This window comes from Glandiceps talaboti, chromosome 3 (assembly GCF_964340395.1).
Source record: "Glandiceps talaboti chromosome 3, keGlaTala1.1, whole genome shotgun sequence".
Classification (NCBI taxonomy): domain Eukaryota; kingdom Metazoa; phylum Hemichordata; class Enteropneusta; family Spengelidae; genus Glandiceps; species Glandiceps talaboti.
In genome coordinates this window covers 26,170,459-26,458,816 of record NC_135551.1, presented here as the reverse complement: position 1 = coordinate 26,458,816, position 288,358 = coordinate 26,170,459, and the positions used below count along the sequence as shown (strand labels likewise).

The 288,358-nt window shown below is 35.6% G+C and overlaps 10 protein-coding genes and 5 non-coding genes across 16 annotated transcripts; 5 read left to right on the top strand and 10 right to left on the bottom strand.

The window, feature by feature from the left end:
- Window positions 1-29,447: 29,447 nt before the first annotated feature.
- On the bottom strand, window positions 29,448-31,859 carry LOC144433301 (galactose-3-O-sulfotransferase 3-like). The gene is made up of 3 exons (XM_078121607.1): window positions 31,751-31,859; window positions 31,267-31,450; window positions 29,448-30,495 (listed from the first exon to the last, which is right to left on the bottom strand). Exons 1-3 carry the CDS (start codon window positions 31,770-31,772, stop codon window positions 29,448-29,450), a joined length of 1,254 nt encoding a protein of 417 aa, XP_077977733.1. The 5' UTR covers window positions 31,773-31,859.
- A 9,173-nt stretch (window positions 31,860-41,032) lies between these two features.
- Window positions 41,033-43,935, bottom strand: LOC144432848 (galactosylceramide sulfotransferase-like). Its single transcript, XM_078121143.1, has 3 exons — window positions 43,769-43,935; window positions 42,785-42,974; window positions 41,033-42,384 (listed from the first exon to the last, which is right to left on the bottom strand). The coding sequence occupies exons 1-3, from the start codon at window positions 43,782-43,784 to the stop codon at window positions 41,316-41,318; spliced, it is 1,275 nt and encodes a 424-aa protein (XP_077977269.1). The 5' UTR covers window positions 43,785-43,935; the 3' UTR covers window positions 41,033-41,315.
- A 3,040-nt stretch (window positions 43,936-46,975) lies between these two features.
- On the bottom strand, window positions 46,976-52,717 carry LOC144433300 (NXPE family member 3-like). The gene is made up of 5 exons (XM_078121606.1): window positions 52,691-52,717; window positions 51,851-52,194; window positions 48,781-49,335; window positions 48,369-48,412; window positions 46,976-47,700 (listed from the first exon to the last, which is right to left on the bottom strand). Exons 1-5 carry the CDS (start codon window positions 52,715-52,717, stop codon window positions 46,976-46,978), a joined length of 1,695 nt encoding a protein of 564 aa, XP_077977732.1.
- Window positions 52,718-79,568: 26,851 nt separating this feature from the next.
- On the top strand, window positions 79,569-84,951 carry LOC144433299 (betaine--homocysteine S-methyltransferase 1-like). Its single transcript, XM_078121605.1, has 8 exons — window positions 79,569-79,720; window positions 80,890-80,944; window positions 81,063-81,253; window positions 81,646-81,843; window positions 82,376-82,487; window positions 83,344-83,540; window positions 83,746-83,827; window positions 84,659-84,951. Exons 2-8 carry the CDS (start codon window positions 80,926-80,928, stop codon window positions 84,949-84,951), a joined length of 1,092 nt encoding a protein of 363 aa, XP_077977731.1. The 5' UTR covers window positions 79,569-79,720; window positions 80,890-80,925.
- Window positions 84,952-94,139: 9,188 nt separating this feature from the next.
- Window positions 94,140-134,190, top strand: LOC144433297 (atrial natriuretic peptide receptor 2-like). Its single transcript, XM_078121604.1, has 20 exons — window positions 94,140-94,848; window positions 103,400-103,701; window positions 110,284-110,419; window positions 110,759-110,986; window positions 111,593-111,671; window positions 113,823-113,940; window positions 115,899-116,048; window positions 119,994-120,071; window positions 121,414-121,518; window positions 122,225-122,296; window positions 122,474-122,642; window positions 123,463-123,615; window positions 127,425-127,599; window positions 128,505-128,645; window positions 129,271-129,394; window positions 129,805-129,873; window positions 131,818-131,992; window positions 132,601-132,699; window positions 133,190-133,281; window positions 134,083-134,190. Exons 1-20 carry the CDS (start codon window positions 94,140-94,142, stop codon window positions 134,188-134,190), a joined length of 3,282 nt encoding a protein of 1,093 aa, XP_077977730.1.
- Window positions 134,191-144,656: 10,466 nt separating this feature from the next.
- Window positions 144,657-167,816, top strand: LOC144433296 (DNA polymerase theta-like). The gene is made up of 24 exons (XM_078121603.1): window positions 144,657-146,058; window positions 146,479-146,852; window positions 148,040-148,196; window positions 148,932-149,058; window positions 150,066-150,408; window positions 151,086-151,251; window positions 151,922-152,134; window positions 152,790-152,932; window positions 153,456-153,643; window positions 154,432-154,579; window positions 155,208-155,526; window positions 155,882-156,125; window positions 156,600-159,607; window positions 160,033-160,161; window positions 161,026-161,174; window positions 162,083-162,236; window positions 162,938-163,098; window positions 163,562-163,741; window positions 164,005-164,302; window positions 164,923-165,171; window positions 165,390-165,574; window positions 166,369-166,480; window positions 166,857-167,126; window positions 167,572-167,816. The coding sequence occupies exons 1-24, from the start codon at window positions 144,657-144,659 to the stop codon at window positions 167,814-167,816; spliced, it is 8,964 nt and encodes a 2,987-aa protein (XP_077977729.1).
- A 2,762-nt stretch (window positions 167,817-170,578) lies between these two features.
- LOC144453972 (transient receptor potential cation channel subfamily A member 1 homolog) lies at window positions 170,579-216,007 on the bottom strand. 2 transcript variants are annotated; one of them, XM_078145345.1, is made up of 25 exons: window positions 215,831-216,007; window positions 209,921-210,215; window positions 200,326-200,494; window positions 199,763-199,866; window positions 197,329-197,361; window positions 191,515-191,685; window positions 190,478-190,696; window positions 189,886-189,979; window positions 189,112-189,307; window positions 188,280-188,463; window positions 187,653-187,760; window positions 186,702-186,790; window positions 186,097-186,243; window positions 185,786-185,897; window positions 185,289-185,425; window positions 184,173-184,294; window positions 183,182-183,313; window positions 182,251-182,372; window positions 181,421-181,738; window positions 180,542-180,670; window positions 180,035-180,143; window positions 179,644-179,735; window positions 178,704-178,928; window positions 177,739-177,993; window positions 170,579-176,634 (listed from the first exon to the last, which is right to left on the bottom strand). In XM_078145345.1, the coding sequence occupies exons 1-25, from the start codon at window positions 215,857-215,859 to the stop codon at window positions 176,458-176,460; spliced, it is 3,768 nt and encodes a 1,255-aa protein (XP_078001471.1). In that variant the 5' UTR covers window positions 215,860-216,007; the 3' UTR covers window positions 170,579-176,457. The 2 variants fall into 2 exon arrangements, with proteins under 2 accessions (XP_078001471.1, XP_078001472.1); XM_078145346.1 differs by lacking the exon at window positions 197,329-197,361.
- Window positions 216,008-218,083: 2,076 nt separating this feature from the next.
- Window positions 218,084-224,103, top strand: LOC144433295 (calcineurin subunit B-like). The gene is made up of 5 exons (XM_078121602.1): window positions 218,084-218,176; window positions 220,403-220,451; window positions 221,367-221,615; window positions 222,605-222,783; window positions 223,357-224,103. The coding sequence occupies exons 1-5, from the start codon at window positions 218,084-218,086 to the stop codon at window positions 223,411-223,413; spliced, it is 627 nt and encodes a 208-aa protein (XP_077977728.1). The 3' UTR covers window positions 223,414-224,103.
- Window positions 224,104-225,541: 1,438 nt separating this feature from the next.
- On the bottom strand, window positions 225,542-225,627 carry Trnay-gua (transfer RNA tyrosine (anticodon GUA)). The gene is given in 2 exon segments: window positions 225,542-225,577; window positions 225,591-225,627. It is a non-coding gene; the product is annotated as a tRNA-Tyr (tRNA).
- A 799-nt stretch (window positions 225,628-226,426) lies between these two features.
- Window positions 226,427-226,512, bottom strand: Trnay-gua (transfer RNA tyrosine (anticodon GUA)). The gene is given in 2 exon segments: window positions 226,427-226,462; window positions 226,476-226,512. It is a non-coding gene; the product is annotated as a tRNA-Tyr (tRNA).
- Window positions 226,513-227,489: 977 nt separating this feature from the next.
- On the top strand, window positions 227,490-227,575 carry Trnay-gua (transfer RNA tyrosine (anticodon GUA)). Its single transcript is given in 2 exon segments — window positions 227,490-227,526; window positions 227,540-227,575. It is a non-coding gene; the product is annotated as a tRNA-Tyr (tRNA).
- Window positions 227,576-227,953: 378 nt separating this feature from the next.
- Trnay-gua (transfer RNA tyrosine (anticodon GUA)) lies at window positions 227,954-228,039 on the bottom strand. The gene is given in 2 exon segments: window positions 227,954-227,989; window positions 228,003-228,039. It is a non-coding gene; the product is annotated as a tRNA-Tyr (tRNA).
- Window positions 228,040-228,628: 589 nt separating this feature from the next.
- Trnay-gua (transfer RNA tyrosine (anticodon GUA)) lies at window positions 228,629-228,714 on the bottom strand. Its single transcript is given in 2 exon segments — window positions 228,629-228,664; window positions 228,678-228,714. It is a non-coding gene; the product is annotated as a tRNA-Tyr (tRNA).
- A 1,800-nt stretch (window positions 228,715-230,514) lies between these two features.
- Window positions 230,515-240,643, bottom strand: LOC144433294 (uncharacterized). The gene is made up of 12 exons (XM_078121601.1): window positions 240,490-240,643; window positions 239,659-239,762; window positions 238,585-238,792; window positions 237,515-237,621; window positions 236,850-237,052; window positions 235,785-235,956; window positions 235,014-235,188; window positions 234,395-234,501; window positions 233,498-233,642; window positions 232,688-232,770; window positions 231,106-231,268; window positions 230,515-230,639 (listed from the first exon to the last, which is right to left on the bottom strand). The coding sequence occupies exons 1-12, from the start codon at window positions 240,641-240,643 to the stop codon at window positions 230,515-230,517; spliced, it is 1,746 nt and encodes a 581-aa protein (XP_077977727.1).
- A 21,131-nt stretch (window positions 240,644-261,774) lies between these two features.
- Window positions 261,775-277,190, bottom strand: LOC144433293 (metabotropic glutamate receptor 2-like). Its single transcript, XM_078121600.1, has 2 exons — window positions 275,079-277,190; window positions 261,775-262,392 (listed from the first exon to the last, which is right to left on the bottom strand). The coding sequence occupies exons 1-2, from the start codon at window positions 277,188-277,190 to the stop codon at window positions 261,775-261,777; spliced, it is 2,730 nt and encodes a 909-aa protein (XP_077977726.1).
- Window positions 277,191-288,358: the final 11,168 nt, after the last annotated feature.

Here is a 288,358-nt window from a genome sequence, read left to right as displayed (position 1 = left end):
GCGAATAATGGTTGACATATATTTGCTGGCCATTAGTCAGGATTTATGTTATACATGCATATGAATCACTTCATATCTTCATTATGTATCTTCATCTCCTAGTGGTTAAGGACACACACCACACACAATTGCGAAGTGTGAATAATTCTAGAGCTAAAATATAACGTACATCTGCATATATATATATATATATATATAACTCGGTGAGTATCAATCTGCTATAAGACAGTGCTCTATACCGCAGTGGCAGAGCGTAATAGTTTTGGTAGTACTGGAACTCTTTCTTGGGTGTAACTCGGAGTTTCACGCATATTGCGATCATCAGACACTCTTTTACAATCGCAATATGCTTGAAACTCCGAGTTACACCCAAGAAAGAGTTCCAGTACTACCAAAACTATATATATATATATATATATATATATATATATATATATATATATATATATATATATATATATATATATATATATATATATATATATATATATATATATATATATAAACATACATTTGGAACAAAATAACCAAGCCACCTTTCTTCATTCACTTATCAAGCTCTGGAACTATATATATATATATATATATATATATATATATATATATATATATATATATATATATATATATATATATATATATATACATATATATATATATATATATATATATATATATATATATATATATTATATATATATATATATCTTCAGACGGTTAAACCAGTAAACTGATTTAGCCGTCTGGTCGCACAACCATGAAATTCTAAGTCACGGCTTAGGCACAGCAATATGTCAACGTGAACTATAAAATAACCGGGTCAAAGTTCATTCTTGTTGCGCGTTCAATTGGAGACATGGCTTTGCGTTACACAACCGGTGATTGTACTGTTGGTGAATATAAGTCATTTGACAAAAATCGCACTTACACTGCTTCTTTTCATCGTCTGGCTTTATAAAAAATTTTTTACTGACATTGCTACATTTCCTTTGTGCGAGCTAGTATTATCTTACCAGATAGCCACCAAATCATAAACAAATGTAACAACATATGCTTTTTCAAACATATCAATGTATGTAAATATAACAATTATACACCAGACGGTGAGAATTGGCAGTTTTACAAATTTACAACCAATTTCACCTAACCTCGCTGACACTGTACGTGTCACAACTGTATTTTTATATTTATTCATACAAGGTACAGAACAACTTCAGACACGCCGTCTCATTACATTGTTTTCATTTGTAAAGAGTCAACGTGTCTGAAATGATATGAACGTAAATTTCTGATACACACTGTTTCGGCGAGACTGCAATCCTGTTAGGTATTTGTTGAGCGAGCGCTGTTAAGATATACAGAAATAGTGAGATATTTTTCGAGCCTGACAATGGAATGTAGCAATTTTAGATAACGATTTGTTTAGTTTATTCGCTTCAATTGTAAATTCGCCGGAGGCAATTCCAAGTAACTAATGTAATAGTTGCCAAAGTCTGTAACTCTACTATTTTTTAGGGTTACTTTTGATTCATAACGCAATCCATTTATCTCACAGAAACATATCTAATCATATCTAACAACTAGTGGATATAGAACAAGCAATCTAGACTTAATGTTTTAATAGTTTGATGACATAATGCATCGATCACATTGATAAAAAAACACATTCTCGACTGTTCAGTCCTTTGCGTGCGCTCGGCAGTTTACATCACGGTTTGTTGGTTGAGTCAGATTTGCTCTCGTGTAAGTTGTTGTATGCTTTATCGGTACAGTAGACTTCTCTCATAGGCGTTGGAAGACATGGCTACAGAAAGATAACAGTATCAAACATTCTGCCTGTCACGCATCAGCTTCAAAGAATAAGTACCTCAACGAACATTACATATGTATGAGTAAACCTGAAAAGAAGTTAACTCTTCACTCCTCAATCTGTCAAATCTTATCAAAAGATCTGAGACGAAAGAGCAAAAATTACGTCAAACCCGAAAATAGAACAACTAATTAACCTAGGTTTTCCACTGTAATTAACGCTAATGCCATGGCGAACATCTCAAACAGTTGGAGGTATTTGTGTTCGTTGTCATTGACGATTAATTCCATCAGAAATACCTAAGGTGCACTGAAGATGAATCACAAGAGTGAGATAGTAATGGGTGCCATCCACTTAGGCACTGCTTTCTCAAAACAAATTTTCCTCACCATGAATAGAAGGATAGATTATATGCAAGTGTACAGTAATAAATTATTAAACCGTAATGATTGAAAAACGTAAGTCCTGATTCAATTGAAATGGTCGAGTGTTTCTCGTAGTCTGGGCTGGTATGTTTTCGTCTTTTTTAAAGCAAGTGACTTTTACTGATAACCTAGATACAACTCTCCTACCGCCTAAAGAGTGAGTTCCTTAATTACATTACGAAATGCGTCAGAAGAAGAATCAATACTCACATCAGGGAGAGGGCGTGCTGAATGAATAGTACTATTGATCTTTGTCTCTATAACACAAATAGGATTTTGGGGTTCAATAATTTTTTATTATTCTATGAAGTTAGCAACAAATGGTATTTTAAAATGTGTTTTCCCTGGCTAAAACACCAAACTGAGGTATTTTAGGCATGTGGAAAAGCATGTCCCATCACAATGGATCACGTGCCACTTCCCTTGGGTGTATCTGCAAATCATTCGATCATTTGAATTGCATGTCCTACAATCGGCTTTCTGCGCATCTCGTTGTTTTTATTATAGTTATTTCTGCCTTATCTATTTCGGAGAATCTGTTGTTTGGTTTCCAGGCAGCATCTCCAATCCCTCTTTGAGTTGCCATAGTAGTATAATTATACAGACTCAGTTATTCAAATGATGGATGACAAGATGAATGTGTCACATACTTGAGTGATATTAAATTTGACACCATATTGGCTCGTACCATGCCAACGGTAATGGTCAAATGTCATATAGAATTGTATAATATAGATTCATCTATCGTGACTCATGTTATTGATAAGGTGATGCAGTTGTGTTGTATTCCTTTCCGGCCACATTCCCAATGTCATTATGCATGGAACGTGTTTTTTTGCGGTAGATGAAAGAGGTTGTGAATTTTCTATTTCTGTTGTATGTTTGAAGTGTTTTTGCAATAAGGGCTGAGGGGTGTTTCATAACACAAATCATATGTTTCGTACTCATATACCTTAAATATATAAGAGATGACTCAAGGAGTCGAGTACTATAGCTGGAAGAGGAAGATGATTTTTAATACTGAAGTCTATTCAAGTCAGTTCGCTTAAGAATGTCATTGGCAGTCTCAGATGTCGCAATTTATAACACTTCTCAAAGGTGAACCAAAAAGTTTGGTATCACAGTAACGTAAAGATTTATATGACTGGTTGTATTCAGTTGTACAGGATCACTTCGTTTTGATATTATGGGATATTGAACTTAAACTCATATACATGTATCAAGGAATGCCATTCAATCCAGCCATTATCTTATTTCTACATTCATAGACCAAGATCTGCCAACTTGAAGGAGGTATTGCTAGGTTTATAGAACGTTTCACATACATTGGAGTATGTTTATTACAGTGTTATATATATGTGAGGAAAGTTACTTCGTACATGTTTGCTGACTTTGATTTTAAGTCGGACAGTTTCCAAAATCCTTTGTCATATCTATGTTACACATTCTAGCTCTGTTAACTATGAAAAATTTATATCTCGCAGTGACATCATATCCCACCTTTAAGAGTAGAAGATAGGAATGAATGTCGACATTACTCCTTACACATTAATGTATCATCTTGTTTTGATTTCCACCCTAAAAGGTACATTTATTCAGAGATTGTAAAAGTGACCTTTCACATAAGGAAACACGTTGAAAGGAAACGCCAGGTGACGCTAGGGATTTGATAAAATCTGTATTCCAAAGTTCAACATACCACATGTAATTACATTATCACGAAATGCCTATAGCTGCAAATATTTTAAAACATTATATTACGTTTTGTAAACGTGACTTGCACAATTCCCAGAAGGAGGAAATATGAAAAATGTACAACCTAATTCGCTATGTCTCTTTTTTTTTCAAAGAATAGCAGCCCTAAAGGAAATTCGTTTTTCTCGGAACACAGCATCTTCACTCAAGCTGTCGTCTTGAGGTCAGCCAAAAAGCCATAGTAAGAATTCAACAAACAACTCTGCAAGGTCGAGACCGCGTCAAATACCTTCAAAACATGTAAATAGTGAATTTCGTGATTATTGAAAGTCCAAACCTATTAGTTTTGTTTCAGACTCTATACCCGGGAGAAAACAACACAAACAGTCGCCTTTGCTCATGCGTCATTAATATAATGTTGATAAAGTATAGGTATATCTAAGGTCACCGAAGACCACGATGTCACATATTATCCAAATGATTGAATTTGATTTTCAGCAGAAAATGATATGGCAGATGAATACTCTAGAGAACGTGTGCAAGGAAGGAGTAGATAGCTACTCCTAATGTACCTTATCTTTTTAGTCTTCATTAGAGCAGACGTGTCTTATATATCTATTGTATAAGGTCTCTAGGCTCTCAAACACTCTTCTAGCAACTTGTTAACTTCGGGTGTCTCGTACGCGTCACTAAGGTGGCATCTTGCAATCAAATAATTTGACATCTGTCTACTAAAATACACACCTCTTGTAAAAGAAGAAAGCTACATCTTCTAAAGATGTCTGAGGTATACTTCCTCTGATATGCATTAAAGTTATGTTGTTGTGCATGTATGTAGACAATCAAACGGAGTACTCATTGAATACAAAGTGGGTAAACTTTTTGACAAAACTAGTAAAAATGTGACTGAGCATAATGTAAGGTAATTTACAGTGTAAGAAAATGAAACCTCTTCATAACAATATTAGAAATGAAATGCGGTGAAATCAGTAAGGAATACTCAAATTATGAAAAAATTAGACAGACAGCTTGAAATCGAAGTGTTGTGTTAATTCTTTCGTATGTGAAAATTGGATTTGATGCTTTGCGATGGAAGGCAAATTATTGCTTGATATTCAATCTACACATCTATATATGCCAATACATAATCGGTAGATATATTTGCGTGTGGTTTTCATTAGGGTTACTATATTCTGAAAATAAAATCACAGAAAGAGGAATTTGCTAAGGTTGTATTCATATTACAGATAAGGTACTTTTAAAATGTCTGGTGTCAATAATTAAAATGGCATTTGTATTAAATTGATTCAGGAACGATGTTCTATAGAAATGTTTTTTTTTTCATTTTTCAGCACGAATGTATATTATTAATATACATGAAAAAACTTTCTATAGAACATCGTTCTCATACAACAACCATCAGTGATTGACATAGATGATGTAACATGTTATGGAGTAGTGATCAATGGTGACCTGAGTTTCAATAAACCAAGGTAGTAATCATGTTTTATTTTCCCTAGGACAAAAGTCATGTAGCAAGCAACTCTTTGACTACTGAAAGGATATGAGCCTGATAATGTGAACTCTCTCTCTCTCTCTCTCTCTCTCTCTCTCTCTCTCTCTCTCTCTCTCTCTCTCTCTCTCTCTCTCTCTCTCTCTCTCTCTCTCTCTCTCTCGCCCGCCAGCCCGCCCGCCCGCCCGCCCGCCATCCCTCCCTCCCTCCCTCCCTCCCTCCCTCCCCCTCTCTCTCTCTCTCTCTCTCTCTCTCTCTCTCTCTCTCTCTCTCTCTCTCTCTCTCTCTCTCTCTCTCTCTCTCTCTCTCTCTCTCTCTCACAAACACACACAAACACATAAACATAGTCCATACGTAAATATGTCCTTCGGATTAACAGCATCAAGAGAACAAACAATAGTTTCAAGTGAAATTCTTAATATTCGTTGCCTTGTATGTATATTTTTAGGCTGTGACTTTTAGTATGGGTGAGAACATTAATCATTCACGACAAGGGAATAAATGTACACATTTAGTATCGATTAATCATGGTTGTACTAAAAGAATTATTAGCATTGAGAATTTTGTATTCCGTGTTGTATCATCAAATATCAAATTCATCAAATTTAGTATTTGATGAGTTCTAAAATACTTCATGAATTATTATATTTCATAATTTACGTAAGTGAGTTAATTGTATAAATACTGATTTATGTAATGGCACAGGTGTACAATACTAACTTTATTATCATCAATCTAACAAATGTCAAGTAATTAAATTAACCTGGCTATCGACAACAATTTGGTCGATTAATCATTTCAACAATTGTTCACGAGGACATATATTTTGTTATATGTATTTATAAAATTACAACTGTCATTAAATTCTTAATCTTCAGCCGACTTTATACACATTATCTGTCAGATCTATATTTGCATAGAGCGTTGTTAAACCGTGAACAATGTATAAAATGTATATGTTTATGAATCAAACTGACTCGGTGTTACTAGAGTTACTTTTAAAGTATAAATCAATGCGTATGGGAAATAAACAGTGTAAACTCGCTCTGTTCAGGAAAGGTCATGTATGTATGTATGTATGTATGTATGTATGTATGTATGTATGTATGTATGTATGGCTGTAGGTAGGTAGGTAGGTAGGTAGGTAGGTAGGTAGGCAGGTAGGTAGGTAGGTGCGTGTATGTGTGTGTGTGCATGTACGTACGCATGTACGCGTGTATGTATGCATGGATTGATGGATGTATGTATGTATATATATATGTATGTATGTAACATGTATGTATGTATGTGTGTATGTATGCATGCATGTATGTATGTATGTATGTATGTATGTATGTATGTATGTGCGCTCGTGTGTGAGTGTGTGTGCGTGCGTGCGTGCGTGTGCGCGTGTGTTTATGGTTTGTTATTTGTGGCTAACCGTACACATTGTCGGAATATACCACTGTCTGCAGAAATTAATCTGTTCACTACATTTCATATTACTCACAGGGTAAAGCAAAATATGTGCGTTATATAACAACACTATACCAGTGTCCAAACTATTATGTCAATGTCCACGTCAGAATTTTTGTATTGTTGCATGATGGTATTTAGAGATATATAGCCTCTTTGGTTACGTCATGTCAAGAAACAACGCCAGTATCGATCTATCGTATTAATGTAGACCGCTATGATGAGTATCGGTGTTTAAATTTATAGCCTAGTCAATGTTCCGTTTATCTTCCCATACATCATCATTAATTACAAAATTGACAATCTGAACATTAGCTCTCGTTATCCACTCTAGTATACGTGGTCTTTTGAAATGTTCTTAACGCTTTTGACGATAAATTTATAGCGATATAAAAAACACTTGAAATGATGTGCTCTTTTGAAAATCAAGTACCGTCGTCTTCCCATGTACAGAAAACAGATAACGAGATATATGAAGACAGAATGTTCAAAATAATTCTTTTAAAGTTGTGTCGTCAATCAATTTGATGTCAAAAACAAGATGTTTTTTTTTTTGCACAACGTATATGATACAAAGCCAGGCTGGTTTTACTTCGCAGTAGTTTTGTACGTTTACATTCTAAACGTTGATGAAGTTAACGTTCCATTTAGCAACATTCGACATTACCTGGTTGCCATATACTGATGAAGTGGTCTGTTTGTTCACTATTACCTTTGAAGTCGCTTTTTTTACTTGAATTGTAAATCAAAGGACGGCATCAGCAAATTTTAAGGTAAGCGGTCAAGCCAAACAACAAGCTAACCACTGCATCGGAGTTTAATCAGCGTTTGAAATCTGCGTTCAACAGCAAAAGGAAATTTGACATCAATTAATTCGAGTTATACATTGTTTGGTTTCATATGCTTTGCTTTTCAGTTTTAGTTATTCAAATGCGTATGCTTTTATATCTGTATTTAGCCGTGAAATATTTCTCACTTCAAACCCAAACTCTACCGTTAGACACGTTCATCATATTTGAATGTATACCTTACTTCTCATATCTGCATCATCATGCGATTATCAGGACATCGTATTCTGTTTATGTCACGACGTATGACCATTGACGTCATCAAATGATTTATAACTGGCACTCTAAGATATTTTGAATTTGGGGAAAACGTTTGTAAATCGTTTTTGGCTGATAAACAACATGATATGTTGCCTTATGAAGATTATATGGTTACTAATAAATTTAAACTTTTTACTGCATCAAAATTCTCCCATAAATCCTAGCTTTCAATCTTGGATGTATTAATTTCGTAAACGATTTACTACAAAATTATAGAAATTGAAAGACGTCGTAGTAGCACAATGTTCTGAAGTTTGACACACGTGTTTATTAATGTAGTCAGACATCAGTCAGTTATAAAGTCAGAAAACTACGCTCTCTCTCTTCCCCAACCCTCTCCTCCCCCAAAAAGGGTATTAACTATATAAAGTGAAGATTGACTGACACCTTCACATGTTTGATACGCTTATTCCAAAACCATCTAGGGATACAGCTGCCTGTTACATTTTGAATCATTTTACAGGGGTTGAATAGTGACGTCATAAAAGGTCACTGCAGTTACACTGAAAAAAAGTATGACACGCATTCGTTTTATTGACTTTCGTATGGCACTGCCAGGGAACAGATTGCAATATATCACTGAGGCTTCGTCTGTGAATGCCACTCGATTACCCTCTGATGTATTGAAATGCGATCCGACATGTATTAAAAAGTAGCCTTCATAGTATAGCAAAGCTTACTTTAAATCAGACACATGGCAGCCTCAATTTGTTCATTTAATACCGAATTAGTTGCCAAGCTAGATTATTTAAGTTTGGAATTAGCGTGGTATAACTGTAAAGGGAAGGCCACGATTAATCTTTTGAAGGTCGGATTACAAGTATATCGTTTTTCAATAGAGGAGTTAGTACTTGCCATTAACAATGTACATGTTATTAATATAACACGTGTGATATTACAACTGGGTATTGGCATCATTCAAACGTAAATAAATGCACATGGAATAAGTCATATGTACATAACCTTAAGGCAATCTGCATACTAATCCGAAATTAACCATTCTTAAGCTTCTTTCATCAAATCCACTTCGCATTAGGAAAACATCACCTAGGGTAAGCGATTCTATTACACGCCCCACTAAGTGTCTGATGCTGAACAGCCAGATGCTGCTTTGAAACTTCTGAGAATACAGTCTGTAAGGTATAAGATTTGGCTTTAGGGATTAAAAGGAGGCAGCCATGGAATTGAATTATATACGTTTTGACAAGCGGCATTGCAACATGAAATATTCGGTGCTTGTAGAAAAAAAAGACAAATGGCGTAATGATACAAGGACGCTGGCCGTCATTGCGAGTAGCAGTCGCATTCTGTTTGATGTTGAAATTGGGTCAATTTTAATTGACTGTAATAGAGAAAACAGAATATCTATATCAGTTCTATTATACGGCCCACTGAATGTTTAAATAATTACTAAACAGGTAGCTATTGGTTTGCAGCTTGGGATATTGATGTTTTAGATTTAACATTAATCACTTTAAAAACGAAAGTTGGTTAACTTTGAAAAATACAAATTGTATCCACCGTCAACGCACTATGTAACAGAAAGATTATGATGGTGTAAAATAGTTAGACACAGAGTTAGTGTAGTTGTAGTATTATTCGATATTTAACATCGTAAAACACGTGAAATGTCCATTGAGTCAGACATAGAATGTGGTGGACATAAATGGTTATCAAAATATAACTGCATCTTTTGAAGGAAGGCTATAATGCGGTTTTCACAATGCATGATTTACGACATCAATTCCAAGTACCCTTGTTATTATTAGATTATACAGTAGTGTTTATTATCGCAAAATCTTTCAATATGGGCTTAATCACTCATTTGTGATACTAACATAGTTGATTGTCACTCTTGTTTCTCGTAAAGCGTTATATACAGATAGGAAACTGCACCCATTCATCCAGCATACATACATACATACATACATACATACATACATACATACATACATACATATACATACATACATACATACATACATACATACATACATACATACATACATACATACACACACACATACATACATACATGCATACACACACACACATACATACATACATACATACATACACACACACATACATACATACATACATACATACATACATACATACATACATACATACATACATACATTCATTCATACATACATGCATACACACGCACGCACGCACGCACGCACACACACATACATACATACATACATACATACATACACACACGCATGCATGCATACATACACACACACATACATACATGCATACATACATACATACATACACACATACATACATACATACATACACACACGCACGCACGCACGCACGCACGCACACACACACACATACATACGCACGCACGCACGCACGCACACACACACACACATACATACATACATACATACACACGCACGCACGCACGCACGCACACACACACGTACGTACGTACGCACGCACGCACGCACACACATACATACATACATACATACATACATACACACACACACATACGCACGCACGCACGCACACACACGTACGTACGTACGTACGTACGTACGTACGTACGCACGCACACACACACACACATACATACATACATACATACATACATACATACATACATACATACATACATACATACATACATACACACACACATACATTCATACATACATACATACATACATACATACATACATACAACTTATTTCCCAATGTCGCTACATCATCATGACCTTCAACACATGTCACTACAAATCCAGGCAATTACGCTTACAACAAAAGCTTGTTTATTCATATTTGAACACACTAAAAATATTCAGCATACTGTGACATGCCAATAAACCATATGTTACATAATTGATGACAAGTACCCTTGACAACATTAAATGAAATCACCCGCTATTTACAGTAGTCAATGTTAAGTGATCCCAAAAATAGAACCAGAAGAGACATTGTTCGACCAACTGTATCTCTTAGTCTGTCTCTAGCTGTGCTACAACTACCTACTAGCAGCAAATTTCTCTATTGATCACAGTGTAATCTTTCACCAGTGGAGTTTTAAGTAGAGTCAGGGTAGGGACACTGTAGGATATCTAATCATGGTATAATACTCAAAGTTGTAAAATTGTATTGTGTTCTAGTTGCTAATTTAACATCAAATGTTGGACTTGTTTGTTTGCCATCTGAGTGAAGTAAGTGTATGTGTGTCATGTGTTGTAACTAGCCAGTCTTGGTCTTATCAACAATTTTTTTACAATTAAACACCAGGGATCGAATGAAAGATTACACAGTGGTGAATAGAGAAACTTGCTGCTAGTAGATAGTTTCAGCACAGCTTACGACTGGCTAAGAGATACAGTTGGTCGAAAATTGTTGATAGAACCTCTCTTTCACTGTCGTATTGGAAAGGAGTACAGAATGATAGAAGCATAGAATTCTGTGGAAATAATGTTTGAAATCTGAACAATCTACACCACCTTGAAACATTTGTTGTCACGTTACACTTTTTAATAGTACATTATTAATCACATCCTTAGTTTCAGTTATCTTCAGTTATCAGTTTCTCCAAAATCGTTCATTCTTTCTCCACGTTTGACAAATTACATTGAGCTGAACGATTACTATTTATCGTGTTACCACGCTTACACTTAAACAATGATGAATAGCTCAACTAGAGGAATATAAAAACCAACCGATATGATGATTTGAAAAGTGACATTGCTTCAAACAATAATTCATTCTGTAATACGAAGAATTGAGCGAAAGGAAATTGCTGGAGATTGCTAGATTGCACATATGTATTTACAACGCTATCGAAAGAATTTCAACTTTGGTTACGCGTCAAACTCATTAATAAGTTGTTGTTGTTGTTTTTTGTTTTTTAAATATTGCCTTAATATGATAAATCGTTTTCTTTTATATGTTTGATTTCTGGTAAATATGGTGTACTTATTTACTTTGTAATATCATTTAAATGATAATGTTCATATTTTCATACTAGGGTATTTTATTGTAAGTTTGCAGGGAAACTAATTCATAAACTAATTATCATTTAGTTTAGAGAAGTTCATCTTTCACTGGTTTAAAAATGTTCACAGTAATTTTACCGTTATTAGTCGAGTTATTTAACTTTGTCATAGATTATGGTGTATTCCCTTCAGAATGGCAGAATGGTCTACCGCCATTATTATCCCACTGCTGTTCAAAAAAGGCTGTAGAAAAGATACAAATAACTATAGAGGGATATCTCTGTTGAACTCTTTAGGCAAAATATCTATTAGTAATACCGTACCTTATTGATGTCACAAATAATAGTAAAACGTGCCGTGGTGACCAATTTCCATAAAATGGAACAGTTTTAGATCTTAAAATCACCCCAAACTTTGCCATATGAAAGTTTAATTAGTTCTTGTGAGATAATAAAAGAAATTTGGATGTCCACCGTCTTGTTTTCAAGGATGTCAACAATCATTTAATTTCCAGCAACGTTAACTCGGTCTTCAGCGGCCATATTGGAACTAATTGTGATGTCAATTTGAACGTGAATGAATTGTTTTTTCGTGAACAAAATAACATTCTACGTTAAAAGGTTAGGCCTGTGGGAGTCTTTCCCCGAAGGACAGATATGAAATTCTTTCATCACGAGTATCACATAAATTATAGTAAATATACATAAATAAGTAATACATTGTGAGGTATCATCTATTTGGTTTCACAATTTATCTCGCTAGAAAGTATTCAAAACATACTAAATCATAAACTGCTAAACAATTCATTAATTATGTAAATTAATGAAGTGAATGGTCCTTGTGTTCTTGTGACGTTTGTAATGACTTATTAATATGTAAATTTACCTTCCTATTGGTAAACTCCAAGGTGAAACATTCAGTTGTTGACCAATTGTAACAATAATATACAAAGCATTAAGTATTAAGAATATATTTTTGCTTTTAATTTTAGGACAACAATTTGTTTTATATGTACATGTCTGTCTGTCATAAAGTAACCACTTTACCATCTGTACTTGGTTTAGCGTTTCTTTTCTTGTTTATTCCACCAAACACCAATCAGTAAATCAACCATAGTGATAAATTAGTGCAAACAACTTTCTCAACCTGCATGTGCTCTATACATTGTCAATCTCAAACTTAGGTGACTTACGTAAAACTATATTTCATTTCAAAATGACATATGACACAATATACCATTTACAGAATAGACCGTGGATATCTAGCTTCAGTAAGTATCATAAAGCATCCGTGACACATTTCGGCCACTACTTCCACCGCAATGAAATGTCGACGGGGTAGGTACACGTTGACACGGATTCAAGTGGGGGGCTGTGTTAAGGATTTCAAAACTTGTACCAGTACTTCTATTTACAAATTAATTGATAAATTCGATTGTGCTAGACTTGTAGATGCATCGTTTAATTAACAAAAATAAAATAAATGCAGATAGGATACATTCACGTTGAAGTAAATGAATGGAGCACAAGACATGCATGTGTATATGTTCGCATTGCACATACGTTATAGAGAGATTGTATGTCTTGCATAAAAACGGACCATATATTTAAAAATGTCATTTTGTTGTGTACATTTGAATTGGCTAGATATTAAATTAAATAGCAAATTGGATAAAATATCTAAACTTCAGTTCAAATATTACTTTTTCTTTGTTGTTCTAGACAAACCATATGTTACTCTTATCAATTCACGTGTAAAGGCCTTATGTATATTTATTCTGCTGACAGTTAATATTTCATTTCCTAACTAATGTAACGGATCAATATCGCTGACTCTTTTCCGTTTATCATGTCAAGCCCGAATTCGGTGAATATATGCAATATATTCGTGCCTAACAAACTGAACGTTCCAAATAACACAACAATCTCAAAGCTATAGCCTCGAGCTGTATACACCAAATATTGAGTAACTGTTTGAAACCTGATGTCGCTTATCACAAACAGTACTGTTGTGACCCTTCACCGTGGTCTTCATTTTCAGGTACATGCAGTTCGTGTCAATAAAGGCGAATAATCTATTATATTAGCTTGTGTATCAAAAACCAATTATACGGTAGCTCCATGAATGTAATATGAAATAGCACAGAGAGTACATGAACAGGAAGTAGGCCCACCTAGCCAGGATGCGGTATGTCATGTTTAATCATCTTCCTGTTATCTCGGTTGTCAGGGTTACATATTGTTCCAGTGCACTTGTTATCTCACCACACCCTCTACACCTATTGTGCATGTACATTCACCATTTCGTGTAGGGTATATGTTGTAATAAAGAGGAGCTTCCACGTGAACTGCGACTTAGGTATATGTCTATCTATTTAATGAAATTGCATTGGTGAGTATAAAGGTTAGGTGTAAACAAGAGATGTAGTCAAGTGGACGATTTACTGTAACGAATGTAAACCTAAAGGGCCTAAAATTACTCATACACTAAAATTTGCAACATAGAAGGGACAGACGCTGACAGTAAAAATGTGTACAAAATCAATAACACGCTAATGTAGAATTTAGCTGACCTTTTAATCGAAATTTTTTCGCTTCTTTAAACTTCACATTACGGAAATGTAGGAGGATCAGAGAAGAATTAGGCGAGTCAGCCGTAAATAGATATAGCCATACATAGTATTGTCAGTGGAAGAGTTGAAGGCCTACTGTTTATCCACATGAGCAATATACGGATTCATGTCCTAAAAACAAAATAATGTGTCCATGTATTTGATTTGATGCCATGGCTTGTGAGATCTTTGTGGGGGCATTATAATTCTAATTTCATTCTTTTGCACCCATTGAATTAGCTTTAGAATGAAATTTGAACATTCGAAGGAAATGGGGTTGACTATAGCAATGAAAGTTTTTCCCCTTATTGGACGGCGTATCTATCTATCTATCTATCTATCTATCTATCTATCTATCTATCTATCTATCTATCTATCTATCTATCTATCTATCTATCTATCTATCTATCTGTTACCCATCCATATACAGCTACCGGCCTTTCTGTTTGCCCATCTGTAAGCGGGTCAGTCTGTCTCTCTGTATATCTTTTTTGATTTGTTTCTGTCTGTCTGTCTGTCTGTCTGTCTGTCTGTCTGTCTGTCTGTCTGTCTGTCTGTCTGTCTCCATCCGTCCGCCCGCCAGACGGACTGTCTATCCCCATGTATACATTATATATTGTATGCGTACCTCAAAACATGCAAGACGTCAGCAACGTTTGAAGTTAAAGGATGGAGTGGGAGAAACGCCTATGTGGACATTTTCAGTCACGAATGATATGCGGTACTCTTTGAACATACGTGTCAAGACATAGGGTTTGAAAACGTGATCATAAGTGTCCCCAAGGACGAGATATATGAATGTCGTCCTCTCTAAAATTAACCCGGTTTGTGATGTTTTTGAAACACAGCAATTCCTTAATGAGCTCCCGGAGGTAATATCATTTGTTGCCAAATACATGAGATTGATGCAATCTGTTGTCTCGACAACAGAAGGCCAACCATAATATCAATTCAGTAGATCATCCATCATATCACTTCTGTTGCTTTTATGCCCGAGAACACATCATAGTCGAACAAAATCATGTCTTCAAAAAGATAATAGTGCTTTTATTTTTAACGTTCGCAAACATAAATTTCCTTGCTGAGAAAATCTTAGTATTGATCATGGTTCATTGAAGTAATTCGGATCCACTGAATTGAGATGAAAGTAAAGTACTTGTCTGCCGGGATTACTGACTTCAATGGACGAATAATGCAGTTCTAACATGTACGTAACTGTATGCTCAAAATCATGAAAGCACTATGTATCATCTCAGTAATCAAGGCAGTATGGTTGCGATATCTATCTCTCCTTCAACTGCTTTGCATGAAAGTAATTGGAACTCATATAAAAATTAGATCGCCCTCAAACGGCTACAACCTGTCATTGTCAATCAAATTAACCAATCACAGACTTCCTTTTATACTATGACTGCGTTTTCAACATGGCTGCCTCTATCCCCGACTTTAACTTCATAGTTGATGAATTGTTCTTTGACATAAAGACGTGGATACATCTTCGACAGCAAAGCCTTCAATATATTCTCAGTGGAAATGACGTGTTTGTAATAAGCTACTTTATGTAACAGATACTCCAAGTCAATTTGCTACCACAACGCCGCGCCCCATTGGGCATTTAGTTGTCAATCAGGTTTGAATGACATTCCTTCAATGCATTTAATGAACATGTATATATGATAGTCATAATGTCTTTATTATTTAAGATACATTTATTTGGCATCTGCCAGTACTTTGTTTCGAATCATCTTACAACTGTTTCTAGACTCAAAAGTTGACGAAAATCCGATATCACTAGAGTTGTTTATCGTGTTTGTATTCCTCTATCAGTACAAGTTCACAGTATTAAAGATATAAACGCTAATTATTTCCCCGTTTTCTTAAATACAGAACTGTACGTCCTTGATCCAGGATGTAACTGTAGATAGCATACATGTAACGTGATGTGGCGTGACTAGACGCGGTATGTTCAGAACATATGTTGTCTGAGCTGATAACGATACAGTACGTTCCATCAACAAATCGCCTTAACCTATATGTATGCAGTATGCCGTCGACCTTTTTAATTGGGTTATGAGGAGAAGGAAATACAATGTCCAACAATTTACAATAAACCTTAGATAAAAGAATATTATAATAAGCAAGAAAGTCTTAGAAGTAAATAATGAAACACCTTTTTATTGTGGACCAAAAATACATGCATTATTCGTATAGAGATGATGTAATTGGTAATTATACGTTTTCGCATTTTTTATTTTTTTTTAAGTAAAGCACTGATTTATAAATGATAGCAGTAAACCTGCAAAAGAGCATTGTCAGGCTCAACAGAAAAATGACAAACACTGCAATATGACATCGTATGGCTCGACAAACCCTTACTAGACATGCTACATTTCATCACCTGGCTCTAAAAAGTTTTACTATAAGCTTTCTTATAGCTACAGTGTATTAGTGTGGTAAGGAAACGACTTTTCAGCACCTTCAAAGCCACTTCAAATTTTTAATCTCTGATAAAACGCGACGTTATGATCATATTCATGTATCGCTACAAGACTCTGAAATTGATCGTAGTATCTTTGATACATGTCAGTGCGAGTGATATGTTATCTTAGCAGATTGTTACATGTAAGCGATATGTTCTGATTAGGGCACTTAGTAAATGTCGATTCATTAAATTATATGTTGTTACTCTGTTGATAGTTTAGGAATGGTTCAATTTGCTAGGACGGTGATAATATAAGAAAACGACAATGCAATGTTGGTAGGAGTGTTTTCGAACCAGAGGAAGAAATGTAACAGTGCTAATAATAGAGGGTTTTGTCCACGCAGACTATATTCTGTTTCGGGTACCATGTATCAGTTGTAGAATGTTTGCCAACCGGAATGACAGTTAGACGTGAGAGAAATATGTACGTTGATATGGCGTCATTAAATCGCAAAGGAATGATCAATGTTGTCCGCTACTTGTGAAGAACACTGGGAAACCTGTTGATAATAATCGGGTGAGCCGACTGAAGACTACTTGAATAAAAGTGTGCAAATCAAATGTTTAAATTAGGCCCATCTCATGTACTTGTGAATGAAATTCTTCTTTTCTTATTTTTAAGAGTTTCCTACAGTCAAAAAGTACACCAACGGAGTGTTACATTATTGGCGCGTATATGTAAAGAAGCTCCTCATAACAGGCGAAAGTGATTATAACATTTTAAAATTCAGAAGGAGAACATCAAAGAAAAAGCCCCGAAGTTAAATTTTTCAATCATAAAATCTAACAGAAGTATTTCAGAAGACCATTTTAGATTCATTTACAGTTCAAGGAAGCCCCTTCAGTGTGCGCTCTGCTTTAGACGCTTTCCGATTAGACAGATGGAAACACATTTTCAACTTGTTGAAAAACATCCCATCCAAAACAAAAACAGTTCCTATATCATCTCAAAAAGCAGCAACTCCTTTCTTCTCGGTGTTTAGTGTTGAAAGAAGGATATTCAAACATCTGTCTGCTTTACGGCGGCATGACGATGACCTCTTCGGACTTTTAGTAATCGTAGTTGCAACAGAAGGCCTAGCTTAATTAACACAGTTAAACCATGTTATAAAGGGAAAGACGACTCTCGATCATGACGTCACTGTTAAGGCCTTATAACCTGAAAAATCATGTGCCATATAAGGGTTTAAAAGGGCAAATGTTAGAATACTGTTATGTCGACATGTGAGAGGATGATCGATGACATAGATGGTAAAAAGCATATTAGATGTATCACGTTGCAATGCACGTGTGTTCTTGATTCTTGAAGGTTTAGGTTCTTAAGGACACTACCTATTTTCAAACTTTGATGTTTCTAACCTCTCTCCGAACTTATCATTTTCTTGCCTTCTTATATAACTTACTACTGTGGATGAATTTGTATCCCCTGTTATGTACTTACTTTAATACTAACATCAGTGATATGGCAGTCTTTGATGACTTCGAGGTTAGAACCTATGATAACCCCCTGTCTGCCTGTCTGTCTTACTTTGTGTCTGTCTATCTATCTGTCTGTCTGTTTGTTTGTTTGCTTACCTGTCTGTCTGTATTTGTTGTCTGTCTCTGTCCCTGACTGTATCCGCTATTCTGTCTGTCTGTCTGTCTGTCTGTCTGTCTGTCTGTCTGTCTGTCTGTCTGTCTGTCTGTCTGTCTGTCTGTCTGTCCGTCCGTCCGTCCGTCCGTCCGTCCGTCCGTCCGTCCGTCCGTCCGTCCGTCAGTCAGTCAGTCAGTCAGTCAGTCAGTCAGTCAGTCAGTCAGTCAGTCAGTCAGTCAGTCAGTCAGTCAGTCAGTCAGTCAGTCTGTCTGTCTGTCTGTCTGTCTGTCTGTCTGTCTGTCTGTCTGTCTGTCTGTCTGTCTGTCTCTCTCCCACTCTCGCTCTCTCTCATTCTCTCCTTCCTCGTCAAATCAGTAATAGAAATAATCGCATATGGATGAAGATATATAGTAAAATATATATAAATGACATTCAACTGTATCTTATATGGCTCAAAGAGTCAAAATCTACTCGAAGTTCTAACATTGCAAACCTTAACCAAGACTGCTAATCTCAGGGCAGCTCGGGGCTTAAACGATTACAAGATGTTTAAAGTTATTTTTAGACAACCTATTTCATTATATTCAGGGTAATTAGATGAAAGGCTTGACTGTCATGTACTTTATTACAGGAAATTGTACAAGGTGCATGTGAAGATCAGCTAAATGGGCAATAACGCTACCCAACACATTCAAGGGACACTTGCATGCACATGGCAAAATTTGGTTTGTCAGACTTTTAACATCACCGATGTTTATATTGAGTACAATAACATATATCATATTATTATCATGTCTTCGAACTACTTCAATGACATGTTTGACATGGTTTTTTTTTTAAATGGGAAAAGGTTGAAAAAATGCTGTGCGTATGGAAGTAAATTTATTCATAAAGTAAGACAAAGAACGAGTCTGTTCGCCCAACAATAATTATTTGAAAGAAAACGTTTTTGTGTGACTACGTACCTGCCCACTTTAGTATAACTGATAGCTATAGTACCCGTCAGAGGACATGTACTGTTTTTATTAGAACAGTTTTGGTTAACCTAACTGTTATTTTGTCCGAGTCGCAGCCTAGGACAAAATAACTGACGGGTTAACCAAAACTCTTCTAATAAAACCAGTAAATGTCCGAGGACGTGTACTATAAACGAAGTTATAAATACTTCGATTTCGACGAGTTTTTAGGTTTTTTACCAGAAAGTCAACCTTGTTATCTACAGCTCTGTTATGTAACATCTTACCCATTATCATGTTAGTACAACTTCACTATAAAACACCCATCTCGCACATCAAATAATCCAATGTTTTCCCCAAAAGTTCAATGTGAAATCCATTAACCTGGCAAAGACTCGTACTGCAACAAAATTACAGTCCCAATTCGAACAGTATTTCCGTTTTTACCCACCCATAGCTATATTGCTAACCCTGGTGCACATACGCATTGTCATATCAATGAACAAATTCTATATGGAAACCTGCTTACTGCACAAGTCACTTTGTAGTGAAGTGGTTATAGAGCATGTCTTTGGGTAGCTAGCTACAGAACTAGCGGTACTGTGTTCGAAACTCACCATTCAAGGTAAGAGCGATTTATTTACACACACATATACACACATGTATAACAGAATGACAGTTCCTTTCATGGATTAACGGTATGCAGACACCTTCTTTGTGTAAAAGTGTCCTGTAAACCGAAACAGTGTCCGTTAAATAAAATTGAGAGCACTGTTGAAACAATGAGGAAGAGTTGGAAAGGATTATAACTATGTTAAGCCGTCAACTGGACAGCTTGAAAACTTGATATAATTCTTTTCAGTTGATTTACTGGTTTTCAGTTACCCATTTGACTTACTTACTTACATACATACATACATACATACATACACACTCACTCACTCGCTAAATTCTATATCAAAGCCAGTATTTATATAATTTAATGAATTGCAGTATCCAAAATTGAGAATGTCAGAGCTTGTGGGTAATTAAAGAAGATGTCGCAAGGAAGGATCTTTCATCTATAGGTATACATTTATCTAGTATGGGTATTGAGGCTCTGAAGGCATACATTTGGCTATTTTCGAATGCAATTTGTTCGCAGTGCACATCGATATTATGTTTGTTTTTCAGCCTATTTAAGTTGAACAGTTCGGATGATATTAAGTTAAATATACTTGTCATGTGTGGCAAATTCCATTGTTTGTTTGACTCATGATGATCACATATCCATTGTATGTGTTTGACTAAACTTTTCTTGACATAGTTTTCTTACAAAAATAAATTTCAACTTTCGATAAAGTTGTTCTGTATAACACGTGACTACTGGACAACTGGGAGGGGAAAAGGATTACTTTTTTTTACGTCTGACATCGTGTGCGTATTTTCAAGATACCGAATGTAGCGACCCATGCTGCAAAGTCCAGTATGTTTTGCATTTGATTGGTAGTGTTACCTTGCGGCTGACACTATGCATTATGACGCAAATATGGCCTCTTATTTTGGAGTGAACACGAACTGATAAAAAGAAATGCAAGCTTGTATTGCCATAGCAACTAAAGCCTCAGATAAGGACTTCATCGTATAGGTGTTTGATGAGATATGATTTAGTAAACCAGGGACTGACAGACAGGACCTGTATACATATAATATAAGCTACAGAGTAATGCTATATTATAAATATATTATAATAAGTGTGCATTCATAAAGAAGTGTGAAAAATATATAACTTGTGTGTTGAAAATTTTATGCCTAAGATAACATCATATTATAAATATATTATAATAAGTATGTATTCATAAAGAAGTATGAAAAATATATAACTTGTGTGTTGAAATGTTTATGCCTAAGATAACCTTATTTGTTAAGGTTATATATCATGCACACTGAATCGATATGTTTATCTCGGCTACTTCAACATTTTCAACGTAAACAGATTATCACAGTGTAGAGTCGAAGATATATTGATACTTAATAATTTAGAGGGGAATACTATTTCTTCTAATGAATAACTATAGTGATTGTTAATTCAACGTTTCATGGACACTACAAAATGAATGTCGTCTTTAGAATAACTTTGCAAATAAATTGAACAGCTTTTTCTCGAACCACTTAGGCGTGTCCTGTTTCGTTCAAGTGCCAATAACATCAGACGAATGGAATTTTTATTTACGCACTTTTGCTGTAGGGCTCATGCTCTTAAACATGACAGAAAACAAAGAGGTGATAAAGTGATATACTCATTTGATAATTCACTTGTCAAACCCCATATAGCAAAGCAGCTCTACGGAGTCATCCGTTTTCATTACAGAGCATGCGGAATAAAAAAATAGACTTGCGTGTTGATTACTCGGAAGCCAAACCAGGTAATGGCGACCTACATATCCATTCTCGTGATTGACGGTAACTGACTGTACCGTTTGAAAGAAAGTGTAAAATTCTTTGTAAAACTGTTAGATATGTGAATTGGAATGATGTGGGTTTTTAATTCTTTACGCCATTTATATGTAGAAGAATGCTAGATTGATGTTGCTGTTGCTTTACAAATTACCATAAGGACAGTAATTTAAAAAAAAAAAAAAAAAAAAAAAAAAAAAAAAAAAAGCTATTCAGCTGGCCCGACCTACCTTTATTTTTCTGCATTTCAACTTGTTTTGGTGATGGGCAATATATCCTCATAAGGGCTTCACATGTCAGTAAAATTCACACGTTGTTTAAAATTTAAGGGGATTTCTTTATATTTTCTGAATAATACATGTGGCCATATGCATTTGAGTCATTTCAAAATTATGTAATATCTTATGCAGTAGTTTACTTTGGTCTGATGTTGCATACAAGATTGATTGCAAAAGAATAAGTACTATAATAATATAAACTCCACTTGAAATGTTTTGCTACCATTATATGTCATGGCTTGTTTTAACTTCCTTGTCCAACATTGTAAACAAAAAATCGACCTACCTACCCAATGTGATGGGCTTCCGGTAGGTTGCCAGTTGAACAGCTTTTTCATTTGTTATCGCCTAAGCTTACAAGGAATAGGCGACGGTCGCGGTCGCACCGTGCGTATGATATACATACTTTAGAGGGCGCTAACTATTGAAGTTGAATACAGCCAGAAAAGTATATGATATCCCAACTTAGTATTGTCCAAACGTAGTATACAATTACCGTGCGATGCAGGTTTTTGGTTTGTCTGTCAAAATTATAACAGGAACACCACTCTGTGTCTTTCATGTTGTCTACATTAAGAGTACCCTCGGATTACTCTCTGCAATACACAAAAAGATGTGATATGTTTAGATCTGTTCTGACTGTCAAATCTGCACAGTTTACTTTCTTTTGCTGTAGCTATCTTAAAGTACAGGCCTAGAAAAATGGGTTTATATAACATGACCACATTAAAATGTAATATAATGCTAAATCTTTCATTTAAAAAAAATTCTTATCAATTTCTTTGTTAAAAGGGAACATGAGATTACGTGTGAGGGTATATGAAGAGCAAGAAAATATGATGTATTAAAATAGGTCTCATTATCCAAATTTAGTAAAGTAGCTCATTATTATTTAATCAAAACGGTTAATTTTGTTTTTGTATGTTCAAAATTTTTACATTTTTACAGATGGCTAAACGGTAAGAATGAGACAATCTGATTAGTTATAGCTTTAAAAGGACTATGTTTGACACGTCACGTCATTTCTTTCTCTACATTTGGCGAAGTACGTGGGTAAGTAAGTACAATTGCAATGGCGTCAGTAAACCAAAACGTTATCACGTTCGACAACGATCGTACAAATATTGCTACATTTTTTAGTCTGGCGTAATCTTAATGATATGCTACACTTTCTTAGTAAAATAATGTTATCTGAGCAGTTTGTTACATTGTAAGCGACTGTCCTTAAGTTTTACACTATAAATGATTTACCGAGGCACGATTTCTAGAATCCAATGAGAATGTAGAGATGTTGGTAATAAAATTGTGTCGAGCTAGGGCAAGATGATAAATGCGGTCTTTTGAAATTTCCATGCTCTCACTGTCTTGTACATTGCAAACTGGTCGATTTGTTTCTGTGGACGGTAATGAAAGTTTGTCAACAGCATAATTTGCTGTCGTCTCAGACAATGTGTTGTTTCGGGTTCACTGGTTTCATTTGTCAATGTGGAGAATGGTAATGAAGAACATTACTAATGGAAATTCTAACTGCAATGTAGAAAAATCGTTTATCATTACAAATTACTCCCAAGCGTGTTTCACATGAGAGTACACCATAACAATATCAATAATTCACTACCCTTCCGTTATTGACAGTTGCACGTCTGGGCCATTGGGAAAACGGTTATATTATATATTGTTTAATATTCAGCAAACAATTTTATGTTTGCGGTTGACTAAACTTTAAAAAAAATGTTTTATTTTATATTTTGATAATTGAAACTATGATACGCCTGACTGCTATATTTGGTGATTACAATGAAATGTTAATATGAACACGGTCAATTTATTTTTAGTGTTTACAGAAATAAAAGTCAGAATCAGAAATTCAGAGTCGGTATTTTTTACCTGTCGTGCATAATTGATTAGTGGGGAAGAGTAAATCTATGTTGACATTAAAGGTTTTTCCATAATGATATAGAAGATAGCAAGACGGTGTACTACTCATGCAAACACACATTACCTGAAGAACTAAGAATTAATCAATGAGATTTAACCATCCAAGCGTTACAGTACATCCACATGAAAACCTCATTTACCAGTTAGCATGCAATAATGTTGACCTTGTACTTTCTCCGATGCACGTTCTTTAGATATACCCAACCACAGACTAGATCAAGGTGATTAAATTATCCATTACAACAAGATTTAGGGAGTGGGAAAGACCTCCACGGAATATTGGAGAATCCATACAGAAAAAAGTCGATTCAAAATGGAAATCAATTTAGTACTATACTAGAAACAAATTGTCATCTGGTTCGCCCAAAACCTTACTACAGTAACTGCTACATTTATCATCTGGTTTTTGACAAAATACCCCCCTGATATTGTTATATTTTAGTATCTGGGTCGACAAAAATCTTACTAACACTGCTTAATTTTATGCCCTGGCGCCATGGCATAACAAATGTCTTACCAACATTACTATATTTTCCTTGCCTGAACTTTAATTATTATTAGCAGATTGTTGTTAATCGTATACAATGTAACAATATCTATCATTTCTGGCTTGTCAGTACACTAAAATGTAACAAATTGTACTTCACATTTTGTCGTGCTAGATGATAAGATGTAATTGTTATCAAGATTTGTTACCAGCTCGATACTTTGTTTCTATTCACTGGGCTTCCATTGTAATACTCTATCCGATGATATATAAATGTCACTATACGGTTTTTAATATTCTTTACAGTAACTATAATTTTACAAGCAATATGAAATATTAAAAGAATACAGACTAGTGGCCATTTGTTGTGCATGATACACACCATAGTTATGTTGGAGGACGGGGGGCATACTTGAGTCGTATCTCTAATTTACCCCTATTTTCTCCTCATTCTTTTTACAAAAAATATGTTTCTAGTGTACATCTAGTCCACTATTCTACATCCGTGTTAATATGGATGACAGCGATATATTTGGAATCTCAGTTTGCCATCAGTACCTTATCTTGTGTAAGTAATTCGTATTCAGTGTCAATATTCAGTGTGGAATGTAAAAACGTCGTACTGCCTAATTGAAACACTATAGTCACTCTAATATGACAGCAACACTACATCTGAAGGTGATGATACAACAAACATGCTATCGGTCACATATATCGTACATGATGATAATATTTATCACAATATTTATTTACATCGAGCCAAAATAACATTTATAAATCAAATTCATAGCTGACAACACGATATTGCTTCATTCCTTTCACCAGCTTGGTAATATATTGCTAATGCTATCACTGCGAGATGGGGTCGTTATCGCTTGCTTTTGAACTAGCAGATCTGTTGGTGTCAGTATTTATAGTGTCTCGCGGGATAAACTACACTACTGGAATCTATACAAATGCTTCTCAAAGGATAGAAAAGTAATGGCTGGTGTCAAAGGCAAATGTTTGGGTCTATAAATTTGAATCCCTTTTTATCAAGGTGCCACTTATCTCATCGCCATTATTTATGTTGCTATTTCCTACATTAACACTACTTCCCTTTGTGGCTTCAATAAAAACCGTCCCATCAATTGACAAGTACTTCTAGATTATACTTTAACGTGTGCTGATGACAAAATACAGTAGTTACCAAACCCTTAAATGAGGATGCCATACTAACGGAGTTAAAGGAGTCCACGACCAAGTGCTAGACTGTCTGAGATGATTAAAGAAAGAGAGTTGTGTGATATGATTAGTTTTACTACTGTGACAGTTAGAGTTAGGGGGCAGAGAGTGGCAGATAAACAAAAGAAATCAACCATTAGGCAAGAAAGGAATAGAGGTTTTGATTGACGGGGCATAGGGTATGGAAAAAGTCTTTATGAATATCGAGATTCTGTAACTCATATACAAACAATGATTTTGCAGAAATTGATATCCATTGAAAACAAGTCCTGTTTCCATTAAAAGTCTTGCGTTTCACGCTCTCTGGAGGAGGTATATAATCAATAATTATCGATGCAAATCTGAAAGGTATATTTTATTTTTAGTCACAAAGAGTGCATTACTTGAAGCACAATAACCTTTTGTGAACGGTGGAACAACGATGTTTCAAGGTGATGTCGCTGAAAATGTGAAATATAGCTGTTGATTTAATATGATTGCATTAACACAGTACAATGTCCGTACTACTCGTCGATTGAGGCGCTCAAAAGTACAAAGTGACGTAATGATTGACGGGTTATTTTGATTAATGCTTTTGTCGGTACCAATGAGAAATGGATCACGACTTTATCTATAATTAGAGGAAAGGGTATTCGTAAGAAAAATCGTTTCTCTGTAGTATTGAATTATCTTTGGAACTTTATCATATTATAAAGAGCAGTATCAAAGGAAGGGAATTGTCTAAATTCAATTCAATGGTATTTCCTCTTGACGTTCTGCACCGCTTGTCTTCATTATTGTTAATTAATTGATTGATGGAATTCTACCGTACTCCAGTGATTTAGCAAACGTATGCCTTGTTGGCTTTTATTTCTTACAATCACTGACGTCATTAACGAACTACAGTGTTGAAAGCAAAAAAATGCATTATCTTTAGCCGGGGTCGGGATACATAATTTGTAAGCAATTCAAGCAGGAGAGCCAAGGACGCAACAAAATGGCTGACTTGTGTTCTTCGATTGTGAAACCGTGTACTCACCAAACAGCTAGCTGTTACTACCAACTGCTGCAGCTTACTCGGTGTCTGAATAAAAACAGGTGCCTGTATGTCTGAAGTATGTTGGCGTCTAACTGTTACAAGTCAATGTAAGTCATTATTCTGACGATAGATGTGATTATATACTTAAATGAAGACCGGAATTTAACTCTTCTGTCAATGACTTCTCATGATTTGTACATTAAAAATGTATGGTTATTATAGATTTTCCCTTTAAAGAGGAACACCACTCCCTCCAGGAAATGGGGGGGGGGGGTATTATTTCGTAAACTATGGGTTATATGGAGAGTCATTTCATGATAGAGATGCCAACAAACAAAACCACCATTTAATTTTAATTGTAATTGGGACGTTGTCAACTCACGAATAATAACCACCATTAAAATGTTCCTTTACATATACCTAAGAAATGTCGACGAAAGATAAACAGAAAGTGTCCTGAGGTAATCTAGACAGGTTCTTCAATTTCGTATGTAACCTGTCATACCACATTGTTTATTTGCACAGGATACACAGATGTTATTGACGGTAAACCTCATCATGATGTAATCCTAACCGTGTTTCAATTCTTAACGTTTACGTCGATGTTTTAATGCCTTAGATTAAGTAAAAATACATGGATTTCCGCAACGAACTTGTCACCTGAATAAATATGCTAGGTATCTACTTTATAGATCAAGATCAAGTTTCTAGAGAATGAAGGTTATCCAACCAGGGACAACGTCAATAATAACTTACCAATCCCAAAGGTAAACCTCTTAATTAGTGAGCAAAATTCAAAGCAGGCAGCTATCAAAACCTGGAATGGTGTCCCCATAGCAATACGCCTGAGAGACAACAGAAATATAAATCATGTATATATAGCAAACCTGAGACAACATCTTTTAATGGAATGACATATCGTCCTGTCCCATTTAGTTGCCTGTAATGTGTACTTTCCTTAATTTTTTGTATGTATTCCTTGTTATATTTTGGATACATAGAGGTTCTATATATTATATATTTTTGCCACCGACATGTATGTATGTATGTATGTATGTATGTATGTATGCATGCATGTATGCATGCATGTATGTATGTATGTATGTATGTATGTATGTATGTATGTATGTATGTATGTATGTATGTATGTATGTATGTATGTATGTATGTATGCTCATAGTAATTACATATGGCTACCAATAAATGTTTGGCAAAAAGTAATTAGCTTATAATATTCTTACAATATTCGTATGCAGATGAAAACATGTAGAAATGAAAATCAAATCATGACATTAAATCTACAAAGATACAAACCTCATTTTTTAGATAAAAGTCTCGATTAGAATGTTTATAGTAATGTCTAGGTAAATTACAAATATGACAGGTTTCCTGATTGTGTCCGAATTTTTAAGAAATTGCCATATGCTTCTGCTATCAAAATTTTAAAGCAAACATACATACATACATACATACATACATACATGCATACATACATACATACATACATACATACATACATACATACATACATACATACATACATACACACACAAACACACACACACACATACATACACACATACTGAATATTTGTGTGGCCTTCTTTATAAACATATATCCATTTTGGTTTGGAGAAATGTAGATACGATAGACGTCTTTTTTTACAAACTAACACCAGGTAGTGAAAACAAAAAAAAACGTGATTATGTGAAACTCGTGATGGCGCTCTAGCCAATGTTGTAGTTTTCTTTTTGGGCGATCGTACGAAAAGGGGCAAGCAATCAAATTTGTGGATATCCTTCCTGATTTTACACGGATTGGGTATATGAATATAAAATAATAATTGACATAGTAGTAAGCATGATGAATAAATCATTCTGATTTTATATGTCGGTAATTCTGTAGAAAGTGAGTAAAAGTGTCGTTTATTATTGCGCCCCCAACGTACAAAGTAAGTTTTTATGTGATTGTTGTGGGCAGTGTCAGTCGTCTTTGAGCGCACTCGCGCTTCTGGAATCATTTGCTTAAACGTAATGTTCAAGCAGATGCCAACCCTTTTCATCGTGCAAGTAATTGCCAATTTATATTTCTTTTCTCTAAAATTATATGAAGTCTGAAGTACAGTATTCTTATTTGTGAACAGCTCAGCGGTTGTCCCCTTACCCCATTCACGTGTAAGGAAAGCTACACATATATACACAAACGAAGATTAAAACATGGCAAATCAACCACACATACTTTTTATGAAATGTCTTTGTAATTTTAACCTGTTATCTCTTGGAGAATTTGTTTTCATTAAATCAAAAAAGGCCAACGTTCAGTACATTGTATAGAATATAAATTCATAAAAAGGATATGACGTAACATGTCTACGTCATATCCGCAAATGATAAAAACAAATGATATTACAATACCTAATTGTATCATGAACCAATTAGTTTTATTTCAAAATATTTCAAACTAACACATCCACTTCATTTGTTCATTAAAAACAAGAATTCTGTAAAAAGTAACGTCATGTTTAAGTCGTTTACAGAAATCCGATCCTATCTCCCCGTCACATTCCTCAGTTACAGACTTTTGTATATTGCGAAATCTTTCAAGATCTTCTTCGAAGTTACCATCGTAGTTTTTGACTTTCTGCCAGAATGTCTTGTTGAAGTGATTGTACAACATCAAATCACGGGACGTCATTTTACTTATTATATCTTTCATTCTCTGCGTAGTACGGGCTTGCGCAGTTGTGTGAACTTTGCATGAATGGTATACTATATCTTCAAAGTCCCAGCACATTAACTTTCTAAGAAGAATTAAAGATTCGTCATAATATTCAGTCAACATAACCAGGTCAAGTTCTTTCCCTAATTGTGCAATATGCGTTTGTACACTCTTATCGTCGTCCTTCCGACTAGATATTCTAAATCGGTTACAAAACCCGTTCCTTGTCGTCTGTGTGAACTCAGCTAAATTCTTATCTCCGTGTGTGTCATTTACTTCTACAGATTCAAGATAAGTACGGAAAGTATTTGAAGTGTTCGGATACTTTCTATATAGTCCACTGAAGTAAAAACTTGATTTCATGTGTGTGTATGGTGACCTGAGTATCGTTATATATTTAGCGTTTTTGACGACGGCGTCCATTGCAGGTCGATTGTATCGAATATGGCTCGCCATGTAGTTATACCCTGGGAAGCCAGTACAGTTATATTTTGCAATAATCAACTCTTTTGATTGGTCATCTTCCTGTATCAAACACCGACGGTACGGATCCAAAGCTGCGATGAGATTGTGTGTCATACCATATCGGTATAGAATACACGCCATGGTACTGCCGCCTGTTTTACCCGTTTTGATAAAAACAAAATTTTGCACCGGTTTACAAGACTCTTTAGATTTGCTTGGAAATCTTTCATTTGCAGTGTCATTGGTTATACCAGTAGCTTCCAGATGAGTGTTTCCAGTCATAAGACCTTCGTCTACTTTGATTGCATATGGTGGAGTAGTTTGCCTGCAATTATAGACAAATAATGTTAGAAATAATTAAAAGGAATGTCTTTAATGAATATCTGCTTGACAGGATAAAAGCAAAACTCACATCTGTTGCCCATTATAATTTGTTTGCATTCTCTCTCGGTTGTCGCTTTTTTCATAAGTTCTTTGTCATGTAGCCACATTATTTTGAAAGAAAATATATTCTGACAGCGTACATTTAGTTTTAGGGTAACTCAGTGTATGAATTTGCATTCATAGAACAATTTTTACATACACATAATATTCTCTCTCGCGCACTCCAATTGTAAAGGAAACGATGACAGTAGCCACAAAATGTGTACGTCGTGGTCTCCAAACACATCTCGATGGTCTACTGTGGATAAATTCCCAGCCCCTGTTATATACTGTAATATTAATGATATGACAAGCTTTGAGTACTTCAAGGGTTGAATTGTAAACTCACACAGACACGCAAGGACACAGACACACAGACACACAGACACACACACAGACACACACACACACTATCTATCTATCTGTCTGTCTGTCTGTCTGTCTGTCGCAGTTTCTCTGTCTTTCTCTTTCTCTGTCTGTCTGTCTGTCTGTCTGTCTGTCTGTCTGTCTGTCTGTCTGTCTGTCTCTCTCTCTCTCTCTCTCTCTCTCTCTCTCTCTCTCTCTCTCTCTCTCTCTCTCTCTCTCTCTGAGTTTTTCACTAGTAATATAGATAATACCATAATAATTCGAATGAATCTAATAACTAAGCATTTCAAATCAAGATAGAACTTACTTGCTTCGGATGTTGTCGGGTGTCAGAAATAATCCGAATACATGTACATCAATGTCCTCTACTCGTGCATGGGCGATTGCTAACCCAATAATACAAGCTACCAGCATTACAAAGACAAGAGTTCGTCGTCTGACAAACGTTCTGATTTTGTTGATGGAGCTCCATATCCAGTATTCATTTCGTTCTAAATTATAATCAAAACGTTACTATTTCGTTAAAGAGATATCTTTCAGGTAATACTAGGCTACGTCGTATCTTCCGATATCAAACAGTTCCAAAAATTATAGCATATTTCCGTTTTTGTTTCTTAATCAGTTCTAATTGTCGTTATTTTTTTTTCCACAGATGGTGTATTCTGGACTATAAACACATTCACCAGTGCTGCTATTTCCGGAGCTATCATACGAAAAACAATCAAAGTCTATTGTTCACAGGATAAGCACAGGATCACATATAAATCGAAACGTATGAAATATTCACTTACTGCTAGTGCTTGGTGAGTCCATAATAATATGTTACATACAGGCATCCATTCTTGACCAGCATACATCCAAAAGGCCTTAATGTCTGATAATATGTGTTTGATCGCAACATCCACAAATGATAAGTATTTCAATAACTCTTTAATAGAACAATTGGCTGGAACATCTGTTATGGCTATGTCACAGGTTGGATACTTTGTATTTATATCTATATCTACAGACAAACACTTCACATATGTTACCTAGCATCAACCTCCGTGAAGTCATAATTTCCATTATAAGGTAAGGTTGTGTACACATACACACATACATGCATACACACATACATACATACATACATACATACATACATACATACATACATACATACATACATACACATACATACACATACATACATACATACATACATACATACATACATACATACATACACACATACATGCATACATACATACATACATACATACATACATACATACATACATACATACATACATACACATACATACACATACATACATACATACATACATACATACATACATACATACATACATACATACATACATACATACATACATACACACATACATACACACACATACACACACATACATACATACATACATACATACATACATACATACATACATACATACACACATACATACATACACACACACACGTACGTACGTACATACATACATACATACATACATACATACATACATACATACATACATGGGGTCATATGTAAGAACTTGTTGAGATTAAAAATGTACACAGTCCAATAAAATGATAGATAGCTGATATTTCGAAATCATGAGTTAAAGCCTAACACTACTGAGAGTGGGGTGTATGTATAGATGTATTTGTTTGTGTGTTTGTGTTTGTTTGTTTGTTTGTTTGTTTGTTTGTTTGTTAATAAGTTTGTTTGTTTGTTTGTTAATAAGTTTGTTTGCTTGTTTGTTTGTTTCGTAATTTCTGTACTCATGTTCAACTGTACCCATGGTGCATATGTTGAAGTAAGCCTAGTGTATCTTTGATCTATCATACCTCATCAACATCACGTATATATATGTACATTTTATTGACAAACAGGGACTCATTGGGTCCGTGCACATCTGACCAAGCACTGTTTACATACTGACATCAAGCTAGTGTACATAATACCATCAACAATTAGTAAGGTGGTGAAGCAACTAATCGGAATGTTCGAACGGTTTCAGGCAAACATGTTAAAATATATTTGGCAAACATTCACACAAAAAAAAAAAAACTAGTGGTACGACTCAGCTGTTGGGAAACACCTGCCACTACAACTCATATTCAGTTGTATATGAAATCGAGATAGCCTTATGTAATGGTGTTATAAAAATAACGCACCATGTCATCATTTCGGATTGTCGTCTGACAACCAGTATTGTAGCCATGTTAATCATGGTATGGAACATATGCTGGTATAAAGTGCACTCGACGTATGGCAGTTTAATAAAAGAGTATTAGGAATTGACTGTCATTCTGTTTCTTTATACCAAACCCCGATTTATCAGTTTCATCGGTTATTGACAACGAAAACTGGCTGCGTATACTGTGAATGGAAGTATGACTAAAACTTTGTATCGTGTTTGTCTCGCAGCTCTCATCTTCTGTGGAGTGTTTTATTTCTGGTTCTTATGGAACGGTCAGCAGTATGGCTTTGTCACGCCGTTTGCTTCAAAAACTAAGGACTCAAGGACTAATATGTCTGGCACGGCACTACGGCAACGGTTGTTGGATATTGTGGATAGAGTCAGCAAAATGGAAGTCGAGGAACGTACAAATCTATCTAGACTTGGTATCGATGATGTCATGATGACCAAAGCTTTAGCACGGATGACATCATTTGAAAGACTGAAGCAATCCTTCAGAGAAGTATTTCTGAGCAGCCGATCATTTGTTATCGGTCTCGTAGGTGGGTCAATATCAGTGGCCACGGCTTTAGATGGGAGAGAGTACTTATTTGCAAATCTATTAGTTAATGCTTTAGAAACGATGCTTGGTTCCCCGGTTGAGCTACAAAATGGTGCTCTGGGAGGAACGACGAGTTTTTACCACACCCTTTGCATGGAAGCGCACCTCGATCTAAACCGGTTGGATATGATGATATGGGAACTTGCGCCGAATGATTATTACGGATTCCTAGGTCCGTCGCCCCAAGAAGAATTTACTAGAAATGTTTTGAATTTGCCGAATAAACCTCAGCTGATTTATGCAAATTTCCAATATGGCAAACATATTCTAGAAAAGAACTGTGTGAACAACCTACAATGTTGTAGTGTTCCTTTGAGTAAATATTATGATGTGCCGTCCATCGCCATGCCGGATGCTGTATGCGACTTGGTGAAAAGTGGAAACGCGAACGATCTGGTTGCCTCGGATAATGCGCACCCAAGTAGGAAATCACACGCTATGATGTCATCATTTTTGGTGCATCTCATAAAATACCCTCTACTTGACGCAGTTGAAGATTTACAAAATGAATGCGATGGCCGTTCTAAGTTTTCAATGGAAAACCTTAGAAATCTTCCTCATGTTTTACCTAAACCACTGTATAATTCAACAAGGATAACACATCCACAGTGCTGGTCGACAACTCTGTCGGAATCGGGAAATAAAAACGATTTGGTGCCTTTGCATCGGATTGGGTGGACGTTAAAAGTAGATGGATGGGGTAGGGGGAGAGTGGACAAAAAGAGGTATTGGCTTGGGTCGCCAAACAGCACTATTACTTTTGAATTTAAAGTTAAACCGTACAAAAATCTCACAAGTGATCTCCTAGTTGTTACAATGGGTTGTCCTGAATGTGGATTGGCTATCTTAACACTAGATAATCGTAATAACAAGTATCAAATTAATTCAAAATATGATTTCCATACGTGTAGGATACATTTCGTAGACAGTGGAGTTACGGCTGGACATCACTCTATAAAAGTAAAATCACAGACGGAGCCCGTCCGCTTTGTTGCCATCGTAACTGCTTATGAAAACGGGTCCGAAAAACACCAATTGCATACCCCACATTTTTCATCACCGTTGTATCAAGCCGAGCCTCTTTAAACCATGTACATACATACATACATACATACATACATACATACATACATACATACATACACACATGTACATGCATGCATGCATGCATGCATGCATACATACATGCATACATGCACGGCCATTTTTTACCGTCACGGTGACTGTAACGCTTTACCCTTTTTACTTCATTTTTGTGAGTTGAAATAAACATGTATATCAAAACCTGAAAAATACATACACACTAAAACCAAAACGGTTACCTAATTTACCTGTCAACTAGTTGTTGATTTGTAGACAGGCTTGACGTCCGTGTGTAAACAGTTTTGAGAGCCATCACTTGTCTGTCAATAAATGATGAATTTGTTGGCCATTGATAGTGTGACAGTTCTAGACTACCATACACCTTTTAGGACATGTAGTAACAAAAATAAGTCGAAAATAGAAAAAAAATGATCTGAAAGGTATACATGTAGTACCAGTTATACCTCAGCATCGGTCGCTTAATTTGAAGTTGCGTGAGGCAAAAATTAAAGGAGAGAAACCTAACGCAGTACATTTTTTAGATCACGAAACGAGATATCACTCAACAAGCATCCTAAGCGAACAAATTTAATTTTCTTATCATAGAACTGATGAGGTGTCTGACTGCCAAAGTCACAAATTTTACTTCGTGAAACTTTTAAAATGCCAATGGGTTTGATCGTTTTGGCACTTACATGTACGTCCTTCCCCTCTATCTATTAAAAATATAGTGTCTTTGGAAGAATTATGGTCGTATTTTTATTATCATGTTTGTCGGCAATGATCACTCAGAAAAAAAGACTACCTTCAATCAGAGTTCCAATATTTCAAAAATTGACCTTTGACCTCCTCGAGTATCGCGCCTGGAAATTGACAATAATTGTGAAATGAAAAAACACTGTACAACAAAACGACCGCATGAAATGTACATCAGTACTGACGTACTTGGTTCATGAAAGAAAAGTACCCTGCTTGATGAGCACTCCTAGCCTGTTCCCGAATACTTCGAAATTTGCGGGCTGCAAAATCTAATTTCCTAAATTGATATATAACTCATTACTTCATTGCTTAATTCTTTAAAGACGATTCATTACATATCCCATGAATTCAGGCGAACCGTATAAATTTGGGGAATTGTTTTAAGTACATGACTATGCATGGTTGGTTAAACCTATGTCAGGAGTGTCAACATAGTGATAACCAATGTGATCATTTTTTTTGAATAACAAATTGGAATCGCTGAAAATGCGTAATTGATATTGGCAGGCAAGATATTGTACAACTCGACTGTTTTTATGACACATTCGAGTGAAATTGCCTCGCGTTGACCTAAGGTGACCCGAGAGCAAACTAGCTCATCCCGATACTCAAATTAGGTTGGTGTGCCGTCTTTGAAGTTAATATTTAAAGAAATAAAGTCATCAGAGTCGACACAATCTGGTAAAGTTGTCATCATTTTTGTGGAATTATGACTGGGAAGAGTTCACAATGGGGTTATGTAGGGAGCATTCTGTCGTAATAGGAGGTCAGACTGAGATTCCACCTGGGAACGCCGACGGTTATCGGAACCGAATTTATGATGTCATCACATCTAAATAGTCTTCTAATAAAACTATGTCCTTTGAAACATATGATAAGGAATGTTAGTCAAATAATGATATTATGGTGCCATTCAACATTGCGTTAAAGTACCGTATGGCATGTCTCACCAGGAGAAAGTTTTGTGAATCAATGTTAGAAGCAGAAATAACTAGTTTAGAAGTGTTAAAATAGAGATAGCAACAGCAACAACAACAACAACAACAACAACAACAACAAAGACGAAGACGAAGCCGACGACGACGACGACAATATTAACAACAACAGCTACAGACTGAATCAACTTCTCGCCATTTTTTCGAAGCATATTTAGAGGACTTTTAGAATTTAAATGTTTGTGTTCATTATTGGTGCTAAAAATCTATCTCTAATGAGTCTTGGATTCTCTTATCAGCCACCAAAATCTTTTGGAAAAGTTTGTGTTTATATTCTAGAAAATTTATATATGAACAATCGTCTTTTTACATGTAAATATTAATGCATCTGATATTTATTAAACGGGGTCTTACTTTCTACAAAAATTAAATATAAAAATCACTATATAGTGACAAAAGTAGAGAGAGAGAGAGAGAGAGAGAGAGAGAGAGAGAGAGAGAGAGAGAGAGAGAGAGAGAGAGAGAGAGAGAGAGAGAGAGAGAGAGAGAGAGAGAGAGAGAGAGGCAGGCAGGCAGACACTGTCAGACAGACAGACAGACAGAGACAGTCAGACAGACAGACAGCTTAGACAGCCAGACAAATAGGAGTTTCTTTAGAATAGAAGACAAACAAAACTTCAGAGAGCGAAAGCGAGAGAGCAGGGATAGAGAGCGAAAGAAAGAAAGAGTGAGAGCGAGTGAGACAGGGAGAGAAAAAAAGAGAGGCAGAAAACGAAGACAGAGAGATTTGAGCTGAATTCGTTTACCCCCGCATAAATACATGGTTTTGTGTTGTTTTTGTGTTTTGTGTTTTATTGGCAACTTGATGGACACGATTGTTGTCGTCAAATCGTACATCTATGGCGGGAAAACAGGTCAGAAATTGGTTAATTTGACTTCATCTCGTACAATGAAAGGTAGTTGAGAAGAAATTAAGCGTCGATCATCTGATTAACCTTAACATTGCTATACCGTACGGTCTGGCAGTCTGATTTCATGACTTCAGTATCTATAGGCGCCAATCACTTGTTCTCAACATAAGTGAATTTCGAATAAGCGTCAGCTAATAAAAACATTGAAAATATCAAAATCCCAACAACAGGTTTACTTGTATTGAAAATAAACGTATTTATAACTTGGTATAATCCTTTCAATTCTGTGAACCATTGTTCAGGATACACGTGATTGATGTGCAAGTGTTACCAGATGTTATTACACTTTGTTGCTGTTCCATTACCAACTGACTTTCATATTTGTACAGTTAGTCGACTATGCCTCTACCATATCATGTGCATGTGAAAATGCAGTGAATTAATCCTGATATATTATTTGAGTTATTAACTTAGCCGGACATATCTTGACTTTAATAAATTAAACCAGTTTATCTTGTTGAACAGATGATACGGAAGAAAGGCGCGGAAGGAAGTCTGACATGTTTTTTTGTATGATTGATATTGACTATAGAATAGTCATCCACAAAGGGTTTCATCATTTTTTAGAACATATAGTACTACCACAGTACTCCCGGATTTATCTCATTGAATTGTTGATGATGTGACGTCACGACGGTGGATTAAAAAGGCACAGCACCACCAATTCCAAATAGTGACAGCACATGTCACGTGCTGATATACAAACCAACAACTGCTATCAACAAAGAGCCTATATTTATATCTTGATCGGAGGCAAATGTAATCGTCTCTATATACGTCACAGAATTTTGTTACAAAAAATCTAATGCAGTAACATGAAGAAAAAAAAACGTTGTTAGTTAACGTATAGCCGGTTAATATTGTCCTCCTTTTTTAAAATATAAAATAGCCCATTTCCAAAATGACTCATGTCTTAATGAAGTGACAAAAAACAGGCATTACTGAATTCACGATATAGATACTTTTCCCATAAAGATACCCTAAACTCTCAACCTGTTTTTTTTTTCTGTTTGACATCTTTCATATTGATTTATATCAATATAAGACCAACAGAGTGCAAACAATACTGTTTTGTATGTAAATTGTTTGCTGTCAGCGTTACGCTACTGACATGTTGATCTTTCTATCTGTTTCCTACCAGCTGTTACGATTTAGCTGTCAGTAATATATGTATTATCGTCATGCTGTCATCACTTCTGCTGCACTTTCAGGTGATGTGACGTACTTTGATTTCCACTGTGTGCGGTTAGATCATGATGTCGTGTCATCATCAGTACATGTCTTCCAATGTAATATATGATATCGCGTCAGACAACTTGTATCTTTAGACATTTCTGACGAACTGATCACGTGTATCAGTCTGTTCGTATTTAGAAATAGGGTATGGCTATCGGGAAGTATTATACTGTTGGAAAAAAATATTCTGATGATAATAAAAAAACAATCTGTTGTCATCTACATGTGTAATGTTATATATATATATGTATATATATATATATACATACATATATATATATATATATATATATATATATATATATATATATATATATATATATATATATATATATATATATATATATATATATATATATATATATATATATATAACTCGGTGAGTATCAATCTGCTATAAGACAGTGCTCTATACCGCAGTGGCAGAGCGTAATAGTTTTGGTAGTACTGGAACTCTTTCTTGGGTGTAACTCGGAGTTTCACGCATATTGCGATCATCAGACACTCTGAGGCCTACTCTCTGGGTGTGCTGTATATATAGAGTGTAGACAATAGAAATACCATCACTATTGTCTGTGTCGGTGGGTAGGTGTTGTATGTGTGGAGGTGTTGGTTGTTATTGTGTGGGTTATTGGGTGCGGACAAGTAAGTGTTGGCGGGTTGTTCCATGTTGGGCTTTGATGTTCCGTTAGTTAACGGGTTTAATGGTTTAGGTGATAGATGCTCTATTGAAGTTGGACAAATAAAACTTATTCTATATATATAAACATTTGCGCTCTGCCACTGCGGTATAGAGCACTGTCTTAGCAGATTGATACTCACCGAGTTATATATATATATATATAAAGTTATATATATATATATATATATAAAGTTAACTTTAAGTATATTTGACATTTCAACCTAGCTTGGCAGCTACATACACGTGATCAGATTCGGGTAATTAACAAATCAATGTATTAGTAGGATCATCTGCTTCACTCAGACATGACGATTTGGCACTAATGAGTTATGGTGTATAGTCGTCCATGCTACTAAAAGTATTCATCATAAGTATGTGTAGAAATTTGCTCAAGAGTAGACTTGTGAAATTAAATTCGGTATTTCGACTTAAACATTTTCAGGACACAGACTGATTATAACTTATAAGATGTTACCCCCAATCTACCCATTTAAAACGGCCATTGCATGCAGTCATTCATATTTCAAAAGACGACTAAGGTTTATAGTTTTACACTGTGTATGGTAAATAGATAGCCTTAATTAATTTATAAATATATATATATATATATATATATATATATATATATATATATATATATATATATATATATATATATATATATATATTTATATATATATATCCAGTACTACCAAAACTATTACGCTCTGCCACTGCGGTATAGAGCACTGTCTTAGCAGATTGATACTCACCGAGTTATATATATATATATATATATATATATATATATATATATATATATATATATATATATATATATATATATATATATAATCAATATATCAATCAATCAATCAATCAATCAATAAAGGTATTTTCGACCTCAAACCTACCTCAGGTCCTGTTTAATAATGATATATACTGGAAACCTGCAAATATGCTAACAATGTATCTGATTTACTAGTCAACCTCATGTTATGTCCACTAATTATCAATTCAATTAGAATCCCCCCCCAAAAAAAAAAAAAAACATCCGTCGTTGCGCATGTGACTTTTCACAATGCCGAAAACCCTTTCAATCTTTTTTTATTCTATCAGTTTACTCATTAAAGTATCCGTACCGTTTGACTTCAACCTTTTGATGACGACATTTTCTGTACTTAGTCTATTCATTTCGTTTGACACATTAAGCTTTCATTACGCCAAGTTTATGGTCAAGCTAAGGTCAAATGATAAACTCAGGAAAGCATCACGATAATCATGACTAGGAGATCAGTACATGATTTATTTCACATTTCAAAGATACAGAATGACATGTAGCCTCTAAGGGTAAAATTAGATTGGAGCCTATCCAAATGCATTATTACTCTATACCTATACACGTCAAAAATTATACATCCCCGAAGCAGAATGAAATCTGATGTGTTGCTTTAGTTTAGTAAAGAAAAAACACAAACAAACGTAACTGGGCTTAACGTAGTGTGCCCATCGAAAATGAAAGTCTTAAACCGTTGCAGTTTCTGCCACTTTGTTGAAGAAAATAAAATCGTCCATTCTAAGTTAATTTTTAAAAAAAATGATATCAAGGGTCACTATGCAAACTTTGCACAGAGGCGAAAATGATAATAAAATCGTTCAGTTTTGTATCAAAAATGCCCGCCGAAATGTGCCAAGTCTATGCAAGAATGGAAGATTATCGATCTTTGAAAAAAAAAATGTTTAACCTCCCGCTGCAAATTTCTGATATAATTCACCATATTATGGCAGAGTTTGGCAGGGATTCGAATAAGTTTGATTTAGTGGAAAAATCTTCCCGAGGAGCATTATGCATGACAGGAACCTCATTTCAAGAGTAAACAATACATCCTTTTCGTTTATTCATTATCTAGCATATATTTTTCCTGTTGTTCAAATATACCCGCCGATTCATTTCATTTGCATCGGCAGATAAAAATCTGCAAAATTCCGATTCGGCCTCTCTATCACATCGATCCGCGTAGACTCTCTGCAATGAACGGAATCTTGCTAAGTCAGCAGCAAAATGACCGTCATAGTTACGGATTTTGTCCCAAAATGTTTTATTGAAGAAATCATATATTTCCAAATCAGGAACTGATATTGTGGCCATGATGCGTTCCATTTCCTTGGTAATCGGGGCTTGAGGTTCGCTGTGTACTTTCATCGCGTGATATACGATATCCTCAAATCCCCAACACATCTCTTTCTTTAGCAAGATGAGAGACTCATCGAAGTATTCCATCAACATAACTAAATCCAGCTCTTTGTCCAGTCGCTGCATGTTCAAAATTCTACTGTCTTCATCAACGTTTAGAGGCAAGCCAAACCTAATGCAGTAACCATTCTTGCTTTCACAATACGTCTCATTCTGCGCATGTCTGACGTCTGCAAGTTTTAGAAATTCATTAAAAGGGTTTTTCGTGTTTGGAAATTCTTTATCTTTACCGCTGAAGTAGAATGATGATCGCGCATGCGTGTAAGGGTGGCGGAGAATAGTCAAATACTTAGCCTTTTTACCAACAACTGCATCCATCGCGGACCGATGGTATTGTATATGGCTGGCTATGAAATTGTACCCAGGGAAATGAGTACAGTTGTATCGATATATAAGCAACTCGTTAGTCTTGTCATCAAAGTCGATGAATGCGTGGAAATTAGGATTTATCCCAACAACAAGGTCATTTAAAAGACCATATCTTGCTAAAAGGCTTGATACTGTACTGCTACCAGTTTTGCCAGTCTTCACAAAGACGAAATGGTCCTCTGGTTTACAGAATGGTTTATCATCGTGATTGTTCTCTGTGTTGAATTTGCTTACAATGTTAAGCATGTCTTGCTCAAGCTGGAAGAGATTCCATTGCGGAGGCGGAATTGTCGTTCCTTTATATAATGAATTATTTGCTGTAGTTAAATGTGTGTAAGGTTCGACAGTTTTCCTGAAAAAAATATGGGAATAATTGTTTTAGTGGAAATTAGTTAGACTCTGTGTAGAGTATCCTATTATTCCACTTTAAGGATTAACAAACATGTGACTGCAACGATCAAATCTTATTTTGAGAGGGGTGACATTCGCAATACTGAACGTACTTTTCTGTTACTTTTTTTAAACAAATGAAATGCTAATGTAGGTCAATAATGACAATATGTCTACACATACAATAGTGTTCGGTTTTATCTTAACAGCTGCCGTAAAAGAGTACAAAACGGCGCGAATTTCCGACTTCATGATTCACTGGGCATCTTCCAGGATTGTGATTGAAATAATTTACTTTATTCGGTTTTGTCATAGCTGCATTCGCATTTTAGATTATTTAAGATGGTTTATTTAACACTTACATATATCCCTTCATGTTAATTTCGAACTTGAGCTGATCATAAACATGATCGAAGGTGACATCTGTTGCATGTAAAAACAGAAGTCCAATTGTAAAGGAAACGATGACAATAGCCACAAAATGTGTACGCCGTGGTCTCCAAACACATCTCGATGGTCTACTGTGGATGAATTCCCAGCCCCTGTTATGTACTGTAATATTAATGATATGACAAGCTTTGAGTACTTCAAGGGTTGAATTGTAAAATCACACAAGGACAGAGACACACAGTCTCTCTCTCTCTCTCTCTCTCTCTCTCTCTCTCTCTCTCTCTCTCTCTCTCTCTCTCTCTCTCTCTCTCTCTCTCTCTCTCTCTCTCTCTCTCTCTCTCTCTCTCTCTCTCTCTCTCTCTCTCTCTCTCTCTCTCTCTCTCTCTCTCTCTCTCTCTCTCTCTCTCTCTCTCTCTCTCTCTCTCTGTCACTTGTACTTTTTGTAAAAAAAAATTAAAAAAATGAATATACTTCTACACTTCACAATCAAGGGGTTCTGATGTTGGTACTATGCCGCCAGCGCAATATGGCTGAAATGGGGATCAACTTAATGATGAGACCAAAAATAACTTTATGCTAACAGCAACATTGGCCGTTTGTGCTTCATTGTAACGTCACAATTTATTGCATTTTCCTGTGAAACTACGGTCAAGATTATTAATTATATCGTTCAGTACATTATTGTCAAACTAGTGACTTTGAATCAAAACTATTTAATTTGAACCAGAAGAGTTATTTTTCGCTCTTGTAATTTACATAGATGATGTTATACAGAGCCTTATTTATTACTTACAAAGTAATGAGCTTTGTCAACGCGTCTGATATGAATTGTTCTCATCATATACTATCAATCATTTTATTCCCCTTTTCGTTTTAGCAAAAGAAATTGAAAATCCCTTGTTATTGTATTTATGAAATTCCAAACTCTTAACGACTATACTAAAATATGCACATACCTTCAATCGATGACATTACTCCAGAATTGCGTTGATAATGAATCGGGTCTCGGTTACAAGCCTTGCGGAGGGTTTGAGAACGTTGACGTTTTAGGGTTATCGTCTCTGTCACGAAGCGGTAACCCTAGTGAAATCTGTTACGTTAGAAGCCTATAGATAGTGGCAGCTAAAAGCCAACATTTGCCGCTGTCACATCAAGCAACAACATCTGTGAAATCGATCTGTCACCAGACCATAATGAATAAATATAAACTGATACAGACTACGAAAGAACAAAGCATTGGGGTCAAACGTTACTTTAAACCCCCACCAGCTTCATTTAATTTTGCCGCCAAAATTATAAGAACAATATAGTACTTTTGTAAACACATCCCGCTCTCCTAAACCAGTGACATTCAAGAAAGTAATATTATTGTTAGTTATTCAATATCAAACCGATCACTTATAAGTTTTGAAAAACATTTTTAATTATATGTCATATTCTTAACCCACCCTCTATCTAAATGTATAACAAGTAATTTCGTGCTGCACTTGCTCTAGTATTATACGTTTGTTGCACACTTTCTCGATAGAGTCATTCAAATGAGGGCGCTATTGTATTATTAGATTCTTGTTTAATAAGAGTTTCGAAATGATCCATACAGGGTGGTACATTATATTTCATTTAAATATGGAGTCTTCGGTAATGAATGACACTGGATGACTTAATGAGTGTAATTGTAAGTTACGTTTTAATGTAACTTACAATGGAACACAATTAACTTTTATTTTATCAGCACGAGGCGGGTTGTTCTCTTCATCAAGAGTCCTGTCCATTGATTCGTTCAGGCCTTACGCCCGTCCGTTCTGAAGAACATAGTTTATATTACGTCTGGTACGACATTTACCCTTTGCGTTAGCCCTTCTGTGAGTGTACACATGCGAGCACTATATAAAAATATACAGGTAAGATAAACTCTTTTTCTCTTACTTCACTAAAGATATTGGAGGACAGATAATTTTTAGATGTAATTATAATGTGAAGTATCTGCCTGTTTGGCTTCCAGATTTCTATAGGAGCATGTTGCACTATTGGCAAGAAATCAGTCCGTTTTCCTCCACCTCCCCAGCTAAGCAGATTATTTGGAATAATGTCAATGTTCTCATAAATAACAAACCAGTTTCTAACTCGTACCTGTATATAGGAAGGGTATTGTTTATTTAGCTGACATATTTGGAGAGAATTCTAGATTTAAAAATCAAACTGATCTCAAGGAGCTTGGTTGTAACTTAAATCACTTTATGGTTTGGCTAGGTATCCTTGACGCTATCCCATCTCATTGGAAGGAGTGTAAACCTTTACTAGTTCGACCAGAGTTACCAGTTGGTATTTTCTTAAGAACTAAATTTGTTCGTTTATCTAGCTGTAAGGTTAGAGATATTAGAAAACACATTTCATCCAGGTATTTCATACCTGCAAAGAGTATACTGTATTTTTCACAAATGTTCTCCATTGAAGATGAAGAATGGTCAGAAATATGGAAATTGGTGCATAATCTGATTTTCACAAACATAAGATTATACAAAATGAATCCTCCTCGAACAAAAAATAGTCTTTGTACATTTTGTGAACAAACAGAGGAAACTCTGTTACACCTTTTTGTTGAGTGTGATAGTGTCAGGTGTATCTGGAACAGCTTTACCATGTTGTGGGACTCTTTTACTGGAGCCCCACAAGATTTATCAGCTGAACAAATTCTGTTAGGTGACACTGCCTTCTAATTACTCCTAAATCATTTGTTACTGATTGTAAAGAAAACAATTTTTGACTGCAAACTTAAGAAACCTATACCATCCTTAAACTTAGTTATTTTGAATATTAAAATGACAGTGAAGACTGAACTGTATATTTCCAAAAGAAATGATAGATATGGAAAACTTATTGACAAATGGTCAGGCCTCACAGTGTAAATCATTTCCCCATCCCTGTCAAAGTATATGTACTACTGTATTTCCTGCTTTTCAGTTTCTGTATTCCTTTTATATAGACTTGTAACCCACAAATAAAAACAAATTAAAAAAGTCAGTTTGTCCAAAACTGAATTACGCGTGAAACTCAAAGCGTAAAACTCTGAGTTACGGCTTATGACCTCCTAATGGATCAAGTCTACATGGAATATATGTGTATATCTACATAATATATATATATACAAAATGTATATATATATATATATATATATATATATATATATGTATATATATATATATATATATATATATATATATATATATATATATATATATATATATATATATATATATATATATTGCACTCTGCCACTGCGGTATAGAGCACTGTCTTAGCAGATTGATACTCACCGAGTTATATATATATATATATATATATATATATATATATATATATATATATATATATATATATATATATATATATATATATATATACACACATATATATATATATACATACCTAGGCCTAACCATGCATGTGACCCCAAATTCACTATCACAATACTGCAATCAATTTCATTCACAAGTACGTATACCTAACTAATGAAACATTTCAAAGAATTGAATTAGCTGATTTGACAAATTTGTGAGGCCAACGAGATTTCTCTTGAAGTGGAACTCAGATTTCAGACTTAAAGCCAACATCTTTAGTGTTCAGGACTCTTAGTCTATTCCTAGACCAACTCTAGCTTTGATATTCATTTGTAGTATAGTTCTAGTTTCATATTGGTTCAGATCTGCTTTCAGTTCCTCATTTGTGTTTATAGAATATAAGATACGTCGTGTCGTTCCGCCCTCACTGGCCTGCTTTATCCATGTGAGGGCGCCCCACCACAGCAGCGTACTTTACAGACTTATAAAAGACGGAATATTGTGCATGTGATAATATTATATAACTCAATCACTACCTGAGAAATGAAATAAATGCTTACATGAAAATAAATAAAGCAGTAATTCCAGTCAGCATGCATCCCACTATTGCCATATGGAAGTGAACTGGAGAACATTTTACAATCATAACTTGTTGTCTTGAGAAATTTAGACATTTGAATTTATGTCTTGGCAAATGATTTCTTTCACTTGGCCTTGTAAACCTGTTAGCACCAATATTACGACCACGCTACCCGGGGAAATAACTGTCACCTATATATATTAGAGTCATCACGGTTATGCAAAGTTGTGTACTAAGATATTACATCATATGACCATATTTGGGCATATGTATGACATCATCAAATATATTTCCTGTTCAATAACTTCGTCACTCATATGAACAACCTGTTTAGATAAATGAGCTAGAGACATGTCCCATACATCGATAAACCTGACTCCCAATCCTCCAAGTACCCGACGAGCCATTCTGTTCATATCGAAGAAGATCCAGTTTGCACTGTGAATGGATTGAGCAGCGTAGCCATTTTCTCTCGGATTGGTACCTTTAAAGAGAACCGGTGTGTCGACACAGCGTGACATAAACTGCACAAGGGCATATTTGAGTTGCATCAACCTCTCCAGGTACGCCCTCACCGTCCATGCAGCGAAATGGAAACTGAGATTCATTAAGACAACGGTTGAATCGCATTCGTTGTCGGCAATATTTTCCAGAACATTCACTGCAAAATGTTGATCCCAGAAATCCATTTCGTTAGGGCCAATTTTCAGACCGTGAAAAACATGATAGACGTTATCGTACCGAAAACGTGATTTCAGTTCATCGTGTATTTGTCCGAGGGTTGAATCTCCAAAAAGAACAAATTTTCTTCCAGCTAAACAAGTGTTGACGCTTGTAACTGACCACTGTCGGCTTAAACAAACCAGGGAGTTGTATTGAGAGTAACTCGACCAAAAACCATCTGAAACTGGTATAGGCATATCTGCACCACATGGAGGTAGGCTTGGTTGATTGACATACCGAGATGGCTCTACCAAGAAATAATTATGTATTAAACTCATAACATCGTTTATGTACAACAAAGTGACCAGTTATCGCGGTGTGGCACTACAGTCTAATGGCAATTTGCCTACTTTACCAGTTGGTGGCGCTCCTATATTATCCGCTTCATGTAACTTTGGAGTCAAAAGGATTGCAACACACCCATATGTTGAATTGAAGAGAAATACAACTTAAAAATGAGCTGTTGTTTTGTACACTATTGTTAAAGCAATCACATGTGCATATATGCAAATGCATGAATGTCCACATACATGTACATACGTGCGTGCGTACGTGCATGCATGCGTGTATCCATCTATCCATCCATCCATCCATCCATCCATCCATCCGTCCATCCATCCATACATACCTACATACATACATACATACATACATGCACACACATGCATACATACATACATACATACATACATACATACATACATACATACATACATACATACACACATACACACTCACTCACTCGCTCGCTCGCTTGCACGTTCGCACGCACGCACGCACGCACATCATGCACACACACACATACATACATACATACATACATACATACATACATACATACATACATACATACATACATACATACATACATACATACATACATACATACACACACACATCATTCCATGATCTTACCTTTAATGGTGATACCAATACTTTTACCAACAATTCCTCCATGACTGTAAAGGAAATTCAAGCATATGCAATATATTAATGCTTAAGAAATGAAAACTTTAAAGTTCGTAGCCTAGATACACTTAAGTATATTACATTTTGTGAGTTGAGGAGCGAATTATCAACAGACAGACAGACAGACAGACAGACAGACAGACAGACAGACAGACAGACAGACAGACAGACAGACAGACAGACAGACAGGCAGGCAGGCAGGCAGGCAGACAGACAGACAGACAGACAGACAGACTGACTGACTGACTGACTGACTGACTGACTGACTGACTGACTGACTGACTGACTGACTGACTGACTGACTGACGAGGGAATAAGTAAATAATAAAATATAATATATTTTTCGTAAAATCCTTACCTTTCAAAGTAAGCAGAGTTATTGGCAATGGTATTGAATTTATTGGCAATATCATCCAGCAAGGTGATATGAGTTTTAACTGCTACAATGTCTTCGCAATCCATGTTTGCTGGTTTGTCACATAGATACACTGACTTTCCGAGTGCCGCTGGTAATCTGTACTCACACTTATTGGACCAAATACCCTCGTTCATAATGCTACACGTCACTTCCTCTTCGTGATTTCCTTTCCTGAAACTGTTTGTCCATAAAAGGCGCTGTTCAAATGGTCTGACAACAGTGTTCAAAAAATGAAGTGTTTCTCGAGTGAATGATAGAGAAACCCCGATTTCTGCGTATCCATGCCAACCAGCATAGAAGTACACACTGTATGTTCCGTTTAGATAATCAACTATTCTCCCAGATGTGCTTTTCTGCAGTTCTCTGTTCTCCATCACAGCTTCGAACATATCACCACCTTTCAAACGCTTTCGGCCATTCTCGTCGAAAGTTTCAATGACAGCGTGTATGGAGTCGCCTTCGTGGTACATATGTTTGTTGCCATGGAGATAAACCCTTTGGGAAATAATTGAACAACGGAATTCTAAATTACCATTTAATGCAAACAGGTCGCTACTCTTGTGGGATACATTGAGTACAAACTTTCAGCCCAGAAGGATATATATGTGTTTACCAAATGTCACTTAAAGTTTATGCCAGCTTCCCATAGTCAATATAATTATGGTTCTATGCGTCGAAACATTCGATGTACTAAACTTACACCGAGTACTTAGATTAAAATTAAGACAACATCTACAACAAATCTCAAAGCTCGGTCTGTAATATATCTTGTCTGTCTTTATGCCACTACCAAAATTATATCTCGATATCTCATTGTGTAGGTATGATACATTAAAACCAACGTGATAACATGAGAATACTAACAAATGTGTTTTTAAGAAACACACAAAATCAGCTAATAAATAATTCACTTTATTTTTTATTTTAAAAAGGTCATGTTTCGTGCTCCAGTGGTGCGTTGATCAGCGACGCTGCTTTATTTTGCAGGCTGCTAGTATTATAGCAACCCAAAAGAACGTAAGGCCAAATAAAAAAAAAGTTGTTTGGTTCCAATTACCCAACCCCCACCTAGAAAAAAATTAAATAAGAAAATCGCGAAAATTGCGAAGTCTCGAATGACATAATGGTCGAAACTGACATCAACTGAAAAAGACAATATAAAACTGTTCTTCCAATCTGTAATAGCTGTACATCTGATGAGAAGAAACCAATAACAGAGAGACTATATGGAAAACAACATAAAAACATAACTACCTGAACTAGACACTCACATATGAAAAACAAACAACATTTACCTACCTCACCTATTTTAAAATTAAATGTAATCGGAATCACACGATTTTTTTACGCCTAATCAACTTCTGACCTTATTTTAGTAAATTATCAGCTGCAGCAGGCAGGCTACTGAAAAAATGTACGTGTGTTGTGAACACGAGGAACTAACCGTGGTACTGTAGAGTCACTGCACGAGATTATCCTCACTAACCGTTAAAAATTAATGTAAATATAAAACACTAAAAGAAATATCCAACCAGTATTAATATTTGATCTGCTTATTACACCTCATACTTGGAACATGTACAGGCTGGTATTATTTTCTTTTACTTTCCACTATGCTCGCGTGTTTATCTAATGTAAATATAAAACACTAAAAAAATATCAATCCAGTATTAATATTTCATCTGCTTATTAAACCTCATACTAGGGACAGGCTGGTATTGTGTTCTCCTTTACTTTCCACAGTGCTCGCGTGTTTATCTAATTATGTCCCATTTGGAAACAAACTGTTGGGCGACATTATCATTTTTTCGTCCATGTTTTCTATCAATACGTCATGCATAGATTTTGAATGTGATAAGAAAGTACTCGCTTTGTTGATTTTGATTTTTGCCGGTACCTCACTAGTGTCACGAACCAATATTTGAATAGTTACTATTTCAGCAATTTTGTCCTCTTGCTAAATATGTATTACATTCACATCTAAAATTGAGGTACTATGTACTAATCAGCAAGCAGAACTAATCAAAGTCCTGATTTTCACTGTTTTTATGTGTATGTCTAACAATGTCTTCATCGACTCACTCACTCACTCACTCACTCACTCACTCACTCACTCACTCACTCACTCACTCACTCACTCACTTACACTGATCTGGTTTGCAAGGTGGCAACAAAGAGTGAGTGTTGCTAAAACACAAATACATCGTTGGTCATAAGTTGGGAAAGGTCAAGAAGATGAAGGAGGGAAACTTGGAAATAATGAATACACGTTATACAAACATTCTGAAAGATGGCAAACAATCTTATGTTGAAGAGTCAGAAGACAATGATGACAATGCAGACAGCGATCGCGATGCTAACCTAAAGCTTGGTATTGATGAGGATTCTGAGGTTGACACATACAGTGATGACATCACATGTAGTGGTCGTTCTGAAGATTTGGTACAGTATTAGATGAAGTATGAAATTCATCATCTGATAGTGACAGCACAGAAAATGAATATCCTGATTCAGATGAAGGAGGCCCATCATTGTAAGTGAAATTTTACAGCTGGTGATGAAAGACAGACAACAACCTCCTGGACGCGGCAATTATTTGAGGAATGAAAATCATATTTTTGTAATACTATTAGAATGGAAAATGGAAACTTTGGTACATTCTATGTGTTATTATATAACTATATTGTGTGTACATGTCATTGGGAGTATTAAAGTGGAGAGGGTCACTAGTTTTCATGCATGTATGAGGATGAGGGGCATGTATCAAACCTTTAAACAATACCGGCCCTTCCCCAGGTAATGTATGTCTATCTGTCAGTCTGCCTGTCTAAGTTCTCTCTCTCTCTCTCTCTCTCTCTCTCTCTCTCTCTCTCTCTCTCTCTCTCTCTCTCTCTCTCTCTCTCTCTCTCTCTCTCTCTCTCTCTCTCTCTCTCTCCGTTTTTGTCTTTCTCTCAGAAATTGTTATTTTCACAAGTACACAATAAATTACTAAAAATTAATTATTACATACTCTGTCATCTTCACAGAGGTCATTCCCAGCGAGCCTTCTCCAATAGAGAATGATGAAGACAGGTTATATTTGATGTGTTTATCAGCCCATTCTAACTCCTCTACAACTCCCATCCATTCCATAGCATACGGAGTGTAAACGTTGTACGGAAATAGTATATTTTTACGAGACAATTCGTCGTGATTTTGCGTGTTTTGTACTTCATGGTCAGGTTCCAATGAATGTGACAAAGAACTGTCATTCGACAAATGTTGGATAACATCAGGTTCTGGTGTAGTGGCTATTTCAGAATTTATTTCTTGTTGAGATTTGTATAGACGAGTCCTGCTGGTGATGGTTATTTCCTGAAAAATTAAATATGCATGTGTCTCTGTCTCTCTACTTCTATTTCGCTGTATGTCTCTGTCCTGGACTGTCTGTCTCTTTATCTATCTTTCTATCTATCTATCTATCTATCTATCTATCTATCTATCTATCTATCTATCTATCTATCTATCTATCTATCTATCTATCTATCTATATGTCTGTCTGTCTGTCGCAGTCGCTCTGTCCTTCTCTTTCTCTGTATGCCTGTCTGTCTGTCTGTCTCCCTCTCTCTCTCTCTGACTTGGAAAAAAAAGTGAATAATCGGAATGTAAAACGTGAGAATCAAAACATAACACCAGTGATATAAATTGTTTACTTTAAAGGGGTGCACAGAAAGAAAAACAATAATTGTGTTTTACAATACAGAAATATGGCATCACATGGTAGTCACAGTAATTATAACACGAATATGATGTGGCAGTTATCATCGGTCGCGTTGATTGTCTGTGTTTGCCATAAATGCATATCACTTACCATATTCTGGATAAGACTTCCAAACATATACCCACAGGTAAATATTAAAATTGACCATATATACCATCGACGAGAACTGACATCTTTGGATTTCATTTTATCCTAATGGTTTGCAGTCTTAAAAAGTTACTGTATTCCAGTGACAGAGAATTTCAAATTATGGCAATATATTCAACCATCAGATGAAACGCTGGTAATCATGGAATCCGGTTTAAACCCTGCTCATGCTTAACACGCATGCGTAGATCGCGTCACCGTGGTTACTTTGGTCAACCTTGTTGTGATGCAGCAGAAAGAGGTTTTGTGGCACACACGTTGTCAATGGTAACCACAATAGTGATAATGTGAATACTGAATCGGATTAGGCACAAGTCTCTTAGTTACGTTTGAACACGGTATGACTATGGCCGCCATGGCAACCCATCAGAAATAAGTATGTTGATGAGGTGAGTAAGGGGTGGGCAGGATCAATAAATCAATGTAGGATAAAAAAATTTCTTTTACGGGGGGGGGGGAGGGGGGCTGAGCCATTTTAGTACGCATCCCACAAAATCGATTTTATTTCTAATGAATTTTCCCCTAAATACAAATATTTCTTTAAAAAATGTAAAATTGAAAAATGGGAGAATATTTGCTATAGTAAATGTATGGCACTAAAATAAAGTAAAGTGTCAACAAAAGAACTATTTTTACTCACTACATCTACTGGCTTTATATTCATAGCCTTACGATTCTACAATTTAGTTAGAAGGTGGTGTGTGGGGGAGGGGTCTGAGTCTTTAAGTTTAACTTGAGAATTTAGATTTTTTTAGTTTTTTTTACATTGAACTGTGGTACTACTGTGTCGCCGTTGTATTCATACGTTGGTTTCAGAGAGTTGGGTGTGACATCATTCAGCATGTATACATGGATAATTACGTAAAAGTGATGAGTGTTGGTGAGCTTGTCTGCTTAAAATAAACATCTTCTCGATGATCAAAATGTCTGACTAATATATCATTACAGCTTTATTGCAGGATAGACGTGACCGGATGGTCATAATTCACAATATACAATTCGTATGTGCTTGGTTCGTTTTTAAAGTTAGAGTTGCAGGAAGGTAACTTGAGTTTAATGTGAATTAAATTATCTTGATTCTCCTTATTTTCCATAGTCTCGGAGATTATGATTCACCTTGAGCTGCGATTAAGCTAGGTAATGCTGAGGTCTTGATTTTGCCAATATTCTGTGAATAAAAATTACATTCAGATTCAACATTGTTTGTTTGACAAGTGATCACCAGAAAATCACCTACTAGTAGGTTTAACTAGAGTTGAGGGAAAGAGCAAAAGAAAGAAAGATTGGATAGATAGATAGATAGATAGATAGATAGATAGATAGATAGATAGATAGATAGATAGATAGATAGATAGATAGATAGATAGATAGATAGATAGATAGATAGATAGATAGATAGATAGATAGATAGATAGATAGATAGATAGATATAGATGGATGGATGGATGGATGGATGGATGGATGGATGGATGGATGGATGGATGGATGGATGGATAGATAGATAGATAGATAAATAGATAGAGAAAGAGTGAGAGAAGGAAGGAAAGAAAGAAAGAAAGAAAGAAAGAAAGAAAGAAAGAAAGAAAGAAAGAAAGAAAGAAAGAAAGAAAGAAAGAAAGAAAGATGGAGAAGAAAAAAGTTTACTTTCCTTTTTAAATTCTCTTTTCCATTGGTATTCAAAAGAGATTCTGGGATGTAATTGATGGGAGGGGACACTGAGATATCAGTTTATTTTTCATTATTTTTCATGAGGTACTTAAAAGTTTACTGTCACTGTGCCTTCCTAATGAGTCCCAACTAGAAGCAAGATAGGTTTTACTTGTAAACTGTATTGCCAAATACTATACGACAGATTACGACTCTGATAGGTTTACAGACTGTAAGCGACCATACTTATAATGTACCACATCGACTGAGACTCCGCATTTGGCTTACGACTCGGATCATGGTGGCAGACTGAAAGGATTCGGTAATTAAAAGTGCACCCTCAACGACAAATCTGCAAGTTTCAGTCTAACAGACGTTTATATTAGGTGACATTCAGTTCATGCTTGCCGGTGTACATCACTTTTCATTTGCCTTTTCTTACCTCCTCCTAACAAACTCCCTTAAAGCCAAATTATCCAGACATGCAGTGACACATTGAAGACAGCCAGTTGAAGCTATCGCCTGTCTCGCAACTCTATCTAGAAGAAAAAGATGAACACAAAGTCGTTGGTGGCGCTCCAATGTATCTGCTATACACGAAGCCCAACTTACTATGTATTTTACATTCTATGTTGACATGCCCTCTTTAAACGCAGTTCTTTCTTGCAGTAAAGTAACTCATTTACTAGATAAAGTGTCTTTATAGTGACATGATACATAAGTGTGAGATTCACTGATATAATCTCTACGTTGTTGCTAAAGCTTCACATTGACTGCATTTTCATGATTTAATAATGTGGACTGCATCTAAACAGGGAGGCACCTGGTACCTGGCCAACCGTTCGACACGTACAATTATCGAGCACATTCTGTTCACTTACCGTGCTCCGACAGCAACATAAAAGCATAAACAGAACTAAAACAATCACAATTGGCAATATTATGGCAGCCGTGTTTCTCGTCTTTTTAGCTAAATGCAGACTCTGACGTCGCAGAAGACCTTCGACATCAAGATGCGACAGTTCCCATCGATCATCAGCGTTGAGGAGCTGAAATGAGAGATAAATATTATCAGCCTAGATTACACTCTAAAATTCCAAATGGTACTTGTTACTCTCATGTTTGTCTTGGTTCATCATCAGCATCGAGGAGCTGAAATGAAAGATTAGTTATAACATAGAGTGAACATGATACGCATGATTACATTCAAAGATAACATCTCTGCTGTATCCCTTCATTCCTTTTCTAAGGATAACTATTTTTCCATTTCGAATTTTGGTCGTACCAATTCTCACAACGTTACTGCAACAGTAGACTGTCGACAGTCGCTCGCGCCTTTTTCCCTAATTTTTTTCTAAACTTAAGTCGTTGCGGCGCTCCGATCCGGCGCAATACTACTATAATCGCATACTGATATCGAGGGCCGATGCCCGGCCCTCGATCTCTCTGTTTTTGACTATTCCTTCCAACAATAAAAACGTTCACATTTATACTTGCATTGTTGACAAGCTGAGCAACACAAACCGGCATTGGAACTAAAGTTGTTTTCAATACGTATCTAAAAAGTAGGTTGTAATTGTGAAGTATTTAAATTAAGTATACCCGCATTGCCGAATGGAATATGGTGTTCTTGACATTGTGCATGAAATGGTTATCTTCTTTTTTTCAATATAATGATTTACCCTGTAAAAGTTTATACACAGAAATTTTATGTTATTTATGAGTATTTTTTACCCTGTAAAAGTTTATACACAGAAACTTTATGTTATTTATGAGTATTTTTTCAGCACAACTGAACAAAAGCTCAGAGGTTCAAAGGCTATACGCATGGCGCTGAAGTGTTTGTTTGTGCGTGCGTGTGTGTGTGTGTGTGTGTGTGTGTGTGTGTGTGTGTGTGTGTGTTATGTAGTTGTATGCATACATACATACATACATACATACATACATGTACATAGACAGATAAATAAACAGACAGACAGACAGACAGACAGACAGACACACACAGACAGACAGACAGACATGTACATACATACATACACATACATACATACATACATACATACATACATACATACATACATACATACATACATACATACATACATATACATTGTGTATGTATAGTGTGTTTGTGTATGTTTGTAAGTCTATGGGAGAGGGGGGGGCATGGAAAAAATCAAGAACTTGCAGGGGGGCGTCAATTTTTCCCAAGCTTTTGTAGGGGGGGGGGGGGCATGAAAAAAATACACAAAGACAAGGGGAAATCCTCCGGGGTCCCCCTGGAAGTAAAATCTGGACACTCTCTAAGTACAATTATGTTTGAGCGTTGAAATCCAACCTAGATAAAATATATAGCAGCTATTGTAGACTACTCTTATTTATCTGAACTCTTAATAACTATGCAGGACAGACACCAATGGAAGTATTGTGAACAACATATACAAAAGCCGTCTCCCGGCCAACTAGATAGATTGTCATTCGCACATTTGCATGGTACAATGTTGACAACCAAAAAGGGAACACAGTTTTCTGTACCTGTTGTCCACATAATTGAGACCGAACTGACTAGTATTTACTTGTAGATGCTTTACAGACGTGTATTGTACCTCTCTCTCTCTCAAGCCAGTTGATATTGGCGTGTTGCCAAGGGTTCTAAACAAGAGAAATACATGCAAGATGACAATTTCACGGGCGTAATAGTACAAGACATATAGATCACTGAAATCCTTACTGTTCGCTTAATAAAGCTTGGCGTTTTTAAAGGCTTTACTCAATATCAATATACTAATATTTAGTTAGTTGAAATGATAACCCTACATACCAACTTTCACCTTATATGATCTAACCAAGGGTAATTACACATAATATTTTAATTTGCAGATGATACACCAAACTTGGAGGCGATCTACTCCGTCTTGTAGCAGAATACAATCAGACAGTTGGTTATTTTCCAAATCTTTGCTTCGTCCGTATAATAATTAATTGACATATAGAACATACATTAATTGAACAATAGTAAGCCCTTGGGGTTTAGCCCTGATGTTAGCTGGTACATGGTCGACATGGTACACCCCAAAGAGAGCACTCGCCATTGTTGTCTCTTTGAGAGACAGTTTTCTATTACATGTAACCAGTGTAACAATTGATCACAAACCCTCCGAATGTGTGAATCAATAGTTTGTGACTATTTACCAATGCCCAATAACAGGAGGAAAGTTCAGTGTTAATGCAGGAGGAAACCGGAGTACCCGGGGAAAACCTGCGTTGTTCGGTAGAGTCAAACTGAACGACACTCTTCTTACTTACAGCGTGGTAAATTTAATCAAACCCAGCCGATACCAGGCTGCAGAGGTAAGAGGCGTACGAGCTAACCGCTCGGCCACCGACAACCCGAGTACGGGTACGGTAGGTCAAAAGGTATCAACTGCACCTTGGGTATCAACTGCACCATTCTATATTGACATAGGGTCATTATAAGTAAAAAAAAAAAAAAAAAAATGGGTATGATAGCTTCTCATGTATGTTGAAATAATAGTTTGTGTCTATCTTAATTACTGTGGTAGTTTGCTTTCCATATTCGTATTTAATTTGTAAAGATGACATTCTGCAAACTCTCTCCTTCATACACAGGGTCATGGTCAGTGCATTTTAATCATATAGAAAAGGGGGTCACGTCGTAAGTAGGGCATGTTTACGGTATTCTTCAGTGGGGAAACCGCTGTGAGAAGCTAGCGCACCGGGGTTTTTACATACTGTTAGCAACGTACCGTGCACTGCTCTTACATATTAATATTGTCCTGTGTCTCGCTTTATCTACTATCGCTATCAAACACACACCAGTCCTGCGTAAGTCCTTGCGAGATACTATGAAGATCAAAATTCTGCTCAAAAATAATTTGATATTGTGTCTGTGTCTGTGTCTGTGTCTTTGTGTGCTAAACATGTTTCCAGCCCCTAGCACTTTTTTGAAGGCTCGCGATCGTCGTACCCCCGTACTCAGTAACGAATATATTCGGGGTGTTCGTTACTAAACAATATGCTAGTCTAGTACATAATGCGGTAACTTAGCAGTCTGTCTTCTGTACACGGTCAATCAAAGCACGCCCTACTTTGTGTCTTTGTTGCCATAGGCGATAAAATATCATTCACCTCAATGCTGATTGGAGAACACCGATAAAGAGGATTAACAAAAATAAAATAACATGCAGTAAATGCTAACTTAATTTGTCATTTCGCATCGTCTACGTGAACGCATCCCATACTTAACCGAAGCTCGTGTCCCCGTTTTGTTGGTCTGTATATAGTTGTGGTGTTGAACGGTAAGTAGAAAGTAATTTTACTATTTTCTCTTTCTCTTGTACTTTGTTCATCATATGATTTATGGTTGGCTATCATTGGAATTGTCGAAACGCCTATGGTGATAACGGCGGCTTAATTCGTGCAAAAGCATATTATAATATATAATCAAACACGATTATTACTAACTACAGTTTTTCCCTTACAGAGTTTAAGTTTGTCAGTCGCGAAATTTGTATGTAGGGGTTAGATGAACATATATTTCGGTGTCCGTTATTCACTTAATATATGAACCTTTGTCGTCGCCCATAGCAACCACGTAAACATACAATGTCAGACGTCACAATTCCTTCGTATATTTAGCCACATTTGCTTTCTACAGTATAACAAAATCTACAATTTTTTTGCTAAACCATAATCATTTAATACTCACATTCTTGTTACGACGTGTAGTTTCTTACAACAGTATTGAATTACCACAAAGTCTGCCCTGCACATCGAAGTAAGAGAAAATAAGAGTGTTGTAGGTCCATTGACTTCGGGAGAGGCCGTACCATTCATTTTTCGTCATTTAGCATCGCTGTATTATTGTTTTTCATGTATAGTGTCCCTAGCATTAAATATATGATCATATAAAAACAATTGAACATAAAAATGAAATAACTCTCATTTCGAGCATTGAGATTGGGAATAACGACTGCTTACATTAACAATGGGGAAAATATAATGAACTATTGATAATAAAAGGTCAATGTCTTTCCCTCTTGGATCTAGGATACGTGTTGCTAATTTCAGATTGCTTTGCTCGCTGCAGAGCACGCTAAAACTGGAATATTCAAGAACAAATCATTCAAATGTACTGTACTCCGTAGCACGACCGACATCATTCATTTGGCGTTGCTAGGTGAGATAAATACAAACGCTTCAATGTCAAAGTTCAGGGTTTATTCACTTGTTTTGATGCTTATTGTTCAATGTTATTTATATATGTGAGACACCAAATAATCTCATATTCACAGAGCAACATTCAATGTATATTCACTAAAGGAATCTATACTTTGAATCCCTGTAAATATATTCCTTATTACATATTGATATATTGTGACAGTCGACGTGAGAATCAACCACACAATTTCTTTCCTTTTTTTTCAGTTGAAAATGGGCAAAATCGTACTGTTGTTTGCTTGTATCATCTCTGTGGTTTCCTTCGTCCAAGGCGTGGCACGTAAGTTAGCATTTCTGTTATTTTGAACCATAAACATTGTAGGCCCAAGTGTGAGTTTCTAAAACGATTATGAAATGGCCTTCATAAGATGCTCCATGTAAGTATTGGAGAATGGATTGAATTTTCTAGACACCGAATCATCAATGAATGATTATGACCTGAGCGTACTCAAACACTTGCATTGCATGCATGTAAAAAGATGAAAAGCATACGCTTTCTCAGACCTGGAGGGCAGTGAAATAGATCTAGAACCCCTTTTGTACGAACCCATGCCACCTCGAACTGCCGTCCTCTTGCCAGTTCCTCCCCCCCCCCCCACCCGAATGATGGGCATCTGGTGATAAAAAAGATGTTCATATTTCAATCAATATTTCGTCCTTATCATTACTGGGCGGTTACTTCGTATATGCTACAATTCGACCTTTGGCCCGTATGTAAACATGTTCGTCTGTGTATGTATAGCGCATTTCTCAAATTCCACTGCGCATGCGGCAATCTTAGTGCGTGCAATTCGCCACCTCTATGACAAATTTCACGATTAGATGACCGTTTGCATCTTATTGTATGACAAGCGTACTCAAACACTTACATTGCATGCATGTATGTAAAAATATGAAAAGTATACGCTTTCCCAAACCTGGAGGGCAGTGACTGAGTGAAATAGAACCCCCGCCCCCTCTTTTTTTCCATTTCTACGAACCCATCTCGAACTACCGTTTTCTTGACGGTTCCCCGTTCCTCCCCAACGAAATATCTAGCGTCTAAATTTAATTGCTCGCTGACAAAAACATATGTTGTTTCGTCCAGCATGACCGAATAAAATTCTGACTGCTTCAGCTCGTTTACCACGTTGTCTTCTAAGATTATATTGACGATAGTATGTGCACCATTTCTTGGATCGATCGTTCACTACAATAATGTCACATTCATATTTTTTTACAAATTCTCAGTTCTTTCTTAACGGATAAACCCAGATAGGTTAGTAGATCTAGAGTTGGTTCAAAATTCGTGGTATTTGGGATTCAACGCTTTGCTAGGAAATACTAGTACATACAAGTAATGGTGAAAGCAGAAACTATTGCGTCATTGCCTGCTCCGGGTACATTAACAATGTACTTCATCGATATTTCGGTTCCATCTATATGGCCATGGGCTGCCGACTGTTCGTACTTTTTTACGCTACTTAATATCTAATCCTCTTACTCGGTACATCATTCCATGTACCACGTTTATTCATAGATTCACCATTGAGACGTTGCATTGGGCGGTGAAACAGTGGACGGCACCTTTTCGTGCCTGCTACTTTCTTTGAGCCCGTCCGGCATTGTCCGGCGTGTGTAGATCCTTGAACTGTCTGCCCATAAGTGTTTACAATTGTACAATTCACCACCTCTATGACATGTATGACCAACATCCTGACGTTCCTGTAAGCTCTATTCAATCTGAATTATATATCTCTGAAATGTCTCAGTTCGTGTTGCAAATCATTTGTTCCTGGGAGAGGTATAACAGTGATTACATTAGGAATACGATAGTTGGGGACTGCATGACTGTTTACAATTCGATGTAAAGGTATATGACACCGGACAAGCTAGCTAGGCTGACATAATTACTCCAGTGTCAAAAAGGTCCTCTATCCTACCTCAACTCCTTAAGGGCACACAATCACTTGCAGCCTTTAAAGAGTTAAATCACTCACATTGCAACCTCTATTCTTATGCTCATCATTCAGCTTAGTTGACTGTGCACAATTATGCTTCAAATCTTGTTCGGTCCTGTGATCTCTATCCATTCGCGAACAAACGGTAGAGGCGATGCTCGAACCGGCAACTTCCAGATCCCAAGCGTGCCCCCATGTTTAAAGTGAACTCTCCAATGACAATGACATTATACATGTACATGTACATGCACAACTAAATGTGCATATATCATTCACTATATTCTCGCTTTCTCTCCCTTGTTTTGCAGATATCACTGAACCTGACCTTACTATAACCGACGCCTGCAGTAACACGTACTACCCCGAAGTAGATAAGTTAGTGACAATCACCTTGACCATTTCAAATGATGGAGATGTCGACGTTGCAGCGGCCACAAATTTTATAAACCCAATAATGGGTACATATCCACTGCCAGAGGGTACAACAGGTCTGGACGATCAAATGGATCTGTATCTGATGATGCCCGATGCAAACTGGCAAGTCACTAGTGGTTCTTTCGACTCTGCTATACCCGCCGGTGGCAGCATCACTGTTACGGGCACAGCAACTTTAAACATTGTGGAAGATTATTGTGAGAGTTTTGCCCAGTATTGTTTTGCCTTTGAACTTTCACAGACCGCCCAAGATGCCGGCATCACAGCTGGTGACGACGACACCATGGTTGGGCAATGCATTGACTTTACTCCTAGTACATCTACTTGTACATCGGCTAATGCTGGAGAGCTGGACTGTAGTAAGTACATAATTATGGAGATTTAGACTTCAGACACTCACGTGTGACTTCTAATATTCATAACAAATTAAATTTGATATCATTCTAATATATATTGTGTTACAAAAGACTCGGCAAAGCACAACACAACACAACACAACACAACACAACACAACACAACACAACACAACACAACACGACACGACACGACACGACACAACACAACACAACACAACACAACACGACACGACACGACGTACACGACACAATAAAAAATAGGACAGGGCACAACACAATAAAACATAACACAAAAAAACAGTACTACTTACATGTAAAAAGCATAATTTGTTTCTCTTATGATTTCACAGCGGGTCCACCAGAAGACGGCAACCAGCAATTACAGGCTTCTCACGTCATCATGACCTTCTTTGCATTCGTCGCCTTTATGATGTTCTATCGTTAGTAGACTACATCTGAGAAAATCTACGTTCTTGGTTGTATCTTACGCATCTTGTTTATATACATTTGTATAAATTTTGTGTCATGTTTCCCATTCACCTGTAGTTATCAAAACCGATTCACTAAATGTGTAATTTTGAGTAAAGTTGTTAAGAGTCTTGCAAGCTAAATATTCCAAATTAGTGAATTTATGCTATCTATTAAAGTAGAGATTAATTTGTAAAAGCAAAGTTGTATGATATCATACACCAATAAAGCTTATATTTGAGCATCATTTTGTTGCCATAGCAACCTTTACACCTTGGCCTACGAAGAATATACAATACTATGTGATCGTTTCAAATGGCTGTAGTCTCATGATGTCGAATGACGGATAAACACGTGGTCAACTAACTCTACAGTTCAATACTGGTATTCAAACACTTTTCTGAGTGCAGTCACAACACGTTGTACACCTCATTGTTACTCGTTCTATGCAATATATTACACCGACGCAATTTCGATACATTGAAGTATGAATTAATCGAATTTTGTTATGCACAATATATGCTATGAATAAAACTGGTGTTTTTCAACATATGTCACTGTCTAAATGTGTGTGGTGTGTGAGCGGAAATGAGTAGATGATATCAACGTACACCATATACCTTAACAATTTGAGATATACAAACGGTGTCAGAAACATATCGATCCAACAACATGCGGCAAGGGATCGATCATGCCACTGAGTGTTAGCAACTCCGCAAAGACATTTGATGAAAATGATCATATGCCTTGATATATTTGTCGACAATTTTGTCTACTGGCAATTTCCAAACATAATGTTCAATTAAGAATATTTTGAAGAATCACAAACATATACAATTTAAGTAGCCTCGCTATGGCAACTGTCGTTATGGTAACCATCATCATAACGCATACTTCGATATGTAAACCAGTGTATTCTTCATAGTCAAAGGTGATCTTGATATTCACAAAATTCCACACTTTCAACGAAATGCGTAAAACAGTGTTCAAAACTAGGTATGTCGTGTAAAATAGTCAAGGAATATGTTTCCAGCACAAGAGCTGACTGCCAATGATTATATAGCTGTCACAACATTCAAAATGAAGGTAGATCCACAGTGACCTGCCCTACTTTATTGCAAAACAAATCTCGATCTCATGATCCGAGTGACCTCGCGCTGTCTGAGAAGAAGTAAGAAATTGGGGTGTAGATTTTACACTTCGATTCTTTTCTTTTTATACATGTAAGCTTTATCCAAATATTGAAAGGCTGTTTTAGAATCAGTAGTGAGTGTTTAGAATACAGGGTGGGAACACAGTACTTTCAGTGAGTGAATTGTATATGAACAATAGTCAATGCACAAGGCTTGCTTAATAGTAAGTTTATTCAAACAGAAGTCCAAGCCATGTAGCGACGTCACGGTTGTCATGACACCAAGTGAAACCAGTCGTAGAGGGCGTCTGAGTAATCAATACTTGCCTGCGCGCTTTCAAAAGGGTGTTGCTATGGACGAGGAAATGTACACATTGGTTGATTTTACTTTCACTATTGAAGCAATGCAATTTTCATATTACCATGAATGTCATGTCAATAGCAAAATAAATTCTCGTTGACTTTTCTCCGTGAAGATGAAAAATTTGATAAATCGTATCCTCAGGTACATTGTACATGGCGAATTGAACATCCGGCAATGCCGTTTTACCTTGGCAAATATTGTGTCTTGAAGGAAACGTCACAAGGACAACCACTGCAAAGATTTTACAATATTCTGTAGGTTACTTATTTCTGTGTTTGTTTCTTTGTTTATTTTTTTTTTCAAATCGTTTTAATATAGTTAAATGTTTGATTTCTTACTGTACATCTGTATAGCTAATTTGGTAAGTCGGGCACCACGACTGTCATCGCCATGGTAACAATATGTATGTAGTTATGGTAACCAGTATGCAATGAAGTGTACGTGCATTTATGATAAACAAAGAAACACGACCTACAAATTTGTTATGATAATATTAAAACTCGAATGATCAAGCCTTTCCCAGGACCCCCTTTCAATGATATTAAGGTGCGGAGTGGTTTGTTTGTTTGTTTGGTGTTTATGTAGCTTCTACGATATTTCGTTTAATATCCTTTCAATTTATGAATTGATTTTTCAATTATCACTTTTATCAAATCTATTTTCTACCGTCTTTTCTACTCAATTAGAATGATGGTATATGTACATAGAATTCTTGTCATTCGAGAATTCAGTTCGACAACAATAGCAAGATCTCACAAAATAATATCTCCAGGCACTCCATCCATTATCGTTTTCTTTACCTAGAGAACCGTTACTCAGGCTCCGGTATGCGATATGTATCTCCCATATTTGTGACATCACCATGCACTCCAAGCTCGTTTTGTTTACCTAGACTATGTTACCCAGGCTACAACATGATGTGTTTTTCTCAGATTCATTTGAACAAAAGACTTAATACAAATAATGCACTTTCAAAGTTCACCCACAGGAACAGCAAGATTTGGAACACCATGCCAAACAACGCAAAAGAAGCAGACATCGATTACCAACATATGCAAAAGCCACTGGCACGTTTTGGAATACGCATTGCAAGTCACCATGCTCTTGATCGTCTCTTTTCTTCTTCTTTTTTTTAAATCGAGTTTCTTTCATTAAGTAACCGTACCTGCATTTTATTATATTTTTAACGTAAAAGGTGACAGAATTTTGCAACCTACATTGATAATTATCGTCAACAGTCAAGTTTTCGAGCAAACAGAATGATAAATAATAACAAAGTAAATGTTGTTATCAAGGTCATTGAAAATGGATCTGGCTTGTACAGTTACTAGCTAAAACCTTAGTGCCTGTGTGAATTGATTTTTATATGATCTGTTCATAAACCTAGAAAAGACTCTGCAATGACGTCATAAGAATAATATTCTGCGAATTATTCCTTACCTGCAACCTTTTACCTCCAAATCACCATGGCAACAGTTCTATGATTCCTTCAATTTGGGTTTTGAAGAGTTAGACCCATACACAGGGAACCTTGTACATTCTAGCACTGGGATGTGCACATCCTAGTGCTAGGAAGAAGAGCACAGCTACATGTATTTACCAGCTGTGTGCCCCACAGTCCCGTTACAGGGTATATTTTTCCACAGCCCTGGTACATGGTTGTGAACAATTTGCCTGTTGGTATAGATGTGGAATGCCGCCTCTGTGCCACGACTGTTTTGCATATCCCAGTTCCATAGCTGTGTACTGCATACCTAGCACACAGTTGTGCACATACATGTAACAGCTATGGTGGAATAATACTCTGTCATCTAGCAACCCTTTTGTGGCAATCATCACTCAGAGGGTGACGCATAATTGATAATTAATCAAATTTGTCGCAAGGAATTCTTTCGTAGATTTCTGAAGCTGGGTGGGTGATTTAAGGGTTAAAGTCCTTTTCACCAGACATCACTGGAACTGTACATCACGTCACTCTATCACGTGTATGTTTTTATTCGTGCTTGAAAGATTAGAGACAAAATACAGACGCACAGTCAGATCTAGCGATGTCCGATTGGGGGGGGGGCTTGACAGTCTCAGAACGATTTCCACAGCTACATGAACTTAACAGAAATTCATAGCATGAATCAAGCAAAATAAATGCTTAACGAGAAAACTTTTTATTTTGCTCCAAACTATTTCTGTTAAAAAGTTCAATTTCATCGTCGTCATCGTCGTCTGTTCCTGATGAACTAAATTGTGTACCTCCTAGTGACATTCTACGTTGTTTTTGTAGGTTATCGCGGAGATCGCCGACAGGCCTTGGCTGTGGAAACTGTTCTCTTTTTGTTGATGGTGATGCTTTGGTCATAGGTGAAGACATGGTCTTGATCTTGCCAATATTCTGCGAAAGAAAGAAAATTACAATCAGATACAGTATCGTTTGTTTGACAAGTGATCGTCAGAAAACCACCTTCTTTTTCCGTTAGTATTTCTAGCCGTAATCACAGACAGGAAGATCTTCTTACTTGTCTGTGCCGTAATGGAGGAGGGAGGGGCACAGAGATTTGGTACGTTAGGTTTTTACGTCTTCCTATCACGTTACTAAATTTTCAACTTCAAGCAAACTTGTTATTTGTGAACGGTGTTGCCCTATTGTATGGATTTCCGATAATATATGACAAATTTCCACTCTGATAGGTTCACAGACTGTAAGCGACCGTATTGTAACGAGCACTTTGACTGAGGCTCCGCATCTTGCTTTCACAGGCCCACGCCCTCAACGACGAATATTCAAGTTTCAGACTAACAGTCGTTTATATTATGTCGCATTCAGTTCAAGCAGCGAGGATAAATTAAATGTATATGGGGTGGGGGCGGGGGCAGGGGGAGTATAGACAATGTACCTGTTTTGCATGTTCATGTACACCCCAAAATTTAGACTTTTCTTTTGCCTTTGCTTCTCTCCTCCTAACGAACTCTTTCCTTAAAGCCAATTTATCCAAACATGTAGTGACCCATTGAAGACAGCCAGGTGGCGTTATCACTCCTGTCTCGCCACTCTGGAAAAAAAAAAGACAGACACAAAGCGGTCGTTGATGGCGCTCGAGTATAATCTGCTATACTCTACTCGTTGTGTTTTACATGCTACATGTTACCTTATTACCTACATGTTACCTCTTTAGCTGGCTAACAGTAAAGTAACATCTTATAATGAGTTTTCAGCTACAATGCCTTTAGTGAAGCTTTAGCAACAATATAGAGATTATATCACTGAATCTCACACTTACGTACGTCATTACGTATACATTGACTGCATTTTCATGATTTAATAATGTGGACTGCATCTAAACAGCAAGGCACCTGCTACCTGGCCAACCATTCGAGACGTACAATTATCGAGCACATTCTGTTCACTTACCGTGCTCCGACAGCAACATAAAAGCATAAACAGAACTAAAACAATCACAATTGGCAATATTATGGCAGCCGTGTTTCTCGTCTTTTTAGCTAAATGCAGACTCTGACGTCGCAGAGGATCTCCGGCATCAAGATGCGACAGTTCCCAGCGATCATCAGCGTTGAGGAGCTGAAATGAGATATAAATATTAATTATTATCAGCCTAGCCTATACTCTAACATTCCAAATTGTACTTGTCACTTGTTTCGTTTGCTAAATTGAGTTGTATAATGCACTTATGGGATAAGTGTTACTCATGCATCTATGTGCAAACAGAAGAACTGGGATTTATACAAACCTTGTATCGAGTTTTGTTGTCCATATTCATGTCCAGGGTATCTTGTAACTCCATTCTAAACATGAAGGAACGAATAATATACGTACGTTCAAAGTATAGAGGACTGCATGTACAGAGCAAATTGTTAAGTATTACCCCAGACCACGAACAGTCGTACATGCAATACACATACAATTAAATAATCACAGGTATTAAAGCAAACGAAAATACAAGGAAAAGAACCGAGTGGCCCAAAAGAACATTGATTTCACACATATAACCCAACCATCCACCCAGCAATCCATCCATACATCTAAATATGCATACATGCATGCATGCATGCATGCATGCATACATACATACATACATACATACATACATACATACATACATACATACATACATACATACATACATACATACATACATACATACTTACTTACTTACTTACTTACTTACTTACTTACTTACTTACTTACTTACTTACTTACTTACTTACTTACTTACTTACTTACTTACTTACTTACTTACTTACATACATACATACATACATACATACATACATACATACATACATACATACATACATACATACATACATACATACATACATACATACAAAAATACAAAAATACAAAAATACATACGATCAAACAAACAAACACTAAAGCAAAGAACAGCGTACTCGCTGCTATGTAACTCTAGCACACACAATATACATCAAACAAACAAACATTCAAGAAAAGAAAAGTAAATTGAACCATTTCCTTTCTTAGGCTTTGACATTTGACCTGTGACCTACATTGTGCACTTACCTATTCCACTCTTCGTTCATAGTTGGGAAGAACTTCTGGATAAAATCGTCCATACGAGATTCAAAAATTCTTAGATAAACATTTCGTTTATTTTCATCAGTTAGCATGTGGATACGTTTGGTTATATTCTTTGCATATTCAAAAATAACATCTCTACTGTCTCCCTTCATTGCTTTTCCTAGGATAACTATATTCCCATTTTCGAATTTTGGTGGTACCAACTCTCTCAACGTTACTGCAACAGTTAATTTCTTGTTTCTCCTCTCCTTCTCGGGCTCGTCTGCAATACAGAGTGTTGGAGTTCAAAGGTTCCCGCTTCATTAATATCGATTACATGTGAATTGTGGGATAACATATCGATAATATTAAGACATTTACGGTAGCCTAAATCATAGAATTTAATGTATATCCACACTGGCAAATGTACAAGTCTTAATAACTTGTTATTATTGGCTAGATACGTCACTATTCTTAATAATTTATTACACCGCGTGATGAGCCAGTCGGTTGACAGGCTATATTTGTAGCCAGTAAGATCCACATCCGTCCCCCACACGTTGATAGCGAGTATTTTGATATAGATTAAATGTATCTGTAAAGCACGCCCTCGACGTCTCAGTGGAAACATGCGTCACTTCAACTTCAAAATGACAACGAATATATCGTAAAAGTTAAAACATTAAGAGATCGGAAATCAAACAAAAACACTGGCATATATAGGTCACACATTTACCGATGAGATATTAACACGACGTATTTTGAGGTCGACATCATCGCTAGATGGAAACAAGACTAGAAATTGCCATAATGAGTGTTTTTAGCTGCATAGATCTCATGATTAGTTATGGGACATTGTTCAGTGTTTGCACTTACCACACATATGTGAAATTTCGTCGTCACATTTAAGAGTGCTAGGTACATCCATAATTTGTACATTGATAGATTCAAATTCTTTTTTCAAGTCCAACCAATCGCAATTACAGGAAAATAAGCTTTCAGACAAATATCTGGGGAGAGGGAGGAGGGATGGAGAGCGAGAGAGAGAGAGAGAGAGAGAGAGAGAGAGAGAGAGAGAGAGAGAGAGAGAGAGAGAGAGAGAGAGAAGAGAGAGAGAGGGGGGAGGTGAGAGAAAGAGAGAGAGAAAGAGAAAGTGAGAGAGAGAGAGAGAGAGAGAGAGAGAGAGAGAGAGAGAGAGGAGAGAGAGGTATAATTCTAACACATGTAATATGTAACTATATATATGTGCCATGTGTCTTGGGTTACTGTGCGTCACTCTGTCTATCAGGCTGTCTGTCTGTCTGTCTGTCTGTCTGTCTGTCTGTCTGTCTGTCTGTCCGTCCGTCCGTCCGTCCGTTGGTCTGTGAGTGGTATGATATGTTTACCTACCATAGAGCCTAAGCTAATGCAAAATAACGATTGAATCACCGTGTACTTACATTTGACCCAGGTGAGGCAGTGAATGTAAAGATAACACTGACAGAAATATACTACTTTTCAAATCTACGTCCTTCAACGACCTGGCAAAATGAAACAGAACAATTAATAATGTTTAGTCCTTTACTTCCAGATATCATTCCCCAACTTTTTTCTTCGTTCAGCCAAGGAAAATAAGAGTGACCTAAGGGGGCCTTATCACTATAATCGCTAGACGAGTAATGACAAAACCCTTAGGTCACGAATATTGTCAGACTGAACGATGGAATATGTTGGGGAATAATACTTCCTCAAGCATAATTTATGGAAAATGGCGAGTTGGAACACTGGGATTCATATTTCGAGCACCGCAAGCCAGTGACGTCGGTAAGTGACAAATGTTAACGTAAATGTGGCACATTAAGAACAATAATATCGCATAGGACAACTACAGCTACGAAGTGTCATGTGTGCTTACGGTGACATATACGTATATATCCCCCCCCCCTCCAAAAAAAATAAAAAAATTACGAGCATACATGTACATTTGGTAAGAGTTCGAATGCAACTGCTTTCGACCACTTAGCGATATTGAGAGGAAACATAAGAGTAATCCATGTGGTCTAGTAGCAGGGTTTGGACTCAGTATTACTAATACATTGTTTCTTTTATGTATAATTAATGTATACTTACAATAGTCGAAGCTCTTTGAGTGGTAGAAAGGTGTTTTCCTCAATAACTTCGATATTATTATTATCTAAATATCTGTCATAGACAAGAAATAAGAAGTTAGAGAGAACAATTATGATCGCTATACACACTGTATACTGAGAAAATAAAATGAAGACAAGAATGTTACGATAAAAGTGGAGTGATTTTTGCAGGATAACTATTTGAATAATGGAGAGAGGAAGGGAGTGACGGACGGAGGGAGAATGGATGAATGGACGGACGGACGGACGGATGGATGGATGGATGGATGGATGGATGGATGGATGGATGGATGGTTGGATGGACGGATGGATGGATGGATGGATGGATGGATGGACTGATGAATGAAGGACGGTTAATGGAAGGGGGGAGAGAGGGATGAAGGGAGGGAGGGACGAATTGAAGGATAGATGGATGAATAGATGAAGGGGGGGTCGGAGGATGGAAGGATGGACTGTAACTTTAATAAAACCACATGATAATATTTTGCATAAGAAGTGTTATATGTAAACTTAGTTATTATGATCAGTTCATACTATACTTACAAATGCTCAAGATTTGACAGACCTTCAAACATTCCATTCGTCAGGATAGTCAATTCATTATGCATCAATTCCCTACAGTAAAAAAAGAGGAAGATTTAAAAATTCTGTCTAAAAGATCAAAACCAAAAACAACAACAACAACAACAACAACAACAACAACAACAACAACAAACAAAAACAAAACAAAAAAGAACACGAGATCTAAAGTTCTTCCTTTGATAAGACATAGAGAAAATGTTTGTAGTGACGGTAACATTTTCTCTGGCGTTAAGGGAGGGATACTTACCATCCTGGCAGAGTCTTGTTAATCAAACTGGTAAATTTATTCATATTACAAACAATGTGAAAGATCGTTGAGAACAGCGACAGATATGTTTCCGTTTCCGAGATCTATCAAGCGTCTCCCCATACAAATAAACGCCACATATTCTAGCATATGCAGGGAGGAGGGGTGCACGCACTACTCTGGGAATAATGTAAACTTGGTTAACCAGTAAAATCCTTCTCCGGTGTCAAAGAAGTCAATTTGTGTTTCCATTAGTTCATGATGTCATCAATTGTAATGAAGACAAACAATTGGAAGTCTAAACGTAATTAATCGACATCGTTTCACACAGTGTATCTTGGAACCAGAATATCGACCCTTCCGATGTTTGCCAGTGGACGATCTATTTCCCATAATGCACCAGTTAGGATGTTTTGTTTGCAAGCTCTCTGTCGAAATTGTTCTTATATCATATAGCGAAACGTCATCTACTTTCTTGTATTTGCTGGAAGATGTTCATATCATTCCAGTTGTTAATCTTTGAAATAAGGTCCAATTTTAAGGTATGAAAAACAGTTGTCTGACCTATAGACGTTGTCTCGAACAAAAAGAATTATAAATGGTCTTATGATGTATTAGAATATTCATGGTTCCGCTGATAAGATAACAATGTAAAAACCGGGGACTCTATCCCCGGCCTTTAAACTTACATTTTAGTGATCGGACTGCCGTGATTGTTGGTTGTTGATACAAACGCCCCCTTTGGTATGTACTCCAGCTGGTTATAAGATAAATCTCTGCAAAAAAAAGCCGTGTGTCAAGGGTTACATTTCAAGAACCGCAGCATGGGTTAAAATATCATCTTTACTTTATTTCTGCTCTGGAAATAGATACAACCACACAGAAACCAACAAGAAACGGCACATCCTACATTTGTAGGATAACAAGATTGAATAAATACAGTTTCTTGCCACATTTTTGTCTAAATGAAATAAACTAGTGTGCCACCATACAGACATCAAATGCAGACGTCAAAACATCAATTGATTCCCGTGATTGGTGGCGCTCTTTATAATAACAAGTAGTGGAGTGTCACAGTTGGAGTATTGTGACGGATTTCTACTAGGCGAAACAATGCATTTCTCTTGAAATTATGAATATCATTGATTTGCATTGAACAGAGATGAACAATTATATGAGACTATTTCGGGGCGTGGGGGGCTATTTGTAAGAAGTGTGAATTGTTATTTGCAAACGCGCTTGCCTTTGTGGCCTTTCTCATCTAATATGATCGCTTGTCCATTCCCCATATAATTAATCCTCAATACATGAAATCACTGGCTTTAATTAAGTCCACTTACACTTCTTGGAGATTTGGTAAAGTGCTAAATAGAAATGTGTCCAAAAAACGAATGGCGTTGTCTGCAAGCAATCTGAAATAACAGGAGAAATAGTATTATACAAAACATATTTACAATAAGATATTCTTCCTAATATTTTCATCGTTCAGTGGTAGTATACCGTATTACTCTAGTGTGTTTCAGCCAAGGAAAATACGAGTTACATGCTTAATATAAATTTAAAGGGGTGGAACTTGAGTTGTAAGTATGAGCATAATCATAGTCTTCCTTGTCTGTGGTAAGACCTGCATGTGGTAGAAGTACGTACATTCAAAGTTTGTGTGTCTGCCACTGGAAGCTATCGTAAAGTAATTATAAACACTCATAATCAAGGGTCGCATGAATACATCAAGGGTATATACATGCGGGTATACATGCAACGCGATTGCAGCAAGCGCACTGTGAGCGTTTCTCTCATGTTGCATACAAAAATATTATTATTATTATTCTCAGTATTTAGAGAACGTTAAAGTATAAATCGGTGTAGACCCAAACAGTGTGTCAAAGTGTATGCCTATTCACGAAAACAAATCCGTGCAAACATTGATGAGAAGTCAAATCCGTGCAAACATTGAGAAGTCAAAGAGCTAGATTGTGAATGTTCAGTAGCTATCTTACCAGCTTTATATATAAGATTATCTTTTAAACAGAAAAAATAAAGAAGGTCCTTTGTATGTACAATTAATCTGTAAGGTAAGCCGTGACGGGGCGCCCTCACACATCGGTCAACCCATCCCGAGAGAGGACGTATCTTTCAGTCTAATGTACACTGTATATTATAGGCCTTGGTCTATTTCTGCAGATACATTGTATTATAATGTAAGGGTACATTGATGGGACCCAGTATGTGTACAAACCGCACTGTGACATGTGAAACCTACAATTCTGTCATACCTCTCAGGTTGTTGTCAGTATTTGGTACTATATAGCAGACGAACTACCAGTCCTGCGTGCAAACGGTGTACGGGACCCGATTCTGGCAATGTCCCTTAGAAGGGAAGGGGGCATTGTAAAATCGAATTCCAAGTTACACCGTCTGCAAATAGGATAACGAAATACATACATGTTTAACAGTCTACGTCGTGTTTAGGGCGCCCTCATGCATTGGCCAACTCCATTAAAAAATTTTGAGGGCGATGTGACACGACGTAAGTATTACAGTCTGAACGGTAATGAATAATTAATATACGTACAGTTTTCTTAACTCACGAAGGCCACTGAAGAAACCTTGCAATAAAATCTTCAACTTGTTACTCTTCAGATTTCTGCCAAGAGTGAACAAAAACATTTGAAAAAAGAACCAACCGAAGACCATCATATTCAAAGTTTATCAAACTGAATCATTATCCGAAGTAACAGCGACGTTGTGTGGGTGTTTTCGTTGTCTGCGTAGATCAAAACACAATCTTTCTTCCATGTATTCTCGATAGTCTAACCTGTTCAAATTTTGACGGAAGTCATGAGGACGTAGGAAAGGTTCGTATCCCCAGTCACCCCCCCCCCCCCCTCCTCACGGCCTTGATAGGAACGTTCGTCTTACTCCCATTGATTTTTTTGAAAACGATAGCTACAAATGAACCCAGGAATGAGTATTTCTTTTGCAATGTATATTTCCGACGACAATATTATTCTTCCTTTGAATTTTCTGGATGTGTCTGAGTACTAGGTTTGATATCAAGGCTTCTACGATGGAACAGTTCAATTTATTAAAGTCACCAAAATTCATGATACTTACAACACTTCGACATTTCTGAGTCCCGTGAAATCTCCAGTGTGTAATTCCTCGATTTTATTTCCTTCGAAATTTCTATAAGTGGGGTATGTAAGAATATGTCATAAGCAACAATTTAGTACAAATTCCTGTCATAGAATAAAATAATCACAGGCTCTTTTCATCTATATCAGTTGCTGATATTCTTGGTAATATAATTACTAGAATTACCAGTAATCAGTTATGAGCATTATTCTTAATTAATGTAACCTGCCATGCACACCCAGACACACACACACATACACATACACATACACATACACATACACATACACATACACATACACATACAAATACACAATACATACACATACACATACACATACACACACACAAATACACAATACATACACATACACATACACATACACATACACATACACATACACATACACATACATACACATACACATACACATACACATACACATACACATACACATACACATACATACACAAAAAATATACATATAAACACCACAACCACCTCTTAGAAACTTATTCAGAGACCAACAAAATGATATGAGCTATGTTTATCCCGTTACGTTGAAAATAGAGTTTGTCAAATAGGGCGCACCACGCAGTTGAATTACAGGGACTTTCCTCCTTGTCTGTAAATTGTCTTAACTCATTGAGAACAGTATTTGATATGAACGAAGTGAAAATGATAAGTGAACAAAGTAATCAGATCATCCCAGTATTCCATCAGCAATATTATAGTTAATCAGTAAGGATAAGAAAACAAAACAATAACGTCGATAAATGAAATACTTGTCAAATCCAAAACGTTAGTGCATACGTACACTTCTATGATCACGGATAAATCGTGTTGATACAGTTTTTCAGGAACTCTCTTCAGTTTGTCGCCGGTATCTGACTGGCATGACAGTACGCCATCTTGACACTGACAACGAGTTGGGCAATCAGCCAGACAGGACACCGACAGTACAAGACATAGACCAATCAAATACAACCAATCCATCACCTGGAGGAAAAGAATCATTGAATGTAAAATACAATATATTACAGGGACATGGTACTGATCTGAAAGTGTGTCCTTATAATATTTGATTCATACTGAAATCACATATGATTTGGGACACATGCTAGCATGGCTTTTAATAGGCAAATTGAATGAACGATAATTATGACACATTACAGAGGAGTGTTGCACTTGACAGACTGTACAAAAATACCCTCACATATACAATCCATGCAATATCTCTGAATGACAAAATAATAACACACACGTGACAAAAATAACTGATGCAATAACGACGGCACTAAATAGTCAAGCATAATACAAATTACATATACTATAATTGTATTATTAAATTATAATGTACATTGTATTTTTCTGACATGCTTACCTAGATAGATCCAGCGGTTGTCGTGCGTACTCTTCTCTGCAATTCAACGAACTAAGCCATATTTGTGGACGTAAACCTATACTCTTACGAAATTTCGAACTAACTGACGGTGTGGAGCCGCCAACGCGCTTTGACTACAGTAAAAGAATCACTTCTATATGGAGAACGTAGATCAAGCGCGCGAGAGTTCCATAGAACCGAATCATTTGGTATCTTGATGAACCCCCAGGAACCCCTGAGAACATATACACGCGTTGATTTCAAAGACTGTCTCAAAAACTGATAGTACGCGATCAAAGACCATTTTCGATTTTTTTCACGAAACTTGTCTGTCACCAAACACCTATGCGTACATGTCTAGTATGCTTAGTCCGGTTTCGCTTCGGAAATCCTTTCAGGGTACATGTGAACATTGAATCACCAACTTTGTTTTATCATGTAAGAACCGGTGGGTAATCAGCCTCAGAAGACAACACTTCAAGTTTGCAAAGCATCGGTACTTCTTGACACACGGTACGTTCTTGACACACGTGAAACCCCTTGAAATTGGTAGAATTTTCAGAGACAGTGTTTTGACCTAGATAGAGGCCTAGACCTACACCGGACACTCCAACGACTTCTTATGAAAATGTTTTATGTAGCTGGTCATTGATAGTGGAAGTTGTCTTTTTTTTTCTTCAAAGGTTTAACATGAGCTGGAACTATAAACTTTTCTCGTGATCGGGTGAATAGGAAATATTTAATAAAATTACAGAGTATTGGTTTACCGAGGATGCATGCCCTGAACGGAATCAAACTGTATCATCGGATCTGGCGGCGTTTCCAGCGACAACAGTTTGGTGCTGCACTTTGGCCTAAAAAAATAATTGTTTGGTTCCCGTTACCATACAGTTACTCACAGGCTGTCAATCAAAGTCACTAGTTAGCGTGGCCGACGTTTCAAGGACACTGCTCGTCAACTTAAATTTACCGTCGAGTATTCTCAGTGGCGGGATTCGTCGACAGAATTGCGTTACACACTTATAGATATCCGACAAATCAAACAAAATAATTTAAGAACCTGTCCAAAAATAATCGGCTTGGCCAAGATAAAGGTCAGAACACACAATCAGATTGACATAGTTTAGAAGTAAATTGAGCTTTGATCCGGGGAGGGAGTATCTGGCTGGGTAATGGATACAGGTGCACCATGACAGATTCAAAGTAGACGCACTATACCAGGTGTCAAAAGTCTACATTCAGTCATTCTGGCAAAAATACAAGTCAGAAGAAAGAAAAACAAAATACTCAGTTCGCTTGTTGCATGCAATGTTATTAAACTGCAATTGGCACGTTTTTGTTTATTTGTTTGTGTTTGTGTTGTTGTTGTTGTTATGATTTTTTTTTAGTTTGCCCTTTTCTTTCCCGTTGAACTTTATCATGTTTATGTTCAGATTTAGACGGTATGAAAATGTTGACGTCCACCTAATCTTTGTGATTTTATAATATTAGCATCGTCATCATATATAGTTTGCAGCGATCGAGTGGAGCAGTTCTGACCAGATTACGCAATATCCAACAGACGGACATATTCAAATCATTCAATTGCACGCATAGGAGTACACCGTTTGATTTCTGATCGGGGGGGGGGGGTAAAAAAATCATGTTGCAGCCCAATAGTGAAAGTAAAAATTACTGACCAACCAAAGAAATTTAAAAGCTGCTCCACTTTCATTCTACTTCTGCTAAGATTTCATCAAGTGATGGTTTTTTAATCAATGTACTTGCTATGAAATCTTATCATTCTTATACTATACCATGTACTGTCAACCCTACAACATAACCATGCTAGCTGACAGCACAAACTTTTTGATAGTAAACCATAACAAAATTGTTAAAAAATGCTTCCAGAATACATCCTAAAAAAGACCAGTAAGTATGAAACTAACTATTAATGTTTATATTCATGACTGTTGGCAAACGCCGAAGCAGGACAAAACGCTGCAAGCATAATATAAAAATATTGCTGTACCTCTTCAAAGCAAGAAAAATGGCTGTCTAGTTGCTCTTGAAAAATAATTGCTGTTGGGGTGGCTAAAACAAAATTTAGTTCTTGAGTCCAAATCTTCTAACCCCCCCCCCCTCCTGAAATAGTTTACCCCTTATGGCATACATTTCAAAGGTCAACAATCCGATGTCAGACGCGAGCATATGATCATAATTATATGACTGAAACCTGTACGTACGTACGTACGTGAGGATAGAGGTAAGAGATGATTACAAAAACTGGCGTAAGCCGTCTGAAGGACATAGTATATACCGTCTGCAAGAAGGACTAGGGGCGGGGTCGGGGAGAACAAGGAGGGGGACAATGAGTCATTAACCCACGGGCACTAACCATCATGTGGTGCTACGCCCAGGGTGTCGGTGACTAGTAGCTGCAATAATTGTAGCGTTTTGCTGCGATTTTGAGAGGTTTTCGTCTGTTTTGGCGACTTTTTAAGTTTTGGTGTTTAACCCGCACCTAAACACCAAAACTTAAAAAGTCGCCAAAACAGACGAAAAAAACCTCAAAATCGCAACAAAACGCTACAATTATTGCAGCTCCGGTGACTAGTATCCCCGCCTACATTACATCGTCGAGGCACCTATTTACTATATGTAAATAACACCATGTCTATCTAACTACGTTGTGTGTTTAATCACATGATTATATGTAATTTCATAGGCGCTTGGAAACACGGGAATGAGGAACCATAAATTTTCTCTTATTTATTGACAAACCTGTCACACTCATGCAGCATATCGCTTATGTTCAACTGTACACAGAAGCTAACGGAAGACAGTTCGATTAAATTATTTCTCAGACGATGTACACAATGCTTAAAATGAACTGTATGTTGCGCTCAGTGTTTATTCAGTATTGTATATGTTGTCTTACAAATTATATAACTGTCTTTCCGTTTGTTTTCTGACATGTACTACGCGAGCACCAGACATATGCGAAGTACAAGTGACACATGTGAATAACTATACACACAAACATATAACAAATTGTAACGTGTGCAAAATGTGCAGGCGTAAAACGAGCGTTGTTTACCAGTCACATGCGTTACTGGCAACTCTCATGTCTGCACACTCGACAACGCGCGTACTGCCTCTATCTTAGTTTTCGCTTTCAGTTGTACCATTCATCGTAAAGGGGTCAAACGTCAACGACCCAGACATGTGATTACATCATGACTGTAGATGTGTGTTGTTCACGTATTTTCTCATCGTGGCAGAAAATGACCCGGGGACAGCTGATCCGGGGACTTTCTTCAGGGCCACTTTTTGTCACGAGCCTGTAGACCAAAAGGACCAAACTCTGTATGAACTCCTATACCTAGCAGGGATCAGCATGTGGGTAAACATTCTTTTTAAAAACTGTGCATGAAGTGCATGCCATGTTGAACTACAATGCCATTGGCGCTATTTTTGGTTTAAATATTGAAATTTTCTAAGGTATAGGCCTTTTTTGCGACTGGGCGAATAACGGCACTTTCGGCACTTTTCTGCCGCTATTACCCAGCCACCGGGCGAATAGTATATTGTTTGCCAATATTCGCCCAGCTGCTGGATTGATTGCTGTTGACATTCTTTTAGTCTAGTTCCTATTTGCCATCGTTACGATTTACACCTCCACTCACAGTTACAAACGATGTTGGCATCCAGAGTAATATTCCTTCAGTGCAACTCTATTGTGCTATTATAGTATCGTACTAGTAAAAGTGGGCATCGATATCATCAACATGGTGACAAGAGTTTCTAGAAGTGCATGCCAGGTTGAACTACATGTGTTACATCGCCGGAATTTCGAGAGAGATTGCAGTAAAAAGAAAATTGAACAATAGTTTTCACAAATGTCACATCATAGATCTTATTGACCAGATTTCTCAAACAAGACATTTTGGCGCGCCCCAATGAACACTCCAAGTGACTCCGTATTCGTACCATACACATGTTTCCGTTGCATTGATATCCGCCGTCACGTTGCTACACTCGTTCAACATGTTCAAACGATATATAAATTATAAATTTGACATGTTATAACCGCTACCTTAATGTGCAGAAACCACGAAAGAGAAGATATACACGAGGAAAAGGCTAACTCTATGGTAAATGTCAAATGGCCAGCATGTTTCGAATCGGGAAAAATAGTGCCCCGGCTCAGTACAGCAAGATCACTTTCACACTGTCAATCATATCACGCCACGGCAATTTCTGTTCCGATAGATTGCAATTTAATCATTGTACACGTTGGTGTTACATTAGTAGCCTATTAATAAAAGACGGTATATTATTGGTCATGGAACAGATACTTTTCAAGCAACGGTTTCATTGACAGATATGATTGATGGCTGGCTGGACGAACACGGTCAATCAGCCGCTAGCTAATAGCCTAAACGATTTGCAAAAGGCCGAATGTAATCCGAGACATTTAAATTTGTGACCTTAAAACAAAACAACATAAATCAATTAAAAAATAATACACAATAATTGATAATTGAATGTTTAATTTCTCTTATTAGGAAGAGATAAGAAGAAAATAGTACCAGTCGTCCAGTATGTCCACAAAGGTCAAAGGTGAGGTTGCACGATTCTGATTTTAGGTTTGGGCTTCGTTTTTTGTACGTTTTTAATAGTTTGAAAGTTAGATGTGCTGCTAATATGAATAACATTTTGAATAATTCGTTTCATTTAGGATTCCTTGAAAGGTTAAAAGATGGTGACAGGATCGTCGTGGCGGAGGGATATATCTTTCTATTTGAGCGAAGAGGTTATCTGAAAGCTGGTCCATTTGTACCTGAAGTTATATTGGACCATCCCGAACTAGTTAGGATTGCATATCAGGAGTTTGTACATGCCGGAAGTGACGTTGTGTTGGCATTTACGGTGAGTGCAACTTTGAAATAAGACGTTTTACCGTGTACTCTAATAACACATTAAATATATGCCCTCATCTTCCATGGCATGCGCACCCGCTGTCAGGGAACCACACTTTTGTCTTGTAGTTCGGCAGAGACCTGTCATAAAGTTAGAGATTTGTCTATGAAGAGTATTGTACATGTAGAACTTATCTACTATGAGTGAGAGAGAGGGGGACAGGCTGACAGACAGACAGACAGACAGACAGACAGACAGACAGACAGACAGACAGAGACATAGACATAGAGCGCATGAGGTAATAGTGTGGTCTAGTAGTTTTTACTTTTTTTAGTGCTAAGATCAAGGTCATATATTACTTAAATAACTTGTGGTTGATGTTGTATTTACTTTGTACTTAGTACTACGCCCATCGCGAGAAGATGCGATTGATTGGCAGGGAGAATGAAATCCTTAAAATGAACAAAGATGCACTGCGTATGGCACGTGAGGTTGCCGACGAAACTGGGACTCTAATGGCGGGAAACATCTGCAACACCAATATCTACGCTCCAACAAATAGTGCTGAGAAGAACCAAACCATTAAAGATATGTTCAAGGTATGTCAACAACGAATGTATGGTTGTGAGAGAGCACGATTGCAAAGATAATATCATTGATTGTTTTTCTATACGTTCAACTTGTTTTCACAGTTTGATGTTTTGTTTTCTAAGTTTCGTTTATGTTTTTGCTTTGCTCTGTTTCGATTCATTCTGGTTTTTTTCGTTTCGGTTCGTTTCGCTTAGTTTTATTTCGTCTTGTCGTGCATCACCGCACCTTGTTTACTTTCTTTTGTTATGTTCACTGTTTTTCATGCTGATTCTGCGAATTTGGGTCCATTGCTTAATACAAGCCAATAGGATGTTAGTAATGGGACATATTTTACTGGTGTATGTTCCCTGTTGGCATAGTTATTCTAACATAAACCTATGGATTTCTTCTGAATCATTACCTATTCAGAATCTGAGTACATCTCTACCAATTTGTAGAATAACTATATCAAAATTGAAAATGGTGATCAAATAATTGACCCTCTTTTATATTTCATAATATGACAATTTCAATGTTCCATTTCATTAATGCATACTGCAGGAACAAATTGAGTGGGCAGTTGAAGCAGGAGCAGACTACATTGTCGGAGAAACGTTTGCGCACTTAGGAGAAGCATTGATAGCACTGGAAGCAATCAAAGAAGCCGGGAAAGGTAAGAAATATCATTCCATGAAAAATACTAAGAAAATTCAGGGAGAACGAAAATGCACATACAACATCATATGCAATGATTGTGTTGTCTTTCATAACGGTCCTCCCAAGCTACGGATGATGTTCTCAAAAACTAAATTTGTGCGATTTCCCAAGGGACATTATAATCTTTGTAAGCCAATTTTTAGAAAGAGTAATAAGTTCACTTGTCTAGTGCTTGGCTAGAATCAGTTTACCTGTGTCATGCCACGCTCATCAGCTAACACGCACTGAAATGGGTTGGCTGATGCATAAAGACGCTCCGTCACAGCGTACCTTAGAGATTAGGTTATGATTTACATTGATAAATCTTATACTAAAATTTAATTTTGTTTGTTACATTTTTACCATGCATTCGACATAATGGGTGTCATTTCAAATTATCTTCTGTCGAATTATCTTAATAAATTTCATTTTTTTAAAATTGATAATTGCAACAAAAGAAAGGAGCAACATACCCTTTCTTATAGCATACAGACGTACCCATACTATCGCATTAAAGGATTTGCAAATTCACCATCTTGAATGTTGCATTATGGGAAATGTGGTATCAATCCATTGATAAACGTGATTCACCGCTATTGTAAAAAATCGATCATATTGTAAATACTAATACAGTCATTATTATCCAGACAGTTGCATGAAGCACTGTCATTCAATAAAAAATCCCAGAAAAGGTACCATTGGAACTCAAAATAATTCCTCTTTGCAGCTCTTTGCATATTAGCACGTCCACATTGGATTACAACCTGTATATGCTAATGTACTTCAATTTACTGTGTTGATAATAAGGTTTATCATCGGTTTCTTTCTTGTAGGTTTACCGGCCGTCATAACGCTGTCACCCGTAGCACAGCAGATTATTGACGGGAAATACTGTACACCTGACTCAGTACCGTATGCCGAGGTGTTTGAAAAGCTGTACAGTGAGGGCGCTGCTGTCGTCGGCTTAAACTGTGGTAGTGGACCAGAAACCACAGTTAAAATTCTGGAACAAGCTCGGACAACATACAAGGTACGTTTCCATATATCTCCTGAAATGAAAGATACTTGCTCTACAAGTTAACTATAAAGATCACTGCTTTATCTAAAGTTTTTGTTGCCTGCTGTCTTGTGACAATGTATATTTTGTATATTGAGCGGCCTGATTGGCCAATGGTGCTATTACAGTTTTCCCATTTCATCTCCGCAACCTCTCTTATGTTTTCTTTCGAAATCAGGGGCCTCTAGCTGCAGTACCGTTGCCATTCCGAACAACTGAACAGGAACCATCTTTCATGGCTTTAACCGACCCAAAGAATGGTGAGTAAAATATCAGCAAGCCCCACCCCCACCCACCCACACCATCTCAAATCTCAATCGTAATAATCTTATGGCCATAGTAGCTGTACTTCGTACCGTATAGTGTGATAAATTTCATTTTTATTTTCGACATACCGTAGTGATCGATCCTTGTCTACATCCAAAAATTACAATTTATTGAACAATGAGTCCTCAGATCTGTGACTGACCCTTGACTGTTTACATACTGACATCAATCCGTTGTACACAGTCCTATAAGCTACTTATCAACAATAAGTAAATTTGCCGTTCATATAGTTAGGACGATTGGGCTGTTTCCAGTAAAGGTTTGGAGCATTTTTCACCAAGCCAGAAGTACGAAAAATAGTGTACAGTTAAGTATATTTAATACTGGTGTTTTATCAAATACAACTCAACTATCATTTATATAGTATTTTTTAAAATCAAAAGCATACTAAATAAATATTTATTAACACCAGTAAAAAGTATCATACATGTAAAACATGGCCATAGGAAAAAATAGTTTACGTTTTGTTTGCTTTGACTTTACTTCTTATAAAATGTCTTTCTTTTAAGACTTCAAAGGAAATAGACTCGAAGGAGCCTTTCCTAATGTATTCCTACCACATTATGCACATCATACGACGAGAATCGCTAACCCATATTCCTGCCTGGAACATGGATGTTTTCTGAAGTGTGATAGATTATAACTACTGGGAGGAAGGGGTATATATATATATTGATGAAATCACGTCTTATCAATGAGCGTCACGTGTGGTTTTGTGGTGATGCTATCATCAACTGACACTTGTTGTCACACTATTTTTACAGGTGAAAGGTTATTCCCAACCAACCTAGAAGTTGCTTCCTGTTCAAGAACTGACATAGCAGAGTTTGGAGTTAAATGTAAAGAATTAGATATTCAGTACATTGGTATATGTTGTGGTAACGAGGCTTGTCTGACACGTACACTAGCAGAGCAGCTTGGTCGTGTAACTCCTGCCAGCCGTTTTAGTCCAGAGATGTCGAAGCACTGCGTCTTTGGTACTGATGATGCTGTCGACAAACAGAATAAAGAACACGTACGAGACATCATTGACAAAATGAAGAGTGGCTCAACCTGAGAAAGTTTCGACTATTTTGTTCCATCTTCGCTGATCAAAATGGAAATTTGCAAACATTGAAACGGCAATTTGAGAAATTCACAAGGGGCTTTTAAAACAATGATGATAAAGATGTATAATATTATAGTAGAATGTGGCAATAAAATTAATGGTTTCAGTAAAACTTTGTATTTGCAATGTTCGTATCGAGTACTTAAACAAGGTATATACTAAAAGGGTCGCCCTCACTGCATCGGAAATCGGCACAAATTCTCACTAATACTCAACATGTTCATCATATTATTGGCGTTCTATTTTCAACGTACATTCCCGTACAAAGACATCCCTATGTTGAACATGTAGCCAAATGTGGCATTAATTGTGAATACAGTAATTACAATTAACTATGTACTAAACAATATAAAATCTCTACGAGGCAATAGAACCAGTGACGACCGATTCACCGTCCAGTATATCAAACCATATCAAACCACACAGGATTGGCGATAGCGCCCTCTATGGTAGTAAGTTAAATCACTTCCAAACAAAATGCCATCTTTTCGGGTAAGGTTCTGTAGTATTGCGATAAGCATTTATTGAAGAAATATTGAAAGACTGCAGCTGTGCTATCATACACATTTTATGTTCCCAAGAACAATTTAGATAGATAGGAAACAGGCTTCCCACAGACAAGTCATTACAAATACAAACAACATCACATTCCTGTCGACAAGCAGGCATCAGTGTCAACACAGGGAACCATGGTCATGGAAGCATACTCGCACCTTCTTTGTTCCAAGGACAATGTGTACGTGTCTGTGTATTAGTGAATTGGGGTCGGATGACGTTGTTTATATTTGTAATGGTAATGGCTGGTCTGTGGCAAGCATGTTCCTATCTTTCTAAATTGTTCTTAGGGAACAGAAAATGTGTATGATATACAGTCTTTCGGCGACCCTTCGATATTTCTGCTGTAAAAATACTTGATTACGATTCACATTTATCAAAGGTTGGAAATACAGGTGTTTTCTTATCATGGGGATTATTTTAGGCATTAATAATACACAGTATACTCATGAATAAGATAAGGAAGTATTGATAGCTGTACCAATAAAATCTATAATAAGCTATCGATACTTTCTTATTACGTCTTGCCAACGTAAATTAAGCGCAGAATTAAACCCCATATTTTGACATTTCCAAAGATTAACCCATTTATATCGAAGTTGTGAAAGATTTTGATGTCGTGAGATTAATAATTCATGTTGGACGTCTTCAAGTGATAAATCGATGAAAAAGTCGATCTTGTGTGAATCGCTACACACGCCCTCATAAGGAAACGAATACCCTGAAAAAGTACGGCAAATGCATATTCAAACTTGCGAAAAACTGACGTGTAACTGTGAATGTCAAATAGGGGACTGAAGAATGCAGGGTCCAATATTATATGTTGCGTATCCGAAAATCTGTTTTAAAACCCTCAAAAAGAAATCAGAAAAATAACAATGGGGTTAGGGGTGCTTATGTTGATAAGATGATTTTTAGATGTTTTATAAAATAGAAAATTGCTATCAAATGCAAAATTGAAACCATATTTCAGTTACATCGATTCATAGCTTTTAAAATGTGACCTATCCACTGGCTAGGAATTTATATACAACTTTCAATGCACAGTATTAGACGTACGCGTTGACGTCACACACATACACATTACGGCTAACAGTGTCACGTACACAACACAAGTAATCTACCCACATGTTGGTACGAAGTACAATGAAAATGTCAAATTCACACAGTTCTGTTTACATTCATGGCTTCACAAACAAACCATACTACTGACAAGCTATTTACTATGTTTGATCACGCTGCCATCACGTTTTATCACCGTACCGTTGATGGTCACTCCTTCTTGCTGGCAGCGCTTTCACTGAAGTCGCCCAATGACAACTAAACTATTCACTTGTTCCACGTGCTTGTGACGCTCCCTACAAGAGCGCCCTCAACGTGTCAAAAGAACATCAATTTCTCTATGTACGTTTTAACGCTAGAAATTACAGTTTGTGTCATGTTATTCAGTCAAGTAGTCATGTCACGTTTTGCACACATCGATTACATGGTTATCTTACAACATTCTATGGTGGTTGTGTTTTCTTGAGATCAATCTAAATTAGTGGCATATTTGGTTTATTAACATCAAACAGGATTTGATTATGGCGATCCCCTTCGATTTGTTCTCTCTTAAATTCGTACTTTCATTATTGCTTTCATCTGAATTTTCTACACTGTATGTATTTTTATCTCTTCTTGTTTATATGTAATAGGTACAGGCCTAGCGAGACAGACAGACAGACAGACACAGACAGACAGACAGACAGACAGACAGACAGACAGACAGACAGACAGACAGACAGACAGACAGACAGAGAGGACAAATAAGAGGGGAAGGGGAGGAGATAGGGGCGCTTAGAGTCCAAAAGCCCATAATTTGTAAACCATAAAAATAACGATGACCATGAACAATGTGAAGTCACTTTTTCTCATGACATACATTAATTCGGGAGGTTAATATCCCCTCACGTATTTTATTCTTAGATTACAATTTCCATTACATTTTGGAAACGTACTGTATCAATTTCTCCAGAAGCATTTTCGCTGAAATCGTTACCCAAGACTATTATTTGTCCCATACTCTTCAAATCGTTTATTTGCCCCCAGGGTCTTTTAAATCCAATCTCATCCAGAAATGTAATAAGGAAATAGTACTTTCCTGAGATTAAACATGTTGGGATTACCTTGTGACTGGTGTTATATTAAACCTATACATGTATATGGCGTCATTGTTTGCCAACTCCCGTGAGATACACCAGGTGTGATAGACTACGTTATTGAGTTCAAACATCAATTGTCCTATAAGGCAAGCGTCACTCAACCTCACTTTCCGGTCGATGACAAGTTTACTATGTACACGTCATTCCAACTCAAAGTCAAAGATATCTTAGTATTTGTCCGTCCGTCTATACTATCGGTGTGTCACTCTCTGTTCCTGTCTGTCCACTCTGTCCCTGTCTGTCTGTTTGTTTGTGTCACTAGCTCTCCCCCTCTCGATCTCTCCGCCCCACTCTTTGTCTGCCTCTCTGTCTCCGTCTCTAAATATGGCTTTGTCGGGATAACGATATTACGTGTTCTCAGACATATTTCCTGGTATGTTCAATAAGAGGGGAATTAAACAACTTGCTCTGCACATACTTGGATTTTCAATGATAGAACGAAGTGGTTGTTGAGCCTTCGGTTTTCTTAGATAGACACGGAGTACAACAGTGATAACAGTGATAAGCTATTGAATGGACGTTGGTTTCATTATAGTCTCAGTCGGGAGTCCTCTCTGAAAGCTAGATCCATTAACTTGCAGTGTACTGTACATGTTTTGGGACTTCCAATGTTCACAATATATTGATCACAGGGTGATTAGAATAGCACAGCAGAGGAACTGCTATCACCCACTTGTGTAATCAACCACATCGAAGAACAACATACTTAGTTTGCATCTATCTAGTATAAAACGAAGGCTGGATTACCAGTGTCATAATTGCGGAGACCACACACTATGTCAGCGTGTAATTTTAATTCAACCGTATATACATATATCAAAGTAAACTTAACTGACTCAATGCTCTAGATTTGAATACAGTTCATAATGGCTCAGAAAGTAACATTACTAGACTTTAGAAGTTACCTTGACTTCTTGGCATCCTTTTTTACTTAAACGGAATGCATACAATGTTTTTTATCAGAGGTCACACATGTGTGTACAGTTAATACAATTGCAAAATATCAATAGAAGGTATGTTGATAGGAAGGAGAAAAATAACGTTTGGCATCCTTTTTTACTTAAACGGAATGCATACAATGTTTTTTATCAGAGGTCACACATGTGTGTACAGTTAATACAATTGCAAAATATTAATAGAAGGTATGTTGATAGGAAGGAGAAAAATAACGTTTAGAATATTTAAATAATTACTATGGCAATACGTCTTTGTTGCAACCTCATAATGGAGAGTCATTCACGATAGCATATAAAAACTGACTGAGATAATTGATATGTTGGTATATATATATATATATATATATATATATATATATATATATATATATATATATATATATATATATATATATATATATCGGATGAACACCAATTCATAGGTGTACAACACTAGAACTGGAAAGAAAACCTTTTCCATTGTATCTGTAGTTAGCGATATTGTAATTTGTTAAAAGCCGGGAGAATTATAGTGAGTCTTTTTACTAACTATTTAGATATGTATACTGCAGAACTACAAAAACACTGAATATCAATGTTTTTACTTAATTAAAAGAAATATAATCTTTATAATTGTTCCTGCGGTTATGCCAAACTATATTTAGGAACATGTTTTACGCTTTTTTAAATTAGAAGGAATTGCCTTAGAGAGACGTTAACTGATAATTCTATAAGTTTTCGTCTGTGTTATCGTCATTTATTGACACATTATAGTTTGGAAATGATGATCCTGCGGAATTTTAAAATTGGAAAACGATTGGGGTCCATGTGATGGTGTTACATTTCGTTTGATAGCTTTGCTGTAAAGAAAGAGTGTGAAGCCGACATCATTAATTAGTGAACATATTTGAATTATTGAAACAAACCATCAAAGCTTCCTTATCAAGTATCATTACGGCACCTATTCACTGTTAACCAATCAGGATCCTTCGGTTTGGATGTCAAACGCTTTCTAACAGAGCAGGTGCAGTTAATGAGGGAAATGAAACTACCATCAAAAGAACTATTGAAAATTGCTCCAATTCACCAAGATGTTCTCATGTAATGAAAAAGAAAATTATTATTATTGTCTATCATTGGTTAGGGAACATTTAAGTGCGTGACAGTAAATTCCCTCAAAATTTGAGAAAGACGAGCTAAATTTGACTAAGATGGCTAGCATAGTATGATTAAAGAGACCAGGTAGAATTTGAAATATATGGCAGCTTACACCATACTGTAAAATTTATCAATACCATGCTCATTTTGTAATTGATTTTATACTAAATTTGATATTTGATTAATACACTTATGCTCACCAACTCATATTCAAATTCAAATAGTGGCCATGGTAGTGTTTTCACATCGAGTGAAATGTTGACGATGCCTGAAACCAGCACAAGCTTTTAAAGGCGTGTAGTGAGCTTCCTTAGGTGGTATATAGAACTGAATTGAATATGGGTAGTAATGATAAAAAAATATGAGAATAAGAGAGCATGGTTTATAAAACTAAAATGGGAAATTTTGAGAAAATAAGTGAAATGTAAAAAACAAAACACAAACGGAAATGGGGGAGCGAACAATTTAAACAGAAAACGAAATATACTGCAAGAAGATAAATTATAAATGGAGGGGAGACGGGGAGAAAATCGTAACTTAATATGTTAGCAATTCAAGATGACATTCTTTAAATTTCAATTTGCGTAGCTGTTTCCTATTATAGAAATGGTCACACCTTAGGCAAAGCAACTCGACAGAGAAATGTCACCAAGCCCTGAATATGAAGTTGAATAAAGTACGTTTTACAAACGGACGAGGTTGAAAAGTAATTAAGTCGGTACCGGGTTCACGCGGTGATTGTATTTTCTCTCCCTCCAAACTTATGAAGATTATAATTCCGTGTAAGCATTGCCTCAGAGCACAAATCACTTTTATTTCACAAACTTTGTTTGTCACACATTTTCGTCAAAGAATGTAAATGGTTGTCATGGAAACGAGGTCATTGTTACCCTTATTTCATGTATCATGAAGTTTTGACATTCAGCATCTATGTAAAACTGATGCGGATGGTATCTCGTAAATCTTTATAAAGGTTTTTAAGTTTTGATAGAAGTAGGTTCGATTTTTAATGAGAGGACCTTAAGATTTTATCTTGTAGTTTGCAAATAGATTTCAAATATATATAGTGGTTGTAATTACCTTATTAAAGACAAGAATTGTCTGGAAAGTTTGTATTTAATGTTCAATGTTTGACGACGATGTTCTTTTGAATTGATATTTGGCGGAGACAAATGACAGTGCTGTCTGTTCCACATAAACTCCACGAAATGAGACGAATATAGATTTCACAAAAAGAAAGCAAGAAAGATCAAACAGGATAGAACGTTGCAATCCATCTCAGTTTGTCAAAGTATTGAAAGTCCGCAGACACTTACTAGAAACACAACATTTTGATTATTGTTGTCATCGCAACGATTTCCAGCGAGTTTATTCCGTCCATAGATAGGAGCAGAATTTGCCATAAAAATCAATTCAACAAGGGGCGAGGACATAGCTTCCAAGCATGGCATTTTGTAAACCTATCACGTGACTTTTCTTGTGCATGTCTTTATCTTCAAATAATTGTGAACTTTGTGACAAATGTGTAATGAGTGAATGCAAAGTTATAAAGTTACTAAATATGCAGCAAAGATTACAGCACTTACTTACATTGTATGCAAGAATTCCAACACTGTGACAACGTTTAGGTTTTAAGTAAACCACTTCTTCTTGGTACGAGGATCAATGTAAAATGACCGGTGTAGATATCTAAGCCATTAATACTTGAACCCTGCTTTGATAATAGTGTTTATTGCCAACATCATAACTAGACTATCATTTACAGCAGATTGAAATGCCGATCTTTGGTTTGATATTATGATTAAAGTGGCACAAGCTGAGTTTGTAAACTTTTCACCCACGTGAAAATACTTAAACAAAACAACCATAAACTATTCTTAGACTAGTATATTGTTAATGTCTATCCATGCCTTCTATGACATTAATATTGACTTCTGGCAGTGTTGTAACAGTTGGTTGCATAGTAAGAATTTGCAAGACGTTTTATGCCTATAATAAATTACGTCATCGGATATTTTGATAAGGTATATCTTAATACCTGGTTTGAGTTCAGTCAATTGCAGGTGATGGTTGAGTATGCTTCAGTAGTAGAATACTGTGAGTACCTTTTAAATATGCAGCAAAGATTACAGCATTCCGTATAAACTCGGCTTGTGCCCACTTTGATATTTTGAGGAAACCTGAATAATGACAACTTTGATCCTTCGTGCTAAAATGAAACATATCTATTAAATTCATGCAACGACATCATATATCATGTAGGCAAGGTTCATTTAATGTCACAGTTTTGTAAAGTAGAACTTGGATGGGATGGATCTTTTCCATTTATTATAATTACTTTTGATTGCACTCCTCTCCTTCTATCCAATTAATTAAGATTTCCTGCAAGATCAAAGATGTCCAAAGTTGCCGTTAGTATGATGAACCAATTACCAATGATGAATATGGTATGAGTTACACGAGATTTTTGAATGCCTGTTGGATGTCAGTATAAATAAATAGGGGGCTTAGTAAAGGAGAGACTTGATAAGATCACTGGGAAGAAATATGATCATGACTTGTTTTAGAAAGGTTACAGTAAAACAGCAGCCAGCCTACCGCCACCCCCACGCCTACACGTACACACACCAGATGACCATCACTGTAAATAACCTAAGGTGACATTAACTTTATTTTCTCTACACTCTCTTTCACGTAGGTATGAATTGCCATTTTCCGAAATTACTAGATCAATTAGTTCAGAAAATGGAAGAAGAAAAAAGGATCAAACATTTCATGACACGGTTGAAGTAATCTATTCATAATCATCCTTATTGTATCCTGTCCACGTTGTAGATAAAAAGCACTGCATGTCAATTGATCGCTAAATTAAACCGAGGCATCAAATGGTGTCATTTCATTATAATACGAATCACAATGTCTCTATATAAACCTAATGACATTAAAACATGACATCAAAATCAATATTCATACTTTTATTTTATATGAATGTCTGAATGTGATCAATACTTAAGGTCTAATAAGAAACAATATAAAATGTCATCTTTGTGATTAAATGAGATATTGATTAGAGTATAGAATGTTTGTTCGCATTATCGTGAATTCGTCCATCTTTTCAAATGAATGAAGTTAACGAACTGATTGCTTTTAATAATACATATCTAGTTATATTTAATGATTCTTTTGCTTAGTGAATCATAATCATGCAATTTACCCTATTGAATAGAATATCACCCTAATCAGGAGCCATTGTGACGTGTTTGATTGCATTAGTACTGTATTGTTCATTCATTTAGTGTTCATCTAATATGTTAACAAATTCACAAGGATGTAACCAGTTTCTTCTTTTTCTCTCCAAAATTTCTTACTCTGAATAGCGTCATGATTTTTCTGTGTATCTTTGGTACGTACGATACCTTTTCATATTTCACCGACTGTAATTTCCGTTCTGAGCTGTACCACAGCGACCTAAATTTCCGCTGTATGTTTTAAATTGTTTTTAATATGGGAAGACAAGTACCTTGGAGACAAGGAGAAGCAATTTATTGGCGCTCTTTGTATCTTCGACTTTTCATAGGTGTATATTCAGAATGAGAAGAAACAAATGAGGCTAACACGGTCGTTATGAATAGGGATGGTGTTTAATTCATTAGAATCCTTTTAGGCTTAGTACGTACGTCGAGAATACTATTTTACTTTAATATATGGAATCTACAAAAATGGTACCAATTATAGCTAGAATATGTATTGGCGCTGTTCAGACTTCTCTAGCGGCTGTTACCTTTCCAAGCTGCAGCCCCTCGAGTATTCATCATGGAACAAGGGCTGTGAATGGTAAATGAGTTATCACACAGGAAATGCCATTTCGTTGAGTGTTACACTGAAGACAGCTTATTTGTCGAACTATGTCAGAGAACAGCGAATGAAAAACAGCGACGTTTAAATGTGTGTGTTCGTTCAATTTATGGTGCTACATTTGATGCCTCTTTTTTTGCTAAATTATGCATATCACACTGTTTAATTTGCATCAATCGTACTACGTCATCACACTGTCAATTATACTGATATGAGTTAGCTGGTCTTACGCAATGCAGACAGAGGGTGAGTTGGTTCTCAGCAGTAAGCTTTCAGTAACTGTCAAAATGGTGTTCCTCATCATGCTAAGTCAATCCATGCGATTTTTCTAAGTGTTATAACCTGAAAGGGATATACACGACATTCATATATGCCGATATCATGATCTCACCAATGCACCCATATATTTGAAAGTTTTCATCTTTGAAGCAGAATGTCTGAGAAAGCAGCTGGAAATATGCGACTCTTCATATTAATTTTTACGGGTTTGATATTCTCTTTGTCGATGTTGAACTGCGATGGACAGGATGACGATATTGTCTTAGGGCTGATGATTCCATGGACAGGTTCCTGGCCAGTCGGAAGGAGAATAGCCAGTGCCTTTCTTGTGGCTTTGGATGAAATCAACAATAGTACCAGCATTCTTCCAAATAGAACTATATCGTTTGTTTGGAATGATACCCAGTGCAATGCTATGGAGGGGTTACGGGAAGTTGTAGATTTGTGGACACATGTAAAACCCTTACATGCAATCATTGGACCAGGATGCGACATTGTGTGTGAACCTGCCGCATTACTTGCTTCAGCATGGGCAATTCCAATGATTTCTTGGGGCTGCGAAGTTTCCACCCTTTCTAACAAAGACGAGTACCCTACATTCGCTAGGACAGTCGGACCTTACCCTAAAACTGGACCAATGTTCGTTGCAACTATGAACTACTTCAACTGGAAAAGAATAGCCATCTTAGCCTCAACGGAACATACATGGCAATTGGCTTCACATGCAATCAAGTTGGATCTAGAGGATGCTGGTATTCATGTGGTTGTGTTTTATCAATTTGAGCCGGGTAATGAACATATAACTGGCAGGGAAAAGGCAGAACATCGCTATATCTTGGAACAAACCAAAGAAATAGCAAGGAGTAAGTATGGTCATATGAAAATCCCAATACGTGCTTGGTTTCTTGTATATTGTGTGTGTGTGTGTGTGTGTGTGTGTGTGTGTGTGTGTGTGTGTGTACACGTGTGTTTGTGATATCACGAAGAGCCTGCTGTTAGCAATTTATATGTTTAAAAAATGTGCTATTCACATAGATATGTATACCCCATAAGAGAATGAAAACTAAACAGTTTTTAAGTACACGTATGTCGTAATGATTTGAAGATGTCTGTACAATGGACAGAACTCCAGTATTATTACGAACACATAAATGTCAGCTGCACAATGGAAACATGTGCATACAATGTATATGTTCCTTAATTTAGCAAAGCTAATGAACATATTAACATTTTTTTATCCATTCGTACTGATCACACTTGTTAAAAGTGAAAGCGGAATAAAACAGTTCACATAGTATAATAAGTAAAATATGGATGTTCAGAAAATGGTGCTTTTTAGTAAATGATGTAGGAGCTGTCACATTAACCACACGTTCCAAATATGCACGTTTTTCTAAGATAATCGAGTATACTACAGAATATTAATTTCTCAAATGGAGAGAGAAGTGTCATTTTATAACATGCACATTTTATAACATGCAAATATTATATGTTCAAGACGCAGATCGAGGCAAAGGTACACACAGGTTCTCCTTTAACGAGTTGGTTTAATAATATTTCTCAGTTATTAATTCTGCGAGACGTGGTCGGCTTCCTTGAAAGATAAACATACAATTCAGTTTTAAAGAGAAGAATACAATAAATAATTGGCAAGATACTCTTCATTAGTAATTTTATGAGACGTATGTTGTGATAAGATCAATCTAGGTTTTTAAAAAAAGCATTTGCAATTCTGTCTGTTCATATTTATGCTGCCTGCACACTAACATACCTACTATCCATTTTTAAAGTGAGGATGCTACATATATATTATATAATCGTATAATGATATAATGCAATCTTTATATAAATCTTACAGATAACAGAATTATAATAAATAACGTTTGGATTATACATTGCTATGGCAAGCATTCAGTCCAAAAGTATTATTCTTATTTTAGCTATAGTATTTTACATTTTTCGTAGTTATGAACTAATTAACCGTTTATGTGTTGTTTTTCGATGGAATCCACACTTTTATTCCATGTTAACATTACTTAATTCAAGCAAGTTTCATTTAATTGAGATTATTGTTCTATTTTTCGTCAAACTAGAATTCTTTTTAAGGAAACAAATATCACAGTTGCAGCTAGTGTAGGTTTATTCACAGCCCCATCTAGGGCCTATGGTTTACTTAAGCAATAACCCCCGCCGAAGGCGGGTATACACGAGATTTTGGTACAATTCGCGACATATAGCACGAGCCGAATGGCGAGTGCTATATGGAGCGAATTGTACCAAATTCGAGTGTATACCCGCCTTCGGCGGGAGTTATTGCTATTATATTATATCAAAATGTGTGTATATTTCTTCTAAATGTGATTCTGTGGTTATTTATATGCCCGAAAAGGCGAATTCGCACGTACAGAAAAAGATCGTCGGTAATAGATCGTCGGGAACGAGCATATTTTAATGAGTGGATACGTTCATGTAGCCCCCACACACACACTGCATGAACACAACCATACACTGCATTGCAATGCATTGCATTGCATTGATAAATTACTTTATTTACATCATATAATACATAACGAAAACGCGTTGAAAACTAGCAACAAAGAAAAGGGGGCAAGAGGTCAAAGAAAGTAACAATTTTGTTTGGATATTTTCATAAGAACAATACAATCTTGTACACTGCTAAAAATAGATGTCTCGGCGTTGAATCGGAGAAAGCGCGAGACAGTAAATCAGAGACACGACGTTACAGTCTACTTTAATTTAATGGGTAACAAATTGAACATTGACCGAACCTGAAAATGTACAGTTTCGAAATAATCCTGACGCACCTTGACTGATGGTTAAAAGTTGAATCGGTGTTGCTTGATTCAACGCGTAACGAGAGTAGGACGCTGAGACGGCTCGTTGCATGGGGAGAACTTGTACCTTATCAGTGATGTTGCAGCCACTGATCGATCGTTGCTTTCGATCGCAAGGTCATCAGTGGAATTATTTGGACTACTGTAACCCAAACTATTGTACAGGATACCTGACACACCTTATTACTCTGGGGAAGTGTTAACTTATTGGTATAAGAACGAACACATTCAGCTTGTATGTACTATTCATATGCTAGTTTAGGGGCCCATTTTACCACTGCCAGCCGTGGTAAAATGGGATTTTACCACAGTTATTATCCAATCAGAATGGCGCATAGTAGCATGATATAATATAATTTACACTTTTACACATTTATGTGTTCTTGTTGACAGCTATGATGGCTGTATATAATGCATTTCAAAATAAATTCGGCTATGTTAATGCTAAACTATTAAGCATGATATTAAATGTCTCATTATCATAGCTAATGGCAGTTAGAGGGAATAAAGCTTAAAATGTTTATAGTAGTTAATACAGTGTGTTTTTATATAGAAAAAATCCTCCTCCCCATAGTTGCGTATATACTGGCTTAGCTTGCTAAAGGTTAATGTTTAATCTTTTGATTCATCATTCTTTATTTCCACGTCTTGCCAATAATTTCACTTCAAGTACACGAACGCTACAATGACATATATCAAATAGGCGTTCCTTAGAGTAGCGTAATGAGCCCTTGAACCTTTAGGTACTGCAACAACGAATTATCTATAGAGTGGATTAAGCTTGAAAAACTCTGGTGCAGTATAATCACGAATGATTAAGTGGTTTAAGACACGTGGCATGATGACATATTACCTGCCAATGTTGAGTAAGATGCATTACTTGTGGCACGAGGCAAGGAATTGCGATATCCTAGTAATCACTCTTGATGAAAAATAAGCCAGCGAAGGATATGAAGTGTTGTTAACTTGTATTACAAATGCTCATTGTACAACCAAGATCGGGGTTGCATGGAAAGTGTAGTCTACGCAATATCATTACAAGTGAAACAAACTTTAGTTGTTCCTCAGTTGGTGCCAGGGCGCCGACATATTGCGTCTGTATTATTATAGGTGATACCATTTTACACTTTAGTCAAAACAAAAATGTTGATATCAAATCTCCTCTCATGATCTGTTTACCAAACACGACAACTTGAAGTTGGGTGACTTATTAGTAAGCGCATGAGAGTGATACATTGTTATAACTTATTGATACATGTGAAAACTTTTTTCAATCACGGTTCCACTAAGCAGTATACTCAAAGGGAAAAAAATGACGATTATAACGATGTTGCGTAGACTACACTTTCCATACATCCCCGATCTTGGTTGTAGGTGTACGCGTGGATGGATCGATGGGTGGGTGGGTGGGTGGGTGAATAGATAGATAGATAGATAGATAGATAGATAGATAGATAGATAGATAGATAGATAGATAGATAGATAGATAGATAGATAGATAGATAGATGGATGGATGGATGGATGGATGGATGGATGGATGGATGGATGGATGGATGGATGGATGGATGGATGGATGGATGGATGGATGGATGGATGGATGGATGGATGGATGGATGGATGGATGGATGGATGGATGGATGGATGGACGGACGGACGGACGGACGGACGGACGGACGGACGGACGGACGGACGGACGGACGGACGGACGGACGGACGGACGGACGGACGGACGGACGGACGGACGGACGGACGGACGGACGGACGGACGGACGGACAGACAGACAGACAGACAGACAGACAGACAGACAGACAGACAGACAGACAGACAGACAGACAGACAGACAGACAGACAGACAGACAGACAGACAGACAGACAGACAGACAGGCATGTACATAGGTAGATAGGTACTAGATGGATAGGCAGACAGACGGACGGACAGACAGACAGACAGACAGACAGACAGACAGACAGACAGACAGACAGACAGACAGACAGACAGACAGACGGTTGGAAGCATTATATTGTCTTTTTATTCACGTCTGCTTATGTTTTTTCCCGATCAGCTTCAGACAAGACAAACAATTTCAAACGTCAAAAAACTTTAGATGTATGAGTCACCAAGGAATTGACGTACTTAACACGTTAAACAAATCTTTTTACACGAGATCGAAGTTTAACTACTCTGCGTGTCAATATGTCCTCATTATGTCAAGATCAATTTTTAAAATCAGTTAGGCAAGATTCAGTTAATTAATAGTTATTAATTCTCGCTACCTGCAATACAATTCTACACATCACTGTAGAGTCAAATGGAACAAAGTCGCGCGACAACGCGTTCTAATGTCGACAACTACACTTCCGGTCGGCTATGCTAATACACAGGAATGTTTCTTTCCCACTTTCAGTTGTCGACATCTCTTGTAATTTTGCTCTGGAAAGATACTGTACATATTTAAATTTCCCACCTCCATAATTATATGAGCTTAAAAAACGTGCGTTTATCTTATTTGTTACAAATTAAACTGTTTGGAAGAAACATTCACGTGTATTGACATAGGCGACCAGAAGTGTGGGTGTCGACAAATGCAAGCGCGGTCGCGAGACTGCGTTCCATTTGACTCCTTAGCGATGCATAGAATTGTATTGCAGGTAGCGAGAATTCATCTTATTTATTCATTTTATCCTATGCTAGCTACAAGACATAGCACCTAATACCTGAAATATTTACATTTCTATCAGTTACTGCAATGTTTGGAATCAATTATTTGAATAGGCAAATATCCCGTTTCATTTGCTGCATTTACCTTTTAACTAAATATTTCATTTGTCATTGTAAATTGGGAAAACAAAAAGACTTATACTTTCCCATTTGAAGAATTTCAGTTACAAAAAACCCACAAAATGGAAGATTTCATAGCTGACCATGGTAAGGTACTTCAAAAACATTTTAAGAAATGACCATTTGCGCCATTGACGCCAACTCAAAATACAATTAAAAATTGGCTAACCAATTTGTTTGTTATATTATATTAGTATATAATACAACATGCAGTAAGAAATTAGAAACTTTTACAAGTCTTGGATAGAAATATAAATGAATCAATATAATTAATTATTTAGATTCAGTGAGATTGTACTCAGCAACTCCCATATTTTACGCAATATCGTTTACAACCAAGATCAGAGATGTGTGCAAAGTACAGTCTACGTACCATCCTTATAGTTCAACCCGTCATTTTTTAATTTGCCTATACTGCTAAGTGGAAGCGTCATTGTGTATATGAATATTGTAACATGTATTAATTTGTATCTGGCACAGACAGAATGTTACAATGTAACACTCGCATCTGTGCTTTATTTGTTGAACCTATTGTTTCAATAACACTTTATACATTATGCACATTGCCTGAGATGAAACCTGTAAAGTCTTTTAGATGGATGTGTATGTAGTTGTGTGAGTAGGTTGATATAGATAGACACAGGAGACAGTGTTTACTACTAGAATGCTTCCCATAGAATGATAATTTATTCACATATGTACATATGGCTATAACAATCAGTTACACTTTGATTAGGAGGTGGTATGTGAATGTTAAAGTCATTAGGACCACTTGGTAGTTGAAAGTTTCTTTACTATAAAAACCAAAATTATTTTAAAGTGCTCGGTTTGGTAACCTTGATTGATTTTCAAATTAGTGAAACAGTGTTACAATTGCTTCAGATTCATAAATAGGCACTTAGTCTCCCTAAGCAGTGTTTTCTGGGCACTGTTATTCCCAGCACTGTGTTGTAAATGATTCGCTGTTTGAAACAAGATTACTGGTGTTATCGTCACTCACTCACTCACTCACTCACTCACTCACTCACTCACTCACTCACTCACTCACTCCCTCGCTCACTCACTCACTCACTCACTCACTCACTCACTCAGTTTATAGTGACACGGTACGCTTTAAGGTGAATTTAGCTCATCAAATAGCCTGTTCTCATGGAATTTTCAATTTTATTCTGTAAATGTAAAGAATTTGATCTTTATTCTTGGATTACGTGTTATACGTGTTACTTTCTATAACCCACCTAGTAAGTAAATGATTCAATGCCCCAATCCCCTGGGAAATCAATTTAATCAGCCCGGCTATACACATAAAATATGAAATTATGATCATAACACATCCATAATTAATTTCCCATCAGTCATACATGGAACGTATCAGGTGGACATATTTCGAAGAGAAGACCAGCCATGTTGTTGACACACAATTGAATTCTCACATTACAGTAATGAAACTAATTTTTATAATAGAAACAATTTGACTCAAATGATCAGGTTGCGGCCTTGTAATTAGTGAAAGTCATAGGTATAATGCAAACACCAACGTAATGATATTTTTTAATCTCATCTAGTGTGACTACATGCCTTGCCAGTTTATTGCTTCACCATGGTATCTGATGCCATATGTATACGTATGTATGTATGCATGCATGCATGCATACATACATACATACATACATACATACATACATACATACATACATATATATATACATACATACATACATACATACACACACACACACACACACATACATACATACATGCATACATACATACATACATACATACATACATACATACATACATACATACATACATACATACATACATACATACATACATGTAGCTGAATAGAAAACGGTTAAAATGTGTGCTTGAAATGTCTAAAATGATATGGATACTCGCCGTATTATTTATTAAATGTGTTTGACACTTTCTCGGTGTAAATGCGAGTCACGGTTTCATTAAAGAACGTCATTTATCTTTTAACGATGGTACGCAGGAACAGTCAATTTGTAACATTAAGTAAAGCTTGATCAATAACATTGCATTAGTCGTAAAGTGTGCATCGTGAAATCCATCGAGAACATATGTTATGGCGCACATGCATGACTTAACGTATCAATGAATAAAACGTACAAGTTGTAAAGTATTACATTGGATTTGGGAATCCAACTATTCAATCCACGATGACTAAGATAAACGAGGTAAGAAGTGTTCCCCAACGATAACTGATCGAAGGCTTAATGACACTTTCCTTAAATCCTATGTGTTAAATAACATCGCACTGTGTGCATCAAGTAATGACCTTGTATTATACAAAATCATCGCGCTAGAATCATCGCAGGATTAGATGTTAAAGCTGTAAATATCCCTGATATTGGCATTGTACATCCATCGCAGGTCATTTACCCTTGACACAGTTTGTCACATAAATATAGTAAGGCCAAATAATAACCCGATCGACCCTGGATGAAGCCGCCGACCCAAAACATAGTTTTACATTAAAAAGAGAAATGGTGATAATTTACTTCTATTTCCGTGTACATTGTCTTGCCAAGTTTTTTGTTATTTCTTTTTTATAATCCCATTCCAGTTGAATTTATAGATTACAGTCAGCATATTGTGTTCGTATACTTCACAGTCTTCATTTACTTCTAGTCTTTTGCTCTTCATCAAACTATCACAGAAATATTGTGACCAACGAGTATCTATCTTGTCTTTGGATCGACGCATTTCCTCAATAACAACAAAAAAGAAATACAAATAAAACTCTGACCTACCCACCCTATTTCCTAAAGTGGAAACAAGCATGTTTTCTCCTAAGCTATAGTTTCAGTGTTTGTGGAACCGTAGTGTGATATACAGTTTGTGTCAACATCGATATAGTTTAGTTTAGTTTGATAAGAATCTTTACCAATCAGTAAAAGAGACTTGCCCACAAACATTAAGGCAATATTATTTCTAATGCTACAAAATTCTAAGATGCAAATTTGTTTGTTTCTAATAATGCATTTCTAATGTTATTGCTGAACATGAAGTTTGGAAAGGGAAGATTATGTCTTGTATAACCCTACAGACACTGTGAATTAAAAAAGAAAAGTCTTGATTTGCAACGGTGCCATTAACTTGCAACGTCAGTGAGACTGGGTAGACGATAAGTAAGATTACTCGAGAGATGTACTAAAATTGAGATTTACCATTTACCCTGGCCAAATGGTTTGTTTGCTTTAGAATCCACCTAGAAGCTCAGTTGGTTTTACGATTTCAGTTCCATCGTATCATAGGCGTCACCATAGCTAGTCTTTAACTTTAATTCAGTATTATGAAGTTCAGTATTTTAGAATGATTTTAAAATCAATGGCTCTGTGAGGTTAAATGGAATTTACATTATATGGTATAGTGATAGGTTACTTTCGCAATCTTCGCTGTAGGCTTCGCGTGTCAATGTCTCACTAGGGTAACTACTGTATTTTCTTTTAAAAACTGACCATAAGCATTTTGTGAGTCAAATGTTAACTGACATCCAGTTGATACATTAATGCGGCATAATATATCATAGGAAATGTTAGATGATGATGATGATGATGATGATGATGATGATGATGATGATGATGATGATGATGATGATGATGATGATGATGATGATGATGAAAACATTATTGTGTTCTTTATTAAATGTAAACCTTACATATGATTTTCTCTATTTATATTTCTATAGTCGTTATAATCTGTTCCTTCGGTGGCGACGTAAGAGACCTGATGTTGAATGCCTATGACCTTGACATGATCAACGGTGACTATGTATTTTTCACGCTTGATTTATTGGCGGATTATCATAAAGGCGTCAACACGTGGATGGGAGATGACGGGAGAGATGCTGAAGCTGAATACTCTTTCAATGCCATTCTTAATATTCATCTAAGGACCCCTCATAATGATGAATACCATGCCTTTGAAGATGAAGTGAGAAAACGACTCAAAGAACCCCCGTTTATTTACGACTTACCTAACGATGAACCCGTGAGTGCTCTTCGTAAATATTTAGTTTGTAGTAGGTCTTAGACAGTTATTTACTTATTATGACTTATTTTTGAAGATTTATACATCTATCTACATTCAGTTTGCATACGTACGTACGCATGCACGCACAATACATATAACATATGATGGGTTAGATGAAATATTGTATGGAGTATCTGATACCCATAAGCAATGAAAATGGATATATAGACAGTGAGCAAATAGTCGTTGCACACTTTGCATAGTAACATTAAAATGATGTAAACGTAACATACACCAAAAACAGGACAATAGGAGTGATATGTAATATGCTTGGGGGAGGAAAATGCCATTGAGTGCTCATTGAATGATGTATTTTGTTTTTCTTTTTATAGCTTTGAGAAAGTGTCGCCATATGGTTTTTGCCCTATTTTCCCATTTTTAATGCCCAAATGGGACAGTGAAATTATTTGCATTCACCCAGATACATCCCGAAAGCAGGTTATTCACGGCAAACTAGATGGTGATCAAATAGTCGTTTGACAATTTATATAGTCATATTAAAATGATGTAAACATACCATACACAACATAAATGATACACGATATGATTGGAGGAGGAACACATCGTCTAGTACTGGCCTTCATCGAATCTAATAGAGATCTATCTTACGTCTAGCTCTATGAGATTCTGAGAAGAAGTTTCAAATTCAAACAAAGTCACCCACACAGTCATTAGCATCATGTCTTTGTTAATCAATCACAGAATTCTACCCAATAATAAGTTATTAGTGGTGATTACGTAATATCTAAAAATGGCACATTTGTCAGTTTTTCCTTATACATTGTTTACCATTCTAAAAGTTGAGGGATTGTTCATTTCCATGAACAGCTTGTGGTTCAAGATATCTTATTTTCAAATTAGCCAGACGGTATATGTATATGTTATTTGCCAAATACCGTTCCATATCTTGCTGCTCGAGGTAATTTTTCCGGTAATAACGGAGAGCCGGAGGCGAGCCGTTATACCGGAAAAATTACCTCGAGCAGCAAGATGTGGAACCGTATTTGGCAAATAACATACTTATACGTCACCTGCGACTACGAAAATCAATTTTTGAATGTCTAAAAATGCTGTTTCATTTTAAAATAAAATCACTTCCGCGTTATACTGTTGAGCGTAGTATCATGCACCACTCCGAAACTGCAATGCGGTTGTTTACACGTCAGCCTTAACTTCATCATCCAATCAGAGTGCGCGTTTGCTCAGTAGTATGACGTATTGTTTACTATTTGCATATCACTCAGCTATATATTCAAACTTATAACCATCAGCTGAAAAATGAGTGCGTCTTTGTTTTGCGTACTGTATTCCATTAAATGTACGAACATGTTCGTGATATGCTTTCTTGTTCTAGTTAAGCAAAAACTGCACCCTCTGTGGTGGTAATTTTCATATCCTTCATAAATTTAGGAATTCATGTTTACGATCGCGTGACGACCGCGAGTTCGACGTCACTGGACTTTCGCCGTTCTGTGTGGAATGTTTGGCTTTTTCCCTGTAACATGAAAAGTACAGTTCAAAGACTTGTTACAATGTATACAACGGTGATATTTTGTTCGGTTGACAACAAATTTGGCATTGGAAATGCTGGTTATAGCTGTATTTCTAGTTGTCTGCTAGATTTGTTTACAAGGGGACGTGCAGTGATCACGTGATACAACAAGCAAAAATACGGCTGTTGGTGAAAAATACGCCTGTGTATCTGCAGGGCTCTTGACCAATCAGAATGCGAGATTGGTGACAGGTGACGTATAATAGAGATGATTCGATACCTCGGTGGCATTCAGACTAAAGAACGCACCGTTCAGTTCCCACTAATAATTCGATATATTACAGTTGCAAAAAGAATTAAGAATATTTAGCCATACGATTTGTTGCCATATTATCCCTTTTTAAACCCAAAATGGAGTAATGATCATAGTTTGCGCCATTTAGATAGATCATACAAGCAGATCATGCACCAGAAAACTTAATTTTCATATGTGAGTTGCACAAACGATTTGTCAAAGACTGTAAACATTACATTAGACATTAATTCCATATTGACGTGTGCGCGATAACCAAAAGGTGTTTTGTACAGTACCAAGTAGCTAGAAACAGGAGAAACGATAGCTTCACCACAGTAGAGTATGGTTTTGTGAATCCAATAGAGATTGATAGCAAATATACTTACAAGATATATAAATATCACACAGTAAAATGGATTTATTTCATATCTTGCCATGTATTACAAAAAAATACATTCGTCATTCATTGATTCATAGCACCAGGGGAGTGGACCTGAATAAATAATTCAAATTGTATTAGAAATGTATCACCCATAGGACGTTTGTAAAAGTTTTCTATGACGGAACATGATGATTGATATATATATATATGAAGATCGCATTCAAGCGTGAAACTCTGAGTAACGGCTCCGTACCATAACTTGTGTATTTTGTATATATATATATATATATATATATATATATATATATATATATATATATATATATATATATATATATATATATATATATATATATATATATATATATATTCCGGTGAGTATCAATCTGCTAAGACAGTGCTCTATACCGCAGTGGCAGAGCGCAATAGTTTTGGTAGTACTGGAACTCTTTCTTGGTTGTAACTCGGAGTTTCACGCATAGTGCGATCGTCAGACAACTCAGAGTTGTCCGACAATTTAGAGTTGTCTGACGATCGCACTATGCGTGAAACTCCGAGTTACAACCAAGAAAGAGTTCCAGTACTACATATATATATATATATATATATATATATATATATATATATATATATATATATATATATATATATATATATATACATATATATATATATATATATATATATATATATATATATATATATATATATATATATATATATATATATATATATAATCAAAGTGAGTTGGTTGGAACTTGAGGTGCTAAGTTGTAACTCCGAGTTTCACGCTCAATGCGTTCATCAGACAATATATATAACTTGGTGAGTATCAATCTGCTAAGACAGTGCTCTATACCGCAGTGGCAGAGCGTAATAGTTTTGGTAGTACTGGAACATATATATATATAATCAAAGTGAGTTGGTTGGAACTTGAGGTGCTAAGTTGTAACTCCGAGTTTCACGCTCAATGCGTTCATCAGACAATATATATAACTTGGTGAGTATCAATCTGCTAAGACAGTGCTCTATACCGCAGTGGCAGAGCGTAATAGTTTTGGTAGTACTGGAACTCTTTCTATATATATATATATATATATATATATATATATATATATATATATATATATATATATATATATATATATATATATATATATATATATATATATATATATATATATATATACGTTGCGTGTTCTGTATGATGGCATGAGTAGTTTATTTCACTTAGACAAAATGTAGCAAGAAACTGTACTCATTCTGTGTTATCTTAAAGTTAAGCATGGCCAGTAACTTAAAATTTCTAAGTAATGCCCTCAAGAAAAGGGAATGTCAGTATGACAATTTGTTTGATTCCACTACAGTACTATCGATCATGTACCATTAAACGGATATCAAATGTCCACCATGTCTCCTTTCTAGATATACATGTTTATAAAGATGACAGTTTTCCAATAATCAAGATCAATTAAGACAATCAAGCAGAACTAAAGGTGTTTTCAAAAGTGAAGAATGTCAACTCGATGATATCCCATTTAGAAATGTAAATAATCCAAAGGGGGTTATTGACAATGTCTATTAATACTTTCTGAAGTAGACAGACCAGAAAAATTACTTTCCAAATAAATAAATGATGGCATGGAGTCAGCGCGTTGTACGTAAACAATTCATTCGTATGCTCTTATTTAACCCTATGTCCACAATTATATGTACTTAGTAAAGTGTGATGGGCAACGTCGTTAATGTAAAAGTGCAACTCGATTTTTAATGATTGATGACTCGTGTGACTATTGTATATTCTGGTAGACACATCATAATGGAAATATGTATGTACGTATGTATGCATTATGTATATGTGTGTGTGTGTTTATGTATGTATGTATGTATGTATGTATGTATGTATGTATGTATGTATGTATGTATGTATGTAGATATGTATGTATGTAGATATGTATGTATGTATGTATGTATGTATGTATGTATGCATGCATGTATGGATGGATGGATGGATGTATGTATGTATGTATGTATGTATGTATGTATGTATGTATGGATGGATGGATGGATGGATGGATGGATGTATGTAAACGTATACACGTACGCACGGACGGACGGAAGGGTGGATGGCTGGAGGATAAATACAAAACAAATAGCACATTTTGAATCTGATTTTATATAACAACCATCTACAAACTGAATGCATCTCGTAAGGTTTTGTTTGACTATTTCGATAAAGCATTCTTCAGAGTGTTTTCGATAAAGCATATGTGAACAGCCGAAGCGTCGGGTAATTTTAGATAAATTTTGGAATAATTCTGGTCTATTTCTTGAACTCCAATTAATGCTATTTTGAACACCTGTTTGTAATATATCGGATCCTTGAAGTGGCCTGAGTTTAATTGTGCCAACGTCATCTGAGAAACGTTGTTAAAATCAGATAAATGGCAGGTGATGTAAATGATATTGATGAAAGCCAACCATTTGATATACAGCTTTGCAGATGTTTCTATTGTATTGTTGTTTAGGTCCTAGTTATTCATGATTTTGTGTATATTTGAATATGAATACCACTCACACAAGGTTACAATTACTGTTAATACATTAGTTGTTGAAAATCAGCTACTAGTATTTCATGCATAGATATGCACGAAGCTTTTACCACAATGTTATCAGTTCTTTCGGTAACTATTACAAAGGTGTGTCCAAATATTGTTACAATCCGATCAGTGGAATGATCGTGTATACAAGAACGGACGGACACACACAGTCACACAGACACTCCCAAATATATGTATGAATGTAAGTGTCTAGCTGGAGAGAACATAGTCTATCTGCTAGACCTCGGATGTTCTTCCGATAGAATACGACACACGACCGAATATCGCTATCGAGGATGCCCTCACTGCGAACTTCGTTCGCTTATAGTATCGAAAGAAAGCCCGAACGTCAAGCAGCAAGACTAGAGAGAACAGTGCTCGATCGATGCAAATATTAGTAGCAGAGCATTGAAGACTTAATTCAAAAGAACAAGGATGTAACTCTGAGTACCAATTTATTACATTATTGTTATCATCATTATTATTATTATTATTATTATATATATATATATATATACACTATCTCAACCCACTTAGCTAACTCTCCTTACAAGAGTCATAGATGGAAAATAACGGCTTGCCTGATACGTCATTTCTACGATAAGAACAGACTTGCTGTTCCAAGTACAACAGTGAGTGAGTGGAAAGGGCTTAGACAAGATGTGCAGTTTGAATTTCAAAAATAGCTCTATTATAGTAAAAGTATAAGTCTTTGTTGATTAAGTAAAACGAATGTCACTCAGCAGCTAATGGCCTTCTTACTTTCAAATATTTACCCAATTGAGTCGTTAATCCTTACAAGTTCATCTCTTCTTATCTAATGGACATGATAATAGAAGTCGTTTGGAGAATATCACGGAAATCAATGCATTGGGTTTCGTACAATCTTTTCACTTTGCAATCAATGCACGTCAAAATAACTCGAGTACTAAATACTGCCTTGCTTATATTGCGCTACATTCTCCTTACTGTACAGTATTTTATCGTATTGTATGTACTGTATATATCTGTATCATTCTGTATTTGTCATGTGCTGTTGATCGCTTTAGCAACACCAAGACATATTCCTTTTCGATATTGTAGTCGTATTGGTCAATAAAGTAATCTAATTTAATCTAATCTAATCTAATCTAATCTAATATCCAGATGTCTTAATTGCAGTAAGGTTATACATTGACTTACATAATTGTTATGCAATGTATTGCTTCGTCCTACAGAAGTAATCAAATACATGAAATTCGTCTGTTTAACTCATATGTCTTTGCTTCAATGGTACTCAATGTATCATATACAACTTCTAATTCTGCGCAGGTTATTTTCGACGTTTGCAATCCGATAATATTCAATTTCTACAACAACAAACTTTTTTCATCAAAGAAATTGCGTAAATTTACCTTATCAGGAATAATGTCTTCCAGCCTATTTATCACTACTGTGTAATACATAAAATGTCATATGTAATGTGGGTTTTTGTTCCAATGTACAGTATGTTACTTTTGATACTTTTGCTAAAAGTTACTTTTTTTAAAAAACACAGACATTGTACCTTCTACTTAATGGTTGGTTTTATCAGTAAACAGTGTAGCGAGTGGCAGGTTTATCTTGAGTGAAAGCTTGATTTTGAATACGTCTAATGTTACTTTGACTTTCCACGATACCCAATATATGGTAGTTCATTAAATACTCAATATCGAGGCACAAGCCTGGTCAGACATTTTCGTCACAGCGATCGATTACTCACACTGCTTACTCAGCTGTTCTGAATTCACAGATTGATGTCCATGCTGGGCCATTATATGACGCTGTCCTATTGTTTGCGATTGCACTACATGAAGAAATTCAGTACGGTGGCAGCGAACTCGACGGATTTGCAATAAGTCGACGAATGCGTAACTTGTCCTTCCCTGGTAGGTATAAGTTAATGTTAATAGGAAATTGCAAGAGGGAAATATTCTGCAGAAGAGTTTATTTCTATAATAATGATACCAGTTATATGAGATGTATGATAACCTTTTGTATGTTAGAATAAAATAGGCCTGATTATTGACCCATTATTAAATTGAATTGATATTGAGCTGATTTTATTCTTCGTCTTTCTCAATTACATGATAGATGTGGAACTGGGTTGTTCTTCGAGGTTTGAATTCGATATTAGGCAAGTCACTTTAGCAATATAGTTGAGTTTAAGAATATAGACAAAGTGTTGTTGCACTCACAATCTAATATTCACAAACTGTACATTTTAGGAATAGGGCACACGGTGTATATGGACGAAAACGGTGATCGTAGCCCGGACTTTGCTGTGCAAGATTTTACACACCATCATTTTGAGGACTTCGCTGACTACCACTCGTATAATGGTTCCTTTGAACTTCGTGAGCATTTTGTAGTGACCTGGCCTAAAAATGTAACTTCAGCACCCAAGGATCACCCACCCTGTGGCTGGGAAGGAGAGTTCTGTCCCGACAACAGCAGTAAGTAATAATAAGTAGTAATACACACATGTAATAGCAGTAACTTTTACACAATTTATTTGATAGTCTGGACTTGTCAAAGTCCATAAATACACAATGTATGTTACTGTAGATTGCATATACAGCAAATAATAATGTATGTGAGTGTGTGTGTGTGTGTGTGTGTGTGTGTGTGCATATAATATATATATATATATATATATATATATATATATATATATATATATATATATATATATATATATATATATGTATATATATATGTAACTTTAATACCTACATTTTAGCATATATTATATTTTTTATTACTAAAGTCCAGTTTGATTAAAATCAGATATAGGAATACGGCTAGGATTCCTATATAATATACTGTCTTCCTTCTTATCGTCACGACACCGAAAATATACGAAGGAAATACAGTTTAAGAAAGGAAATGTGGTCATAGTCCTACATCATTATTTAATCAGACTGTGCTAATGTCAATAAGCTTTGGCATCCAAAGTAAAATAGGCAATTTGTCCTCTCTGTAGATGGTTTAAATAAGTATACATATACAATGTAACTATACATGACATTAACTTTTGCTTTTCTTTCTTTCTCTTGCAGAAACTATAATCCTAGCAGTTTCCGGTACCCTAGGGATTGTCGCAGTTATCTTTGGAATTGCATTCTACGTTTGTTACAGGTAGGAATTCTGTAACAGCAGCATTAGTCACAGTAGATATTTCAGAGGGCTCGAATTTTCAAAATCATGTCGCTGGATTGAGGGATATTTTTTATCCTATATTGGAATATTGATCTTGCCACCGTACACATGTTACATGGTAAAAGTTTTAGTGTGACCCATTCCTAGAATAAGCTTTTGGCATAAGCAATGCGTATAACAATAACATTTAGTTTTTAAAGTATGTAATCATTTAGTTTTTAAAGAATTTATCGGGTGTTCAGTTCAAGTGGTATATTGTTCCAAAAGAGGAACGCTGTACAACCGACATTCCTGCTCGCGAGAACGCATGCTCACCATATGACTGTGTACTACAAGATACATGACGTAGATTTTTGTTTGTGAAAGAATATTTGCATTTATGTGTTTTTGTTTTAAACATTTATTCTATACAGGAATATGTTAAGGTATGTACTTCATGACAGACTTACCGAACTAAACAATTAACCATAATACTAATCACTTTAATATCCCTGTACCAACCTGACAGTACTAATAAACTAATGATCTTCGTGTTACTATATAGTCAATAAGACATGTGCCGGGACATCCCTATCGCCATGGCCAGAACCACACGACGTATCTTAAAGATGTTAAGTTCTATTTACTACGTTAACCATGGACATAACAGGCAACATTTGTATTGTTTGACATAGAGACATATAACTCTATAGAAGTCACAAGCAGCTGCACTGAATTATCAACAAAACCTTCGCAAGTAAGATTATATTGTGAAGGTGCAAGAGCAAATGTATTATTATATACATGTTAACCAAAGATCATATGTATATTCGATGTAATTTTAAACAAATGTGGTCGTGACAGGCCTAGAGGCTGTGCACACTACACGCAGTTTGAAAAGCCAGAGTGAATTTGGTCGATAGAAGAGACTCACAAAGTCGCAAAATGCCCTATAGAGTACTACGTCATGAGACATTCACCGAGATTGATATGAAAGTGATGTAGTATATCCCTTGAAGAATTTGGTTAATAAATTTGGTTAATAAAATCGTCGATATCGCCTGAAAGACAGTAGGGTATCATGGTATAGATGACATAATTGATCGGACAAAATACTCGATGCAGACGACGGATTTGTCTCCATTCATCCGCCATCAATATGTCAATGTTAAGGGAAAAACATATTTTCTAATATTTTATCATTTCTAACCAAACATTTCCCTTTCTTCAACTCCCACTCTCGTTTGAATTGCACAATTAACATTATAGCAAAGTATATTTCTGTTTACGAATTAAAGTAGTTCCGACAATATTGCCATATTTCTGACGTAAGAGGCACACGAAAATGAAAGTATTAATTTCACATTAACCTACTTTGACGTCACACACTGGGAATATTAACATAGTGTCTTAAGTATGTAACATTATAGCTTGACTTAAAGAATACGCATACCAAATAAACTAATCTAAAAAAACTTAAAGGCTTGTGGTTTCAAATAGTGTGTTTGTTCTTATAAAAGATAACGTAGTAATTGTCATGTCTTGAATATGGGTTTTAAGGACTTGATGCTTGAGCTGATAATCCATGCGAGCGAATTTCCAGGAATCCAATGTTCTGGACTTAACTATAAACTAAGAGTGTGTTCCTTGCTTCATTTACAACACCAGAATAGTGACATTTTTGCCGGTTCCGAGATGCGCGTGTCCCTATAAATGCCAAGAATTTTGCATGTGGAGAGGAAACGGTTGTGCACACATGCTGTGTGTTTATGTGGGGGGGGGGGGTCTAAGACCATACTATGGTTTAATGATGGAAATGTTATTCAGTCATTTTAAAAGAAAACAACAACCCAAATGGTAACCACACAAAAAACTTCGTTTCACGCAATGCATCTTGGAGCCGTTAAATCAACTGGGATGATTGTGAGAGCAATGTCACTCGTCTCTCCAAGGAAAGTGCCGATTCACTAAGTAATTCTTTGATGTGCCACAAGTCATGTGAACGACGTAATGTGACTCAGAAGTGACGATGAACTCGTCTTTTGCATGATAATTTCAGTAATATGTGATTATAAACCAACGTGGCTTCCGTGTATAAAAGAAAATAGCATATATCAATTCATTCAGAGTTGTATTTCTTTCCTCCTCAAGGAAAGCCAAACTAGAAGCAGAATACTCAGCATTTCACTTATGGAAGGTTGATTATGATGACATCATTTTCCATGCTTCAAACTCGTCAAGTCTTCGACTGAAAAGAAGCAGTAGTAGAGTAAGTAAACACAAATACCAAATTTGTTATCAACTTTTATTTATTCCGTTCGAGACTTTTATAATAATAATGACAATGATAATAATGATAAAGCGAATTTATAATGCGCCTGTTCTCCGAAGAGTTTGAGTGAGGATACGTATGTATGTATGTATGTATGTATGTAGGTAGGTAGGTAGGTAGGTAGGTAGGTAGGTAGGTAGGTAGGTAGGTATGTATGTTAAAAACGTCGTTGCTGTGGTCATTGACAATTTGGAATTTACGTAATGCAGAAAAAATCTATGGTATCTTCTTCTTATCTAACTTACATAACAATTTCTATGCGGTTTCATCAGTTAATTGGCATGCTGTCATCCTGGCATCCTATAAATTGAAGTCCAAAGACTCAATCAGCATGTCATCCATCAATAATTAATGAAGATTTGAATCTTCCTCACAAATTCCCATCTATCGTTACCTATTGTAACAGTTGCCGATTTCAACCTACAAAGAATATGGATAAAGAACTACCTTTGATTTGATTCAATTTAATATAGCTCATTTTCAATTTAAAACATTTTAATGCTGGCGCCAACACACATAAATGGTGCAATCACAAATTTGACATTTTGCAGACACTATGTGTCTACAAACCTTAAGGTTATAAACCTTGAAATATACCTTGAAATATAGTTCAATCTTACATATGACGAAATATGTATTTTCCAAATAGGGCACATTGATTTCTCTTTGTTATGTCTAAATGGGGATTGATTTTCTGTAATCTCCCACTTCTACAATACATACATACATACATACATACATACATACATACATACATACATACATACATACATACATACATACATACATTCCTAACTAACATAATACAAAATGTGTCGTTTAGCCTGAAAATAAAAACCTAGTTTACTAACAAGACTCGAATGGTGTATAAACACAAACCAAACAATACGCGATTTAAATAAAAACCAACTTGTTTATGGTGCCTAATTTGTATAATCATTTAACAGATATCAAACATACTTATTTTACATGCTTTGAAGGCGATGAAAATGATAATATATATATATATATTACGCCGTACGCTGTTGGTCAGCTTAGCGCTTCACAAAATTATCATGGAGTTCCACTTCCACCTGTCACTGGTAACTTCCGTGAGAATTGCAATTCATGATTACATTTTACAAATTCATTTCTTTTTGCTTTTGAACATGTGAATCCTTAAGATACATCGTGGTGTCATCAGTCTAATTAGCGCGTAAATGTTGATTTTTACTTCTTGTTGAATGTAATGCCTAGTTCTGTGTCTGTTTTTATCTTTTATACCCCGCCCGTTCAATATCTCTTTGAGGTTTGATGGACATTACACTTCAAATACTAGGACACAGACGAAAGTCTACAGTTTGGTTCGTATTCTGCAATTGTTGAAAATCCATTGAACGTTGGATTGAACCATTGCATTGGCATTACTGTGGGCACACATAGCATTTTAACTTAATTCGGTTTACAATCAGTATAACGTATATTACTCTGCTTGCTATAATATTCCTTTTGGTTTTTTGTAGAACCTTTGAGAAAATATAACTTTATCAACAGAAAACTGCTGTCACATTGTCTACCTAATTTGTATTTTCCCTCATTATTAGTTTAGAATTTAAGACATTAGTAATAAATACTATCAGGATTGTGTTTTTGTTTATCATTATTTGTTAATAATGCACTGTCCATATTTGTTCAAATAAACATTATACTAACAACTCTTAACACTAACAAACATCAATTTCAAAGAGTATCATAAGTTTATTTCCTTAAACTTTCTAAAAAGCATGGGATAAGGTAAAGGCGATGCGAATTCATTTCTAGATATATTTACGTTCACACTTTAATAGAGAGGTAAAACTTTAGCACTGGTAATTGCATGAACACATACCTCCTGTAACCCTTCTATCTCTCCTTAGATAACTCTAGGCCTCTCTCTACAAACACTCAGAAAGTCCGTCGGATGCTCCAGTACAGTTCACTTGTCAAGGGACCGAATATCTGTAACGACATCAACGACAACGGTTGGCAATACTCACCAAATATTCGCAATAATCGGATACTATAAGGTATGTCAAATTAACGTTGTTATGTACATTTTCAGGGTAACAACAGTTCTTCTAGGATATCCACCATGTCCAGAAGTAATGCTGATACAAGGAGTGAAGCAACCACTGCAACTGACTATCAAGTTTTCACTACTGTTGGTTTGTATAAGGTAATGGAGTACTCCACGATCTATAAAAGTATTTTTGGTTCTGTCATTTCACGATTTCACATCACATACATATCGCTTGTTTACCAAGGAACAGCAAACTCTACTTCACCTTCTAATAATCATAAATGGTCGACTGCTGCCTTATTGGACTTAGTAGATGTACATATGACTTCTAAGTGTTTATTACCTGCAAATATATAGTCATGAATATTCATTGTTCATCTAGTACATATGTACGTTTGCTAACTCCCAAGTTACAACAGTTAGCCAGAACTGAAGTGAAGTGAAACAAGATTTCCAATTTGATGTTCTTAATAATCGAGTGAAATTTATGTGAAGTGACATAATGAAATGACTCTGAAAACCCAAAGTTTAATGAAATACCTTTATTTCCTGGAGTGTCATTTCCCTTTAACAAATACTTTAGAAACTCTGATCGGGGACATACAACATCAAATAACAGACATCGCGTCATTGGAAGTATTGGATGTAGTATAAAAACAGGTTAAAACAATCACTAAATATTTAGACAAATTAACGTTTCGAGCATTACATTACTTCAATGCCACTATGAAGTTGGATAAAATGCATTATCAAAGCTGACCAGCCAGACATCCACACCGTTAGATACCCCCCTTTAGATACTAGTATAATATCCTAAATTGCAACAAGAATTATATGAACCTCTTGGTGCCTGGCTGTCTGTATTGACTTGCTTCTTATGTATACGTGTAAGTGCTAAGCTTAGAAACAGTAGGCATGTCTCATGACGCGATAATAATGTCATAGCCAGTCACTGTCTGTAACATGTTCTCTGCTATTTCATATGTTCTCTTTGTCTGAGCAGCAAGAGAGTATCTACAGTATCAGTTGACAAATCAAGACATAATACAATACTGTCTTACCATACTCATAAAAGACTTATCCGATGTAACGGTACATCTTTTACATTTTATTATCATCTGATATAAAATGTAAACCCATTTAATGATTGTCTGGTACACAACATCTTAACCATAAGATGGTCATATTCTGTTCAAATGATTGCGTTCCCTACGTTCCCAGGAAACGTCATCCGTTCGTATCAACATCATGAAAAATGCCTGAATGTAAATTTTAATTTTGGAAATCCAGTGTATACACTGAACCAATTTTAAGTGCTAATGATGCACAGCTGCAATATCTTGTAACGTATGAGACTTTGATTGGTGTTCGCCTATCCCTTATCATGGTGTCTTACAAGAAACAATTTTCATTATTTTATCCAAAACAAAAATGTTTGTTTCATTTTATTTATAAGATAATATGCATACATACTTGTATATCTGACTCTGAATATGAAACACACTTAGCAATATTTGTCAATAAAGTACATTTCAAAATTTTAAGGTAAAATTATACCGGATTTCAAAATGGCGGGATTGCCAGATCCTAACCATCATGATGTTTGGGGTGTTTTTTGTTGTTGTTTTGTTTTGTTTTGTTTTGTTGTTGTTTTTGGGGAGTTGTTTGTTTTTGGGGGGGTTTGTTTGTTTGTTTGTTTGTTTGTTTGTTTGTTTGTTTGTTTTCTTGAATATGAATTATTTTCTTCTAAATCAAAATATACGATGTAAACTACTTACTTTAGTATTAAAACAAGATAAACAATTTGTGTTTAAAAGTAATATGTAGATTATTTATCCCATTGAGAGAGAAACACTGCATCTTATACTTGACCGTCGATGATTTATGAATTTCTATTTTTTTAAGAATTTTATTGTATGTTTCAAAAGTAATATCATATATAATCACATATAACTATTCACCAACGTTAACTGATTAGTGTCAGGCATTTGAAAACGGCCAGGTAAGTCCACTCATCGTATATCTATATCAATCGATTGTGTTCTCATATGAAATGAAATATAAGTAACAGGAAATATATTGAGTGACTTCATGCGGGAAATTCGTCGATGAAAGGCTGCCCGCGTTCACTAAAAGGTTTTAGTTGGTTATTTCCTAATGCAAACGACGACGATGGTAGACCAACTATTGGGAAGCTAAACACGGAAATAAACTTCAACCATCATGGCGACATGTTCATATAAGCTACTAACGGAAGTCGATGTAATTACACCAACAATTAGATCGCGTCTCTCTGATGCCGAGGTTTTCTCATGTGGCCACACTTTCAAACACATTCACTTTACACTATCTTGATTACACCGTGTGTGACCGTCATTATATAAAGGTATCATTATCGCCCAGTTGTGTAATAAAGCCACATGCAATGACAGTAGTTCTAGTTTCTGGCTATCTTAGTTTTTCGAGGGCAGATTCTACGCATTATATAATATACCTTCTCTTCGTAAGTTTGAAATGGTTTGTAAAGACGTAACAATTAAGACACCTAAACCCACTTGAGAACTTTTACAAGATTTGTGTTCTTTCCTCATATTCGAAATTGAGTAATCAAAACATAACACCGATAAAAAAAACTCCTATTCTTTGAATGTACTGAACATTTTTGAGGTAAGGTAGAGAAATTCAACAAAGTATTGCATTGTTTTGATGAGTGTGTGTGTGTGTGTGTGTGTGTGTCATTAGAGGCGGTGATCTTGCGAAAATGGTTCTTTGTGTGTAGCTAGGATGTATGTCAATGTACCAAGTATTTGTATTCGTTAAGTATTCTTTCTAGACTTTGTTTGATACTCAGACTAGCAAAAACAACCACACAGTCAGTTAAGTTCATTACGGTTTATATATTCATTCTCGTTAACATTCTTCATAAAGATGTGAAGGGTTACATACCAAAAGGGTCAAATCACGTATGAATAATTTTAGAAAATATTGCCAAATATACATACTTGGCACGTAGTCCTTATATCCTCAGCCAAATTTAATTCACAATTTTACCCCACTATTTGTCTTAATACAGACCACCTTGTTGATGAGATGACAGAAGAAACGGTAAAAGTACCTTAAAATGCCATCGGCTTCTTTTTTTAGATATGTCATTTTATAAGAGCAAATGACAAAAGAAATATTTTCATTTCAAGCCCTTTTGAACCATCTGTGCGTTTAAGTTTATGTAACCTTTAAAATAACACAATAAAGTTAAAGGGGCAATTTGTGAAAAAGGAAACTATACTAACACAACTTATCGGTTATGCAGAATGTATACATGTGCTAAACTGCTCCCCATTTTGTGCTTCGTGCGACATCTTGTTACTTGTTGATCTTCGCACTTACCTGACAGATCATGTAACTACACTTGAATCACTCTCGCATCTTACATCTTATGTACCGAGATCACTTGAACTTTAAGGAATTAGCTCTGACTACACATGGTTTATGTTTAAGTCGTTGTATGTGTACACCAGAACCTTGGCGAGGTAATTAGCCTTTTACTCCATGCATTCGACCCTTGGCCAGAGCCCCTCTGCCTCCGTTAGTGTGAACTCCCTTTTTATTTTTTATAATATTGAATTTACTAAAATTATGAATATGTCATCTGTGACAATCTCACTCTTTCACCAAAATCCAACATCCAAGGTACTAGTCACTAGTTGGCTTTGTAACCTACTATCAGTATTAGGTCGACCTTTTTGGGGAGCAACAACTAACACTATCCGAAATTGTTATAGGTCAAAACTTTTAAAAACGTGAACAGATGGCGTTGAGCCCTTAGACACTAACCCATACACTGCAATTTCTAGTCTTGTCTTTATCGACTATTTCGATATAGCAAGACACCGTGCGTAGTTCTTTCTATTTCCTTGTAACATTGTTGTTTGTTGTTTTCTAATTTATTTAGGGTCAATATGTTGCTGTAAAGAAAGTCAATAAAAAAAGTATAAATATTACACAGTCATTACTAGTAGAATTCAAGACGGTAAGTAAACAATGCTTAATTCATCCAGATGGTAAAAATATTTTTATTTTATTTTATTTTATTTTATTTCATTTCATTTCATTTCATTTCATTTCATTTCATTTCCTTTCATTTAATTTTTTTTATTTCATTTCATTTCATTTTATTATATTGAGAAAAGTCATAACTCTAAAGTAACAGACTGACTTTTTAATACTCTGACCTGCTATGTTGAGATGAAGCCTTGATGCCCTTCTATTCACGATCAGAGTGTCAAATTCAAAAAAGCAGACTGAATGAGTCCTTGTGGTGGTGATTACTTTACGGATGGCCATGACGAAGAGAAACGGCTCGGATATTAATTTGATACCAATTCATCATCCATGTTTCTTTGGGCATTGCTGACGTCAACGTCAAACCAGATAATTACTGGTAATTTGAGATAATCGCGAACCAAAGCATGACTGACTTTCTTACATCCAATAACAAAAAGATACAACACATCATTATCTCGGTAAACTTATTTTCAATCGCCAGGGAATGTTGTTCGACTTTCTTTACAAATTCAGTATTCTTCAGCAACAGTAAAATATGCGAACTTTGAATACGGTTGAAATACAGGAGGCTCTTTTTACCTTTTCATGTGATAAGAAATACAGCATTACTGATAGGCAAACAATAGATATTTCTATATGTCCTGATTAGTATGTATTTCTATTATGTGAAATAAAACATATTTTGTACTGACCTTTTTGCGTATGGCTCTTTTAACGACTGAAATGACGATTTTGAAAAAAATGTGAGCATGTTAACCTACTGAATAGTTATAGCCGGTAGCTCTCCATCTCTCTGTCTCTCCCCCTCGATCTCTCCCTCCCCCCCCCCACACTCTCTCTCTTTCACTCTCTCTCTCTCTCTCTCTCTCTCTCTCTCACAAACACAAACTATACATACATACATACATACATACATACATACATACATACATACATACAAAATGTGCTATTTATTTTGTATTTATCCTCCAACCATCCACCCTTCCGTCCGTCCGTGCGTACGTGTATACGTATACATACATACATACATCCATCCATCCATCCATCCATCCATACATACATACATACATACATACATACATACATACATACATACATACATACACCACCATAATGATTAGACTAGCTGATATAAATACTATCGCAAAACATTAAAATCGACGTCCTGTGTGCGTAATTAACGAATTAGTTAAACAAGATATTCCAATCTACACTCGATCGCAAACTATATTTTGATTGGAAAACAACGTCATTTACTTGTTCATGTACTTCATCAAATATATAATCTTTTTTTTTTATATTTCCAGATGAGAGACTTACAATATGAGAACTTAAATCCGTTTATTGGTGCTTGCATTGAACCTGGAAACATCTGTCTTCTCTCACAGTATTGTAAGAAAGGAAGTGTACAGGTGAATGTATAGTTAATCCATTCTTCTAACGAGTATACGTATACCTAGTTAAGGGTCAGGGTGATAAATAAATAGTTTGCTTTTACTGTGTATGAATTATTGTCTCCACGAAGACTTCGCTGTCAGGCACATCGTATTACGTCGTCCACGTGTTCAGCTTTTCACCCTATGGAAGTAATACATGTGCAAGTCATACACATTAGTTCGCAATTGAATGATTCCACGACTTGCAAATTCCACTACGCCACTAAACTTTATTCATACTTAAAATTGAGGTGTTGGTTGGTTGGTTGGTTGGTTGGTTGGTTGGTTGGTTGGTTGGTTGGTTGCGTTGCATTGGTTGGGTTGTTTGGTTGATTGGTTGACTGACTGACTGACTGACTGACTGACTGACTGATTCATTCATTCATTCATTCATTCATTCATCCATTCATTCATTCATTCATTCATTCATTCATTCATTGGCTAGCTGACTGGTTTGAATTAGACGACAAAAGCGTCCTATGTTGCTGCAAGTTTTAGACTCAACATGATAAGATTGATAGTTGAGTTGCTAGGTTAACAGTGACTCTATCTGTACGCCTGATTTTCCCAATTATATCAGAGCTTGTCAAGTGGTTTCCTTTCATTAGAGACCTTGGAACGAAACCGTTTAAATTAAATTAGATTAGTCTTACATTTTCGATTTAATTTCCTTTTCCAATAGGATGTGTTGGAAAACGACAACATCAAGCTGGATGATACATTCAAAATGTCAATTGCAATTGATATATGTAAGGTATGTCTCTTTAGTTTCTCTTCTAGGTTACATTGCTGTTGGTGTTGTCGTTGTTGTTGTTGTTGTTGTTGTTGTTGTTGTTGTTGTTGTTGTTGTTGTTGTTGTTGTTGTTGTCACCAATGTGATTACTGAGACATTGTCTGGTTCCTTTCATTATATTTGTTTTACGTCTTACAGGGTATGGAATTTTTACACAATTCTAGTATGCTGTCTCATGGCAGACTGAAATCTTCCAACTGTGTAATTGACAGTAGATGGGTTTGCAAAATTACAGACTACGGAATGGGTGAATTTCGTGACGGGGAAGAGATTGATGAAAACGAGGGAGAGCACGCTATAAACACCCGTAAGTTATACGTCATTTGTATACCCACAGACATGTTTACATTCGTGCTTATATACAGTATGTATATTCTATGCGTGAGTGTGATGATTTATACATTTTTTATAGTCACGTCAGCTGGAAGGGAAATTACACAAATAGCGTGCTTGATATTGCTTAGTTACCTTAATCCCTGATGAGGTTGAAACTTTACTTATGCAAGTTATGTGATGCAAATGATAGAGATGGTGAAGACTTGATTTCATACTTGTACTATTATCACTCAGTTAAAATGGCACTTTAAATAACAGTTTATATGCTAATTTGGAGAGTTCAATACATACGAAATTAGATAGGTTATGAAAACACTGATAAACAATTGACAAGTGAATTGTCAATGATTTGAATTGGACTAAATCTATCAGAAAACGGAGAAAAATACATGGTACTGAAAGTGATAGTAAAAGTAAAAGAACCATGGGAATGGGTGGATAGGAACTAATCGGAGTTAATGGCCTAGGGCAAATTTATATACAACAAATGAAAATCACAAGTTACACAACAACAAATAATACACGTAATTTGTAACACCTATATATCTAAACGCATACTATTGACATATACCAATTTGACGAAATTATGTGCAAAATGTATTTTTGCGAGGTTTTTTAATTCTTAGGTTGAAAATGTATATTTTTAACCTTTATTAAACGTTCGCACTATATCACTCATAAGAACACGTCGCCAAAATAATTTATAATTGTGTTTACAAAAATATAATTTCTTGTGATGGTTTATCAATGTGTTTGATATAATTATGTATTTTTGGGGGGTTATTTGTTAGGTTTGCTATGGACATCACCGGAGCGATTAAGGTATCCAATGGCAAACTACTATGGTACACCAAAAGACGACGTTTATGCCTATGGTATCATTCTTTCTGAAATTGTTACTAGAGGAGGACCTTACTCATTACAGTCGTTTATAGAACCAAAAGGTAGGTGAATGATGATGATGATGATGATGATGATGATGATGATGATGATGATGATGATGATGATGATGATGATGATGATGATGATGATGATGATGATGATAAGGATGATGATGATGAGGATGATGAGGATGATTTGAATTGTCATCACCATGCAAAGAAATATATAACTATGGCAACATAATATTAGTACGAAACATGTAATTTGACGATCTTTAGGCTGGAACATGAAATGTGTCCTCTTCACGTCCTTTCAATGAAATATTATGGAGGTGGGGGCAAATACAAAGAACAATTTAAAGGAAAAAGAGAGAAGCATGCGTTATTGCTTCTTGCTATGTCATGGAATATAGTTTCACCTGACAGGACTTCGAACGTCTCTGATATCCCATTAATACCCAATTACAACATGAATCGGGAACTGTATGTAGTTTGATACAAATCCACCACATGTACGTAATTTGAGTGAAAGTCAAGCGGCACGTCCCCAGAGGTGGTTGACTTCAGCAGTAGGTAATACGTGTATTGGAATTCACTTTGTCGGTAAGGTGATACACCTACGTCGACAGTGTTTGCATTGATTTATCTACATCTGACGGTTTGTATAATATTACAATATGTAGCATCATTCAAAGGGTAGCTATTTTTGGTAAAATCAACTATACGTTCCAAAACAAACACGACCATATGTTCCATTCTTTCTAAATAAATAAATAAATAAATAAATAAATAAATAATCCTATGTTAAAAACGTTTGATAATTTCGTATATGGATAGTTATCTACAATGTGAATATGGCGTTCACTTTCTCAAAATTTAAAGTAATCGAGTATTTTCGCTGAGACATAACGAATAAGTAAATTTAATTCTTGGTATAATAATAATAATAATAATAATAATAATTTATTCCCACATACAAAATTTGATTACAGAACACAACAAAATATCCTTATGTATATACATAAACGTGTTATTCGGGAAAAGGGTGTGGAAGTAGTTGTTACACAACTAATCGAGTCCTCCCCTCACAAAACATATGACACTCGTCATTAATTTTGCCCTGTTCAAATCGAGAATATTTGGCGTGGTAGATGATACATGGAAATACACTGAAATTACAAAATAATTTAAACATGAGCTCTAGATCCCGAAACAACCAGACTGTAGACATTTTTTTAATTCCCGCTTAAACTCTGACCTGCATTGTATAGTCCTAATATGCACTGGTATTTTATTCCATAGTTTCGCACCTGCATATGTTATGCTGAATTGGCCCGACCTATGTTTTGTTCTTGGAATATTCAAATCGCTTCTCCTGCTTTGCCGTGTTGAATAAGAATGGCTAATTGTAGTGAAGTAATCGTGGAAGATGCTTGGTAGTCTTTTATGTAAAACATCACGGACAAACATCGCTAATTGTAGGCTGTGTTGTTGAAAAATGTTTAGAATACCGAGCTTTTGAAATAATGGCTCTGAAGGTACATTCCATTTGCTAAACGTCATAATACGAATTAATCGTTTTTGTACAATAAATAATTCATTAAGGTAAGTTGGGTACGTACTGCCCCATACTTCTAGTCCATAGGTGATGTGTGGGAGAAAAGTGGAGTTATAAAGCATGATAAGTATATGTTGAGGCACAACTTTGCGAATATGTAGGAATATGCCTGTAAGTGTACTTATTTTAGAATTTACAGCAGTTATTTGTGGCTTCCACTGAGGACATACACTGATCAATTGACACTCCAACAAATGATGCAGTATCAGTTTCTTGCAGTATTGTGTCTTTTATGCGCATAGATCCAGTGTTATCCACTGTTTTCCTTTTGCTTTTCAGAATTAAGTAATTCATTTTAGCTAGATTTATCGTTAGCTTATTCGCTTCACACCAATTTGTGATATTTGTTAATTCATAGCTCATTGATGTCATATCAATAATATTACTTCTATCAATAAAAGTATGGAATAAATTTGAATCATCGGCATACAATCTAAAGTCAAATAAATCGGTAGATAATGGTATATCATTAATATATACAAGAAAAAGTGTAGGTCCTAGAATTGAGCCTTGGGAACACCACAAGTAATTGCCCGTTTGGAGGAATTAACACCATTTATGCCTACAAACTGATACCTGATAGTGAGATAATCTTTTAGCCATTGAAGGGGCAAACCTCGTATTCCATAATATTCTAATTTCGATATTAGTATATCATGATTTATGGTGTCAAACGCTTTCGAAAAATCAATGAATAACCCAAGTGTTGGATTTCCCTTATCAATTTCTTCAAAGACAGTTTGGTGCCATGTTGCTTCCGAAAACCGTATTGGTGTTTGTAAAATGTGTTGTTTTTCTCACAGAAGTTTAGAATTTGATTATTAACCATTTTTTCAAAACTTTTGCTTAGTAAAGGCAAAATAGAAATTGGTCTATAATTTCCTGTGTTTTCTGTGTTTCCCTTTTTAAATATAGGGACAACCCGTGCTATTTTTAGAGCATTTGGGAATTTACCTTTTATGAATGACAAATTCAAAACGTGGCACAATGGTTTCGATATATGATCAGCCGAATCCCTTATGAGTTTTACACTAATATTGTCGAAACCAGTTGCCTTGGCAACATCTAGAGATAAGAGCATCGTTTTGACATCCTCTTCAGTTACAGGTTGTAGGAAAAAGGTATTCGAAGCATTACAACCGAGATATGACATATGATCAGGTATCGTTGAAAGTGAAGTGTTAATTTTCTCAGCAAGATTTGGTCCAATACTAACAAAGAAATCATTAAAATCGTCCACCATATCTTGCAAAAGAGTATGAGTCACAGTATCATTCCCAGACACACGCTTCAATTGATTTGGAATTTTGATTTGATTACATTTCTGTTTCCCAATTAGTTCAGAGATAACTCCCCATGTTTCTTTCATATTGTTCTGCAAAGATACAAAAGTGTTGTATAGTAATACTTTTTAGCTTTCCTTAGAACACTCGTTAAAATATTTCTGTACCTTTTGAAATGACTCAGAGTTGGTTCTCGGAGATTATTTTTGATAAGTTTTCTGTACATAGCATGTTTCTTCTTTATTGATTTCCTAATTGCGTTCGTTATCCAGGATTTGTCGTTTCTTTTCTTTTTACCCCGTCGCATGGATTTCAGTGGGGCATACTTTGAAGCAACTTTGAGAAACCGTATACAGAAATAGTTATACGAGTCATGAACATCCTGGCAATTCAAAACACCATCCCAGGATTCTCTCTCAATTTCCCTAGCAAATTCATCCTTATCATATTTTGAAAAATCCCTTGCAAGATATATAATATATAATCTATGTGGTGTATTTAATTAACTTTATTCAATTTCTTGTGTAAAGTTTTCATAATTTTTGAAATATTTGTATTCCAGCTGTCGCAAGCTACATCAAAATAAATAAAACATTTATATAAGAAAATACATCTTCTTCCTCAGTGTGTGTGTGTGTGTGTGTGTGTGTGTGTGTGTGTGTTTGTTTGTTTGTGTGTGTTAGTGTTAGTGTGTGTGTTTGTTTGTTTGTGTGTGTGTGTGTGTGTGTGTGTGTGTGTGTGTCGTGATCCCTCCTCTACAAAAGGAAAATGTGATTTTTAGTTTCAAAAATGCATTGAGCTACGGTTGTATTCAATTGGGGCAAATAAAAAAGAGTCAATGTCTCACCATCCTGGTAATCTAGTGAGGTCAACATCGCGGTTTGATTTCTTACCGAGTTATTTTGGTTGCTAAGTATTTTAGATATACCGTGATGGAATGTTATACCCTGAGATGTTCCTTTTCTTTATAGAAATAATAGATTTGGTCAAAGAAGGCGCTGAGCCGCTCTTCCGACCCTCAGTTCCACAGGAAGCTTGCAAACCGGGGTTGAGGCAACTCATGAGACAGTGTTGGGCGGAAGTAAGTTTGGAGAGACCAACATTTGCGCAGATAAGACGTCGGTTGAATAAAATTAACGGAGGAAAGTAAGTAAATAACTTTCTGTATGCGAAAGTTTGTTGATAGGCGTCAACGTATTTCTTTTAGATATAATTAGTAAACCTTAAATGAACGTTATGACATCGTGGTCATACAGTCTTCAGTGATTGGCTTACAACGTGTCATGTGATATGGACTAGTGAACAATAGTGATCCTAATTTGCATAGAGCGAGGCACAAGTTGTGTTCTATTTTCCCTAAGGCTAAGGGATATATAATGTAGCACGAGAGTCTTTTCGGTGATTTCCTTTGACTATAGAAAGAATTTGTGCTTGAGAATATGATGTGTTAAAAAACACACAGTTCACTAAATATAATACAGTAGATATTGCATTAGACATGGTGCTAAGCCTCAGGACAAGGAGCTAGTAGTGTTTGTAATGTGTTGGTATGCATCGCCATAGCTCAGTTCCTATTATAGTGTTGTACGTTGCGTTTGTGTGCGATGTTTACAATAATATTTTCGCGACCCCCAATATTTCGCCATTTCTAGTCACTCACGAAATTTAAACTCGTCAAAAAAAATTTTTACTCGAAAATATAGCTGTCTACAGTATTTGCGTGCGTTCAGTTGCCATAATTCATTTTGTTAAAATTACTTTAAAAGCCTTCCGTGTGTACTGTTTTTAAACGACCCACGATTTTAATATTTCCCGTTTACTGCATCACTTGCTGAATTGAATACTGTTACATGTAAAGAATTCGTAATATAGATGTTAAATAGCAAACGTAATTCAACCGTAAACATCACAACCAAGTACTCGACTTAAATGCCTTATGTACATTTTCCTAAAAAACTTTAGGTGCGCCTATATCAGGAATGTTGCTCTAACTCTAATTAATAAATGTAGTCATTTTCAAATCTTCATGTATTATTCATTCATAATTGTAGAACAATCAATATCGTTGAGAATATGATCTCCATGATGGAAAAATATGCAGATCACTTGGAGGAGATCGTGGATGAACGAACTGCTCAACTCCACGAAGAACAAAATAAAACTGATCAGCTTCTCTACAGAATGTTGCCAAGGTAACCATTTCATTCATTTGCATAATTAATGATGACTCAGTCAGTTGATGTTCAGATAAAATATTTGTGCTACTTTTACTTTGAGATTTCAATATTAATATATATTTTTTACACACATCCTACATAGAAATTATACGGATAAATAAAACTGTCAATATATTGACGCTGCTATCCATCTTCATTACAGGGATTTGTTAGTATATCATGATAGGCAGATAAAAAGAGGGCAAGGTACGCAGACAGACAGACAGACAGACGGACGGACGGACGGACGGACGGACAGACAGACATACAGACAGACAGACAGACAGACAGACAGACAGACAGACAGACAGACAGACAGACAGACAGACAGACAGACAGACCAGGTTGAGGGAAAAATGGTTGCAAATATACATGTAAATGTAGACAGGCAGGCAAGGGGTTATTGGCAAATAGAACAGCATATATATACAAGACATACAAAAATATGAGAAATACATCGACAATTACACACCACCAAAAAAAAGAATTAATGAACACAAATGTCTGTTTGTTTTACAAAATAATACTTGTGTATTATATGATAATTGTTATCAACTTTAATGTCGAACCATATACTTCTGATTACCTTGACTCACATCAGGTCTGTTGCCGATGCTTTGAAGACCGGTATTCCAGTACAAGCAGAGAGTTTTGATGAAGTAACAGTCTGTTTTAGTGATATTGTCGACTTTACCAAGTTGGCTTCTGATAGCTCCCCTATGCAAGTAAGTAAAAATGTAGTAGGCCCTCGATCATAATAAATATTCTGTTAAATACCCCCCCCCCACACACACACACATACTACACTCGTCATCCCCCAACACACGCACACGCACACACACACACACACACACACACACACACACACACACACACACACACACACACACAGAGTATTCGTAAATGACGACACAAAGCTAAAACTGCAATCATACTATTTGAATTTTAAATCAAGCGTTACAGAACAAAAAAAATCAGAAAATATTCTTTTCTGTCATACTACTAACTAGGTATCAAAGGCAGCCCCATGTCAGTAACGTGAACAATTCGTTTTGGAAAAACAACACACTTTTACAATAAAAAAAAATACACCATCAGACATCGAGCTGTTCTAAGCTGTACCTTATCATTTCAGGTAGTCGATCTTTTAAACGATTTATACACAACATTTGATGACATCATCGACAACCATGACGTTTACAAGGTAAGTGATGGTTTGTATCTAATACCTTGTAATCTTCACTTTCGAAATTGGTCCACCAGGGACTATAACTGCAAGGTTCTGACGAGAGTTGTGTTGGGCGTTTAGATGGACCTTGTGGAGTTCTTGTTCCTTATGTAGGTTTCGAAAGTTTCGCAAAATTGACAGCTGTTTGTGGTAACTCATGGTGTACGGAAAGAAGGATTAAATGAATGGTGTTGATATGTGTAGTCGTTCTTTTCAAATAGTCTGGTGCCGGTTCTTCTACTTCTCGTGATTTTTGGTTTAATGTAATTTTCTAGGGTTTATGCCTATTTTGTCGTGTAGGATTTTGTGAAATATTGAAAGACGTTGAGTGTTTCTCATGCCTTCAGATGTTGTATAGATAAAAAAAATTGTGTTTTATAGATAAATTGGTAAAGATGTGTTATTGAAAAACACATATTTGGAGATTCAAGTCATTTTAATACTTATTAACACTCATGTAGAGTGACGACGATCGAAAGGTTTGAGTGGCCTACTTTGAATCTGCAAGTTGTTGATTCGTACCCATTCTCGCAAGCCAGAGCCCATATTTGTACTGCAGCAACCTCTTGGCGGTATGTCGATTGGACGGTGCCGTAAAAGAGGCTGTGACTTACGGCGATGATTCGTACCTCACTGCTGTCGTTTATTTCAAAATGGCTAAATTCCTCCGGCGAGATTTGAACCAGATTGTACCCAAGTCAACAAACTGTATAATCGGGTACCTGTTATATGTGAATGCTTTAAATATACGCTTCCAGACGCTAATTATAAGATGGCATAGGATTTTTAACAAACGGTTGTGCCGGTATAGGTCCACTCAAGGGTGAAATGTATTGTGAACACAGTGTGGAAAAGCGCTGTATAAAAACAAACGATATCAATATCTCAATGTAATGTACTACAGGTGATGAAAATGTCAACGCTTTAATTTGTTGCAACGATTCCGGCGCCAATGACAGTTTGATAATATATTTTTTGTATAATTCATTGTGTTGTATTTGCCTATTTAATAACGCATTTGTAACGACAAACAGGCTATCTAATATTTATTTCTCATTTAATTCATTGATTAGAAATTTATTTCATTTATTCCTTCATTTATTTCTGCACCCACCCTTCAGTTTGTTCTGTCATATAACTTTCTATAAAATCACTTAATGAAATTTGGTTGTGATTGGCGAGAGACTTTGTTGATTCAATAATAAGTGTTTACTACCGCTAAAAGACTACTAGTATTTTGCTCCTGAGCTGCGATGGTGTTAGTCAAATTATTAGGTCGAAGGTCGTTACATAGACGTAGGCGTGGATGAATTTCTCATTTCTCATTTTTTTCTAGAGACTGTTTCGAGGTTTTTATGAAGTTTTTATATACAAATTCAACTGACGCCCTAGCCTTTACCGCCACCTTGAAGCTTGTTTTCATTTTATTTGGCTAGCTGCATAGCTTCATACATTAAAACAACTGGGTTTGTTCTCTCAAAGTTTACGCACTGTTATTGATTTGGAGATTGATAGGGTAACTTTCCCCAATATTTTTTGAAGTAGAAAGATGAGTGGCCTAAGGGGTCACTACGACGAAAACAAACAGCGACAAAACCCTTATTTCAAGAGTACTTTCCGGCTGAATGAAGAAAAATATTGGAGATTAAAATTATTGTACATGTAGAAACGTCATTTATGAAACAATATGGAAAAAATAATTGAATATTGAATATTTTGACTCAAATTTCGAGCACGTCAGATCAATGACATGTGTGTTGCTGTGACGTAGAACCAGCGGGGCCAATATGTCTTTTGATTGATGAATGCATTTAACTTAGCTTGCGCCTAATCTAATATTGAGAAATAGTCATAATTGAACGTAAGCTGTAAAATTGGAATATTCCCATAGTTTTTTTTTTTTTAAATGTATATCACCAGGTTGAGACAATTGGTGATGCTTATCTAACAGCGTCAGGTCTGCCAGTTAGAAACGGTAGACGACACGCAGCAGAAATTGCTACTATGGTACTAGAGTTGTTAAGTAGTCTAGTCTGCTTTGAAATACGTCACATGCCAGGTCGACAACTCCAACTACGAATTGGTGCACATACAGGTGAGTGTCGGATATCGTTTATAGCAATGTGGAAACAACAACTATGGTTCCATGTTACTTATTGTGCACTCATGTCACGTACTTGTTTGTGATCACGTGAGTACCCAGACTCTGTCTGTCATTTTTGATTCATCATAACCTTATAAATGAACACTGCAGGATCCTTCAAGTTCCTTTGGGTATACACGTAGTTTTGACAGGTTTCCTTATTACATACATGTACGATATTTCATTTTCAGTAACATGCACCATATGCCTTCCTTTTAGATGAATCAGAGTTTAGAAATTGTTAGATTAGTCCCGCTTCCATTCTCTTCTTGTCTGTCTGTCTGTCTGTCTGTCTGTCTGTCTGTCTGTCTGTCTGTCTGTCTGTCTGTCTGTCTGGTGAGTTGGCATGCTAGAGGTAGCTGACTAGCAATTAATCGAGTCCAACCCCTGTAAACATATTTTCAAGTTTTAATAGACAACATTCAATATCTGGACTTTCGAAAAACTCAGTTGCAATACGTAGATACAATCACGAGCACGGAAAGTTCAACACCACTGTACTAAGTCCGTTGTTCATGTACATTTAAACAAGTAGTAAAAAAATTTTCCCGGTATGACAGGACCCGTTGTGACTGGTGTTGTAGGACTTAAAATGCCTCGTTATTGTATATTTGGAGACACGGTTAATACTGCATCACGTATGGAATCCAGTGGGTTAGGTAGGTAACCAATAACATTAACTGTTTAACTGTTACATTGAAAAGAGCGTAACGGCTCAGGTAGGTAACCAATGAAATGAACTGTTAGTATGGTATTTGAGAGAGAGAGAGAGAGAGAGAGAGAGAGAGAGAGAGAGAGAGAGAGAGAGAGAGAGAGAGAGAGAGAGAGAGAGAGAGAGAGAGAGAGAGAGAGAGAGAGAGAGAGAGAGAGAGGGGGGGGAGGGAGGGACGGACGGTCAGGCAGACAGACAGACAGACAGACAGACAGACAGACAGACAGACAGACAGACAGACAGACAGACAGACAGACAGACAGACAGACAGACAAAGAAGCAAAATGACAGTTGGAGACAGACAGACAGACACGTATACGTGGATTTGTCGGTAACATACCCAAGGAACACATTAATATGAAATTATTATGGAGGATACTATTATGGGAGATATATCGTTCACTAGTTCTTCATATTGTCTGTTTCTTTACTTTTAGCATTAAGAGTAAACCTGAGTTACACGACAGCTAAAATATTATTAGACCTGGGAAACTTTATCCTGGAAGAGAGAGGAGAAATTTCTGTCAAAGTGAGTGAAAATCTTTGCCCAACAGGAGGTTTCTGATTTGTAAAAGTTTGCTTCTAGACACAATGATATATTTTGCCCTAAAACAAGGTAACTGCACGTTGAAATATAAGGGGGGGGGGGGAAATAGTATACCTGAAAGTACATCTGTACGTGTTGAAGTATTTAAAACTAACACTATATCTAAAGGCTATGAAATAATTTGTCATTAAAACTACATGTATCTTTTTGGCGTTTAGTTAAAATAGTCCCTTTAACTTTATATTGTCGCCAATATTTTGCTTCGTTCAGCCAAGGAAAATACGATCTACCCAAGTGGTCTTGTCACTACGCGTCAGTAGACGATCCGAGCAGTGGCAAAACCAGTAGGTCATGAGTATTTACCTGCTGAATGAAGAAAAATATTAAGGAATAATATGACCATACCTCCATTAGTATAATTTATGAAAAACAGGGAAACATACTGTCGATTTGACTCATATTTTGAGAACTGCCGAACGAGTGACGTAGACACATGTTGTCGTGACGTAGAACGACCAGGGTATATCATCCATATTTTCTGTTCAAAGACAGTTACTTTGCTTCTGTATAATTTTATAATGGCAGTGAAGTGTTTATTCCGGTGTAGCCTGAGCTGACATTTTAAGGTTGTACTTAAAATTGTAAAATCGATATTCAGTTTGAGGAGATCAACGCAGTACCCCTTTTTTCATCCTATCAAGATCTTTGATTTATCTATCACACTTAGTCTTGTTTATCATAACTTTTTTTTAAACTGTATTATTAATGGCCTCTTTTTTCCAGGGTAAAAAGCCGATAAAGTCCTACTGGTTACTTGGACGAACTGACAAAGAGTACACACTACCGGATCTTTCCAGAGCACTTAGTCCGTCACAGCACATCTTCAAGTGAAAATGTCGTTGAAGTATATACGACAACTGCACCTTTCAGCAATAAGTCATCACGTAAGTGAAGACAACCTACTACGGGGGGAAATGACGTACTCTGCACACCATGGAGTCGATCTGTATGATTGATAACGATGGATAATAGCAAGACCGCTCAATAGTAGAGTGCAGTTTCGTATGTATATACTGATTTTGTTCGAGTGAATATATCAAATTTCGTGTTTTATGCCTAATACGTACATTAATCACAAGAACACTGTCATGTTGTCATTTTTTCATGGAAAACATGTTTCATCAGGGTCAATATATCACCATTTGTGTCATTTGCTACGAATATTTATCATACAAAATACAATTTTGAATATGTCATTTCAGATTTATCATTAATTTTATTTGGAATACACACGCACACATGCAAATATATATATATATATATATATATATATATATATATATATATATATATATATATATATATATATATATATATATATATATATATATTATATCGGTATAATGTTGTGTGATCTTCGTCTTATGTATAGCCTCAGATTAGCGAATGTACTCATATAGCACTATAATTTCATAATTTATGAAATGTACAACAAGAAATAGATGAGTGGATATAACCATATCAATCAATATCTCATATCGATCAATATTTTAATCCGTTGAACTTTCGTCTTTAAGTCATTTTCAACAACTCAATAACTTGAAGTATTTCCATTTACTGAATATATTGTATTACAAACGAGAAGAAAAGTCAGTGAACAACGACATATTGACCTCGACGTTAATGAAAGTGTCACAGTCTGTAACTGAGTCGTCATTTTCGATTTACTGTAGATTGTTCCCCGGAAATAAACTCTTTAAATCTTTGCTGTTACTTTTTGCAAGAAAACGCTAACCTATTTATTTTAAAAATCAATTGCAATTTGTTTTTAATACAGAGTCCAGAATTTAGTGATTTTAGAATCCAATATGGCCGCCGAATAATTTGTTAACTCAATATGGGAAAATTACAGATTGACGATTTCCTTGAAAAGAAGACGATGAACTCCCAAAATGTCTTTAATTATTTCAAAAGGACCAGGAGCAAGCTTTCATATGAAAAAAAAAATTGAGAGAATTGAAAAACTTTGATTTTCAGGGAAATTTAGCCCCGAGGTATATCCATCAGATTACAACAACGTCGGAGTTGGTTAAAGAACTCAAAAAAGTACTTACAAAAAAGGCTTTGAAACGAGTGTCGTGATTTTTTAATCTATTGCTCCCCACTACCCCCTCAAAATATCGAACTGTCATTTCATTATAAATCATGCAATCTTGCTAATTGTTTCATCTGAATATCCCGAGAATACTTGCTGCATAGCTGTCGGGCTAGGTGATATTAGTGAAAAGTAGTTCCTCATCAAAAAAATTTATTTTACAAGAGTCTCTTGTAATTTACCAAGCTATGTGAATGACAATTATAATTACAATATATAAACGTTTACTCGGAGTGCAATATAACTATTACAACTCAAATGTTGATGTATTCGCCTTCGGATCGGAATGTTATCCGCCCTCATGACGTCAGGACGGATTACACTCTTGGCGATCCGCATGCGCAGACATCCATATTGTACTACTGGTTGCTAGCTATGATTAAACATGCTTTACTAAGTAGATTAACAGCTAACATATTTCAATGCGAACTAAATATAACCAATCAAGACAATAAAGTTGCCGACTGTGCACCATGGAGGAAAGTATGGTACTTAATTTGCATACTATTAATTATTACCAGTTGTTTTAAGATTTTCATTGTTAAGCGGTATTTAAGAGGATCGTACAATATTAGTCTAGTAGTTGTATACTAGTATACTCAGGGATCTAAAGGAATTTATAGACTTATCACGTTTGTTTGACTGCGTATACATTTCACAGGGAACAAATCATTGGTAAACAGAGGTCTATCCATTGGCAAGCTAAAGTGAATCTATTTACAATACACTTTACCATGCATATGTATGCAAATTGTGCTTTTACTGTAGTTTTCGATTGGGATTTGATATACATACATACATATATATATATATATATATATATATATATATATATATATATATATATATATATATATATATATATATACTAATTCAGTGTAAGAGGTAAGTCATAAACTGAAGGAAAAGCGCTCAATACTGAGAAGTAGAGCTGTATTACACAAAATACACAAGTTATGGTAACATAACTTGTGTATTTTGTGTGTGTATGTATATATATATATATATATATATATATATATATATATATATATATATATATATATATATATATATATATATATATATGAGCTGTATTACACAAAATACACAAGTTTTGGTACCATAACTTGTGTGTATGTATATATATATATATATATATATATATATATATATATATATATATATATATATATATATATATATATATATATATATATATATATATATATATATATATATATATATATATAACTCGGTGAGTATCAATCTGCTAAGACAGTGCTCTATACCGCAGTGGCAGAGCGTAATAGTTTTGGTAGTACTGGAACTCTTTCTTGGTTGTAACTCGGAGTTTCACGCATAGTGCGATCACCAGACACTGATGATCGCACTATGCGTGAAACTCCGAGTTACAACCAAGAAAGAGTTCCAGTACTACCAAAACTATATATATATATATATATATATATATATATATATATATATATATATATATATATATATATATATATATATATATATATATATATATATATATATATATATATATATATATATATATATATATATATATATATATATATATATATACATAAAATGAAAGAAGACGAGTATGATATTACATTATGGATTTACGCTACGGACCGTTTCACCAGAAGGATCATCAGGCGTGGACTGCTGCTTACTACTGACGCAGTCTATACAGTACATTACTTAGGCGTGTTTTCATTGACGACTGTGTGTACACAAACTTGCATGAACACAAGCAAATGTTCAACGACAAGGTTGTAATATCTCTGTTTTTTCAATTCTTTCTGACATTACAATGTTACACTTAAGCAGTCTCTGACAACACGTCATGATTCATGAAAGCAGCGAAAAAAATATGGGAATACAAAACAGTAACATCTACGTTGGCTTATCAGTGTCATTGGGTGATATGAATTTCTAACGTTTTCCCTAGTGTGAATTCTTTAGTTGATTTTCAAAGTTCAAAACTGACAATAATAATTCGGATAATTATATGATTGTCATTCTGTCAATCAACACATTCAACAATATTGTTCACTTTCAGGTTTACCATGTTTCATTTTAATATGATAATTTTAGCAGTCGCATTAGTAGTTTTAACGTTACTTTTGACAATTAATTTGACAAAAAGACCATTATGTCTTACACCATACTCTATAACCATACCCTGGGGTCAGGTGACATAATATACACACAATAATTGTATCTTGTATAATTTATGCCTTTTCCCCCTTACGTCAGTATTTTGAATCCTAAATGAAGATATTCTATAATGCTGTAAGTGACATATTCATCGCTAGAGATAGCGGCTAGTGTGATATCTAGAAAACCATTTATATTGATTGTCCACATATCTCCAAACAGTCTTTCTATTTTTCTTAAAACAAAATTGAGCAGTGTATCTTCCTTATCAAAATTAAACACTTCTTGAATAAAATTCTGTATAGTATTCGTACTGCAATTAATGTCTGTGTTTGTGATTTTTTTTATCAGGGTAATCTATTGTCCTCCCTTACAAATATATAATCCGTTCCCTTTAGACTCTCGAACATTTCTACCATTGTATCATGATCATAACATACAAATTACCGGGACGCTAAACAATGGATTAATGGACATACATAAAAAAAAATATATGGAAGTGGAAAGCAATCCAAAGACATTAAACCTGAATTTATTATTCCCTGCAAAGTTATGTCCATTTATTGCGCTTTACGGACTACATTGTATGAGATCAAATAATTGAAACTTTTAGAAAAAAACTGTTGTGCCTGTGTCTCTCTTCTCTGTCTTGTTAGATGCGGTGTATCTGTGTCTCCATGTTTTTGTGTCTGTTTCTTTTCATTGTCTGTCTGTCTGTCTGTCTGTCTGTCTGTCTGTCTGTCTGTCTGTCTGTCTGTCGTTGTCCGTCTGTCTCTTTCTGTCTCTGTCTCTGTCCCTGTCTCTCTGTATCTCTCCCTGTCTCTGCCGCTGTCTATCTGTCTATCTGCCTGTCTGTCTGTCTGTCTGCCTGCCTCTCTCTCTCTCTCTCTCTCTCTCTCTCTCTCTCTCTCTCTCTCTCTCTCTCTCTCTCTCTCTTTCTCTTTTTCTCTTTTTCTCTCCGTTTGTACTGAAAAGCATCGACCATAAGTATGTTAATTGTAATATACATGTATAGTGGCCGTACTCTAGCTAGAATTAACCAAAAAATAAATCACCTTTTTAAATATCAGCTGCATATTGAATGATAAAGGTAACCTACATAAACTATATTTTATGTGCGTATTTCTAGTATTACGCCATAGGCGAATATACAAATTATTGTCAATATTATAACCGACTGAGAATAGTTTGATGGAGGGTTTCATGTTATTTCAGTAAATATCATGTCATTATTTTTGTCGCCACTCTAAAAAATAAAAGTAATTAAATTGTGTCCATTGAGCCACCGACGTCCTACTCGTACATGCCTGCGGTACAGCATCTCAAACTAACTATTAAGTTTACAACCGGATTGAATGTGAATATCGTTTCGTACAAACAATGAAAGTTGGACAGGATTTCAAAATATTCACTGTTTTAAAGTATTGAAATAATGTTGATATTTGTGTCTTGTGAAACGAACTGTTGTTGTTTTTCCTTGCGAAAGCATGTGTTGTTACTTTGGCCTAACATTCTAATACTGCAAACGAGTCGAGTTCATATCATTTTAGGGGCAGTAACGGACGGACGGACAAACAGACAGGCATACAATATGCGTGTATTGTAGTGAAAGGGACAACTCATTAGTATTAATTTGTGACTATGAAAACTTCTTGTCTGCTGAAGGTCAACCCATGTAGAAATGGTAACATTTAAAGCCAGTCATACAACTGACTATGAGAATATATCGAATCTAGTCAGCTTTCCAGCTTTCTAAAGGCCATTCAAATTCTCGTTGGTATATATTGTTTGCTTCTAGGTGTGCAAGATATAATATGACATAATTTTAAATGAATATGTTTAAAAGAAATGAACGTAGTACTGTTAGTCGATACTCAATATGCTATCTGATATTCTAAGCAGTCCACTCTTAGCATATATAACAAACCCTGGAGTCTAAAAAGCTTAAAGGAAGAATTCGACGGGAGATTAGAAGTAAGGAATATTCAAATTGTACGAACCACTCGAAAGAACCGATTCATATTCATACCTAGTTTTCAATCAAGCAGAGACCGTTCTATAATCAGTCGTATTTTGAGATTCCAGAAATAAAATACTTTAAAGTATCTCCTCCGGAGGCAATAACACAATTGGAACTGCAGTAAACATATGTCTGAACACGGTGCTTCAAGATAAACTTCAAATTGGCAATTAGAACATTCTTTAAAGAAACTAGTATCAACCACTGCATTGTTTTTGTCGGCGTCAGACAGACATACATACATACAGACATACATACATACATACATACATACATACATACATACATACATACATACATACATACATACATACATACATACATACAGACAGACAGACAGACAGACAGACAGACAGACAGACAGACAGACAGACAGACAGACAGACAGACAGACAGACATACATACATACATACATACATACATACATACATACATACATACAGACACAGACAGACAGACAGACAGACAGACAGACACACACACACACACATATATATAGACAGACAGACAGACATAGACAGACACAGACAGACAGACAGACAGACAGACAGACAGACAGACAGACAGACAGACAGACAGACAGACAGACAGACAGACAGACAGACAGACAGAGTCAAAATGCACGATGTAAAAAAAAGTGACTGGGAATCTCATACTGAGAGTGAGACTTATTACAACTGCAATTGAGATGAATTGCATGGCGAGAGGAGGCGTATGAAGAATTTGAAATTTAATTCAATATAAAAGACAAAAAACAAAGAAGACTGCATGAAGCAAGGGTTATATTTCATCAATAAGAGAAATTTTAGAATACAGAACGAAACATAGATAGAAGAGCGGACGAAAGTCTTTTGAAATGTTTCTTCAGATCTTGATCTGATACCCTGCATGTACGGCACACTTCATATAGTCAAAGTGTACATGTACATGTATATAGAAAATAAATGAATTCAATTATCACATCAAGTTACAGTCTCTTAAAAAGGAAAAATTTCAAAAACAAACGAATCAAAACCTACTGTGCGCAGTAGAATCAATATAATGTATACTGTGATTAGATTAGTGTAAACCATAAACGTCCATGTGTCTAAACTAAGTGACACATCTATAGATTGACAGACAGTTGAGGTCAAAGGTTAACCATCTATGCTATCATGTGACCAGTCAACGAATTGGATTACCGTTGTCAAAAGTAAATACACACAACCTCAACGGATAATTTTGAAATAGTGAAGCGTACAGAAAAAAATAATTTAGTTACAACTCTTTCGCGTTTCATCACCCGTAGAGTGACCCATAGAGTGGGTCACGTGATTGACATACTCTATTTGACAAGACGTAGGTCTAAAAGGATGTTTGAATAATTGAGTTCCATTCGATCACTTGTGAAGGAGAACGCTATTAAAGGAAATAAAGGTATTTTTATAAACTTTCTGGAGAGTCGTTGTATGATTTTACATCACATAAATATCGCGCGATTTCCAAGAAACACCAAATCTTTTTTTCTCCTTTATTGGACGTATTGTTTTATATATAGTAGGCCACTGTTGCCTCATATTTGTTTGTTTGTTTGTTTGTTTGTCTGTCTGTCTCTCCACTCGTCTGTTTGTTTGTCTGTCTGTATATCTGTCTGTCGACACGATATCTAAAAACAACTATCGCATCAACTCCCTATGCATCTCCCACGCATATTGCTTTATGGTATTAAATTGCAAATGTTGATTTCATTTGAGTAACATAAATGACTGAATAGTACTTGTGATTGTGTGACTTGTGTGTGTGTGTGTGTGTGTGTGTGTGTGTGTGTGTGTGTGTGTGTGTGTGTGTGTGTATAAGCTTATATATAATTTATGATGAGGAACTCTTTTTCCTATTAATTAATATTCTTGTTAATTTAGCTTATAATTGCAATGGGTCACTTGCATAATTAACTAATTTTGTAGTAGGCAAATATCTTTCGAGACCTAGCTTTAAAACTTCATATAATCTGATGCATACACTGATTATAACCAAATGTACATACCCTATACAGTTTGCTGGCGTACTTGTTAATTTCAATGGGTTATTTGTATGATTAATTCAATGTATAGATGTATGGTAGCTTAGAATTCTGCATTCTAACAAAGAATGTAAGAACAACATTTTTGCCCTTACGGAAGGAATTCAGTTTATCGGGTGACGTGAAAATGAAGAACGTGTCTGTAAATAATGGTATGAGACCGCCATTATTGTAAATCGGAGTACCCTTCATTGAAAATGTTATGTTTGAAACGTGAAGCTGCCTTTCCTTGGGGAAAAGTAGTTGTTATACCACTAGACTGCTGTTAGTTAACATCAATGGACAAGACAGTGTTAGACTCATTATAAGTATCGAGTAAATGTGCCGGACTTTGCCAGAATTTCTATTCCATTTTTTCAAAGCAACACAGAAATAATTGTCTATGTTCTTCCAAACTGATTGAGATCCCGTTACTACAGTATTGGGTAGATTTTATACGCATCACACACATATTTCTAAAGCTTCGTAATAATTTACCATCTACACGTACGTCCACGTGAAGTGAAATATTTGCAGTGGGTTATTTAGCGAACGAAGCTAGCTATCAAAGGTGTGGTCTTTGTTTTGTTCATCGATCGATCGCCTGAAGTACGCTATCGCGATATCGGTTGTCTTAATCTTCGATCAGATTTCTTGTTTTTCTTTCAAAATCTACAGCTATGCACTCATCAGAACAGTGACGAGCGAAATTTTAATGTGAGATGCAATAAAATGATATTTTTTTGTCTGAATAAAGATTATACAAAATCTAAATGTTGTAGTTTATGATACTTGCTGTACAGTCGATACAATTTGGGTTTATAAATACAAATATATATTCGGTCCATTTACAGAGTGTAGTCGTAGGACGCCGGACATTTTTTTAACTTAACGGGGGACCGGTGTTTTGGAGTTGAAAATGAGTTTTCTCAAATTGACCCCCCACAGATTCAGTGACCAAAGCCAAAACTACCCCCCCCCCCCCAATAAAGATAACTTTTTTTCCAAAATGACCCCCCAACACACACACACACACACACACACACACACACACACACACCTCACACACACACACACACACACACACTTATATATACATATGTATAATATATGTTTTTATAGGTTTTACTATAATGATGTTACTATAACACCATATAAATATTATTGAACATTTGTTATCTATCAAGAGAATGCATTCCTTTTGGTATTGTTATTTTCTATATACATACTTATCTAAAATCTATAGAGCATGTAATTTGCTCAGGGTATCTCGTTACAAATCAATGGGAACTATAAATACTTGCAATTAATACATCTCTTTCTATAAAAAATAGTTTTTACAAATATAGCAAATGTTGACAGAAAACAGCATAAACTAATTTCTGATAATGCTACCCATGGTACATGTGTCTGTTAGTGGTATTATACACTGAAATAAAACACGATGTTCAATAATTCCTGGTGCATTTCTTTTATATGGGCCTTGATCCTGAATCCAAACAATAAATAAAAAAAAATAACAATGTAACAAAAATTGTACATTATTTTCAATGATTTGTTTATGGCTTCTGTTAATACATTCAGATGTAACCAATACCACACATTTCTACAATTTCATTTAGAACAAGGTTTTGATCTTTAAGAATGAAGACAAATTGATTAAAAACACAAATGGCCAGCTCAATCGCTAAGTTACAACTACTGTAGTGAACAAAATGACAGATATAACCCTAACCCCAACCCACCTTACACACAACTAGCCATTCTTTAAATACTATATACCAAAATATGGTCACGAATACTTAAAGATACAGTTATAATCAGTAAAATATCATGAAAAATATTGTGAGTGGGATATTTTTTGTGAAATGGTGTATTTACGTGTGAAGTATGCACGATATCCAGCGGGAATCAATGGATTGTATGGTCGCCCTCTATGACAATAATGACAAGTAAGTACTTCTCCCATGATGCACCAGGATATAAAGCAATATGGCGGTGATTTCAAAATAAGGACTGCAGCTGGCTGGTGGCAGAGTGGTATGTTATGAAGTTGAGGGGAAGTCAGGTATGGTATATTTTGGCCTCATGAGGATAGTTTTTGGCAGTTGTCCTGAGTCCTGAGTACCTTTTTAAAGATTGTACTGTATATCACTACAATCACAAGCTGAATAATTATTTCCGGGAAAAAAGGACTCCATTTAATTTGTTTTTTTGATATGACACAGGCTAGTCCTAGATCCTGCTTGTAAACGGAATAAGTCGTCCCTTCCTGAGGGTCATGTCAGTAATCTAGACCCGTGCGCCGTCTGCAAGAAGGACTAGACAAAGGCAAGGAGCTAGTCCTGCTTGCGTACGGAGTAAGTCGTCCCTTCATATCAGTAATCTAGACCCGTGCACCGTCTGCAAGCAGGACTAGCATGAAGCAGCTACAAGCATTTTACCTCCATGGTACTACTAGACCAGCTATACACTTTGGCGAGGTATTGTTAGAAACAAATATTTATTCACACCAGCTGTGAAGCTCCTAAATTTGTTTGTTTCGCAGGATATCTTTTGCACTGTACAACCATAGACAATAGAGAGGGATCCCTCTCTATTGTGTATGGTACAACAAGCCTCTTCTGTGGAAATTTGTGTAGATCGGTCACGATTTTGAAAATTACTTTTCTGGGTCTCCTACATTGTATAATAGTATAGGAATGCAGCTAGGATAAAATTAACCCCACTACACCTTTGCTCCCCTTTATACAGTCCAAAATGGCAACATACATTACATGTAGAGTGAGTAAAGTAATTAATACTAGTAGTAGTACCTTGGTGATGTAGTCTCAGTATTTAAATCATGACAAAAGATATTTTAATTATGCATGTCTATGCTGTGTTGTTGTTCAGGTGGATACATGTAGAGGTTTAGCAGGATACAGGAATGTTACGATGACAACAGACTGAATATTGATGGTATGAACCTGTAGCTAGGTGTCCAATAATGAAGAAGCTGTCACAAACATGGCGGCAACAGAAGCCAAATGTCGGTAACTATGGTAACAAGGGATTGGTTGGTACTGGTACCAGCTATTATGAGCCAATGGGAAGTGAGACGAGAATGGAAAGATCTACTAAGTGTGAAGAAAGAACAAAGACAGTGGTGACAACAGTACAAAGGAGAAAGAGGCTCGGCCAACATACTGTGTTTGTTGCCAAACCAAACATGTGCAAGTTTCAACCTCAAGTTGACAAAGCATGTGATGGGTCTCGAGATCAAGAGAAGAAAGATAAAAATGTATTTGCCATACCGAGAAGATCACCTAGGTTACAAAATGCTAGCCGTTCAAGACTTCCACCAAAATCTGAAGATGGGTTTCCCAGAAACTTACAGCAAAACAAGGAAAATTTTCCCAGGGCTGCAGGCAGCACTGAGGATATGGAGAGAAGAGACTTGCTTTCTGTGAGTTCTTTATCAATTGCCAGTCTTGAATCTGATTTGGATGAAGATGTCTTAATGGCAGCCAACCAAATAGAGCAAGATTACAATACACATTTACATAACAATGATAGTAACCAAGGTAACAGTAACCAGGGAGGCAGCTCTTCTATGGTTTCGCAACAAAAAACTGATGAACAGAATCATGGGAATGTCGATGTTTATTGTTGCACCCCTAACAGGAACAATGCAGAAGATAAAAGCAAATGTGCACCCAGTATGGGACATAAAAACACAAAGTTTGACAATTGTACTAAAATTGATAAACCAGAAACTCGACAGCATCCATCTTGTCAAGTTAGCAAGCCCAAACAACAGATGTCGCAAGTTTCAACAAATAAGAGTAAAATGCAAACGCAGTCGAACAATGCTACTGCAATTTCCACCAAGGATAAGTTTTGTCATAATAAACCAAGAATTAACAACACCACTCTAGTGAACCACACCAATGATACATTTACAACCCAGTCGAAGAAGCAAATCACTTCTAATGGAAATTATCCACACACATGTGAAAACCATGGCATGAAGGAAATACACGTCTCAACTGTTGATAGAGACAAGACATCCTCAGCAGCGACAGGAAACAATATTAACATCCCTAAGACTCACAAGGGTCGGACAGACAAAAAAGGAATCCCACCAGTGTATGACTGCCCTCAAGTGGCAGACAATAGTCAGGATGACAGTTTACCATCGATTGTCAATCCCAAACAACTATTCGCAGGAATTTGGCAGAACTCAGAAACTGATGAACATAGTGAACAACTCACTACAGTACACTGTGTTGACTCACAAAGTCCAGGTTATAGCAGTGATAATAAAATTACTAATCGAGAAAAAGCCAACGACAAGAACTTGGCTATCAGTACAGCGGATAACAGCAATAGAAAGGGAACTTCACAAGGTAATTATGGCTTGATCTGGGTTTATCTAATTAATCAGATTTTAAATAAATAAATAACTTGTCTAACTCGCACAGTCTAAAGCCCAGTTGGTTTAGGATTAAAATTTAAGGTGTATCTGACTGACACCTACATTTTAATCCTATCCAAACAGTTAGCTGGAAGAGTGATAGAAAAAGTTGGTTCCTGAACAAAAGAATGGCCATAGTTTCACTGATAAGATGCTACAAGAACCTGGTATGTGTCATGCAATAAAATGACCCTGGTTGAATAGATGCTATCAACTTACTAAGTCACACAGTCTTAGCTGTGTGTGTACAAACCACACAGTCTCTAGTCCAACTTTGGATTAAGATTGGGATTAACAATTTTGTATGTCAGTGGAGTTCATGGACATTACGTATCTTCATTTTTTTTTGTAGGATTCCCTACATGCGTACTTGAAGCCGAGAATGTAACACTTGAATCTCAGACCTCTGTATCTATCAACCCAAATACTTCTCCATCATCATCAACACCAAACAAACTGTTACTATCATCTTGGGGTCTTCCTGACGTAGTCTTGAAGTCTTACCACAGTAAAGGTATCACTCAGATGTTTGATTGGCAGGCAGAGTGTCTGAGTCAGGAGAGAGTCTTGTCTGGTAGTAATTTGGTCTATTCAGCTCCTACTAGTGCTGGTAAAACCATGGTGGCTGAGTTGTTGATATTGAAGAGAGTATTAGAAACCAAGCAAAAAGCTATCGTTATCCTTCCATTTGTCTCTGTGGCAAGAGAAAAAATGTTCTATTTACAGGTAAGTGCATTGATTGTCTTGAAAGACCTCAGGTCTGTACTCTGAAGGTAGTTGAACAAAAACCCTCAATCATCAGTGTGCAATCTTTGGTTGTTTGTAATATCAAAGGAAAACTCAATGGTCTAGCAGCTACAGGTTGGTGCATTGATAGCTAACATTGCACTAGTCTTGCTTTTAGACCCCTCAGGCTATTCTGCTCACTGTGGTGACCAAAGGTCGCTAGCATTGGCCCTCGATTGCACCTTTCAGAAGAAAGTCCAAGATCTAGCAGCTAGACCTACATTGCTGCAATTTGCACTACAGTAAAATGTTCTACTCACATTCTTTCAAAGTCCAGCAAGTCTTTGCATCTGACTATTTTCATTGAATAAGGGGATCATGAGATCAATAGTTCAGGGTAGTATAAAAAAAGGTAAATACTTTTAGTTAGGCCTTAGATGCCCCCCCCCCCCTCCGACTTCAATTAGCCAAAATTGATAATTATTCAGACAGCACAATCAATTTCAAATCAGTATATAGTAGTACATGTACATAAATATACAGCCAGTATGTAGAGAGGAAAAATAGATCTTTTGTTGACACTTTACTGTACAAAATGTATTTCTGTGCCATACATTTACAATTTAATAGCATAGCAAAAATTTTATCATTTCTCAATTTGGTGCTACTTTTAGAAATATTGTAGGGGTACAAAACAGATACCATTAAAAGTACAATGTATAATCCTTTTTGTAGGATGAGACGTAAGATGATTCAAACCTCCCCCCCCCCCCTCCCCAAACTAAAAGAGTTTAATTTTTTATCCTACATTGAACTATATCAATCTCCTAACAGGAAACCCCATTGCTTTTAATCTTCCTCATATAATAAGCGCAACAATGTCTCTTTACAAGAACAAAAATTGGGCTGTAATATTGAAAATATATTGAAAATTTCTCTTCAATCAGTAAATATAACCTGATACAAATTAAATGTTTGTATTCCGAGAATGAAAGGAAAGAAGGAATTGCATTATTTTATAGACTTTTTTATCTCAAAGAAAAGTACCAAATATAGTGCAAATAATTAGCAACCAAGTCTAGTAAGTAGTACAAGAAGTTTACTTTTCGTTGTGTATTTACTATTTGATGTATTTGTTGAGAATAATTTGCTCTTGATATATGATTCACAATGATTTAATGTTGCAGACGATGTTCCAGGAAGCTGGTGTCAGAGTGGAAGGCTATATGGGGAACCAATCACCAGCTGGTGGCTTCAATACTCTAGATGTAGCTGTATGTACTATAGAAAAAGCTAACAGTCTAGTCAATAGATTGCTGGAAGAAAATAAATTAGATCAACTAGGTAGGCACACATATTAGTTTGAATATTTTAACCCTTAGCATGCCATGTACAGTATGCCTATGACCCCCTAGTACAGTGATTTTCAATACATTTTGTGAATTTACTGAAACAATCCACACCCCTGACCTTCAAGGGAGAAAGACCTAATTTAAAATACAAACCTTTTTAACCACATGTTTATTGTTAACTTAAACTTGCAGTGCAGCAAGGTACAAAAAGTGAATTTCAAATCATGTTACTCATTCAAATACTTGTGAAAGTCTTGAATGGCCCAGTATACTCACTGTTATAGAGGCTAGGCAGTCTATATAGATGAACACCTGAAGCACATCTTTACTATTTTACAGTTTAAGTTATATTTCATCAAATTGAACTCTTCCCAGTATGTAAAGTGTTAGATTGGATTTGTTTTGTCCATTCTAGGTATGATTGTGGTAGATGAATTACACATGGTAGGGGACTCACACAGAGGTTACTTACTGGAGTTACTACTGTAAATCATATGTGATTTGTTTTGTTTATTGTAGGTATGATTGTGGTAGATGAATTACACATGGTAGGGGACTCTCACAGAGGTTACTTACTGGAGTTACTACTGTAAATCATATGTGATTTGTTTTGTCTATTCTAGGTATGATTGTGGTAGATGAATTACACATGGTAGGGGACTCTCACAGAGGTTACTTACTGGAGTTACTACTGTAAATCATATGTGATTTGTTTTGTCTATTCTAGGTATGATTGTGGTAGATGAATTACACATGGTAGGGGACTCTCACAGAGGTTACTTACTGGAGTTACTACTGACCAAGATTAAATATGTCAGCAGTAAAGTACAACCTAACAACACCTCCAATGATAGGTATGTATCATCACAATACATCATAACATGTACTATGAAAATCTGATCAAAGGAGAAGTTGATTTTGCTTTGTTTTTATTGCATTTATTATCATCTCTGCTTTTGCTTTGCAACCTGCTGAAATATTAGGAGGTTTGGCCTCATACTTGGCCCAGAATCCATGGGGATTTTCTGCTCTCACCTTTCCCCTACCACACCTAGCGTTTTGCTAGTGACTGTTAATCATACCTAAACTTACGTTATGATTTCCTGCAGTGATGATTGAATATATGGTAATTATGTTTACATCATAGCTGACCTCTCATAGTTGGTTCTAATCACATGATGGCACTGTTGACGTCGCCTCATAGTGGGGAAAACTTTAAAACCCAATTTCAGAATTTACACCTGATTATTTGTTTACTGTCTAATCACATCCTTCAAATAGCATTTTGTTGGTACAAGGGACATACATATTGATATTTGTACATAGAAAGACACAAATTGATGCAAATTTGAAGTACTGCTATACAGATAACAGTAGTCTTATCTTGTGTACCAGACACTAAATCAACTTCTTTTGTGTACATTTATGGTTGTCGGTATTTGTGTTTCGGTATCTGTTCTGTTCTTTCTTGGACATTTATAACCAGTGCAACATTTAATATGTTCCGTTTGTTTGTTTGTAGCTAGACAACAATTCACCAGTAGTGAGCCTATGTTTCTGTTGTCAACAAGAGGCGAATAATCAGTCTTTAAAAAAACCCAGTTCAGATGACTATTACATGTAACACATTGTGATACACTTGGCATGTCTGTTAGTGTGAACCAAGTGAAATACAATTTTATTCATCACCAGAAATGGTATTTTTTATAGCGTTATGATTCGGTCTGCTCCATCGCAGAATATTTCAAAGGCCTGGCAACTGGTACACTGTTGTACAGATAGAAGCAATCAGAAATTAAGAGCTACATAAAGCCTTTGAATGGTTTTACATAATTATTATTTTATGATGACATTTCTACAGAACTGAAAACAAGACAAAACACAATCCCATCCAGATAATCGGCATGAGTGCCACCCTACCTAACCTTGACCTTCTAGCCAAATGGCTGGAAGCTGACCTCTACAAGACAGATTTTAGACCAGTACCTTTAACTGAATGCATCAAGATTGGTTCAACCATCTACAACTCTGAGATGAAGAAACTGAGTGAGATCAGTGAAACCATGCAAGTTGCTGGAGATGATGAACACATTATCCCGTTATGCTTTGAAACGATATCACAGGGACATTCTGTATTGATATTCTGTCCCACTAAAAACTGGTGTGAAAAGTTGTCTGAGATGATAGCTAAACAGATCTATAAAGTATTGAGTGGTGGCGGTGTCATCGCAGCTGGGTTTACAAATGCAGGTATGTGTTGGTATCTAACATGTCTGTTTATGTTCTATAATGTTATATCACCTAATGTTACAGATAGTACAAATGTATGTTTGACTCTACTATACATTATACCAAAACTTTGGATTATGTAGGGCTTTACTATTGTCTTCATATTATTACTGTCTTATCAGTGCCAGTGGTGCCATGAAGATCAGATATAAATATTCATGTGTTCAAGAACTTCTCCTATTAGCTACATGTATGCCAACATCAAGCACACTTAGACTATCACAAATACTCATTTGTTCCATGGACAATCAGAGATTGGAACAATACATGTATACCACCGGAAATAATTAACATAACAGATCTAGAACTATTCAAACAAGCAGCCACAACTTTCAACAGAACACCGGACAGAAACATCAAGGACTAACACAAAGTTAGCTAACACAACATTCTACTCATTTTAGTCAAATATGGGACACTGAGTTGTATATTAAAGAAGAAGCTAGTCAGGCGTTGTCTTTTGGAAATTTTCACAAAACACAATGCCTACATTTGTTCCCGTGATCTATTTTTTTGACTATTGTTTTTACCTTTCTTTGCTACTTTATTGCCATTGGAGTCTTATTTATCTGGATAAATGGCATTGACTCAGCTTCTTTCTAATCCTCCAGGTTTCAGGAAAGCATCTGAAGTACTTCCAACTCAGTTCAACAGAGAAGGTTTAACTGACGTGATAGAACAATTGAAAAGAACTCCTGTCGGTATAGATTCTGTGTTGAAGAGAACAGTGCCGTATGCTGTGGCCTATCACCATGCAGGTTTGTACAACAACTATATCTCTTATTACAATCCCATCATTTATTTATGCACTGTGTTTACATCTGACCAGTCATCAGAAATATTGCCTTGAATGTTGATGACAAGCAAGCTAAATTGCACCTCCTGTTGTTGGTCTTGGAAAAGTTTGTATGTAAACAGATTTGTATCTGCTGCCATTTGTAAGAGTCTGAGTTTCTGAGATTAGTGATCTCTGCAATGTTGCTGTATCATATAACTGGTGATACCCACACCTAAAGAGTGTTGTGTTTGTACATAGCCCCTCCACGGTGGAGGGTCTATGGTTTGTACTAAGTTGTGTGCGACAGTATATTCATATAGGTCTCTTTACACATATACTACATGTTTAGTTTATTTATTTGCAAGAGCTCTCTAACTATTACAACAACCTACTATTGTTTCCTGTTTAGAGCCATAGAACATTACATAGTATTGGATTTTGGCTCTGTACAAATTATTTGATTGATTGATTTAGTAAAAAGGTATTGGTACTTTTAAACACAACATACCAATGAAACTTCATTAACCAGCTACTAAACCAACTCAGTAAGTAAACTCAAATTGTTTTGAAAAAGTCATTCTAATGCACATTTCAAAGTTACGTTCCTTTCATGTAATGACGTTGACGTGCAAAATATATACTGTTTGTAGGTCTTACCTTTGATGAGAGAGATATCATAGAGGGCGCCTTCAGACAAGGAATGTTAAAGATTCTGATAGCAACATCAACATTGTCATCCGGTGTCAATCTACCTGCTAGGAGAGTTATAATTAGAACACCAATGTTCAACAGAAGTGTTTTAGATACACTCACATATAAACAGATGTCTGGCAGAGCTGGTAGGAAAGGAGTCGACACTCAAGGTACAAAGTTTTTATATAATTTAAACTACTTCAGTCCATACGACAAATCTTGATTGAATTGTATGAGTGATTTAGCTGAAACATACTCGGTAAATTATCTGTGCACTAAGCTTTTGGTTTTTGATTGGTTTTTTAATTATTTTTAAGTTCAGATGTACGGTACTACAAAATATGATTCCAGAGCAAGGCTATTAAGTTTTTGATTGCTTCAGTCTGGTACTTGAACGCTCACCATATGGTGATCCAGGTTTTGCTAATATAGGGACTGCGTGTTCTCCTTGAATCTTTTTATTTTTATTTTTTTTTTTTTTTTCACTATAATTTATTTATTTATTAATTTCTTATTTATTAATTTCTTTTTTTTCTTTCTTTTTTTTTTTTGGGGGGGGGGGGGGTTGGGAGTTCAATAAATAGAAACTTAATATTTTACCTCTGTATCAAGTGACTTTATTTTAATCAATTACTGGTACACCAGTCAGGTTATACTATGATATGTTGTTCAGTTTTGTGATCACAACTTATTGTTATTGTCTCCATGGATCTCATAGAACATGTTGACTTATTGAGGTATACTATACGTGTATACAGTCAACAACATTCCATAGTTGAACCATCATATCATGTGTTCTCTAATTGTTGACATTTTAACTTGAAGGTGAAAGTATCCTAGTATGTAAGACAAGTGAAAAGAGTAAAGGAACCACACTACTGAGATCACAGCTTCCCTCGGTACAAAGCTGTCTCATCAAACAGAAAGGAGAAGGAACCACTTCCAGCATGAAAAGGGCTATTTTAGAGGTTTGTCTTATTGGTTTCTGATGATGGTGATGGTGCTCATGTCATCAAGATTTATAGCTCTATAATCACTATGACTATAGAGTCACCCAACTGAACAGGATCATTTATTATTTATTTAGCAAGTTGAACAGCAATGACAAAAGTGTATCAGCTTAGTACCACATAAGATAAAAAGTTATACACATAATATGCAGGTCTATCATAACAAAGTTGTACTGAGCATTTGATGATTGGGCATGTCAACCAGGTCAGAGTGACGTCTCATATAGGTTGAATTGAAAGCTTGTGTAATAAACTTTTCATCATACCCTGGTAGTACTGGTGCTATTTGTCATCTGTTGTTATTTTGCTAAATTTTTGTTCATTCTGAGCAAAGTTTCAAAATATGAAAAGCAAGATTGAAGTCTATTCTAGTATATAATTGTTACAATATTCTATTCATCAAACTAGTATATAGACCGTTGTAATTTCAATCCTTTCTGAGAGTACCTGAATTATATCTTTGTACACCTGTGTATCCTAGGTGATAGTTAGTGGAGTGGCATCAACACCAGATGAAGTGACAAGATATGCTGGTAGTACATTACTTGCCGCTAGTTTGGATACTCAAAGTGATCAAAGTAATGACAACACACAACAAAGTATACAGTGCTGTGTTAGGTTTCTAGAAGATAATGAATTCATTCGACTTGAAAGGATCAACAATGGTGAGTGTTATTTGCAATGTTTTGGGTTTATGTTTTGTATTTTTGTAGAGCAATACTCCAAAATTGGTGTTTCAAGTTGGAATTTTAAATTGAAATGGACATGGGCCAGCTGGTAACACTACTGAGATATGTCATCCAGTCAATAAATTCTTACATAAACTTTATCTAGTATTTAAATTTTGTTGATATGTGTATTGAAGTGAATGTAACATCTCCTCAGAGTATAGGTAGATTTATGCATATGAATTTCTCTATGATCAATATGACACAGCCATTTTTGGTCGTGCACAAAAATTACATCATATCATTGATTTGGTTTGCCTAACTGGTATGCCACAGATATCATGGTTACTAGTGATGAGTAAATATGGTTATGTAATGCTTTACATGAAACAAAATAATACTGACAGATGTAATTTATATCACACCCATGTACCTTTCAAGAGGAACGCCACTCCAGGACATAAAGGCATTTTCATAAACTTTGGGTTCTGAAGAGCCATTTCATGATTTCATATCACATAAATTTCACTCGATTACCAAATTGAATTTCATTCCACCTTCATTGTTCTAGCAGTGTTCTACTCCTGCATCATGGGAGTTAGCAGACATGCATATATGTATTAATTGAACACTGCATATCCATGACTCCTAAGTGCTTATTACCTTCAGAGAAAGTCATGAATGTGCATTGTTCATCTGATACATATGCCCACATCCGTATGATGACTTTCAACAACCAATTAAATTTTCCAGGAATACCAAATTTTGTGTTGTTATTTCAGATGAAAGCAGTGTTCAGAAATATCATGCCAGTCAGTTAGGTTCTGCCACACTCTCCTCATCACTCTCTCCTGATGAAGCTTTGCTTGTATTTGCTGAACTACAAAGAGCACGGAAGAGTTTTGTTCTTGAAAATGAACTCCATATAATTTACCAGGTTTGTGCATTGTTGTATAAATGAATATTCTATTTTTACTTTGTATGAAATGACTCATTTATTTGCATAAAAAGGAGAGGACACTCACTCAACAGCCTATCTCTGCCAATGCTGAGCAGTTCTCCTAATAAGGTTGTCAGTTGCACTGTTGAAAAAAAGCAAAGACAGCGACAGTGCTCTCAAGGGTTGGAGTTTGATGGCTAAGGCTAGCAATGTCAAGCGCCTCTAAATTTGCACTAAAATTCAGACGTTATTAAGTTAGATATCAAGCTGTATCTGTTGTAATCAACTTATCCATATCTCAAAGGCAGTCTTTCCACAAAATTTCATCTATATCTGAATCCACTAATGCATTTTTCTAGATACCTTGTAAATAACAAACAAACAGGTGTACACAAAACCTCTGTTCAACCCTGATTGGGGAAACTAAATGAACATTGAAATGTACATTTCTACAATGTATTATTTTGCATTCAAAGTCATTGCTTTGTGAAGACTCCTAGAGAATCCTGTAGGCCAAACTTGTTGACAGTCAACCAAAAGCAATTGACTTTGTAATCATTATCTATCCTATGTTATGTTACTTTAAATTGACAATACCTGTGACCTTTGACCTCGACTTATTCAGGTCACTCCTATATATGACCAAGGAATTTCCCCCGACTGGTACCAATATCTCGCTATTTGGGAATCGCTCTCAACCGACAAAAAACGGGTCGGTGAACTGGTAGGAGTAGAAGAGCGTTTCCTTGCTCGGACTGTCCAACGAGGTACATCAACAGTAACCACCAAACAACAGAGATTGTTAGCTATACACAAACGATTCTACACTGCTATGTTATTAGAAGAACTTGTCAATGAAGCACCATTAAATGTACTGTCCAGAAAGTATGGAGTCACAAAAGGACAGTTACAGTCTCTACAACAATCAGCTGCTACTTTTGCAGGTAAATATCAAAACAACAAGACATAGTAAAAGTACAAATATACTAAATATTAGTCTAAATATAAAAAAAAATATTGTCACTGTGATTTTCATTATGTACCAATTGTATTACAAAGAAGATATACTAAGTATTTTTGTATTTTGTGTGACAGGATATGGCATCTTAATATTTTGCATTTTATTTTTAATTTCTGTCCCACTTCATTTCTTTTTCATTCCATTTTCACAATCTCAAACTAGGTAAAAACAACTGTTATGAAAAAGAATTACATTCCAGTTACAGCAACGAGTTTAAAGAAAATACCTTCAATTTCATGATTGGTGTTTAATGTAATATCTTTTTTTTATATTCTCAGGTATGGTGACTGTATTCTGTAATAGACTGGGTTGGTTCAATCTAGAGATATTGTTAGCTCAGTTCCAAAGCAGATTGAATTTTGGAGTACAGCGAGAACTGTGTGAGTTGGTACGTATATCTCTACTGAATGGACAGAGGGCCAGAGTTTTGTACAATGGTGGTTATCATTCATTGGCAGTTATAGCTCAGACCAGTCCTACCGACATCGAACACTTGCTGAGGAACGCTGTTCCATTTCAAAGGTAATGTCAAATACTAAACGAATGTTTTTAGACTTTTGATTGATATCAAGGCTGAATGCAGCACGGAGATGAATTTCACTGAGATATCTCCAAACTTTGCCATATTATGGAAGCTTGCTTTTGATCTTTTTGGGAAAAAAAATCCAGTTCTGAAAAAACATACTAGTGTATCAATTATTTCCTGTACCTATATCTGAACAGTTGATTCTCTTTTGGCCAATATCTTAACATTCTCCCTCCATCACACATCTGTGCTGCATCTTCCTCATGTGTTACTCTGTTGTTGTTAATGGGTAAAATGTGAAATTCTGTTTACATTTTTAAGTTCTTTTCACACTAATCAATATATGGAAAAGATTGACAAATAAGTTACTGAAAATTCAAAGTATAGGAGTCGCATCATGGAGTTTGAGCATACAGTTCAGTCTGAAAAGTGATGTGTGTTACAATTTGGTCTTTGTATTTATGTTACAGCACTAGGAAGGCTGACCATGAAGAAGAATATGAGGCAGCTGAGAGGAGAAAATCACGCTGTATCTGGGCTACTGGCAAGAAAGGGTTGACAGAGTCTGAGGCAGCCAAATTAATCGTATCAGAAGCCAAACAACTTGTGCAGCAAGATGTAGGCTTACTGGGTATACAGTGGAAACCAGGTAATGTTAGTCTGAACACAAGTACTGGAGGGTCAAGGTCAAGGATGAATACTCCTATTAATGGTCCATCAAAGTCAATGTCAAGATCCTCTAGTGAAAGGAAGGCTATCCTGAGTAGGGTTAGGGGAAGAAGGAAAAGCAAGTCACCAAAGAATGAAACCATGAAATGTAAAAGTACAGATGATAGAACTGCACCTGTTGTTATTCTGTCACCACCTGGCAAATCTAAGAATGTTGCATCTGGTAGAAAACAGACCGTCACCGTTGACATCCATACAATGGAACAAAACTCAGATGGTAGTAACACCAAAGTAGGAAGCTTGACTGCTTGTAAGGCACAAGTAATAGATAGTGATGATAAAGTAAAACCTGGCAATAGTGATACTGGTTTAACACGACATAGTGCTACATCTGAACTGATTGGCTTGCATCAACCATGCCCACAGCAACACCAACACTCTGATCCATGTATTCAGAACACTCACATTGTTGACATCTGCAAGACAAGACAAACGATTCAAAAGAAGGCTGGTTTACCATCTGATTGTCAGAAGATGGGTGACAGAGTAAGACAACACAAAACTTGCTCCTCTGAAGTTGAAGAGCTATGTGAAAGCAGAAAGAGAAAGTTAGCCAAGGATGAAAACTGCAGGACAAGCAATTCTCGTAGACTTGATGAAGCTCTGGAACAAGTAACTGCTAATGAAGAGCAGGGAGAAGAGACAGCTTGTAAACAGGACAAATCATTGAAAGCCAGTCTAGTCATTGTAGATAAGCTGTCAACACAGATGGATTTAGAATTACAAGACAAAAATGGTATTTATGATCAGAATGATGAAAGACGTCCAAACCAGAACCTAGACATGGCTACAGGTGAAGATAACTGTGCATTGCAGGAAAACAGACATGATGTAGAGAGTCTTGATATGTATGATGACATTGATATTAGTATGGCTTCCATAGATCATAACCTTGAACTTGGAGCTGGAAGGACAACGGAGATGCAAGGTGTCCAAAATCAGCATCCAACAACTTCAGCTGATATGGAGGTCGTAGACACACAGAGTTTGTACTGTAGTCAGGACGTGAGTATGACTTCAGTTGACTCACAAGTTATGAAGTATATGTCGAATTTCTGTACACAGAGAGATGTCAATTCTGAGCATGTGTCACCTAGTCACAGGCAGGATATTGCAATCTCTACATCATGTGCTACAATGCAGAATAAGGATGAAACAACGACCATGCTGTATGCACAACTGCAGAAACAAGATGTCAGCATGGCTGGTGAAAAAGACAGTAAGAAAAATGACAAACTAGGAACTGAACATCTCGTATCAAAACATCTGATAAACAAGATGTCTGAGTGTGCTTCTCCCTTGTTGGTTGTGCCTGGACCGACAAATCTTAAAGCAAACAATCGAATGAACAGAAATGTATGCCCTGAAGGTGAGGCTCCAAAAGATGGATGTTCCTACGACAATTTGCAGGAAGATTTGGTACTAGCTATGGATATGAGTGAGACATTCCATAGCACCTGTACAGATAATGCTGCACTGACACAGAATATGATAAGCAGTACTCCAATTCAAAAAGACAATGAGAACGTCCACACACCAAAAATTAGCCTGTATAGTCAGAGACTAATTGAAGTACAAGAACAGACCGATGTCTTGGATAGCATTAGTCCCGTACCAAGGGGAAATCTAGGAATCCAAACTAACAAAGATCAAGCTGTAGTGCCATATTCTCAGTTAGCCAATGACCTAGCCATAGCTGCAGATATGAGTGACTCGTTTTCACTCAGTGACATGGGATTCACACAATCTGTTCCAAAGCTCTGTTTCGATGAACCAGATGTACAAAACCCCAGCATTAACATACACGACGGCATCAATGCAGTATCTACAGAGAGTGGAACTAATCATGGCCATGTACAAGTTTCATCTGAAGGTACAAGTACTGTGAAAGATACATCCAAGTTTAGTCCTGGTACTGTGGCCATTCTGGATATGTTTGCCGGGTACAAAAGTCCACCAAAGTCAAGCAGAAAAGCCATCTCCACTCTCGGCAAGACTCAATCAACTTTGAATCAGCAACAGAAAAATGAAACTTCTAGTAGCGTAAAAGACATGACCTCAAAGAACCCCAGTAGCAGTGGAGTAGTTGGCAAAACAAGGCGGAAACGAAAAAGTGATGAAGGAGATCCCAGGAAAGCAAAACACACCGAGGACCTTGTCAGTCCAAAACGTAATTGCCCAAGTGTAACAAATGACAGTGGGAGTGATGTCATTCCCCCCACTCCACCAGATGAATGCAGTCTTAATAAGACACCACAGTTTATGCGTGGCACAGAAGGCTTTGCCAACAATCGATTCTCACCCTTCTTTTTGAGAACACAAAAGACTGCAAATGTTAAAGACACTCATAGAAGTGTTCAAGAAACAAAATTACTGAATTCCAATATAAACACTGTTGCTCAAATAACACATCAAGATGATGTAGCTACACAGCAGGATTTGAATCTTTGTTTAGACATCAGTACCCAGGACCTTGATGTCTCACCTACTCCCAAAATGCCATGCACCAAAGAGCCTGATGTTTTACCCCAATCTCCAAAGATACAATGCACAAGTGAACTGACACCATCTCCTAGCATTCCTTGCACTGATGGTAGTTTTACCATTATTGATGTGTGTGCTGATACTCAACTATTTGAGACATTTTTGACAGAATGGAGAAGTAAAACAAAATATTCACTCTCTGTGGCCTGTGAGAAACACTGCCCTACACAGCCTGGTGGTGGTATTGGTGCTAAATTCAACAAAGGTAGGTCACCATGATTTTGCCCCCAAAGATTTCTTCATAAAATCAAAGATTTTTCATCCCTACTAGAGACACAATATTGGTAATTTTGTTTCACTATTTCCCTCTTGTGTGATAACTTGTTGTTTATTTGAATCATTACAAAGTTGATTTGGAAGACACCCAGATGGATGTCTAATTGGCTTGGTATATGTTAACCTTCCATTCAAAGTAACACTCTTGTTGAAGTTCTGTAATTGGCCAACAAATGCCTACAAGTTATATAACAATGTTAAAACTGCTTAAGGTCCAAACCATACATATATCTTACAATTTTAGTGGTATTTTTGACAACGTCTAAAGAACCGCTTACTAGTCTACTGCTTAATATGATCTGTCACTTGTATTCATATATAAAATTTTGATAATTATTATTTTTATAATTATAGCTAAAGTAAGTCATTCGCCTGTTGATGGCTTTCTCGTGGATGGTGAAGACTTGGTATTGACTGGTTTGTCTGTATGTTGGGGTGATAAAGATGCTTACTATGTCAGTTTGCAATCTAATACAACTAATGGTAAGTACTGTCTGTATGTCTGTCTGTCTGTCCATCTATCTGTCTGTATGTATGTTGGGGTGATAAAGATGCTTACTATGTCAGTTTGCAATCTAATACAACTAATGATAATTACTGTCTGTAAGTGTCTGTCATTCTACCTGTATGTTGGGGTCAGAAAGATGTATTTTAATTATGTCAATTTCCAATCTCATGCAACTAATAGTAATGGTAAGTACTGTCTGTCTGTCTGTATGTTGGAGTGATAAAGATGCTTATTTTATCAGTTTGCCTGCCTGCCTGCCTGCCTGCCTGCTTGTCTGTAAGTCTGTCTGTCTGTCTGTAAGTCTGTCTGTCTCTCTCTTTTTTGGGTTATCAATGCATAGTATAGCCTACCGTCCAAATCAAATCTTAGTAAGTACATGTAGTTACTGTCTTTCTGACAATCTTGGCATTGTTTAAGACAAAGACTGAAGATGTGTTTAGCTCCTAACTGTGTATGTTTCCCAGAATGCCTCACCCAGTGTATAGCAGGCCTCATTCTTCTAACCAAGATTTGCTAATATATTTAGAAAAGTTGTGCAATGTAGCATTGGTGAGAATGAGGTCCCTAAAGATAATGGAATGTAGCTAAGATCAAATCAACCTTGCCTTTGTTCCTGTTTAAAGCAGTAGAAAACTGGAGTACCAAAGAGAAACCTGAATTGTTTGGTAAGGTCAAGCTTAGCATCACCCTTCAAATCTTACATACAGATCTGGTTGATTATTAATCAAACCCAGCCAGTGGTGGGCAAGTTCAAATCCAAACTATAGTTGTAACAGTCACACAAGTTAACCACATGACCACCGGCAACCCAATACTACATGTACTTTGTTTGTCTGTAGGTGATGTTGATGACAGTATGGCAGCCCCTCCACTGGATACCAACCTTTCAGTGACAAAGAGATTGGATAGAATTAAACCTATACTAGAATCATCACAAAATAAACATAGACAAACAGTAACTAAAGTACTCTATGGTGCCAAACAACAGGTAATGATAAATTTATATCATCAGTCAATTGTCATAGCATCAACTTCCTAAACACTCTTTCTCAGTGATGCGGATCACTTAATGTTACTACTCAGACTAGCAATTGAGGTTTTGGTTTTCCAAGATAGACACAAACTAAAACTATTGTTGTGATATGTTGATCACAGGATGATTAGATTCGCACAGCAGATGCACCACTATCACTCACTTGTGCAACCTACTACATCAAACAATAAATTTAGTTAATTTAGTGTCTATCTTGATTGCTGGAGTTGTACAACATGTCAAGCCTATGCTATGTAAGTAGAACTGACCTAGAGAGTCACACAAACCAAATTTTGCATCTTCTGTGACATCTTTTGTTATGACTTACATCTTTAAGACAATGACAGCACAGATTGTACAGTATTGTATATTTGAAACTATCTGCATTGATCTATATGGTGACAGTTTAGGTCCTCTGTATAGGAATAAAATAGCAAAAGAAGAACATTAGTCAGAATGGTTGGTGACAGTGACTGTCATTTTGAAGACTGAAGACATTACAAGATTTTGCGCGCGCACACACACACACACACACACACACACACATACACACTACTACTTCTATTGTATTATCCAGATAGTCTTAGTCTGCTATTGCTTTTTTCACAAAGAATGCCATTGTATATCTCTCTGATGTGATTTGATGAGTGACAGTGATATTGATAGTGTGTTCACTGTGTATCAAACCATGAACACCAACTGTACTTTCATAGCAAGTCAGTTAGATCAATATTCTAAAACAAGGTTAGCTGATAAAACAAACAAATAACCTCCTACCTGAATCATAATGTTAGAAACCTAATACCCACTTTGTATTTGCACATTGTCAGATGTTCTGATCATTTCTCCGCTTTTGTTCACAGTTCAAGATTTTATCTACCAGCTGTGGAGTTTTACTAAGTGGTAGATGTCAAGACCCAAAGGTAGCATGTTGGTTACTTGACCCAGGGGTCAAGGAGAAGAATCTACACAGAATGGTTCATCAGTTTCTACCATCAGAAAGTCACCTACTGGAAGGTAAACAAACTCTGACTTTTGACTCTAGTTGTGATATACAGTATTAATATCTTGTGTATCAAATATGTCAAGTAACACTATACAGCAGACAATATGACTAAGAAAAAGTAAGCTATACATAACTATACCTACCTACCTACCTACCTACCTACCTACACCTACACACACACACACACACACATACACACATACACATACATACATACACACACACATACACATACATACATACATACATACATACATACATACATACATACATACATACATACATACATACATACACATACACACATACATACATACATACATACATACATACATACATACATACATACATACATACATACACACACATACATGTACACACACACACACACACACACACACACACACACACACACACACACACACACACACATGGCTGGCTGTTATGTATATATACATATATGCCTTATTTGTGAGTGTTAGTGTAAATGTATGCTGTTCTTGCTTCTAACTTTCTCATGTACATGGATGTTGTATATTAAGTAGTACACTAAATGCTGTCCAAATCTGTGAATTTTTTCTTCTTCCAATTTGGGCGATGCATATTGACTTACTAGCAGTTGCATTGTATTGTTCTTCCTGGAGTGTATCAAATATTGTCCAGTTGAATAATTGTGGTGGTGTTGATTATTTGAGCAATTGGTATTTTCTAGGTATTGGTGGTGGTATTGGTACTGGTGGTCTTGGTGTGGTAGTCCAGAATCCAGGTAGTGCTAGGATGAGAGCCACGGTAGAGTCAGTTACAGTATTTGCATTGATGAATCAGCTGACATGTAACTTACAAACTGAAGGACTGTATAAAGCTTTTACTCAGGTTAGTAAACATTCTCAGTTGGAAAATAATCTTATGCCTGTAATGGTGTACGATTAAGCTAGGCAATCCATCGTCTGTAATTGTGTTACAGAAAAATACTCAGAGATGACTGCCCCAGAAAATTATAGAGTTGTTCTAGAATTGCATATCTACAATGTGAAGATGTATGTTACAGTGTGGAGCAGTTCTTATAATTTCTCTGTTTCTCATACCTATATATTTCTTGGATCTGACCAAATGTTTTTTGAAAAAATAATGGCCTGGCTAGGTCAGTTAAAAAAATACACAGCTTCACTGATGGTAAAGTGACAACACCATATATGTCACTGTGTCTTGGTGAAATTATCCTTTATCACTGAAATTCAGGATTTTTTAATAAAACAAAATGTTCATAGTATCCTTCTGATTTCATGTTTTCATGACAATTTTGAAAGAATTTTTTTTTCTACTTGTGTGTATGTAGGTTGAGATGCCATCGTTGATGACTCTAGCTAGAATGGAACTCAATGGTATGGGTTTTAGTGACAGGGAGTGTGAAACACAAAAAAATATCATGATGGCCAAACTGGCTGCATTAGAAGAACAGGCATACAAGTCGGTCAATCACAGCTTCTGTCTCACATCACCTGATGACATTGCCCAGGTAAGTAATGTAACAAATATTTGGATTGGTGGAGTTATGAAATATGATGTATTAGAATATAGCCCTGATATACCTTCTTTTTGAAAAATGTGGTATAAATTGCTCATTTCACTGTAATCTTTCAAATTTACATAAATTTGTATTCCCTGTAACAACAAGAAGTTATCCAAAATATTTATCAAATATCCCCCCCCCCAAAAAAAAAAAAAAAATAAAAAATTCCCCCCTTTTTAACACAGCTATACTTGCATTTAAATCACCAGGTTCTGTACGTCGAATTGAAGTTACCTCCAAATGGTGATCCAGCAATGCCGCAAAACAGGAGAACTTTAGGAACAACCAATAGAGGGCGCCAAAGACTCCCCAAGCAATTCAGCACAGCTAAGGACATACTGCAGAAACTGAAAGCTTTCCACTCTTTACCAGGAATCATTCTAGAATGGAGGAGAATCAACTCAGCTATGTCCAAAGTAGTCTATCCCTTACAAAAAGAGAAAGTGTCTAATTGTAAATTACAAATGGATAGAATCTATGGAGTGTGTCAGATACATACTGCTACAGGTACGACTCTCGACATCCCAAACTTTTATATGCAAATGTTTCAATTATTGTATACTCTTTGGTTTTCTAAAGCATTTAGAATAAAGTATACCTAACTTTGATCTTTGATTGTAGCATTTTACCGACGAATTTTTGCAATGGATTTCAGGAAAGAATTGTTTGGCAAGACCAAAGCCTAATCAGTAATTGGTTACAACCCTTTGGAAATGGTGCCCTCATATGTTGCATTTTAGAAATGTTTTTGAATCACAATGCAAGTACTGTTAGTAAACAATAACTACAAAGTCATGAAGCTTGGGGCTAAAAGGGAAGAATTGAAAGAATTGTTTTTCTCAGCATACAATTTACTGAATGCAATGATGACAGTGGTTTTAATAAACTCACTATACCAGGATGTGATATCATGCACATAAATAAACACGTACGCACACACACACACACACACACACACACACACACACACACACACACACACACACACACACACACATGGAAAGCAGTAAAATACATCAACTCTTTCAAAAGATACATTTACACTATGCATTTAAGACATTGGTCCATTTTCGATAATGTCAAAATAATAATGAACTAAATATGAAAATATATTGTTATCTTTACAGGTAGAGTTACTATGTCAGAACCCAACCTACAAAACATACCCAAAGACTTTGAGATAGAGATGCCAACTGTTATCGGTGAAAGTCCAACCCAAGGCAGTGATTCTGTTAGTATGGCTCACACTGGTAAACGTCAAGGCAGGGCCAGTAGGACTAGACATAGACAGACCACACAGTCCGCTGGGTGTACTGATGGTGTACAAGGCAATGCTTTCTCTGTTAGTATGAGACATGCATTTGTACCTTACAAAGGTAAAGATAGACACTATAAATGATGTATAAAATAATATATAACCTATATGTTCATCAGGCAGAAATAATGTGTTCAAGGTGGGCTTAATCAGACACTTAGTGTTGTATTTCACTAGTCATTCTTGAACAGTTCTTGGCATTGGTTTGTTTGTTTCAGGAATTTCTAGATACGTCACCCATGTTTCAGTTCATTTGTACTTTGTATCGTTGTCTAATAGGAGGTGTTATGTTAGCAGCAGATTACTCCCAACTAGAGCTACGTATCATTGCCCATCTATGCAAAGATAAGAAATTGTTAAGAATACTGAGCAGTGGTGGCGATGTATTCAAACTGATTGCTGCTGAATGGAAGGCACTGTCACCTGATGAAGTCAATGATAAACAAAGACAGCAAGCCAAACAGGTAAGAACAGTCAGTGTTTCACTAAATTAAAACATCAAATTCATATCCAGTATATTTCAACAAGTGAAGTCAACTCGGAGGCAAACTTGGAACCCATTACTTGTAATCTATTAACCTCTGTATAAATATTATCCTGTGAGGTACTTTCCAAATTGATTAGGCTAGAAGATAATAATAATAACGGTAATAGTTCATATTTATAAACTGTCTTTCATAATGGATGTCATCAGTGTTTTTGTGATGGGTGGTAAGCAGGTCAAATCTACCAGGATTTTCCAGTCACTTTACCAGGGTTCCCCACCAAAATTGTGGTATGTGGTATGGAAATCTTTTGCAAATTTTACCAAATTTCCCTCCTGTATTACCGAGGGGTTGCCAGACCTTAGCAAAAACACTGGTAATGATCGCAGCTCTGTACAATTACCACCCTTGGCACAGATACCTATATGTGTGCAGTTGCCCTATATAACTCCCTGGGGAGCATACAATTCATTGCAGCCTCTGTAAGTGCATAGGATAAACCATTCACATTGCAGCATCTATCCTACCAGGTCCCCAATTATACAGCTGGGTTGACTGAGGCACAGTCATGGTTCAAATCTTGCCCAAGGACATTATCCACTCAGAAACAAATAGCCATGGCGAGACTTAGACATGCAACAAGCAGTTTAAAAGCCAATCCACTTACAGTAACCATTTGACCATCATGACTCCACTATAGATAATTTCTTGTAAGCTTTCCTTCTAAGGGTTTTTTTCTTCTGAATATACCCTCTGTGTTATTTCTTATGTAGGTTTGTTATGGTATGATCTATGGTATTGGAGCCAAGGCACTGGCTGAACAGTTGGATGTATCTGAAGATGATGCTGGTTACTTCATTGAAAGTTTTAAAACTAAGTACTCAGGTGAAGAATCAATATCATTGTGTTGCTGTGTTTTACTTTTTGTTTATGTCTGTACACAATCATGGTACTAATCGAAAAGTCCAGTATAGGCTTATTTCTACCCTTAATACCCTTGTGTGATTACTGCTATCAACTTGCATATGATTTTGGAAGATAAAATAGCACCTCAACAACTTTTTCAATTTTGAGATGTTGTAAAGACGCTCTACTGCACTAGACATGTTTTCAGCTATTTTGGGGATTTCCAACAAAGATTTATGGGAAAAACCTCAGGTGATGACATCACAAACAACACTGGTTCTTACACTTATTTGGTCAGTTGGTAACTTTTCTCTTATTTTAAGCGTCATTTTCAATGAATCACCTTGTCTTGCAGGATTGAAAACATACATGAAAGAAACCATCGCGTTCTGCAAGGAACACGGCTATGTGCAAACTATTCAAGGCAGAAAGAGATTTCTACCTGCCATACATGATGCTATCATTCACTCTAGAAACCATGCTGAGAGACAGGCCGTCAACACCACAGTTCAAGGCTCTGCTGCTGACCTGGTGAAAATTGCAATGGTCAATATTGATAACAAGCTGAGTGAAGTATTCCCAGCAACTAAGAAACCCCATAGAGTGAAGAATGAAACTAGTAATGGTAGGTTACAATGCTAGTTATGGAATATAGGCAAATACAGTTACTCAGCAGAGCCAGTGTTCTCCATGGATGTCAGGGATAGAGGGGTGACTAATGTGAAGAATGCTGGTCTCAAAATATAAGTTATGCACCCTTGTCTGTTTTGTAACCTGGACAAAGTGAACAAAACAAGTAACATTAGAATCAGGGATGTTAGAGTACTGTCTGTGTAATAAAATGGTTGTTATGGACTTTGATTAATACAAAGTTGTCACATGGAAAAGCTGAGTCCAGTAATTAGAAAGTATAACAGTCTAGCAGTGGAACTATTAATTCTAGCGTTAACATTGACCTAAAGTATATGTACATTATACAGGTATCATTTGTGTTGATGTCTCGCAACCAAAACAACAAATCCTTGACTATCTTTATAATAAAATTGTATATACTCATGCTACTGTTATAGATTCCAACTCCCAACGACGAAGAAGCAAGCGACTACATTCATCAATCGTTGGCAACCCCTCTGGTGGCTATCTTGTCCTTCAGTTACATGATGAACTGATTTATGAAGTCAACCAGGAAGACGTTCTCCAGGTGGCACAGATTGTGAAAACAGAAATGGAACAAGCTATAAAGTTGTCGGTTGCACTTCCAGTAAAAGTTAAAGTTGGACCAACATGGGGACGTCTAGAAACATTCTCTATGTAAATAGATCATCTGTTGATATCTTTGTAGAATACTTGTATTGTTGCTGGGCATTTATGTAGCTCTTTTCGCAAGAGAAGTTTTTTTGTGAAAATTCATTTCAGTGTATTGTATGCTATCAACAGTACATTGAATACCAATGGCCTGCTTGACTTGATTATGTTGCTAACCTTCCTAATCTCAAGGACATGGCTTGCAGGTCGGATATTAAGAATAAGTATTCAACATGCAATTAGAATGTACATAATTTATTCATACTACACTTGTGATAAGATAAGAAAATGAATATTTCCTAACAATCCTGATAATTACTGATTTCAGAAGGCAGAACAATCACACATCGACAAACAAGAAGGCGTCAGAATTAATTTATGCCGACATGTCATTTTTATGGAATCTAATAAAATATTCCACCATATTTCAAAGTTTGAACTGTAGAGAGGTAGTTAGACAAAACTCTGTTTCAGTTTTCATGCCTTCTACATCAACTTCTGTGATTTTGACATACACTGAAAACACTGGTACTTCATACAATGGGATTCAATCTCATTCCAGTAATTGTAATAATTCCTACACCTAGACACAAATTCCACATTAACTTATCAAAAAATGAACATTTATGAATGTCAGATTACAGGAAGAAGTACTATGTCTTTCAATTTGATGATTTTTTTTCATAGATGTTTACATCATACAATAACTAAATCAAATATCTGATTCTGATGCAATACAAATTGTTTCCAAATGTTGAAATAAATTAATATTTGCATTCCATTCTGGAGTGAAACTTACAGATATATTGAAGAAAAACCTAGTTTGATAAACTTAAGTTCGGATTTAAATTAAAATCTTAAAAATGTGAATATAGTAAGTAATGCATGATGTTTTCAAGTCTCATGCAATGTTTTTTGTTATGAATTACACAAACAAAACACAGACGCTGAAAGCATGCATACACACAAAATCATACATTTTAGCTCACTGTGTATACATCAACTTCAACATCAAGATTCAAACAAAACTGTTTATTTGTGTTCACAGTGAAATAAAATGTAACATTTCATGTGTGAGCATGCTATCAGTACGTGTATTTCATTTGTGTAATTTCTAACAAAAATTTTTGTGTGAGACGTAAAAAAAAACATGCTGCCTGACTGAAACTCCATATCAACTCTCTGTAGTTTGGTCACATGTAAGTATTTTATACTGCATATATTTCAAAATTTTGGAAATTTTACTGAGCCAACATTTATGAATTCATAATATCAATACTTGGAATCTATTTATATATATATATTACAACTCATGTACTCAGGTAGTACTCAGGTTTCCATCCCAAAATGTGTCTAATGTTTTAAAACTAAAACATTTTTGTATCAAATATTCAATTAAATAGATGGTAGTGTATTGTATATCTACCAATATGCTTTACATATGAGCCCGACACTCGCAATATTAATGTCTGAATTTTTTTCCACAAATATTTCATCTATATTAATTTTGATTGTAGTGGTATCTCGTTATTTTCTCTGAGATTCCTCAGAGGTACAAGATTCCATCAGATGATGTAAAGTTTTGAAATTATTTACATTATGTATTTTTGGATAAGATTAATAAATCATTAATTTTCAACTAAATGTGTGTACTCTTTATTATTGATAATTGGCTACCTTTCTATGTCTGCTTCATGAGTTGTAGATGGATTTATTACACCATCAATGTGTTTACATTTTGTGGAGTTATGACAGGCAAATGGTTAGAGTGGTTGGCTTGGAATCTGCAGGTTTAAGCCCTATCGCTGTCATTTGTTCTTAAATGACAAAAGTCCTTGGGCAAGATTTGCACCCCAATTGTACCTCAGTCAACCCAGCTGTATAATTGGGTACCTGGTAGGATAGAGGTTGCAATGTGAATGCTTTAATCCTATGCACTTATATAAAGGCTGCAATGGATTGTGTGCTTCCCAGGGAGTTGAGGAAGTATAAATGGTTGTTGTGTCGCCATTGATCTGTGCCAGGGGTAATAATTGTGAGTGCCTCGAGCCCTCAGGAGAAAAGGCACGTTATAAAATTCACATTGTTATTTAGCCGCTGTACAGCTGTTTTTGAAAGTGGTGTAATAGGGTGCCAAAACAAAAAGGTAAACATTTGGCTTTAGATACCAATCACATGGCAGTAGACACCAATCACATGGCAGTAGACAAAGCAATATGTATCTAAAGTGGTACAAGTTTCTACAAATTACATGTGAAATGAAAGATGCAGAACTTTTTGGGATTGAAAATTCCATTGATTGTAGCACTGCAAGAAAAGGACAATTTTCAAGGGAGGCTAGCAATACTAGTACACTTCTGAAGAGCACACCTAGTGGCCAAATAATACAATCTTTTGTCTTTCTGATAACGCACATATCCTAATGTTATGTATAAGCCTCTAGCTCCCACACAGGGTAGGCCCGAAACCATCTCCAAACACTGATTTCCACTTCCGGTCGAATGTTATGAGACTATTATGGGATATTGCTGCGTAGGAGTATGGTATGAGTCTGTCTCATGACCATGTCAGGTGAAAACAACTTGATTCACAAGTGTTCATCACCATATTAATAATAACATTCATTATTTTTGCACTCAACCCCTTTTCAAAATTTGATCTTTGTTTACAGAAGCATAACCATGCCATTTATCAACACAGCAGTTGATGACAGCCAGACACTTGCACACAAACAGATTCATCAGAAGTATATATTTTGTAAATGATCCCGATACCATGAAAGTTTATTCAAAATTGTACGAAAAAAAAAACATTATTTGTACATATAACAATTATAACAAAAAAGCAAAGAGAATTTCTGAAAGACAAAGTTTTACTTTTGGAATGATATCAGTGTAAAAAATATGTGATCAGATCGTAAGATCAGGTCAACAAAATTGACAGTGTACACAGACACGGATATCTGCATCAATTATTGCTACAAAGAACCAAATTTAGTTAAGTTCAGCTTTGAAGTGTGTCCTCAATGCTAAAATCACCATCAATATTAATTCAAGTGCGCCCTCAATGATAGTACTCGGTAGTTGGGAATGGCGCCCTTTATGCCAGTGACACAGAAGTGTGCCTTTACAAATCTCAGAGGTATGTAGACACCCAAACTTAGAAGTGTACCCTGCAAAGTTAGTTTGTGTGTTTCAGCTGTATTGTCATTCCTACAATTCTCCAAAAACAAAGTTTTGAATTTTATAACAGTATCAAATTTCTAGCAGTGAAATCTACCCTGTGAGTATTAAAATAAATCTACCCTGTATTAAGGTAGATATGAAAGGAAAATGTACCAATAATTGACAAATATGACAATATCTAACAGACATACTGAATACACTACAAAAACACCTTGTGGTTTATGATGATGGGTATTGTTCATGTGTTTGACTTAGATGAATAAAAAACCCTGCACAGTATAATTTCACAACAGTTCATCATATGTGTCATATACATCACAGTACTTGTCCAATTCACAGATACATGCCTTTGGGTCTCGTGCTACAAAAACCTAGCCAGTAACTAGGCATGCCCAAACTAGACTTTTTTCTGAGCAGAAATTTACATGCTTGACAACAGATTTTCCTAAGTGAACCCTGGCATCCCAAACTTAAGCCAAGTTCTATGTGATGGTCAAAACTTGGGATGGGCCAGTCTAGCTGCAAGGCACAAAGGCAATTCTGTTAATATTAAAAACAACCATAAGTACCACATCCTAGGTGGTATCCTAGGTCTGTATGTGTATCTATAACCACTGGACTTTTAAGGCTATGCACATAAATCTGACCACTTGGCAAACAACTCGTATTTTATAATAGAAAGTAGAGCAATGTGAAAGTCATCTTAAATTGTAGTATAGAATACAGTAATACTGACGATGTGCAAATCGTTTGGCCTGATGACTTTCACAAGTTGCAAGTTGGCAAATATAATATAACGGTACAAAAATGTAAAAATACTGTTAATTAATATTCTGCTGTCTCCATTAATTGCTCCTACAGTCTGTTTCATGTTAGTGTTCACTCACTCTGATACAACCACACAGAAACTAAATAAGAAACTGCACATTCTACACTAACTTGCAAGAACACAATTGTTTGCTACATTTAGTTTTGAACTATGGAAATGTACTGCAACTAGATGTGCAGACACAAATGTTTTGATGTATGCACTGATATCTGCATGGTGGTACATTAGCTCATTTCACTTAGACAAATTATAGCAATAAACTGTACTCATTCAATTTTGCTATCTTAAAATGTAGCATGTCAAGTTTCTTATTGATTTCTGCATGGCTGTATCAAACAGGGCCAGTGAACACTAACATATAATGGGCTGTAAAAGTGAGTTAAATATTACAATATAAATGACACAACAATTATGAAACTACACTTTCGTCATAAATGTGAAGAAAAAAATATCTATTTTGATTCTGTACTACCACTTGTATTAAAGCTGACTCTTAATATAATCATAGACAACCTCTATGAATATTTAATGATGAAATTCTGAATAATTAAAACTGTAAATATCTTAAAATGTAGATTACATGAAATATACACATCATGCAGACTATCACTATCTGTACAAGTGAACAATGCAGCATTTTCATTATAATTGTGAATGACATGACAGCCTCTATTATTATCTGGTTTGAAAGCCCCTTTGAAAATAAACTGAATTCTGGTCTTGTCATTTCTGACATTTTCACATTTGTGAATGACATGACAGCCTACATTACCTGGTTTGAAAGCCCCTTTGAAAATAAACTGAATTCTGGTCTTGTCATTTCTGACATTTTCACATTTGTGAATGACATGACAGCCTACATTACCTGGTTTGAAAGCCCCTTTGAAAATAAACTGAATTCTGGTCTTGTCATTTCTGACATTTTCACATTTGTGAATGACATGACAGCCTACATTACCTGGTTTGAAAGCCCCTTTGAAAATAAACTGAATTCTGGTCTTGTCATTTCTGACATTGTCACATTTGTGAATGACATGACAGCCTACATTACCTGGTTTGAAAGCCCTTTTTCAAAATAAACTGAATTCTGGTCTTGTCATTTCTGACATTTTCACATTTGTGAATGACATGACAGCCTACATTACCTGGTTTGAAAGCCCCTTTGAAAATAAACTGAATTCTGATCTTGTCATTTCTCATATTGTCATATTTGTGAACGACATGACAGCCTACATTACCTGGTTTGAAAGCCCTTTTTGAAAATAAACTGAATTCTGGTCTTGTCATTTCTGACATTGTCACATTTGAAAATGAATATAAGAATGTAGAAATGGTTGGTTGTTGAATAATTATATACATTATGTGATAACACCATTATCAGCCTATGTAATAAAGCAATTTTTACCATGTATGGTAACATAATTAACCTATGGGGTGAAACCATTATTGTCCTATATGATAACAGCTTTATCAACCTGTGTGATGAAACCATTGACTCAAGTGATAACACACTTATCAACCTGTGATGAAATCAGTATTGATCCATGTGATAACATCCTTATCAACCTGTATAGTGATCAAATTATTATGACCCATGTCATAATATACTTATAAGCCTGTGTTGGAATCATTGTGTATGTTTACAACATTATTATCCTGTGTATTAATATAATTATCACCTTGTGGTGCATCATCAATCTGTGTGATAAAATCATTATTATCCATGTGATAACACCAATATCACCCACACATAAGTGACATGAAGTGATCTCTGTTCAGAATTGCCACATGATGACTGAAGCTCACTTCTTTGAAATAGAACAATTTGTGAATAACGAAATGTATCATGAAATGTAGGACTCATTTTAGTAAATATCAAAATCAGAGTGAAGTATTAATCATATGAATGATTACAAAAATGATAAACACTTTTAAAAAATCAATATTTTATATACATAGCATGCACAAAATAACAATCAGTAATTTCATTACTGCTAATCACAGATAAGAAAATAATACAATTAATATACATGTATCTTTAGTAATCAATTACTGATATGTAATCAAAATAGTTCCTTATTCTATGAGATGCGTGATATTGTGTTTATTAGAAAATGTTAATACTGACTTGCAGCTAATTAAACTTTGAACTAAGGATTTATACCCTGGTTATGCTACATCATCATTATTTGTGTCTTTGTCATCAGTTGTGTTCCAACTATTTGTGTCTACCTCATTAGTTCTGCAGTTCTACATTACAACTATGTGTGTATATGTCATCAGTTCTGTAGTTGTACATCACCACGATGTGTGTACATGTCATCAGTTCTGTAGTTGTACATCACAACTATGTGTGTATATGTCATCAGTTCTGTAGTTGTACATCACAACTATGTGTGTCTACGCCATCAGTTCTGTACTTCTACATCATAACTATTCATATGCCAATAGTTTGATAATTATTTCCTCTAGACAGATTTTTGACACAATCTCAAATTATGGCACTTATTTTTTCCCTACGCTACAAAAACTTCTTATAAATCAAACATCTACCTGTATCAGCCTCACACAAAAATTCTATGAACCTCATGCATACACTAAACGTACTTTAAAAAAATAAATCCTACCCTGTGATCAATTTGTGGCTAAATGATGAAATATGTATGAGAAATATGTATGAGAAATAAAACAAAGCTATAGTTCCTATCACACCATAGACATGAATATCGCTAAAAATCCATGTTTTAAAAGTTTAGTTAAATTGTGTAAAATGATAACTTTGCCACTGTAGATACTAAAATCAACTATAAAGATGAAAATGTCAGCTAAACTTCACTATAGAAAAGGTCAAATTCTGGTATTGTATTCTATTTACATTTCAAATGAACACAGATTTTGTGATGTGTTCATAGTGATGCAAGACAGTGTGACCTCAAGTCATGTTACTTTATATTCTTGTTTGGTACTCTGTCAAACTACACGGTATTTGACAATGATAAAATTCACTTGTTAACAGTGAAGTACCCATATCTCTGTGGTATATCAATATCATTTATTTTGGCATTCAAAATATACAAATTTGTACAATGATGTACATTTGTAGTGTGTGTATGGTGGGCTCATATATCCAGATTGCCATATCATATAAAATTAATATATGAAATAACACTAGATTATATGAAATGCCACAATCATATGAACATGAAATACCAGATACAAGAATGTGAAATACCACATAAAACAAACAATAAATTTCACATAAAATGATATGAAATACAATATAAAGTTACATACGATTATATCCACATGAACCCCATACAAGATTAATAATTGAAATACCATATACAATTAATTATAAAATCCACATGATCATATGAAATCCCACATATTATGAAATCCCACATGAAATCATATGAAATGGCCCACATAATATTATGAAATCCCACATGAAATCCCACATACTGGTATGAAATCCCACATAATATTATAGTCAGAATCCTGTATAAAATTGTAGGGAAATCTACATAATTATATGAAACATGAACTAAATTTCTAAAGCAAACACATAAAATTGTATAATATGCAAATGTCTTCATATCAAAATACTCTGTCATTACACAACCACATGTACATATACAAAACACCGACAAATTCTTCTTAAGACCTAATAATTTAGTGTACTTTGAATATCTAGGAAAATCAATTAAGATTCATTTAATACAAAAATATATTTACAATTCTTAAAGTTAAGAAGTGTGATATATACTAGTTGTAGTAACTAAAAAATACACGACCTTGATAAGAAATAGTTTTCCTTGAAATTCCTCAAAGAATACAACATCTGTTTTGTTTTCATGTTTGATATCGTCACATTGTTGAAAATCTCTTGCATATCGAATGACAAGATGTGACAAATACTACGAGAGGAAAATAGTTATATGTAAAAAAAACGGCTTTATATATTTGACTGTTAAAATTGTATATTACATTCAGTGATTGTAGAAAAAGAACTGATTCTTTGATTTATTTATAAAAAGGTAGAATTGTTGAGAAAAATAATTCGACCTGAAATCTATTGACCTGATAAATATCATGAAATTTGTTACAATAGTGGCTCGTTACTCTGGAACAAAATCTTGACCAATAAATATTTTTCCAACATGGCTACATTTCATTGTCTGGTTTGACAAATATCCTACCATTATTGCTACATTGTCTTTTTGTGAGCTATCTCTAGTTATCCACACCCGTAAAAGAATTTCAATGTAGCAATGTTAGCTAGATATTTGTCAAGCCAGATGATAAAAAGTAGCAATTTTAGCTGGATTGTTGCCAAGCCAGATGATAAAATGTAGCAATTTTAGATAGATTTTTGTCAAACAAGATGATGGTCTCTTTCAACTAACTAGGTTCAATTGCATATCATCAATATCAGTCTGTATCTATTTCCACCTTATTCAACAGTGAAGTCCTCCTTCAAGTACACCATAGTAGAGTGTGTACTCAACTACACTGCCTTATCATATTTGCAGCCATTAGAGTTAACAAAAGTCATATCTAACCAGAGTGAACCACTGGAAAGGTTACAGGTTATACCCATACAAGAAACATCTGAAACTGTTTCCATAGCAACTGCTTCACTCCTGATCTTCAGCATCCTCTTCTTCAAAGGAAATTCCTTGCCCCTTGATGATGGCTTCTAACATGCTTTCAATTCGTTTGTTCTGTTCCTTTATATTTTTCATTCTGTAGCGAAGGTTATTGACAGTATCCATCAGGACTTCTTGGTTTTCCATCACTTCATCAATTGGTTCCTGATGAGAACCAAAATCATCAACAAATTATAAAATGGGATTGTGTTAGGAAAACTGTCAAATATGTGCTGTCTTGTGCATGTACCAAAGCCTTGATATACTGGTAAATGTATGTGATATACTGGTAAATGTATGTGATATACTGGTAAATGCATGTGATATACTGGTAAATGTACATGATATACTGGTATATGTATATGATATACTGGTAAATGTATGTGATATACTGGTAAATGTATGTGATATACTGGTAAATGTATGCGATAATGCTACAACTGCTGCAAATGGAACATCAATATGGATACAATGCTCCAAAATGAATTTTGTTGTTATACATGGTGAAGTTTTATGGAATCACCAACCGGTAAACTTGTGTGTAGTTGTACATATCATATGACAAAAACAATATATCAGCTTCACACCCAATATTCTACTTTGTTGTCTGCAGAGATTGAATTAACCTGCAAAAGTGTCAAACTGATTAATCAATCAATCAATCAATCAATCAATCAATCAATCAATCAGTCAATCAATCAATCAATCAATCAATCAATCAATCAATCAATCATTCAGAAAATTTATACAGTGCCTGTATCCAATACGAAGTAAAGTTCAGAGGCGCTGTACAATTTCAAAATTGAAAACTTTGAGAACAAGTGTGTTTTAAGGTTCTTCCTGAAGGCATTGACTGTTGGTGTCTGTCAAAGCTCCAGTGGTACAACCTGATGTACAACCCATACAAAAACATTAAATGGCCAATCATTATCACCATCGTATTACATCAGGCATTATTCAGGCAAAGTCAAATCACTGCTGACTTTGTTCCTAAGACAACTGTCTTCTGCATGAGCAAAAGTATAGACACAGTTAATTTGGCAGCTGTGCCTTTTTGTAATCGGAAATATGTCAAAAGCCGACAGCCTATGCCTTTAGGAAGAACCTGAAAACATATCATTTCAGCAGAGCTTTCAAAATGTAACAGTACAGGGCCTCTGAAGTTTACTAAGTATTGGATATTGGTGCTTTATATATGACTTGATTGATTGATTGATTGATTGATTGATTGATTGATTGATTGATTGATTGGCTGATTGATAAACTCACCTTATCTGGTTTTAGAGCCTTGGCAATTGATGGTGCCGATATAGCACTGGTACCAACCATAGCATAGTAAATTCTTGTGATTGGATTCCGATACACATAGTTGGGTTCTATGGTTTCCTTTTTAATAATAAACCGACGTGTGATTAGCCGAGGTATAACTTGTTCAACATCTAGTGCCAATTCTACCTGCATGGCATATCTCTTTAATACTGCTTGTTCCTGTACTTCTTTGATGTCGTCTACAGCCAAACCAACCTGTGCATGACAAAATTTAGGTAAATATCCCCGTGTGTCTACATTATATATATTTTATGATATTTTGGGCAATTAGACATTATTCCCAAATATTTGTCTTCGTTCAGCCAAGGCAAATTCGAGTGACCTAAGGGGCCTTTGTCACTGAGTCGCTAGAATAGTGACAACCCTTAGGTCACGAGTATTTTCCAGCAGAATGAGGATAAATATTGGAGAATAACAGAATTATAGCACTGCCAGTAATATCAAAGAAAAATATATGAAAGTAATGGCATTTGGAACATTTTGACTCATATTTCAAACACAGCAGAACCAGTGACATAGACACACATTGTCGTGACATAGACATGTTTTCTCATGACATAGAACGACCTCCATATTTTTTGTTCAACTTGGCTCATGCATGGTATAATGGGGTGAACTCAGAAGTTGCTAAAGCTCAGTGGTCTTGCACTGCAATATCTTCTAGTGCACATATATTTTAGGATGTTCACTAACAATAGTCTAACACTAAAATTCAAAACTTCTTTTTCAAGCACATAATATATCTTGGTTTGATCTGTTCTCTTGTACCTATTTACTTCTCTTTCTGTCCATTAATGATTAGTAAAGCCATGGTGTTCTATGACTCTACCAATATGACATGGGGGTGTCCTAAGACTCTAACACTATAACAAATAGGGGTGCCCTAAGGTTGTTCTTTTACTTACCAGTAAATTCATGATGAGAATTGACATGATAATCACAAATACCACGAACAGAATGTACGTAACTTCACGATACCAGACCGTTGCTTCAAAGTACGCGTCAGATGTTATATCGGGAGTTTCTCCTTGAATGTATCCATCATCATGGAAGATGGAATCAAATTCAAATTCACCAATCATCATAACAAATGTCTTTATTAGAGCTTCTCCGGGATTAGAAAATGGTTCCTATGGTTACAAAAAATGGAAATAATAATTAACCAACGAGGTAAAACTAATTATTACATATTACGCACCTGCAAATAATTTACATTGTCTGTTAGCGCATACTATAAATATTTGCACTGTCATGCAGAATTGAAAACATTAGTGCATACATGTATGTAATTGAGTGTGTCAGCATTGCCTTTACACAATATAAAGTGAACACGATAATATTTTTATGAAATTTGATGTTTCAGATAAATAATAATAACAAAACTAGAGCACATGTAGTGGCAGTACATTTGTGGTGCTTGTCTTGTGGTGTGTTTTCTGCTGCACTTTCATTCATTTTGGAAGTACACAGTATGGACACAGAGACAGTACTGATTACGACAGACTGAGACTCATGCATCATGGGGGCTCTGTGAAATTACAACAATTTTGACAAGATGTTGTCAAAGTTGATAATATTGTTAAACAAAGTGACATGTATATGGTGGCTCTCATAACCTTTGTGTCAGGTTTGAATGACATTGACCATTGCATGCCAGAGATACGGTTGTATATGGACAGTCAGATGAATAGACAAACAGAAAACAGTGTAATTGAGGGGGGGGGGGGGGGGGGGTTAAAAATATGTAGATATGTATGCCCACACTATTCTATTAGAAAGGAATCTTAGCTTAAACCATAGACCCTCGTGGGTGGAGGATCTATGCTTAAACATAGCATAACCTACCTGATTCATGAGTAGAACATACAGTCCAAGTCCAAAGGCAACAATAAAGAGGAAGAAAACAACGAAGAATTTCAAGAAGGTACGCAGCACGTCTAAAATGAAGAAGAAAGAGAAAAACACTTTGAATGATAGGTCAGTACTCACAATTCAGTAACAGTGTAAGATGGAACTAGATGATAAATATTTCATCTTCACTGCTTGCTTGCTTACACACACACACACACACACACACACACACACACACACACACACACACACACACACACACACACACAGATATATACATCAGATGTCATCTAGCTGCACCCTAGCTGAAGCTAGTCAATAACTCTTTGCAATGACACAATATCATCTACACATTTGTGAGAGAGTAGAAATAAAATGGACTTACCGATAAACATGACAACATAAATACCAAGTCTTGGAAGTTTACGGATAAAAACGATCAGATTCATCCACGCCAAGAAAATACAGACAGCACCGCATTGCCATTGCCATGCCTACAATGAAGATATGGAGAGAAAGTAGTGTTAGCATCATAACAATAACATTCTAGTGATAATAGTGATAAGGAGCTCTATTGCTACAAGATTTGTGTATCATCAATGAAAGTTAAGTGGTAATTATATATGGATGAGAAATGGGTAATTATTTCAAATTTTCAAAGTTGTTTTATAATTGAAACATAATCTCTTCATAATCTCTCTCTCTCTCTCTCTCTCTCTCTCTCTCTCTCTCTCTCTCTCTCTCTCTCTCTCTCTCTCTCTCTCTCTCTCTCTCTCTCTCTCCCCCCTCTCTCTCTCTCTCCCCCTCCCTCTCTCTCTCACACACATAATACACACTAAAGGAATACACTCACTTATGCATAAAAGTTAAAATTAAATAAAAGTAAGCTAACCTTTCTCCATGCCCCCTGTGCTGATCCGTACAAGTCTAAAACCAGTAATAATGCTAAAATGTAAATACTCCATTCCATTAAATTTTCAAAGTCAAAGTAATTCAGCCTCTGGGTGATCATTTGGAATAACTGTAAGAGAATGACAAATGATATAGTTATCAACTTGTTGGCAAATGAGACACACCTAAAACTGTAATCATATCATTAACTAAATCTTTGTTCCTATTATTAACACTGTCCTATGACTTTCCTAGAAAAATCACAGAAATTATCGATATCAAAATCTACAATCCTTAGCTCAACACTCAGACAACGCAAGATCAACAGATGAACAGACATAGACATACAGAGACACCCCCCCCCCCCCACACACACACACACACCTTCCTTACAGAAGGGCAAACATGCCACCCTTTGGTTTGGGTATGCTGTTTAAACCCACTGGTCTAAAATGGTATATGAACATTTCAGCTGAAAGACTCAATAACATGTATCTTCTATACAGTTCTATACTGTCATTTCTCCCTATACTGCAAGTACAAAATATCAAAATAAGTTTTGGATTTCACCCAATCATAATGCATTGTAATATTGATATCACATGCATACTACTGTTCCAGATTAGTGCTACCAAAATCAACATGCTCTAATATAGGACATTTAGGATTAAAATAAGTCTGCTAAAATGATGTATGAGGGTTCATTGCATGAGTGACACACTGTAGACTGACTAAAGACTTGTGTGACTGTAGGGCCCAGACAAACATGGTTGGCAAAGGGTTACAACTTTACAATCTTTATGACTGAAGACTTACGTGTCTGTAGGACCCAGACAAACATGGTTGGCAAAGGGTTACAACTTTACAATCTCTAAATTACCTCTTTCAAAATGTTGAAACAGGCTAACCCGACAATAATCCATTTACATATGAATATCGCAGGATGTAATGATAATGTTGTCGGATCGGGATTCCCAAATTTATCTTCACCATTCAAGTACCAGACTTTTGATGTTCCATTCTGATACACATAATAAGGTGGTGGCATAAGAATGATGTACGCTGTCAGACAGGATAAGAAGACACAGTAGATGAACAGTGATGTATAGTACACCCATCGTCCGTATTTATTCCATTTATGGCGAAGTAGTGAGATGCACAGGGGATGGCCGAGTAATTCTTCTCTCTTTGAGTTTACCTGTGTTAGAAAGAACAGAGATACAGTAATTAATTTCAAGACTTGAAGTGCAACTATCTTTTCAATATGCTATTTTCTGGTAACACAATTTATTGCCATTTTTTGAAAGAAACATCATGTGAGGGCTCTCCGCAACTTTGGATGAACATTTTTTAGATGGAATGTCAACTACATGGCAACATGCGAAGCATCTATGTATACCTGTGAAAGAAATGGGAGTTTCTAGAAATCATTGAAGCCAAAGAAATCAGATCTGGGGAAGTGGCTGAGAAGTTATGCTATTAAACACTGTAAGGATAAAATCTTAATGCACGCCACAAAATTTATACATCGTCCAACTGAACAGCTCCTGCCAGAGAGCACCCCCTAGTGGTCAAACTGTGGTACCTTTTGTTTGTCAATAACTGCAAACTGTGAGCGTGTGATATATGAGATGTTCAGCTTCCTCTGCTTTGAAATTGATAGCACAACTATTTATAAAATGAACTATTTATAAAATGACAGGGCCATACCATTATCATAAGGGGGTGATTCTTCTTCAAGACTGCAGAGTCCTTTGAGTAGGGCTGTGCATTCTCCTTCAGTGTTCCATCATCTTCAAAAGCTTCAGATGCCGATGACAGGGCATCAGATGCTGAAACGAAGAGTTTTGGAAATATACAAACTTACAATATACGAATAAATCAGCAGATTGATAAATCTAGTAAAATGAGATCATTTCTACACATTATCTTTATATATATTCACAGTGTCTGGAACATTCAGTTTTGTTAACCATCACACAATGAAAATACTGAATTCACAAATTCACTATTCAGTACAGTGAGACTGTCTGTCAGCTAGTAAACCACTTTAGTGTAGGTATGAATCTAGATTTCGTTTTTTTAATTTTAACTGAGAATAGGTTGGAGTTTCTTGAGCAAAATAACAGCTAAAGTTTAGATTTTATTTCAGAAGTACATTCTATATTATATAAAGTCCATCTGGCCTAATAAAGAAAAAATTGTGTGGTTCCGATTACGCTTGATTCTATAATAGGTGGGGTATGGGTAGATTTTTTATGTTTACTCTATTTATTTATTTTTTTCATGTGTGAGTGTCTAATTCAGGTAGTTATGATTTCCGTTGTTTTCCATATAGTCTCTGTGTTATTGGTTTTCCCATCAGATGTACAGTCATTAACGGTTGGAAGAACAGTGTTATACTGTTTTTTTTAAGTTGATGTCAGTTTCCACATCCACTATTTCTGGCTAGACAATTTTCACATTTTTTTTCATTTTTTTCTCAAATATGTAAAAAAGAAAAGAAAAAAGGTTAGGATCGGCAGTGAAAAACTAGGTGGGGTCAGGTAACTGGAACCACACAATTGTTTTATTAGGTCTTACACTGACTCAAAACTAATTCTATAAGAATCTGTTAATCCTAAATACAACATGTACATACTTGTGTCTTCATGTCTCCAGTTACTAAACATATCGTCCATCAGTTCATATTCAAATGATATTCTGTATTCAGGATGTTCCACAGGCTTCTGGTTTGTCTTTGTACATCTATTCAGTACCTTCTCTGCAACCTCTGAAGAATTAGATAAGACGGTATTGGATTTAGAGCAAAGTTCATAATTGTTTATAACTACTGCACATTACATAGCCAGAACTGAAGTAATTTGTGCACCTTCCCAATAAAGTATGTAATCTGTACACACGGGGTGGTGGCAGATTGATGGAAGAACCACGGTGGTCATGCCCTAACTATTAAAAGAATACCCTTGATGTAACCATTAAAATGTAGTTTGTTGGAGTTTTTCCGCTTTTTACAGTTTTGTACAATAAATTCATCTATACCAATTCCTGACTGTAAATGTCATTCGTTAAATACAATCAGATTTCTAAACAAATGTGACATATAAGGTACCTAACCTTTGTGCCAAGTTTCAATCAAATTGACTCATGCATATAGAGCTAAAACAGGGAGTGTTAGCCAGAAGATTGTACATATACATTTAATGATCAATGTTGACCATTTGGTATGTTGAGGTTGTTGTTTTACTTGCTAGATAAGAACACTGTTATTGCTGAAAACATCAGGATTGTGACTAAAGTGAGAGTTGTGTTTACATTAATTCACCTTTTGTGATTCCCCTCAATAACAATCATGCTGGATTCAGCAGTAAAAGTGTTGTTATCATAATCAAGTAAAACAATAAAATAAACTTGCAAAATTATGTAAATATATATGCTACGCTGACTGTTTTAACTGTAAATATAACCAATGGAAAGAAATAGACTGACAGAATACTGTAACTATAACCTAATGACTTCTTCTGAGAGACATATACCATAGTTGATTATTAAAATGGTGAGGTTGCTGCAAGGCAAAATAAACCTTCTCCCAAGGTGACCATAAATTAAATGTGACTATCCATTTGTCCTACCTGGCATCTTCTTGATTAGCTTCCTCATGGGTGTATTATACATCCCAGTTGACTCATCTATTGATGCGTTCTCCATCGCCTTCTTCCAATTTGGATGATTTATGATTACTATGGCAACATCCCTGTGACAGAAAACGAATAAAAAATGTGATTTCTGTATCAAGGAAAGCTACTCAGTTGTTGATAATTGATACTGAGGATATTCATCATTTGACTTTTGACCGTCTGACAGGAATTAAGATAAAACCTAAACTAAGTTCATAGGTGAATGCCAATCCAGGAAATAAAGGCATTTCCATACACTTTGAGTTCAAGGGTCATTTCATGATTTAACATTACATAAATTCTGTACGACTGCCAATCAGAAACCTGAATTGAAACCCGTTTCACATCCATTGTCCAAGCAGTGGTCCACCATTGTATCATGGGATTTCGCAGACATGCATATGTATTAAATTCATAATAAATATTCATGACTATTTATCTGACTGTACTAAACACTTGGGGGTCATGAACAAAGACGGTTGGCATCTGAACATGATCAAACACATTCTAAATTTACTATATATTACAAGAATGAATGTTCATAGACTTTGGGTTCATACTTAGTAATGACATTTCTACTCAAAGAGTCAAAATATTTCTTGGAAGTGAATCCCTGACAATGCTGATGAGAAGTCGGCGAAAATTTGGGATTAGCTTTCAAGAAATATTTGACTTTTATTTCCTGGCTTTGAAATTCCATTACTACATATTGATATATATATGAATGACATCGTATCATAGATGATGTACAGTATTGCATTGTATTGCATTGTATTGTATTGTATTGTATCGTATCATATCGTATTGTATTTTATCGTATCATATCATACTGTATCATATCATATCATATTGTATTGTATCATATCATATCGTATTGTATTGTATTGCATTGTATCATACAGTATCATATATCAAACTATACTGTATCATATCATATCACAATGCACCTGGTCAATTAACGTCAACTTTAAGGTCAAGACTAGTCTGTTTACGGTGTTGACTGCGATTTTCAATGCAATCAACACAGGCTAGGTCAAGGACATTTCCTACCGGAGAATTATGAACACTTACTTTCTATTAGCGTCAATTGCAAGGTCAAGGCAATTACTTCCTTTGTCGTCACAATGTGAAATGTTAGCGTTCCATTTCAGTAAGAGTTGTACAACTTCAACATGACCATTCTTACTGGCTAAATGTAATGGAGTGGTCTACAAACAAACAAATAATATAATGTATTACTAATAAAGTTTGAACTTGGCAACTCGTGATAAAAATTGTGTACTTGTTCATAAACTTACAGACTCAAATGACTTCCTGATTACATGATTTTCCGATGAAGAAAGAATTTCTTTAGAAGTGCATTGTTGTCATCCCCCCCCCCCCCACACACACACCTCTACATTGTACTATGGAGTATCTCAGTGGGTCCAGATTGGTGAGAGGTTGTAGCGACCTCCGTCTTTTTGTTTGTGTGACCTATAAACCCATCCCCGAACATTGTATAAATGTTGAAATGGAAGTCTAAAACCATTTGTATATTTTTGTACAATTTTTGTAAGTGTTATTACCTTTGCTTTGTCTGTTGGATCAACAGGTGAATCAGCCTCTAGTAAAGCCATTGCAGTTTTCAACCAGCCTTTAGCTGCAGCACAATCAAGTGGTGTCCACAAATTCAAGTTTCTGGAAAAATAAATCAGAGAAAAATGTGTTTCTTGTGTCTATTTACATATTAAGCATTAACAGTATGAATTAATAGCTATGCAAGAATTTCATGAATTTTTACCCAAACTGTGGCAATATGCAAAAGACTTTTACTTTATTTTCATTTTTTTAAAATCTGCACTTGTTTCCTAATTTTTAATTCACAAGAGACACTAACCTGGCACCAATATCAGCACCGATAGCTAGCAGAGCCTGCAGAGTTTTCACATGTCCTTCTAAGGCAGCCAAGTGAAGTGGTGTATTAGAGTTCTCATCTTCATCATTGATTATCATCCTTTTACGTTTCACCAACTCAGTAACTGTCCTGTAAATATTAAAACAATTATCAATTTACTAGTAACACACACACACACACACATACATACACACACACACACACACACACACACACATACACACACACACACACACATACAATGTACATACATACATACATACATACATACATACATACATACATACATACATACATACAATGTACACACATAATACATACATACATACATACATGCATGCATGCACGCATGCACGCACGCATGCACATACATACATACATACATACATACATACATACATACATACATACATACATACATACATACATACATACATACATACATACATACATACATACATACATACATACATACATACATACATATATGTATACATACACCTCTAGCTCTACAACACAAATACACACGTGCATTCCCCCACCCCATCTAGACACCCTATTCAAATAATCTTCACGTTGTTTTTTACCTTGTTTTACCATATTTAGCTGCCAAGTGGACAGGAGTTTGATCTTCTTCATTCTTAGCATCAATAACAGCTCCAGCTTCCAGCAGAGTCTAAATGTACATAAACAATTTAATAATCAATAAAGTATATGTATTCATGTTCTAGACTGTAAAACATTGGTATTACTAATTCTAAATGGTGGTTATGATATCTGTATGATATTGCCTTTTCAGAAAACACCTACCTATACCTATCATGTTTAAGGAAGAAATCCAAACAAGGAATTAAAATGTAGCTGGCACTTCAAGTAGAACTAGTTACAACTGTAACATTTTTTGAAATTATTTTGTGGAATATAATGACTTACTCATAATATCGTACATCCTGAACAGTATTGAATCACATGTGTACGCATCATATGGTTTAATAATATCCTATCCAAGTGATCTTAAGGTGTGCATCCAAAAATCAGCGCCACCAAAGTGATCAGAATTTTGACCTGTGGCTGTACTACTGTATAATTGATGCTAATTAACATATACAATGTCTAATTATTGTCTGAACAAATTTCTTTGATTGTATGGGTGTTTTTTTGATCGAAAAAAATACTCTTCTTAGAGCAAGTGCAGCTTATGGGCAGAAGGTATCTTAAAAGACCAAGTCCCTGACAATAACATTTTCAACACCTATATTTTATTCATAATCAAAACTGGGCATATTTTCCATCTATGTTTACAACTAACAAAAAGTTTGCTAATAGCAGCAAAGCAAAATACGATGAATCTATAAATGAATTATGTTTCTTTGACTAAATTATAATTTATAGATTGGTAATTTCTCGTCATAAATTTTGGTGCATTACTGAAAAACTTTGAGTAGGTTTATGCATTCATTTTTAACAGTAAGTATATAACTACATTTAACAGATAGAATCATTTGTATGTTGGATAGAAAATCCCTTGTTATTGTTACCTTGACGATGGCATGGTATCCCTTCTGTGAAGCGATATGTAGAGGAGTGTTGTCATAGCGATCTGAATTTTCCAAAAGTTCCTTAGCATTGGGATGTTCTAACAGGACCTATTTTGAATTGATACAAAATTGATATGCTTTGTATTGACTTTTGTATAATCAAAAATCCTCTCTCCTTCACAAACAAACAAACAAACCAGGTGTGATGTCAGGATATGTTTTATTTCTCTCTTCTCCGCATGCATCCATTTGTAATCAATTAGTATTGGTAGTTAAATTATACACAATGACATACATACATATATTCGTATGTATGTATGTACGTACGTAAGTATGTACGTATGTATGTACATACGTATGTATGTACTACGTATGTACGTACGTACGTACGTACGTATGTACGTACGTACATACATACATACATACTCACACATACACACACACATACATACACACACATAATTCAACACACACACACACACACACATACACACACACACACACACACACACACACACACACACACACATTCATGCATGCATGTATACACTAATTAGCCAGAAAACTCCAATTAACTACTGTAAGAACTTCAAACACTCTATAAATATAGAAACAAGTACTAGTTACCTTGAGTGCTTCCAGTCTGTCCTCCTCTGCACACCAGTAGAGAGATGACTTATCATTCTTGTCTTCTCTACTGATATCAGCACCATGGTCTAAAAGACATTTGATAGTTTCACTGTGTCCATAACATGCTGCAATCAGCAATGGTGTAAAGTTGTCTTGGTCACGACACTCAATCTTGGCATGCCTATCAATCAATCAATCACAACACATAAAATTTTTTAAAATCTGCAACTTATAAATAAACTGTTGTACCAATATGGGTAATCACAAGGTAAACTGTACAATGGTTGTAAACTGGACTTGTAACAAAGTAGCTTGATAGCCAAATTCTCTTATGGTCCCAGGCCTTGTAATAAACAGTAGTATATTAATAGTATTAAAAGCTTTGTAAAGCACAATATCATAGTGTGTGTTAGCATCAAGTAGTATATCTTACTAATACCACACCTCCTTTTGTGGTATAATGACTTGATATTTCATTATAATTTATACAACTGCATCCCATCTCTATTTTCACATACACCCTGGCACTCACTCAACACCAGGTAACTATGTTTGGTTGTCAGAGGAACAGTGGTTATTATAATTATATGGTTGTATTGTTGACTACTATTGTTACTGTATCTGTAATATGTTTACCAGAAGTTGCCTAGCAAGTTTCAACTTTCATATGTCACTTTCACCCAAGTTCAGCTCTATGCCCCTGGCCTCCATACTGATAAACGAAAGTGAATGAAAAAATGCACTCTATCTCACTTAGCAAGTTTTTATCAAATAACATGAATTCACAAGGTAATTCCGTCAAAAGGAAGACAACAAACAGAAAACTTACATGTCTAGGAGGTATTCAACCACCTGCCATCTATTAAATGCACATGCTCTGTGTAAGGGAGTAGCCTGGCTCTCATCCAATGCATTGATACGGGCATTATGTTCCAACAATAATGTTACAATATCAATGTCACCCAGAGCTGCAGCTGAATGTAAGGGTGTACTGAAACTCTTCTTACTTGTGTTGACATCAGCCTCTGTAAAATAAGTAAATATGTCAATTACTAAGATCTGGATTGGTTGTAGCTATGGAGAGGGTCGTATATGTAACTATAGAGAAAGTCATCACCATGGAAATTAGATGTAACTATGAAGGTTATTCCTATGGTGATTGGTTGTAACTATGGGGGTCATAATGCTATGAAGATATGGAGATTGGTTGTAACTATGGAGGGTTATAACTATGGAGATGGGTTGTAACTATGGAGGTCATTACTATGGAGATGGGTGGTAACTATGGAGATTGGTTGTAACCATGGAAGGTTATGACTATGGCAATGGGGTGTAAGTACAGAGAGTGGTTGCAAGTATGGTGATTGACTGTAACTACATTGAGAAGGTCTGTAACTATGGAGATGGGGTATATAAAGTATTCTAACAAGTCATTTCAGCTACATTGTAGGATGTTATTACGCCTATGTCATCTATCATTCATGGTATAAAGTAACTCTTTTGGTAAAGGTTTACTATGAGGACTGCATTCATTAAATTCTAAAAAGTGTAACAACCCTCAAAACCCCAAAGTATTATCTGTACTTTCAAAGCTACGACTTACTCTTTTGTAGACACAATTTGACAACATCAATATGTCCATTATCAACAGCAAGATGTAGCGCTGTGTTATCTTCAACATCAGTATCTGTCACCATCTATGAAAAAATACCCAAAGGATTTCACAATTTGCATGTTAATAATGTCATCTATAAACTAATTTTCAATTTATCAAGTAATTTATACATCAACAACCTGAAAATGTATATGATTTTAAATGTACTAACATTTTCAAAATCAAGATGTCATCTACCAAATAATTTGCATATTCATGTCATTTATACAATAAATTATATATTAATAATATAATTACAAATCATTTGCATATCCATGTCATCAATATACTAATTTACATATTCATTATTTTATAATATTTGCATGTCACTTATGCAGTAATTTGCATATTCAGGATAAAAATAAATGCATTTGCATATCCATGATGTCATCTATATACTATTTTACATATCCATGTTGTTTTACAATTATTTACATAATCATAACAATTGCATAATTTGCATACTCATGATGTCATTGATACAATAATTTGCATATTTGAGTTGTCGTTCATATAACTTAGTTTAGAAATTCATAATTACCTGTGAAATTGTAACCCAGCCATCTTTACCATAGGCAGCTTGAAAGAGAAGTTCACATATCTTTAAGTGTCCTTCCATGGCTGCAAGATGAAGTGGGGTACCATCTTCTTCATCTGTACATCTGACATTAGCACCACCTCTAATCAAAGTCTCACACACATTAGGATGGCCATGAGTACATGCAAGATGAAGTGCTGTCATCTGCTGCTTGTCAACTGCCTGTTTTACGACACATAAAATACATATCAATCCTGGACGGTTGAAGATAAACATGTCTTTGTCTAAGACCAATGTTTCCAAAGCATTATACAAGGGTTTCCCAGGTATGTAGCTAATTCTAAATGTAGAGGGTATGATTAGAAAATTAGCATGAAACCTTAGTATGCAGGAGATCTTTGAATAGGCCCAATAATGGATATACATGTACTGTGGTTGAAACAAGAATTGTTAAAACACAAATTCCTGAAAATGTAGCCGGCAAAAAATTGAACAGTAGTCGGCTTATTTTGCCGGCTACCAGCCTTTATCTACATCCCTGTCCCCATCAAATATACAATGTATCATTATGGGTCTACATGTACATTTTTACATGTAGTATGTACATGTATGTATGAAAATGTAAATGTATGCTAATCTTAATAGATCTCTCTCTTCTGTTAGTACTGTTTCTGGGGGGATTCACAAACACTACAATGTTGCATGTTTACAAATTTTGAAAGGAATCAGTCTGAATTTACTCATAAAAAGTGTTTGTTTTAATTAATATGCACAGATTCTAACACTGGGATAATGGTTTGTTTTCATTCACTTACACAATGTACAAATGTAATCAATCTATTTTGAAAATATAAGATAAAGTGAGGTTGGGAACTACTTCACTGAAAGTTTATCTAAGACATCAGTGAAAACAAAGCAGGGTCTGGGCAAGTTGTCTAAAGTCACACTATTCTATGTTTAGCATACCCATCCTTCACAACCTGTAGAGGGCACTGTTCAATTCTGCACATCAAACAGATTTGTATAAATTGTAAACTCACCTCTATGTTGACAGCCTTGACCTCCAACAGTTCTCTACATGCTACATCATTGCCTCTCATTGCAGCAAAGTGTAATGGAGTTGATCCATAAATATCCACAGCATTGACATTAGCGCCTCTATGCACCAGAAAATGTATAACACTTTCCGATTCAGCATCTGGTCCATTAGGCTGTTCATAAGATAATCAAAACTATATAATATAACTTCTAAACTAAGATCATTTCTTTTCATACTAGAAATCCTCACTCAAGTATTTAACCACAGTCTTATTCAACACAAGTACACCTTTATTACCTACATTGTAGTGGTAACTATCGTTCTATAAATTCACTGATTGATTGATTGATTGATTGATTAATTGATTGATTGATTGAGATTGATTACCTAAGCCTGAAGATCAAAACTCAAACTGTGAGAGACAGACTTTTGACAAATAGAGCTTTAGCATAAACTAAGACAGTACAGGAGAAACTTAGACTTTATCACAGTCCTCGGAACTTCGCATAAATAGCTAATACTTGGGTTGTTTTGTATGTACCTGTATCTACTGCATAATTGTACTCGTACACTAGTATCTCAGTATCCCTATACTGTACGCCCTCATCGATTACATAGGGCTAACCTTTTGTTGACGTGTTAGGGCACACAGTACAGGGATACTTGGATACTAGTATATGAGTACAATTATGCAGTAGATACATGCAAAACAACCCAAGTTTTAGCTATTTATGCGAAGCTTCGAGGACTGTGAGAGAGTCTAAGGAGAAACTGTACTTTGGAGGCTGTGTGTCAACACAGCATGTTTTCACATTGCTAAGACCATAAAATATGTATGAATCATACAATAAATATTGTATATATTGCATTCAGACTATCAATAAATAAATCAATTTTATATTGACAGAAGGTAAATATGATTTGCCTAACATAAAGTCTCGAACTGAGTTGAATTAAAACCAGATGATTGAAGAGTTCAATAAAATCCATGATAAATAACATCTGGTAAATTTTCAGTCAAAAAAATGTTTTTGTGTGGAGTTTTCTCACAACCGTCTTAAGAATTTTCTCTATATTAAGTGTTGTGATTGTCAGTCCTCCACAAAAGACCTACATTTCGTGTGTTTGGTTCAAACATAAACAGATGTATATTTGCAATGCTTATCAAAACTTGTCATCATTTTAGACTGAGAAAACACTTAAACAATTTAACATATATGTACATACAAAAACGGACTAAATATATTTGTACACAAATATACAAACATGCATAAATCCATAAACAACACAATATACAGAAACACAGAAAACAACATACACAAACACACAACATAACACATCTACATATGTTGGTTGAAATACATGGTGTGAAACAAATGCATGCTATTAGTGGAAAGATGTGAAATGCATACATGTATGTTGCCATAGAGACAGGATGAAGATAGATAACAAGCAAACAAGATATTAAGTAGACATTAATAGATTTTGTTTAAGATTTAGGATAAAAAAATCCAAACCTTACAATACAAATAATAGTTTTTAATAAGGATAATGTATTTTAAAAGTTTTTTTTTTTTAATATGTCCAGTCAAAAACAACGTCATGAATTCAAAGATATACAAATGTACCATGAGTGTGTTTTACTTTTCTTTCAGTTCACTGAATTTCTGACACCTTTCAAGTAATGTAAAATAAAGTAATAGCCAAAATTACACCCTTTTCTCCACCCTAAAACTCCACAAAAAAAACAAAACCTGTTATGCGTACAGCACTTTACTCATAATCCAAGTAATGTTTGTTATTTTTATGAAGTGCCTAAAGGTCTTTCCTATAGGAAGTTACAAGGACTTGTTACAATAACCATCCTACGCCTACACTGTACATATACAATGTAAGTTGAATCATCATAGGACATAAGATGTACTTGTGGGATGATTTCACGTTTTTCAACACAGGTTAATATTCAAACATCACAACAGTTAATATAATGCAAAATTGTGCACGGATCCATCACATTCAATTTCTGTGTATGTGTACATGTACAAAACATGCGAATGTGTTGTGTGTGTGCATGCACTTATTCATATGTGTGTATATGTTCGATTACGTTTTATAAAATATAATTGTCACCAAGCGAAAGAGATAACATTTACATCATTTTAAGTTTAAAGATACATCCCACAAAAAATATCTAGTCAAGTGATACCTGCATACTCTAAGAGACGAAATATGAAATGAGAGGTGACCACAACATTCCAATCAAGACAGGTGAGTGTGTCAATATTATTAAAGTCAGAGTCACACTTGATTAATTGAATCTTGTTAGTGTTCAGTTCACACTAAAATAAACAAACACTTACTGAAACCACAGCTGTAGTTGGTGGATTTTTCAAAGGGGGTAACCTAGCAGGAGGTTTACCAGGCAAACCTTCCTATATATGGTTATCATGCAAGTAAAAAGTGGAATTACAAAATGTCATATTTACTGGGGCAGGAAGTAGAAGATAGGGGTGGGGTGGGGGTAAACTAATTATAAGTCATGTGTTTCCAATCAAAGTATGAATGATGAAATACCACAACATATTGATACATTACTGAACTTGTCCTGATACATTGATGTAAATTTAGCTATAGTAAAGTCACAACATTGTCTACACAGCAGCAAAATTGAGTAACAATTTGCTTTAATATCATAATGCTGCTCAGTGGGCATGAAATTATTCACTGTTGCAAATAAACCCTGTCTCTTGGATGAACAATAGCTACATGTAGTAATGTCTAGCGACAACGTTGTCTCGGTAACTGTAAGAGGCACCAAATTTGAAATTTGTTACGATTAAAGTTATCAGTAATGACAATGTACTATTGCAGCACTTCTCTGATCTGACACTAACAAATTTTATATAAAGACACAAATCGTCTTTAAAAATGTATCAATATGTCGCAGTAGTTCATCATTTATACTTTGATTGGAAGCACTGTATCAAATTATCTTATTATTTTCATTACATAGTTTATTATTTCTGTAATAATTAGTTCTTGTATAGAAAAAATTTCTGTTCATTATTCCTAAACTCGTGGCAAAAAAAATTACCCAGTCAACTGAATCAAAGAGAAATATTATTACTGCCAGTAGAAGAAGATTGCTTTTAAAACTGACGTGTACTGTTATCAAGAACAGATAACCCAATGCCCACTACTCTACAAGGCTCTGGAGAGATGAAATTATAAATTCTATGTACAGTGCTGATCAAATATACTCTATGTTATCTGCAACATTTGTAATCATAATTTATGTATTACATTATATAATAACAATTACACTGAATAGAGACCACTTTGTACATCTCAGACACAGCTACAAAATGTAATTTCCTGTCAGAACACTTTCATCTTGATTATTAATATATTCACTTAATAAAGGTAAATTATTTTTTCAGCAAATTTCCAAATGAAAGATGAAACTTCCAGTCGTTTTCATGAATTTAATGTTTCATGCTTTTTGAGGTCAAAAATGTGCAATGTAATTGTCGATTAAGACCAATATATTGCCAACATTTGTCTATGATTGCCAGTCCTCTCTAAGTCTAATTTACAACTGTAGAACTGGACCAATTTCCGAGGTTTACCCAGCTTTACTGATTGGATATATATATCCGATATCTACATGTATTGCACAACTTAAATCTGAACATTTCACCTTAATACCCTTAGTGGCAGTATACATTATATAAACCCTTAGAGAGATAGAGAGATGTGTTACTACATGTAGTAAAAGGTCATGACATTATTTAGATCTATGTCAGGAAACTCAATTGTTTACTTGGACACGTAGTGGCAAGGCTATGGCATACAAGCTGTAATCCAGAAGCTATCTGTGGCTTATATTGATTTTCCACAGATAACCTCTAGACTGCTCTAGCAGCAACTGAACCATTTTTTGAAACTGTACATCCTCAGTATATTGCACACCATGAGGTGTTACGTATTGAATGTCAATTCATTGGTAAACTTTGCAGCTTTTACACATAACATGGTTAACGAAATCATAATAAATTTGTAAGTTACGGCACAGACCCTAAAATCAGTGCCAGAAGCATTGAATTTCCACACAACACATAATCATTCATGAGGTACATGTATGCTGTGATATACTAATAATATAGTACATGTATGTGAGGATCTCTGTGACTGGCCTAGCTTGTGCCTTGATATTGAATATTAAATTACTAGTAACACTACCATATACACATATACAATGTACAATGTAGGTATATCTAGGCAAGTCAAATCCAATCGAAACATGACTACAGATTCAAACTCAGGCTTTCACTCAAGATTTAACTCTAGTAATACTAGTATATGTAATGATGTACACTTCCAATCATGGATAAAATTGACCCCTAATTAACAGATACAATGTACAGTGTCTTTTATAAGTAAATTTAACCACTAAAACATTGGTCGCTTGATGAAAAAAATTTCCTAGTTGCAGCCAGTGCTGATTTAATATGGTATCCTTACATTAACGTGTACCATTTATCTGACATTTGAAGAAAGTAGTTCATTAATAAGTCATCATCATATATTATGCATGCAAATCATTCATATTCTGAAGACATTAAGTCACTTCTCGTTCTATGAAATATTAATAAGCATAATCTAATATACGAGATAGATCTGAATGTAAATATCATACCATTGTTCCTATAAAATATTTTATGTATAATTTATATACAGGTGGATCTATATATAAATATCATCTTTGAAAGTACAGAAAATGTAATATGTATGCCTGAAGGCTGTATGAAATATTGTATTAACCTAGCAACTAACACATGATATAAAAGATGGTCATGTGTTTTTTTAAGGTATAGGGGATGAATTATCTTCACGGTCTGTATGCTTGTATAAATTGAGATGTCATAAAAAAAACTTCATTTGTATGTCTGGAATGGTTGTATCACCAGAAGAAAAGTGTAAATGAAGTTGTAAAAAATATCAGGTCGAAGAAGAGTATACACCTTTGTATTTTACTGCTTTACATGTGTTTGCTTGTACCTTAAAATACATGTTTTTAAATTATCACTCCCCCAATACACAACACATTAAATTGAATATTATAGGTGGTAGGGATAAGATGGGAAAGGACAAGAAAGTTTGTAAATATGGGAAAGGAAGCAGGGAAGAGTTACTTGGAATGTGAGCTTATTAATGGAAGTTAATGGAAGGAAGATAGAACTTATCACACCAGCTTAATTACCACATATGTATTTACTAGTTTCCACACTTTTAACTCAGATAACACAATCTTAACCATTCAGCCACACACAGCTTATACTTGACATGACACACCATTTTACAAAATAAAATGTTATGTAAAACCACAATTTTGATATGTTGATGATGATGATGATTATAATGTGAGTAAGTTTTAATATTAAACATACTTAATATTCCTTTAAAATGTTTAATGATTCAAGTATTTAATATTAGCAACATGAATAAGTAAGTTTTTTTTCCTTAATCAAAATTCGTCATAGCAAAATGTAATGTTTTTTTGATGTTGCTACAATGTGTCTTGAAAATTTGAAGATGTTAGACTCATATTGTACTTGCAATGGTCACAATTTGATATTAAAATGTTCAAAATTTGATTACTTGGCAGAATTAGATATGCGCACACAATGTAAGCAATATATTTAATATGTTAATTTTTCTTAAGATTTTATTTAAACAGAAGCAGTTTTGCCATAGTGCAATTGAAAACTCAGCTGTGCTCGAAGAATGAATGAATGAATGAATATGTACCCACCGACTGAGCTTTAGCCTCAGATGATTGCTGTCGCTGTAAGAGGTCAAAGGTTAAATCATTGATCTTACCAATCTCCCAGTATCACTGAAATCACATCATTATTTCTCCAAATCTCAACAAATCATATGGTTTAATCTGATACAGCAATAATCTATACTTCAACAAAATCATGTAGTCTATATAAAACACTCTGAAATAATTATACATTAAGTAATTTGTATCATAATGGACTTTCTCACAAATCAATGCCAACCTTTCTAAATTATAAATGTTAAAATCTATAATACACGTATTTAGACTGCCTGGTCTCTACCTTTTAAATTTAATCAGCATTGGGAACTTTAAATGGCCGAAATTAAGTATAGCACTTAAAACTTGAGAATTTGAATAATTTCTTTGAACAAATTAGATAAGATAATGAGGTATGATCAATACTATTGAAACAAATGATGAATTTATACTTGATAATTGAATTTTTGAGGATCTTTGAGGAAGCGCCAGATGTTGTGACATAGATAGATCAGTCAATCACTGCACATCTGTTTTCATTATAATACTATATCATCAGAGTCTTCAAGTTTTAAGTCGTTAACATTATGCTCTTGTCAATTACACTGATAATATTCACAAATTCTCCCTAGAAATAATTATTTGTCCATTTATATATCACCGTTTATTAATTTGCATAATGAAATAATTTGCATAAGGTATAATTAAAAACAAATATCTGATGCAATTTAGACATGCTATGGTTGTGTTTATATAGTATAAATGATCAAATTAGAGATATTTTGATATTGATCGATGGAGGTATTTAATTGCTATCTAAGTCAACTATTAGTATTCAAATAAGTATGTCTTGGGCGTTATGGTGACACAATTAATTAAATGAGTTACCTCAGGGATGGATGACATTTATTAACCAGAACTCTAAGATGTCATGACACTGACAACTTCACTGAGTGTTATCATACATATAGCAGGTACATCCAATTATCTCAGCATTTTATTTCAAAATGTACACCAATGCTTAACTGTTTATACAATTTTGACACATCTTTTCCCACTCAATGTTGAAATTCCAAAATTATTTTTTTATTTTTTTTTATTCAAAAATTATTTTTTGCTTGATTATTTTGGTAATTGTTGTTTTAAATGAAAAATGCAAATTTTATCATATCACCTATGTCACCATATCTCCCTAATCAACTATTACATTACTATATAAAGATATCCCACTGTGCATATAATTATGACACAGCCAATTTGTTGAATTCATTATAAAAATATGACATTCTTGTTCTTTGTTGATATCAATTTGTGTCCTAATATCAAACACCATACGTGGTTTTCTGTCATTATTTTTTTTCAATACTGTTATTTACTATATCATAACCTTCCTCCTGGTAAAATCGTATTTGAATTTAAATGAAATAAAATGTTCATTTTCCATATTCATAAGAATTCCTCTACATTATACCTACATACATATACCTATATTTTGTTTATTATTAAAGAATAAATTAGGTTAATTAATTTATTCATAATGTCAAAGATTATGTTGCGCTTACAGTGATATATTGTTGGTCCATTTTTAAGATTTTAATTCATTCATTATTTGGAGGTTTGTGTATTGTTATGTCTTGTTTGTTCAACAGTTATCAATAATGAAGTAAATGGTTGGAAACAGACATCTGACACATGACATAACATAATAAACATATATGTAAACAATCATGTACATGTGGGTATTGTTGGAATGGGTTTCAGTTTGTTTACATGGTGGCATAACATTCTACATTTACATATTGGACATATTGATACAATACAATAACATGTGTACATACACTAGACATAATAACAGAATATTGATTTGACAAAAAATCTGATTGAGAGAATTTCGTTATTTGCTTTATTTGCTATATTTAATATCAAATTTAATTTGTTAACATTATAAGCTATTGTTTCCAATAAGGACATATGTGACATGTACAGAAGGTCAACCTGTAGACAAATATAGCATAAATTTAAATATTTTTAAATAAAGCAAATCAAGTAATTTTCTCGACAAGATTTCATCAAATCATAATTAATACATGTACATGTACATGACATTGGCACATTAATAGAACAACACATTTCCTTCCACAACAATATGCATGGACAAAACAATTAATTATCCCTGGGCCATTACTTGGAATACTGGAAAATTATCCCTGGGCCATTACTTGGAATACTGGAAAAATTGGGATTTGAACAAGGCCCCTGCAATGTCAGACAGTTATTTGTGAAGTACCAAATGATTTATGGAACATACTTTAATTGCAAAAATGAATCAAACTTCATTCACAACGAGTGCACAGTAAATCTTTTTCTATTAATTTCTTGGTGAACAGAGATATAAGAAAGAAATATACTTGTGATTTGTACTCACCTTGGCCAGTTCAACTTCTGATTTGACACCAGTAAGTCTTGATCTCTTAAAACGAGCTGACAAATGAAGTGGTGTAACTTCGTCATCACCCTTGTTGTGAATATCTGTAGTTTTAGGATGAGAAGAATAAAGGGAAATTTTACATGTACGATTTCTTGCATTGCAGTACAATACCGAAAACATTATGCAAAACAGCATACCTGCATGCAAATGATATGCAAATGAGGATACAATCGTTCCTTGTGCGTGTAATTGTGGGATCATACAGTGTGACTTTATATGGAAATTTGCTCTTTCGGATAAACATATGTACTAATAACAAAACACCATTCCAAGTGAGTTCTAGTGTGGGTAGTCAGGTATTCGCACTCGTGTTTGTAACTTGTTTTCTTTCACTCACTACGTTCACAAAAGTAAAGCCGCAGAAAACAATGCAAGCACTTGTGCAAATACCTTGAGTACAGTTACATACATGTACTTTCACTCTCGTATCGTTGGGTTCTGTGACAGTATACTATCTACCATACATTGTAATTTACATACAAATGTAAGATTTTACAAACCTGCACCATTATCCACAAGAAGTCTAACGATGTGATAGTGGTTATATCTTGCAGCTAAGTGAAGAGGACTCATCTTTTCATCATCATGCATGTTAATTCGTTTCTTTTTATTGGATGTGATGTTGGCCAAGAGACGCTTCATCAAGTCTACGTCACCATCTCTTGAAGCCTACATAAGAACAGAATAGAGAAATGTCACTGCCAGAAAAAGAAGTTTTCGATCATCTTTTATCAACCCTTTTTTCCTGAATCTAGATTATAAAACTTTTCCATGACTTCACATCTCATAATTTTTGGATTCAAAGAAACATGAAATTGAAACTCTATTTCACCTCTATTATTCTCACACTGGTCCACCATTGCATCATGGGACTTAACAGACATACATATTTATTAGATGCACATTGAATAGTCATGATTCCTAAGTGCTTATTACCTTTAGATAAATAATCTTGAATATTCAATGGGAATGTTACGTCAATACTTTTGACATTACCACATTATTTATACATTCTCTTCTAGTTTTACATCTGCAAAAATGTATTGCCTGTATACTCAAACACAAGATTATATTAAAATCAATTAACATTGCCTGCACATGTACTTTTATACATAGATGTCTCAAGAATGTTGTAGTTTGCTTCCACTAATAATAACACCACCCTAGGGCATACATTTTTTTTATACATGTAGGCTGACATTCTTCAGATTCCTAATAAGAAGCAAGCATACTACTGACAATTGAAAGCTAAGTGTAACTACATTTTATATATATCAAACCTCATATTTTTTTCACCATTTAGGAAAAAAATAAATCGTTTCTGGTCAGGACAATTTGCCTAAAGTGATGTGATTGTTTTTTTATTCTCAACAAACCTGTAACTCAATCTACTATTTGCATTGTATGGCAGTTACTATTCTATTCATTTAGTACTTTAGAGCAAGTGTGTTTGTGGGGCAGATGTCATTTGCTTGTTCATGATTGGCTCTGCAGTTGCCTTCACTTCATTTTTTGTGTTTCTCCCCCGGATATACAGACTGCATGGACTGGAGACACACACACACACACACACACACACACACACACACACACACACACACACACACACACACACACATCCACCCCCCATCCTCCCCCCCCCCCCCCTCCCCACACACACACACACAAACAAAGACCGACACGAGGGGATTTAAGTGATGGAATGCACATGCTGACCAGAAACAATTCTTTTTTTTTGGCCTTACATGAGATTGACAATTGGCATAGTATTATGTTTCGGTTGTAACCGAAACAGGAGAAGGTGATCATTAATTTCACTTTGAATAATAAGTTGTTTATCTCTGTTGTTATGGCAATGACCTTAGAAAAGGCTATTTGTATATCTATTGATTTTACATGCAGGTGACATACATCATTTTTAAATGTACATATGTGTTATATTTATGTACACTGTACATGATTCATTGAAAAACAAAACATACATGTACGTTGTATGTACCAAACACTAAAACACAATATTGTTTATTACAAATGTATGTGTTTAAGTATCTTCTGGAAATCACCTGATTCATAGCTGATAGGTACTCTATTTATCTGAATTATAATTGCCTATAATATGAACATTTTTCCTCAGTTCAAAGTTTTCATAGAAGTAATTGTGGCTAGAGTGACAGACAGTAACTTATCAGACAAGTTTTGACATGTGACATGTTCATACTTGTAGCATTGTTAACTCTGTAACATATACAAATACACTCACAAATGTAGGTCATTTCACAACACATACAAGTAAAAACGATTGTTAAATATCTTTAAATTTAAAATGTCAAGAAAACTCCTCCAATGCAATCAACTGTGCTAAAGACTCAACAGATTTTTCATAGCACTGGATCATGCATCAAAATATTAACATTGTACGTTTTGTAGTAAGAATAGGTTAATCAAGGTTTTATGGTTGCTCATTTCATAAACCACCTATTAGTGTTAATACATCACATCTGTTCACATTCACAAATGCTTTGTTATGTAATTTAGTACCAAAATTACACAATTGTACACATAATTCATAACAGTTTTGAAACCATTGACTTCTGTGAATACTGTACTCTCAAGTGATTTTTATAACATTAATTTGAATATCTGATTTGAACTCTAACAAATATATATTCAGTTCCATAGCTGTATCATGGTATGATCGATTTATAATAATTTCTAAACCACTGAATACTGTTTGTAATTACTCAGGTGTGATTTTTACAGTTAATATTTGAAATATCAAAAGCCAACATCTACTAGAATCAATTTGATTTTAATCAATTTTCTGTGGGGGAAAAATTTCAATGCAAACATTTACAATGAAGGTAATGGAAAATTACATGTTTGTTAATGCATACATGTACTACATGTAAATATGTCTATAAGTGTTTTGTTACAGTCTGTGAACCCTGGCAACAGAAGGTGGAAATTTGTAATACATGTACAGGTTTCCATTTCGCATACGATACAATGATACATGTAGGTGGGTATCCTGGAGACTCTGTTGTTGGTTTTCAAATCTAATGATCACAGAGGATTGCTACATTTGAAAGCCAAAGACAAGTCTTTGGCCTAATAAGTAAGTGGAGAACTCAGTAATCTAGAGGCTATCAGTGGCACTGAATGAAAAAAGATCTGGAGATTTTAAGCCTTGGATAACCTCTAGGTTACAAATGTAGGGAACCCACTGAACACCTGTGAAACAAAAGCAGAATCTACACTTTGTACTAACTGTACTTTACAAAAATGGTCTGTAACTCTTACCAAAGACTTTTAAGGTATTGACAAGGTGAATGACACACATGAATGCGTACACTTATAAATCATATAAAATTAAACAGTGTTCTAAATTACAACTACATGTACATTGTATCTGCTGATATGAGTCATGACTTCGTCTTTTGTTAAGGAGTGTAACTAAGGAAAATATAGACTAGTTTCCACAGTTTTGGTGGGCTTTAAAAGTGATGCTACATACACGAAAATGTATACAAGATTGTACAGCTGAGCATACATGTATGTATGTATACATTTGAGAAATCATCTCATACCAGAACATGATTTTAAATTCACACTGATACCATGCATACTACTGTAACCACACTGAAAACAGCTATAACATGTCACCTTGTAAAACAAACGCTTCACCAGTTTCCGTCGACGTAATTAATTCCACTCATCTTCTTTTCTTTCCATAGGATTCATAAGGATATTGATAGCAGGTTCATTTTTGAAACTCATGATTGGTTGTACAATTGAGTATCCCTCAAGATGTGTAAAATAAACTCTAAACTAGCTGGTTGTCGTCAGTTTTAGACTCTGACTGGTGATCACTGTTGTACGGATTGGTAACACCCCAATAGACTTAAAATAGCAAGGCTTGTGTACTTGTACTGGTAGATGGATTTATAGATGTGCCATGGAAATCAGTAATAAAGTTGTCAGTGTTTTTATTGCTACTTGCATTCCAGGTCTACCTTGGTGTTTTCACTGAATAATATGCACTCTAGTACTAAGGGCAGCCTTATTACATTTACTAGTATGTACATGGATGCACTGCAATCAACCATGCTCAGATAGTACATACATGTACTAAAGAACTATACATTTGTACATAAGGGCAGACCTAGTAATTTCTATGTTTCTCATTACCTGACTGTCACTACATTTGTATACATGTATATAAATTTATCAAAGTGTACTTTTTGTCAAAGTGAAATGAACTAATGTACCAACATTCACACATTAAAACATTGGCTTCAGTTGTCTGCATCTAGTTACAGTACATTTCAAGAATAGTTTACATTTCTTTTAGCAAGAAATGCTTTAAGTGTGTAGTACACAATTGTTATTCATTTCTGTATGACTACACCAAACAGAGACAGTGAACAGTAACCTGCAACATGCTGTACAGTGTACATCATGTTTTCATGACCACAGTATACAAAAATAGGATGTACTTTCCTACATCTGTTTTGCCATTCATCACTATGACAACATTAACAACATATGTACATTGTAAGGAACAATGTGGTGAATACTTATAATGCATGTGTCATGAAAATTCAAAGTACACCCAGGTGTATATCCATTTCAATTTGCACTAGTCTACCTGGGGTAATATGTAATTTGATAAAACTTTGTAATTATTAAATGATTTTCCACATCATTAATGACACTTCATTTATTTTGCAGTATTGTAGTTGTATGTGGTACACGTTCGATCTGTTTTACATGAAGACGGCTATATTAATAATTAGATGCAGTTTTGAGTGAGAGTAACAAAGTAAATTACATAACTGAATTCAGCTAGATAAAAACATAGACAGTCTACTGTCTATGATAAAAAGAACTAATGTAGTTTAATGTGTTGCAATAATGTGGTATCGGAATAATCAATATTATATATGATGTACATGTTGTACCATGCATGAGCCAGACTCAACAAAAAATATGGAATGTAGTACACTGTCTATTCTCTACAATCGTAGAGAAAGAGATCACCTTTAGAAGACTAACTGGACTAGTTACTGTGTTGATTATCAGTTGGAAAGTAAACAATATTGAAGCCATTCAAATCATCTAAGTTCATGTGTAATTGTTTCAGCAGAAGCCAAAGTAAAGGATCCTGCTGTGTGTGTTGTGTCTCTGTTACTGTGAGCCTCCAGGTTGAATTGTGTCTATCTTTGTGTAAAAACATAATGTTCCATGAGTGAAACACAGAGGCAACTTTATTTCTCCTCTAATCAAGTACAATAATATCATAAATTCAGTAATAATTTCACAGCTTTCCAGGATTAAGCAAACATATGTTGGACAGTCGCTTTTTTCTCATACAGTTTCTGAGACTTTAATTTTCACAATCTGATGAAAATGCTATTTATGTTTTTTCTGTTTATCCATTTTGAAATTTTGGCAAAATCTCAAATATTGCTGCAGTAACACTGACAACATACACTATACCATCAGCATGTACATGTAAATACAATGTATTCACCTGACAGTGACACCTCACCTGACACCAACTGGGACACTGAATTCGGTTGCACTAGCCAAGTGACAAAAATAGACACTATTTAAATGCACACCATACAAGGTTGACCAATAATTTATGTGAATTTCTACAATGACGCCATGTAAATAGCTATATAATGACCTGGACTGTACATACATGTATGTTCATTTTAAAACTGCTGTCCTGACCCAATCTGATTAAAATCCGATGTGGTGAAATCGGCTAGATGTCCTTATTTACCTCTATTCATCGTGTTGTGACGTTTGTTTTGTTCGGAGTGATCACCGTGGGAAGGAGACGATCACTCGGTACAAAAACAAACGACACAAAACGATAGAAATAGTGGTAAATAAAGCATTTAGACGCTTTCACCACATCGGATTTTAATCAGATTGGTCCTGACCCTGAGAACTACCCTGTTGAATTGACATTAGGTGACTTGTCATATCTAAATACTCAATGTTGAATGACATTTAGATAACAGTCATAGATAGCAAAGATAAAGGGATAACCAATAGATAAGATATTGGATAAAACATTTCAGGCATTTATCACTGTTAAATTCTGAGGGCTTGCTGGAAGCCTCTGAAGTCACAATTTTTGCAAAAACCGCTGTAATTCCATGGTTGCTATTAAAGAAGGCTTTACAATACAGATAAGGAAATTCAACACAAGTTTGATATTCAATATATTGGGAGAAATGTTTGATGCAGTAATCAAATTACCATAACAATTGTTTGTAGGTTTCAACAACTCAAAAAAAAATATTTAAACATTTCGATAGAATCGTCAATGTATCAGAATTTTTTTCATATTTTGGAATTTTCTCAGCTGAAAAATTTACCACGGACATAGTTATTTTTTCTAACCTTCTGGCTATATGTACATGTATACATCCCTGACGGGTACTCCAGTAAACCAATAAGTTCTATTCTCTGGTCAAAGGCCAGTGAAAAAATCTGAACTGCTAATCTTTAGAATTAATATCACAGATCCCATGAAGCACTAAAAGACCCATGTTGGATTAGGATTAAAATTTGGCTAAGATTAACAGTTGTTTGACACTGACAGAGTTATTTTGTATTTGGTTCAGAACAAATAAATAATCCTATCTAATCTTTATAGTAGCTAAGCTTATGCTTTAATAAACTTCTAAACACAGTTAAGGTACCACTATTGCAACTTACAAAAACCTTGATGTATGCCCGAGTAGTTTAAGCATGTGAAAATATGGAATATGGATTTTATATTGTCACTTTAATTTGGTGTATGTCAGAAGATAGTCTACTCTGAGGCTATCCATGACTTTAAATTCCTCTATATTTTGAATGTTGAGTTGAGAGACCAGGGTCGTTTTTCATTAGGTCAGACAAAGGTGCAAAGGAAGTGGTCTGATTTGGGCTACTGAAAACCTTTAGTCACAGGATGATATCATAACATTTAAATGGATGGTAACACTTTACTACTACTGCCAGTACTGGTACTATAACCTTTGCAGGAAAACAAACCATGTGAGTGTATGGTTAAATGTTTACATAGAATTGTATTAACTATGGTGTTTCTCCTGGTATACTCCATTGAAATTCATTGCTTATTATACATTATATGTGTATCTAGCACAGACTGAATGAACTACTCTAATGCGTAACCAAGGTTAAATGTTCAAATGTACATCATCTTTCAATCATGATGTGGGGACCCATAAAGGGTCGTTTTAAATGTGATTAAAGTGTGTAAGGTATATTAACACTCACTGAACAGATATATAAGAAATTTAGTTACTTCCATATAGTTATACTGTGTGGACAACATTTACAAACACAATGTACATCCTTTAAAATATGCTATTGATGTATGATGAATCTAGCTAAATTTCATTATAACTTTAAATGCTAATTACAATATTCATTATCTGGGAATACATTTATGTACTTTTAAGTTAATTAATCAAACCATATCTAGTTCAAAATCTAATTATCCTAGCCTAGGGATAAATGATTCAAGTCAAGAAGTTCAGCTTGTACAACACCACCACCCCCACCCCAACCCCACCCCATCCTCAACAATTTTTAAAATAGTTATTCATTTCATTTGTTCTTGGAATGTTGGAAGAATTGAGTCACTTCAATTCATACCCTGACCTTTGACACCAAGTAAAACAAATATACAAATTACATAAATGTATTTGCTTTGTTGGGAGGGAAATACCCACTGGAGGAAATATGTCATTTTTGATTTGCACCACATGACATACACTGTACTCAGACTCAGTTCCATGAGAGATAATGTAAAATTCAAGTCAAGGATAGTTACAGGTTACAGGTAGTTCTAGTCATTATTTAAAGTATTTACCAATATTCACAAAACAATGGTTGCTACATTGTATCAGGTCTAACTGTTGTACTGGACTACAATAACACTCAGCCTCCACTTGAAACAATACAGTCCCTCTTAAAACTATATATATATTAAAGCTTGCACTGGTAGTAGTATATAATTATACCTTGGCAACCATACAAAGGATAATAAAACCCTAGACTAGATGATAATATATGATAATGTAATGTATATCTTAGAAGAGTAGAATACATGTCATTCTCCAGGTTTGTGATTATCTTGATTGTTTATATGTATTTATAACTATTTATTGTTTTTTATATTTCTGTATGTTGTTTTTGACTTCATATTATATTTGTTTTACATTATTGCATGTCAAATAAAATATACTATACTAGATTATATTATGGTCATATTATGATCATAAAATGGTTTTGTTTCTGGGCAACATTTTCACTCAAAAGACTTGGCTTGACTGTAATCATTTAGTAACCTAGCATTGATATTATCTGGAATATTATCCACTTAGGAAATCTTTAAAACAATATTTAGCTTTCGTTTGTTGTATAGTCTTTTCATGTAGTAAAAAAAGACTTTTGTGTGTACATTTATTTTTTTTCCCAGTCAAATAGGTATTTCAATCACATTGATAAGGAAACCCTCTCATTGTTATCATTCACATTGTACATGTACAATGTCGGGGGTCAGGCTAGACTAGCTGTAAGCTATTTCTGGACTCCCCATTTATGCAAGATTTATACATTTGGGTAAATAAACCACTTATTATTACATTTGTATTTGAGTACTGAGCTGATCAAGTTATATTTTTTTAACTAATCGATACTTGTAAAGTTGAATAAATAAATTATAGTTAATAAATTATAGTTTTTCACATCATCTGAAATTCATTTTATTATTGAATGTGTAGATCAACAAAAGTATTTCAAGGAGATTGATATCAATAATAAATTGTAACATCACTTGGGTGAAAAACTTTTAAAAATTGCATACTTTGTACTATGGTACCATCTTAAGATGACACTGTTTCTCATCGACAGATCTTGACAATGCTCAAAAATACAGTTTCTCCCTAAATGTAGGCCATTTTTAAATTGGATTACACAATCTGACCAAGAAGAAGACTCCTCTATTCACAGTTAATTCACATCTTACATGTTTGTCCTAGATTACCACACGCAATAGCTCACTGCTTTCTTGCAATATACCACAATGTCTATTCTAGATCTAAGAGGTAACTACCCCCATGATCTCTTATTGTCTGCGTCTGAGTACATTGTTGAACACCACCACCACCACCCTATTCAGGTAAATGTAAATTAGATACTAACATGCCTACAAACAATAGATAGCAAGGAGTCGTGTTGACACACATGATAACATTCAGAAACATTGGTCTTTTTATGGGTCAATATCGATTTTGGCCTCAAGATTTTTACATACTACCATCAGAATCACAGCATATCAACTCTTTGACAAGTTCATATTAATTCATCAAATGTTGGTTGGGTGTTAACATTACTAATCACAGTTGATTTTATACAAATCAGGGGTGTGGCATAGTACCTATTGAAATCATGCGGAAAAGAATGCACTCCACTTTTTCCTGGTATTTTTCAAGTAAATCTGCCTCCGCTCCAAACCCTCGGTCGGACCCCTTCATCTGCATTGCTGTCTGACATTCTACTTCTAATGGCCTGATCTCTCTAGAGTCACGCTACAAAACAGTTCGTTCCCATTTCTTGTTCTAGACTCATGTGTACGTGTATGGTGTATCACCGTGAAATTGGAAACTATATACAAGAATATATTACGTAGATATAACGACGGACCACATGATTGCGTTGCTATATCACGTACTTGGAAAGCTTGGTAATCGTTTCTTAATATCAAAACTTTGTATATATTCTGAGACACTATCAAAAGGTCGTGTTCGTTGTCGACAGATATGCTACATGTGATTAACTTTCGGTTTTGTTTATTTTTAAAGGTAAAGTGAAGGTGAATCTGCTGGGTTCGACAAACATTACAATGCAATGCTTTCAATCAAATCATGCATCGTAAACGTGATACACGAACGCAACTGTTATTATTTTGGGAGCTATACCTCTTGGCACAAACGAGCTAATAAAAAACACATTAGTAGTAACTTGTAGTACAGTGCGTCACGCAACAACAAAAAAACTTACCTGGTGTAACGAAATATGCAAGATCTCGGCACTTTCCACACGTCGTAGATCACCAGGTGGTGGTACTTCATCGGCAGGACCGTCTTCATTGTTTGGGTTGGATATAACTCCTCCAAGTTCGAACCTTTCTCTGTAATCGTCGTTCATGTTGACTTGTCCTACACTTGCTGTAGCTCTACTGCTAGGACGACTGTCGACCAGCTGCTCACGACTGCCAAGTCGGTAATCTGGGGCAGATCCAGTTGAGTCGGGCGTCTCTACATCTACCGGATAGGGGGCTACGGCGCTCACCTTGCTGGGAAAAGTAATTACAGGTGGTCGTGAAATCTCACTAAGATCTTTGTGAGTGTCCCCCCTCAATAAATACCAGCCGTTGTCTGGTTTACGGGAAGCCGTTTTGATTGATGAATATGCAGTTCTTAATTACTCGAAATATGAAAGTCGTTAAATATGCGTAATGAGATCATAGATTCACACCATGGCCGTTGCTATTTGTGAAAAGAGACAACATTTTGTATGTAAATTTGGCCCTTCATAAATGACGATATATATGGATTTGTAGTACAAAGTTCGTCGAAACCGGAGCGGTAATTTTTCATTAATGATACAAAATAAGTATGATTACGCCCTTTCTTATAGCCACACTGAATAACTAATTACTCTTTAGCATATTGGTTTTAAATATTTTAACTATAAATGAAAGATACACAATATAATTTAACGTAATTATTTTGAATATACAAACTATAAATGTCAAACTCAAAGTTACGCCCACATGTGGAAGAAACCATTCTCCTAAGATGGGTGAGTACTCAAAGGCTCAAAAGTCTTTGAAGTGTGTAGTGTGTCAACCTCTGTTGTGTCCCTAATTTTGTCGCATAAGTCCAGGCCAAGGTTCAGAAGAATAGAACCAATATTGCCATTGACAACAAACAGTACATACGTACGTGCACAGTGGTTCTATAGAGGGACTACGATACGTGATATTTACTGACACATAAAAGTGGGCTGCTAGTTGCGCAGTGTTCATAGAGAATTGAAGTGAAAGTGTTTTGCCATACGATGTTTGAACTCGTGTTGTTGTTGTCGTTTTGTATTTTTGGTGTTCTATTTATAAAATTCAATTTATACCACAAACAAGTATAAGAAAGTATTATTAGCCAACAAGTTTTATATATATATATATATATCTATTGCTGATGGTATACGTAAAACCATGGAGTTAGTAAGGAGGGTCCCATTATATATACGACCTACATGGTAAATATTAAAACTTTCCAACAAATCAAGGGTCTCAAGTTGTTTCTGTTTTTTGCGTAGTGCGAAACAAGATCACAGATCCGTCACGATGTGGTTAGTGAGACAGCGAAACAAAATAAAAAATCGCAATGTAAACATGCTATAAGGGCCTAGGAAAAGTACAATGGCCAATTTTTATTGATCTTTATCGTCAATTTTTATTGATGTGTATTGTCTCGGTCATGATGATTTCTCATCAAGACGGTTGTGAGTGATGTCATGTCACGACGACATCATGTATGTAATGCCCGTTAATGCTCAGACCACTGCATTAGGTTACGCGGAAGACTACAATTGAAGGAATGCAATTTGTTTTCAGTTAGAAAAATGCATCAATGTCACAAAAAATGTTGTTTCAAATTTTCGTATTCTTCTGACACTTTAATGAAATAAAATTCGTAACTGCAGTAAACGCAGCAATTTTTCGCCCTGTTAATTTTTTTATGATACTGACGAACTGCGCAAACGTCGACAGATAAAAAAAGAAAAAGATAATCGCAAGAAACTGGAAAACTACATTGCAAAAAAGGGAAGAAAATTATGACGAAAACCAAAACTGCTTTACAATTATTCCAGCTACTGGTATGGAACTCAAGCAAACTCCACTACCGTGTCGATCGTGTGTTATCCGTCATATGCTAGTAATGGTGTTATATTAATTCCAACTGACATCTGAATAGAAATCGATACTGCAAAAGGACCGTAGCAACACGCTACGTCTACTAGACTTAATAGTCCGGTATACTGCAGTGTGTATCAACTTACTGCGCCCTGGCTAAAGTTTCGAATCTGTTAACAGTAACTTGGTACTTAGTTGTTGTTGTTGTTGTTGTTGTTGTTGTTGTTGTTGTTGTTGTTGTTGTTGTTGTTGTTGTTGTTGTTGTTGTTGGAAATAAAACAAAGACAAAGAGATTATTTTTAACTATTTATTTGTAGTATTTCGAGGGAATCCACATTTTAAATTCATATTAACATTACTTTGTTCCATATTTTATCTTTATTATAATGTTTCATTAATTACCGAATTCTTTCTTCCAATGCAACCAAGATTTTTAAATGAAAATAAAATCATTTCAAGAAACTCTTCTAATTGATTTGAAAATATTTGGAAGTTAGTTTTCCGCGGCAAATTTGAAGTAATTTAACATCAGCAAGTAAGTGAAAGATTAACGTTAATGTTGTAAAGTGTCTGTCAACAAATTTTAAAACAAAATCCGTCAGCAGATAAGTGACGGTCCGACGTGTACTTGTATTGTCCAATGAGGACACTGTTGACAGAAATACTGGGTAGTACACTTTTTTGGGACTGACAGCGAAGAGAAATAGTTCACAACGATCTAGCCCAATATGAAAAGATGTGGATAATAGAGGGCGCACTACATGGACGAGAGAGATCCTCACCTTACGTGACCCTATGGGTTGTTGTCGTCACTGAAAATAACGTTCTATTTGTATTGGTGCAGCTTATCGCACACTTTGACTTTATGAGGACAATACAGGCCTCTAACGTAGAAGTGCAACATTCCGTTGTTGAAATAACAATTTGACGATTTAAATCAGACACTAAAACACTGAGAGTTGAAGTTCACATTGAAGCTTACTGTTCACTATACTGTCAAATGACATTTTGATTGACTAGGCCTAATAAACAAAATTGTGTGGTTCCCATTACGCTCCATTTTAGAGTAGGTGGGGTAGGCAGATTTTTTATTTTTTTTAAATTATTTTGTTTCATGTGTGACTGTCTAGTTCAGGTTTTCCATTGTTTTCCAATGGTCTCTGTGTTATTTATTTCTTCCTATCTTTATATCGTCTTTTTAAGTTGATGTCAGTTTCCGCATCCACTATTTTTCGTGAGACTTCACTCTTTTTTTTGCGATTTTAATTTTTTTTTTATCGAATACGTAATAAAAAGTTCCGGGTCGGCAGTGAATAACTAGATGGGATCGGGTACAATCGGAACCAAACAATTATTTTTTTAGGCCTAAATATTAGGTGTCTTTCACATTCAAAGTATTTCATTATGATTTCTTAGCTGTGGAAAGGTAAATTTTGTGTCTTTTTTGTTGCTGAACTATAGTAGTTAATATTTTTTTAACGCCGTCGTGTTTTTTTTGTATACACGACGGTACTGCTGGGCTGAATGATTGTTTTATACAAAGTATCAATTCTAATATAATAACTACCAGGCGAATCTCACACCAAGTGACGCTAGCTGAGTCGGGTCGACACGCTGCGATTATATATATATATATATATATATATATATATATATATATATATATATATATATATATATATATATATATATATATATATATATATATATATATATATATATATATATATATAACTCGGTGAGTATCAATCTGCTAAGACAGTGCTCTATACCGCAGTGGCAGAGCGCAATAGTTTTTGGTAGTACTGGAACTCTTTCTTGGTTTTAACTCGGAGTTTCACGCATAGTACAGTTGTCTGATGATCGCACTATGCGTGAAACTCCGAGTTACAACCAAGAAAGAGTTCCAGAACTACCAAAACTATATATATGTGTATATATATATATATATATATATATATATATATATATATATATATATATATATATATAATGCAATATCATTGTATGTGGTGATCACAAATGGTGTCGATAAAGTTACGTTGAACTTAACTTCGAATAATAGTTTAATCCCGTATCACGTTCCTGCTCGTTTATTTTACAGCAATGCTAATAGACTAATGTCTTACTGTTTTGTTTCCTTCAATCGGTCATCAGGTATATACTTACATTGCTAGCGAACTAGATCTCTATGAAATAAATTATACACATGTCATGTTAGCAAACATGTCCGATTATACTAAGTTTGCCTATTTCTCTTAATATAATACTACATTTATTTTTCTTATTTTCTAGGTTGTTTTTCAACTTTGTGTACGATTTCATTCATATATCGTGTCACTGCTAATTTCTCTACTTAAACTACTATTCGAAAATTTCACTTGGTTTTGATATTAATATATGATTTTCCTGTGTTCCTATATTGTCCTAAACATTTAATTTATGAAATATATTGACTTCTTTATAGCACTAATCGTGGTACAACTTACTTCTATGTACATTTCTATATCACGTGACCAAGTTGTTCTGTTACTATGGCAACAGCATAATCACAATACAACATCAACTAGATTGGTTGATAACGTGTCTTTTACTCGTCATATCTGTTTTGCCTACCATCACAGTTACGGCCAATCTGAGTATTTTGTCTGAAAACAAGTACATTTTTTAAGGAAAAAAAACAACGCCTAACCGCAATTATGAATTCACTTGAAATGTTGACTATTATCACGTGGTAGCTATGTGTCATTATGGCGCCCTGACAAGTAGCACGTCAACAACACTTGAGTTCCTGTCACGCTCCATTCATATAATATATGTTGTTAAGTAAAACGGTGAAGAATCGATAAAATCATGTCTGTCAACAGAATATATATTCTGAGCTTCTGTGTCCGAATATGATATATATACTTCTGACATTATTTCGTCAATATAATGTTATAATCTACGCAATAATCGAGTTATCACTGCCATATTAATTACGTAGCAATAAAAATTGCTTTCTGTCGTAATAACATTTTTTTATGATTTGTTACGTAATTTAATATTTTTCATATATTCAGCGCGGAAGAGCTGTCAACATTATATTGCCGTAGCACCATATACGTCTGTTGTTATCTGTTAAAAGGTGTAGTAGCAGAATACTATTAGTACATTATAATACGATTGAAATGTACATTGTCTTCGGAAGGAATGAGTCATTTATCTCCATTTTTCATCGATTCTACCACAGACAAGTAAGTCTATGATTCTAGCTACAATCATAATTGTACCAGTTAAAATCACAAGACAGAGCAAACACCAATTCCTGAGTGACAAATGCTTCAGTTGCATGTAACTACAAATTGCTCTCCCGGGAGAATCGCATGTTTGTTTCCGGAATGTCCTTTACATAACATTGTCAACGGCAATGTAAAGAGGTCCCCGCTCAAAATTTAAAATAAAACGCTATACATCTGAATGGCACTGGTAATCAATAACACGCGAAGAAACAATATGTGGGTGACACGTCCATGCTTAAACCATAGGCCATGTACGCATTTCGTGTACTGTCTATGGTTGAACGTATCGCGACGTGCACGCACCCTTCTCTGTGCCGTATAACTGTTTATGTGGCCTACACACGGGCATCTCGTGTTTGTCAACAATGTTATACGTCTATGCTATGATAAGGGATACTCAAAACATGGAGGTAGGAAGGACTTCCCTACCGGCTACTTTCATGCTTAAAACTACCCTGTAGCTAAAGCATATGATCACGGCCGTGAAAACGTTGGTGTTTGTCGCCGTGCCACATAACTTAGACAATGTATTGGTCCTACGTACGCCACATGACAACAAACGTATTGCAGTGTGCAATAGTGTAGTATATCCTATACCAATATTGTCAGTTGCGGCTAGTCGTTATCGTATAGTGCTGTAGTCGCTGAAGACATTAAAGTCACCAAGTCAAACTCACCTGGTTTTGACAAATTATTGAAATAAATACGTACCCAAATTTCACATTGGCCAACTTGTCCATATATGCCAACGATGTGCCATAAATGCTTTGGCTTTTAGCGGGCGATGTACATAAATTCCAGTCTGGTTACACCGTACGGATTTACAATGGCCCTCGGTCATTAAATGTGTAGAAATACCTGCTCATGCATACAGCTAGGTGAGATTGGTGAAAAGCCCCCTCAACCTCGAGTACCATGCGTCCTCTGTCGTCACAACAAAACGGTCAATACTATTTGTATCACAGGGGGTGTCAACCAGTACATGGCTTTAAATCTAGATCTATATATGATTATTTCCAAGACTGTATTCCTAAAATCCTGTCAGACTTTATTTGAAATAGACAGTTTGACATATGTTGAATACAAGAAGTCTCAATACTTTGAAAGTATTAAATATTTCACCCTATTCTTTTGTTTATCCATTCTATGAGCTTGTCACAACAAAACCACACACTGAATGGTGACGTGGGTGTGTAGCCAGCAAATATCGGCACAGTCTTTTGGAGACATTGGCCCAAAGCCAAAACTCAAACGCCTAAGTAATAATCCTGTTTAAAAATCATGCGATGACAGTGTAGTGGTCGATTGAAATGTGACAAAATGGTGAGTTTTATTTCATACACTAATTAATCTAAATTCTGAGTTAATTTAATAGATACCAAAATTATATACAGGTGACAGTGTCTTAAGTGTGTTCACCCTATTGTTACTGGTATCGATCCGTTGTATAGTATGGTGGCTATTACACCATGTAAGTAGGCATTCGTTTACATCCAATTAATGCCGCGAAAGGTAATCCAATGAGAAACAAGGGATGGTACCCTTTAATTTGAATGCAATAATATGGTTGGTTGACTTTATATTACCTACGTTTTCAGATTTCATGAAATACACATGATTTTTCATTGTCTTCCGGTACGTCCATTGTTTACTGTCAATACATTACCCGCGTTGCATGTATAAACAATCTACCCTACATGACCCTGCCTGTCATTTTATAAAAGGGGTATTAGTGCTCATTCAGTTTACAAATGGCCATGGCAGTCAAAGCTTATGATTTCAGAAATCGACTCGTAGTAAATCACGCCCACGAAACCGTTTGATGAGATTTTAAATAATCTACACTGTGCTGTTATTTAGAAGACAAAATACTATTGAAAGTGGTTATCAAAGATTGTATTAAGAAGGAAGGACATCAAACAGCATTCTCTCTTTTTTGAGTATATTAACCTTTGACCTATATGCATAGTTATAGCCGGTATATATATATATATATATATATATATATGTCTCATTCTCTCTCTCTCTCTCTCTCTCTCTCTCTCTCTCTCTCTCTCTCTCTCTCTCTCTCTCTCTCTCTCTCTCTCTCTCTCTCTCTCTCTCTTTCCCCTACCCTCTCTCATATCAGTAAGTGTACCCTTTAGTTCATAATACATGTACGTCAGATATTGTCCTACTTCGCAATATCCGATCTATACAAGAACACAAGAATTCAAAGGATAAGCACGTGTTCATTATACGTCAAATACGGTAAATAAACGAACCAAGCCTTCTCTTATAATTACGTGATCTGATTGTAATTACATTTTGAACAATAGACAGTAAAAGCCATCATGCTGTCAACGTAACGCCAATTGAAACAAATTAGTAAATATCCTGTCAAATCAATTATAGACCAAAGTATTCAGTCACAGAATCAGTTCACTGAGTCTACATACCAAATTTCATCATGGCTCGTAAAGGAGTGGTTTATCATTTTGGTTTCTTCGATCCACCGTTGATACTTAGGGTTTGTAGACGAATCACGCCCGCGTACGGTCTGAGTCAAACGATGACTCGATTTCTTTGTACTAAAAAGAATCCTAATTATTTGTCATGTGATCCATATCACATTATGATAAGAAGAACCAATGTTGTATTTACGTCTATCCACATACATATTATCATCATTCAAGTTCCGTCATCCATTATATTATGATAATGTAGGGCTATTAAAATATCCACTTGTTCTGAATTCGAAAGCGATGGTATTTGAAAGGCTGTTATTTACACATTGCCATGGCAACGAGAGGATCTCATCAGGTGTTTGATTGCAGTGGTTAATAAAAGTGTAACTCACTTCCTTTATGAGAGTGTTGCTCGCCATCTATCGATGGATACCGTTATTTATGGTTTGGGTGAAAAACACAAGATTTTTTTTGATGTTAGCATCGACATTGACATGCTCCACTGCAGTAGACTATCATGTCGACAAGTGGTATTGATGATCATGATATCAAACCCGTGGGTAAAGATAGTGACCACTTTACAGGTGCTGAAAATCATGGAAATATAGAGGTGAGCTTGAGGCAACAAGTTCATAGGACATGAGGAAAACGTGACGACGAGTGTTCATTTGTAATATTTTTAATGCAGACAGACAGACAGACAGACAGACAGACAGACAGACAGACAGACAGACAGACAGACAGACAGACAGACAGACAGGCAGGTAGGTAGACAGACAGACAGACAGATAGAGGGATAGATAGATAGATAGAGAGACAAACAAACAGACAGACATATAGATAGATAGATAGATAGATAGATAGATAGATAGATAGACAGACAGACAGACAGACAGACAGATAGATAGATAGATAGATCATAGATAGATAGTAGATAGATCATAGATAGATAGATAGATAGATAGAGAGACAGACAGACAGATAGATAGATAGAGAGACAGACAGATAGATAGATCATAGATAGATAGATAGATAGATAGATAGATAGATAGATAGATAGATAGATAGATAGATAGGTAGATAGATAGATAGATAGATAGATAGATAGATAGATAGATAGATAGATAGATAGATAGATAGATAGATAGATAGATAGATAGATAGATAGATAGATAGATAGATAGATAGATAGATAGATAGATAGATAGATAGATAGATAGATAGATAGATAGATACTATAACATTTTTAAAACCAGCTAGCATTAGTGTGTAGTCATAGGTACGCTTGATACTGTAAAAATCTGCAATAAATTTCTATGCAGATAATTCTAGTAAGATGTTAATTCAGCTGTATTGCAAACTGTTATTGGCATGTGCAGTTGTAAGCGGAAATTTATTCACGGAAATCTATGAACATAAAGTACAACAAACGCGACATTATGAAATACGAATACTGACAATCACTTTGACATAACTGTCACGTGTCAACAGGGCTAGTCTCGTCTGAAACGAAAGTACCCAGATTAGTCATGTTGGGGACGCTATTTATGATTGTTCGCAAGAGGTCACACATCGTTTGTTAGGTGAGGTCAGAGTGGTTGTTACCACTTTACAAGTTACCTGTATTCAGTAACATTAACAACAGTCACACCAAAGATTTCTCAAGAGAGAAATTTCGGAAGATATTGGTGACAATGTTTAGGCGCAAAAAGGTTAGTGATTTGCCAAGAGATAGTTTGTCGAATCTGTTCTGGGGTCTTGTCATTCATTTCTGTACTTTCATCGCAGTTCATATGTACGGATTATTAACATTATGGATGGAATACGGGAGTTGTACAATCTCATTCTCAGACCACAAAAAGGGATTTTTGTGGTCTGAGGTACAATACGTCAAAGAGGCGTTCATAATCCTTCTCTCCCAATACATCAATGACCACGTACTTACTCCAAAGGTTTAGAGGGATATATATACTACATAACTACATGATGTAGCTAGACATGTTCGTAAAACTTGTCACTGTGGTAGTGGTACAGTGGTACCACTGCTAGTCCATACCAATGACGTCGACCATGTCTACATGGTAGTAGGGTACTGTGCTGTGTTTTCTTGACACCTGAAATGTTTCGAAAATGTGAATTTTCAGTTTTGAACTGTAGCACTACAGGTCTAGTCTGGGGGTACGGGAAACCAATGGTCTGTACATTAGGCAGACAGGGATACAGGAACTGTGATCAGTCATTAGTAGTGGATATTGGTTCAACTGTTTGGCAAAACACAACTGAACTACAAAGTTACTAGTCTAGTTCCTATACAGTATTGTTACGATAGTACACCACCAGTCCTCCACTCAATGGCATGATTTAGGTTAGAGACCACCTTAGCATCCAGATTTCAAGGTTACAAATGCTATAAATTTTGTTCATGTCAAGGCCATGGTCATATACTCTGGGCAAATTATTCAACCTTTACTTGAAAACCTTCTTAAAGCTGAATTACCTGTTAAGTAGTTGGTGAGTATAGTTACCATGTACACATAGATTTGCTTCATTACTTCATTTAAGAAAAAATTGTCCTGCCTCTTTAAAATGATTAGGGTACTAACTAATACATGTAGGGTTTGATAATTAAATGACCATGCATGCTTCATAAATTACAAGGACATAAAGAACCTAACAGAAAAAAGTTCCAGTTTAGATGCAGTTTGTCAGCATATAATACATGTTTCTGTAAGTAAACCCTAAGTAAATTTGTCAGCCACGCCCATTCTTGTATTTTGTTGTCATTGCTCTCCAACTCTAAAGTGTTTTTTTCCTTTCTGTTTTTCTTTTGTTGCAGGCTCCATTATCAGATGAACAAATTCGTCAACTTGAGAGTCAAACAGTGTGTGAGTATAAGTACCAGTACTTAGTATTGTTAATAAACTCATTGTAGACACCTGGAGACTTAGAAACATCAAATTCATTCTGAAATATTTTCATCATACTAGTCTTTGGAAAATGTCAATAAGAGATGAATGTAGCCTTGGATACCTGGACTCTCATACATGTAGTTGGTGTTAGCCTACACATAGACTCAAGGGACTAGCTACCACTTTATTTGCTATCCTAACTGACTTTTTTAGTTTAAATTTCGCTGTCCTTCCTCTCCTACGATGATAGCTGTGTCACACTGGTCTCAAGTGGCATTCCTGTATAGACCGTTATTGGTCGAATACATAATAAGGCATATTGTGCCTTGAGCTCACATGCTGAATCCACAATTAGGTGTCGTCATGGAAATGCGACCTCATTCTAACTACACATGTCGTATTCTATTTAAATGCTGCTGATATTTTGCACACGTTATGTGTGTAGCTGTATGTTCTTCTAGACAAGTAGAACACTGCAAACATTGTTGACAAGGAAGGACAGTGAAATTCACAATCAAAATGTCAGCTAGGATGTCAAATAGAGTGGTAGTGCTAGTCCTTCAAGTCTACATGTAGGCTAAGTTGGGGCTCCTACTTATGACTACTGCCACCAAGAGAGTGTGGGAAAATAGTAGATAAATTTTATGTGATGAGAGACTGGGTAACTGAGACTGAGGTGAATGATAACATAGTCCTTGTGTGTCACATGATGGAAAAATCCTCAAGATTGATATAATGATATGTTACACTTGCATAGTAATTTGTGTCTGATTTTTACATGTCATTGTATACCAAAAGTTTGACTTGCAACATTATACAACAAGAAATATGTTTTTTTCTTTAGGGCAAGCTTGAAAACATCATTCTAAATATTTGTTTTTATTATTTCAGTTAAAGCTGCAGAGATCAAGAAAATTCTTCAGAGGTATTCCTCATATACAGTTGAAGATGATAATGGAAGTGGTCCAAATTATGTCACCATGAGTTCCCTTTTACAGATCCCAGAATTCATTGGTATGCCATTAGTTCCCAGGGTGGCTTCCATGTCTGCTACACAAACTGGAGCATTAACACCAGAATCGTTTGTACAAATGTTATCTGTAATGAGTCCAAGAACACCAATTGATGAGAAACGACAGTGTAAGTTTTATGAAAATCATTTAAACATACACAATGCACCAGAAACAATAATATATGTTTTTGAAATAATTTCAAACATAAACAATTATATAAATGAGTGTAACTTTTTAATATAATTTCAAACACTTAAGAATTACTTAAAATGATAGGGAAATTTTTAAGAATATTTTTTAAACATAAACAACTCTCTAAAAACAACATTGTAAGTTTTACAAATAAATTCAAATATAAAGAATTATACAAAATGAAAGTGTAAGTTTCTAGAAATAATTGTAAATATGACCAATTCACCTAAAATAACAGTGTATGGTATTGTAAATTGGAAAAATCATGTGGAATCTTATTTTTCATCCAGTAAGATATAGAAACTAAGTATACCAACAATTCTGATATAAAAGTGAATGTGTAGAAAATCATTCACAGTTAAAACTATACTAGCTGTAAGTGGAGTGTTATTATTGTGATCAGACAACCATCAGTGTATAAACTGTATATATTCAATGAAAATTGTTAAAATACCCATAATTAGATTTTTTTACATGTCAATTAGGGGTTGATTTTATCCATATGTAGTAAAGTAGACTGTAAAATACAATGTGTCACTCCACTGTCACCGGCCTCCTCTCTCCCTCATCGGTTGACCGATGTGTGAGGGCACCCCATCATGGCGTACCTTATAGATGAGTTGTAAAGTCAAAGCTTGAAATCATGATCGTGTTTGGAGTGCTGATTTTAAAGTGTGCCCCCCTCAATTTCATTGGCCTCAATGTACCATAATATGTACAGCTACATGTACACCAGTCTGTTTACACACGATTCACTCAATGCAGAGAGAGACCCCCCCAAAAAATAAAATAAAATAAAATAAATAAATAAATAAATAAATAAATAAATAAAAAATAAAAATAAAAATAATAATAATAAATGAATATTGTAAAGAACTGATAAGATCAATTTGTTAATGATTATTGTTTTTGTTAATTTTTCAGTTCTGTTTACAATGTTTGATATGTACAATGAAGGTAACATCAAACATGATGAGTTGTTTAGAATGTATAAAACCATCTTTAATCCAGCATTAGGAGATGATCAAATACTGCTGGTTGTCAGTCAGTTGCTGGACAGTACTGAAATACCTGGACAGATCTCCTATGAAGAATTTACACAGGTAAGAGAGGTCAATTGAAAGGGGGAGGGGTAAGGGGGTGGGATGGTAGTGGAGGGAGGTCGAATGTCTAGGTGGCAGATTGGATAGGGTGATCAGATACTTAGGATAGTAAGCCAGTTACCAGACAGTACTAAAATTCCTGGACAGATATCCTGTGAAGAATTTACAATTTACACAGATGTAAAGAGGCAAATTTTACTGGGTAGGGAAGGGTGGGAGGCTGAGAGATAGGCTAGGTGGAAAAAAATGGGAAATGGGGGGGGGGGGGGGTTGATGTTTAGACTGAATGATTCATTGTAGTAGGCCCCCTATAGGAAGGGTTACAGGTCTAGAGTAAGAGAAAGATTTCTGACTTAACACTTTCGAAAGTACATTTATGTATGCTATGCACACTTGTGGCACCAGAAACACCATCTTACAGTGTAACAGTAGACAAATAAAAACTAGTCATATCATCACATATATTTTGAAATCTGTTTAGCATACTACATATTCCATCATCGGGACCATACATTGCACTAATGTTCAAGTCATGTATCTAAAACTTTTTATCCAAATTTTTCTGTTTTGCAGTTTGTACCGGATTATGAAATAAATGAAAGACTAACAGTAGAGCTGCAGTTGTCATGACAGCAAGACAACCAACTTATAGGGGTCACTCATCTATCCAGCAAGAATATTAAATCAATTGAAAAAGGAAGTTATTTTCATCACAGAATTGCCGATAAAGCACTGCTTCAATCCAAATCATGAATCCTGGGATTCTTCTATATCTTAGTCTGTGAAATACGATGTTTGTGCTTCACCATCAGCCATTACTTGCATTTATACTACACTGTGGATCTGTGCCTGCTACTGAGATCCACCATAGATCCTACATGTATTTAGGCCCCACCTTGACCTTGTGCTTAAAAGTTCAAAGAGAGGTCACTATGTAGATTAAAATCAAACAGGCATAACAGTTTCTGCTTCTAGTGATAAGAACAATTGTTGTTATGGTAATACTTGTCAATTGTTTGTACTGTGATAAAATATCAGACTTTGGCCTGAAATGTAGGTTTATTATTATTGATGTAATATTAACAGGCTGGTGTCATAACCCAGCATTGAAAGGCTGACATCATAACTACATTTGATTTGATTGGCTGCAACCAAATCTGGTTGCACTGTACAGGATATTTGGCAGTTAAGAGTACAGTCATGGTTTAGAAGCCTGAGTGATAGGGCTGAATGACCTGACATATTTTACAGTCTATTCATATGTATGGCCCCCTATTTTGTTGAAATCTTTTTATAAATGTATTTATATATAAAATGTTGTTCGAATTGTAAATATTGCATTGAGTATTAAATTCAAAGTGACACTGTCTATACCTTTGTGGACTGAAGTCAGTATACAAAACTAAATACATGATATGACAGAATCCCATAACACATGAGTACAAGTGTGGCATACTAGGGTTATTTGAATGAGTGTTTTCAGTGTTCTCTGTAGCAAATACCAAAGGAAGGTGCAGCAAAAAAAACACTTCAAGTTCAAACACTGTGATAAGTGCAAATAACCCTGGCCCTGTGTACCTACACTAGCTTGGCATGGGGTTCTGTCATTATTACAACCAGTGGAAATGATCACTTGTACATATGTAATAATATATACTAAAACATATTTATCAAATCTGAAATAGACATGTTGTGCTATAAGTGACTAGCTAAGAAGCTGTGTAACTTGAGAGGAAGGGTGTCATGTTTTCAAATTTATTAGTAACTAAGAAATTGTGTCGCTGTCATTCCATGATGCAACATTTATTAGTAGCTGGGAATATATTAGTATGTTTTGATATGAAACAAAAGTACTACAGTGGCAAGCAAGGTTTCGGCTTACCAAGATAGACACAAACTGTACACAGCAAGATTATAGAAGTTATTAAAAATGCAACCCTACTGTGAGTATAACCAGGCCAACAACCATTTAATGCTCATATTGACATTTCATAACAACATTTTTAGTTTGTGTCTATCTTAGTAAGCCGAAACCTTGACTGCCACTGTTGTAATCACCCCCCCCCCCTCATAAAAATACGGACTATGCTCCATTTAGCCTAATTTGTTATTCTCATATTTTCTGTAATAACAAAAAACATACATATGTCTATAATGCCCAACGACATGTAGTTTCTTACCCAAACAGGGTTCCTGAGGATCTCCTTTCTCAATTTGAACAATAACTCGCTGCCAGACTCGTGACTATCGGCCCTAATCTTTGTATGTATGCCAAGTGGCTTAGCCCCGAGAAGAGTTAGACGGACTTGATTTCCGAAGTGAGCCTTTATAGGAAGAAAATGAAATTTATGACGGTTCCATCGTTGCCGTTGGTGGCGCTCGCGATTGTGTGACTCAATCGAGCGCAGCTTCAGTCTGGCGTCAAAATGTTTTGAGAGCCCAGAGCCATGCCTAATCAGTAATTCTATTTCGTTGCCATATACTTATAATTTATACCCTTTTTGTGAAACTTCTTTTGATTAATTGTAGCGATAGAGTTTCATCTCGAAATGTTAGACAAAATCTCGACTTAAAATTAAATTGCCTGCGACAAACGGACAGGAGCCATGCATCGTTCAGTCACTAAGAATAAGATAACACAACAGAGTGTACAAACAAAAATACCGAAAAGAGGTTTCAACGTGAGGTGAGGTTTTAGACTCCACACGTGTTTCTCAAATTACGGAATATAAAAGGGAAAGAAAATTTCAACAAAAAATCCTTCGAACCGGATTCGAACCAGTGACCTAAGGATAACAGCTTTAACTCTACAGTCCTCCGCTCTACCAACTGAGCTATCGAAGGTGGGTGGTTCGGAGGGTCGTGTCACGAGTTCATCAACAATGAATAGAACCAGGATGTTACCCGTAATTATTTGACGAAGTGTTTTTATTCTATTTGTACTATATATCGCAGTTCTCAGGTATATTTATAGCAACGTTTGAAGCATACGGATGGATGGCACAACGTGTACGATAAATTGAACGGAAGTTAAATATATCCGTGTCTTTCGACAAGATGATGAATGGAAGGTCATTGTGCAATCGGGACGCGTGCGAGTCCAAAGTCCCCGGCGGAATGAATCACCTGTCGTCGGGGAGATACGAATATTTCGTAAACACTGTACTGACCGATTGACGACATCAACCCCGACATCAATTCATTCCAACATCAAAGGCATAGCATGTTTTCACATGACTGTACAGGAATACGTTTAATATATTAATATTAGTATTATTAGTATTACGACAAATAGTGGTTGAAACTTCAACGGTGATCACTGGTTAACAGACTTTCGTAACTAGCATCACGCTTTGATATTAGTTGAACATTTCTGTCGATTTTATCTTAATTAAAAAGGCAAATGTTTGCGGAAGAATAATTTGTGAACAAAAATTGTATCCACCTCACGGTGAATCTGCAGGCAATTTTTTATTTCAAACATACCGATAGACCGGGGCGAGCGAGCTTGAACTGTTTCAGTTTATATCCGAGCAGACTGCCTATGTTATTGAAGAGAGCTACAAAAGTTCAGAACAATAAAAAATGTCTAATGTGAATGGTTCGTGCGAAGGAAAATTAACAATCACATTCAGTAAAAAAATCCTTCGAACCGGATTCGAACCAGTGACCTAAGGATAACAGCTTTAACTCTACAGTCCTCCGCTCTACCAACTGAGCTATCGAAGGTACGATATCAAAAATCGATAAATATATATAATCAATGATAATTTATTTGATGGGCACAAACCATTATTCAAATAAAAGATAACCAATGACCCATGTACAACGGAGCTTGCCTTGTCTCTACGAGAGTCACTAGACGATTAGCCACAAAACCCTTTATATAGGTAACAAGTATTTTCCGACTGAATGAAAAAAAATATTGGGGATACGATAATTACACCTGCGCAAATAACGCATGAAAAATCAGACAAATGATTGCGATTTTGAAGATTATTACTCATATTTTAAGCACCACAATACCAATGACTCTAAACCAAGTGCAATACTTTTAATGGAGATTTTAGTAATGTCATGGTAAAATTAAAAATGCAATTATTGCATTTCGATATCCCGGCATTGTAGTGCCAGTAGTTTATTAAACTGCATCTTTAATTAAATGTACTCTTTAAATTAATAAGAACAAAATGCGGATTGAACATTCAATAGTTAATTGAATTTCAATAATAAACCGACATTTACCGATGTAAACTCCAGTTAATTAAATTTTAATTAAACGCAGCTCGTGACATATGCAAATTAATAAGAGAAAACAAAATGTATATGGAACGTACATCCAGCAGCCACGGATAGTTTATTACATATTCATCAGTGTTTTCTAATTCTTAGGACAAAATGCCCAGTAATATTTTATATATAATTAAAATATGAGTAATAATCTTCAAAATCGCAATCATTTGTCTGATTTTTCATGCGTTATTTGCGCAGGTGAAATTATCGTAGCCCCAATATTTTTTTCATTCAGTCGGAAAATACTCGTTACCTATATAAAGGGTTTTGTGGCTAATTGTCTAGCGACTCTCGTAGTGACAAGGCAAGCTCCGTTGTACATGGGTCATTGGTTATCTTTTATTTGAATAATGGGTTGTTCCCATCAAATAAATTATCATTGATTACATATATTATCGATTTTTGATATCGCACCTTCGATAGCTCAGTTGGTAGAGCGGAGGACTGTAGAGTTAAAGCTGTTATCCTTAGGTCACTGGTTCGAATCCGGTTCGAAGGATTTTTTTACTGAATGTGATTGTTAATTTTCCTTCGCACGAACCATTCACATTAGACATTTTTTATTGTTCTGAACTTTTATAGCTTTCTTCAATAATAAAGGCAATCTCCTCGGATATAAACTGAAACAGTGACTCAAGCTCGCTCGCCCCGGTCAATCGGTATGTTTGAAATAAAAAATTGCCTGCAGATTCACCGTGAGGTGGATACAATTTTTGTTCACAAATTCTTCTTCCGCAAACAAACATTTGCCTGTAGAAATGTTCAACTAATATCAAAGCGTAATGCTAGTTACGAAAGTCTGTTACACTATTTTCATCATTTCAACGATAACCATTGCTGTATCACATTATCATGTCCATGCTTAGATGAAAAAAAATCCTTCGAACCGGATTCGAACCAGTGACCTAAGGATAACAGCTTTAACTCTACAGTCCTCCGCTCTACCAACTGAGCTATCGAAGGTACGATATCGAAAATAAATAATTAGACATATCACAATGATTACTATGCACATATTTGTTTGTGTTTGTGTACAGTAGTTAATAACCTGAGAAGTATATTTATATCGGATCATTTATCTATATTATTAGTTACAATCTGTGAATAAAAGTACACAAGCAACTTTTAAAAAGCTTCGAGGCTAAAAAGATGTACGAATCTCAAAAATGTACGAATTTCAAAAAAAAGGACCACCTGTTGCCACCCAGCGATATATAGTCTACCACATTTATACCAAGGACATCTTTTATTGATTATAATGGAAAGAACACCTGTAATATTATCAGAAAGATTGAATATTTCCAATTGTATATATCTGTACTAAAATGAAAAAAAAAATCAAATAAAACCCTCAATGACTCATATTGGTACCAACTTCTATAACTTATCTTGTGCCCTTTGTTCATTCCCTTAGAATGGTTTGCCATATATTTCAAGAGAATCGAGATGGAGCGAAAGGTCAGAGACCAGCAGGAAAGTTAATGGCTGTAAAAAGGATTTCGTCAAAAAGAGTCCATTTTTCTTGTATAAAAATAATGAATTTAATAAAAAATCCTTCGAACCGGATTCGAACCAGTGACCTAAGGATAACAGCTTTAACTCTACAGTCCTCCGCTCTACCAACTGAGCTATCGAAGGCCGTCATGAAAGACGACGAGTTACGCATATCAGAACGATTAGAAAGCACATATTGTTTGTGTTTGTGTTTGTGTTTGTTTGTGTTTTGTTTGTTTGTTTGTTTGTTTGTTTGTGTGTGTGTGTGTGTGTGTATGTATGTATGTATGTATGTATGTATGTATGTATGTATGTATGTGTGTGTGTGTGTGTTTGTGTTTGTGTTTGTGTTTGTGTTAATCTGTAAGCAGTAACAGTACATAGTCTGCATGTCTTTCAAGAAAGTTTGTTGAAAGATTTATAGAATTACTATCTTCTACAAAATTCATTGATATCTGAACCGACGAAAATGGGTACTCAGAACTCATCAATGGCAAATCTACGTTTTCAGAATGTCAAAAATATGTTTACAAAACCCTGTAGACTGGTGAGACTGGTCTGATTTCAAAGAAGCTGATGTCGGAGTACAATATATTGAAATAAGCACCCGAATTATTGTTTGCATAAACTTAATAGTGTACACAAGCGAAGCATGAGAATGGCATGGTTTTTTTGTATTCAAAACTCAGACGGGGATATACATTTTACATACATACATCTACAATGTAATGTGTGCATACCGTCATACGCGCAAACAAACACACACACACACACACACGCGTGCAAACACATACATACATACATACATACATACATACATACATACATACATACATACATACACACACACGGACGGACAGACACAAACAAACAAAAACTCATACACAGACAGAGACAGAGGATCATATGTTTATGTATGTATGTATGTATGTATGTATGCATTTATTTCATTTTTATGTATGACTTATTTAACCAGCAATTGTGTTTATGTTCTACATTTCCACATTTATTGATGACATCAATATTTCATACTAAAATAATGATTTGATCTCCTGAGGTGAAAAATGTAAATTTGCGATACAAAAATATGTATAAAAAAAAAATCAAAAATAAAATCGGAAGTCTAGAATATAAAATTGAACCCTTCTTGACACACTGGGTACATACAAAATACCATAATTATGGGATCTAACTTACAGCAGAAAGTAAATAAAAAAATAACGACACTGCTTGTCAAAAATATCTTGCATTGTGTAAAGACACATTTTAAGTAATACGTGTTAAAAATATTTAAAATCATTAAAACAAAACTGAAGACGTACTTGCCCACAGCTTACAGATCGCTTTAGTGATTCAGTTATAACATTGCACATGGTCATGCAATAGGTAGTATTGAAGTCTCATTTGTATATCACATTATGTTTGTTATAAACAGACTACCTGAATTATAAAGAACGTCTGAGATATCTTTTAAAGGGGCACAAGCACTGATTTTTGCCGTAATTCTAGATGCATTTACAAAACGTTGCGCGAAATATTCTACTTACTGAAGTATATCACCACTGGCAACTGACTGAACTCAAACCTGGTATGAAGATATAACTTTTAAAATGTTCGATGACGTAATTTATTAAACGTATACATAAAAAGGATGAGGAATTCCCTACAATGCAATCAACTGTTCTAAAAAAATACCAGAAGACATCTGTAATGTCATAGAAGGCATTATCATTAATATAAAGATTTACTAGTCAAGGTTTGGTGTAAGTATATTTTTTCACGTATAAGAGTCTTAAAAACCTGTGTGCATTTGTATATGTTTGTTATAAATTGATTGTCCGAGTTATAAAGATAATGATATATCTTATATGTTACCGTAGACTCTGGAGGGGAATCAATGTCTATATATTATCAAGATAATTAATTCAGTTAAACTCCCTCAGTTTATTTTCTCTTCTGCGTGCCCACGTCCTTCAATAATTTTCGTAATATTTTTCCACTCTGAGATTTTGGAATTTCGTCCACGATTTCCACTCCTCCACGAAGTTTTTTGAATGGTGCTACTTTACCTGGGAGTAGGAACAGAAAATGTTATACGGACCTTAAAATCAGTGCCTCCATCGACCAGAACACGTGTAATTGGCACACAAAACATAATCATTCAGGAGACATACCGTAAAGAAGGCTGTCTCTGACAGTGCATTGCATAGTTTGAATATCTAATGAGTACTTCCATAAAGTATACAAGTTATAGCGAGGTGCAATTTTACATAACATAAATTCACTATTACAGTGACAGAGTGTTTTAAAGAGAAATAAAAAATGAACCACATCAAAGCTTTTAAGTGATGCATCGATAAGCACTTTTTGCTATTGTATGATAGGAGTATATTTAACGAGTTGTAAAATTGCAATGTTCATAAAATACTGAACAAAAATGATTGTTAACACCTTCCACCATTACTCCCTCAAAAAAGATCAATCGACGATATCAAACAGTTCTATTGAACCCTAACTACACTTTGTACCACATACCTTCAACAAATTTATAGATTTCCTCTGTAGACAACTTTTTACTCTTTGTTACAACGAAGGCTTTTGGTATCTCCCCGGCTTCTTCGTCCTGAATGCCGATGACACCAGCATCTTGTATTTCAGGATGACTTATCAAAACTGCTTCTAATTCAGCAGGGGCGACCTGTGTAGATTTGGCTTAATTTAATCAGTATTATATTTATCTAAGAAAACACCAATATTGGTAATAATAAGTTCTTCTACCGAAGTCAAAGGTTCTTATTGCCTGCGAGTAACTGTCGTCTGTTCAGGTCGCTTATCTTATATGTTACCGTAGACTCTGGAGGGGAATCAATGTCTATATATTATCAAGATAATTAATTCAGTTAAACTCCCTCAGTTTATTTTCTCTTCTGCGTGCCCACGTCCTTCAATAATCTTCGTGCCCACGTCCTTCAATAATCTGTCGTCTGTTCAGGCGATCACAGCCATCACAGACCATGTCGCACAAAACAGTCACGTCATCGATTGGAAATCTCCAAATATCATCAACAGAGAACGGGACAGGTTGTCCAGGCAAATCAGAGAATCTCTACATCATGTCAGAAGACAAGGCACATCATCATGAACAGGAACGAGGGAACATACCGATTACATCGATCTTGATGATCACGTCATCACCACTTCGCCGTCGCCTATAGCGGTAAATCCAGTTAAACGGACAATTTGACAATATCTGTCGACCTGAACAGGCGAAACGTTACTCATGAACAATAAGAACCCTTGGCCGTGGTACAAACCTTAATTTGTTTTACCGACCTGGTAATATTGTTTAAGGGATGAACCAATAATGGTCTTAAAATATTAATTTCCCTTCTTATTGTTCTGGATATAAATAATGATTCGGGTTGTAACTAGCTTAGATTCAAGTCGTGTCCTTGTGTTATTGGCTTTTTGATTACCATGTTGTATACGGTAAATATGTTTACCTTGCATAGCTCAACTGTCCCCTATCGTTGATTCTGATCACATTGTAACATTACTGATAAGCCACAGTGGGTAAATTCATAAGCCAATATAATAAGAAATTGCGCAAGTTTCTTGGCCGGCACGGGCCGACATCAAAGTGAAATGTTCAAAGCATTCTCATACGCTGTGGAGAGGGGTGATAGCCAACATCCCACTCGACTTGACTGGTTAATAACTTGCCATGGCAACCCCTCCCCCAAACACAGAACAACCACACGAGTTGAAATTATTTTACCATTAAATTATAGTTTGAATATTTAGAAAAAATCCTTGTCTATATACAATTTAGGTAATGACGATATATATATATATATATATATATATATATATATATATATATATATATATATATAGATAGATAGATAGATAGATAGATAGATAGATAGATAGATAGATAGATAGATAGATATAGATAGATAGATATTTGTAATGACCCTTATTAAAGATAAAACATTTACATCGCTTTGTGAATTGTTCTAATTTTACTGATATACACTAGATTGCTCAGAAAGAGGAGAAAGAGACTGGAGACTATCTTTGAGCTAAACATCAAAAGCTACATAATATAACAAACCTGAAGTCCTTTATACTTGATAAGTTCTTTAAGTCTATCTTCCACGTGTAAATGACCATATTCATCAATATAACAAATATCGCCTGTGAATAAAGGTACGTGAAAGTATTGTCCGTAAGATAGTGATACACCTGAATAGTTAATGTTGCAAGACTATGACTTGAGGTTAACGTTGGGAGGTCACACTGCGCCAATTCTACAGTTTATCCGATGATCGACTTTCTGTGATTGGCGTATGGCGTTGGGAACGAGTTTAGTGTGATGTTGCTAGAACACAGACATGCGTGACCCATGATATGTTTTACAGTGATATAACGTTCTAATTGTTTTGGCGTTTTGTTTGGCTGACTCGAATATCCGACTATAAAAGTATATATACATATATATATATATATAACTCGGTGTGTATCAATCTGCTAAGACAGTGCTCTATACCGCAGTGGCAGAGCGTAATACCAAAACTATATATATATATATATATATATATATATATATATATATATATATATATATATATATATATATATATATATATATATATATATATATATATATATGATTAATAAAGTATATGCACTCCTGAATCTGTGTTAGTATTTATTATACACACCTTGCTCATTTGTATTATATTCAGTGATACAAAAATATAAGTTATGGTAATATTTTTTTAATATGGCCATTTTGAAGAGTGTGTTTCAGACTCAGATTTTGAAGATACGTTATAATAATTAATGGATATATTTCAAAGAACACTTTAGCGATTGCGTGCACATAAATAAACAATGTTGGTATTTTCCAGAGGGCACTAACCTGACGAAAGCCAACCTTCACTGTCTATGGCTTCATCCGTTGCTTGTTTATTTTTGAAGTATCCTAGCATAGTTTGTGGACCACGTGTGAGAAGATTTCCTGTTTCTCCAATAGGCAATATTTCACCCGTTTCAATATCAACAATCTTGGAGATGAACAAAAAAAAGATAAATTGCAAGTTTTATATTTATAAGTCAAATATTTAAATTTCCTTCATTTATCCTTGAAATACTCATGAGTCATGTCACGTTTTTTTATGTAATTACGTTTTATACCATATTTGATCATTGATCGGCTGAATGAAAGACAGCATGTAATAGTAACTTCATTTTTTCCTTTCATGATTTCTTGCGAATAGTGGTCATGCATATATGGCACACATCGGCTTATAGAAAGCTTACTTATAGACCCGATAATGACTTTAACATGAATTCTGGATCAAATTATTAACATTTAAATAACAAGTTATGATACCACTACTAATTCAGATGTAGCAATCACAAATAGTCATGAAAGTGTGAATAGCTTTGCCATTAATTACAAAAGCATCAGTTAAATTAACCCAAGAAGAATGTTTTTGTAAAAGCTGAAGTGTATCCCAATACTGTGCGTTGCAGATTACTGTTAACTCTCTCTCTCTGTTTGATACAACCTAACAAAAATCAAGAAACTGTACATGCTACACTTTAAGATAGCAAAATTGAATGAGTACAGTTTATTGCTATAATCTGTCTAAGTGAAATGAACTAATGTACCACCATGCAGATATCAGTGCATACATCAAAACATTGGCGTAAGAGTCTATTTTTTTTTCGAATTTATATTTATTTTTTCTTCTTCTTTTTATTACATAAATATTGAAATATTGGGAACCATGTGAAATTAATATGTCTATACCTTCGCTACCATGTTTGACACCAATACTCCACACGACCCCTTTGGCCATACTTTATGGTCATTGCCATATCCAATGTATGTTGCAGCTGTTTCTGACATTCCGTATACTGTATGTAGGTAACAAATGGTTGCATTATTTAATGTTATGACAAATTTATTTCTTGTATCTGAGTGAAGAAATTATTAATAATATAACAATCACCTGCGTTTTACCTGTATGTAAGACTCTATTTACAAATGTGAAAGTAAAATGATTGAATACACTTCAACGGTGTCATGGTTATTGGCAATTACTGCCTCTGTATTGTATAAATATGTTCTTTAGCGTATGTCAAAATATGTGACATAACCCCAACAAACGGAATTTATGCAAATACCAGCAACCATTCTCTCGATATATTGATAACAAAATGATGATCATATAAGATCCACTCAAAATAATAAGAATTTTAGATAAACATTATTCAAAGTTTACATCTGATCAGACGGTCAACACAAAAATGTTTTAATTTACTTTTTAAAGAACTCGAATGGGTAAAGAGGCATATTGAGCGATTGAAATGCAGATTAGAGCAAAAAATGAAATACTACATAATTAGGTTTTTTTAGTGAACCTTACTCGGTTTCATAAGTACGTTCGGATTGGTTCGGCTGACGACAATCTCTGGTATGTCGGGACTGATAGGTGCTGCACCATACAAAATGGTATTAACACTTGACAAGTCGTACTTCTCAACCATTGGATGTTTTGCCAAGAAAAGTGCTACTGGTGGGACAATTGGTAAATATGTAGCCTACAAAATTGTTCAAAACAAATACGTATATTTTGTCACAAATAAAGCACAGCGTGATAAACATACATACATGCATGCATGCATGCATGCATACATACATACATACATACATACATACATACATACATACATACATACAATATATATATATATATTATATATTATATATATATATATATTATATATATGCGTATATGTATATATAGTATATAGTATATATATGAACTTTCAGATCAGTTTTGAAAATTTGACTTTGGAAATGCAGGTCAAGTTGGAAAGTCATGATCTCATTAGAAAGCTTACAATTGATAACATTGGATTGTTGTAGACACTCGAATGGGGGGGGGGTCAAAATCTAAATTTTTGGCCGTCTTTCTACTATTATCACGAAATTGGCAAAACTAAGTGAGTAGACGTTCAATGGCAAACTGCAGTATCTGACATCAGTATACAGGTACGTGGGCGGGGAACAAGGGTGGATGGACGGACTGATGTACAGATAGGAACTAACTTAGTAGCCTCCTTCAACACGTCTGGGCACATAACACAATTATATATACTTAAGTCTTACAGATAGTAATTAAAAAACTTCAAACCTTGTGGTCCTGAATTGTTCTCAAGAAGTTTTCTGGTTCAAATCCTTGTATTAACAAGAGTCGAGCCCCCTGCATAAGGGCATGGTTCATAAAAGCCATACCGTAAATATGGAAAAACGGCAGGAAAGCCAAAACAGTGTCTTCCTCAGACAACTTGATTATTCCCGGTATACTGTAAACAAATATCAACATTATACAAAGATTACATTTAATTATGTTATACAGACTACGGTTGCATTCATGTATATGAATGTCACTTTCATAACCTTCTCACCTAAATATAATTCATGACAATAGCATTATTATTAGGTATTTGCAACATACACAATACATATGCACATACATGTACATACATACTTGTACTCCGGCTGGGCGTTAAATTTCGACTGACAGTTACAAATGAGGGCTATTGACCAATCAGGGAAAAGCGTGAAGACAGGTGTATGAGCAGAGTAGCAAATTTATCAAATGTTAGTGGCGGGAGTGTATTTTCTGTGTATGAGATCCAATTAATGCCATCCAGGGGAGAGTGATTAGACGCAGACAATCATAACAAAAACATGACCCCAGACTGTGACTGAACAGATAAGACTTCCGTTCACACGTTGAACACTATTTTCGTAATAATAAACATTACCTCAGAGTGTATTTAGAAGGTGAATAAAATACACATACTACATACACACACATACATACATACATACATACATACATACATACATGCATACATACACACATGCATACACACATGCATACACACATACATACATACATACATACATACATACATACATACACGCACGCACGCACGCACGCACGCACACACACACATACATACATACATACATACATACATACATACATACATACATACATACATACACACACACACATACATACATACATACATACATACATACATACATACACACACATACATACACACATACATACATACATACACACACATACATACACACACATACATACATACATACATACATACATACATACATACATACATACATACATACATACAGGAATTAGTTTCAAGTTAATCATCACCTTAATTGTTGAAGGGCAGCTATGAAATTAAATGGGCTTAACATAACTCCTTTAGGAATTCCTGTTGTCCCACTGGAGTACGGAATAACACCAACATCTGTTTTGGGTTGTATTGTGACATTTTGAGGAAATCTTGAACCATCGTTTTCAAGAAGAGATGAAAATGATTTACAACCTTCTGCCTCTCCTGTTACGTAAATGTTCTACAAAAGTGAAAACACTTCATTTTCAAAATTTCATACAACCAGTATACGCAATTATGGTTGTAGTGGTAGTATGCCAAATACCACCACTTGTAAATCAACTATATTTTAAAACAGACAGATATTCACTGGCCTTTGCGATCCTTCCAATCACCTCGAATAAAATATCTACAAATAATTCCATAGTTCCTCGCAACTGAGCATGCTCAGTGTAGGTGACAGTAAAACGTTACCAGCAAAGTTTGACTTGGTGTCATTTTTTTTAATCCTGCAAACTAAGCTTTAGTTGAACCCAAACTCTGCTCTATTGAATTGTAGCTCACATTTTTCATCGAAAGGATAACAGAATTTGTTAATATCCTCTTGTAATATCATGTATGAATTCCACAGGAATTCCGTGTAGACATGCATGACAGATTTTCTATCTGTGTCACACTTTGCTTACTAAAACAAGGGGCCTACCTTAATGCTTGGTATACGTTTGGCTACTTCTTTTAACTTATCAGCCAAGATAGGCAGAGTAATGATGTCACGTGGTTCTGCAATCCTGAGTTGGTTTACCAGCTCATCTAAAAAATACATAGAGCTTTAATATGTGTACTTGAAAATATTCATTTCAATATCAAGGTCTTTTTAGTCTGTTTTCGAATTCCTTCCTGTGAACAATCTTATAACATAGACACACATGTGATGTCAGTATATGCAGTGCACCCCATCGGTAGTACGTGACCGCAGTGCGAACTGTGATCATCCGCAACTTATTGACCAATCAGAAAGGACTTTTGAGACCACACACAGTTTGTAGATGTTGGCCGAGTTTAGGATAAAAACGGTTTGCGATCCATTAGCTAGAATGTTCATGTCATACTAGACTAGTGCTAGATGAGAACTAGCTCAGCACAGCGCTAGCGAAGTGGATATTCTAGCTAATGGATAGCGAACCGTTTTATCCCGAACTCGTTCTTCGTATCTTCATCTTCAGTGTGTTAAATTGGCTATATGGATGAGGATTGGTTATCTATTTTCCTACTTGAAAAACAATGTGAATGAACTTCCTTGTAATTCAATAAATTGTAAACAATTAGTAAATGTGTAAACTGTTTGTACATACAATAACCACAGTCTGTGCCATAACATGTACAGATTTCTTGCACAATTTTTTTTAGCCTTTTGCAATATGTTGAGTTACAAACACACACTTGGTCAATGTTGTTACACATTGATTTTTCAAGTAGGTAGCCATGATAAAAAAAATCATAAATTAAAATTCCAAAAATAAATACCCAATCATCATCCATATGGCCATTTTAAATGGAGCCCACATGCATAACCAATATTATGTTATCGATGAAATTAGCCATGTGGGGCGTGCTATATACAAATCCCCACTTGTGTCTTCAAATTCGCATAGGATCCAAAAGGGATTTTGAGCATTTTACAAAGAACTTCGGAAGGAAAGCGTGTGAGAAAACCGAGGAATTAAGATACATTTATGATCATATATATCCGTAGAACACAGCATTGATACTCACCTGCTGTATACAAAGGATTGACCGTTGTAACAGCGCCACCAACGAGTTGAACTGCATTAAATATGAAGAAATATTCAGCCACGTTTGGTAGATAAACCGCGAATGTGTCTCCTTGTTTGAAACCCTCCATAGTAAGGCCACTGGCACAGCGATAAACAAGTTCCTTCAGTTGTGGAAAGGTGTAAGATCTACCGGTTGTAGCATCGATCTACAGGGTCAAATACGGAGTTGAAAGTAAACAATCTTTTTACTATTCATTATGGGAATTGCAACCAAAATAGAAACAAAATGTTCAACCTAGGGACTCTTCAATAATTACACAAGGGAGGGCCAGGAGAAATCAAGCTTAAGCCCGGTCTGTTGCGTAAAATGTGACCCTCCCCCGATTCTGTTTCTAAAAAGTAGCCTCCTAAATTTGCTTTCTCTAAGACATGACTCTCCCCATTTCCTAAAACATGGGTTAAAATGATGTCTGTGAAAATGGAACCTGAGTCCTGGAAGCAATGTCAATGTCTCGATCCCACCGCTGCCACCATCTTGATAAATTTATTGGCATAGTTTTTTCCCCACTACTACCACCTCAGTGGATTTGTGTGAAGTAACAATGTTTGGATCTAATTAATAGAACTGAAGGCCAGAACTCACAAAGACTAGATGGGTTTACTATGACTATGTAGGTCAACATTCCGATCCACTACATCACATTATCCCCAATATCTTATCCAATACACCCTCTTCACTCCTGTGAGACATACTCCTCTCCTCACACCAACACTGATTATAATTGATTCACTGCATGGTTGCCAGTACCAACAACACTGATATGCTCTGATATTATGGTACAACGGTGGCAGCAGTTGGAGGTGGTAACATTACTAATGGGATATGACAGTGGTGGCAGCGGTGGGAAAAAATCACAAAATATGCAAAGTTACATAATACAACGAGTGAAACGAAAATTTGAACCTCCCCTAATCCATTTTCTACAATACGGTATTCCCCTGTCAACCACTTTGTATAAAAAAAACCTCCCATTCCCCAGCCCTTCCTTGTAATTACTGAAGGCTTCCTTACCATTGCTTCCCTGTTTCCAAACTTGTCAAAGTTTTGCAGGACATACTGAGGGACGCTCATATCATCTGGGATGTTAACATGGGGGAGCGTACTCTGGTAAATACCTGTTAAGATATTAAGACAATTCAGAGTTAACATTGTCTTCATAAGGCTATCAATGTTCTCAATCATCCAGGTATGGATCGAAGTTAATAACGAATGAATATAATTATAATCTATCCTACTGGACTTGCTGTTGTTTTGAATGGCCACAGTTTCACTGGTGCTCTATTGACACCTGATAGAGTAGAATTGTCATGTGACGATGAAAAACAGACGAAGAATTTTACTAAACAGTGTTGTACGTGCCTGCCAAGTTATGACGTAGTCCCCCTCCCCTATTAAGAGTCTTCTAGGAATAATACAAGAACAACCTTTATGACCTTTCTGATCATAAAGAGTAGCACAAGTGGCTTCAATTACTATACATTACTGATTGCAACAACATCCTATTGATATGAGTGGCCTATGTTATGTGAACCATACACACAGCATTACATTAGACAATAAGATCTGTGTGTGTGTGTGTGTGTGTGTGTGTGTGTGTGTGTGTGTATGCGTGTGTATGCGTGCGTACTGTATATATGTAAATACATACATGTTCTACTCATTAATTTTGCACTCCCATATGTATGTATGTATGTATGTATGTATGTATGTATGTATGTATGTATGCAAGTATGTATGTATGCATGTATGTATACCCCGCCTGCCAGCTTTGATTAATGATTGATTGGATGGGTGGGTGAATGGATGAATGTTTGTACGTAGAAAGTTTCAATCACGACTTACCTGTTTTCCAAGGATTGTCACTGTGTGTATACGATGACTGGGTAAATCTCCTAACAGCTACATGGCGATATCGTATTACTTCTAACTCTTTGAATGAGTTGAGTCTGATACTTCGAACTACAGTGTGACGTGCGATTGTGGTAGCTCTTAACATCTTTTAGAGGTTTATAAACAGGTCTTAGCTGTCGTCAAGTTGCACAGTGTTTACACCTCCTTTAACCTTCTGAATGAGTACACAAAAATAAATTCCAAAATTTCTAGAAAATTAACACTGTAAACAGGATTTGGCTCCATGCCGATTAAGTTACTTATCATGAGTTTGTAATCACCGTGTTTGGGTTCAGACATGACATTATTGATACATGGGATGCCAAACTAAACACATAGTTTAACAATTCGAATTGAGCATCTTTTATTGCAATAGTTCACATGGGTGTCAATACAATAGGTATTGATACCATATAGATTCAAATTTGGTTGGAAGGTTGTTTTTTCTTAAACTGGCGACAGTAATCACTGGTGTGCGTGCATACTAATGGGGTGTTTGCACTGCAGTGCAATACGGAAAACACACGTGTATCTTCATACCTGTATGACTGCATGCAAACTCAAACCCCGTATATCATGTATATATATAGTGGTCTGAGATACGAGTACGCACTTCAGTTATCGCCTAATGTACACAGAAGATCCACGTGAACAAACAATAGGTTTTTTTTTTTACAGGAAAATTGATAAAAACATGTTAAACAATTGTAATGACAGAACCCTATGGCCATGGTGCGTGAGTGCTTGTGTGATGTTAGGACCCCTGAGTATTTTCATTTATGTTGCGGTGTTTTTGGCTGCTAGCAACTCTCGTGGACGGTATATGGACGAAGAGAACACCGCAATCACTCCTGCAAAACACCTAAACTACCAAGTACCATAATGGCACTCACGCGTGCGAGTCGTGGGGTACTTTAACACACTGATGGGGTTGTATTGAATTGTTGATGTTAATAGAAATAAATTTAAAAGTAAATTATTAGTAACAGAGAATATACACATTACCCTTACCCTCGAAAAATGATAACGAATACTAATCACAACTTATTCGAAAAAAAGGAACATACACATGTCATTACAATAACGTATGGTACGTCTAGACCTATTCAAAATATACAATGCCAAATTACAAAGACGGAGTGAGTGTGGTATTGAATGTACATCAATAATGGCTAGTTGTGATGATTGACCAGGTGCCGGCGGTCTGACCTATGCGATGTCAAGGACGTCACTATTGAACTTGATAGAGGACTAACAATATTTAGAAAACCACTTACAAAAATACCCACCCAGACAACACTTCATACATACCTATATCCACCACCACCACCACCACCACCACCACCACCACCACCACCACCACCACAACAACAACAACAACAACAACCATACACCCTAAACGTGAAGGTCTATGCAACAACCTCCAAGAACGCAACATCAAGGTGACCCAATTCAGATTGTATTGGGAACTAGTCCCATTTATACTAGGCTCCTTTATACAAACCAACTATGTCTAGCAACGACTAGTATTTCACCGAACTTCGAATTACTATAACAGTGACATACATTTTATTTTAAAGGTGTACACAAGTGCCCTTCTTTGAAAATTCACTTGTATTATCTATGTACCTATACATTATGGGGTCGACGATCGCGATATGCTGAACGGGAAGAATGCATCGTCTGGACCCCATGGCCTAAACGTCCGTCTCTACACAGTGACATGTATGTATATCCTATTAGTAACACCTAAATAAGATGTTATTAGAATGTATATATATATAGGGTTGTCGGTGGCCAAGTGGTTAAACCACTTGCCTCTTACCACTGCAGTCGGGGTTCGATTAAATTTACCCCGCTGTAAGTAAGAAGAGTGTCGTTCAGTTTGACTCTACCGAACAACGCAGGTTTTCCCCGGGTACTCCGGTTTCCTCCTGCATTAACACTGAACCCATGAGGGATGGCCCCCACTGGACTTCTTGGGAGACAAGTGTTTAAATGCTTAAAGAACTATCCAGTATAAATAAAGATTATTATTATTATTATATTACGGTGTCCCATCCGCTTACTCAAAGCCTAATACTCACCAACAGCAAGTACCAATAGACGATTTACAGTAAAACCTAGTCCACGACTCCAGGTACAATGTACAAGACAGCTTGTTCACTCTGTAGTATAATAGATGCCAGCAAGCAAAGGCCAGGTTGACAGCAGATAACAACAGCAACACTAATATCAGTAGAGGTCAGCTTTATTAGATCCAGTTTTAAAGGCCGATGAAAGTTCAAAGGTCATTGGAAAACAAAATACGGACGCGAGTTTGTTTGTTAGCAAATGTATAGGATACCTTCTTTACGTATACTACTACTGCGCCAGAGGTTAATGCTTGGCCTGGCTTTTAAGTTTTGCCACAGTAGAAGTTAAATATGCCATTCAGTTTGACACTACCGAGCAACGTAGTTTTTTTAAGGCGCTTCAGTTTCCTGTTCCATTTACACCGAGTGATGGCCCTCTCATGTTAGGGGTGGAAGCTTCTTACTAGAATAGCTTTTGAATAATTTCTTTTCAAAAGAGAATTCAGGCATCACACATCGATATCGTCACAAGTACGAGCGTGACGAACCTTTATGGAACAAGCACAATTTTATACAGAGGGGTGAGCAGAAAAATGAGGGGGTGGGTACGAACAAAAGAGGGGTGTAAAGGGAAAGGAGCTCCAAATATTCGGGTGAGTCTACCAAATGTGAACTGAATGACATTAACAGTAATATCATGCAAAGCCAAGTTGCACAAAAATATGGAATTTATACCATGGTCGTTGTACGCAACGACAACGCACGTCAACATCATTTGTTCTGTGGTTTTCGTATGAGTCAAACGTTCAAGATGTCTCTTACTTTCCCAAATTTTCCTTTGATAATACTGGCGCTGGTATAATTACATTACTTCGCTATATTTGTTTTTCATTCAGCTGGAAAATCAGGAATTTTGTCACTATGAGTCGCTAGACGAATGGTGACAAAGTCCCTCCGGTCACAAGTATTTAATTCCTTGGCTACACGAAGAAAAATATTGGGCTAAGTGCCACAAAATTAAATCATTTGAGTCTTGTACTTATGCTTATTTGTCACTGTATCAAATTCATACAGCATCCTCTTCATAATGTAGAAAGAACCTAAATATTTTTACCTACAGACTACTGCAAATGTATCTATACTTGAAATATGTTATGATATTTATAGTTTTAGCAGCGTGATCAAGCACAATGAACTATAATTTAGCAGGGCAAATATAATTAATTATGCAAATATAGTCATATAATATTCAAGCATCACTTCTGTCACGTGTCAGGATATCACCAATATATTAATCGCATCTAATGACTAACACGTGGATACAGGGTGTTTTCAAAGATATTTTGACAAACAGCTTAGTCATGGAAGGGGAACACGAAAACCTATATGTTCATTTAACTTGGCACTAACTAGAATAATGATATGATCACAGAATTTCACATTTCTTGTAATAACACTTTGAATCCTTAACGTGGCGATATGGATAAGAAATTGGTATTTGTTTTGGATTTTTATTTTCAAAAAAATACATTTAATGGGTTCTTCTACTTGAAAAAGCAACATGACTCAACTTAGGTCACGCCCGTGCTTGTTACAAAAACTAAATTGTGTAAACAGTTGTTTGCACAACCAATGATTTCTAAACAACTGGGTAAACACAAGTAATCAGTAAGTCCAATCCAGTCTGTACAATGCATTTGCCGCTTCTCCGTGTATGGAATATCATCATACATTAATAATTTGATTTCTTGGGGTTCTTTGTTGTGAAAAAAGTTGTGTTAAGTATCACTTCATACATGCACAATGGTGAACGTTTGACATTTTTGGCAAAGTTATTGAATTACAGAAGCAGATTTGATTTATGTTACTTCACATTTTGCATTTTACAAGTAGAGAAACACACATAAAGTTGTCTCCAAAATATATACCGATTTCTGATCCATATGACCACTTTAACATGTGGTATATGACAAAAACGCGTGGATGTTGCGCACTTTGAAAAGTGTTGTTTTCTGACATGGGGTCGCCATCAAATGGGGGTGGGAGGTGGGTGTAAACCAATATCAGACTCGATTAGAAACAACGACCGCCGGCCGATTGAAGCTGATCGGCCCCTAAAAATATGACCGTTCAGTAGACTTTGCCGCGACCCGTGATAAGTGTACAACCTTGGGCTGGCATACTCGACCCACTCTCATGTTTAGAAGATAATAAATCACTCGGAGATGGCGCATAGCTGATGACCCTGATGAATGTATAATGGTCGGGTCAATTTTTACTGGCTGTGAGCGGTGTTTTGAAGTTGAACATGGGTTTGTTAAAACGGACCCCAGGCCATTCAGCTCCGACAACCATAGTCAAAGTGACCCCCAGTAAAGACCATCCCATGCATAATTTTGACACATTTCTTTATATATAACGTATGCAGGGTTTTACTCTAACGCTGTATCTAGAAAACCATTTAAATGTTATTGGATATTGTTATTTTAAGAGCATAGCCTACATTAAACAGTTTTCTTTGTATGTGTTTAAGTTCTCTGGAATCTATTAAAACATGTATACCATTCCTGGGTATGTCAGTACACATCATTAAAACATGTATACCATTCCTGGGTATGTTAGTACACACCATAAATCCGCGGGAGGGAGGCTGTAGTTAATGCATCTCGTTCTATCTAAATTGGCCTTCACAATTTACTAAATTATGACAGAATGCAACTATTTATATACCAGTCTGTGATATTATACATTGCAGTACGACCAAAGGGGACAGCGAGCATGTAATTGATTGATCTATGAATTAATTGATTGATTGATTGACTGATTGATTGATTGATTGATTGATTGATTGATTGATTGATTGATTGATTGATTGATTGATTGATTGATCGTTCGATGGAAAGGTTAATTTTTGAGGTGAAATAAAACATTTTTTGTGTGATATTGACCAATTGACAATTGATTATTGTGGTGATATAGAACTTTTTTTATTCTTCCTTATTCCCTGGCTAGTTTTCTCTCTTCAAGCTATATATAATTCACTCTTTATTGACTAAATAAAGACATTTTGTCCCTTCTTCTCCTCTGATTATCTAAATCAAAACACCCCTAATCTTGTAATTATCAGGGATCGGTGACACAACAGTTTGTTTTACCTCTTATCTTCTGGGAGATTATCACACCAAATAAACACTCAACCATGCACAGACTAGACTAAGTATATAATTTGAATTAACTGCTACAGTAGGACTCTTTTTGCCATTTCATCATATTTCAGTAAAAAAATATAATTTTACATCTAACACGTCGTTAAATTCATTTTTATAGCAATAAACATGAAAGGTTATACAGTCATGTAGTTTCATTGGAACAATGTGTAACTTTAATGCAATAAACCATCAAATTTATTATGGCTAGGAAATTGGAAAAGGTTATGTAGCAGCGGGAGATGAAGTTCTAATGCTCAGTTTTGAATGAAAGATAGTCGTACCATAAAATATAAAATATATTCTTTGTTGAGATGACGTGGCTTGTACGAATTCAAATAGTTTAAATAAAGTTGCATTACCAGTTGAAGTCAATGTCAAGGTGTGTACCACTAGCCTTACACAGACTGAGATCTACAGCCGCATGTACACTGTGTGCCAACATTTGTGGTCGGTCTAAGCTTTGAAGGTAAGCGCGAATGTTATGAACTTATATAAAGCGAGGACTGTATAATATTAAGTCTGTTGGACAGATTAAGCGACTGTTTGATACCTCGAGTCAAATTGCATTTCATTAACCATCTACAAATCTTATAGTTCATTCCAACTGTGCTTTTCAAAGTTAGTCTAGTGTATCCTGTATCCTGTATTCAGTTATACTACCCATTTCAAGTTACCGTTCAGCGGTTCTGTTTGATACAACCACACAGAAACCAACGAGAAACTGTATTTTCTACACTTTAAGATAACTAGATTAAATGAACTAATGTGCCACCATGCAGACCCGAGATGTAGACATCAAATGTAGACGTCAAAATATTAGCACCACGTGTCAGCGTCTAGCTACAGTACGTTTTAACCTGTACTACTAGGGGTATATATTGTCATCAAGTAATTATATAGCCACTAAAAGTTAGTCAACTATTTATAATAAGACATTGTATATGCTAATTGGTGGTCAATATTATATGTTGGTGTTCTAGTCACAAGTCTAAATCTTAAGCGAAAGTTTGGTATTTTGAATTAGCTATGTTAAAAGTGTACTCGTTTGTAACTGTACTATCGTTTCTCCATCAACCACAATTTATTCATTGAAAATTGTTAAAATATGAATAATAAGACATCATGGCTCTGATTTTTAGGTACGGACCAAAACGATTTGAAGTATCATGTATGAAGCTACAAAAAATACCTTCAGCCAAAGGTGATTCAATCCTGTTCGGGGTATACGATATTACGAGTCATAGTATCTAATACAACTTTTTCAAAAATAAAATAATGTTCAGTTGCAGCTAGTGCCACGTTAAATGATTTATTTTGTTTAGACAAAGTGTAACAAGAAATACAGTTTGTTATTGGTTTCTGCATGGTTGAATCAAACAGACACTGAACGGTAACTTGAAATGGACTGTAGCTACCATATGGAACAGACTTGTAATTTCATAAGCCTTTCCTTGTAATTCAAATAATAAATTCTAATTTATTACAATTGTAATTCGAGGCTCAAGTGTGAACGCTACATTATAGTATTCGTAACGTGAATTGTTTTTAGCAATTGAATAAGTGAATATCTGTTTATAATATATTGTATATGTTTACACTACATAGGCTCCCGAACGCACAGAAGTCAGCTGAAGTTAATGTACAATTTAGCATACTATAGTATTGAAGAAAATTCTTGGTTTTTATATCACTCTAAGGTACATTCAACAGCGAGGCAATGTACTTAAACACCTTGACATTCCTTTCCAAACCTGGCTTTGCTGATGTGAAAATACCTTTAGGAAAAGGGTATTATTCACTGCGTATTTCATGAGTTTAAGTTTTGCTTTTATGATAAAATTTACAGGAACGGTACTAGTCTACTTGATTATGATGAAGTTCACAACTTACTCGTTGATATGCCTGCTGTTGTTTGTGGTAATTCTTCACTCGGTAACCTCATTTTGTACCCGACGACGAAGCACGTGTACTCCTACAAACTGCATAGTCAGTGGATGGAGTGCGTGGGGTTCGTGTTCACATTCATGTGGTACAAGTGGAAGGCAACATCGATCTCGTTCCAAGACAACTTCGGAATCTTGTGGAGGGTCGTGCAACTATCAGCTGTCAGAAAGTCGATCTTGCAACACCGGTACCTCTAGTTGTTACAATAGAGGTACTCCATTGTCTACGTCTTGTCGATGTAATGCAGGATGGACTGGTACATGTTGCCAAAGTGGTAAGTGGTATATTTTGTCTTTCTGTCATCCAGTGAAATTTTACAAACATTATTATTCGAAAATCTCAATAAAAAAATGAAATTCTCAACAACAACAAATTTCACTTCGAACAATCAAGGGGTGTCACGTTAAAGAACTGAGACACTCATAAGTCTTCTTATTTGATTGGTAACTGCATGACTAATTCCGGGCCAATAATAATACTTTCAACATTTCAATGTCACTGGCAATATCTAATATGGAATAATAATTTGTAAAAACAATTACAACCTTCATGCAAATGACAGCCTACCGATTTATATGCAATCAAAATTGTGTGATACTGATATTCATAATTAGAACCATACTTGTTAGTGCGTTACATAGAATAACGAGAGGAGTCATGAAAGAAAGAGAGAGACACCCAGAGAGACAGGCAAACACACACACACAGACAGACAGACAGACAGACAGACAGACAGACAGACAGACAGACAGACAGACAGACAGACAGACAGACACACACACACATACATACATACATATACATACATACATACATACATACACATACATACATACACACATACATACACACACACATACATACATACATACATACATACATACATACATACATACATACATACATACATACATACAGCATACATGCATGCATGCATGCATGCATGCATACATACATACATACATACATACATACATACATACATACATACAGATTACACACATATACACTGATGTCAACAATAAATACAAAATAGCGAAATGAGTTTTAAGGCAGCTTATAAACGTATTTACCATTCCATATATAGTCGCCAAACCAACCACAACTATGTACAATTAGAGTAGAATTGATTATGTATACTCCCAAAATTAAGTCATATTAAAGGAACATAGGCCAAGTTTACTAAACAATTTTTTTATTCTAAGTGTGATGATGTTTGTAACGTAAAGAGCATAGAATATCAAATTAGTCTACGATTCTGATATCAGTATCACTTTTGGGTGCACCCAAAAAGTCCCTCATCGAATCATGTATTCGGTTCAATAGCTGTTGTGCTACAAATAACATAGTTACTTCTGATATTCAGCCATCTTTTACAATTTACAATAATGTTCATTTTTTAATACGATCAAACATATAACAGACAAAATGTTCAGATTTGGCCCATGGCATTTTAACAGTTTTAAACATTGTCGTCAGTATATCATTCTTGAGAAAACGATGGCACAGATAGACAGGCACACACAGATGGACACAGTCACAGACACACACACATACACAAACACAAACGTCACAAACATAACCTTCCCTTACAGAAGGTAAAATACACAATATCAAACAGTGTTTGAAACATTGTCGTCAGTATGTCACCATTGTTAAGAAATTGATTGAACAAAGAATATGATAAACATTGCATGTATTCTTATTTCCAACCAGACATCAACGAGTGTTCAAGCAGTAATGGTGGATGTGCCCATACATGTACCAACACTGATGGTAGTTATCGCTGTTCTTGTAGAAGTGGGTACACTATGGACGATGATAAACATTCATGCTCAGGTAAATTATATTGTTTATGATCGTATCAGCTAGCCCTATAGTGTAACCTATAAACTGATTGTTTTGTAAAGTACAAACACGTTGGTCAGTCGTTGTTTGCCTTTATTTTAACTTACATTTATTCTATTAAAATGAGGGAATTTATAGCATGTAGTTACGAGTGGAAACAACTTCGTTTTTGCGGCAATAAATTTCCAGGAGTGACAATTAACAGCCAAATTGAATATAATACAAGCTCTATATGCCACATGTTCTCTGTAAATCAATATATTTGCACAAATACACAAATTTTAGAATGTGCACTATTTAGACATAGACATGGGCTAATAACCAAAAATCATTATTTATGCGATTTCCTCAGTGATATTCATAGAATGTTTAGACGGTTCATTTTAGTCATTACCTAACTAACACAAGCACAAACACAACATCACTAAAGCATAACCTTCCCTAATGGAAGGTAAAATGCGCAGAATCAAACAGTGTTTGAAACACTGTCGTCAGTATATCACAATGGTTAAGAAATTGATTGAACAAAGAATATGATAAACATGGCATGTATTCTTATTTCCAACCAGACATCAACGAGTGTTCAAGCAGTAATGGTGGATGTGCCCATACATGTACCAACACTGATGGTAGTTACCGCTGTACTTGTAGAAGTGGGTACACTATGGACGATGATAAACATTCATGCTCAGGTAAATTATATTGTTTATGATCGTATCAGCTAGTGCAATAGTTTCACTTAGAAACTGATTGTTTTGTAAAGTACCAACATGTTGGTCAGTCGTTCTTTGTCTTTATTCAACTTATATGTATTCGATGAAAGTGTTGAATTTATGGCATGTAGTTACTGGTGGAAACAACTTCGTTTTTATGGCAATTAATTTCCAGGAGTGACAATTTACGACCAAACTGAATATAATACAAGCTCTATAGGCCACATGGTCTCATCAATATATTTGCAAAAATACATGAAATTTAAAATGTGCACTATTTAGTCATAGACATGGGCTAATAACCGAAAATCATTTTTTATGCACATTCCTCAGTGTTATCCATAGAATGTTTAAGCAGTTTGTTCTAATCATTACCTAATGAATATGATTGTACATGTGTACCTAAATTTCGTTTGAACTGAGCATTGAGAAAATGATGGCATAGACAGGCACACACACAGATGGACAAACAGTCACAGACACACAAGCACAAACACAACGTCACTAAAGCATAACCTTCCCTAATGGAAGGTAAAATGCGCAGAATCAAACAGTGTTTGAAACACTGTCGTCAGTATATCACCATGGTTAAGAAATTGATTGAACTAAGAATATGATAAACATTGGATGTATTCTTATTTCCAACCAGATATCAATGAATGTTCAAGCAGTAATGGTGGATGTGCCCATACATGTACCAACACTGATGGTAGTTACCGCTGTACTTGTAGAAGTGGGTACACTATGGACGATGATAAACATTCATGCTCAGGTAAATTATATTGTTTATGATCGTATCAGCTAGTGCAATAGTTTCACTTAGAAACTGATTGTTTTGTAAAGTACCAACATGTTGGTCAGTCGTTCTTTGTCTTTATTCAACTTATATGTATTCGATGAAAGTGTTGAATTTATGGCATGTAGTTACTGGTGGAAACAACTTCGTTTTTATGGCAATTAATTTCCAGGAGTGACAATTTACGACCAAACTGAATATAATACAAGCTCTATAGGCCACATGGTCTCATCAATATATTTGCAAAAATACATGAAATTTAAAATGTGCACTATTTAGTCATAGACATGGGCTAATAACCGAAAATCATTTTTTATGCACATTCCTCAGTGTTATCCATAGAATGTTTAAGCAGTTTGTTCTAATCATTACCTAATGAATATGATTGTACATGTGTACCTAAATTTCGTTTGAACTGAGCATTGAGAAAATGATGGCATAGACAGGCACACACACAGATGGACAAACAGTCACAGACACACAAGCACAAACACAACGTCACTAAAGCATAACCTTCCCTAATGGAAGGTAAAATGCGCAGAATCAAACAGTGTTTGAAACACTGTCGTCAGTATATCACCATGGTTAAGAAATTGATTGAACTAAGAATATGATAAACATTGGATGTATTCTTATTTCCAACCAGATATCAATGAATGTTCAAGCAGTAATGGTGGATGTGCCCATACATGTACCAACACTGATGGTAGTTACCGCTGTTCTTGTAGAAGTGGGTACACTATGGACGATGATAAACATTCATGCTCAGGTAAATTATAATGTTTATGATCGTATCAGCTAGTGCAATAGTTTCACTTAGAAACTGATTGTTTTGTAAAGTACCAACATGTTGGTCAGTCGTTCTTTGTCTTTATTCAACTTATATTTATTCGATGGAAGTGTTGAATTTATGGCATGTAGTTACTGGAGGAAACAACTTCGTTTGTATGGCAATTAATTTCCAGGAGTGACAATCTACGACCAAACTGAATATAATACAAGCTCTATAGGCCACATGGTCTCATCAATATATTTGCAAAAATACATGAAATTTAAAATGTGCACTATTTAGTCATAGACATGGGCTAATAACCGAAAATCATTTTTTATGCAAATTCCTCAGTGTTATCCATAGAATGTTTAAGCAGTTTGTTCTAGTCATTACCTAATGAATATGATTGTACATGTGTACCTAAATTTCGTTTGAACTGAGCATTGAGAAAACGATGGCATAGACAGGCACACACACAGATGGACAAACAGTCACAGACACACAAGCACAAACACAACGTCACTAAAGCATAACCTTCCCTAATGGAAGGTAAAATGCGCAGAATCAAACAGTGTTTGAAACACTGTCGTCAGTATATCACCATGGTTAAGAAATTGTTGAACAAAGAATATGATAAACATGGCATGTATTCTTATTTCCAACCAGACATCAACGAGTGTTCAAGCAGTAATGGTGGATGTGCCCATACATGTACCAACACTGATGGTAGTTACCGCTGTACTTGTAGAAGTGGGTACTCTATGGATGATGATAAACATTCATGCTCAGGTAAATTATAATGTTTATGATCGTATCAGCTAGTCCCATAGTGTAACCTATAAACTGACTGTTTTGTAAAGTACAAACACGTTGGTTAGTCGTTGTTTTTGTCATTGTTTTAAATTAATTTATTTGATAAAAATGCGGGAATTTATGGCATGTAGTTACCGGTGGAAACAACTTCTTTTTAATGGCAATTAATTTCCAGAAGTGACAATTTACGACCAAATTGTATGTATTAAGAATATATATGTTAATAAATGATTCATAGACCAATGTTCATTTTAGAAATTCTAGTAGTGGTAGCTTTAAACACACACACAGTATTAGTGTTAAGTCAGGGTTTACCATTTTACATTGATCAATGAGTATTCAGGCAAATGGGACTGACCGACAGGCAGGAAGACAAAGACAGACAGACAGACAGACAGACAGACAGACAGACAGACAGACAGACAGAGTTTTTCAAAGAGCCATACGACACTTTATCATATGCTGTAATTGTATTATTTCCTTTACTCTGAATTGATCCTCGAAATCACTTTGGTATGAATAATTAACAACCTTTGTCGTAAATTTCAATATTGAGTAAACATTTATTACCTCTCCCTACCTGTCGTATGACTAGGGCCTGCCATGATCGGATTGAGTTGTGACAAAGATATGGTGGCTCGTAACCATGCCAACGGTGAGTGGACTGCTCACATACCAAACAATGGTAACATCACCAGTGTTGCTGTGTTGACTAATGGTACATTGATTGGGGTAGGAGTAGACGAGAACCTGTACACAAAGGAGGGATTCGACGTTGGTGACTGGACAGGTCCCGTTGAAAGCAGTTGTTGCATCCAAGACGTTGCCGTTCTGTCTGATGGAACCATAGTTGGTGTTCTAACGAGAGGCAGGTTGGTAACTAGACAAGATGTCTACAATGAATGGGTAAACGTCAATAAGGGTGCCGTAGGTGCTGTTAGAGTGGATGAATTCCCTGATGGTCGACTACTTGGGGTGAGTAAAACTGGCTCCTTGAAGACCCGTGCCGGTGTCATAGGTCAATGGAAGATGATTGTTGCCAGGAATCTGAAGGTGAAAGATATTGCAATCCAACCAGATGGAACGATTTTTGGTATTGGAATAACTACCAATGGACTGCATGTATTTGATGAAGATACAGGAGTCTGGGGAGAAATGTTAAATAATACTGACTGTATGGAATCCATCGTTTCTCCTGGTAACTTGGGTAAGTAATGTTATATGAGACAGTATAAATTAAATTGATATCATCTTTAAATGACGGGATCTTACAGATAAAAACTGCGCTAATTACCAAGCGTAAGAATATATATTTGCATAACATTTGTTTTATCAATGAATCATTATTAATGATATTACAGTATTTCCTGAAGTCACCATGACAACGGCCGAACCAACCACTGAGTAAGCTATCGAGTCGAGCAACTGAAAACTACGTATGCATAATAAACAAGGTAAATATCATAAATCACATATATTTCAATATTACTTATCGTTCATAAAAACTACCATGTGTTTAATATGCATTTATTTTGTTAGTTCAAAAATTTTGTTTGATCGGAAAATTCGGTTAGTAACGATCATTTTGGTATGGTATAACGGAGTATCGGTTTGACCACCATTAGGTTTTTTTATCACCATGCATAGTTTATATATTTATGTATATATATATTCATTTTATTTATTTATTTATCTATCTATCTATCTATCTATCTATCTATCTATCTATCTATCTATCTATCTATCTATCTATCTATCTATCTATCTATCTATCTATCTATCTATCTATCTATCTATCTATCTATCTATCTATCTATCTATCTATCTATCTATTGAATGGAAGACCAACGGAGAGCAAGTCCCATTTACAGGCTCCTATTCTTTCGCACATGCTATCTTTTACATTTATATTTTTATGAACATTTAATTGTGTTTATATTTATTATTTTTTCCTTGTAGATATTCTTCTTCGGACGGTCGACAAATAGAATTTAATATAAATGGTCGAAATGAAAATTGATCACCTCATCTGATCTTATATCACATATCATCAGCAATGTTTACTGTAATTTATCTATTTCACTAACCAATACGAAATAAATCAATCAAATAATGAACCTCAGTGGCTGTGTTGTGACTGTTTATTGCTCCATCATCCATCATCCATCGTTAATGAAAAATTACAAAGATTCATCAACATGAATATCATCTGTTCTTCCTATGTATGTATGTATGTATGTATGTATGTATGTATGTATGTATGTATGTATGTATGTATGTATGTATGTATGTATGTATGTATGTATGTATGTATGTATGTATGTATGTATGTATGTATGTATGTATGTATGTATGTATGTATGTATGTATGTATGTATGTATGTATGTATGTATGTATGTATGTATGTATGTATGTATGTATGTATGTATGTATGTATGTATGTATGTATGTATGTATGTATGTATGTATGTATGTATGTATGTATGTATGTACGTACGTACGTACGTAGAATTTATCGAATTTTTGATGCCGGCAAGAAGTCGACGAAACGACCACAGTTTATAAGTCCTCGATCTCAAGTTGTTATTTCGCTCATAATGGGACTTTTTCAGGTAGGTTCAATCGTATGTATGTATGTATGTATGTATGTATGTATGTATGTATGTATGTATGTATGTATGTATGTATGTATGTATTTATGTATGTATGTATTTATGTATGTATGTATGTATGTATGTATGTATGTATGTATGTATGTGTATGTGTGTGTATGTATGTATGAACATTGTATGTATGCATGTATGTATGTATGTATGTATGTATGTATGTATGTATGTATGTATGTGTGTGTATGTATGTATGTATGTACATTGTATGTACATTGTATGTATGTATGTATGTATGTATGTATGTATGTATGTATGTATGTATGTATGTATGTGTGTATGTATGTCTCTGTCTCTGTCTCGGTCTCTCTCTGTGTGTGTGTATGTACGTATGTGTGTGTACGTGCCTGCGTGCGAGCGTGCGTCTGTCTGTCTGTCTGTCTGTCTGTCTGTCTGTCTGTCTGTCTGTCTGTCTGTCTGTCTCTGTCTCGCTGTCTCTGTCCCTTACTCCGTCTGTCTGTCTGTCTGTCTGTCTGTCTGTCTGTCTGTCTGTCTGTCTGTCTGTCTGTCTGTATGTCTGTCTGTCTGTCTGTCTGTCTCTCTCTCTCTCTGTCTCTCTCTCTCTCTCTCTCTCTCTCTCTCTCTCTCTCTCTCTCTCTCTCTCTCTCTCTCTCTCTCAATGTGTGCTTGTTTCAGTTGAGCTCACTCTTTCTGTTTCCCATATAAGGGGACGGAAACAGTTACTCAGAGGTATCAAACATCTACCCGTTCCTTGCTGGGCAAAGTGGAGAAGGATTGTTGGTGGAGCTCTATATACTGGTGATTACCCGAGAACATGACCACCAATTTGTATTGGGCCTAACCGTAACCTGGGTCATTCTTAAATACTATTCACTCAATACTTAATTTTCTTGAGAAATAGTGCATAATTACGGTAATGATACGATAAAGGGGTTGGTACTGGAAGGGTATCCCCTACTGCAGTGGCAAATGTTGACAAATTATAGTTGTACAGACAAAAACTTTTATAGCTTGTTGTTTTCCAAAGTGAGCCCCACTTCAAGTGGCGTTCAAAATGACCCCCACTCCGGGTGGTGTTTTCGATGGGGTGGGGTGGAATGTTTTTTAAAATCATCACTATACCCCATCGAAAACACCACCCTCCAGCCAGTTAAAATGACTGGTTCCTATATACATTTGGAAAATGTCATTATCCGGGATGTACGTTGGACTGCACTGTACACACGACCATTGTCTCTGAAATATATGAGTACAACGACCTACAGTTGTGACCTCAGATACAGGTCGTGTACTAGTAACCTCTATTGCACGACGTCAACACAGCTAGAAAAGGTACTCGTTGTCGGTGAGTAAATGCTTTCTTTCATTCAACAGATCAACACCATTTAATTCAAACGTATATGAATTGCGATCAATGGCGTATTTTTCGGAAAACGTTAACTGGAGTAATAAACCCTGTTTGTATGTAGGGGCAATGCTGGAATCTCAGACAACCATTTCAGACGTTTTCTTTGGTGGGCAGGTCGTTATATGCCTGCTTTTCCGGTTGACCCCTATGTTTATGTAACAACACAGACACGTAAGAAGATGTTGCTTGTCTGTGGTTATACAAAATCCTTCGATATGATAGAACTAGACGTTGTAGGGACGTAACATAGCCAGGTGTTTACGAACTTAACATATCACTTTATTCAATAGATAAAGTAGTAAACCTACAGGTTACATATTGTATTAAAGGTCATAACCTCGAAGTATTCTTTATTTCTTGTCCTCCATTCTATAAAAGGGCTTAACCGACTAGCTGAATGCCTGCAGTAAAGTAATAGATAGTCAACGAGTTCGGGAGGGTTATGTGCCAATAAACGAGGTGGCGTAGCCCACGAGGTTTTGGCACATAACCCTACCGAAAGAGTTGTCTATCTGACTTATACTACGGTGTTATTGGCTCAAACGGATCTTTCTCAAAATTTTGTGTAATTTGTTGAGTGCTGAGCGTACGTAATATAGGTTACACTCCCAAGAAAGAGTGGGTTATGGCCGGCTCCATATAACCAACCGAAATCAAGGCCTCTTATTGGCCAAGTCGGTCTAGCAGTAGTATAATGTGTGGTGTTCCTACTATTCTTTGTTATCACTCATGTATACATCACATTATCTGAAATTTGAAGCATACCTTAAGGGACTGGACAGAAATTACATGGGGGCGGTGTTTTTAGGGGGTGAGTCACTATTTTTTGCGCAAGGGATTAGGGTGGGTCACTGATTTTTATGCAATAATGTGTTGGTAGTCAATCAAATAAAAAAAATCTTTTGTTAACTAAAAACTAAAGTGTGTGTGTAGTAGTAATAAAGGGAACGGAACGCCAAACAAAAAAGCAAGGCTGAAAAAGCCTTTCAGATCATATTATGGTCGAAATACTAACATCTCTGTTTGATGAACCAAATTGAACATTTAAGCTAAACGTTAACGTATGTGGAACACTGTCTCGTTAGACAGAACTGCGACTGATGAAGGACCCAACAGCCGGTCCGAAATATCTCAAAACAAGGGTCAACTAAATATCGACTCGGGGACATATCGCCAATGTCCCTGCAATAACCTTGACAAACCGGTCACTTGGCTAACTGACCTTTAAACCAATTTATTATACCAAACAAAAAAATAAAGTTTGAACAAGCTTTGGAAAATACTTCCACTTATTGACAAACTTGTTCTAACAACCAATAGTTGATTATGTGGTAAACGCAATGTCATACACTTATGGTGTTTAGAGTTCCCCCTCCCTTTATTACTACTGACATTGCAATGTTTTACAGTGAAGACGCAGTTTCGGGAAAACTAAGTGCGTTGAATTGTATTTGTGAACTCTTTAGAATTTGTCGGGGGGATCACCTTTTTCATGCATGGTAGAGGGGGTGGGCCAAGATTTTTTGTGCAACGATTTGAGGGGTCTGTATTTTTCATGCTTCGATCTTTTGAAAAACACCGGCCCACCCCCCTGTAATTTCTGTCCAGTCCCTAAGTGAAGCCTCTGTTATATTGTGGTCTGTCTGTCTGTCTGTCTGTCTGTCTGTCTGTCTGTCTGTCTGTCTGTCTGTCTGTATATGTCATCGTATGTGTCATACATACGTGTACATACATACATACATACATACATACATACATACATACATACATACATACATACATACATACATACATACAGTAAGGTACCCAAAAGAAAATATACCCAAACGCAAGGTAAGTCTACACACATCTCCATCTCTGTCTCTGCCTCTGCCTCTCTGTCTTTGTCTCTGCAATTCTGATACTCCCCACCATGCCTCTCTCTCTCTCTCTCTCTCTCTCTCTCTCTCTCTCTCTCTCTCTCTCTCTCTCTCTCTCTCTCTCTCTCTCTCTCTCTCTCTCTCTCTCTCTCTCTCTCTCTCTCCTACCATACACCATATAATAAAAAATCTCGTTATGTTTAATGATGACAAGAGAATTACTGGGATTGTACCCACGAACTGTTGTAAAACACTCTTAACATTCAAAACACTGTAATACATTCATGGTTGTCTTGGAAATCGTTATTTCACTAGTTGCTGCTGTATCAACTGTAACCGGTATTTTTTTTTAAATTCGTTTTGTTAAATATGTTTGAATGACGTATGGGGAAACAATCGTGTGTAGATATGAAGACATTGTACGCAACAATAAGAAAGATGACCGAAGTAAAGTGTGCTTTTATGTTGTACACCCTCAACGTCCATATATGCCGAATTTTCACCTTCCGTAAGGAAGGAAGGAAGGTCTTGTATTGGGGATGAAAGTCTGTGTGCGTGTCTAAGTGTCCGTATCACCATTTTCTCAAAAATGGTTTGCTCAATTCAAACGAAATTTGGTGCACATTTTCTGTAGGGTGATAGCAAGAACTGATTAGGTTGTTTTAAACAAATCCATGAATATTAATGAACAATTTACGTACTTAATGGTTTTTGGTAATTAGGCTATTAGAATGCACTTTTCAAGTTCAATATAATTTGTTACATACATTGATGATAACAAAGTGCATGTGTCATATAACGTTTGGTAATATAGCTTGTAATTTTAATGACTCATTTGCATAACTAATGATTTTCAGTAATTAGGCTGTAACTTACGAATGCGCATTTCAAATTCAATATAATATGGCACGTACTTCAAAAATAAGAACGGGCACATGTCCTGAAAAGCTTGTTGATGTAGCTTTCAGTTCTAATGAGTTATTTGCGTAATTAATGATTTTTAGTAATTAGGCTATATCTTAAGAATGTATCAACGTCCAGTTTTTGTTCAATATGCATATGACACATGCACTTCAAATCCAATATAATTTGATATATATTTATTAATGGTAATTTATATGTTGGTATATATATATATATATATATATATATATATATATATATATATATATATATATATATATATATATATATATATATGGTTTATATATATATATATATATATATATATATATATATATATATATATACATATATATATATATATATATATATTGATGGTACCAAAGTTCATGCACCGTATAAAGTTTGATAATGTAGCTTTTAGTTTTAATGACTCCTTTGCATAATTAATGATTTTCAGTAATTAGAATCAGTGTTGATAAGTCATCCTGAAATACAAGATGCTGGTGTCATCGGCATTCAGGACGAAGAAGCCGGGGAGATATCAAAAGCCTTTATTGTAAACAATAGTAACAAGTTGCCTGCAGAGGATGCCTATGAATTTGTCGAAGGTATTTGGGTGTTTTTTTTAGGCCTTTAAAAATGATTGTTTGGTTCCGGTTACCTGACCCCCACCTAGATTTTCACTGCCAACCCTAAACTATTTTTTACGTATTTGAGAAAAAAATAATATCATCGTAGAAATTGTGAACTCTCACGAGAAGTAGTGGATGCGGAAACTGACATCAACTTAAAAAGACAAAATAAAATTGTTCTTCCAATCTGTAATGGCTGTACATCTGATAGGAAAAAAATAAACAACACAGAGACCATTTGGAAAACAATGGAAAACCTGAACTAGACACTCACACCGAAAATAAAAATAATTAAAAAAATACATCTACCTACCCCACCTATTCTAAAATTGAGCGTAATCGGAACCACACAATTTTTTTATTAGGCCTTATAGATAGTTGTACGGTAAAATCAAATATTATTTGTGTATGGATAGTTAAAACATAACGGCTCAGCCTTTAGTATCTTTTGTCATTAATGCGATATTCAAGTTGCAGTATTCTAATCCTATGAAAGAATAACTATGTAATTATGTCAGGTATACCTTGAGAATATATTTACTCGAAATCTACATTTCTACGTGACTGACTACGATTTAGCACAAGCAACTCATTTTTCTGTTTGTTCTATATCAAGCAGAATAACTTTTGTGGTCAAATTCGTCATATTGATGAAACGAAACACCGAGAAGGAGAAACAATATCATTCAGTCATGTGCATGTTTTTTCTTTTTTTTCAAGATCTGTATTCTTATTACATTATTTACGTCATACCACTGACGTTATAACTATATAGTTATTAGCGAGGAACTTGTTTTAAGGGAATGTAATTTTATAATTCAACAGCTATTTATGTAAACTTAATAGTCTTTATAAAATTAACAAGAATACTCCCATCTTTAGTTAAGTAATAGAGAAAACTAGAGTGGTTAAAACATACCAAACAATTCATCTCTAGAAGAAGAATGACAAATGGCATAATTTTGAATTGCACCTTTCAGTATTTTTTTCATCTGACAAATATGTTAACTTTTTCTTTTCTTATTTGTACTATTGTTTTTGAACTTGCAATAAAATAATTAATTTTAATAACAAAAGTGAATAAGCTCTTATTGGGCTAGAGACATTCTCATTCACAAAAACGAAAACAGGAAAACAAACAACAAAGTACTATTTTGATTTGGCAATGGATATACATAAAGGTCTTACATGCTTTGAACAAAAACTTACAGTTTAACACGTAGCTATTATCAGCATGATATAGGTATCGAAGCATACGACATTTTTAGGAGAGATGCTATTCTCGTAAGCACACTCCCCCAACCCCACCCACACCCCCATCTCCGCTTATTTTCGTCGGTTTTGGAATGAAGCGTTTTTTGTTACAAAAGTAAAATGACATTGAAATTGGGTACTTTTTCAAATTGTTATTAAATGACCACGTTCAACGACAAACAAAAAATATGTTGTTCAAAGTGAGATGTACACGTTTAATTACATTTGTAAGAATTCGGGAAAAATAAAAATGGTACTGATAACAAAATTATTCGGATTATCGAATACATCCGGATGCTTGATGGTTTATATTACCGTATACCCAAAGAATATGTTAACGATATCCTAACTCAAAGAACGAATTAATGTTCTCAGTGATATCATCTCCTAGCAGTTGATGACGAGGCACCCTCACTTTCCATTTTGTACTTCCCTGTGAGACTGTTTGAGTTCTGTAGATGCAATGTGGACGCACTTAATGTTGATTGTCCCGGGATTGGTGCAATAGAATTATTAAAACGTGGACCGGGTCGACTCTCCTTGCGAGATGAACCAACTATGCTAACGTCGGCGGCGTAATTTGTTGCCCCTGCGTTGATGTCGCTATCTTTCAAGAAATGCACTGCGTATATTTTTGGCATGTACAAACAAACCAAGGTGACAGTGGCATTCATTATCATGGCAAGCGAGAGAAAAGTAACTTTAAAATAAGATCTGTTTGTGGTAAAGTATGTTGGAATGAAAGCCAACCAGATAACAAGTGTCGTATACACGCTAACGCTGATAAATCGTGTTTCGTTATAATTGCTCGGTACCTTTCTGGCTTTAAAAGCATAGTATGAACACAGCAACACGAGTAGGACGTTGTAGCAAAGCGATGCAATTACTTCGTTTTCTGTGATGTTGCAGCTTAGCTCCACGTTCTTTTCTTTGGGAATCGGAACAACCAAAATGGCTTCTGGTGGAATGTAAATTAACCATGTCGCACTAATAATTAACTGTAAATATAAAGAAGACAGAGTTAATAATACCATTATAATCTAATGCCAATAGGTAAAACAATGTTATAGGAAATAGGTTGTTCCATTGCTTTATGGCAGTTGGAACCTACTTCACACTACACCTGATGAGAAGCAAATATAAACAATTATGTAATTCTATGATCATTGTTTGACGTGAGGCACATACAATTATCAGTGCACTACAGACAACCGATACCAACACGCCATTTTCATTGTTTCTTCAACTGTACAGTGCAAGATTATTCGACAGAAAATATTAAAGCTGCACTATAGCTGCAACTGACTTTTGTCTGGAATGTTTAGTTAGATGCAATAACTTACTCGTAAAATCGGACACCCTGAACAGTATTGAATGACCCATGGGTTCAGAAAACTATTTTCTATAGTGGTCTGAGCTATGGATGAACGTATTTTTGTAGCTATATACATTATAAATCATATTGTTTTCAACTCCCTCAACAGTGATCACGATTTAAACTTGTTACTGCAATACTTATAGACAAGATCGACCAGAGATTAACATGTATAATGTCTAATTATTGGTATTTTAACATTTTTCAGTATTGCAGTTACAAACTAGTATAGTTTTAATACGGCGACAGTCTTAAAACAAAGCTTCCACTCAATATTTAAACCTGCCACTATACACCTACGTATAAAATTAACAGATACAATGTATTTTTTATAAATAACTGACTAAATTTTAGTGAGTATATATCTGGGTTATTTGATGAAAAATGTTATCCCTAATAACAATTGACCCAGCAAGTAATTAATAATGTATATGTAATCATTCTCTAGATAAACATGTTTTAGGATTAAGTTATGAAAGGATTATATTTTTTTTTATTCCTATCAACCTTTCTTTGACGTACGTTTATTAATTTCACTTGCAGGTATAACTGACCGTGAAGTCTGTATCTCTCTCTGTCGAATTGAAATGGGATTTTTGTTCCGAACAATCTGTGTAATATTTTAGTCTGAATATTACGGCGAGACGTGGCACCCCACGGGCATCAGATAGACAACCACAATGAGGGCTTATTGACACGACGTATCTGTCAGTTTACCTGTACTTAACCTGGCTAAAATAAGTAGAGCAACAAGACAGACACCCAGGCGCCAATGTTTTGATGTCTGCATTTGATGTCATCCTCATTGGGGCATGTTAGTTCATGTAGACAACATGTAGCAAGAAATCCGTATTCATTCAATATCGCTATCTTAAAGTCTATCTTGTCTATGATGTGCAGTTCGTTATTGGTATATGCGTGGTTTGTCAGCCGGTGAACGGTAACATGAAATGGGCAGTATGTTCGCAATCTGATAAATATGGGTGATGTCGAAGCCGACATTGAGGGTACTAGTGGTGCTGACGTAGGAATACTATGTTTATTCACTAATAAAATCAAGCCACTAGACAAATAGTTTTATCCATTGTTCTGATCGCGATCGGTTGATTGGTGAGAAAACGAGGCATTGATATATTGTGATAGATTATAAATGTAAATTAACGTCACTGCCTTGTCACCAAGTAGATTAATGAAAGAACGTGACCCCGTTGTTTACGAGTATTGGTGACTACCCAGCTGTGCAACTCTATCCCAGTTTTAATATGGTGTTATTAGAATGCTGCTGACGACCCCATTACGTTGATTATGTTAAATAGCCTGATGACATCATCATAAAGAAGATAATGACATAATTGTCTACGACTAGAAACTATACAATGCTATGTGGGCACGCCTTTAAAAGTAACGTTTAATACAACAAGGCTTCGTCGACATCACAGCCCCCAACACCAATGCGCTTAAATTAGCATCTACAGTAGGATGCGGTCATACAATTTGCTTAAAGCTCATAATATCAATTCATAGCAACGTCTAATCATAACATAAAGTGGTGTTAATTGACTCAGACAAACTGCAGGAGATATCGAACATCCACTGTACAATCTGAGACTAGGCCAGTCTTACTAGAAGCGGTTAAATGCTGTCTAGATGAAATAAACTTCCAACATTATCTAGCAAATTACTATTTGAGTCTAACGTTTGATGGTCAAGGTCAAAAGTCAGTTTATGAACAGAATGCTCATCTCTAAAGTATGGATGTATAACCTTGAATTGTGTCTATACATGGAATTTGGATATTTTTCAAACATATGGAGTAAATTTCTAATTGACCTTGAATGTGGAGGTCAAGGTCATGGGTTTCTATATGATCGAAAAGCTCATTTCTGATAATATTGGTGTAGACAATTGAATGACACCCCTATGAACACAACTACTGAAGTCATTGTGCAAATTTCAATTTGACCTTGAAGATGAAGGTCAAAATAAGGGTCTGAACAGAAAGTTTACCTCTAACAATGTGGGTGTATGCACTTAAATAATGTCTATAGGCATAACAATTGCAAAGTTACTTAACAATTTTATATTTAACTGTGCATACAAAGTTCAATGTCAAAGCTTAGTGTTTGCCTTAAAGCTTATACTTCAGATATAAACAAACATTTGAGTGGTGTCTCTAGGTACAAAACTTCCAAGGTATTGGATCTATTTTCTATTTGACCTTGATTATGAAGGTCAAGTTCAAAGTATGAAGCAAACGTTTACACTGATAATATGTGTGTAGTTATTTGGAGAGTGTCTGCATAGTCAAGTTCATGCATTATAGTTGCAAGACAATTTTCAGGTATTTGACCTTGGTGATGGAGGTCAAGGTTAAAAGTTAAGGTCTTATTAGAAAGCTTACTATTGATAAGTGGGAGTAGACACTTAATTGGTGACTGTATGAACCTATTTTTAGGTAAGGGGCAAGATATGTATTTCTACCTAAATTATGGTCATTAAATGACGTACACATATGTGTCATATAGTGCTTGACATGTATGCAAGGTTTGGTTGAAATTGAGGAATGGGTTCCTGAGAGAGATGTGGCTAACCACGGATGGATAGACCTTGGGGTAATTATGCTGATAATTACTCCAATAAGGATAGACGGACACGGATCTTCCCATTGGGGGCCTGGCTGATAAAAGATTCCAAAAGAACTAGATCAAGACCCGGACTAGTTCGAGAAAAATCTGAGTGGAGAAATGTTTGGATCTTGATCTAGGAAGAAGGCTGGCGAACGTGTCATCTCTGTGTAATCATGGATTTATTCGGGAGACCTAATACATCCATGGCGTAATTCTCTGTGGTGCTCAATTAATCTTGGTACGATATGAGATAGTCTTGAGTGTATTGCTGTTGTACATTCGCACGTTAACATTTATTTTGCACCAAATGACTAAGTAGTGACACTAGTACTGAAGATATGCGTTTTTGTAGAATGACGAACCCTCTCCCTGTTTTCCTCGTACTAAATCGTGTTTGGTATACTACAAACAAGATCAACAAATGGTAAGGTGATATTCGGCACTGTGCTTGTTTTTTTCATTTCATACTCTCCAGAGTGTTAGTTAGGATGGAGGCTACGGCGGCAGCTTTGATTGAAATAAGCAGCTAAACGTAATCTCCTTTCGTAAGCGGATTAGCAAAGCAAACTACGAATTTGTGAGTATTACGTATTCTACTAAATTTTGCACAGAATGAAAGATAACGATTACTCGGAGAAAAAAAATGTTTGGATCATTTCAACAACATTTTCTCTTTATCATGTTGTAAACCGACCCAAATCAGTACACGAACCGAATTCTATTATTCCAGCTTAAATCAAACAAAAGTTTTTAAAATCTCTCCAAACATTGGAATTTGAAATCTTGGACCTTGTCCTTTCAAGGTAATGAAAGTAATTAGGGGATTTACAGCACTTGTTTCCAAGGAAATTACCAATCTTTCATTTTCCCATACAGTTAACACGGTCTTCAGTAATTATATTTGTTTCTAAAATGACTAAATTTTGATATCATTTGGCATCTATTCCAAAAATTGCAAGGTGACCCTAGATTTTTCTTATTGATTTTTAGGAATAGGTTGGAGTAATTGTCTTGAACAAAGTAACAGCAAATGTTCACAGACTTTAGTTCAGTTGTGCATTGTACGTCAAACAATTGTTTCATGTCCAATGTGACTGAGATGAAATGTCACGGTTGGTTATATTTTCTTTTGTAACAATAATTGGAACATTGCCATTAAAGTAAAAATTCATATTTGATGAAAATGTATGTCATATTCGATATCAGTTTTGCAACACCTGTTACATGTAAGATGAATTTTACAGGTGTGACCATTCTCGCTAGCCGGAACACGTCTTTTAGCTGATGCAACCCAGCCATTTCATTGATGGTGTGGATCAGGCGGTGCCGTAAATTGGTTTGTGGTTTTGTGGTTCTCTTCGGAGAAGACGAATTATCAATATCAGTAGTGTGATCTCAAGGTTTCGTGTTGAGATAGACACACAAAAGATAACACACACAAACATCACATACACAGTGTAGACGCATTATTTAGTTAATGATATAAACAGTAACTGTATGAAAGAATCAGTCAGTTGGCTACTGACCATGGATTTTGATTGAACTTCAAGAAACGATCTATACCCCATGTCTATTGTAATTGTAGCAGTGTGCATGCTGTTACACAGTGTTAATATCATTAACTAAATAAAGAGTTGACACACTGTGTAAGTGATATTTGTGTGGTATCATTTTGGTGTCTATCTCAACATAGTACATTGGGTAAGCTTCTTCGTAAAGAGCTGTACAAGGAAGAGGTGTGATAATTGTAATGAATTTAGAAAAAAAAGTCAGTTCGCTTCATATAACCTCAGACCACTAATAGATTGGGTCAGCTAGGTTGATTTGTTTACATTTCTTTGCAATGTACAGATAAATGAGGCCTTAGGATAGACTTACCGATTCACTGTGATAGCAAGCCAAATATTACCTTGGAGTATGATAATAAAACATTCAACTCAACTGATCATAAATGCAATGATATTGAAATATCATAAAAAAATTATTTTCTCGCAAGATGGGGTATATTTTAAGGTGATACAGCTTGGTTAGGCTTCTTGTAGAATGCCGTAAACAGGTGTGTTGTTTTGCGACGACGATGAGTGAATACTAACCTACAGACCAATCCATCTGCAAAACAACATCCAGCTGTATACCCTTGATGAATGCCAAAGCTGGCGAATTATTAATTTTGTAATGGTCTCGATCGATGTTTGCAACCGACTCGGTTTGTGTATTTGTAGTATAACGAATTAAGAGACAGTTATTTATTCGCGACTCGAAAGTAAATATCACCACATCTACTAAGTAATTGGTTATCAACTAACACATTTTACATCTCAGAAGTGCAATGTACTTGAGGTAGTCTGGGAGTTGATAATTATATATATATATATATATATATATATATATATATATATATATATATATATATATATATATATATATATATATATATATATATATATATATATATATATATATAATTGTGTATCCTTATTTTAATACATGTAACATTAATTTCTAAAATTTGCAAAAAAACAACAATGTGAATTGATGGTTGTTAAAACTATAATCTTATTCCATTAAATGTTATTCATTGAAAAAATAAAACTAAGCTTGAGTATGCTTTCAGAGTTTTCTTGAATAAAAACACACGAATCTTCAAGGAGAAAATTGGGTTGATGATACACGTAATTGGTAATAATAATATCAAGGTTTGCGTCAGCGATTTCTTTCTGCTATTGATGTTAAGATAGGAAATTGTACATAATCTCATTCAGACACTGAATAAATAATGAAGGGAGGGTTTAAAAACACATTTCGGAAATTGAACGAGGTTCTGAATAAAAGGATTTGCAATTATTTTTTTCAAAATAACAACATTAATTTTACTAATGAAACAACTTCATCATAATTGTTTTTTGGGGGTTGAATTTCCAAACAAAACATATCACGCCTTGTCAAAGTAAGACATAGAAGACATATTCGTATTGTATAATCTGATCTAAGACTATTGTTTATTCCTTTCTTTTCTCTGACGCCAGATATGTTCAAGGCTGTCCATTCAAACTGTTCATTATTGTATTACTACGTACAAGCGTTATCAACTCGTTAAAGAGAAGTTCACAGAACAAGCTCACCTGTATAATGTTTTAATGATTTATATTAATGATTTATACTACTTATTGCATTTAATTATCACCTATATAACTTTTCACTAAATGTTAATGTCCCATTTTAATAGTAAATGTATATATCAATCTATTCGTCCATCCGTTGATCCATCCATCCATCTATCCATCCATCCTTCCATCAATCAATCTATCCAGCTATCCATCCACCCAAACAACCACCCATAGACCACTGCAATGACTATAGAGTTCATCCAATTTCGTATGATTTGCACCAATTACTTTTTCATCCATCGATAGAAACCATACGTAAAAAGCCATTATTTTGATCATCGTATGCCGTCAAGGTAGTTTCTCTAATACATCTACCCGACCAAGAGCGGTGTAGTAGATAACGGAAAACGAAGCACTAAGAACTGTCAAAATATATTTACTTAATTTATCAAATGTATGTTGAAATCAGTCTAAGAAACCAAATAATACTTTATCCGACTAAAATGATCAAATGGAATTGATTCTTTCAAGTAGGTATAAGCTAAAACGTATTTAAACCATGTTTACCAAGGACACGCATATCAAAATCTGTAGTATTTATACCGTGATAATGCTGCCAAGATGTCAGAATTATGACATGTATGTATGTATGTATGTATGTATGTATGTATGTATGTATGTATGTATGTATGTTTCGACGACAACAAATAAAAAAGTAACATGGAAGAAAATGCTGTTCTGACGCTATTAAATCTTTGCCTATGAATCTTATAACTGTAAATCTTCCCATAAGTTCAATGGCAATTAATTGAGTGTACCACACCACTTTGCCTTTCCGGAAAGGAAAGTAATTTACATTTCCGTAATTTTACAACGGTCAAGTACTTTCCTATTTTGTGTGTGGTTTAATCAAACTAATAACCCGAGTTCTTATAAAATAAACAGGATATTCCATAAATATTGTTAAGAAAACCTATTATAGTTTTATAGTAAGTACCCTAAACGTTTGAATAATTACCAATATATTGCTGTATGCATCAATCACTCTGCTGCTGAAAACGTTTCTCAACAACTTAATGTAGGTTTGTGATATGTGTTTGCTTACGGCGAAATAAGGGCGTGTGTTTATAAGTAGTATTTCCGTCATGGAGCTGTGAAGCTACGATAACCGTACACACACATATAAATGTATCGCAGCTCATTCTATTAGGTCATAGACCAGTGGAGGGTCTATGATTAGGCGAAGCATGTAACTATATGTGATCAATAAACATATGCCCGAAATCGTATGGAGATTATGGCACATTAATGAGATTGGTACACTTTTCTAAATTAATTAAACGTTTCAATTTGTGGTTCTTTCAAAAAAAAAATAGTGGTATGGTAAAGATACAACCTGGCGGCATGGAACTCTTCATCATATTGAAATGAAAGCCTTTCAGAATCTTCCGAACTTCGTCTTTTGTTAATTTGCTTGATATACATGACAGCGACAACAAAAGGAACAGACCAAACAACAATAAAATCAAACATATTTTATAACACTGGTCATCTAGCCTTCGGTTTACGTAAAATCTATTGTTCTTCAATGTTCTAGATTACAAAGTGGGCGATAGCGGTTCCTCTGTTGTACGATTCTAATCACCGTGTGACCAAAATTATAGCGTACATATTGGAAGTCCCAAAACAGCACTGCAAGTTCAAAATAAACTAGACTAGTTTTCAAAGGCATCTCTTTACTGAGACTGTAATGAAACCACTCAATAGCTTTATCACTGTTGTATCAACATGTTGAGACAATAGTTTTAGTTTGTGTCTATCTTAGAAACCGAAGGCTCACCTACCACACTGGGAGAAGCGAGCATGTAATTGATCGATTGATTGATTTATTTATAGATTGGTTTATTATTTGCTTGAATGATTGATCGATTGAATGGTTAATTTTTGTTATGAAATAAAACTTATTTTGTGTGTGCGATTTTGATCAATTGACGGATTGATTTTTGTGATGATATAAAACTTTTATTCTTCCTTCCCTGGCTAGTTTTCTTTCTGTAATTCAATCTTTATTGACTAAATAAAGACATCTTGTCCATTCTTCTCCTCTTATTTAAATTAAAACACCTATAATCTTATAATTGCCATGAGACCGGTTACATTAACACTTTGCTTTATTTCTTATCTTCTGGGAGGTTATCATGAACAAGCACTCATTCATTTACAACCTAGTGTACTAGTTAGTTTACACATCACTGCGTCTTTGTTCGGTATGATAATAGCCCAGCATTTCTAAGACTGAGAAATAAAGTAACGAGGGGGGGGGGGGGGGAAGGGGTATTAATCTATCCCCTGGTAATTATGAGATTGGGAGTGTTTTAATTTAGAATAAAGAGAGAATTATATACAGCTGAAAGAGAGAAAAGTAGCCAGGGAAAGAAGAGAAAAAAGTTTTATATCACCATAAAAATCAATCAGTCAATTGATCAATATCACACACAAAATAAGATTTATTTCACCACAGAATTAATTATTAAATCGATCAATCATTCAACCAAATAATCAATCAATCAATCAATCAATCAATCAATCAATCAATCAATCAATCAATCAATCAATCAATCAATCAATCAATCAATCAATCAACCAATCAATCAATCAATCAATCAATTTCATTCTCACTTCTCCCTGTGGTTAATAATTAGAAAATGTCAAACAGTATTACCGATTATATTTATACACAGATACTCTATGAAGTTCTCTAAGAGAGGAATGTTAACTTAACGATCCTGAGTGAACGCTATTCATATTAATCTTCAGTTCATAGAGAACTGGGCGATTCTGGTAATTCTTTGGGTTTATGACAGGCAGGTAAGTGTCTGTGGGTTTATGACAGGCAGGTAAGTGTCTGTGGGTTTATGACAGGCAGGTAAGTGTCTGTGGGTTTATGACAGGCAAGTAAGTGTCTGTGGGTTTTTGACAGGCAGGTAAGTGTCTGTGGGTTTTTGACAGGCAGGTAAGTGTCTGTGGGTTTATGACAGGCAAGTAAGTGTCTGTGGGTTTATGACAGGCAAGTAAGTGTCTGTGGGTTTATGACAGGCAGGTAAGTGTCTGTGGGTTTATGACAGGCAGGTAAGTGTCTGTGGGTTTATGACAGGCAGGTAAGTGTCTGTGGGTTTATGACAGGCAGGTAAGTGTCTGTGGGTTTTTGACAGGCAGGTAAGTGTCTGTGGGTTTATGACAGGCAGGTAAGTGTCTGTGGGTTTATGACAGGCAGGTAAGTGTCTGTGGGTTTTTGACAGGCAGGTAAGTGTCTGTGGGTTTATGACAGGCAGGTAAGTGTCTGTGGGTTTATGACAGGCAGGCAAGTGTCTGTGGGTTTATGACAGGCAGGTAAGTGTCTGTGGGTTTATGACAGGCAGGTAAGTGTCTGTGGGTTTATGACAGGCAGGTAAGTGTCTGTGGGTTTTTGACAGGCAGGTAAGTGTCTGTGGGTTTATGACAGGCAGGTAAGTGTCTGTGGGTTTATGACAGGCAAGTAAGTGTCTGTGGGTTTATGACAGGCAGGTAAGTGTCTGTGGGTTTATGACAGGCAGGTAAGTGTCTGTGGGTTTATGACAGGCAGGTAAGTGTCTGTGGGTTTATGACAGGCAGGTAAGTGTCTGTGGGTTTATGACAGGCAGGTAAGTGTCTGTGGGTTTATGACAGGCAGGTAAGTGTCTGTGGGTTTTTGACAGGCAGGTAAGTGTCTGTGGGTTTTTGACAGGCAGGTAAGTGTCTGTGGGTTTATGACAGGCAGGTAAGTGTCTGTGGGTTTATGACAGGCAGGTAAGTGTCTGTGGGTTTATGACAGGCAGGTAAGTGTCTGTGGGTTTATGACAGGCAGGTAAGTGTCTGTGGGTTTATGACAGGCAGGTAAGTGTCTGTGGGTTTATGACAGGCAGGTAAGTGTCTGTGGGTTTATGACAGGCAGGTAAGTGTCTGTGGGTTTATGACAGGCAGGTAAGTGTCTGTGGGTTTACAGGCAGAATGCAGGATTGGGTTGGGCGGAAAATAATCCTACAATCCTCGTCAGTATTTTTTTCTCGTACGTTTATAACCCTTTCAAATCGTACTAGATCGGATGAAGTGAACACAATTGAAACCTATAGTAAAACGACTGGGAATAGGGATTAGGCGATTACACACAAGGGAAAATCGCGAATTTCCAACAGGTCAATTTCATTCCTTGCAAAAAAGGTATTGATTTGTCATAGTCATTTCTATTGAGTGGGAAGACAACACCTTCGGCAGGTAAAGGCTATTTTCCAAAGTATCGGGTAATCTGATAACCTTCCTCATAATTGAACCTCTCCAAAACTGCAGATACACCTGTTTTCCTCTCTCATGAGATGTCGTATCCCTTAGCTACACTTATAGAACCAGACTGAGTTTAAATGATTCATGAACAAACACAATCTCGAAATACGATTTATGAAATCCATATCAAATATTACAACAAGATGGTTTATAAAGATCCAATTTTGCACAGCTGGTACTCAGAAAAGGTAAACATTTGGGTTTTTGCAAACTCTTTGCTAAACATATTATGCCTATATGTAAATGTTTATTACAGCGTGTTGCAGGTTACTGTTCACATTCGCGCGCGCGCGCGCACACACACACACACACACACACACACACACACACACACACACACACTCAGTCTTTGTCTCCCTCTGTTTCCGTCTGTCTCTCTCCCTCTCCTCATTTCTCTCTTCTCTTCCTCTCTATCTCTGTCTGTCTGTCTGTCTGTCTGTCTGTCTGTCTGTCTGTCTGTCTGTCTGTCTGCATGTCTGTCTGTCTGTCTGTCTGTCTGTCTGTCTGTCTTCAAGTCCAAGTTGATACACAGTCTGTTTTCAGTATGTAAAATAACATTTCATATACTCGTATATATGTCATATTTGAATCCTGATAACTTTTCTTAACATTTAATTATTGAAACATAGACTAATTCTTTACGTCATTCATATTTATACTTTAAAGTGATTATGCGTTCATCCGAAAAGTAAGTGCTGAGGCGTTTTATAAATTTTTCATAATTCTGAAGTCAGTGCTGTGTTGCATTTGGTATATCTTTATCATATAAATCCTTCAGAGTAAGGTCAACTTGGCTTTCCATATTTTCTCTTATTTATAATGTTTTTATGCTGGGAATCGGTACCAGTATGTAGAATCCAAACCCTGGGTTTGGGTGACGGGTCACAGAAAAATCCACTGGGATTCAAACCTATGACCCCCCCCCCCCCCAACTGCTAATCCTAACCTCTAACCACTGCACCACAGGGAGATGGTAATACCTTTTGGAACGCACCCTTGCAAATATAAAGTATGATCATCGTGTACGTACATTATATATATCACAATGCGCGTAACATATAGAATTGGCTAAGACATTGCTAAGTGCATACGTTTCGACCGATCCAGCGCATTCACTTGCATTCCACCCATCAGTACACCCATCCATCCACCCAATCCATCTACCTACCTAATAGCTTCCTACCTACCCATCTAAACACCTACCTACCCACCCACCTACCTACCTGTATGTCTACCTACCTACCTACCTACCTACCTACCTCCCCACCTATCAATCCATCCAAATACTCACCCAACTACTTAAAATCTAACACCCACCTACCTACCTACCTACCTACCTACCTACCTACCTACCCAAACAATCAACGCAATCACCCACCCACGTACCTACCCACCTATCCATTCATATCATCAATATAAATCATTGTTGGCTATAGATGTGTAGATGCCGTATACGATATATGTAATAAAACTACTGGCCTATATCCATGGCAGACTGTCTCCAAACCATTTAATTTACCATCACATTATTATAAAACGCTTAACAGGTATAAGTGGATATTAAAATTAAAGGATACACGCGTAGAAGTGAAATTATACACTAAACATGGCTTGGGTCTTAACATCGTAATCATGCAATATTTTCGTCAGTGAATTTACCTTAATGTTCTTTGTGTTACAGTGTTGTTCATCCTTACGGTTTGTAAATCCCGGGTTGTAAATTAACTATCAAAGTATCAATGTATCAGGTCAGGAGATATTCGTTTAATCCTGACCGATATAGAGAGTTTTATTACCCGTTTAAGAATTAAAATGTACAACATGAACAGTAAAGTGCACAGAGGTCGGTTGAAGGGTAATGGGAATCAGAAAAATAACATAATGCTAGTCGAGTATAACTTATCTGTCAGTTATAGCAATATTATTATAGATATAGCAATAGCGACTCGAAGAATGTGAGATGTAAGATGCTATGTGAACATTATATTAAGAAGATAGAAAAAATATAGACAAATAGAGATGAATGGACTTATACACACATACATAGGAGTGCAAAAGTAATGAGTAGTAGAACAGTCCTGATAAATAAATTCAACCCTTTCATACATACATACATACATACATACATACATACATACATACATACATACATACATACATACATACATACAATACATACATACATACATACATACATACATACATACGATTGAACCTACCTGAAAAAGTCCCATTATGAGCGATATAACAACTTGAGATCGAGGACTTATAAACTGTGGTCGTTTCGTCGACTTCTTGCCGGCATCAAAAATTCGATAAATTCTGTTTGTCTTGGTTAGTAGAGGACCATATGTTAGTGTGAAACTCATCATAAAACCTAGTCTGTTGATATAGCACGTAATTGTTTTTGGTTTGGCAATGAAACTGTACACTAGAACGTAGGAGAGTATGATACCAACAAACATTATACAGCTGAGTTCTCTACTTGTTGCCTTCAGCAGTTGTTGATTGTTGTAATGAATAAATGCGGCCAGTGTCAGTGAAGTAAAAGTCAGACCAAGTGCCGCTAAAGTTGATAACACGATCGCCCAAGGGTCTCCGTATTTAATGTACGAAGGAGGGATAGGGTTGCACTTCTTCTGCTCAATATTGGGCCACATATGTGCTTCACACTCTTGACATTTACTGGCGTTCATTGCCGTTATTTCATTCGAACGACACGGTACGCAATCCCAGCAACAACTGTGTTCACGAGGTATGGTTATTTCGCCAAGGGCACATGGTTGACTGCAGATGGATGTGGGTGGTGCACTGCTGGGGAATCTGTGATACCATGTATCTATGTTGTCTGTGAATATAAGTTTGTCGTCACCCCCTAAAGAATCCCACATACCAACTTTTACTAAATTATAAACACCGTTAACTAACTCTATCGTGTGAATGTCATATTTTCCGAGAAGGTCGCCATTTTCGTCGAAGGCTATTGGCCCACTTGCTCCATCGAACTGAAGAGAGAGGAAAGATTCCATCATCCGTGAAACGTTATTGTGTGATATGAATTCTTCACATCGCTGATCACTATTTGGGCATAAATTTCGTCTTACGTTGTCCCATCCTAAAGCAAAGGTATACACCGAATCGATGACGAGAGATACTGAATTGTCTCCGGAAAATCCTTCAGAATACGCCTCGGAGCATTTGCCGTTGTCTGTGTCGCTACAGTTCAAGTAATTCGCCCAAAACTCTTCAAACCATGGATTTTCCACATTGGTATCAGGTGTCAATGTCTTGAAGTAGTCTTCAAACGGATAAAAGTTTGCTGAATACAAATTAATTTTAAGTACCCCTGACGCTACTTCGCGATTTCGCGGTTCTATTTCATCAATACTTGCCGCCCACCCGTCGCTGCCTATCAGCATGAAATGGTTGGTTGCGTTCGCCCGTTCTATGGCTGCTAGCACTCCGTTAGCTTCCTTAACTTGTACGAACAAGACCAAAACGCGGGCTTTGGGTGCATGTAACAAGGTTTCAACTACGTCATCGAAGTCTTTGGCTGTCATAAAAGCGGATACCTCAATAGACTCTGCGATACATATACCAGCGACTTCAGCTTCATTTTTTAATTCCTTGTGTCCATTTTTACCGTAATTATCGTCTGAATGAACCAGGGACACAAAACTCCAGTTGAAATATTTCATGAGGTCAATCATCGTCTGTACTTGCAGTTTGTCCGGTGGGCTTAGTCTGAGAAAGTACGGAAACCGCTCTTTGTTACTGAGATCGTCGCTAGTAGCATAGTAACTGATCTGAAATATATTAGATAGGCCTAACAGCTGTGCGGCAGGAATTGTGGTAAAACTCATTTCAGTACCGATAACGCAGTCTACATGCTCTTCTGAGAGTGTTCCCTCATTACACGTACCTGTCTGTGTCGTACACTCACACTTTTCAGAATTTCCGAAAAAACTACTCGGCAAGAATCGGAGAATTTGAGCTAATGAGGTAGGTTCTCTCGTGCAAGTATCGTAGATTTCGAATCCAATTTGGATATTCGGTAAAATGTCTGACCTTCTATTGATCTCTTTGATCGCATAGACCATTGCCTCCACTCTTAGCAGTGTACCGAGATCTCGTAGAGACTTACACTCTCTCCTATCGTTGTAATCATGCAAGGGGAAGAGACCCCCTATAATCTTGTCACCCGGTGCAGTATATTTAACACCATCGAGATTTGGATAATGCACGGCATTTAAAAGTGTCGACATATGGCAAAGCAGTACAATAAAAACAACAAAATTATTAACTGGGTTTCTGGAGATGCCCGACAGCATCCTTCCGACCTATATTGAGCAGTTGGAACTACTTAACGGTTCACAATCTTCGGTTTCTGGTTCCGATAAAAGCACTCGTATTAGTGTACAAACTCGAACCGTCGCTTGATTTAACAACACACCGAGGGAATATCCTCAATAATGGGTAGTAGCAGCAGCGGAGGTAGATTTCTAGAAGTGTTGCAAATCCCACCGGTAGAAATGACTTTCACTTTAGCAAATTGATGGATATGAACCGACCTTAAAACGGTACACTGTGTGCTTGATTGTCATCTGCCAGTGAAAGAGATTTCGTTCTGTTGCCGTTTACCACACTGGATACGTTTAAATCGTAACGTCTTACATGCTGTCACTGTCCAATAACAAAACAAGCCATTCAGTTTCTCCCTATTATTCTAAATAGGTTGTATCACTATCCAACAAAAAGCGAATCGATGTGCATGAGATTAATCATAGGAAAATGGTTCCATCAACCCCTGCGGCGATCACCTGACAATAATGGTAGAATCCTGTCTCTACATACAATTGCTTGAATTTACCTACAAGACAAAGAGTATACATGTGTTTAATGTATTAACATACATACTGTGCACAAAACGTAGAGATTCGATATACTAGAGAGTGAGAGAGAGACAGACAGACAGACAGACAGACAGACAGACAGACAGACAGACAGACAGACAGACAGACAGACAGACAGACAGACAGAGACAGGAAAAGACAGACAGACAGACAGAGACACAGACAGACAGACAGACAGACAGACAGACACAGACACAGACAGGGAGAGAGAGACAGTCAGACAGACAGACAGACAGACAGAGACAGAGACAGAAAAAAGACAGACAGACAGACAGACAGACAGAGACAGAGAGACAGTCAGACAGACAGACAGAGACAGGCAGACAGACAGACAGACAGACAGACAGACAGACAGACACAGACAGAGACAGGGGGAGAGAGAGCCAGCCAGCCAGACAGACAGACAGACAGACAGACAGACAGACAGACAGACAGACATACAGACAGACATACAGACAGACAGACAGACAGACAGACAGACAGACAGACAGACAGACAGACAGACAGACAGACAGACAGACAAACAGGCAGGCAAACTAAAAAAACTGAAACAGATACATGGACACAGACAGACAGACAGACAGTCAGTCAGTCAGTCAGAAAAGGGGAAAGAGACACAGAATGAGACACGCAGACAACGGCACAAACATAGATGAAGAAAGAGAAAGAGACACACGTAGAGAAATACAACTAGAATCACACCTGTTGTTATGAATTATGATTGATCCAACATTTGCTATGCACTTGAACTTGTATATGTCTAATCAGCCAAACTCTGTACAGAAAAATCCAATTTTAGCTATAGGTAATTCAGAGTAACTTTCGATATAAATTATACGTTTTAGTACGAATATACGGTGCACTACATAGGAATCATTTGGCAATGTCTCTCGTTTGCGTTGTAATAAAAATGTACAAGAAAGGACTATAGGCACTCATATACTGCATCAGCCGATTCCTTTGTTTTTAATGTTTTATTATGTTGTTTTAATTTATTGCCTGTCGTGTCTTGGCCTGTATTGTTCTGTTTGCTGTGATGGGTTCTCCTCTGTTCTGCTCTGTTCTGTTCTATTCTATTCTATTCTATTCTATTCTGTTCTATTCTATTCTATTCTATTCTATTCTATTCTATTCTATTCTATTCTATTCTATTCTATTCTATTCTATTCTGTTCTATTCATATTAATATTCTTCGATCCGTTGTGTTGTATTTTGTCCTGTCCTGTCCTGTCCTGTCCTGTCCTGTCCTGTCCTGTCCTGTCCTGTTCTAGACATGTTCTGTCGTGTCCTGTTTTGTCCTGTTTCGTTCTATTCTGTTCTTTTCGTACGTCTCATTGACAATGCATTCAGGTTTTCACCTTGGGAGAATTTTGTCTATATACACGCACAAGTCTCTGATGTCGTACTGATTGTATACTTCATAACTGATTCATTGATAATAGTAAAGCGTTTTGCTCAAAGAGTGGGAAAGCGCTATTTAAAACCAATATTAGTATTATTAATATTATCATTATTTGGAGACATGTATTATATTCCTGAAGGGATTGTATATGGTTATATCTTTAGAGATATTCAAAATATACCCAGAGGAATAACTATATCTCGCTTCGTTAGCTTGTAACCGGGATCAGTGCACATTGTTTATATTACGAGCGCATTGAAATATCAAAAAACATTGGTTTCCATATGATTGTCCAACTTTTCGAGACAAAGTTATTACCAGGAATAACATTTCCAGATAAAAAATGTTGTTTTTTTTACCTGGAACATAAAAGCTATGAGCTTCAGTTAATAGTTAACAGTGTTATTGAGCAGGGAAGATACCCCCCCCCCCCCCTCTCATAATATACATACTCACAGGTTCGGTTTGACACAACCATGCAGCACATTCTAAAGTTTAAGACAAGGTCACTATTTCTTTGTTCATGTTTCATCTAAAATGAACTTAACCATTCAAACATATTACATATGACAGAGATACGTGGGTGCCAATGTTTTGACGTCTGTAGTTGATATCTAGATAATTAGTTTACTCCATTTAGACAAGATTTTGCAAGAAACTATTGAATTTCATTCTAATCTTGTTTTTTTATTGTTATGCTTCTATTGTTTTGTTTGAAAAGTAAATTGTTGTATTAATATAAAAACGACGCTTTAATTTTGAAAAGCGTGACTGACAAAATATTAATAATTCACTGATTAGACAGAAAGTGAATACTACGAAAGATAGGCCTATTATCAATATTTAAAAAAGAATACAGGAGATATACGAAAAGTGTTATAATCTATCACAACGTTGTGGAGATGTGTTTATTTAATGTTCACAGAGACATGCGGATTATCGGATCGCTATGGCAACCAACGACTCAATTCAATTCAATTCAAAACCTTTATAGTCCATTAAATCAAAACATAAATTGGAAAATTTCCTTCTGGCATCTCAGAAATCCCAATATAGAAATAAAACCACTATCACAGACAACACACAACCAAACAGACAAATGTACAACAATACTGCGTAGATCTATAAAAAAAAATTATAGATCCACGACTCCATCTTATGCTAAAAGAAGAAACAAGTACATGTCTGAAATTGTCAATTTACATGGCTTGTCATAAAAGAATATACAAAGTAAAATGTAACATATATGAATATATATAGATAAAGAACTTGTCAATTTACATAGTCCTTCAAAATATTAAGAGAATATATACGTAATGTGATGCAATCTATCACGAAGTTGGGATCGGGAGGACTTGTTTATTTAATGGAATAGTTAATGTTCACTGAGGCAGAGATATGTCAATCATACTTGGTTATCAAATCACCATGACAACCATTCACTCCACTGCAGGCTAAAAGAAGTTACAGTGTGTCTGAACTGGTCAATTTATGTGGTTCGTCATACAATAAAGCATAATATATATATATATATATATATATATATATATATATATATATATATAGAGAGAGAGAGAGAGAGAGAGAGAGAGAGAGAGAGAGAGAGAGAGAGAGAGAGTTCCATTCTTCTTTCGCCAAGTAGTAAACTCGTCGTCTTTCATTTTTATGTATATATGGTATATGTATATCATGCAAAATGAGGGTACTAGTTATTTATGCGTTTTAAAGTTTCATCGCCATTTTATGGTCTCACTATGACTTGAATATTGCGATTTAGTCACATTTAATCTGTCTTCGAAGGAAAACGGCTACATAAAATGCACGTGTCCGAATCTAAAGATGAAAATGCCGTTAAATAGGATTTTGCATATGGGTAGTGAAATATTGTCCAGTATACAAAAGGGTTTAAGAACGAAGTAGATACTAAGTAAAGTGACGGAGAATACGTCATTGGTAATCCCACGTCTAGTATTCTAGGCAGTCTCAAATCATTGAATCGTGAAAACCTACTTCTGAATTGATATATGTATTTACCTCGATGTTCTTCTAAGTGGTAAGCCTTCGAATACGTATACCCTACGGTAAATTCAACTACTCACAGGAGTCAAATGTGTTTTGTTTTCACTTACAGGAAACTGTGAGTTAAATTTATGGCACATCAAAGAGTGTCAAAAAAACTCCACGAAATTAAAAACGTGATTAATTATTTCACGAAGCGGGTTTTTATTGGTGAATATTTGACAAGTTGGCTACATTCTGCATGCTACGCATTCGTTTAGAGTAAATTTAGAACATGCCATGCGCTTTATGTATAGCAACAACGCTCATTTGGTTACTAAGTGCTAAGTGAAAATATCACAAAGTTTATCTAAAAGTTAAATCAACTTTACATAGAATTTTCAAGAACTGAACATTATTTGTATTAGTATTATTATCCGACGATCAACTTGATACCCTCTTATCTCCAATCCTACAAGCACGTTACAGACAATGATTATACAATATAGAAAAAACGAACGTTTATTTGGAAACCACACATTTCGTATTAGCAGAGCTGTAATACATGTCGACAATTCTTAAAATTTGACAATGGTTACCATGTACTATTAGTTACACTTTTACACTTACAGTTAACTTCCTGGGGTGGCCACCTGAAGTTTTCAGAAAAAATTATATAGAGTTAAATTTACATAACCAAATGTAAATAACATGTAAATGAACACATGTCCACTTCACGTTTTGCCTCATGTAACGTAATAATGTGTGTATATTACGATTCATTTGAATAGTGAGAGTGAAGTAGTTGTTATATGCGTGGTAGAACAGACTGCACACTATGATCGATCAGGCAATTGGGCGAATTATTCAATTCCGTTATAATCTGTAATCACTACAAGCGGGGAATATGAGGGTTCGGAGATACGACCTGCCAACGATGTATCTCGACAGCGCAGTAAATAGGCTAGAACTATTTCGATGTTACCAGAAACAAATGAGCAGTGCAACTTTATCAGTATATATAACTGAAGACAAACACAAACTCTACCTATGCTGGTGAAGATATCAGAGGTTCACTTTATTTTTATACTTGGCGAATTTTGCGTAAATAATTTTGCTCTTTGTGTCCTCTTTCATAAACAAGACCGATGGACACTTGACAAAATAGAACGTAATCTAAAATATATTTGACATACCAGTAAACCTAACAAATCAAGCGTTCACATTTAATCAAACTTACACACAATTCATTCTCTTGTCACACCCGGATATTGCCTTCCTTTGTAGTTAAAATTACGAAACTTGAAATAAAACGTCGCCTGGCTCAACAAAAAGCTTTCTGACAGTGTCGTCTGGCTCAACAAACATCTTACCAACAGTGCTACATTTTATCGTCTGGTTCAACAAACATCTTACCAACATTGCTACATTTTATCGTCTGGTTCAACAAACATCTTACCAACAGTGCTACATTTTATCGTCTGGTTCAACAAACATCTTACCAACAGTGCTAAATTTTATCGTCTGGCTCAACAAACATCTTACCAACAGTGCTACATTTTATCGTCTGGTTCAAGAAAAATCTTACCAACATTGCTACATTATATCGTCTGGCTCAACAAAAATTTTACCAACAGCGCAACTACCATTTTATCGTCTGGTTCAAGAAAAATCTTACCAAAATGTACATTGCTGTATTGTGTCGGTGAGAAAGGGATTCGTATAGCTTTTCGTTATTAATATGAATTCTTTATTACAGAATAGATATGTTTGAAATACGATGCTATATTCTATACTGAAGTGCTAATACCGCCTAAGGTACAGAAGAAGACTTGATATTTGACACGTTACGACTATCAGGTACTGTGAGTGTTACAAAATTCACTATGCATGTACATACACCGCTGCTAAGGTTTTCTTTCATGAATATTATATACTTTAGTTCGAATTTCAATAAAAGAGATGGATGTGTGACATTTGATTGGGGTTACATAGTTACTAAGGAGTTATCAGCAGATTAATCATTTAATAAATGTCTACCATTTCTCATCCTCTGAAAGATAAGAACACTACAGTGAGCTTTAGTTCGCTTTCCCTTCCAAGCAGAAAACTCTTATCATTATGCTTCAATATTTATATTATGACGACAAAATGTACCGGGATTAGGAACACAATAGGAAGGGGAGCTGTAACATTGTGTGGACAGAGATGATACATTTCTAAGCTTGTAAAATCGTGGAACGGATTAAATAGAATCCATATAGTTTAGAGCTTAGCTGAATAATTAAGTCTCAATCCCATTCGCATTAAGTCCAGCTATATCGTGATCTTATAAACACAAATCATTGCCGTCCCGGAGCTAAACGTAACACATGGTTAATTTAACGATGACGTAATGTTATTACCACATCTGTATAAATCATTTAAATAGTCCATGCTTGTTAACCTTCTTGCTTTTAGGGAGCCGACATTATTTACGACCGGGGGGAGGGGGGGGGCGGAGGAATTGCTTCGAAAATCCACAAAATTTGAGTGACCTGGCTTAAAAAAATTTCGTAACCCCCCTCCTTGACACAATTTTTTTTCATAACCCCCCCCCCACCATTTTACCGTCATCATAACTCATTAACTGTTCATGTTGCTACAAACATTATATACAAATTGAGGTTGAGTGTTCCATTGAACATACATACATACATACATACATACTATCGTTCATACATACATACATACATACATACATACATACATACATACATACATACATACATACACACACACATGCATACATACATACATACATACATACATACATACATACTATACATTCATACATACATACATACATACTTACATACATACATACATACATACATACATACATACATACATACATACATACATACATACATACATACATACAATATCAAACTTTTTATTTTGAATTTGAATTTCCTTATAACGTTATGGATGTAGCATATTTCAAGAGGAAGGGGTAACAATGAATGCAGCTTATTCCAAAAGTAGTACCATGGGTAAAATTTGAAATTAGGTGGTATTAGTTGAATCAAAGTTTGAGGGAGCCAAGTGGGGGGTGGAGGGGGTTTCCTCCTACCGTCTCGGAGATTTTTGAATTTTTGAAAGAATGCTTTCTGGTGCTATTTTAACATGTAAAATGTTGAGTAGCCCCCTCCTCCTTCACTCCCCAATTTTTGGGTAACCCCCCCCCCTTTCACTCCCCAGTATTTGAATGACCCCCCCCCCGCTAAATTCCTCCGACCCCCCGGTCGTTAATATTGACGGCTCCCTTATCATAGTTATTAAATAATAATTAACTACGCGTGCCTTTTAAAATCAATAATATTCATACAATTTTGTATAATCTAATCTTTTGAATTTGACATGAGAATGTTTTGAGCTGGAATACATTTACCTTAGTGGCTGATATCGCTGCAAAATGCAATTATTTATATCTTCAATTAATAATAACTGTTCGAAAATAATTGTTAAGAATTAAAGCTTCGCCCCGAACTTGTTCTTTTCGCCCTTCCTCTAAAATATTTTCCCTCAAGGGCTCCAATTCATTCTGTTGTACTATGTCATCGTGCGTGCCAGGCAGTAACTGTTAAGTACTATGCTTATTCCAAAATTGTGTTATAGGTATAATAAAAGTTTTTTTTGCTGCTGTTTCAAATTTGATGGGGTAATTTTCTACTTCAGTCTTTTTTCTCCCTTTTCTGTTTAGAATATTTGCTCACGCAAAGGGAGGTATTCATGAAATGCCTTAAATTGCAGTTTACGTTTTGCCATTCAGAATTCGGAATGAATTTTCACCAACCTACTTATTCGACATAATTCACGTGGCGACAACTTTTTGAGCGTCCTTTCATCTGCCAAATGTCTATATACTGAATGAACCCAATTACCAATAAACATGATATACGGCGGATGTGGTTTCTCACGGGCCTGCATTGAATTAAAACATATGAGAATGAGGATGTATAAATTGATTGATTGATTGATTGATTGATTGATTGATTGATTGATTGATTGATTGATTGATTGATTGATTGATTGATTGATTGATTGATTGATTGATTGATTGATTGATTGATTGATTGATTGATTGATTGATTGATTGATTGATTGATTGATCGATCGATCGACCAACCCACCGACCGACTCACCGATACGTTTTCGTACATTTGTAAGTATTGTACATAGGTTTTTCGTATGGCAGTGCACAACGCTTTTCGTACGTGTGCGTACAGTGTACACAGTCACATATGTAAGTACACAGTCTGCACAGTTTTTTCGGACGTGTGTAAAAAGCATACGACGTCTTTCGGACGTGTATAAACAGTGTACACATGTGTTTCGTACGTGTGTAAACAGTGTACACATGTGTTTCGTACGTGTGTAAACAGTGTACGTATGTTTTTTTCGGACGTGTGTAAACAGTACACGTACAGAAATGTTCCATACTATTTACTGTATACAAACAAGTTAACGTAGTAGGAGTGCTGTTATCATTTTGATCATCATACGACCATACATACTTCATGAAACATCAGTCCGTTACATGTATAAGTCGAAGTTACATCTACATTGTAAATGGACTTTTAGATGATGGATCTTACAATGTGTGTTTATTGCAGTCTATGAATACAAATATTTGAAACGATATCAGTTTGTTCCTTTCATAAGTTTCAGATAGTAGAGAAATATTCTTGGTATATATCTTGATAATCTTAAGTATAGTATTGACTAATTACCTAGGTCACACCTAGTTATAAGACATAAACAAAATGTGTGTGTGTGTGGGGGGGGGGGTGAAAATGTATCGATATCAGACATACAGAGGATTAGTCATTTCAATGTATCTAAATATATCTAGCTAATTTCTTTCATTTTACATATTGATGTATTTCACGGGATTGTATAAGAAGAGGCAATAGCATTAATATCATACATTCCATACACATACAGCGCGTTGCAGGATACTGTTATAAGGATGTGTTTGATACAACCATGCAGAAACCAATAAGGAACTGCACATTGTACACTAAGTCTTAGTATAAGATAGCAAATTTTGCAATTTTGCTACATTTATTTAGTCTGAATGAAATGAACATGCTGTAACTAGATTCAGACACGTGGGTGTCAATGTTCTGATATCTGCATACTGACACTTTTAGTTCATTTTACTTAGACAAAACGTAGCAAGAAATTGTATCAATTCAATCTTGCTATCCTAAAGTGGGAAAACAGCACATTGGTTTCTGAGTGGTAACTTGAAGTGCGCTGTAATAACCCACCTGGTTTGGCTAAGCTTCAATTTCGCCATAAATACACTACTGCACATTTTCTTATGATATATTTGGTATCTGTGTGATATATCCTTAGACTCATCTTTGCTGCTTCATTGCTTTGTTGTAATCTTCATGGATTTCTAATCAGACTGTAATATTATCACGGTCGACTGACGTCCCCAATGGCGTTGGATTTACTCTACCTTTGGCTGTTTTCAATCGTGCAATTTGCATCACGCACTTTATAGTTGATTGAAGTTAGATTTTTTGTAATCGTAAATATAATTGAAGTTGAACCAGTGTGTATTGATATAGGGACTAAAAATTGTCTGGCCATGAAAGGTTTTGTTTGAAATGTATGAATGATTGGCAAGGTATTGTTTGTTGCGCTTGTACCGTTTTTACCTCTCTCGTGCTTATTATTTTTCATTTAATATATTTATATTTTTACTGGCGCAATGTTCTCATTCAACATTTATGTTTTTCGACAGCTTTATTTACGTTTGCGTATTGCAGAACTGTATAGGTATAGTATATTGGAGTCGGACATACTTGTTGCTAGTAATTTTCCTTTAAGTCCACGTTGATGTTCGTCTTTCTATGATATCATTATTAACGTGGGTATCTGAGTATGAACCGATGCTTGTTTATTAGCTATGTCCCTCTTTTGAACTGTCATGTGTATCATCCCATGGCCACTATAGACTCATTTCGGGGGGGGGGGAGGTAAGATCACTACCTGTGCAATCCATCATATCACGAATGCCAGTTAGAACTGAATATACGAGAAATGCACAACTGAGAGTCAAACTAATAAAGAAGCAAAAATGCTTATTTTAAGTTTTACTATGGTTACTGACCTTAGTACTTACAAATATTTTAAAAGTAGTCATGTGCTACCTTCAGAGCTTCAAATCTTAGGTCGGATTTTATCAACGAAATCTTTGGTCCGACCATAGTGTATGCATTATGCATACGGACTGTCTTGGACAAAGGTTTAGAAAATAAAAAAAATAGTTCATTCAAAAATGAAAGCAATTCAAGAAAAGTGCCACATAAGAGATGCCTAAGGATTGTAGATCTTTCTTTAAGACAACATTTTTACGATATCGTCCTGTCTGTTTACCGCCCTTTTATCCAGAGTACCTTGCAATTCTTATCTTTGAAGGTGAAAGCGATACCGACAGGCTCTCTTTACATTTGCAAGATGGTGTATTGCTGTTTATCTACCCGAAGTGTTTATCCAAATCGACAGGCTAAACTTTAACTTCGACAGTTACATATTAAATATTTTTGATCATAAGCTGATAAACAAAATGATAACATACCGTGACGACAAATGACTTTTCCTAAAAAGCGATGGGTGAGTGCAAGTTCTCGGATATCTCTCCAGTAATATTGATTAATTAATTTGAAAGAAATTGTATTAACTGCATATACTAATCTATGATAGTTTCTATGAAAGTAAAAATCGAATCATTTTTTGATTGAGTTTTTCTAACATATCTCATAATGTTGCTTGCATACCCTGATCAATGGAAAAGATTTATCAGTACGGCTGCATTATACTCTCGGATAAAAAAACAACATAAAATGAGATAAGAAACGTGTGTGACAGAATCATTGCAATAAGATCAGTAAAGCATTTGTAACCGTTGGCTAAATCGTTGTGGGAGAGAAGCGATCCTACGGAATTACCACGATAAGACATCAAATATGCATAACGTGTAATGAAGATTTTACCAACACGACTTGTCTTATACCTAAGGTGTTTCTGACAAAAAAACGACAAACTGTAACCTTTGTAAGTTTACTCATGGGAGTTGTTGGGGTAGAAATACGTTTGTGTATATAGTAATGGATATATCGCAATA

What these genes read in the sequence shown, in the direction of transcription:
- LOC144433301 (XM_078121607.1), bottom strand. Translation starts at nt 31,772, where the DNA reads ATGGACTCACCAAGCACTAGCA. An exon ending in GGACTCACCAAGCACTAGCA is followed by an intron (nt 31,451 to 31,750) that starts GTAAGTGAATAT and finishes ATTATAATTTAG; the next exon opens with AACGAAATGAATACTGGATA. An exon ending in CCCGACAACATCCGAAGCAA is followed by an intron (nt 30,496 to 31,266) that starts GTAAGTTCTATC and finishes CTATAATTGCAG; the next exon opens with GCAAACTACTCCACCATATG.
- LOC144432848 (XM_078121143.1), bottom strand. An exon ending in ATTAACATGAAGGGATATAT is followed by an intron (nt 42,385 to 42,784) that starts GTAAGTGTTAAA and finishes TATTTTTTTCAG; the next exon opens with GAAAACTGTCGAACCTTACA.
- LOC144433296 (XM_078121603.1), top strand. Translation starts at nt 144,657, where the DNA reads ATGAAGAAGCTGTCACAAACATGGCGGCAACAGAAGCCAAATGTCGGT. An exon ending in AAAAAATGTTCTATTTACAG is followed by an intron (nt 146,853 to 148,039) that starts GTAAGTGCATTG and finishes TTAATGTTGCAG; the next exon opens with ACGATGTTCCAGGAAGCTGG. An exon ending in TGTATAAAGCTTTTACTCAG is followed by an intron (nt 163,099 to 163,561) that starts GTTAGTAAACAT and finishes GTGTGTATGTAG; the next exon opens with GTTGAGATGCCATCGTTGAT.
- LOC144453972 (XM_078145345.1), bottom strand. Translation starts at nt 215,859, where the DNA reads ATGGACAAGTTGGCCAATGTGAAATTTGG. An exon ending in CAAATTGTGTCTACAAAAGA is followed by an intron (nt 189,308 to 189,885) that starts GTAAGTCGTAGC and finishes CTTATTTTACAG; the next exon opens with AGGCTGATGTCAACACAAGT. An exon ending in GTTTCAACATTTTGAAAGAG is followed by an intron (nt 180,671 to 181,420) that starts GTAATTTAGAGA and finishes ATTCTCTTACAG; the next exon opens with TTATTCCAAATGATCACCCA.
- LOC144433293 (XM_078121600.1), bottom strand. Translation starts at nt 277,190, where the DNA reads ATGCTGTCGGGCATCTCCAGAAACCCAGTTAATAATTTTGTTGTTTTT. An exon ending in TCATAATGGGACTTTTTCAG is followed by an intron (nt 262,393 to 275,078) that starts GTAGGTTCAATC and finishes TTATATTTACAG; the next exon opens with TTAATTATTAGTGCGACATG.
- LOC144433300 (XM_078121606.1), bottom strand. Translation starts at nt 52,717, where the DNA reads ATGTTTGGAAGTCTTATCCAGAATATG. An exon ending in AACTCTGCTTACTTTGAAAG is followed by an intron (nt 48,413 to 48,780) that starts GTAAGGATTTTA and finishes TTTCCTTTACAG; the next exon opens with TCATGGAGGAATTGTTGGTA. An exon ending in TATTGGTATCACCATTAAAG is followed by an intron (nt 47,701 to 48,368) that starts GTAAGATCATGG and finishes ATTTCTTGGTAG; the next exon opens with AGCCATCTCGGTATGTCAAT.
- LOC144433295 (XM_078121602.1), top strand. Translation starts at nt 218,084, where the DNA reads ATGTCGACAAGTGGTATTGATGATCATGATATCAAACCCGTGGGTAAA. An exon ending in AATTGATGAGAAACGACAGT is followed by an intron (nt 221,616 to 222,604) that starts GTAAGTTTTATG and finishes TTAATTTTTCAG; the next exon opens with TTCTGTTTACAATGTTTGAT. An exon ending in CCTATGAAGAATTTACACAG is followed by an intron (nt 222,784 to 223,356) that starts GTAAGAGAGGTC and finishes TCTGTTTTGCAG; the next exon opens with TTTGTACCGGATTATGAAAT.
- LOC144433299 (XM_078121605.1), top strand. An exon ending in AATCAAAGAAGCCGGGAAAG is followed by an intron (nt 82,488 to 83,343) that starts GTAAGAAATATC and finishes TCTTTCTTGTAG; the next exon opens with GTTTACCGGCCGTCATAACG. An exon ending in TTTAACCGACCCAAAGAATG is followed by an intron (nt 83,828 to 84,658) that starts GTGAGTAAAATA and finishes CTATTTTTACAG; the next exon opens with GTGAAAGGTTATTCCCAACC.
- LOC144433297 (XM_078121604.1), top strand. Translation starts at nt 94,140, where the DNA reads ATGTCTGAGAAAGCAGCTGGAAATATGCGACTCTTCATATTAATTTTT. An exon ending in GTCGTTTATAGAACCAAAAG is followed by an intron (nt 123,616 to 127,424) that starts GTAGGTGAATGA and finishes TTTTCTTTATAG; the next exon opens with AAATAATAGATTTGGTCAAA. An exon ending in AATAAAATTAACGGAGGAAA is followed by an intron (nt 127,600 to 128,504) that starts GTAAGTAAATAA and finishes TCATAATTGTAG; the next exon opens with AACAATCAATATCGTTGAGA.
- LOC144433294 (XM_078121601.1), bottom strand. Translation starts at nt 240,643, where the DNA reads ATGTTAAGAGCTACCACAATCGCACGTCACACTGTAGTTCGAAGTATC. An exon ending in TGAAGGTTGGCTTTCGTCAG is followed by an intron (nt 232,771 to 233,497) that starts GTTAGTGCCCTC and finishes CTTTATTCACAG; the next exon opens with GCGATATTTGTTATATTGAT. An exon ending in TCAAGTATAAAGGACTTCAG is followed by an intron (nt 231,269 to 232,687) that starts GTTTGTTATATT and finishes AAATCTACACAG; the next exon opens with GTCGCCCCTGCTGAATTAGA.